General features: G+C 32.6%; 17 protein-coding genes across 24 annotated transcripts; 15 read left to right on the top strand and 2 right to left on the bottom strand.

Annotated features, from left to right (window-relative positions):
* Nucleotides 1-15,131: 15,131 nt before the first annotated feature.
* LOC148604425 (carbonic anhydrase-related protein 10-like) lies at nucleotides 15,132-22,824 on the top strand. Its single transcript, XM_088549056.1, has 11 exons — nucleotides 15,132-15,301; nucleotides 16,357-16,404; nucleotides 16,758-16,894; nucleotides 18,084-18,269; nucleotides 18,760-18,855; nucleotides 19,460-19,526; nucleotides 19,908-20,062; nucleotides 20,641-20,766; nucleotides 21,063-21,102; nucleotides 21,809-21,964; nucleotides 22,419-22,824. The coding sequence occupies exons 1-10, from the start codon at nucleotides 15,244-15,246 to the stop codon at nucleotides 21,838-21,840; spliced, it is 945 nt and encodes a 314-aa protein (XP_088405182.1). The 5' UTR covers nucleotides 15,132-15,243; the 3' UTR covers nucleotides 21,841-21,964; nucleotides 22,419-22,824.
* A 26,196-nt stretch (nucleotides 22,825-49,020) lies between these two features.
* On the top strand, nucleotides 49,021-56,781 carry LOC148604424 (uncharacterized). Its single transcript, XM_088550156.1, has 12 exons — nucleotides 49,021-49,378; nucleotides 49,920-50,101; nucleotides 51,014-51,121; nucleotides 51,476-51,569; nucleotides 51,788-51,837; nucleotides 52,067-52,148; nucleotides 52,730-52,815; nucleotides 54,030-54,224; nucleotides 54,558-54,653; nucleotides 55,570-55,830; nucleotides 55,943-56,028; nucleotides 56,500-56,781. The coding sequence occupies exons 1-12, from the start codon at nucleotides 49,021-49,023 to the stop codon at nucleotides 56,765-56,767; spliced, it is 1,866 nt and encodes a 621-aa protein (XP_088406282.1). The 3' UTR covers nucleotides 56,768-56,781.
* Nucleotides 56,782-60,514: 3,733 nt separating this feature from the next.
* On the top strand, nucleotides 60,515-91,518 carry LOC148604423 (uncharacterized). 2 transcript variants are annotated; one of them, XM_088549844.1, is made up of 21 exons: nucleotides 60,515-60,723; nucleotides 66,634-67,665; nucleotides 68,725-68,966; nucleotides 69,373-69,509; nucleotides 70,462-70,533; nucleotides 72,416-72,511; nucleotides 73,833-73,923; nucleotides 74,270-74,350; nucleotides 77,330-77,542; nucleotides 77,871-78,059; nucleotides 78,779-78,937; nucleotides 79,258-79,391; nucleotides 81,083-83,192; nucleotides 83,500-83,661; nucleotides 84,048-84,170; nucleotides 84,766-84,853; nucleotides 86,747-86,885; nucleotides 87,617-87,668; nucleotides 88,732-88,815; nucleotides 90,323-90,412; nucleotides 91,113-91,518. In XM_088549844.1, the coding sequence occupies exons 2-21, from the start codon at nucleotides 67,071-67,073 to the stop codon at nucleotides 91,356-91,358; spliced, it is 5,103 nt and encodes a 1,700-aa protein (XP_088405970.1). In that variant the 5' UTR covers nucleotides 60,515-60,723; nucleotides 66,634-67,070; the 3' UTR covers nucleotides 91,359-91,518. The 2 variants fall into 2 exon arrangements, with proteins under 2 accessions (XP_088405970.1, XP_088405971.1); XM_088549845.1 differs by lacking the exons at nucleotides 60,515-60,723; nucleotides 66,634-67,665; nucleotides 69,373-69,509 and having other exon boundaries at nucleotides 68,756-68,966.
* Nucleotides 91,519-95,337: 3,819 nt separating this feature from the next.
* Nucleotides 95,338-107,621, top strand: LOC148604422 (endonuclease 8-like 3). Its single transcript, XM_088549849.1, has 10 exons — nucleotides 95,338-95,553; nucleotides 97,673-97,794; nucleotides 99,555-99,698; nucleotides 100,476-100,653; nucleotides 101,160-101,195; nucleotides 101,955-102,029; nucleotides 102,673-102,836; nucleotides 104,908-105,104; nucleotides 106,001-106,305; nucleotides 107,355-107,621. The coding sequence occupies exons 1-10, from the start codon at nucleotides 95,455-95,457 to the stop codon at nucleotides 107,514-107,516; spliced, it is 1,482 nt and encodes a 493-aa protein (XP_088405975.1). The 5' UTR covers nucleotides 95,338-95,454; the 3' UTR covers nucleotides 107,517-107,621.
* A 6,265-nt stretch (nucleotides 107,622-113,886) lies between these two features.
* On the top strand, nucleotides 113,887-131,866 carry LOC148604421 (phosphatidylinositol 3,4,5-trisphosphate 3-phosphatase TPTE2-like). 2 transcript variants are annotated; one of them, XM_088549269.1, is made up of 15 exons: nucleotides 113,887-114,099; nucleotides 114,801-115,081; nucleotides 116,932-117,132; nucleotides 121,440-121,553; nucleotides 122,129-122,295; nucleotides 122,730-122,794; nucleotides 123,165-123,225; nucleotides 124,854-124,935; nucleotides 125,219-125,369; nucleotides 125,605-125,685; nucleotides 127,293-127,398; nucleotides 127,752-127,849; nucleotides 128,496-128,591; nucleotides 130,298-130,371; nucleotides 131,215-131,866. In XM_088549269.1, exons 2-15 carry the CDS (start codon nucleotides 114,816-114,818, stop codon nucleotides 131,318-131,320), a joined length of 1,668 nt encoding a protein of 555 aa, XP_088405395.1. In that variant the 5' UTR covers nucleotides 113,887-114,099; nucleotides 114,801-114,815; the 3' UTR covers nucleotides 131,321-131,866. The 2 variants fall into 2 exon arrangements, with proteins under 2 accessions (XP_088405395.1, XP_088405396.1); XM_088549270.1 differs by lacking the exon at nucleotides 113,887-114,099 and adding an exon at nucleotides 114,443-114,537 and having other exon boundaries at nucleotides 131,215-131,469.
* Nucleotides 131,867-132,203: 337 nt separating this feature from the next.
* On the top strand, nucleotides 132,204-136,193 carry LOC148604420 (uncharacterized). 2 transcript variants are annotated; one of them, XM_088548204.1, is made up of 2 exons: nucleotides 132,204-132,361; nucleotides 134,173-136,193. In XM_088548204.1, the coding sequence occupies exons 1-2, from the start codon at nucleotides 132,343-132,345 to the stop codon at nucleotides 136,020-136,022; spliced, it is 1,869 nt and encodes a 622-aa protein (XP_088404330.1). In that variant the 5' UTR covers nucleotides 132,204-132,342; the 3' UTR covers nucleotides 136,023-136,193. The 2 variants fall into 2 exon arrangements, with proteins under 2 accessions (XP_088404330.1, XP_088404329.1); XM_088548203.1 differs by lacking the exon at nucleotides 132,204-132,361 and adding an exon at nucleotides 133,034-133,853.
* LOC148604419 (uncharacterized) lies at nucleotides 136,185-138,490 on the bottom strand. The gene is made up of 5 exons (XM_088548208.1): nucleotides 138,330-138,490; nucleotides 137,697-137,883; nucleotides 137,158-137,246; nucleotides 136,805-136,967; nucleotides 136,185-136,335 (listed from the first exon to the last, which is right to left on the bottom strand). Exons 1-5 carry the CDS (start codon nucleotides 138,382-138,384, stop codon nucleotides 136,290-136,292), a joined length of 540 nt encoding a protein of 179 aa, XP_088404334.1. The 5' UTR covers nucleotides 138,385-138,490; the 3' UTR covers nucleotides 136,185-136,289.
* Nucleotides 138,491-139,444: 954 nt separating this feature from the next.
* On the top strand, nucleotides 139,445-145,328 carry LOC148604418 (uncharacterized). 2 transcript variants are annotated; one of them, XM_088548206.1, is made up of 9 exons: nucleotides 139,445-139,622; nucleotides 141,294-141,468; nucleotides 142,157-142,260; nucleotides 142,514-142,558; nucleotides 142,914-143,108; nucleotides 143,338-143,453; nucleotides 143,825-143,945; nucleotides 144,223-144,246; nucleotides 144,598-145,328. In XM_088548206.1, the coding sequence occupies exons 1-9, from the start codon at nucleotides 139,517-139,519 to the stop codon at nucleotides 145,092-145,094; spliced, it is 1,383 nt and encodes a 460-aa protein (XP_088404332.1). In that variant the 5' UTR covers nucleotides 139,445-139,516; the 3' UTR covers nucleotides 145,095-145,328. The 2 variants fall into 2 exon arrangements, with proteins under 2 accessions (XP_088404332.1, XP_088404331.1); XM_088548205.1 differs by having other exon boundaries at nucleotides 139,446-139,622; nucleotides 142,514-142,639.
* A 7,685-nt stretch (nucleotides 145,329-153,013) lies between these two features.
* On the top strand, nucleotides 153,014-158,914 carry LOC148604417 (uncharacterized). Its single transcript, XM_088550623.1, has 10 exons — nucleotides 153,014-153,044; nucleotides 153,200-153,276; nucleotides 153,830-154,004; nucleotides 154,627-154,730; nucleotides 155,361-155,477; nucleotides 156,000-156,203; nucleotides 156,511-156,614; nucleotides 156,842-156,962; nucleotides 157,685-157,708; nucleotides 158,286-158,914. Exons 2-10 carry the CDS (start codon nucleotides 153,228-153,230, stop codon nucleotides 158,747-158,749), a joined length of 1,362 nt encoding a protein of 453 aa, XP_088406749.1. The 5' UTR covers nucleotides 153,014-153,044; nucleotides 153,200-153,227; the 3' UTR covers nucleotides 158,750-158,914.
* Nucleotides 158,915-159,134: 220 nt separating this feature from the next.
* On the top strand, nucleotides 159,135-165,967 carry LOC148604416 (uncharacterized). Its single transcript, XM_088550624.1, has 9 exons — nucleotides 159,135-160,216; nucleotides 160,529-160,709; nucleotides 161,093-161,196; nucleotides 161,983-162,099; nucleotides 162,690-162,887; nucleotides 163,474-163,577; nucleotides 164,020-164,140; nucleotides 165,014-165,055; nucleotides 165,594-165,967. Exons 1-9 carry the CDS (start codon nucleotides 160,147-160,149, stop codon nucleotides 165,944-165,946), a joined length of 1,290 nt encoding a protein of 429 aa, XP_088406750.1. The 5' UTR covers nucleotides 159,135-160,146; the 3' UTR covers nucleotides 165,947-165,967.
* A 388-nt stretch (nucleotides 165,968-166,355) lies between these two features.
* Nucleotides 166,356-170,724, top strand: LOC148604415 (uncharacterized). The gene is made up of 8 exons (XM_088550627.1): nucleotides 166,356-166,568; nucleotides 166,724-166,892; nucleotides 167,541-167,644; nucleotides 167,951-168,055; nucleotides 168,387-168,563; nucleotides 169,050-169,162; nucleotides 169,679-169,781; nucleotides 170,419-170,724. Exons 1-8 carry the CDS (start codon nucleotides 166,502-166,504, stop codon nucleotides 170,616-170,618), a joined length of 1,038 nt encoding a protein of 345 aa, XP_088406753.1. The 5' UTR covers nucleotides 166,356-166,501; the 3' UTR covers nucleotides 170,619-170,724.
* Nucleotides 170,622-225,136, bottom strand: LOC148604410 (uncharacterized). Its single transcript, XM_088550621.1, has 10 exons — nucleotides 224,918-225,136; nucleotides 224,077-224,257; nucleotides 222,002-222,102; nucleotides 175,031-175,162; nucleotides 174,242-174,403; nucleotides 173,875-173,990; nucleotides 173,127-173,244; nucleotides 172,021-172,337; nucleotides 171,691-171,768; nucleotides 170,622-171,270 (listed from the first exon to the last, which is right to left on the bottom strand). Exons 1-10 carry the CDS (start codon nucleotides 224,967-224,969, stop codon nucleotides 170,944-170,946), a joined length of 1,584 nt encoding a protein of 527 aa, XP_088406747.1. The 5' UTR covers nucleotides 224,970-225,136; the 3' UTR covers nucleotides 170,622-170,943.
* On the top strand, nucleotides 175,694-177,403 carry LOC148604414 (uncharacterized). The gene has a single exon (XM_088550622.1). It carries the CDS (start codon nucleotides 175,918-175,920, stop codon nucleotides 177,304-177,306), a length of 1,389 nt encoding a protein of 462 aa, XP_088406748.1. The 5' UTR covers nucleotides 175,694-175,917; the 3' UTR covers nucleotides 177,307-177,403.
* Nucleotides 178,724-180,393, top strand: LOC148604413 (cholecystokinin receptor-like). The gene has a single exon (XM_088550625.1). The coding sequence runs from the start codon at nucleotides 178,735-178,737 to the stop codon at nucleotides 179,914-179,916; it is 1,182 nt and encodes a 393-aa protein (XP_088406751.1). The 5' UTR covers nucleotides 178,724-178,734; the 3' UTR covers nucleotides 179,917-180,393.
* On the top strand, nucleotides 190,512-191,913 carry LOC148604412 (orexin receptor type 2-like). Its single transcript, XM_088550023.1, has one exon. It carries the CDS (start codon nucleotides 190,512-190,514, stop codon nucleotides 191,781-191,783), a length of 1,272 nt encoding a protein of 423 aa, XP_088406149.1. The 3' UTR covers nucleotides 191,784-191,913.
* Nucleotides 199,102-207,899, top strand: LOC148604411 (uncharacterized). 2 transcript variants are annotated; one of them, XM_088548620.1, is made up of 2 exons: nucleotides 199,102-199,274; nucleotides 199,644-207,899. In XM_088548620.1, exon 2 carries the CDS (start codon nucleotides 206,138-206,140, stop codon nucleotides 207,530-207,532), a length of 1,395 nt encoding a protein of 464 aa, XP_088404746.1. In that variant the 5' UTR covers nucleotides 199,102-199,274; nucleotides 199,644-206,137; the 3' UTR covers nucleotides 207,533-207,899. The 2 variants fall into 2 exon arrangements, with proteins under 2 accessions (XP_088404746.1, XP_088404747.1); XM_088548621.1 differs by lacking the exon at nucleotides 199,102-199,274 and adding an exon at nucleotides 199,282-199,401.
* A 449-nt stretch (nucleotides 225,137-225,585) lies between the features above and the next one.
* LOC148604409 (nucleoside diphosphate-linked moiety X motif 6-like) lies at nucleotides 225,586-244,561 on the top strand. Of its 3 annotated transcripts, none has more exons than XR_015916171.1 (8): nucleotides 225,586-225,690; nucleotides 226,874-227,259; nucleotides 228,766-228,972; nucleotides 229,172-229,230; nucleotides 236,503-236,554; nucleotides 237,814-237,861; nucleotides 238,487-240,281; nucleotides 244,181-244,284. XR_015916171.1 is itself a non-coding variant. In XM_088550629.1 (8 exons), the coding sequence occupies exons 2-7, from the start codon at nucleotides 226,926-226,928 to the stop codon at nucleotides 240,278-240,280; spliced, it is 744 nt and encodes a 247-aa protein (XP_088406755.1). In that variant the 5' UTR covers nucleotides 225,586-225,690; nucleotides 226,874-226,925; the 3' UTR covers nucleotide 240,281; nucleotides 244,181-244,320. The 3 variants fall into 3 exon arrangements, 2 of the variants coding, with proteins under 2 accessions (XP_088406755.1, XP_088406754.1); XM_088550629.1 differs by having other exon boundaries at nucleotides 240,237-240,281; nucleotides 244,181-244,320; XM_088550628.1 differs by lacking the exon at nucleotides 238,487-240,281 and having other exon boundaries at nucleotides 244,181-244,561.
* Nucleotides 244,562-267,878: the final 23,317 nt, after the last annotated feature.

Genomic DNA, 267,878 nt, shown 5'->3' with positions numbered 1-267,878 from the left:
ATTTCTTCTTGTTCTCGTTTTATCCATTTTCTAGCATTGTCCTCGACGGCATCCATAAGAACTTTAAAGTTATAATTCCAATTTATTGAGCGTGGTTCACGGTTCTTTGGAGCTTTAGAAAGATTCGTAATTATACAATAGTTTCCTTTCTCATTTTTGTTGATGAAGAACAAGAACTTCAAGCGTTTCACCTACTCCATAGTTCTACTCCAAATAAAAAAATTGATAGCAGAATGATACGGAGAGGTATGATAGAAAGCACTGTAGCTCTTAAGTAATAATTTCCTCTAACAGTTTAAATCTACGACAAACTGTGAGCACATACAGCAAGTATTTTGGTAGTGCCTGCTGCTTTCTTTTATTTTTTTCCTTTGGCTAGGTATAAGGTTGTCATATATCTTATCAAAATAAAAGTGTTATTAAAAATATATTATCACCACTTTAGTTTCACTCGTACGTAAAGAGCATCAAGACACTAAATGAGCACTCCAACGTGTTATTATTGATAATTGTAATTTGTCAATGTCCATAAAAAAAGATGTTATTAACTGTTTATATGACCTATTGATACTACTATTACATAATTTTTGGTTTTATACTGAATATCAATTACCTGTTAATAAAATGATACGCTTCATCATCTTCAAAAGAAAATTTGTTTCAGATTCATATAAATCACATCGACATGCATGTATCGGAGACTATGGAGAGACATTTGTTGTTGTGAAGCTAAGATATGTGTTGTAACTCCCTTTTTAATGTGTCATGGTTACATAAAAAATCAATGTTTATCAAAATCTTAATCACAATATGTTTGATAAATGGACATAATGTAACCATTTAATGTTCTACATGGAATATAAAACGCCTCATAATCACTTGGGTACAATTACAATAAATGATTTAGCTTGGATGGAAATTGATGTTGTTTTTGAAGAAGGGCAAGTCTAATATTGTATGGAAATCAGCGACATTATAGGAACTGGGGTTTATCAGAGCATGCAAAGATATGAATAGCATGGGACAAAGACGACAAGAACATTGTCTCTGTGATTTGAGCTAACCTTTTCACAAGTATTAACATTGTTTGGTAATTCATATAGGCATTTAAATTCTGCAATGCCATGTAATAAAGTCAGCTTCAATGGCTTAAAACGTGATTCATCTTATAACCAATGAACTCAATAATAATTCGTTCCAATGGTCTGTTCATTTTCATTTTTTGAGTCAAAAACGTTTTTTGGAAAGATTTTATGGCCTAAGTTAAGCGCATCAGTTCGAATTATTGGATATGACGGTCTAAAACTTAAATAATATATACTGTACTCATTTCCTTTGAGTTTAAGCAAAACTAACACGCAATATAGTTATAAATTTAACAACAGCTTGAACGGTCATCCCATTGAAACCACTGTGGAATGACAAGTTCTCCACCAAGTCAACTTTAGTATGACAAAATTAAGAGTGTTTGGAACTTTGATATAGCCTTAGAAAACCGTTATCCATTGAAACGGTAGTAATATGGTTTGGATAAAATATCCATAAAGACGACCCTTGCTCATATTGAAAGTCATAGCTGTCCTTGCTTTTAGAAAATTCCATTTTTAGCTGGATTTAAGAATTGAATTAAGCAAATAGAAGAATAACAGTTAAACGTTTTTATGTCTTTAACACCAAATGAATGGCACATTATCTCTCAACGTCTTCCTCGGTTACAGATTAAGACTATTTGTTGCAGGATTCGTACACAACCAAAAGTGCAACACATGAAAATTATTTCTTGAAACCTGCAACGTATTATAATCATTTAAAACTAGTTCCGTTTGAGTTATTTTTTATCAAAAAGACATTATACAATGCTAGATTCATAAGATATTCATATGCAAGAGTAATCAAGGGAACCAAGGTTATAGCAGTAATCAAAAGAATGTAATCCAGGGACAAAGACCAGACATAGAAAACAGACATACACAACAAAAAACACAAAGTAACTAAAATCATACATACAAAGTAACAAAAGCAAATGAGCAATTTGGACTCTACTAAAAACTGGGAGCATGAACCAGGTGCAACGTTAGGGTAAGCGTCCTCTGCTTTTCTAGAAACACCCACAGAGTTGCTCATAAAGTCCGGGGTAGACAAACGAGGAAAGCAAAACTATGACCCGTTGAATAAATCAAATTTCATGGCGCGGATGGATACACCATAACGATCCACGAGTTCATGATGACGACCATAAAACTTCTGTAGTGATGACTTCAATCTTGTAGCAACATAACCCTGTTCCAGAAGGAAGCCTATTTGTTAGAGTTCTAGCGTAATACAAAAAGTCTGCGTAGTTCCGGCAAGCTCTGGCATAACGTATGCGTTGTGATATGAACACTCCATACCCATTTGCTGAAGGGATGTTGCCACAGATGAAAGAAAAGTTGACAATTCTGAATGAAAATTCATCACGTTTGTCGTAAAATGTGGTTAATAGTTTTCCTTTACCATCGATTTCTAAGTGTAGAGCAAGATATGAGTCTGACTTCACGGTCTCTGTAGTATCCTTTATCTCTAGTTCTTTGGTGTAGATGTGATATATCAAATCCCCGAAATTAGGATTGTTTAAAGATAAAACGTCATCTATATAGCGGAAACTGAGATTAAAGGATCTAGCTAAACGATATTCTTTCTTTCGGATCAGATCAGCTATAAAGTCATCTCATAAGAGTGAAGGAATAGGTCAGCAAGTAAAGGAGCACAATTTGTTTCCATTGGAATGACGACTGTTTGTTGAAAAACACGTTCACCACACTGGACAAATATGATTAAATATTCCAGCATTTTGTAAACATCTTCCTTCCTCTGTATATCTGGAAGATGATTTGGAATTATTTCTTACAAAGTGTGAGGAATCTCTACCAAGAATTATATATTTGTATTTAGGTGTATCATTTTTTTTTTTTTTGGAAAAAACAACGATGTATAATGTTTATCAGTCAGGATTTTAACTGAGTATGGGGAATAGAAGTAGACAGTGTTGAAAAATCATAGGTTTTAATGCTATTATATTCAGATAATAGTCTAGAACAGTTTGTCTCCATAGGATCTTCAGGTTCCACATTGAATTAATACCACTACGGGGGTAACAAGTATTGTGGTAGGACTGCAGACTTTCTTTGACAGTTATAAGTATAGAAGTTAAAAGTTTTGAAAGAGGTTTGGTGGTACATTTTGCAGATCCAGTTATGAAACGTTGTTTGTATGGATTCTTGTGGAGTTTAGGAATCCAGTACATAGACAGTAAATCAGAATCATCGTTCTTAGTAGAAAAACCAAAAGAGGATAGCACAGATTTATGGTTTTCCACAATCTCGTCTGTGGAGAGTGTGGTAGCAGTGTAGTATAGGTCTTATTGCTGCTATCATTTTCTGATTCTACCTCTCTGATAATAAACATTGAATGTAAAACGTTTTGCAGACAAAAACAATGTTGTTTTTGGGCTTTGTCTGCTGGTACGACAACATGCTTGTCATGTATAGTAGACAATGTTTTTGCTACATCGGGGTCTTTGAAACTGATGTAGCCTTGGCACTCATTGACCAACTTAAAACTTTCATTCGTTTCAAATTAAAAGACCTCACGGCCTTTAACCACACTGACAGATAATCAATTTCTTCTTGTTCTCATTTTATCCATTTTCTAGCATTGTCCTCGACGGCATCCATAAGAACTTTAAAGTATTAATTCCAATTTTTGGAGCGTGGTTCACGGTACTTTGGAGCTTTAGAAAGGATATTACGCAGAGATTCGTTTTCGATGATGGTTAAATCTCCCGTAGTTTTAAGCATTTTTCATAGTTGCATATTAAAATTATATCATGCATATTTTTGTGTTAACCATATGTCACAATATACATATAATTAATATTGGTGGGACTTTTGACGTTGTAGATGTGGGAAATGATATAACGTAAAAATAATATATCATATTTTCAAAATCCTGTGCGTATTTTTTGTTCATGATAAGTCGTGATTTTATATGTACAAAAAACTTATTGCAAGCAACCCCATTTACGCGTTCTTCTGTCTACTGTTTCAATATTTTTCAAAGCGGTCTATTCTATCCAATTTCATACATACCTTTCCAAATCATACATACACAAACTTTGGTCTGTCAAATAACAAGAGATTAGAACTTAAGACGACGTGTAATTTATCATGATAGAAAAGTATTCCATGTAATTTCATTTATTTAAATCGGAAGAAAGTTCATTTTCTGAGAAAATAAAATCGCTTAGACACTCTAGGGGACAATCATGGTAAACACATACTGACTAGAGACCGTCATTATATTATTCCATTCGGAATAATTTGATTTCATCATATAATTAACATAATGTAATGAGAGTATGCTAGTCCTAGTTTCCCTATAGGTTCATTTATTGTGTTAACGAAAGGAGTCTACAATGCCAAAGGAGAAAAGCAATTACTAAATTAAAGGAATTCCTACTCATTTTAAATGATTTAATTGAAAAACTGTTTTAGAAATTAAGATGGTAAGAAATAGCCCAATAAATTTTAAATATTGTTATAAAGGGATGGGAAATGTAATTGCTGAGGATCTAACAAGCTATAGATAAAGATAAACTATGTGATTCAATAGTTTACCTTTATTTATAGCTTGCAATGCTTGCAAGATATTCAAATTGTCATAAAAAGAAAAGATTTGTTCTAATTCATTTTGTGTGTCGTTACAACCTCAAAAGCAATAATTGTCAACTGTAATTAGATTCGATACCGTAGCGGTTCCTTAGAATGGCGAGAATGCATATAAAACCATCTTTCATTAAAACTTCCTTGATTAATGGACATTATGAAATAACTTTATGTCCCATATCTGTATAAAATGCACCATAAACACTTAGCTTTAATATTATACTTAATATCAAGTCTTGATTCTGAAACGTGGAGACCATGACAAATCTTTGTAAAATGTCACTTTCAAAACAAAGATAAAAAAAATTATTGAAAAAACGAAGAATTGATTTTGCCTTCGAAATATAATAACAAAATGTATGAATTATATGCCAAGATTACCTATATTTTATTCGAACTGTAACCGGTCTGGTATCAATTTCACAAAAAGACGCAAGTTTAAAATTGATCGTAAATAATGACGAAACAATGCTATTTTCTGTTATGACGTCATTACTTACGATCAACTTTACACTTACATCTTTTTGTGAAATTAATGCCTGTTTTTTCACATCTTATATATTCGACATACTATAAAATAAGTGTCGTTGAAACTTATAATATATGCTTGATATGTCCGATGAAGTAATAAGAGAATCAGGAGCAGAAAAGATCAGGACATATCTCAATAAGGACGTGAATTAGTCAATATGCCGAGGAAAAACTGAAATATATCAGCATAGAAAGCCCGGTGGTCAGAAATGGAAAATATCCAGAAGCAGCAAAGGCACCAAATTCAAATTAAACTTGGAACTTGTAATGCTGGGAGAAAATACAAGTATATAAGTAGATGAACATGTAGGTTGACTATTAATTTACGTCTTTTAAATATTTAACTGCAAATACTTTGCTCAAACAAATGCTTCAATTTTCAATTTGATAACTTTGAAGTGTCATGCAAAAGTAGTCTTTCAAACGAGAAAGTACATATAGATTACATGATATACTATATTATGGCTAGTATTTTGAAATATAAAAACACAGAGATTTACAACTGATATGGTTCGAAAAATCAACCCTTTCATACCAAAAAGAGCAACAACAAAATTACCGAACACTAATCCAAACCAAATCCGAAAAAATAGATATTACATCATCAAGTGATAAACTGTAAATTGTTACTGAAATAATTTGAACGATATTTTTACTGTAACAGCAGGAACTTACTAAGATGAAGTGTTAAAAACTTGTCGATTTTGTTTAAACTTATTTTTGTTAACCAGTTATGTTAATTGTAAGGCTCAATGTCGATTATCTCGATTCTTTTCTTTTTCTTAATAAGAGAATTGCGATATCAGATATTAGTTCTAACCAAAAGACAAACTTATTTTTTCTTACCAGCTGTTTCCTTCTGCACAACTATCCAAGACATTCATACTTACAAATGTACTTGGTGTTTCTTCAATAGTAATGATTTTTTTTATAAACAGCGTAGATGTAAAGTTAGCACTCTTTGTTGAATCACAAGATTAAACTATCGGTCCATATAAAATTCAGACACTGCTAATCGTAAAGTGATTCATGACGTAGAAAAAACTCACCAAACAAAGGATGTTTTTTTTTCAGTCCAAAGATCCAATACTTTCACATAAAGATAATCAATTCTGCATTCAAATCTGCACTTAGAAAATCATGTATTAATCTACCATCAAAATCATCCAAATCAAACCAAATCAAGAACAATAACTCTTGCAAAGTGCAAATTTCATGCACAATCTATTTTGACATTTTTTTTTTTGACATAATGGATTACCTCCTGACTGATTTTATAAAGAGTAATCAAGGGAACCAATGTTATAGCGGTAATCAAAAGAATGTAATCCAGGGACAAAGACAAGACATGGAAAACAGACATACACAACAAAGAACACTCCATACGCAGGTGCCGGAGGGATATTGCCACAGATGAAAGGAAAGTTTACAATTTTGAATAACAATTCTCACGTTTGTCGTAAAGTTTGGTCAATAGTTTTCCTTTACCATCGATTTCTAAGTGCAGGTCAAGATATGAGGCTGACTTCACAGTTTCTGTTATTTAAGGTTTGGATATTTTCATTAGAGTATTCTCCATTTGTAATTTTCTGAAATTTCACTTTTAAGATTTGTGAAGTATTTGTCACATGTTTTGCATTGCTGAACATGTTATGATTCTGATTTTGCATAATTGAATATATTTTGATATTCATTCTGTTTAATTGTACAACCTTTTCGCTATAGTACATAAACTTTTATCGAGGATATCAGACACCTCTTTGTAATTCTCTAACGCGATAATATCATGAAAATGCAATTTTTCATTTGCCTTTCCATGAATTAGATTCTTCATTACAATAGAAATAAGTCATTGTGACAGATCAAAATTGTTTAATTCTGAGAAGACAATTTGATTTATTGCAAGTTACACGAAGGGATTCTGCAAATAACTCAATGATCTTAGAGATAAAGGAAGTCGTCGAAAGGATAAAAATAATAACAAAGAATTTCTCTATGTCCAGAAAACAAACCTCTATCATAACGCTTTCCTTTCAAATGACTTTAACTTAAATGTATGCAAGACTTTTTTATGTTGATTAACGACAGAAGATTATAAGTACACAAAATATTCAATATTTCAGAAAAAATAAAAGTCTCTATCTTTCATCTCTTATACATGTATATGATTTGCAGTATTACAAATATTAAATGTATACAAAAAGTACTTAATACCAAAACCATCGAAATAGTATGCCAAATTCAGCACCGATAGGTTCTATAATTTGCAATATAAGGGATGAAGCCTAAATGTTTAAGGTATTTTGAAATGTTTAATACTTTCATTTTTGAAACATTTGATGAATAATCTGATATATAACGGGGTCAGACAAATCTAACTACTCTGTTGGTGAATACTTCCCATGACCCATTGTCCACAAACAGTGACATCGACCCAGTGGTTATTAAATACAAAAATACCAATCGTGTATTTTGCCAATTTCGATATATGCTGTACACGTGTTTCAAGTATATTAATTTTTAATTTATTCAATATAATACCTGAACAGATCTGTCAAAGAATAAAGCTAACTCCGTTCAATCGTCTTTTTGTTGCTTTGAGTCCAAACAAATGTATTTTACTAAAATAATAAAAGGATAAAATAAAATTATTTTGTCTCATACACCAATACTTACCAACACTTAACTGTTTTACCAGTCAATTTTGGCATCACATTGAAACAAGCACTACTGATATATGAATACATTTTCCATACGTAAAATGCATTGCAAACAGGTTTTTAGATATTAAATATATATATCAGTGGGTAAAATAATAGTACACTCGTGTTTGTTCTTCCTTATTTCTTTTCCCACACATGCCCCTTTTAAGGGCAGTACTTTCCTCTGTAACTATTAAAATCTTGTTTGATGAATGTAATTTGGTAAACGAATAACGCAATTTGAGAAGTGAAATTAATTTCTATGTTGTAACTATTATGAATTCTAATCATTTGTTTTATGCTTACAACCTTGAATAATTGTAGTTTGTTGACATGAAATGCAATCCTCCTTTAAATTAATCCAATGACTTATTGTAATATTTAAAGGATATGCGACGCCTTATTGATTGCATGTTCATTAAATAAGTACTTAAAAAAGACTTGTTTATCACTTATCCTATTCAAATAATTATAGTTCCTAATCACAAACTCAAATCAAATTAAAGTCAATTACAATTACATAACTGTTAACTACAGTATTGGTATTTTAATCAAACTGACAGCGATTCGCAGTCAATAATTCCGTCTTATCACAACGTTTCCGAATAGCAAATCATGCTTCAGCATTACTTTGATAAGAACTGTATATCCTTGCTAAAGTTGTTGAACTTAATGTATATTAAGATAGAATGATGGCGAAATCATATCATTATCTTTTAATCCTAAATTCGGTTTGGGAATTATAATAACAGATCTGAAATTTTACTGTCGTTATAATTAAGAACAGCAGTTTTGTCTCTAAATCCAAGTGTTATAAACACCAGAGCATTCTTTTGTTCATGAAAATAAAAACACAGATGTAAGAAATTTAGCTACGTCGCTTCATTCATTATGTTTATGTTGAATATTTTCAAAATGGACTCTTCAACATATTTTAAGGAGGAAAAAATGCTTACGTTCATACATGAAGTGTGCTCATACTGCAATAAAGGTTGTATACAGGAAAAAAAAACTCTTTAGAATTTCTTTACAGAAAACAAAGCGTGAAAATGTTACAAATATATTTGTTATTATCGGCATGAACAAAACAATAGACAAAACAATATAACGTCGTTGCTGCAAGAATTTCTACATAAAATTAAGAGTGACATCAGGTTTTTTCCAAAGGATAAGCTTTTCTAGCTCAGCAAGCGGTTCCCGCCACTTTGTCAGCGGTCAGCGTCAAGTTCGATCGGTCTTCAGTTCGGTAGGATGGGAAATTTAATGTAGGGTATCGTCTCATCTGTGAGACAAATCTTTTATATCGGTCAATTGAATTGGAATGACGACCATCATTTTTGTAGTGTAACAAAGCTGAACATAGTCCTACGTGTCTATGGTCTTATTTTACAACATCTCAGTTTACTTAGAATATCACTGTACAAAAAAGGTAGAAAAAACAAAAGTACCGCAGTATGAATAAAAAGGGGTATGTAAAAAATGTGGCATCAACTTGCAAAAAAGAGAAATGTGTATTCCTATGGTCAAAATAATGCTCTTTGACCTTATAAGAACGGGAAGTTTACAATTGGAAAGTCAAAATAATCATGTTTATTATAAAGTTTCATATCCCATGTGTCGTTTGAAGGAACGAAGAAAAAGAAGATGTATCATTTGTTTCAATATTTTCATTTGTGTAGATAAAGTATTACATTTGAAGTTCATATTATGTATCATCTGTATAGCGGAAACAGAAATTAAATGACCGGACCTGATGCTTTGCTTCTTACCTATAGTAGCTTTAAAAATCTAGCTTTAAACGATTAAACCAAACTGACCAAGAATATCACAGTTTATTCCTATGTATACTAATTGATTGTTTGAAATAGTAATCAAGGAAACGAAGAGTCTGTTTGAAAACCTGCCACCAAACTGACCACAATATTGTCAAAATCCAACATAATTATCACAATACTTCTTTTTAAGATTAGCATGGTTTTTCACATATAAAATAAATTCCCTACCTTAATCTAGAAAAGCATATATTCTAGTCTCCTGGTTTGTACAGACAAAGTGAACAACATTATGCATAACTAAACTGTCCAGATCAGACCCATTTGGTCATTTTAGAACTCAATTGAACATGAAACTAACTTGGTTTTTATGGTCAAATGATTTTAAATAATTCCTCGTTTCATTCCAAATTAAGAAAATCTTTGAGTTGATAAATGATATAATTAAATTTTCTTAATATTCATGTAATAGTAAATTAAAGCCAAATATTTAAAATAGGTACATTATTAGATATGTGAACATAAAACATAACATGTACTATCTTAAACAAATTTTACTTCGAAGTTTCTGCATTTCTAAATGACAATGAAAATAACACCTAGCGCGCAATTTCAAATTTTCGATTACGTTTAAAACGCCACTAAGTTATCAGTATTTGGCCAATCGGAAACAGAATTGCGATCAGGTGACTTGCGTTTCATAAAAGAGCGTCCCTAAGGTCAAAGGGTACAAAGCGAAACTATATCGACTTCATAGGAAAAACATTGTCTTCTCTAAAGTAAATGAAAATGAGTGAAAATTCCAAATTGATTGTTGGTTTAATATGCATACTATCATATTATCTCCATTGCGTAACAATAGTAAAGTGTATTTCTACTTAAATAAATAACCATGTAGCGTGCATACAGTTAAAATAATTAGAATGGAGACGTTATAATTTGAAAATTGACAATTGCCAATTTGTAGAACGGAAATTTAATAAAATAGTGATATAAGAGTTCACATGAAGGGCGATCCTATTGTATCAACATCACTTGATTTACAATGATAGATGTTTGGTAAACATACAGTTCTGCTGATTAAAAAGCAATAGATAATGATTATTTATCAAAAACAAACAGATCGAATTTTACAGAATTACATTTCAGTTTTTTGGACTTTAATTTTTTAGGTTAGAATTATCAAAGCTCTGAGAGATGTAACCTGACTTTTGTTAAAGACTGTTATAGGGTTGTTGTGGTATACATATGTCAAGCAGCAACAAACCTGAACCTGCTTTTGAAACTTAAGGATCCGATTATATTTAAAATCACAAAATTATAAGAATTAATCATCTGAAATAAATGGCGATAGCTTGCAGCTTGCAGGGTTTCATGTAATTTACCCCAGAGGCCTCTGACAATTTGATTTTACATACCATTTGGGCCTAGCTACGTCATTTGATGTATGCCGAAATTAAAAGTAATATCCTCATCATTTGAACGTTAGTTGACATCATGTCAACAGCATATGTAATGTTTTACCTATTGAACGATTGAAATTCACTGCATCAATGTATATTGTCTTTACAGCACATATTTGACATATTCCTCATACGGAAATGGTGGACATTTAATAACATTTATTCTATCCTTGGTCGTTTTGTATTTGTGCGTAGAATGTACGAGTGTTTATAGCTAACATGGTTTGGTATTTATAAGTATTAAACATTTACAGGCTAAAGATGCAAATCAAGAAAACGCAATTAATAAAGTACCAAACGATACATACATTTGGCGGAAGTCATGTAATATCGGAATGAAAAAAAATCAAACCAGTTAGTTCCGATAGGAAAACCGTCGTCACAAAATGAGGGGCCAATTTCCTTGCTTGTATAGTGCTAGATCATGTAGATTTAGGTTTCATTGATCATTTGGTATCTGTATATTGAGCAGTCTTCATTCTATATATATATATATATATATGTAAATGTATTGTTGCCTGTTTATATAATATCCAAATGCATCATATATTTCTTTATTTGTATGCTGTTTTAAGAAAAAAAATACGTAGGCTTACACACTGACCCATGCATATCTATTCACGATTTTGATTCATATCATTACCGTATATTTGTTTAATATTCAGACCATAAAGGATGATGATAAACTACACAAAGCTTGATGACTTTAAAATTTAATTTAATATTAAAAAATAAGTCTGATTAAAGAAGAGCTCGGATTGTTTAAATACACCCAAAGTGTCTGAAACTTCTTTCTTTATTTCAAATATGTTTCCCCAAAGCATACTGATTTAACAATTAACTCAATCTGCTTATTTGTATGCTATTTTCCACCAGTTTAGACAATAATCAGATTAGCACGATCTTTTTTTAAATACCGGTCCATACCAAATTCAGACATTGCCTATGGTACAGGTGTTTCATGATGTAAAGAAACCACACCGAACAAACAATATTTTTTTCAATATTCAGAAACTATATTTCTGTATTTAGATCTGCACTTTTGAGAAAATCATTCATTCTTCTCACACTAAATTCAACCAAATCAAAGAAAATCAAGAACAATAACTCTTGCCGAGTGCAAATTGCATGTACAATCTATATAAATTTTATCTCAAAAGGGCAAAACCAGATGAAAAACTAAGACGAGTTATGTGATCAGTTCCTGTTTCTGAACAAGAATTAAAACTGAAATCGTTGGGTTTTTGACATTTATGAATCACCCTCTGTCTGATCTTTGGAAAGACACTGGCTAACAAAATTCAAGATAGTCAATTTTATGAAATTTACCTTCTTAATTTAAAAAACCTGACATGTTTCGGTTTTTACCGACAACGACTTGTACTTTCAATCATTTAATCGCAATCAATAATTAATTCTTTACTGTCTGATACGAGACCGTTCTGGATATCTCTGCATTTAACATGACATTTACATTTAAACCAAAAGCCAAAGAACAATATTGAAGAACCAACCATTGTGACCGATAACGAGTTTTCTTAAAGGTACGGCTTTAACCATTAATGAAAATCACCTAATCGAAGATGTTATTGTAAGTTATCAAAGAATAGACTAAGTCAACTTACTTCTTTGGGAATATCCGAAAGATGAATTTCTCAATAGTGAATACATTTAAGAGGGTGATAACATGTAATAATAATTTTAAGAGTTCATGTATTCTTATCAATTATAGCACATAAAAATGTACCTTAATAGGTTAACATTCTTCTCTGGGAATGTTCAGTATTTAAGAATGTTCTGTATATAAAAGTTTGAGGAAGACTTAATGTTTAGCGTCTTGAATTTCAGCGCATTTATTGAAAGAGTAATTAAAGGGACCCAAAATCATGTAATACGGGGACATAGACCAGACATGGAAGACGGACACAATACACAAAAAGGACAAAAAAAATAATCAAAATATTACGTACAAAGGACAAAAGTAACTGAGCAACTCGGACTACTCCACCAAAAATTGAAAGGAAAACTGTGACATGTTAAACAAATTGGTTCTCATGATATAGATGGATACACCATAACCATCTACGAGTTCATGATGACCATAAAACTTCTGAAGTGATGACTTCAATATTCTAGTAGTAAGAAAGCCTTGTTCCAGAAGCCTTAATGTAAGAAATCAAGTGCTATACAAAATGTCCGCGTAGCTACAAGCTCTGGCATAACGTATGAGTTGTCATGAAAATTCCATATGCAGGTGTTGAAGGAATGTTGTCATAGATGAAAGGAAAATTGACAATACGGAATGAAATGTCATCGCGTATGTCGTATAATTTGGTCAATAGTTCTACCATTGTTCTCTATGTATAGATTAAGATATGAGGTTAACTTAACTGAGTATCCTTTATCACAAGTTCTTTGGAGTAATTGTAATGTATAAAATCACCGAAACTAGGGTTGTTTAACGATAATAGGTCAGCGGTTAAAGGAGCACAATTTGTTCTAATTTGAATGCCCACCGCTTGTTGAAAAATGTGCCTATCAAACTGGGAATATTTGATGTCGATGAAAACTTCCAACATTTTTTAAATCTTTTCGTCGTTATATTTGGAAGATGATTAGGAATCTTTTGTATTTTGATAATAATCTTGAATTGAGGGTTTATAGAAGATCTTCTGATTTTTTGAGAATCCATATTGAATTAATATCAGTACGGGAGTAACAAGTGTCGCGGTAGGACTAGAGAGCTTTGACAACTGTGAGTGTTGTAAATTGAAAGTACATTTTGCAGATCCAGCTATATAGCGTTTTTAGTGTGATCACGTCCTACAATACAAATCAACATTGTGCATATTTCTAATAAATATGTTTTAGTTTCTCAGTATGACTTGAGAAGTTTTTCAACACTGATATAGTTTTGGTGGTCGCCTGTATAACTTCTGGTATGGATATATTTACGGATTGATCAAGTATAACGACTACATTCTTGACAAAAGCCATGCAATTTGTCATTGCTGATTTATTGAATATATTACGGTTAATACAGTCATGTTATATTTCAAGGAACATTTGTAATTTTTCTTTTCTTATTTCAGACAAAGGTACGTTAGTTGTTTAAAATTGATTGCATGACATTTCCCTTGATAACTTTTTGTATTAAAAACATATCAACTTGTGGATCTCTTTGTCATTAGTTACGATATTAATAAATGGTTAAATATGTAAATGCACAAGTTATTTCTAGGAATCAGTAAAAATCGATCAAATCGATTAAGTCGATTTTTGATCACCACTAATGAACTTAAGTTAGGTTTCGTTTTGTTTCAATTTTTTTTTTTGTTTTTTTTTTTTTTTGTTAATTTGTTTTGGTTGTTCAAAATTTGTCAAAGGTGTAAGTTATAGTCTAACTCTTATATTACGTACAGTTAGACTAGCTTCAGATTCTTTTTAGGGAAATAAAGTTAACAATTTCGTTATGTGTACTACAAACCAGGAGCAATTTATGTTTTCTTTTGACACAGTAGCGGTAATGCTGCTATTCCTAAAAAATCATAGACTTGATTCCTTGTATTACACATGGTAGAATCTGTTGGTGATAGATTTTGCTTCTATTAAATTACTTTTGATTTTCAGTTCTTCTTATGTGAATAAAAGTATTTGGATTTAGATTGTCCTATGTATTTGATTCTAATGCTGCTGATAAGAGGTTATTCATTGAAGCACGTTTTTAACATATCAAAATTTGCAATATTCATATATTTGGTATTTTTGTTGAGCAAATGTAAGTTAATTAATATATAATTCATATATAATATTTGATAATCTGTCCCATCAACCATCCTAATATGTAAACATAACACTGATATATCTTCATGTTAGTTGTAGTACGTCGCTTTAAGACCTCCCTCACACCATTGATTAAACCAACAAGCTATACATGGATTTATTGATTGATATAAATCGTATAAAAGTTCTCAACACTATTAACTTTATTCACATCAAACTCAGCATAGCTTTGACTGTAATTTTACATTTGTTGGATTACCAACTAAAATTGAATGTGACACTTTCTGCTATGAATGAGTTCTGGATTATACATTTACTTGCTTTTTCAACTATAAATTACGTTGCAGGTATGACTTCCTATTAATGTGACTGATTCCATTTCTGCTTACATTTTTCTTACTAAAATGAATGATTGGTCAAGACTTATGCAGGTTATAAAGAGTGTTTCTTTCATGCAATAGTTTTCCTCATCGATGCTGTTTTATAATTCAAAGACAATTTTGGTTTAAACAAAGTTTTAAAACCTGGAATTACATTTTTATCAAAGTAAATATAGTTTACTATGGTCCCTGTTGGGTATTAAACATCAAACTGGAATTCTGCTAAGAAAAGTGAACCTAACTTAATGTTATGTTCTACATAAGAAATAAAATAAATCAGAAAATTGTTGATACTTTTATGGTGTATACCGGACTCGAATTGTTTTCTTTCTCCAAAATGAAGCAGAATTCTAATTATGTTATACTCTATATGGCAAAATTTTCCTGAACTTACTTAATGTAGCTGTTCAGCAGTTATTTATATTATTATTATTATTATTATTATTATTATTATTATTATTATATATAACCATTATTAATTGTTTGTTATCTTATGATGAATATTTTGAACAGGTGAATTTTGATTGTATTTCGTTTTTGATATTAACAGCCAACGAAGATATATAAAAAAACTTTAAACATCCAATAATATACAATTATTGACTTAAGTAAACTGGTGCCTCATAATCACAATTTGTTTAAAACTTAACTCTTAAAAGCGTGTCAATTGATTTCCTATCAACGAAGAGCTGTGCATTAGAAAGTTGATTCCTTAAAGTGTTCATGAATTTGAATCCTTTTATAAAGTCCATTTGGAATTATAATTCCTAAAATAAAAAAAGAATGTATTGTATTGCCTACATTATTTTTGTTTTATATCTATTACATGAGATTTTTCTGTAACACTGCATATAGTCATCACTCCGGTGTATTTTGAAATTGCCATATATATACGATACAGACAGAAATGTGCGAATGTTGTCCTGTCTCCAAGATTGATAAAATATACCCTCACACAATGCTTGACAATTATCGAAATAACATCGAAATAACTGTTTATTTTAGATATTTATTTTTATCAGGGTTTAGTACAATATGGACAGAATGGTGGACGTACAGTGGAATATCAGGTCTGTAATCTACACATGCTAAGTAACCTCTAATAATGGTGTCAAGTAAACAAATGTCTTTACATCCTTTGTGTACCTCTAGTTATATCAGCAGGTAATTAACTGTAAAACAGTATACCACTAGAAATAATGTACTATAAAGATCCGAGTAAAATGTGATTTCAATTCTTTGGAATTCCGGTTTCTTAACACTCAAGCTTGAAATATTGACAACTGAAGTAATTGAGAGAAAATTTGTTTCAGCTGGAATAGAGACCCATTGCTGAACAATGCATTATAATTATTAAACTTTGAGAGAAAAAGAACAAAAAGAAAAACAGTTGAAAAACAAAATGCTCAAATATTTGTTTTAGGTCCCAAGTTCTGGGGTGTACATAATCCTGACTGGAGTATATGTAACAAGGGAAAATATCAGTCACCAATAGACGTCAACCCCAAACACTTGGTGTATGATCCTTATATGTCACATCTTAACATAAGTAACCATAAGGTAAGGACACAATGAATTAACAACCTTTTTCTCTTTCTTTCCTATGTGCTTTTCAGTAGCGGTCATTATAAATATCAGACAGGGGTGATAAAAGCATGTCAAAAATCCTTCAATGTGCTTGTTTTATTTTTCAACGTTGAACAGTTAAGGCCCATAACCAGTCTTATTTTGTCGTTCGGCTGTTGCACTTTCATATGATTTGTTCATGTAATTTTCAAGAGTTATCGGCCTTGATTAGGATTACTTAAGAGGAATATTAGTGTATGGGTTTCTCCGAAATACATTTCAGTATACAGAATGGACTATGGTTACGTAACAATATGTCCCATGTAGACCAAAATGGGTCATTTTTCTGTGTGTGTGGTTTTTTTTTTTTTTTTTTTTTTTTTTCTTCTTTTTTTCTGAATGTGGTATCACCTCTACTATAGGGCAGGGTCTGCATTTGATATGGATAAATATTTAAGTTTTCAACACCAAAACAAATCACTCAATGTCTCTTCCCCCACTATAGTCAATGATTTCTGTACCTGTTGGATTAGTTTCCTTTAATAGTAGTCTTGGTGGTAAAGTGAAAAAACTGCCGTCTTTATACGGGCTAGAGTAGTTTTATATTCCTTCTATAAATCATATTGAGTTCGTTAAGATAAAACCATGCTGTACATAAAACAATATACAAGATTCTTTAAATTTTGGATTTTGGAACAAAACAGAATTCAAAAATGATTACGTGTGTTTAACGAATATTGTGAATACATACTATGGATATAATTCTTGCATTAGTGCGAAATTGGTCTGATGTAAAATAAAATAATCTTGTCATATCTTCATCTTGTGTCGTCTTTTTTTAATTCTCAAGTGGCGCTATAATATGTAGATAAATTTAGAGTCCCAGACGGTTATTATTGCCAGTTCAATTCTAAGTAGGAATGTGGATAATATTCAATTGCCATTTACAGGGAAGGAAAACTCGTTTGAAATACATTCCTTTTTCTCTATTCCCAAGTAATATGAAGACTTAAGGGAAATGTCAATGTGTTATAAATGGCCACTTGTTATTTGCCCAATGATAAGACCGAATCAACTTCGTACAAAACCAAAAATATTAAACATGTTTCTCACATTAAAAAACAAACACTGTTGTATAAATAAATGAAAAATGAAAATGCTATCTTTATCTAATTTGTAATAGGTCAAGGGATTGTTTAGAAACAATGGTCATGATCTATCATTCCTGTTGAACACTACAGAGCATTTCATCATATCTGGTGGTCCTTTATCTTATACGTATACCCTCTACGAGATAGTCATACATTTTGGGGATAACGAACTCAAAGGGTCTGAACACACTATAGGAGGCAAAGCATTTCCACTTGAGGTAATGTAAAAATTAATAAAATTCAACGTTAGGCAAACACACAGTGAAAAAAAGTGGTGACGGAACAATTATAGTTCCTGTAGTTAAATCATATTGTTTTACCTTACCATATATGCTGTTAAAAATGTTTTCTTGACTTCACAAATATAGATCTATAAACATCAGTGAAAGCAGTTTTTGTTTTCCAAAATATTGAATGATTGATGAAATATCATTAACCGAGACATGCATGGAGGAATTGTGTGGATGGAAACAAAATTTATATATAAAATGTACAGATTCTGCTTTAGTTCATACGGAACTTCATGTTACTTTTTATCATGTTCAAGTACTTTTATCATTATAATAGATAACTGAGCTGCATTTGCAAATGTGGGCATAACAATTATGTTTTGTCATAGTTTGTGTTTTTTTTTTTAACTTATAAAATTGTATAAGACTTGATAAAAGTTCTCTTTTGATTATAAATACAGTATGTTATCATATTCAGATCCAGTTATATGCATACAACAGTGAAACAAATGATAATGTATCTCAGGCTTTACAGACACCCCATGGAATAACAGCAATATCAGTTCTAGCTCAGGTAGTTATATGCAGTACTATATTATTGTACGGTACTATATTTTATTAATATTATTTAAGTGCATCCATTGTCAGAGCAAATTTCAAATTTAATGTGCAAAGGATAAGAAATTAAAACAGAGAGGAAATTAGCAGTTGGAAGACAGGAACCGAAAGAAAAATAAATAAAATTAAAAGTGAAAAACTTGTACTTCAGAAGAATCTGGGAGCATGGTTTATGGTCACCTGTATGAAAATCATCGTCGGCTCTGGTTAGGTAAAATATAAAAAAAGGAAGAAGATAGGGTCGATATTCTGAAATCGAATGTCGTGATAAGAAAACGATACGATGATTGGAGATCACAGAAAAAACAAACTGCATTAGCAACTGAAAAATAACAGAATAAAAGGGTATCTAATGCAAATATATAATTAGATTATTAGAGTTGAAACGATATGTGAAAAAGTCAAAAATATATGTTATATATGTTCCAGCAAGCACAATTTTCTCTTAACCTAAAACAAAGGTCTCATTGCATGATCGGGTAGGTTCCTGTGCATGTAATTTTTTACTTATATCGACTATTATATACACAAAATATTTCTTGACTAAACAACTTTTTCAGATTTCACATGAAGACAACGATTTTTTGAAAAGATTCATTAGGGCTGCATTGAAAGTAAAACGGAAAGGTATAGTCTTTATTTTTCTGTATTATTGAATAGGATACACAGATTTTAAATAAAATAAATAAAAGATAAAATAGATAGATAAAAAGGTCAAACAGAATTATCTCCGCATGGATAAGTTATGCTAGCCTATATTAAATTTAATCCTTTATTGTATATTTTTATATTTGAAAGTTTTAGTGAGCATTTTATAGTAACGTATAAAATATTTGGTCTCTACGGTACTTATACTGTTTTATTATGTTTCATACCGTCTCTAACAGTGTGTCTTGTTGTTGTTTTTTTTTTACTTTCAAACACCATTTGGGGTCAGTGGCGTTGTATTGAATAATAAGGCACAGAACATATAAATCATAACTCAAACTTATCTTCCTTGTATGTCAGGAATGACAACGCCTATTAATGATTTTACACCAAGCCAAATGTTGCCTTCAACACAATTTTTCTTAACTTACGATGGTTCATTAACAAAACCCGGATGTATGGAGACAGTCACGTGGATTCTGCTAAATAAACCGATCCAGATTTCAAATAATCAGGTAAGACAAGTATTTCATGAATACATCATTTTAAAAAAAAGTCGAAGCTTCTACTAAAACTATTTTATTGAACTTTGCACATGTGAGGAATGGCATTGCATCATAACCATGTTCTTTCTTGTGAAGGTATTACTTTCTTATAATGGTATTACTTTAATCTAAAAAGACTTAATTTCAAGACGAGCAAATGTTTGAAATTTGTCATACTTAACAAATATTGCCAGCAAAATTTATCTACCAAATGTACGTATGGTGTCTTTTCACAACTATCAATGCCATATTGATGGCTCAGCTTCAAATTGTGATTACAGAAATGCACACAGTACATGAAACATTGATACAAGTGATTGAAAACGAGACGTTGATAGCTTTATATCTAACAAAGTCCGTTCCTATTCAATTAAGTTAATGAATGTGAATCCCCTCGTCACTATTTTGTCCTTGGGTGAACTGTCATTATGCTGTTCTGATTAAACGAGTCCCATTTTAATGTACCATTCACAGATATATTTAATGAGTAATCATATTTACGCTATGATATTTTATTTACATGTTTCTTTTTCTGTTATTAATTGAAGTTGAAGTCATTAAGGTCACTTACAAACCATGATGGCAGTGGAAATTATTTAATGGAAAATAATTTTAGAATGACGATGCCGAGCGATGGTCGACTTATACGTACCAATATTAAGTCAAAAATTAAGGTAAAACCTACAAGTCAATTATAAAACAGATATAACAATTAATCTTAATTAGTGGCATTTACTAATATAACGACGGTTATATATTCATGCAAAGGATAAATGTTGCAGGATTTCTCAAGGTTAAGCGCTTGCGCTTGCAAGCATTTGGTTGTTGATTGTTTTATAATGAAATCAAAACCAGCATTTTATCACCAAAAGTATATCCTGTCTTGTGTACCCTAATATCATATGTCAGTTATTATAATTCTCGCCTCTATGTAAAATAAAATGTACAATCCCAGTTTTTCATTTTATAGGTTGAAGATTGTTACGGACTAAAACTGACATCATATGAAGGTAATGAAATAAATAAAGAGTCACTTTCAAATACGGACGAGAAATGGTGTCTTTTGACTTTAAAATAACTATATACAGTATCGTATTAGTCGTTATTAAAAAGATTTCCAATTTCAGTTTTATTCGTTTTGTTTCACAAAAACTTTTGGAATGTCAAGTCTGCTAAAATACACAAACAACTTATCAACGGCGGTATTAGAACCAAATGGTTAGACAGTTCAAGATTCGAAAATAAATCACACATAGGAAGTATTCAAAACCAAAAATATCGAAATAGGAAGTCTAAATCTAAAATGTTGAGCATAACATCATTTGAAAAGTTGCAATTTCCCTCGTTTTGTTCTTTCCAACTAACAAAAAAAAACGTATTAATAGATGATATTTGTCTTTTTTTCTGTTAATACTTTCTCTTATCTAAATAAAAGAATTATTTCGAAATATATTCGTTTAACAGTGGTGGAGTTTGATAAAACGCATTTTCAAAGCGCTTTCAGATCGTTAGTAACACATGAACTTAATTGTTTTCATGCTTGTTGTTTGTTAGGTATAAATTTTATTAGATTATGCTTCAAATGTTACATATTCTTTATTGACATATCCAAGCTATTAAATAAACTTATACTAATATTAGATAGGAAACAATATTTTGGTTCGTCAATATTAAATTTATTTTAAAAACCAATGTCATTTTCTGTTTATGTTTCAGTAAACACTAAGTTTCAAGAAGAAGAATCATAGTTGGCATATAATATCAAATAAAAATTCAAAGCAACCGCGAATTTCATGCCTAAAAGGATATGCTTTTGTCGAGAATATGCACACAAAACCCATATAGTTGACAGTAATTTTTGGTATTACTGTTGTAAGTATTCATATAGAGTAGTTTTATTCTTAACTTTGTACATTTAATACCTTTTGTAATAAGTCATGAACCATTTTGATAGATTGCATTGCATCACATGAGATTCACTACAAGTAGTATAATCAAATGCACACACACAAACAAACGCTCATTTAAACGTCTTGCCTACAGTAATTTTTAGCTTATATTAAAAGAACACTACATTTTACCACTGCCAAATACTGGATTTCTACTATGAAATAAAGCCTGTCAACTTATGAACAGTGCAAGACTCCTTTACATCGAGATTAGATGTAAATAGATTATCTCAAATACCTTTAACACAGTAAACTGTTTCATGTTCTGTAACGGATACATTTCCAACCAACTGTAACTTATACTGAATTGTATATGCCCCATTGCTATAATGGTATACTGTTAACATCTTAATCGTTTATTTTATTGTACATTGTAGGTTATAGTCCTGGGCATGCAATCCAATAACAACCTGCTGCGATATGCAATCATGTTTCTCATACATTTTGAAAGATACAAAATAGTGACAAAATGACTGTTTTGTGTTTTTATTAATAAACATGATATTGCTTAATCTTCTTTGATCGCCATGGTGGTTTCATGTTATATAAAACCGTGGTTTCTTTTTCGTTTCTTTTTGTTTCGTTTATTTCTTTTTTTTTCTTTAATTTTACCTCTAATTGGACTTACATCTCGATTTTGACAACGGTGTTTTTCTCCGCACTATGATTTAAGAGACGAATTTAATTCCAATATCATAAATTTTCCTTACCTGTGCAGTAATATCCCTTCATCCCCTGTATATGGTATTTATATTTCATAATCGATTCGCTACAATAGAGTAAGTACTAACTACTCTGATTTCCTTGAATAGATTCCTGAATTTCATGATGAAATGCGTCTAAAAAGGTCTATACCAAATTCTTTTTTAGTCAAAACAAAAGTTGCAAAATAGTTAGTTTCTGCTAAAATAATGAGTAATGATTGTTTTTGTATTTTTTTTTTTTTTTTTGCGCTGATGTGACCGTTGATTTACCGATTATGACGCAATAGCATGCACATGTTATTTAATCAACACTGGCATATTAACGCCGCAATGGAAGAGGGGCTTTAGGGCGCTGTGCTGTAAAACCTAGATTGAATCCACCATTTCGTTTGAATTGTCTGTACCAATTCAGGACCATTGCGGCACCAGCTGCTCCAGTGGTGTTATATTTTGCCAGATTTATTTTGGACTTGATTATGAGTCGGATTAGTGTTCGGTAATTTTGTTGTTACCCTTATATAGAATGCCTGGACGATGCTATTATAACACCAAGAACATATTATCTTGCTACCATGCAAGAATGATATAAATTCATAAATATTAATATAAATAATAAAACCTTAATAAGTTCAGAGATAAGTAAGAAGGCGTCAGATTAGTGTATCATCCATATATTTAAGCACAAAGTAAAATATCTTGAATGTAACATCATTGCGTGTCCTGAGACAGCAAAATTTAAGAACGTAAAAGTAACATTAGCATTTTATGATTTTTGGTACCATGTTAAAGTTGAATCAAGGACCTGGGTAAATAAACTTACCAATAACATTTTATGTCGCCTATAAAGTGGTATATGTTTTACTGTATTACCTGGCATTGTCAGGAAACACAAACGTTAATACAACATGTACCGAAAAACATGTCAATGATTAAACTAAATGGTAAAACGGAAGTACAGAGCAATGAAGCTGTCACTGTTATGATGACAATAATTGTTATGTCAGAGATGAAGCTGTGTTAGCAATACTGTAGGCAGATTATTGAATCTGTATTATGTTACGTCAAAGGAGTATGTTACTCGAAACAGCCAGTATGTTCTCGAGGAAACAATGTATTTCATATGGGATATTAAGGGAAACAGTACTGAAACTAGATTTATTATCATGGTTCCGATAAAAAGGAATAATTTTATTAATTCCTGTACAAACCACAAAGTGATATTAGAAATTAAACATAAACAAACAAATAAAACGAGGGAGACAAACACTACTAAGAATATTACGTGTAAAATTGCAAGTTCCAAAACACACAAAAACAACAATGAATTTATTTTAACAATTGAAGTATTGTAGGGGTCAATCTCCCCTATTTAATTTTCAGATTTGCACTTTATTTCGAATTAATATTTTTTTGAATTTTTAATGTTTGAATTTCGTTTTTAAGTAATTGTTATACTTTTATGTAAATAATCTTTAGGACAAAACTTTGTATTATTGGTGTGTACATTCGAAATACGTTCAGTACCTTCCTATTTTTACAGTATTGTGATTATTTAGGCTCTTATTATTTTTGTTAAAAAATCTATTTACACACTATTTTTAGAATGTACCTTTGAGTACATTAAAACTTTGTTTCAATTAAAAAAAAATGTTGCTTTTACATCGTTTTTGACAACTGATTTTGGCAGTGCACCATGTTTTTGATTTGGAACTGCACGGGAATGAAACTGTGCACAATTCACGAAGTTATTTTAGGACTGTTATATTTTTTCGGTATATAAGGAAATAACCTCAGTCACGTGGTGCAAACTAAATAACCTGCGTAACATGTTATTTTCTAGTTTGCACCATGGCATTGAGGTTATTTCAAATAGACCGAAAAATGTATAACAGTTTTTTCCTTATAATTAAATTTTAGTATCAAAATTTAACGAGTAAGTCAGCCAAAAAGGTTGACGATGTCACAATCAAATTACAAAATTGGGTCTATGAGATGATGGACAAAATGTTTTTATCCAATCAGAAAGCGTGTTACATATGAAATTAATTCATTCGCTGATATTGTAGGTAGAAGGGAAAGTCCCTTTTCTAAAAGTACTATTATTTTATTGGTTTATAGAATTTTACACGAGTTACTCCTATTGAATGGTACAGTGCACTGCTCATTCAAAAAACTGAACGGAACGTTGTTTTGAGGTCATAAAATCTTGGCCTTTACGAAACATACACACTCCGTTCATACAGTTGCTCTTCACGTTAGTGTGTTACCCCTTTGAGGGCCAGACGTTTATTTTGCTCCGACGTCGCGTTGCCATACATATGACGTTCAACGACATAACGTCACAATATTTGTGATTAATTTAATCGAGCCCCTTGGAACGCCTTTCATTCGAGATTCATGTAACATACCTTTACGAGCTACGTTTCTACCTAGATAAAGAAAACGTTTTACACTTTAGAAACACTTTAGAAACGTTATGTAAAGAATAATGAAAATTAACCAATTTAGGTTATATTTCAGTATACGTTAAGAGGGTAAATTTTCTCAGTGAAATTCCAAAGTAGCCAAAGTCTTATGTTTTATACAAACTATTTAGATTCTTGTTTTGACAATTTTACGTTTTAGATTGCAGAATAAATTGGAATTATAACTTAAAATTTCTTATGAATGCTGTGGAGGACCACGCAAGAAATAAATAAAACGAAAACAAGAAGACATTGATTCTCTGTCAAAGTGGGCAAAGGCCGTGAGGTCTTTTATTTTAAAACGTATGAAAGATTTAAGAAGGTCAATGAGTGTTAATGCTACATCAGTTTTCAAAGACCCCGGTGTATCAAAAACATTGTCTACTATACATGTCAAATATGTTATTGTACCAGCAGACAAAGCCAAAAACAACATTGTTGTTGTCTGCAGAATGTATAACATCCAATGTTTTTGAGGTAGGTGTGGAAAAAAATAGCAGTGATAAGACCTATACAGTTACTTAACTCTTCAACGAAGAGATACTGGAAAACCATAAATCTGTGATATCCTCTTTTGGTCTCTCTACCAAAGACGATGATTGAAATTTACTGTCTATGCACTTGATTCCTAACTCAACAAGAATCAATACAAACAACGCTACATAGCTTGATTTGCAAAATGTATCATAAAAACTCTTTCAAAACTTCTATATTCACGGGTGTCAAAGAGGGTCATCAATGTTTCGTTAAAAAAGATGCAAATATAAAGTTCTTGGTAGAGATTCCCCATACTTTGTAAAACATAATTCCAAATAATCTTCCAAGTATACAGAAGATGTTTTCAAAATGTTGGAATTTTGTATCGACGACATTTTTGTCCAGTGTGGTGGACGCATGTTTCATAGCTGGATCTACAAACTGCACCACAAAACGTCAGACAGATTTTAACTTCTATACTCACAACAGTCAGGGAGGGTCTGCAGTCCTGTCGCAATGCTTGTTACTCCAGTAGTGGTGTTAATTCAATGTGGATCCAGAGATTCCTCACATCGCGCTAGAACTCTAACAAATAGGCTTCTGGAACAGGGTTATGTTGCTACAAGTTTGAAGTCATCACTACAGAAGTTTTATGGTCGTCATAATGAACTCTTGTAACGTTATGATGTATCCATCAGCACCATGAAATCTGAATGTATTCAACGGGTCATGGTTTTCCTTCCTCGTTTGTCTACCCCGGACTTGACTTTGTATGAGCAACTCGGCGGGTGTTTCTAGAAAAGCAGAGGACGCTTACCCTACCGGTGCACCTGGTCCATGCTCCCAGTTTTTAGTGGAGTCCGAGTTGCTCATTTACTTTAGTTACTTTGTATGTATGATTTTAGTTACTTTATGTTCTTTGTTGTGAATGTCTGTTTTCCATGTCTGATCTTTGTCCCTGGATTACATTCTTTTGATTACCGCTATAACCTTGGTTCCCTTGATTACTCTCTCAGACTTTGTAAGAAATAATTCCAAATCATCTTCCAAATATACAGAGAAAGATGTTTACAACATGTTGGATTTTAATCGACAACATATTTGTCCAGTGTGGTAGACGTGTTTTTCAACAAACAGTCGGCATTCCAATGGGAACATATTGTGCTCCTTTACTTGCTGACCTTTTCACTCTTATGAGGCTGACTTTATAGCTGATCTGATCCGAAAGAAAAAACATCGTTTAGCTAGATCCTTTAATCTCAGTTTCCGCTATATAGATGACGTATCATCTTTATACAATCCTAATTTCGGGGATTTGATACATTGTATCTACCCCAAAGAACTTGAGATAAAGGATACTACAGACACTGTGAAGTCAGCCTCATATCTTGACCTACACAAATCGATAGTAAAGGAAAACTATTGACCAAACTTTACGACAAACGTGATGACTTTTCATTCAAAATTGTCAACTTTCCTTTTATCTGTGGCAACATCCCTTGGGCACCTGCTTATGGAGTGTTTATATCACAACTGATACGTTATGCCAGAGCTTGCCGAAACTACGCAGACATTTTGTATCGCACTAGAACTCTAACAAATAGGCTTCTGGGACAGGGTTATGTTGCTACAAGATTGAGGTCATCACTACAGAAGTTTAATGGTCGTCATCATGAACGTGTGGATCGTTATGGTGTATCCATCTGCACCATGAAAACTGATTTATTCAACGGATCATAGTTTTCCTTCCTCGTTTGTCTACCCCGGACTTGACTTTTTATGAGCAACTCGGCAGGTGTTTCTAGAAAAGCAGAGGACGCTTACCCTACCGTTGCACCTGGTCCATGCTCCCAGGTTTTAGTGGAGTCCGAGTTGCTCATTTGCTTTTGTTTCTTTGTATGTATGATTTTAGTTACTTTATGTTCTTTGTTGTGAATGTCTGTTTTCCATGTCTGATCTTTGTCCCTGGATAACAATCTTTTGATTACCGCTATAGCCTTGGTTCCCTTGATTACTCTTTCATCAAACGGTCGGCATTCCATCGGAAAAAACGTGCTCCTCTACTTGCTGACATATTCCATCACTCTAATAAGGCTGACAATAGCTGATCTGATCCGAAAGAAAGAACATCATTTAGTTAGATCCTTTAATCTCAGTTTCCGCTATATTGATGGGTATTATCGTTAAACAATCCTAGTTTTTAGGATTTGATACATCGCATCTACCCCAAAGACCTTAAGATGAAGGATATTACAGACACTGTTAAGTCAGCATTATATCTTGACCTTCACCTAGAGGTCGATGGTAAAGAAAACTATTAACTAAGTTTTACGACAAACGTAATGACTTTTCATTCAGAATTGTCAACTTCCCTTTTATTTGCGGCAACATCCCTTCAGTACCTGCGTATGGAGTTTTCATATCAACATAACTCATACGTTATGCCATAGCTTGCTGTTATTACGCAGACAATTTGCATCGCGCTAGAACTGTAACATATAGGCTTCTGGAACAGGGTTATGTTGCTACAAGATTGAAGTCATCACTACAGAAGTTTCATGATCGTTATGGTGTATCTTTTATGTTCTTTGTGTAAGTCTGTTTTCCATGTCTGGCTTTTGTCCCTGGATTACATTCTTTTGATTTACTCTAGAATCTTGGTTCCCTTGATTACTCGTTGAAATAAAACAGAAATAAATAAAATAGAACAGTTTCCTGTCACGATTTTGAAAATTATGTATATACAGAATCTACAACAATAACGAGTTGATTATGGAATTTCTCGCATCGAGTGAAATAAATTTTATAGTTTTGATCGGGAGGCTTGCCGAGCTATTCGTATTATAAAATTTATTTCTCGAGATGTGAAATTCATAATCAACAAGCTTTGAGTGTAGATTCTAATTCTCTAATGCCCTGAAAACGTCAAAAATACCCAAAAATGAAAAGCTCGCGAAACGTTTTGATTCCAATTCGTAGGAAACACGTTGACGTCACACAAACGCAAACATTCCAAACAAAAGAAGCCAGACGATTTCAAAGGTTTTTTTCACTTCAAATCTTCCCGAGTCCCTTCATAATTTTGTTTAAGGTAAGAAAACACCAAAATAATCTCATTTAACTGAAATATAACTTCAATGGCAATCGAGGCGATTCAAGATGGAGTCCAAGACAACCAATTTCTAAGCCAATCGAACTCTAAGAACAGAAAAGTCACTAGTGATGAGAACAGTTTTTCCACACCGTTCAAGCATTATGAAAATTGAAGCAAAATTAGGAAAATAAAGTTTAAGTATTGCGATTTGTTATAAAGAGGAATATCTGAGAAATTATAAGTTTTGGCGAGTTATAGGTCTACCCTTGTAATGCAGTCGTAACTTTGGCCAATTTTAGTATTTCATTTCCTGTCGTCGTCTGTTAGTAAAGTCTCTAACGCCACACGTTTTTTCTGTTTAATAAAGTTAAGGGGAATTAGTCGTCTTAGCACACGTTAGCGGAACTCTATGACATTACTAAGTATTAAAGTTTCAGCTTTTATTCGTAGAAATTGTCAGTTGTTTCTTATTTTTCTAAGAAGCTGTACCGCAGCTATGAATTTGGTCTTGTATACGCATTGAATCTTATTGTGTATCTTAAGATGATATTTATAAGTTATTTGGCGTAATAAATTATTATTGCTCGCACCTAGTCTCTGAATATATATATGTCTCTCATGGAAGAAACAACTGGAGTGTTAGACACGCTTACTTGGTGTCGATTTAGTCAACAAATAGAGCATTACTCTCTGCAATATCACAATGTTTCAGTGTGACTTTGTTTACTTTGTACCATAACCTCTCCAACGACGCTACAGTATAATTCCTTTTCGGACACAATTTATTCTTTTGGATGTACCAGTCAAAGCACAAAGTTTCGTCGTAAAAAACGCACTGATTTGATAATTCCGTGTTCGATGAAAGAGAAATCTAGGGAACCAAGGTTATAGCAGTAATCAAAAGAATATAATCCAGGGACAAAGACCAGACATGAAAAACAGACATACACAACAAAGAACATAAAGTAACTAAAGTAACAAATAAAAATAATTATTGCAAGTACAAAAGGAAGTTGTACCGACAATTCAATTTCAGACAATGAAAGGAAATTATAAAAAATAAGTTGGAAGACAGAAAAAAGCATGGTAAACGTGAAATCAAAAGCTTACACAAGAAACAGTACATGAAGCAAAGAAACACGAAGTCAGACTAAACCACGAAAATGTGCAAAAAATTAATGTAAAACAAAATGTAATAGACAGAGCATTAAATTACATTGGAGTTTTATCAAATTAAATTAAACCTTGTACCAGATTTGTTAAATAAATTTCATAGCTGTATGAGAAAGTGCATATTCAGTAAAACGCACTATATGCACTTTAGATATCACCCTTATATTATCAATCAAATGGAATTGTTAAAGTATTTCCTTATAGTTTGCATATTGAATTGCCATTTACTGTGACGTTAATTTGGATGTTGAAGAATCATTGTCGTTGAAATGTCCTCAAAATGACACCATTTCGCTCAAATTATAGATAATTGATTAAAGGGGAGATAATTCTATACTATTTTTGACAGCTGTGTCTGGTTTATCCGTAGAATTAATAGGTCATTAGAAAATAAGCCTATTAAGGCGGGTGTTTTATCTGAGTCTCTTGGTTGCTTATTAATTTGTTTGTTTGTATGGGAATCTGCTCCTAAAAAACATCTAATAAAAACTCGTTACGTCACAGAAGTGTTGAATGAATTTTGTGGCATTTGAACCTTAACACCATGATAATGAATCAATCCGAAAAATAATTCTTTAAGATATTCTTTTTTAAAGGTAAAACCTCGAAAATTTGCAATTTTTGAAAACATACAAAGAAAAAGAAAATAATAAGTTACTTATAAATTACCGACAAACAGAATATTGGGCAATTGGCTAAAGTTTCGGCGAGATACCACTTGATAAAGGCCAGTATCAAAACCCAATAAACCATATGCACATTTCTAGGCATTTCGTTGGAAATTCGAATTTTGACGTAACAAAAGAGGGGTGGAATAGCACCGTCCCTGAAATGTTATATATTGTCATAGTAACGTTTGTAACGACCATCATTACGTCAGAAAATACCCCCGCCTCCATTATTTCTACACCATTTGTCGGCTTGTGTGTATGAGAAACAACGCATAAATAGATTTGGAACTCTTTTTTTTATACACCGACTCTGAATATAATTATTAAGTTCCTTATAGCGGAAATTCAAGAAGAATGAATGCGAGCTGTCCTACATGAGAGATAAACAACCCTATTTAGAAATCGACCTTCAATAACCATGCTGAGTAATGACATTCGATCGTTTCTATGAATTCTGTAATAAATATGTCTATATATTCAATATTTGACGTGTAAGTAAAAAAAACCTCTCTTTTTGGAGACCAAGTTGAAGTGAGGCCCGGGAGGGAGATTGTTGATGTGTTGAAATATGTTTGATTTCACGTCATTTCTTTGATTATATTGGCTATTGTACTGCTTTGACTATAGTACAGTACATAATATACACCAAGAAAGTAGCAATAATGCATTACTTTAGGAGGCATGCAATTGTGTTTGGTCTATTTTTAAAATATAGGCGTAGGGAGTAGACGTACTGTACTTTGACAGACACAAATCACCATATTGGCATATAACTATAATACTTATATGTGTACCATAATTACAAATAATTGTTAACTTTATTGCCTATTTAACACTTGATAAAAAATCAACACAAACATAAATGTTGATATAAAGAAAAACAAATTACTTTTATAAATAAATAATTACAAGCACTGCATGACTCCCAATATCAAATAAACACCACGAAAAAGAATATCCTGTATTTCTTTCCTCACGAAGATGTGTATGATATCAATAATCTGCGAATTGGTATTGAGACATGCAATAAAACTACAATTGTTTTTTTTTCTATAGAGAAATTATCATTATTTCCAAGTTTTTTGGCATTATTATTATTCAGACAGTGCCATTGCCAAAAATAAACATTACTATTGTCTTTTTTAAATGATTTAATTACAGATGTAGCATGAACATATTTAAATTCCTTATAAATTGAAACAAGATTGTGATTATTGGTGAATTAAGGATTCTTTTTCAGTCTTGAGGGGATTACAAGATTTTCCACTCGAAACAGTTCAATTCTATATTTCAACCCATGAGCTTCAGCGAGTGTGTTAAATCTTAAATCTAACTCTCTAGGATGGAGAAATCTGTATCGGAGGAGAGTCCATTTCTCCCATGAAATCTGTAGAAATATAAAATGGCGAGAAAACTCTGACAGAAATTTTGCCACCACCCGGTTGTTAAAAAATTACGTTAAAAAATTTAATCACCGGCTTAGAATGGAAGAAAGTACTTTACATTTTTTAATAGTTTGTAATGGCACGTGATAGTTGTATCATTTAAATGGTTTCAAAACTGTGGAGTTTCTTGCAATACTGAGTTTACTTGAATCGATCTTTCAAGATATGATCAATAATGTGAAAGCAATATTTTGTACTGTAGAAATTGAAGTAAAATAGTATCCGATTAAGAAAGACATTAGTGTTGATGTGTGTCCGGTTGTTTTTAATGATGTAAAAAAAGATATACTTGACTGAAAATCAAAACGATTCGTTACATCGAAATCAGAGTTGTTTCTTCAAAAAGAAAATATACAGTCGTACATTGCATTTTTGTCTTATTTTTATATAACAAAGTACGTCATGTATCTGTGTGCTTTCAACATGTTTTGTTTGTCTTACGCAAACTCATGCGCAATTTTACCATGTTTTACAAGTGAATATGGCAATTAAAACACAAATATCGCCAAGACTAGTCAAACTATTTCCTTATTAAAGTGTTTTAATTAACAATAGTACAAATATAAGCTTATAACACTGTTGGGTCAAACTGTTAGGCAAATTGATTTAAAAGTGTCTAAGGATGACACTTATCATATTTATTTTTACTTTTGTACTTTCTTTATTCTTACATGACACCCATTTTATTATAAAGATGGCCATGTCTCCTGTTTTGTTCTAAAGGGGATATTGTTTTGCTTTGTTTGTTCTGCTATTTGAATGATGTTTTATTGTTATGCAATGAAATATTCATCTTTAACGTACATTTCGAAAAACAACTACATACTACTGATGTAAATAATCGTGAAAATAACAATTTATTTGCGCCCCATATAGGGTGTTTTAAACCACATTATGCATAGTGGAAGGAACAATAATCACTAAACAAAATTATCATGTTTCCTAGCATCTTTGAACAACTTTAAATACTGCGTGAAGCAGGTCATCTTTATCTTATCTAGTTTCTTCTGGCATTGTATACTTTAACTTTCTAGCCCTAAGAAATATGTTCATCAAACATTAATTAAACATAGTCCTTTAACATTGCAGTGTGTCACAACGGACCTATTCTTCATTAGTAGAGGATCTATCAAACGAGTCTCAGTACAACATGAGGACTTAAGTTACATAGACTACTTACTGTATACAGAATCGAAATGATGAGAAAAAACTACCATTAAATTCTCCTGATTCATAATATATATAGTAATTTTATTTCAAAACTTGAGAAAGAGTTATACATTCATACCATGTACATTAAATGTGATTTTCCCCTAAAAATCGCTATGATCCTTTTCCTTTTTAAATGAAAAGCTTAGATTTAAACTGAAGACAAAAACAACCACATGTATCTAAGCATGATATTTATTTCTTTTACTTTTTGTATTACCAAGGATTTGGCCTCGTTTTGGCACGCGATTTTATGAAATGTATTAACTTCAACATTGAAAGCGTTTGAGGATTTTCTAAACTTTCATAGCGCTCTTTTTATAATTATTATTCTTTGGTGTTACCAAACTTTGATTCTATATTAAGATTTAAACTATCTTGTAATTTGGCCCTGAAGTGTTGAATCCTATACATAGTTTATACACTTCTAAAAAGCCTTTTTCGCGATGTCTTTCTAAAGGAGATTAGATTAGTTATATCTGTTCTCCCAAATTCCAACTTAATATTTTCATTGAAGTGTTATATCTGTTTTATATTCAATGACAATTTTAACAAACGTCCGTTTGTTTTAATTACATTTATAGCATCTTGATAAACATCGATTGGATCGTCATAAAAATACCCTTGCCTATTTTACAGCAACAAATAGCTGTTCAATCCTTTGAAGCGTGAATGTCGAGGCGAAACTAGTGTGATTTATTTGTTCAAACCAATTTTGTATCTGATAAGTGAATAGGATGCAGAGTTAATGATTATTATTTCACCGGTAATTGAAAAACAGTGTTAACTGATTAAAATAATTAAAATTATTGAGAATTGACAGTGCATAACAATTGTTTTGTTTCAACATTTTATATGACTTGTGTATTAAGGCAATATGTTAAAAATTATTTACAGTGAGTTGACCGTGACCTCTGACCTTGTTGAACAGTTCCAAGATTATTTAATTATGGTAGTATTTAATGTTCTATTGAAGTCAAAATCTCAGACATTTTTTGGCGAAATGTTTTCATTAGGAATTTTGAATAACGCAGTCAATGTAGCTTCGAAACCTTTCTGAAAGCATCTTAATATATCATTCAACACAAAAGCACATGTCAGATCTGTAAAAGAATTGACACCATAACAGAAAATAGCATTGTGACGTCATAATTTACGATCAATTTCACACTTACGACTTTTTGTGAATTCGACGCCAGGCTATATGATGTGTGCATTTTAAGTGTGGTTATCTTTGTAAAAACAAAATTCAATACCATGAACATATTGTCTTCTTGTATTGTAATACTTCTTCATTAATTTAACTGCTGTGAAAATTAACACTCTCATTCTCCTACTGGAATGCTGTCTTACTATTGTCCTCGGTGGTGTGAATAGGTGTTTGTTTTTAGTTTTTATAGGTCTTTGTGTTGGCAGCTACTGGCGTTGTTTGCCGCTCTTTCATGCTCCCAGTTTTTAGGGGAGTCCGAGTTGCTCATTTACTTTTGTTACTTTGTATGTATGATTTTAGTTACTTTATGTTCTTTGTTGTGTATGTCTGTTTTCCATGTCTGGTCTTTGTCCCTGGGTTGCATTCTTTTGATTACCACTATAACCTTGGTTCCCTTGATTACGCTTTCAATTTAATATTTATTGCTTTGCCTTTTTTACTTGGATTCTGTTTTGTTTTGTTTTGTGTTTAGGAGATGGATCTGATTTATTCAAAAGCAAAAATATTCAAATATGGATTTTACAATTGAAAAATCATAGTTAAATAAGTTATTTGATCATAAAATTGGAGTCTGGTGTACTTTTCAATAAATTAAGTAAAGTTTCATGTTATAAATTATCATCTGTCAAATTTTATCTTTAGATGAAATAATTTCATTTGTTTGTAGTTACAACACTGCTTAACACGGCATCAATCATACTGACTCAAAATAAACGTGAAAATACAAATTTCTGTTGATGTCAATATCACAGATAAGACAAGTCTATCAATCAAATAAAAAGAAACGCCGTCATATACAAAATTAAAAACATGTCTAAAGCTAAATTGTAAAATAAGTCAAACGAAAAATTCACACTTAGAAGAAAATTTACATTTTAACTTTATGTTTATAATGTACAATATGACAAATGAACGAATATCGAGTAGGTAATTCTACAAACATAAAGTGCTGGAAACATCTCAAAATAGTTAGCATTCGAATACAGATCTGCTGAAGAATATCACGTTTTTTTTTAAATATATCTATTTTGATTCTCATTATTCAGAATTATGTATATTAGATTTAGAAACATATCAATAACTTGTTATATTCTCTACCATTTCAGCAATATAATTCCAAATTGTGAAATCAAAGCATTACTCAGACAAGAGTGCTGTTCCTTGGTTTACTTTTTCTGGTAAGCAGTACTCTCGTTTTGATTTTCAACACAATAATATATTTTGATATAAAATACAAATCCATGTCCATAACCATTGTACACATTTAGTATGTTCTGATTTCATGATTTAACGAAGGTAACGGCTTGGATCAACGGTTTAAACCCTTGCACAATTTCAATAAGACTTTTAAAAATAATCATCTAATTGCATGATAAAAAGGTAAAACAATCACAGTAGTATAACGTAAAAGAAGTCTAAATATATCAATTTGAGACACAAAAATATGACAGCGCATAATACATTATGTAAACAAATAAGAATACAATGCAATACCATCCATAATAGAGGTTCTATAAACAAATCTTATGTTAGAAAAGGGAATTTTTGATGTTTTTGCAGACCTCTTAAACTTCTTTTGACTTAGTAGTATTTCCTACAATGCATCCTTCAATATGATATGAAATTATATATATATAGATATTAGTGTAATAGCAACCATTTTAATACTTAATTTCTGTTATTAAGTAGTCTTCCCACGATAATTGGTCGAACCGTATACATTTCCTTCAATTTCCATCTCGTTTTCAAATACCAAAATAAACATATATCGTGATACCGAAATATTTTACTATGCTATTAATTTGCCATAATTGTGTCTGATTGTGGATTATATTTCTCAACCAATACTTTACCTGTCCGATTTTGTATAATTACTGGCAAATCAGATAGAGTAGAGAAAATATAATACAAAAATATGGTTCCGTATAACATATTACGATCTAAGTAATATTCAATAATATAAACTAATATTAAAACATGGGCTGTTTTAATACCACCAAAATATTCATGTTGTATTGTTCCATCCCAATTTTATTAAAAACAGTAGATTTGCATAACCCTTCAAAGTGTAACAGAAGCGGTAGGGCGTGCGTCCTATAAGTCTTGATTTTACTCCCAATAAAGAATGGTTCTATAAAAACAAGACTACTACAGTTATATCCAGGTTGCCGGCGACTTCCTTTATCTCTCTTGTTGTTAAATGACCTAGACATTTTTTTTTGTTCTTTAATCAACTTCCACAGAGGATCTTTTCTTTTCTCAACAGATTACTTATTTGGTGATAGAACCTTCGATTCTGTTGTGTCATATAATTTGTATACATCTTCTTTCCAGAAGTGGGTAAATAGCAAAATATTTTGTTTAATACATAGCAATTTAAAAGAAAAATGTGGAAATGCGATTGTTCATTCATATGAAATATAGTAAATCACTATGATAAGACATATTAAAGCATTGTAAGGGATCCAGAATTGAAAGTACGTATATCGACTTTAAAATTTCAAATTCATTTGTAGCAAAATTTATAAGCATGGACTCTTCTCAGTATATACTATAATGACACTTTCCGGTTATAACCAACCGATTTAAGCTTTCACTTTAAGAAACTTTGAGATGCTCAGACTTTAATTTCTTGTATGTTCCGTGCCATTTGATGTATGTTATTTTTTTTATGTCGGCTTCATTTGTCATGTCCCTTGATATATGAAATTTAGATCGTCCTTCGTTTTATGATTTCCCTTGAAATTTTTCCCATGACAAAATTACATCGTATCGTCTCAAACCTCGCGTCAAAGACTGATTGATAAGATGATAAAATCCAAATAAATATAAGACACTCAATATAAACAAGTCATGCAGATCGCTGGCTTGTCTTGTAAAACAAACAAGTTTTCATGAATTACTATGTATTGTAATTAGCCTTTACCATTTTAGTGTTATATATGCCGTCGGATTACCATGATTCACTGGCTTGTAATGGAATTATACAACAGATATTTCATAGTAGAAAATCTAATATCTTTAAGAGTTCGTACATGCAAAGTGAAAAGATTGACGATGAGAAATAACAAACGTTCTAGTTCAACTGTCATTCTTCAATTTATCTGGACCAAAAATAGAAAAATATGACAGTCTTTAAAGGTTTATTTGAATAAATTGTTGCAAATATACATTTTATTTTAATTTGGGGAAACATTCGAATTTTCTACAATTATAATTCATAAGGACAACAAATACAATGAATTAGTTATGTTCTGAATTTGTTGACGTTAAAAAAATGGTTTGAAAGAAATACATACATGATGTTGATTCATTTATGGCACCTGGTCGGTGATTTCGTTAAGTTTTTCTTTACACAGTTTGCTTGCCTAATGACTTGCAGTTGCTCTTGAAAATAAATTAAAAATAATCGTATAATTATATATGTTAACTAATTATCATACCGTAGTGTCTTCGTTTTCTTTTAATTGGAATGTAGTCTTAAACTATTCTAGCAACACAAGTTGCAGTGTATTTAAGGAATGGTAATCACTTTCCTTTAGTATGTATAGATATTTTCTCCCACATGAATTCGAGCTATGTGTATATTATTTTACGTTGTAAAAAAATGGCTTTTTATGCAGTGTTAGACTTCTGCACTGATTTGTGAGCAACATACATAACTTTGTTTTAAGTAGAAATCTCCACTCTGAGAAGTGTCAGACTATGGTTGTCAATTATACTTAACCTAAAAGGAAAATAACGACCGATGCGAGTAAAATGAATATTTTTGATCTGCTAGTCATGCGATGAGAAAATACAATGATCGCATTAAAATGTCGCTTTTACATTTGTGTAGAAATAAAACATTTTAAGTACAGTTTTAACCTTAGAATTGTTCATTGAGTGTTCTGTAAACCTTCCATGTTTGCGATCTGACAATTTATAAAGACAAATGTATGTATCGGAAGACTTGCATGGAAATGTTACTAAAGTTAAGTCATATATCTCTTTCTATCAACGCACCTGGTCCCAATTTTTTTTTTTTTTTTTTTTTTTTTTTTTTTTTTTTTTTTTTTTTTTTTTTTTGGCTTTCGGTAGTATCAATTTAGTCAAGCAGAAATTATTTTATTAAAATTATTTTATTGAAATACATTGAACTCGAACTTTGAGTAGGTTATTCAAATTTCCTGTTTGCTTTATTCTACTTTGTACTTCAAAATAGTACGTTAGAGACATTAGTTAAAATTTTCTACATGTTTAACCTAGCTACACCAGGCTTCTTCAATTGCAATTTTAAACTGTGAAAGATGTCTATGTAAGCAATATGATTTCATTTACAGATTACAAAGAGACAGAACAAAAACACAAAGTATTTTTATTTAGAACAATCAGTTCCTTTTCTGTAAGTTCTTAAGTGCAATCATTTAAAGCTAACTTTTGTTGTAAAAAAGAGATCTTTCCATTACAACATAAGAAATAAGAAAGATATGTAAGGAAACATCTATCAAAACACTGGCAAATACAAACCACAAGGGAAATTTCGAGCTATAATCAAAAGCGCCATATTCAATGAAAAGCGATGCTTCGACACTTTGCTAAAGAGAAACCAATGTCAGTTGTTCTCGAGTTTGAGTGATGGTATAAAAATTGTGCCTTTTTGCACATTTTGAAAATGTCGTTAAAAGAAAACCTTTTTCTACGCAATAGGTTGGTTGAAATTTTCTGTTTTTCATTTGTCAGACTCTCCGACCTTGATGATTTGTTTTGTTTGATAAATTGATACTTCAGATCAAGATACTGCTTACACGTAACAAAAAGTAAAACAAAAATAACCAACTGATATTCATCACGGGAAAGCTTTGTAGCCACAACCGAAGACATGATATTTAATGACAAACGTAAATGCACTGTCAAGAAGAACCAATAAACGTCAAACAAATGGGGGTATCGCTTTATCTAGAACGACGAAACGTCGAAACGTCGAAACATATGGAGGTATTGCTTTATCCACCACGATTTTTGGAATGAACGAACAAAGATGACGTATAAAATGAAAATGATTCACATATTACTTAAGGAGATAGACCTAGGGTAAGAGATACAACTCTTAAAGATCATTGGAACGTTTGTATGCAGCATTTTACATCAATCTTATGTAAGCATCTAATTAACTTGGATTCATTTTATTCTCCTCCAAGCGAATACTTAATAGTCTTTGGTGAAATTGAATATAATACAAACATATCACTGATTCCATAAGTTATATGTCCCTTACTCTAGGTCTACCTCCTTGAAGTTAATGTAATTTGCAACTGGCCTCCGGACAGTTTGATCCGTTTGATCCGATAGGGTACATCAATGTATAAAGACTCAAATGAGTTTATGTGACATAATGTATAGAAATAAACAAATAAAATCCAGAAACTTTGACCCATCTGATCCGATATGATATGTAACATCTGGAATAAGCCTGAACGAGCTGCTTATGTCATTTCTTATATAACAAATCGTCAAACTCTTATGACAAGAAATATATATTTATGGCATGCGAAATTTAACCAAAACCTCATTATCTATGGGTTCACTGATCGATATCTATGGGTTAAGTGTATATTTCAGACCTTCATATATATATATATATATATATATATATATATATATATATATATATATATATATAGGAAGGTCTGAAAAATTCCCAACGATTTTAGAACTGTCAAATTTGCGATGCAAATTTTTGGTCGTTCCCTCCGCGGGACTCGAACTCGTACCGCTGTGATATCTATGGCAACACCGCCTGCACAGCGCCCTAGACCACTCGGCCAGCTTAGTACACGATGTATGGTAGTACGGGACAGTTCATCTAGGTGTTATTATGTAGGATAGAGGATCAAAATGATAAATATCACATCAAATCAATATTATACAAACGTCTCAGAATGTGACGACTCTATTCGCTACACTGCTCCCTCGGATCAAATTGCTACAGGGAAGATAATGTAAACGTATAGAAGGATCTCCGCGGGACTCGAACTCGCTGTGACATCTATGGACATCTATGGGCACTGGACTTTGTGCAGGCGGTGTTGCCACAAATGTCACAACGGTACGAGTTCGATTCCCGCGGAGGGAATGACCAAAATTTTGCTTTCTGAGACGTTTGTATAATATTGATATCGTTAATTTGATCCTCTATCCTACATAACAACACCTAGATAAGGTGTCCCGTACTACCATATATTGTGAATTAAGTTACAACCCTAGATAAATCCTACGAGGAGGGATGACCCGGCCAGCAATAGCTATATTTCAATATAGCCTAGCTGGCCGATGTCTTTAGGGACAATAAAGTAACTCCTCTGACACAAGTCATAGTATTTATTACTGTTCTATGTTTCAATTTTTAATCACGTCGTTATCCTGAGAGTGCGGTTGAATTACTGAAAAAATGAAATAAAATTTAGATGCCCATTTCTTGGGTGGTAAGATTTATTTTATCCTGCATCGGAAGTGGATGACTTTGTTCTTGTATCTATGAGGTGGTGAAAAACAATAAAAAAAAAAGACATAGACATCGATTGCAAGTACTTGAGTTAGGTTTGTATAACCAAACATGCGTTTCAATAAATTTGTAATATATAAAAACGTATTTTTTTTTAAATATATGTTAACGTATGTATGATCCAAAATACGGGAAATATATTTTAGATGGGAAGGAAACACTCTGGAATCGTAGTGTTCTTAGTAATTTGTGATTTAAATGACACGTTGTACATTTGTATGCTCTATTTTTTTTACATTGTTATTATTTGTTTGCTGTTGTATATTAACTGAGTATTAACTGGGTGCTTTATAGCTTAAACACCCATGGTGTAAGCTGAAGATAGACTAATATAATAAAAACTATACCAGACTGTACATGTCAAATATGTTTAACATCAAGTTCCAATACCCAGCCATATAAAAAGGAATGTTTAATTTAACATGTTCCACTTTGATAAAAACGCAATATATTTTCGACATACTTCTCGTTTGCATTCAATCGAAATGAAACTTTTGACATTAACTCCAGACTTTATCATGACACATTTCAATTGATCATATCATGCCTAATATTAACAGTTACTTTTTATTGCATACGTTTAGACGTTATATAATGTTTAGGCCTCCAATCTCAATGCAAATGAGCTTGGTCTTTAGAAAATCAGCATTAATAACATCTTTTTAACGTGTATCTGTGTGTAGATATTCAAGCTGTGACAAACCTTCAACAGATCATTGTCTTACAGCTAGTGAATGTTTTGTTGAATTTTGAAAAAGGACAAAGTAGGCTGGAAACTCAAAATGAGAAAAGAAACATTAAAAGACAAGTCACACAACACAAAGGAACTAAAATGTATTCACAAAAAAATAAGGACGAACTACGATACAAAAAAAACCGGTGGACGCAGATGTTTTGTCAGAGTAATCAGTTTACTCTACTTTCAAGACACCAGCCGAAAGATGCAGAAAATCTCTGGAGGATAGAGGTCGAACATCATAAACAGATAACTATACTCACTGAGAAGAAATTATTTGTTTCCCTTTTGTTTTATTGTTGTTTCTTTGATTTTGATATATTTTTTTTCATCATAATTGCGTAATATCAACAATCTTATTACAATACTATGACAAATAATAGTTACATGTCGTGTTAACACCGAAATATGAGCAGTTAGATCAATACAAAGTCGTACTTGAATGATATTATTGTTTAAAGATTTAGAATTGCCAATTTGTGGAACGGAAGTTCAATTAGTTAGCTGGTAGAAACGTTCCATTAAAGTGACGACCACTCAATGATTGACAAATACTGTGTTTGGACAATCCTATGGAAAAAGAATGGTATCAGGATGAAACTATAGTATAAATGTTGATATGACACGAAGTAACAAAGAAAGTTAATTCGAAAGAAACAAGATACCGTGTCTATGTTTTACCAATTACAGATTTGTGCAAAAGAGACATTATCGTTTAAACAATTTGGTTTTCTTTTTGAAGAACGGAAGTTCAATCAGGAAGAGATGTTACTGGTTGTGTTAAAAACAATCAAATTAATAACAAATCTTAATTAAAGACAGTTCGTTCAACAACAAACTCATAGGACTATTCATGTTCAACAAAACGAGGAATCAACACGAACCTGTATAACATTCAACAAATTCTATGTATATGCATTAAACACAATATCGCATATCATTTTCTGTGCTGTCATAGATTTGCAAACCGTCAATAATATTCGTTTAAACCTACCTTTATTTCAAGATTGCTATGTAATATCATTCAGTGTGGATTTAATTAAGTAGCTGTCTTTATAACATTCATACAGTGTGTAATTTATACTGGCCAAAATCTACTACTACCTTTTTTCCGACGCAGTCGGTAGAGTTTTGTTTTTTACACTTTGACCTTAGAGACACTCTTCTATGGAAACACAAGTCACCTGATCGAAATTCTGTTTCTCGATTGGCCAAATACTTATAACTTAGTGGCGTTCGAAAAAAACTGTATCGAAAATTGAAATTGTTTTATTTCCGGAATGAAATGTATAAAATTATAATTAAAAAATACAAATTTACTGCGTGAGCTATCTTTTTTTCAATATAGTACTTGTTTCCCGTATCACCTTAATCACTGGCAGTACCTAAATTTTATTTGAATTGGTACTTAAAAGCTTTTACGAGAAATAACTGTCTTCCAATATATAGAAAATCTTGACAATGAAAAATTACAAACATTTAAGGTTATCATACAAGTGGTGTATTCTGTATTTCACAAGTTGTGTATTTTCTATATTGTACTCTATTAAAATTTTACTTACTTTTTTGGATTTCGGTTATACGCTAGAGCATTTGTTGCGTTTCGGCATATCCTTTTTCTTAGTTTTTGTTTTGTTTTGGTTCTATTTTGTTTTTTGTTGGTTTTTGGTTTTTGTTTTTGTTTTTGTTTTTTTTTTTGCTTGTTTGTTTGTTTTTTGTTTTTTTGTTTTTTTGTTTTTTTTTTTTTTTTTTTCAATATCTTTCTTTGACATTAAATCATTGGTTAACAAGCCTTCTAATATTTGTTACCAAAACAAAATAAAATTCTACATTCATTAAACTACAAAGCAGTCAATTTATTGTCAACCCAGTACTTTATTGTGTTCCTACATCTGTTTCTATATATATTTTTTAATGGTTAATAGTAGCAAGGTCCCCATAAATTGTTTGAATTTAGCAAAATTCATTGTATGATAAAACTATTATTGACTAATATGCAATTACCCATGTTGCTAAGATTGAAGTCATCACTACAAAAGTCTTGTGGCCGTCATCATGGGCTCGTGGATCGTTACGGTGCATCCATTTGCGCCATGAAAACTGATTTGTTCAATGTGTCATGGTTTTTATTTCCTCTTTCGTCTACCTCAGACTTGACTTTTTATGAGCAACTCGGCGGGTGTTTCTAGAAAAGCAGACGACGCTTACTCTACCGGTGCACCTGGTCCATGCTCCCAGTTTTTAGTGGAGTCCGAGTTGCTTATTTGCTTTTATTTCTTTGTATGTATAATTTAGTTACTCTATGTTCTTTGTTTTATATGTCTGTTTTCCATGTCTGGTTTTTGTCCCTGGATTACATTCTTTTGATACTAAAGTATATCAGCTACGAAACTCGGAGCAGAAGCATCGGTAGGGTAAGTTCATGTTTGATGTTCATGCGTAACTTCAAACTTTAAGGATTTTTTTCTTCTATGAATATACTCAATATGAAACTGTTTAATTAAAAGCGTCAATCTACTTCGACAAAGTCCAAATCCAGGATATTGTGCAGAATATTTATTTTATCGTTTTAGTCTTTTTGGTTCTATACTTTAGAGTTTAAGATAACACTGTTATAGTGATTTCTCTTCGTTTTTATTCCCTCTAACCAATAAAATTTTCAGTTTAGGTAGTTTCCGTCTCCTGGTTTTGTTGGTTAAAACGAAAGGCAATTTTGTGTGTTTACTTTTTTCCAATTATATAGAGAATCATTAGATATGTGGTTAAGATTGTAAAAGCTTTAAAATTATTACTTTGGACAAGTTCCATTACAAAACAATTAGGAAATGCTATCTTTAGTTTATTCACAATAAAATTAATTACCTGATGTCGTGTTTATTGTTTTACCAATAACAGATTTGTGCATAGGTTGCATTATCTTTCGAGGATTTTGAATTACCAATATTTGCCGACCGGAAGTTTAATTTAAGAGATAACTAAAACTCTCAATAACTATGGCGACCAGTCGACATTTTTAAAACAAATATAATTCCAGGAGTCTTAAAATTGACAGGGAAATTGGAATGTATCACGAACTAAAATAGAATGGAGAAATAAGATATCGCTTCTTTTAATCAACGGGTTACAGAACTGTACGTCTTGAAGAATTACATTAATCTTTTAAAATAATTCAGATTACTTCTCAGCAGAGCGGTAGTTCAATTAAACAAGTCAGGTCAATATCGACCTACTCTGGTAAAACTTTTTACAAACAGTTGGAAAGATGATCTTTGATATATGATAAACAGAAGAGTAGAAACAATTCTAGCACCTTATATCACCCTATATAATATTGATGCATTGCAATACTGTAAATCCAGAATAATTATATGCAATAATTATTACAATTTTGGTATTTCAGTCGAAAATGCATTTTCGATTTTTGCATCTATTAAGAAAAATCTGCATTATCTATAATGTGAGTTTTAATTATTGTCATTTTAAGTCAATAGCATTATCCGCAAAAATAAAAACATAATTCGTCAAAAGTAATTATGCACATGAAATATGCTCACTACGAAACAAGACTATTTCACTCCGAGTGAATCAAGTTTTTTTTTCAGTGGTTTAAACAATCCTATATTCTATCCAGTAAAGCATATGTACGTAGGATGTATTCTGTATAATTGGCCTGTTTCTAACGCTGGAGTTTGATTAATGTTTAAATGAACAGTTCTTGGATCTGAAACAAGTATACAGGCGCTACACCATATGTAAAACATGTCATCGTATCAGTGTAAATAAGACCTACGCTTGATTTATTGGAATTTCATCTAACTTTGACATGCTAAATTTAATACAAACATCTTGTAAAGCTAAGATTACTTCAATTATTTCTTTCCAAATTGAAGTAGTTAGACATTCGTTGTCTGGTATCAATAAAATATGATATTGTGTAGTATACTAATATTGAATCATTAAAAAAAATATAGACGAAGTCGTTTTTTAAATTTTTGTATTATTTCATTTTTCACTACTTTATCCTCTCTCCTTGAAGGTTTACCTTCTACATGTATAAACTACTATCTTTATAAATTGCTATGTTTATAATGATATGAGACGCTGACGAGTAGTATTTAAACAGACTTGTTTCTAGAAGAACAGTTAGAAGCTGCTGGTACCCGATTTTGTCTCAGTTTGCAGTCGGTTACAAAAATTTAATCGTTGTGAAGCATTTTCCCCTCCTATTGTGTTATCTTTCAAGTTTAGTTATATTATCAAAAGATAATTTTTATTTCATAGAAATATATATATTCGACGTTACTACAAAGGGTTTTTAACGTCCTTGACTACTTTTACAAGTTTTGCATGGATGGCTCAATATGATCTCCTCTGTTGACTTCTGCACCTGTATGTGCCTGTTGACTTCTGCACCTGTATGTGCCTGTTGACTTCTTCACCTATATGTGCCTGTTGACTTCTGCACCTATATGTATCTACAACTCTTTGCCAAATGCAATGAAACCTAATACCGATCAACACAAAATGTTGTGTTCGTTTATAAGCAACATTCCACTGCAGATATGGATTAAGAAAGGCATAAAAACAATTACTCAGATGTTGTTTTGTGAGATGTCTAAAATATTAACCTGCTGGTAGGAGGTAAAGATTACATATAGACCCTCAATGAAAGTCGGAGTCATTCTTAGCAGGTAACCCTCTTTAAATAAATACTTTACTTACTTACTTAGTACGAAATAAACGGTTTAAGATTTGGTGCCGCTATGCAATTTGAGTTTGGAAGCGTTTATCTTTTTTTCTTTGCAAAATAAAACTAAAGGAGCTTAAGGCATTTTTGTATCTAAGTCTCTTCTTATGAAGGCATAAAACTCGACACTTCCATCGGAGGTTAGGAATGTATATTATTTAGGCCTATGATTTCCATCTTCTGTTGTGCCTTAGTAGTTATAATCATCCCTAGGCCCTAAAAGAAGATCAACATTTTGTCGATCTGGTACATGTAATAACATGTCTGTGTCTTAGTTTATTATTTACTTCATTGAAATGAAGGCACCGGGATTGAAGAATAAATTTACAGGCGGGTTTATGTGGTAGAATGTTTGCACAACGATTTCACATGTAAGTTTTTTTTTACTTGACTGAGACATAAGTCAGACATCACGACTTGTTCGTCTCATTTGTGTTATTTTGACTTTGTACATGGTTACAGGATGGTTATTTTGACTTTGTACGTGGTTACAGGATGGTTATTTTGACTTTGTACGTGGTTACAGGATGGTTATTTTGATTTTGTACGTGGTTACAGGATGGTTATTTTTTTTGTGGAGCGTTGTTGATATCTTGCAACATTTGTCTTTTTAGTTGTCTGTCTAAATGGATATGATTTTCTTCTTTCATATTATTAATGCACAGATTTTCTTAGATTCAGAAATTTTCTTATTCTTAATTTACCATTTAAAACAAAACTTCCAATCTGTACAAAGTGTCTAATGTAGTGTTTTGCATGTGTTAAGTGGTGCACTTGATTCGAGTTATCTGATTCTTACGCAAAGAAAACCTATCAGCTTTAATTTCGGCTGGGAAATTCTAATAGCATGCACTAGAAACATAGATATATCAAAATATAAAGAATTCCTGAAAGAAATGTTGTGATATTCGAGCATATTTTATTCAATATGTGACATTAATTTACTAGAGAAAATGGGTAGTTGGGCCTCAAATTGGTACCATAAAAACGATTTGTAGTATAAACCGACAAAGTGTTCAGTTTTATTTCATTTTTATTGCTCACATCTTTTTATTTGGCGTTATTTGGCAAAATATGTTTAAAAGATTTCATTAGCACAGACAATTTTCAGTGAATGGAAAACATTGATGTCTTTCAAATTACGGAAACAACTAATAGAAAACGCGGAGAATTAAATCACAAAATTAAGAGCTTTTGAAACCTGAAAAAATGACCTATGCGTATAATACTTCTTATTCTGTGATTTACTCATCAAATATTTCTCATTATAACAGATAAGTCTTTCTTTTTTTTAATTTTCCACTAAAAAGTAATTAACGTAACCAAGAGATTATGTTATAATGACGCCATTTTATTTTAATTTCATTACGCAGTGGTCAGTGATATAATTGACAGATTACTATAAGCTTTTAACAAATGAAGTAAATTAGCTATAGTGAAATAATATTATGAGACCTCAGAGTCAACAATTCAAGTCCGATCACAAAATAAAACAATATTCTACAAAGGGATAGATTTTTTTTCAAATTACGGAAGGTAAACATATATCTTTTATCTTTATTTTTTTTAAATTTTTTTCATTTTTTTTTTTTTTTTTTTTTTTTTTGTTTTATACTTTTCTACCGATTTTCTGTTCTTATGGTGTCACTATAAAATTCAGGTTCAAGCTAAGAAATGATAAATGTGTTTATGTACGTGTAGTTGCTCTCTATCTACATTCGTCCGCGGTAGGTTGAGTAAGAGTTACGAGAAAGCATGTTTGAAAATTAATTTATCTTAATAATTGCAATAATAATAAAAGTTTTAATAAAATGACATTTCCGTGCCATGCCGGTGCGTTTCGTTTCGGCGTATTGACATTTTATTTTGCCACATAAAAAAGCACCCATCTGTAAACGCGGCAATTGCAACCATATTTTTTTTTTAAATGTGCCACAATTAACTGGGCTCTTGTTATGAAAATCAAAGTGTTATTTTAAAAACGCATTCTTCTGTAATAACTTGCACAAAATATAAAAAGAAATGTGTTTCGTTAATTTTGCAATGTAGTTAATTCTGGAGATATCTAATTTGATGTTCAAAACAGCATATTAAATATATTTGAACTGTAAATACGGGGATCTACATTCATGAGCAGCTTAGAATTTAGAACGTATTTTTAACATTCTACCAAAAGCTACTTAACCAATCAATTTTAAATGTAAATGTTTTGATCGCTTATATTTCTCATGTTTATATACTTTAGATTAAAAATAAATATAATTTGATTTTATTCATTTTAAACACAATACAAAACTATCCTTTCAAAACAGCTAATAAGGATTACTTTAATGTCCAGTTCTGGAACAGTTACGATGAAATGTATTAATGAAAAATTTAATTATTATTTGTTTTCAGCCTCTCTATATTGTAATTGTTTGTGCCAAGAGTTATAACTGCAAAAATAGGGGTAGGTCGCAGGTGTATATTATAAACTGATTTGAAGATAGAGGTCCGAGTTAATGATGGCGACATTAGCTGTACAACCGGAGAGTGTTCTAAGAATACGCCATAGTTCTCATGGACATAGGAAAGGACTGGATCATAAACAGGTACGGATAGAAAGATCAAGATCAGCTGTACCCGTGGCAAATTTTACAGAGAGCGATTTTACGACGGAAACCGCAGTGGCCACTTACAGTAACAATGAAGAAAACAACAACACCAAGCCGTCTTTTAAACACCGAGAACCGACAATGTTCCTTACATCTGCTCGTCGGCAATCTACAACTAGAATACAGAATCCGGATGTTCTGAGAATCGCAACCCCATTGGAAGTAGAGGATCTGACGGAGGACGAGCTAGATGCCTACTTCTTTGACGGTAAGTCGCCTGTTTTTATCATTCATAAAAAAAGAGGAATTCATTCGAGTCGCTTCTTAAAACAAGCAGAAAACTGGCGAAAATACTATTGAAATAATAAAATCAGACAATGTGTTGTAGAGGTAGAAAGCTAATTTGCTCTCCTTGAATTACAAATAGTAAGGTTTATTCTAAGTAAACTATATATGTGAATAACTATACACAAATGTATAATTCCATTTATTTTTTAAATAAGTGATACGTGCAGCATTATAAAGGTCCACCAAAAAAAATTCCTTCTTCGTTAGAACTTGACATTTAGTATTTATTTTATAGATTTACATAAATCTGTTTTATTGTATGAAGAATACTTGCTATATGATATCCAAAACGGATTTGAAATCTCTGGTTTCCTGAGCGAGCCAAAACACTCCACCACTAAATATTTATAAAAAAAAATGTGCCGCTATTGTACGTTACATTAAAGATCGTCATCCAGCAGAAACTTACAGATTGTTGTAACCAAATTATAGAAAAGAAAATTCTATCTTTTTTTCGATAGATCCCGACCCGGAACCCGACAAATCCAAGTTTGATGTAAGTCTGTATTATAAATCGACATGTGAGAAGGAGGACATACTGCCTTCATCGACCTTCCTACGACAGCTAGACCAACCTAGATGTAACCTAGCCAACTTGATGATGAAAGCGAAAGACATTAAACCAGTAGCTGTTGCACTCGTGGTAAGTTGTGGGGGTGTTTCAAATGACATTAAACCAGTAGCTGTTTCACTCGTGGTAAGTTGTGGGGTGTTTCAAATATCTTTTATAAATTGTTTTCATATGATTTTTATCTGTAAGTTACATCTCTTACAGCTTCCGATTTATTGCCCAATTCGTACTTACTTTCAATACTGTGCATAGTATTACTTACAGATAACTCTAGTTATTTTTTTAATTCTTGGCTTTTTGGATTATAGTCATCACATCAAAAATTACGGAACAGTTATCAAAACCTTGTCAATCGACGCGGGTTCATCTGATTTGTCCCCTTTTTCCCCCAAGTACCATGAATAAGAAATTCATGGTGTGTGCATCTAGTGAAGCAGGGAACGCGTATCGTATTGCAAAAGTTCCGAACAGCGTTGGACGTTCGAAATTCACTCTAGAATTAGTAAGAGAGGAATTGACCGTCTACCGCTGGCTGCATGTCTCAACAGCATTCTGGCCGCCGTCTTGAGAAAAGATGTTAGTCTCATTCGGAGAGAAAATAAAAAGGGCTATGATAACTACGAAAGCCTATTGAGTTCATTAGGAGAGCAGATAAAAAGGGCTAGGATATCTACTTTTTTTTTGGGGGGGGGGTATTTTTTGTATTTTATTTTTTTTACTGCAAATGTTAGCAAAAACAAAATGCACAAAATGTTTTGAAAAAAAAAACATACATGTGTATAGGTAATTGATGTCTTAAAAAGTGATACAAACTTGTGGATTTCAATATAAGATTATCGCAAAGTTTTGGCTTGTTGTTCCCTAGCAAAACCGATATTTTTATATATCTTAACAAATATATAGCTATACTCAAATAAATCGGGATTACACGTTTTCTACAAGTCTTTTGGACAATACACTAGCATTTTTCTTCATGTTTTACAGAATAACTCCAAAATATTAGATTTAGACTTGTCGGAGAATGATCTCGGTAAAAACGGAATATTTCACATAGCAGAAGCCCTCAAAGAGAATGTATTTATTTCAAAGGTGGTAAGTAAATTAAATTCTTATTAAAAGTTGGGTCTTTTTGAAGCAAGTAAATACAGAAATTATATGTACTTATTTTTGTCAATGACTTATACAAATGTATCTCTGTATACATACAGCGTTTATGTTTCAAATGGTTTCAACATTTTGCTTTAATTTTTGCTCAAAATTAAAGCAACCAACATGGAAGAACTTTGCTCCAGAAATCGACAAATTTACGTTCAAATGCGAAAGAAATTCAAAACAGATATTTTTATCTGTTTGTGATCACATCCGATCTGCATGATATACATCTGATCTGAGTGAATGAATTGTTCGGCATCACATTTGCATTTGTTTTGTTTTTTTTTATTACAGAAACTGTCACGTGTTGGTTTTGACATGTGTGGAATGAAATATCTCAAAGAAGGTCTAAAAACAAATAAAACCTTAACACACCTGGATTTAAGTGGTGAGATTATTGTTAATGTAGGAAACAAATATGAAAGAAACTTGACAACAAAATTTCATATATTAGTGCTCAATTAAGTCGTCATAAACATAATGGCATCAGTACAACAACTGCAATAATAAATCTCATTTTTTGATTTCTTCTTTATCCAACAATTGCGTATTTATGTCTAGTTATAATTTTCTGGAAGTTTCAAAAATATATCCTCCTCTTTACAGCTAACCATCTAGACGCAAAGGCAGCCGTCCCCCTCGCACAAATGATACAAGTAAGTTTGTATATATGCATTAAAACCCTCATTAAACACCCGTTTAATATTGAACATTGTCATTAATTCTTCGTTACAAAAAGTAACCAAAAAAAACTTTAACATTCGTTTTAGATACCATGTACAATTTTTTTTCATAATCTCTATTTAAACCGATTCAGTTCCTAATTACTATATATAACTCATTTACATGTATAACGTTCTATTACTTGTACTTTGGAAATCTTAGGAGAATGACTTTATCACGGAATTGATTTTGAAAGAAAACGATCTGGATGATTCAGCCGGAAGTATTCTCTCAACCGCAGTTGGTAGGTACAGTATTGTTTTTAACTATTCATACACGTGTATACTTTTGTTAAAAAGTGAGAAAAAAAAACATTAAGGATTCTTACGACTGATACGACTCCTTCAAATATATTTTTTTAAATATTTTTAAAAATAATTAGATTTTTTTTTAATATAAGAAATGAAATATGTCATTGCTATAAATTCTTACTATCTGTGCATTATATGTAAATGTGTGACATTCTTAAAGTTTATCAGACACGGATCCTTGAAATGCCTGCGCTCATTCCGGCTTCAGTGCTACTCAAAGTTCGAAGTAGTTTTTAGATACATGTACATGCAAAGAAAATAACTAGATTAGTGGAAATATTTCTTTACCTCATCTTGTGTTATAATCTTAGTTATTTTAGTTTTTTTTATCATTCTCAATACTAAATATTTTCAATATGAATATGTTGTCCAATCTTCGTGAATCTTGATACAAGTATTCACGTTTACACCATATTAAAAAGAAGCAAGCTGACTTAAGTTTTTACGATTCTTGCTTTAATGTCATACTATCTTGTCAATTAAATATACATAGTTTATTTTCAAAATTTTCTAGCCTCCAATCTGACACTACGGTCGTTGGATTTGAGTTGGAATCACTTGCGATGTAAAGGTGCTGCCGATATTGCAAAAGCTGTCTGTGTAAGTGGAAACAAAGTCTTGCAAGGACAAGTTCTTAAATAAAAGAAAATGTTCATTTCGACCATTTATATTTCTAGTGGTATTATTTATGTAGAATGATCATTTTTATCCTTTCTAACTGCGTGGTAAACTCTGCAGAAATAAAGTAATTTCCAATATGATGTTAGAAATGATAATAACCTTATTTATGAAGTCGACCTTATGTGGTGCATTACGGTAAAAAAAAAAACATTTTTAAGCTTAAGGAGGTACACTTAGGGTAAGGGGCACAACTCTTTAAAATCATTGGAACGTTTGTATTCAGCATTTTACATCAATATCATGTAAACATCAAAGTAACTTGGATTGATTTCATTCTGTTTCAAATGAAAGCTTGATTGGTTTTGGTGAAATTGAATATGATACAAGCATATCACTGATTTCAAGAGTTGTTTCCCTTACACTAGGTCCACCTCCTAATTCTGGTCTCCTTCTTACACTTAGGACGGTCGGACGATACACGTAGTCATATCGTAGATATATTTCTGTTTCCATTATAACACGGTTCGTTCCTATAACTACCAGTTACAGAGTAAAAAAATATTAAAATATAAATATATATTGGTGTAATCATGGCATTAAAAGAGTAATCAAGGGAACCAAGATTATAGCGGTAATGAAAAGAATGTAATCCAGGGACAAAAATCATAAATCCATTAAAATGACCTATCTTCTGTGCAGAAGCTAGCGGGGTGGTGCGCAGTAAGTTAGGAAGTAGTTACATACATGTAGGTATGTGAGGAAATTAATAAGTAGTCTTTGAAAGAATCATGCAAATCTGTCAAATGTGATACACCCCAAAAAGGCTACATATTTTTATTTTTGCAATTAAGTTGTTTTATGGGGCTTTATTGAAATGTGTAATTATTCATTCCAATCAGACTGCTCTTAGAAGATAATCAACATTGAAAATTCTATAGATTTATGTAATTGAGTGCCATTTACTGAGTTATTTCCCTTAATTTTGAAATATACGGTGCATTCTATATAATTTTTATCTCCAAATAACACGGATTATATGAAAACCGAATATTAATTCCTGATTACTATGGCAATTTAAATAAAATATCAAAAATAAAAATATGTAGGCTTTTCAACCATGACTCACATTTTGCATGATTCTTAGTTGGAGTGCTACTTAAATAGTTAATCTATGTTTATTTTTATAACTACAGGAAAACGTTGAACTGATAGACGTCAACTTGTCTTGGAATGGTCTGGGTGAAGATGGTGCACGAGCACTCGGGAAATATTTTCCAAAAAATCACACACTACGCAGATTGGATATAACTAATACCAGGATCAATTTTATTATCCTTGGACCTCTTTTAACTGGTTTGGCATCTAATGACACATTAGAAACGATTAAGGTAAGTTAATCCTTTATTAATACGATATTATAATATTGTTCTACTTTAAGTTTATTACATTGTTTGAAAGTTTAAAGTGCAATTATGTAATTTCGACCCAAATAGAAAAAGATTAGTAACTATTCATTCGTTTTTTTCTGTCTTCCAAACTTTCTTTCCTGTCTTTTTTTTGTTAATTGCATCGACTGTATTCAATATCCAGACCAGCAAGACGCTGTAAATTATCATAAAAAAGGTGAAAAAATGAATTAAATAAAAACAAATTCATCAATACGGGTCGTGCTTTGAATGGTTTGTAATCCGTCCCTACTTTTTTCTTGGTTTACATTGCAGATGACAGGTAACCCCTTCTCAACAGATGGTGCTATCGCAATATTGAGATGTATAGAAATGTCTCCGTCTTCAGCAATAAAACACCTTCATCTAGAGGTTAGTACAAGTAATTGTAAATTTCAGTCACCTTAGTCGGTCGGTAACGTTTTCGGTATTGATCATGGTGGCTTTCCGTCCGTCATTACACTCGTCCACAACGTGTTCATAACAGTTTTCTCTGCAACTTCTTACCATAGCTACTTGTTATAATTGTTCTGACTGATGCCTCGTATCAGGGACGTAGACCCTGAGGTGTAATATTCGTTGGTACGGCATTTCGTACCTAAAATTCTTGTCAAAACTTTTTAAAAGAGTGTATTTTAATCGGTAGCGAATTATAACTAGTTCAAATATAGCAAGTGGTCCTTTCCGTCGTTGATGATTTTGGTGCTACGCCTGGTTTAAAGTCGTCCTTTCCGTCGTTGATGATTTTGGTGCTACGCCTGGTTTAAAGTCGTCCTTTCCGTCGTTGATGATTTTGATGCTACGCCTGGTTTAGGCATGCCATATCTCAGACTATTCACCCTCATGTATGAAGATTTGTTTATATTTTGACCACATGGTTACTAGGGTGGGGAGCTTTGATCTCAGTTTTTTTTTTTTTTTTTTTTGGTTCCTTTTGGTATATCCTGTGATTTGAGAGCGTTGATGATTCTATTGATAAGTTATTCTGCAGGTATATATGTATGTGTATACAGTTTTAAACATTAAACCATTCTAGTTACAGGATACGAGTTCGTTTTTATGAAGGTTTTTACTTTTTCAAATCAAAATATTGCATTATACCATTGACCAAAAAAGAAGAACGTTGTATTCAAAATGATATGTGTTCAATCATATGATAAACCGTGCAGTTATTTTCCTCTTTCACGAGCTGTGCGAGTTTCATCCAAAACCTGCGCATGCCAAATGAAAGATTAACTTACTACATTTCAATGACCGCTTGTTTACCTGATTTTTCGTTCATTCACAGGACACTCCGATTAATGACGAATTTATGGATGCCTATGATGATTTAAAGAATAAAAAGGATGTCTGTGTTTACCATAAGGAGCCAAATAAAAAGAAAACTTCATATGTCTATAAAGAAAAAACGATGGAGGATTATGACCCACTTTTGCTTCTGTTTGAATTCATGAAACAGGAAGGCTTCCGGTTGATCGATCTATTTAGACAATTTGACCAGAATCACGATAATATTCTCACTAAAGAAGAACTCAAGGATGGATTTTTAGTAAGTTTTTGTCCTTATTCTTTAAGCTCTACGAATAAATTGTCATTATATTTTTAATTTCATTAGGAGGTGTTAATTCCTGTGTTATTGTTCTATTTTTGTATTATTTCAGAAATTTTCACTACAACTGCCAGAAGAAAAACTAGATTCTTTAATGAATAAACTAGACCTTGACAAGAATCAGATTGTTGACTTTAAGTAAGTGTAATTTATCTATGACAATATCGCTAAATTCAAGTCAGTACTACTTGATTTCATAAGGTATCGTGTAGCCTTTGCCTTATAAAATGATTTTTGATTTTCGCATACATATAGAAGTTTCGTCGCAATTATAGATGGACATACGTTGACATTGTAACGATTCTGGTTGCTGGCTGATATCAACTTCTTCTACAAGTTCCTTTACGAGCGTATCCAAATGTAACTTCATGTATTTTTTTTCTGAAATGCAGATAATTTTCACGTATATTTAGGATATACAGTTTACGAATGCTGAAACTTTCGTCTGTTTTCTGAAGTTGTAACGTAACTTGGTTTCAATAAACTATAGTGTTGCACATTTTATTTTAGCAACCGTGTGTCTGATAAGAATAATATAAAAATATCGCGGTATCTGTGATATTATACTAATATCTATGTATATTAATTTTCTTCGATGTTTTTTTTCAGTGAAATGATATTCGGGAAGCAAAAAGCGTTTCACGTACGTCAAATAGCAGAAAAAGATAAAAATGGGAGACTGCAGCACAACATGAACCATTTAAAATCATTGGTAGAAAAAGCTAGAAAAGAAAAACATCAAAAACTTATCAAAGCTTGTGAAAGTAAGAACAATAAACGTGAAAGAATGGGGAGGAAACATTCAAGTGTATTGTCTATCGTGTTTCCTGTCGAACTGAAAGAAGCACTTGAAAAATCTGAACAATTTCAAGAATAAATCTTTCCACTCCGTGTCTACTGTATTACTTAAATCTACGCCTGATTCAGTCACACAAATAATTTCCATGATAAATTAAGAATAAGTACGTGGAATAACCCTTTTACACCCCACTAATCAACAACAATACGATTTTATGTACTCTTATACCTACCATATACGAATCTATTTGTTGCCATAAGTGAAGCATTTTTGTATTTTTGGCCATTTTTTAAAAATTCACAATTTTTTTGTTATTTTTTCCTAATTCTTTAAACATCTACTTTCTACAAAAACGGAGTAAATTGACATATGTAGATTTCATAGGACAGCCAAATATCTCACTTTTCTAACGATGCCAAAAAAGTAGCTTTAACCCGTACGCTCTTTGAGTTATACAAATTCCACGGAAAAATCTCGTGCGTTGCAATTTTTTCTTTCTCAAAATCCTAGAGTATTTATGCTCCAGTAAAAACTGCCTATTTTCAGTTGCCTACTAACATACTTGACACTTGTTGGGTCCTTTCGGTGACTTATGGTGATTTTCGAAGTCAGAATTTATCAAAAATTGCTATTTTTTTTCTATAGATAAATTAATTTTCTACATGATGAAATATAAAAAAATTAATATTAATGTAAAAAAAAACACTTCAATACGTCTGTTATTGTCGTTTTTTTTTTAATTCAGCAGTTAAAACAAGCTTTCATATTTATATAGTATCTTAGCGTTCTATGCGAGCTAAAGACATAAATATCTGAACAATTTCAAGTTAATTTAAATAAAATATTGCCATCTCTTACCCTTAAACTATTACCGCCACAAAAGTCTCCATTTTGGTCAAAGTTTTTTTAGCTTACATCTTGAATTCCATTATAGATAAAAAAAAAAGTTTCAACTGATGAAATGAGTCTTATCATGCGGCCCGCCTAGCGGCGAGGCCTGCATAATTCCACATTGGGTCAAAGACTTCATGAAGTTATTCGCGAGGGAACGTTTTTGCAATAGTAGGTTTTAACCAATGATTTGAAAACTATAATAAATAGAAAGGAAAAATAATTGAGACAAACAGCTTTATGATATTGTTCACGTGCCTATAAAGTGATTTTTCAGTATTTATCCAATATCTTGAAAATCATAAAATAGCTTTCAATTGATTTAGATACATATTTTTATGTTCAGTTCCACAAAGTAAAACATCTCATTACTTGAGTTAAGGTACTTGAAAGGTGAAAAATAGCGATTTTTGCTGTTTTTATCCATTTTTAAACATAATTAAGATAGAAAATGGTCCTTATAATATTACTTACAAAAGTTTTCATAGGGTAGAAATTTTAATTAGGAAACTCCTTAATTGAGTTAATTATTTTCTCTTGGGGGCGAAAAATAATTGGGTTTTTATCAATTTAGATCGAAGATCAGAGCTGGCATAAAAGTCGCCAGAGCCTATGGATTTGTAAAGCCTGTTGCATGAGTAGCACCTGATACTACCTCATACACCGCCGCAGGAAAACAGTTCCATTAACATATCCTGTTCAGGTTCAAATGCAAACGCTTCATTGGATACCCTTTACAGTTATTTAAAAATATATAAAGTTAATGACATGTTATTTATGCCAATAAACAAAACCAATAAACAACTTTTACTCCGAACTGAATTTGATGATTAATTTGGTTTGAATTACCATGAATCCAATTAAATTCAGTTGACCTCTAACATCTTATCAGTACCAGCAACGTTTTTCATTTCTATATATTTACATGACTAAACCAATCGTTTATTTTTTTTTTATAATAAATGGTCTCCAAATATTTGACACATAACAAGCCATCATTATGTTTTTTTTTTATGTTTAGATAGGAAGGAAAGTTATATGAAATTATACAATCTCACTGGTCCTTGATTAAAGGGGTGCTGAGTATCAATCGAAAGAGCTGTCTTCACTTTTCATGCGGGGGATCCAAATATTTACAAAACAGAGGGCAGTGATTCCGATAAAGAAAGTGGTTAAAGGCTATTACTAGTTTGCTCATTTTTTTTAACAATTCTACAACTTATACATAAAAGGGTGATCCAACACCCGAAACAGTCCTAATGTATCCATCACAGTTTCGTGCATTTTGTATTTAACTTATACGCCGAAAGTGTTCGTTCTCTATAGGTTAGCCACATAAAATATTCTTTTAAACTCATAGCCCTCTGAACGAGATCAAAAACAAACAAACAAGCAAACAAACAAACAAACAAACAAAAATTAAAAAAAAAAAACGCCAATTCAAACGAACTAAAGCCTGACAGCTACGCTGAAAACAAATTGTTTACTGATCTTATAAATAATCTTAAGAGATTTTTTAGTACAGTTGTCGTCTCATGACATCGGAAGATGACAAATAACAATAGAACTTTGCTTAGACGTTGCATGACATAGTATTTTTTCAAGGAATGGTGTTAGTATACCGTCTGGTGTCATCATTATTAGTAATAACCATTTTATCGGGCTATAAATGTTTTAATTGAAGCATTCAAACTTTAATATAACATTATTTCAAAACTAGATAATTATCTCTATGATTATATGTGATAATAGAGTTGTATATGTCCAAGAACTTAAAAGTGCATGGCTAGCGTTTCCTTTATATCTGACCTTATTGATGAAATCATAATCTATCTATCTATGATACAAGTTGTAGCACTTGAGCTATAATAGGTTATCAACTGAGAAGTAGTTGTAGCTAGATGAGAGGTAAATGTATGATTTTAACGATCGCTTTTAAAATTTGAATTATTTGACAGACACTTTCTGACGACCTGCAGTTCGCTTAGTGAACAAAATGTTGGAGACTATTGTATCCATTCATCTATGTGTTCCGTGTAAACCGACAATGTACCTGAATATAAAGCAAACTGGTGCACTGCTTCGATGCCACGTGAACTTTTGTATAATATTGGTGTCCCTCCTAATCAGAATTATGGTGAATTAAAATCAATGAGTTATTAATAATATACAACAAGAAGCTTGTATTTGTTCATGTTCGGAGTCAATGCCGATTTCTTCTTTTTGTCTTATCCTTTTTGCAATCTGATGATTATTCTAGACGTAAATATTCAAACAATCGATATAAATTGATTCAGTACATACGTACTTTGATTGTTTTGCAGTTTTATCCATTATCTTGAATGTCGTAACACTTCCAATTTATGATATTTTCCTTATGATCAGCCCTAAACAACTCCTTATCCGAACGAGTGCTCTTAAAAGACGAAAGGTGGAGAAAAATTAAAACCAAATCAGAACATGGAGGATGTACACAACCTTTAGAAACAGTGGTCACTGAATTCATTAAACATGTTTATATAGTGCGGCACATGTTAATCCATATGCTTATACATATATGCAACACAAAAGCGCCAATGAAATTAAAATGAACTACAGTGTTATTAATAGAGAGATCTGTATATTTTTCTGAAAAGGTGTGTAATAAAACGCACAACAAATATGTTGTTCACGCCTTCATAATAGGTTTATAAATTTAACTGTAGAAGTTATTTGCAACCGTAATATAAAAAAGGGGTACAAATTTTGTATATTATCAATATTTGTTGTGTTAAGTGGCCAAATTCATTCTTGATTTGGGTTAAACCAAGGAGTGTCTTTATTTTACCCCTTTTGTTAACTGTGCTGAAAGTGACAATTTTAAGAATAATTTCTTGTGACGGATTTGTATTTGGTCCGAACTGTCCAAGAAAAACAATGACCAATGAAAATTATCGTCACAAATTTAACCTTGGACGAAGAAATAAAAGATGGCAGCTCCCAGCTGATTTCTGGTCCTATCTTAAGCAACCGCTTTGTAGTGATATGGAGGGAAGGGAAATTAAAAGACGCGAATGGATGCGAGGGACTGCTGCATATAAACTACGTAATAGGTGGATTTACGGGTTGATGGGCTTTGCGATTGGAACAGGTGCACTTCTGTTGTACGTGTAACTAATGAACTTCGATATAATTTTTATAAATATGATATTATGGCCAGTACAGGCGATCATTTCCAGACTACAAACAAACCTCTGTATCTAGTAATAAAAAATATGGTGCATCTTTCACTAGAACGAGAATGATAATTTATTTGTCTGTAAAATTGAATTTAAAAAAATACCACTTTTGTTGTGCCTGTTTGTTTTATCAATTCAGCACTGGGACTAAGACTAAGACTACGATACTTTATTTAAAGTCGGTACACATAACATACAGAACATAAGCTCTGTAGAGCTTTTATCCGACATTACAACAGTAAAATCAACAACATACATGTAACAACTCACACATACACATATTAAATACATAAATATGGCAAAGCAAAGACAAAGCGGAACTAGCATGCTGCATTAAAAGCATTAGCAACCAATTATAATTCATTCACTATTAAAACAAACTAAAATAAAGCACTATAAAGGCACTATACTCGACATCACATACAACACATTTTTGAATTGAAGCTCTACTTTTTAAACCATTGGGACTTAAGCTAAAGTTGTCTCTCTTTTATTTAATATGAAGATAGTTCACATATGCATGACGTGTTAGTACCAAAGAGTCGCTTATTAGCTTAAATCATGCGTAACAAATCCTTACGGGAAAATCCCATACTAATATCTGCCATGTTGGTTTCTACGGGACGATTTGTTTACAAACGAAGTTCGTAAGTTCCCGTTGAACTCCGGTGACATTCGTCTGCTTAATCAACTTCTCGGTATTGTACGTTGTTCGCGTAAAATAAATCCGAGATATCCGAAATAACGCCGAAATGCATTCTGGGTTCTTCGGTTTTTGGACAAACCATTTAAACGTAAACAACATCTCCTAGCAACCCAATCACTGTAAACATGGCTGACTTTTTACAATGTAAATATTGGCATCGAGAATTAAAATCTGACAGGAATTTAACAATTCAATGTTTAGGGAGAAGCCGTTCGGCTAAACGAATGAGCAAGTCATTTAAGACAATTTAAACGACGGTAGGTGTCAATAAAGTCGTAGAAAATATTTTTATTCAAATTTTAACAGTATGTTATTTATGTGACGCAGAGTATAGTAACTAATTATAGTTCATGCATTATCAAAGCAAACTAAAATAAAACACTATGAAAAGAAATATGCAAGACATACATACATGTATATGATAGCATATTGCACTCACTGAGACCTGCAGGAGCCACATCTGCAAGAACTGCCATTCCAGTTGTTAATGAGGCTTTTAAACTGATGAAGGTTGGATTGTTGTCTGATATTATCAGGCAGCTCATTCCAAAGTGCAGTTCCAGCATATCTCAGTGAATGGTAGTTCTTACCTGTAATATTTCTACAGTATATTGTTTTCTAAAAGAATAAGATACATTTTTAAAATTCACAATATTATTAAGATATACAGGAGATTTTTTATGAAGAATTTTGAAGGTTTCCATTGCCATAGTTCTTAATCTTCTAATTTTAAGTGATGGTAAACCAGATTTCAATAATAGATCATTATAATTACTGTCATAGTCTTCATAAATCCACCTCACGGCACGTTCTTGAATTTTTTCCATTTTTTTAATATTACCCTCTCCACAAAAGTGCCAGATTACCTTCTAAATTACTATTTTCTTGGATGGCCTTGATGCTTGGATGGTTATCATCAATGGCACAACCATTACTGCCTATGTCTTTAGTACATGAACAAAATAATTACTAAAAATTTCTGCTACATCAGATTGATTATTTACAATATCATTATTTTGACATAAAATTATACTATTTTCAAAATTACTTCCCTTGTTGGTTAAAACGGGTTTAATTGTTGGCCAAAAGTCCTTTTGTTTTGGTCCTTTAGTGCAACATTCTACAAAATAATTTCTTATTGAATATCGTCACAATTTGTTTACATAATTTCTTTGTTGTCCATACATTTCCCAATTTTTCTTTGACCTGTTATTCAAAAATTTATTGTGCAGCATTTGTTTTTTGTAAATAGCACAGAATAGTTGTTTGTTCATGAATGGTGCTGGTTTGTGAACAGATTTGCATTTTTTTGTTGGTATGTGTTTGTCAACGATTGAATTGTAATATGAGGAAGGTGAAACCTTAAACACTTTGGAAGAAATGTAAATTTAAAACATATTTCAAAATTTTTGTCAGCCCTGATATAATAAGAATAAAGTACATTACAAAGGGGGGATGAGAATTTTTGTTTCACAAGTGCAATATATTTCAGCAACAAGCGAAAAAAATATTTTTATTTGTAAATCTGCATTGTTTAAGAATGGGGGAATTTTTTATTTCAAGGAATGAGTAACTTGAAAAAAATGTTTTTCCAAAATCCCTAATCCTAACCCCATCCCCTTTTCCCCCCGTTTTCTGTATGGTTGATTTCCTTGTAGCACTTGTTCATACTTTACAATTTTTAACCCTTAAGGGCATCTCTAGCAACATCCTTTTCAGTTTTAGCCAGTCAGATCAATTTGTACAGATACCAGAAATATTACAGATCTCCAGTTATGGTGGAAATATTTTACACATACATGTATCATGTGATGAAACAAAATTCAGACGCAACTGACAGCCAAGTTCCAAACAAGAAAATGATTGCCTTTCATATCTTAGAAAAATCTTTGGTTCAATTTGGATAATACAATGGCAGTAATATTTTTTCCAAGGCGGATTAGGTTTTTGAAAGCAGCAACAGTGGAACAGTGGAGATATACATAGGTTCATCCACGTTTTTCCAAAACTTGTTAAAAACATCATATTCTCTTCATTTAATAAGTAAAAAAATTAGAAGAAGACTTGAAAACTATCAGAAAAGATGAATTAATTTTTACTGAAACTTAATTTTAACCCATATATTTTTATTTGTTTGATTTAAGGAAGAGATGAATTTTTTTCCGTAAGGACAGTTACTTTTTGTTACTTCCGGGACCTGATTTTTTTGGTTTTTATATTGGGGAACCTTAAGCGAAATTAAGATACATTGTATTTCATGTAATAGCCATAGAGCTCACACCGCTTCTCGGTGTGCGCTATGTACTTCCAAAATTGTAAAATTTATTATGAATGATGTAGGGAATTACTTTCTTAATGCATTCTCCAAAATGTTATAGTCTGAAATGTCATTGGCGGAAATGACAGGTATTTACAAGGAACTACATGTAGGTGTTGTCATGGTCAGAATTGTCTTTGGGTTGAATTGATAATCTGATTACATCATTTTCATAAACATTCAGGTGTCATGTTTTGACCATCCTCATCTTGGAAAAAGCTTAGATTCAGATTGTATTTCATTGTCATAGCTAGCAAATGTTTTCCAAGACTGGTGTGGTTCACAGTTGCATTTACAAAGTATACAAGAATGAAGCTGCATGATGCTGTTTCTAAGCTGCTGATTTTACATGTTCAAACTATACTGTATACCGATTGTTTTTCTGGCCATAAGTATACAGGACCCAGTTGATAATACTATCATTTATGCTCCCAAATGGTATGAGGAAAGTGAAGCCTTTGAACACTCCCAAAGAAACATAAATTCAAATGCCTTTCATAATCTTTTGTCTGTCCTGATCGAAATAACATATTAACTTCCAAAAATTTGTTATGATATATGGTTTTGATTGTCTTCTTCTTATTGTCATTGCCTGAAATGTCTGTCATTCATAAAGAACTACATGTATTGGTTGTCATATGGGTCTAATTGTCTGGTAAGCTGATTATGTATTCAGGTATCATGTGTGGAACATCCCTTTCATGGAAAAAGCTAAGATTTGATTTATATTTTATCAAGTAAGCTAATGTTCGTAAAGCTTACAGTATCTCCATCCAACACTGTTGAATCACTATTCTTAAGTTTGAAAATATACAAAGCAGGGATGATCACAATTACAGGCAACAGTAATCATTTATTAATTGATTACACTAGTTTTTGATTTGTAATCCATTCCAATCCATTCAAAGAAGTAATTGAGAATTATTTTCCAATTACATTCACTCACAGCTGAAATTACACAAAATTACAATCAGTTTCTTTTTTCTACATAAACAAGGATTTTAATGGTGAACTAAACAATTCTTAACATAAATAAAGTTATAAAGAAAAAGAAATGTACATTAACTAAGATATATTTGATAATTCTGTGAGGTAAACAGGATTTTAATTAGATGCAGATGAAAAAAAAAATTTTTAAAAATAAATGAAAATAATTTTACTCCAGTTTTATTCTGACCTCAGTGGATCCACTATTTTTAGCTCACCTGGCCAAATGCCATGAGAGCTATTGCCATCACTTGGCGTCCGTCGTCATTGTTAATAATTATACAAAACTCTTTTCCTCTGAAACTACTTGACTAATTAGAACCAAACTTGGTATAATTGTTCCTTTGGGTATCCTGCATAGAACTGATATGGGGATTTTTGATTCATCGAAAAATATGACCACAGTTACTAAAAATAGAACATAGGGGTCAGGCAGTAGTTTTTCACATATATCTCCTAAACCGTTAGGTTTAGCTAAATTCTGACATGGGATAAAGAGATTTATCTCTGGTCAAATTTTGGTTTTAATTTGTTAAGCCATGTTGGATTTATTGCCTTATTTCAACGATTTTTGCTATTTTTAATGTTATATCTTTCAAAAATTTTCTCCTCTGACACTACTTGACCAATTGAAACCAAACTTGGGATGAATTTTCCTTGGGGTATCCTGCATAGAAATCATGTGGGGATTTTTGAATCGTTGAAAAACATGGCCACCATTACTAAAAATAGAACTTAAGGGTCAGACAGTAGTTTTTCACATATATCTCTTAAACCAAATTCTGACAGGGCTTAAGTGTTCAGCATGATGAGATCTATCTCTGTGGTCAAATTTTGGTTTTGAACTGTTGAGTCATGTTGGACATATTTCTCTTTTACAACGATTTTTGCTATTTATAATGTTATTTTTTTTCAAAAATCTTCCCCTCTGACATTATTAGATCAATTTGAACCAAACTTGGTACAAATGTTTGTCGGTGTACCTTGTATAGAACTGATGTGGGGATTTTTGTTCCGTCAAAATACAAGACAGCCGTTACTGAAAATAAAACATAAGGGTAGTTTTTCGCATATATCTCCGAAACTGTTAGGTTCAGCCAAATTCTTTCAATAGCTGAAATGATCCATATTATTAGGACTACAGAAGTCTCAGGGATAAAAGTTGTCAGATGACTCTTTGTAAGAGTTATTGCCCTTGAAAGAGGAAAAATGACTTTTTTTTAACAATTTGCAGTCAATATTTTAAAAACTATGATAGATTAAAAGAAACTTTGAATTGTTGAAAATATTTTATGATAAGTCCTACCAAAGACTTCTTGATTCAAAATTATTGGACAACTTCTTGTTAAATTTATTGGCTTTGAAATGCAAAATTTAACCAGCTGAGCGATTCAGGATCCTGGGAGCCTCCTGTTGCCCACTGTGTAGAGTGGACAGATTAATTTCATGCTGATGGCATTGTAACTGTAAACATAATATTGTATTCAAATTAGGCTTAAATGTCAATTTTACAGATTCTAAACTAAATTCATTGTTATGTTTTACCAAGAATCAAAGTAACTCTGATCCTCTGAGGGAACAGGAGGTAGGACTGTTAAAATCATTTGAAGTAATAGGAACTAGAAACAACCCAAATTCTTTGTACTTGATAAAAGTTTGTGTGACGTACATCTATTATGAGTTCTGCACTAGAAATTGAATAAGACACATTGCTTGCAGCAGAACTAATGGAAGCAAAAATTCAGTGACTTATATATGTATATTTCTTGTGTATGAATGAGAAATTTCCCAACTTTCAACGTCCTTTCTATTTTTTTATTTTTAGTTGTTTAATACCTGAAGATAACAAGATAACCAGAATGGTCCGAAGGGAGCAAGAAGAAAGGGACTTTAAATCAAAAAGAGAAATGGAGATTAATGCCATGAGAGCAGAAGCTGCCAGAATGGATGCTGTTGAGTCAACTTCAGCATAACATTGTTTTGTGCTACTTTGACACTATTGTCTGAAGATTGCTGTGTTTTTTTTTTCATATTGTTGTATATAATTGTTTTCTGTCATTTTCTTAAACGAATTCAGGTTTGCTTTTCATTGATGAAATTTATCTGTGATGAAACGTTTCCATGGTAACTGTTATACCCATGATCATATTAATTTTTGTACTAATGATGTTTTGTAAAGTCTGACATGTTGATAGTGTATTTTGCCCATGATTTGTAGAGGTAGCCATCAATTAAATCCATAAATTGGACATTTGTTAATACATGTATACTGTTGTGAAGGAAGTTGTTCCGAAGACTGATTTCACCATAATGAGTTCTCTAGACAACAAACTTAAATCCCTAAAGGGAAAGCTAACACTACAAAAGAAAAACAAAAAACCGACAACTGACCTAGTAAACATTATAAATAATCCTGCCCTTAATGAAACATGTGAGTTTAGATCGGTTGAAAAAATGAACAAATTCTTCAGTGCCACAGATAGAACTGGTGTCCCAAAGAAAGGAAGACTAGTGAAGAAAAATCTTCAAACTGATGGTGAAAGTGATGCTAAAGCAAAAAGTAAAATTGTTGTGGAAAATTTAAGCAGTATAGCAGAAACAGATACACAGAGTGACATTAAAGATAATAAAAATAATGATAAACCTCAAAGTGAAAATGAAAGTAAAATTGAAGCTGATGTGCTAATTATAGAAGATGAGAAAGAACAGAACAAAGGTTATTCCAAGGTAAACGAAAGTGAAGGCAGTGACTCTCAAGGGAAGTGTACTGCATGTGGAAAGAGTTTCAGTTCCAAGGATATGGCTGCACATTTACAGAGCTGTCTGAAGGCCAGGTTCCAGAGGGGTAGTAGATCAGGTATACTGTTGAATTGTGTATTTTCCAACTACATAAGAAGAAAATTTAAGTGAAAAGGGTATGTTTGGTTTATCCCAAAAATAAACTTAGTCAAATCAACATGGATATTGGATAATATATCTATCTAAGTAAATGATAGGAAATCTTTAAAACCATTTGCACAAAGGTAACATGGTGACGTAAGGGAAAAATAAAATTCTGTCGATTTGTTGAAAACACTTGATTTCATTAAATTTTCTTTGCAGGAGATATGGCCACATGCTTCAACAATTTTTTAAAATATTCCAACCAAGAAAACCTATCATATCAAGACAATTATGGAATATTTTAGTTTGTCCAATCATATGGCCAATATATCCAGACAAATAAATACCTTACTACCTCCAGATTTTGAAATAATTTAACGAAAATTGGATAAGTGGATGCTATTTGATGTCATTTAGACACTTAATTGTAATCGATCATAAATCTATTTTGTTCCAGTTATGTCATCTCATATGCAATAAATCTTCAGTAGGTAAATTAAAATTTTCACAAAATAACAGGTCAGAAGTTAATAGTAGTATACCCTTTTTGAGTTTCCAGTCATTGAAAAGGTAATACTAGTAAATAAGAAATTAACAAGAATGTTATTCTCTCAGCTATAAGGCTGATTAAAAAAAACATAATATACAACATGTATCAGCATTAACAATATATAAATATATTTTTAAAAAATGATTGGCGAACTTTCATCAGTCCACCTAACAATTTTATCCAACTGTTTGTTAACTTATTGCAATCTTTAGTATTGGAAAACATATACAATTACAAAAATGTATTTCTGTTTGTCCTTTTACATACATGTACTTATGCTTAAAATTGAATAGTAATAGAGTAAATGATATCTCCTGTATTAATATTACATAGTTCATCTTTATTAGAATACAACAATCATGTTTCGCATACAATTTTAAATTTATTCTCGTGTTCCTGTAAATACAATTTACAACACATGAGATTAAAGTACCATTTGTCACTTCTTTAGGATTATTGTCATATTAAAATTATTTCTTACAGTAGTATCAACAGTTATAGACCAGGAAGTAAAATTAGGGGAGTTAGAAAATTTCTTCTGTCAGATATGCCAAAAAGATTTAACAAAGATGAACTCACAGAGACGAAGTCAGCATCTCAACAAGTGTATTGACAAAGATGAGGAAGAGCAGAGATTGAAGGATTTGGAAAAGAAAGCATTTGAAGATGCGAAGTCAATGGTACTGGACTGTCCTATGTGTGGGAAAGTGTGTAAAACTGAAAATGTAAGTTTTCACTTCATTAGAAGGCTGTATTCAACAGGGACAGAATATGTGGGGGGGGGGGGTGTGTACAACATTAAATGTGCATGACATGAGCAGTGTTGTTACAAAGTACAAAATGTAACTTATGCGATGATACAAGTGTACATGTATATCACGTTTCTTTTAAAAACAATTTAATTGAAAAAATGAAGAAGATAGGTTATGAAAACTAAAAAATATTTTTTTTAATTCCCATGTCCGCTGACATCTTCTTTAGAGGTGCCATATGGACAATACTTGCTTAAATAACTGTTTATGGTGTTTGAATTATTTGTGAAATCTTGTTGCAGTAATATAAAATAGATCAATTATTTAACATTTGTAAGTAAGTGTTCAATTGTTAGTTTTGAAATGTCTGTCTTACAAGGCCAGAAAAGTTCATGTAAAGAAATGTTGCCAGAATTTAAAAATTCCAACAGAGCAGATGTTAAAACTGGTAAAACAGCAGGAAGAGGACCATCAAATCATGTTAGCTGCTGGAATACTCCCTAAATCTATCCTTAGGTATAATTGATGTATTAGGATATCTAGTCAAGGGCCAAACTTTTGACTCTATTGCCTATGTTTTGCAGTCCAAACAGTGCATTGTAATTTTCCCATTTTCTTCAATTTTATGTTCACAAAACTTGTAAATTTAAAAAACCTGTTTGCATGAATATCTTTTGAAGGTGTAACTATGGCATGTAAGGTATAGCACTTTCTGTTATCCTATATATGAGATTAATCAAACTTGCTTTGAACAATAAAAATAGTTTTAAAGTATCATGAAAAATAGTTTGAAGTACAATGATTGTCTCTGGGAAAGAAGTTTTTATCTGTTTGTTTATTGTTTTTTGTTTTCATTTTTTTACACCCAGTCACATGAAGTGGCAAGGTATTATATGTATGTAATACCCTCCTAAAAGTTGCATGTCTTTCTGTCTGTCTGTCCATCTGGCCACCTGGCCACCCCAATTGTTTCAGATGATAACTTGAGAAAAGATCATTGATTCTTTTAAAACTTTGCAGTTATTTAGTACCATAAAATAATGTTCAATTTTCAGCAAATTCCACAATGTAGTTTTCAAGTTAGGCCATTTTGAACATTTTGCCATCCCTCTTTTTTTCTACATTGCATGGCAGGGTATCACTAAATGTTCCATACATGCCCTATTTTTTCCAGGGTAATAGGGCTTTAAACTTTTACAGATGGGATCAGCATGTTATGTGCTTTCAACTGTGTACCTAGTTTCTCATCATCCAGTACACATATTGCTGAATGATTACAAATGAGATCTGATTCTAAAATTGTTATGAGCTATAAAAAACGATCAAAATTAAGAAATAAATTATTTTTAGACTAATTTTATATACATAGGATTGAGTTTGAAAGGTTGGGTTTACAATCTTCCTCTATCTACACTAAGCATAGGATGACTAATGCAGATTAAATTTTTGTTTCATATTTTTGTTACAGTAAACTGAAGACAAAGGGAAAGTCAACTGGAGCTCTTATGAAAACTAAAAAGAAAGCTAAAGAACCTAAAAGGTATACATTTCAGAAAATTTTAATTACTACTGGTATGTAGATGGAAATTGTACTCAGAGCCCTGAGTTGTCTTATGTCAAAACTTGACCTTTTGAAGTTTTATTTTTAGAAACATTTTTAGAAAAGGAAGGTTATTTTGAAAGGATTTATTTTCTATTGAATTTTCCGTATAAAAAGGAATTTACATGTCAGTATTTGATAAGTAAAAGTCACTTATAGATATTTCATTACCCTGATATTCCATATTTTTCGGACAAAAGCCAATATTTTTTTCCAGCAAAATGTCAGCCACGACTTCTCATTTATGTTCACATGATTTTATTGGAATTGATTACGTTATATTAATTGTTTTCATTCATAAATGGGGCAAACTACACTCACATGTCTTTGGAAAACAACAGCCATCAATGCAAACCACAGTTAAAATTTTGGGGAGCGTAACGAGGTGAATTATTTTTTTAGGTTAAATATTTGAAATATTCTCCTAGATTGGTTGCAATGTAGATATCTTTTGTGGTAAAATTAGCGAGAAATCAGTTTTAAACTAAAACCACCTAAATCTATCCCTGACAACCCATGCTTTGCAATTTGGGGGGGGGGGGGGCGCACACCTCCGCTTGAATCTGCCCTTTGTGTTATGAATTTTTATGCTTAAAAAAGGGGGATTTTCAAGTTTTGGGATGATTACTCAAAAACACTTTCACCAACCTTTATGAAACTTTGGTGTATTGTCTATATCTAATGACGTAAGCTCCCTTTCAGTTTTAATAAATTTAAGATTTTTTGTTTCCGTGTAATGAATTTTTATACATAAAAAGGTGGATTTTCAAGTTTTAGGACAACAACTCAAAAACACTTTCACCAACTTTTATGAAACTTTGGTCAATTGTTCATTTCTATTGATGTAAGTTCCCTTTTGATTTAAAAAAAATTCAGATTTTTCATTTCTGTGTTATGAATTTTTATACCTAAAAAATGGGGATTTTCAGGTTTTCGCACAACAACTCAAAAACGCTTTCACTAACTTTTATGAAACATTGGTGAATTGTTCATATCTATTGAAGTAAGCTCCCTTCCAATTTTTATAAATGTCAAATTGTATGTTTCTGTGTTATGAAGTTTTACTCTTTAGAAAGTGGCAGAGGCAGCCCAGGAAATTTATTTGTTGAATATCGTAGAAAACGGAGCATTTGTTATGTAAGGCCTAATTTTTTGTGCCTTTTTTACTTAATTTTTTTTTTGGTATATGGGTGGGTGGGTATTTGACATGGCTCACTATATTTCTAGTTGATCGTATAACTTCATTAAAAGCATAAGGACAAGTTAAAAGGGCAACAGGCTTATCATGCACTTAAAGCTTAGCTCTTTATTTATTGTAATTTAGAATACCAGATTATTTTGTTATTTAATTATCAGTTATGACCAGTTGTCCAGAGCAATTGACACAGAATTAAATAGAACTAATAAAACTCGTTTATAAAATACTAACAATTTAAAGATACTCTGCTTGTATAATATGATTTGAAAAACTTCCGCTGACACCTACAGTTTACATTGATGACCTAAGATGCACGTTTGACCCTCGACTTATCTGGCAAGTTTGACTTATGTATGTATTTTTTTTGTCGATTTTAATCAATATTTGGCAATTCAAGTTACACTCCACACCGACTTATAGGTCGTAAAATGTAATAGTAGAACTCTTGACAAGCTAAAGAAACAGACCAAATACCAGTATAAAAGCAGGTTGCATAGTAAATCTCACTAATAAAACACTCATTAATGTATTGTTCAGAGTTTCTGTATTTTGAAAGCAATAAGATATCCTTCGCCTATGGTGCAAGAGTTGATAAACTAGCTTATCACTGTCATGTTTTAACAGCCAGTATGATGCAGACTTACAGATGGCCATGGCTATGTCTATGTCTGAAACTAAACCTACTGTCAAGGCTGAGACAAAAAGAGGGAAAAAGAAAGGGTTTGTAGTCAATAGTTTTTCACTTAGTCTGGTTATTGCTTTTATGCCCCCTCTTTTATGGGAGGCATTATTTATTTGTATATACATAAACTGATCATGGTGACCATCCATCCTTTTTATGTTAGTCTGTCCATTATTGTCATTTATAACATTTTGTAACATTTTTCTCTGTAACCACTTAATATCACAGCCACTTTATATTTTGACAGGAGTTTTGCATAGGTATGTCTTATCATTGGAATTCCATTTCAGACTTGAACAACAATGAACATCAACTTCCAGTTTGAAGACTTAGTTTATAATTTTAACATAATTATTGTTATTGTAGTGGGGAGCTGTATCACATTTTTTCAAGTTTATTTCAGCTGACTGTTTGGTTGTATTGTTAATATTTTATACATTTTCTTGTTTTCGTTTAGACAGTACTTGTTATATCTGTTGGACTGTGAAAGTTGTTATATCTGTTGGACTGTGAAAGTTGTTATATCTGTTGGACTGTGAAAGTTGTTATATCTGTTGGACTATGAAAGTATCATTATTCATGGGGTCCAATTTTCATAGTTATGTGGGTTTGATAAACCACAGATTTTGAATCCCAAATAAAAAGAAAATTTACATGCATATGTATGATGGAGTTGTTAAATCCATTAATTCAAGAATCTACAAATTGTTTTTTTTCCCTAAGCCACAAAAATTGATACTAAGGAATAAAAGTACTTTGATGAACTACATGTAGTGATCTTCATGTACATGTGTCTGTTCATCACACTTCCTGTTTCTAAACCAAATCTTTTCATGCTATTAGTCATAAAATATTTCATATGTTGGGGATGCAATGACAGATTATTACTTTCTAGTTTAATACTACTGACTGGTAATAATGTAAATAAAGGCTGGTTTGATATAGTTCTAAAGATCTAAAGCACAATTTCAGGAAGGAAGTGGGTTTATTTTCTGTGACGAGTTTTTTGTTTGGTTCAAGGTGTCATAACTTGGGAAAATATTCATGTATTGTTTAAACAGTATTTAATTTGATATGACTTCAGACAGTAATTAGAAAAAAAGAATGAATACTATGAAATGTAACAGATGCACTATCGTGTAACCTAAATACAGAATAGTAAATACTTTCAGAGATCATCAAAAGGCCTTCAACAAGGATAAACACACCTTTAAGTAAGCTTTGAAGAGACAACAAAAATAATAAAGTTCATGGTAACATAATGAAACAATTCTTTAAAATCAGACTAAATATAAATATAATGACACTAAGACACATTAATGACCAACATCTCCTGACTGATGTTTACTTTCATTCCAGTGGTTCTGAGCCTGCTATGCTTGTGGCTCTGACTAAAGAAGAGAAGAAGAGGAGGTTATCACAGAGAATTACTACAGTACTGATACCAGAGGTTGTTTCTAAAAATTGGAATTATCTCCCCATAATAATACAAAAATGAGATTTTTGATGAAGTTATATAGCTATTTTATTTTACTTTATAAAAGATTTGTTTCTATTATTTTTTTTTTTTTAGAAAAAAAACTACTCTGTATGTTAGTGAATGGTTTAATTTTCATTTTGATCAGTTCTTTTTTTTAAATGGAGAATGACAATATTCATGAATATATACTTGAAATATATCATTTATCATTTGTTCATGAAGAAGATTATCCAAATTAAAAAAAAAAAAATTCATTATTATTAATGGTAGAAGTAAGTCTGTCAGATTTATTCCAATAATAATGTTTTCTTTCTAGGAAGAAGATAGTGATGTAGAACTAACTCCAGAATTCATCTCAAGTACTTTACCGAATAAATATACTGATGAAATTACCCAGGTACATGTATACTTCACTGATACTTGGTTACAGAATATCAGCATTAATATACCTTTTTTCATTTATTCCCTATTTACTTACAAAAATCTTGTCTAAACCCAAGACACTTTATAAGTCCTTTAGATCAGTAAAATGAAACTTTAACCTTGATAAACTGAACACCTGTCTAGATCAAACCAATCTACAGTCTAAAGAGTGTTTCGACTGTTTTCACAGTATTATACTAATTAAACAATATGTACTATAAACATCTACAAGGTGGGATCATATTTTGGCTATAGTATAAGTGTTTTCTTTTTTATACCCTGCTCCGTAGGATAGGGGGTAAACTGTATTACCCTTGTCCATGTTTCCGTGTGTCTGTGTTTCCTTGTTTACATGTGTCTGTGTTTCCGTGTGTCTGTGTTGCCTTGTTTCCGTGTGTCTGTGTTTCCATGTTTCCGTGTGTCTGTGTTTCTTTTGTTTCAGTTACACATTTTTTCCGACAGTTTCCAACTGTTCTCTTTGTATTGGATAATGATAATTTCTTGACTTTTTAGCTCACCTGGCCATAGGCCATATGAGTTATTGCCGTTACTTGGCGTATGTTCTCGTCTTCGTTAACAATTTCTTCAAACATCTCCTCTGAAACTATTGAATGGATTTGGATGAAATTTAATATGATTGTCCCTGGGAGCATCTTGCACAAAATGACCGTTTTGCTTTTTGATCTGTTAAAAAACATGGCCGCCGTTACTAAAAATCGAACTTTGTATTTGCATATATCTCCAAAACCGTTAGGTTTAACCAAAGTCTGACACAGAGAAAAGTGTTCAGCATGATGAGAACAATCTGTGGTCAAATTTTGATGAAAATCTGTTGACCCATGTTGGAGTTATTGCCCTTTTTTGATGTTCTTTGCTGTTTGTGATGTTATTACTTTCAAAAATCTTCTCCTCATAATCTACTGTACACAATTTAATAAAAGTTGGTATTACTGTTTTTTAGGGTACCTGCATTAAATGACCGTTTGAGTTATAAATGCTGAAAAAAACATGGCTGCTATTACTTAAAAATAGAACAAAGGGATCGAAATACACTTATTTTTTTGCGAGTAACTCAAAAACCATTGAATTTAGCAATATTCTGATGGAGAGTTATATTGTTCAATGTCAGAAGATGGACCTTTGCCAAAATTTTCAAAATGAATTTTTGCCTGCTGTAAGATTTATGGCCCCTGCAACAGATTTTTTTGTCATTCTAATGTGTACAACTCTCCGAAACCTATTGCAACAAAATTTGATAAAAGTTGAAATTATTTTTTTAAAGTTTCCCACACAAACCAGTCATTTAAAATTTTTCATCAGTCAAAAAACATGGCCTTTATTACTAAAAATAGAGCATAGGGGTCAAAATGCTTTTTTGCTATTTTTTCCTCAACTGTAGAAGAATAATGAAAATGGAAGCTACCCATAAGATAAACATGATATTCTGAGTTGACTGGCAGTATTATTTTCAATACAGCCAGTTTAAAATAGCTGCCATTTTACTATTGTCATCATTTGCTTCTTTATGAAACTAGGTGTTTTAAGTTGAATGGTGATGCTTTGATTTCAACGATAATTGGTTTTTATGAATGGTGATGATAAAAATTTGGGATAGCTATGGTTTAACTTCATTTTATGTTCTTTTCAGCAAATTTGCACTGGGCTAATGTCCCTCTCAGACCTGGTGGAATAACAGGGCATTGGGGACCCCTGCCCAAATTTTTTTCCAGAGGTTCCAAAATCACTTTGAAGGCATTTCCAACATTTTACAGTACCTTAGGTACTCTTTTGAATTACAGCATTCATCAATATATGTTCTTTTTCCGCATTTTTTTATCAAACAGGGTAACAAAGCATGATACATTTACTTACTTAGTTAAAAGAGTTAGGTTTGTCAGGTAAGCAATTCAGGATCTTTGAGAGCCTCTTGTTTAGATTCAAATGATAAATATGGATTAAAACCAAGAGAAGAAACTATTTAAACTGTTTGTACTTGTTTAACTATAGCTGGCTAAATAATACAATTAAGGTCCTAATAGTACATTGTCCCATTTCAGCTCACCTGTCCGTGGACCATGTGAGCTATTGCCATAACTTGGCATCCGTTGTCTTTAACAATTTCTTCAAACATCTTTTCCTCTGAAACTATAGAATGGATTTTGATGAAACTTAATATGATTGCTCCTTAGAGTATCCTGCACAAAATGACTGTTTGGATTTTTGATCTGTTAAAAAACATGGCCTCTGTTACTGAGAGTATAACATAAGGTTTCAGAAAAGTATTCAGCACAATGAGATCTAACTGTGGTGAAAATCTGTTGACCCATGTTGGAGTTATTGCCCTTTTTTTATGTTTTTTGCTTTTTTGATGTTATTACTTTCAGAAACTTCTTCACAGAAACAACTGAACAGAATTCAGTGAAAGTTGGCATTTTTGTTTTTATGGGTATCCTGAAAAAAATGACTGTTTGGAATTTTGATTGGTTAAAAAAAAACATAGCCGTGTTACTAAAAATAGGACATAGTGGTCAGACAGCAGATTTTTGCTTATATCTCCAAAACTGTTAGGTTTAATCAAATTCTGACACGGGTAAAAGTATTCAGCATGATGAGATCTGTTTTTGTTTTTCAGCCAATATCTTGAAAACTATAATAGATAGAATGGAACTTGCAATTGATGAAATGATCCTTATGACAAGTCCTATCAAAGTCTTTTTGCAGTCAAAATTGTCGATCAACTCTGCGTAAGAGTTATTGCCCTTGAAAGGCAAAACTTTAACCAGGTCAGGGATTCAGATTCCTGGGAGTTACTATATCACTATTTGCCTGTCACATATTGGTACATTGACTTGTACTGAACCATTATATTTCTTTTATTGTTGTAATGTCATATGTCTTGTTTACTTAATAGAATTTCTAAAATGTAATAGGATTTTCTTGTCTTAATCTATAGATTCCCTTGTTATGGAGAAAATGTAGTCTACAGGAAGATTCTAGCAACAAAGAAAACTGGAATAAAGACTTGTTCTACGTCAAGTGTTTGGTACCTCCTATTGAGGTCAATAGAGTAAAACCTGGGTCAAAAGTCAGGAGAATGTCAGAAATACCAGGAAGGGATTCATCATTCATGAAACCGAAAACACCTGTAAAGGCACCTTTACCACAGGTAAATTGAAACTAACATAATTACTTGTATTCAGGTCAAATTTAAGTGAAACCTTCATTACTACATGTATCAATTGAGGTCCAATGTAAACTGAAAATGCTTTCATTGAAACAGTGTAAGGGATATGCTTAAAACTTTTAAATCTAGAATACATTGTTTTTTTTTAAAATTCCCTTAACATCTCAGGTCTGTTTATGGAAAAAACTTTTTCAACTCTCAAGGGCTTAAATCCATTGTAATTTTGCAGTCATTATGAGATCATACTGTCAGAGATAATTTCTTTATCCATGGCTAATTTCATATGTTTATAAGTTAAAATTTATTTCAGACTGAAGTAACAAGGAATGAGATTGGCAGTCAGTCACTTCCTGATGATTCTATGGTAGCTTCAACACAGACTGCTATGGTTCTGGCAGAGCTGGCTGCTGATGCTTCTCAGATGACACCTGACACTCTGCTCTCTCAGACTGAGCTCAATTGTTCTGGATTTTGCCCTGAAGTACCTATTGTAGTACAGGTATACTGAAGATCTGTTCTAATAATAACTTCTTGTTACACTCTTAGAAGTGTGTTACAGTTGTATTGAAAACAAATAAAATGAAAACAAGTATCCCATACACAAAATTGTTGGGAATACACGGTATGATTTTATCTTACCTTTCATATCTTATACAATTAAGAAAATTGTTTGCATGCTTTATTTAAATGTGCTATCATTAATGTCTAAAATGCAATTTTAATGCTTGCAATTTTGAGAAAAATCCAGCATCTTTAGTATCAGAAATATCATGATGCAAGTTTTATTTATTCAGATTTTAAGTCAGCTTCATTTTCACCATAGTAAAAACATAGCAATAATTTCTATATTGGCAATAATTGAATCTTCTTTAATACATATTTTTAATGAAATATATATACATAGTTGGCAATAATACTTTACTAGTTATAAGTTGATTTATATAACATTACCCTCTATACAAAGATCAGATTTACATGAGTAGTTCCCTGTTATTTCACATTTTTTGAGTTTTTTCCAAGAAAAAAAAATTCTGCTTGAGCTTAGTCTTGATGCCTCCACTGGAAGATGGAAGAAGTAAAGTGTATGATACACCTTACTTGTAAATTGAAACAAATTATTTTCACAACTACAGAAAATTTCCAAAAATTAGATCAAATGCAAGCTGTCTTTGGATTCAGTTTAAGAAAATTTAGGTGTGATTTTATTTTTTTTTTCAGTCAAAACAGACTTCCAGCCTTCTACAGCAGCTACAGAGATCCATGTTATTAATGGTAAACAATCCTACCCATAGTGATGTTGAGATCTATACAGCAGGGAATGATATAGTATACTGTCACAGAGCTATACTAACATGCAGGTGTCCTGAAATACTCAAGGTATGCAACCAGGTTTTGTCTACACCTTTAAAGGAAGACAATTAATGACTTAGGGGTCAGCAGGTGAAAGTGTAAGGTCACATGCACTTGAAGAAATCAAATTCTTAATAGGTTAAGATAAAGCACTACGAGTCTTGGAATGCTCAAGGTATTCATACTTCACTGTTTGTCTACACTTTTAAGAAAGACACTCAATGACTTTTGAGTCAGTAGGTGAAAGTTCAAGGTCACATGCACATAAAAAAATCCAATTCTTACTAGGTTAAGATAGAGCATTACAAAACATTCATGGACAAAACTAATCAACAATCTCTTTTCAGCTTGAAGAAAGTGGTAAAATATATCTTCAAAGTTTCAGTTTGGATGCTATAAATAGTCTGATGAAATACATCTATGGTGGGCTGGTATCTGTCACAGAAAGTTGTCTTACTGATATTCTTATACTGACAGAAAGGTTTGTAAGGCAACAGTAATAATGTTTTGAGTCTTTTTTTTTTAATTTTTCAGGTTTTTAATATGTGTAAAAAACATTTTGACTAGAGCATCTTTATAAGTGTGTCGGAATAATGTGTCTAAGTAAGGCAAGTTGCTGCATCCATTAGAGCACAATAAAAACTACATTATACAGAAAAAATTGCAACAGATACTTACATTTTTTTATGTTCAAGGCCAATATGGAAATACATGTTTTTTTTATATAAAAATTCATGAAATATATGTTTTCTAAAGTTGTTTGAAAGTTTTACACTTTGCATCTTTTAAGTCCTAAGTAAAATGTATACAGTTGAACTTCACTTCCTTGAACTCAGTTGGCTTGAACACCCGAGATTTCTCAAACACAATTCTAAGTACCAAAATTCTCTTCTGCATAATCAGTGTTAATTATCTTGGATTTCTCGAACTACGATTTCTTGAACACTTGAACTGACTTGTCAGTCTGTGCATTAATAAATCTTATAGAATAACCCTCACCAACTCAATCTTGTCAATCATTTTGTCAGCTTGGGTAATAAAAGGTGAGAAAACTGAACCCTTATCATTTATCAAAGTTTGTGATTTTAGGTAATCACTAATTAGTTTTAATTCAACAAATAATACTGATTGAAGTTTGAGAATGATCTGAAGTCATCATGATGAAAGCATCAAAGAGAATTGGATGAAAACAAATTACGGACCCACAAATTTCAAACCGAAAGTTTTTAAAAAGCAAACACTGTATTTTTAATGTCTACAAATCAACATAACCTTTTGAAAGCAAATGAAAAATATCTTAAACTAACAAAATTTACTAGGAAATTTACCTAAATAATCCAGTCGTTATATTCTGCTCACTTCGATCAGTGTCCAGTAGAGAGCATAGAATTACTAGTATTCTAGTTAGTATCAAGTAAGCAATTTCCAATGATCAAATCAAACTCATATGCAACGAAATAAATCCAGAAATCTTTTAACTTCAATTACAGTCCTTCCCTTCAAAATTCTCAACAACTAGCCTTAATAATAGAGGACTGTAAGGGCTTCAACTAATCTGAAACAAGAAATGTACATATCATTTCACTAGCCAGAATTAATTTTTACTAGCCCGGGCTTCGGGCTAATGGCTAAAAGCTAACACTGCAATAACTCAATCTCTCAATAGTTCAAACACATTTCAATGATTTCATCTATCAAGGGCTGACTGTAATTTCCATATAAATTTTATTAATTTGTTTTTTATGAATTAACTTGTAGATTTCAAACATATGATTTTCACAGTTGTCCAAAAAGAAGAATGAAAACTTTCTGCCTAGCAAATGTTTTGCAGGTGTTTTCAAAACATATGTTGTACTTTTTCCTGTGAAACAGGTCTGTCTGGGGGTGTTGAATGGATCTGCAGTCCTCAAACTTAAATGCATGGAATGTCTGCAAAGGGACAGTTATAAAACCACAATCCATTAAGGCTGCCTTTTCAAAACATTAAAATATGGAACTTTTGAGCAGGTGACACAAACACTTTGTCACATACAAACACATCTCATGTGAGAACGTGGACAAGAAGTCTATATAAAAATATGTAAACCATCTGTTTCAAATATTTTATCTTTGTTCGTGTGTTGTGTTTTGGCTGCTTTGTTGAATTAATGCTATTGTCAACTTTTTTTCCAGATTTAAGTTAACAGAACTTCATAACATTTTACAAGAACTTCAGGCTAAGTCAGAATCAGTACAGGATTTTAACTCTTTAGACCTACATTCAAAGGATAAAACCTCAGTAGAATGTTTACTGAAACAACTGTGGAGTGACTCTGATGATGAAAGTGAAAGTCAAGGTCTAAATGAAGAAGATGATGGTATAGGCTCAGATAGGGTTGATGTAGACGATGAAGGTCAGGTTCAAGGTCAATCCCCAGAAAAGAATTTTTCTGAAGTAGATGTTCAGTCATCAAGATTTAGTGAAGAAAGTGACCTTAAAAGTATTTCTGAGACAGAGACAAAATCTATAAGAAGGAAGATTTTCAAAAATTCACCATTAAAAGTAATGCAAATAGATCAGGTCAAGGAAGACCTTTTTGAAACCTTTAGTGACAAGATTAATCAACAGTGTGCAAAAAAAATGATTCTAAGTAATAAATCCACTAAACACGAGTCTCCTGATAAAAAATTAAAAAACAGTTCCATCATTTATGAAAATGAGGACTTAGAAGTTTACAGCAATGTCAGCTCATCTGAAAAATCCTCAATATCAGATATGAATCTAAGTCAAAATCTGGAAACTGATCAACCATCATTCTGTCCAAGTGTTAAAGATGACAATGAAGTTCTAACAGAAAATCTACGAATATCTAACAAGCTAGAGGTTAGGCCTGAACCTATTAATCCTGAAAAAAACAATAAATATGCCAATTTTCACCACAGTTTAAGTCCTGGTAGTGATATTAAGATACTGGACAGAGAGTACTCACCTGAAATTCCTCTTCTTCCTGCTTCTCAGTCAATGAAAGTCTTTGATCAGCCACCAATTGATACTGAGGATGTGGTTCATACAAAACTAATGACTAGCTTCAGCCATGATGATCTTCCAACTATAAATAGTCCTCAAAAGTTTAAACAGTTAAGAGGGTCTAGTAATAAGAAAGATAAATCAATGGATGTTGATAAGAAACTTGACTTTAATAACTGCAGTAGACGACAGAATGATAAAAGTAATGAAACAAAAGATAAAGGTGAAGAATTCTGTAACAGTTCCACAAAAATGAATCAGAAAAAGAAAGATTTCAATATCACTAGCCAGAATAACATGATGCTGCATGAGAGCTTTGATGATAGTAATGATAGTTTGATTATTTTAGATGATAATAGTAACCATGGCAACACAGAAGTTGCAGAATCTTATAACAAAGTTGATAACCATATTTCAAATCTTTGTGACAATTCAAATGAATACTCAGGAGCCTTAAATGCCAGTTTAAATACATCAGGTGGGGATTTGTTTGCTAGCCCATCTCCTGTTATCCAAAGGTCAAGGTCACAGGGTTATACATCATCTCATGAGATAAGTTGTTCTCAAACTGGAGCAAAAACTGAAAATTTAAATCTGTCACATTCTGGTGTGACTATTTCCAGGAAAGCCAAGAGAAAAACATTTGAATTGGAGTCCCCAACAGATGTCCCAGAAACTTCCAAAAGGTTCAAAACTAAAGACAGCAATGACTGTGATGTTTCTTTTGTAAGTGATAATTTTTTTGAACTGACTTCCAAACAATCTCCTAAATTTAAAACAAAGGAGAGGAAATGGAAATTTAGTTCCAAATCTGATTTTGTAAAGAGTTCAGACATTACGTTCTCTGGCACTATTAGTGCTGGTACTAATCTTGGTCATAGTGCAGATACCATCAATATTAAAAAATCACTTCTTGGTGGAGAAATAAGTTCAGAAGAAAATCATGACAAGTTAACTAAAAGTCTTTCTTTGGATCACTCCACAAGTAATGAGGTATTTGCAACTACAAATAATGGTGATAAGTGTTTTGAGGAAGAGGACCAACCAGGAGTGAGTATCACAGAGTCTGAGAGTGATGAAGGCATCAATTTAATTGATCCAGAGGAATGTGTGACTGGTGGTGATAGCACTATGGAGTGTGTTATGGATGTTTCCACGGTGACTGGTGGAGTGTCACTTGATGATGTTTGGGAGGGTTTTGATGACATTGGAGCTGGTGAATTTGGTGGAATTGTCAACTGTGATTCACCTGGTATCAACAGAACAAGGATAACAGTATGTTCATACCGTTTATTATGTTTTTCTTCAGATTTGATCACAATATGAACACAACTTAAATACATGTACATGTATACATTTTAATGTTCACTTAGTTTGAGCATTATTGAAAATCTTGCTATTTACAATTATTCACCACTACATTAATTATAGGAATTCTTCAACTTTAACATGAACATTGGTAAAAATTACATTTTAAATGTGAAAAATACACATTTTAACTTTGCTATTATCAATTTAGTACCCTTGACAACTGTCAAAATATTTCTTGAGTCATGTGATATAACATCCCTTTGTTTATCAGAGTGAAATTGACTTAGACAGCCCTAAAGCTACAGAGAAGAGGGTAAAAGAGACTTCAACTGAAACAGAGTGTCTTGAAGACCAAGAAAATGTGGAATTTGAGAATTTGACATTTTGTGATGAAAGTTTAATGCAACAAGAACACGGTTCTAATTCCATAAAGGTAAACTTCTGTATGTATGGTTATGTATCCTTACAACTTATTGACATAAGATTGTCAGGATTCTCAACAAGCAGGATTTTTTAAAGATTGTCATTTTAAGGACATTAAGTTGAAAACTAAGAGTATGATTTTTTTGTATATAGCATTTTTCATTTTGTAAATGATTTTTGAGCCTTTAATGTTATAGAAGGAAGAACAAAATTAAAGGAGCGGAGAAAGAAATGAAGAAATAGCAACACAAAGAAAGTTCCCAGTACAAATCAGTGATTTGGATTATATTAAACCCAAGGACTTGAACTATGTAACAAAATTATTGTTTACTTTTATAATGTTGTTACATATGGAAACAATAGTACGTAATCATGAACTGTTATTTTGATTTTCAGAATATCCATGATTTTAAGACACCTGTAATGCCAAAGAAACAGAAGAAAACAAAAGAATGGAAGGAACCTTCACCATTCACACCTATGCCTAAATATGATGATATGGCCACTCCTGTAATTAAGGTAAAAGTAATACCTTGTAAAGATATTGTTATATTTGAGGTACCTACTCTTTCCATTTTTATTGCCTCACTTACTTATAGACAACAAGTAGTTGTATACAATACATATAATTATTTGTATATGTATTGTGTTTGATCTCATATAAAAGAATGATGCTGCAGAGAGGAGGCTATGTAGCATTGTGAAACTTGTCTAAACTAAACAACTTTTGTACTTTAAATTTGGTTTGGTTCAGACAGGTGTTCATTTAGTAGGTATTCAGTTTAGACAGGTATTCATTTTAGTTAAGTGTTCAGTTTAGACAGGTATTCATTTTAGACAGGTGTTCAGTTTAGACAGGTATTCAGTTTAGAGAGTATTCAGTTTAGACAGGTGTTCTGTTTCCCAAATTTCAAAATACATTTAAATTGCTATGAAGGGACTCTTAAAACTGTCTGGTATAGGTAGGTTTTTTTATTATTCTGTCTTTCTCAATTTGTGACTTGACTATCAGTGTTAGTATAAAAAGATATAGCAATCTTTAGAGAAAACTTTATGAGAAGGTTTGTGTTTGTCAATATTTATTCTTGTTACCATAGAAACTATCTCTCTACAGAAACATGTGCAGAACTATGGTGTTAAACCTGTTGGAAAGAAGAGGATGATCAAGTTACTGAAGGATATCTACCACAAAACTCATCAGTGTAAGTAATGTTAGGCAGTTCATTTTTGCACTGTCTTTTCCCCTGGTTTTTCTGATAACTCTATTTTTGTTTCGCCTCAAATTCATTGTGATAGGCTTAGCATATTATAGTCTTCTTGGATGAAAATGTATGTGACAGATTATATCAGTCCAGGGCTGGTAACATTTTTTTAGTTCAAGTAATTGAAGAAGCATGCACATCATTTTATTGTTTTAAACTGAGTTTGCCATTGATTGGGCAGGTGATAATACAATAACAGATATTGAACTTGTAGAGCTTCAAGGGGTCTTGAATTTTTTTTGAAATTCTTCAAGATGCCTCTATTGAAATTAAGACAATTAGTATTTATAGTTCTGATAAGTGACCCTAAATTATGATCAAATATAGATTTCTGTTATATTTACTTGAGCAAAGCTTATATCTTTATTGTTTGGTTGATATTTGCATTTTTGGTTTATTAGTACAGTTTTCCTTTAAAAAATCAAACAAATATATAAGGGAGGGTGACTTCCATATTATAATTTAATTTGCTTGTTTAAATGTTCATGTATGAATGAATGAATGAATGAATGAATGAATGAATGAATGTAAAAGCATTACAAACAATGATCTGATATTCCACTAGTTATAACTTTTATAACCTATCTAACTTTCAGTGCTTTCTTTGTAAATGTCTTTGAATTATCTCCCTTCACAACTTAGTGCACTGGTGATTTCTTTGTAAAAAATATCTTTAAAGAACAGAAGAGGTTCTAGTCTAAAGAGGATAGCAATTAGTTTAACAAGTCAAACATCAAAAATCCAGCACCATTTATGTGAGTTTTCAAAGGCATTTCCTCTACAACAAAAACTAAAACATTTTACAACAAATATTAACAAATTATTTATCTCATAGAGCATTCTAAGTAAAAAAACATCAGGATAAGTGTTAATGTCAGAAAACTTCACAAAGGATAAGTGTTAGTATCAGAAAACTTATGAAGGATAAGTGTAAATGTCAGAAAACTTCTGAACATCTCTGAACAGAACTGTTAAAAACAAATACAAAAACAGACAATAATAGGGAATCAATTCCTATCATGAGCCATACAATTTTTAATTTTATATTGAATGGTACTGAAACTGTTGATTATTGTGCAGTTCTATTCAGAGCCATATGTTATAAATAGGTAAGTACAGTGCAACCTTTATTAAAAGTCACCATTGGGGAATGGTAAAAGTAACCTCTCAAGAGATGTGACCTTTCAAAGGAGGTTTCGTCAAATGTGTCAATTTTCAAAGTCTAAAATGAAAAGTTGATTAGATGAGCATGCATGTGAATACTTTGTATTAATTTATTTTTAATGAGCAAGATCAATCAGGCATATTGATAGATAAATTATTGACCCTTAGGCAATCTCATTTTAATACCTGTTATACTACTTGTACCATAATTCTCTGGTGTTTAAGGTGAACAAATTGTTGATTTGAATCAAGTTCCGAATGTGAACTTAAAATTGCTGTTTTAAACAAAGTGTGTGTGTGGTTTTTTTTTTTTTAAATTTAATAAACAGGTGACCGCTGACTGCATTAGAGAGGTTGGCATTTGATGGAGTTAAAATATGTAAGGGAAAGAATCGGGTGGGACTGAAAGTGAACGAAGGTGACCGCTGGTTTGAGGTGACCATTAGGGCAGGTTGGACTGTACATTGTAATGTCCATATCTTTCTAGTATCAGCCCTTGATCTATACCAGCCCTCCACTATGTCTCAGGCTGATACCAAGGGTGATATGAAAAATGGCATTTAATAATCTATATGTATCACATAGAATATGTTACTTGCTGTTTACAGACACACACGAGGAAAAAATTAAAGTAAACACAAGTTTCATTTACACATGTTCTTTGTATAGATGAAACAGATAGTGAATTTGAAGATGATGGGGCAACTGAAACAGATGTGAAGACATCAGACATGGGAGAGACTGAAAATCAAAGTGATAGTGATGAAGATGACAAGAGTTTTAATGACAGTCAAGAATCAATAAAAAGGTATTGTATAGAACTGATTGACAACATATGGTGTATATAGACAATAACAAATCTCATTTTTTTTGTATTCATACATGTACGATGAACACTACACTACAATTACCTAGTCCATTTGTTCTTCCATCCTTTATGTGAAGTTATTCTAGTGGTATCTTTCTCAGCTTCTACTGGTCTACTGGCAGACTAATTCATAACTTAGTACTAAGCTTTGGCATGATGAGTTATGTTGTAAGTCTTCATATTTTGACGTAGTCTTTCCCCATATTCCTGTTTGAAATGGCATCTTTAAAATCAATTTTTTGTCACAGTTTTCTCAACTTTTACTTGGCAGAATGCTTTTCAGTTGGAGACAAAGGTTTGATGGGTTAAATTTTTAAATTCTTATTGGTAGTTTTCACCTTTTGTTTAATGAACTGAGTGTATTTAGAATGACTGGGGTTATCCCTAGCATAACATTGCCTGCACTCAATAGTTTTTTCTTAGTAAGTTTTCATTCATGGAGTAAGTATACTATTTCTTCATTACATGAAATTGTCCTCAGATCATTTAGAAGCATTGTGATTTCATGTTTGTACACAGCGATCTTTCATGATATATTTACATATAGAGTATTCTTTTGTTGGATTTTTGTTGAAAAACTAAATAAACTGTCATTGTTATCGCAACTCTTGTGTTTTCATCTCATTTATCCTCATATATATATATATGTGAATTTATTTGTTTTATTGCAGTGACATGATGGAAGAGACATACCTAGAAGAAGAGGATACTCAGCCTCTGAAGGTATAATGTTAATAAATAGAAAAGTAATAAAAAAAAAAAAGATTAATTGTGTTATTTATATCTTTTCAGTAAAGAATATTCAATTTTTTTATTAAATTTGGATAGGAGTATATGTTACAATTATTATAATGCCATCATCAACAAAAAACAAGTAAAAAAGAAAATATGAAAACATATATTTACAATCAGATTAAGAAAGAAAGAAAATTGCATAAGAAATACTTTCCATTGACATATTCAGAATGTATCATTTCAACAATAGAGAGATGTACTTTATGTTGAAAATTAATAAAATTTGTTTCTTTTAACAACACACGCAATTTTAAATTGATTAATTAAAAAAATCAAACCATAAAGAGTGTCAACAAATAAATTTTAATAGCCACGCTAATTATTGTTAAAACACACTTCGATCATGGTTTATAATAAAACAATCAGTTTTCCGACTAATTAGTTGACTTTGAGACATCAGGGTTAATTAACCTCGAAGTCCTATCGATGGGACTGATTTATTAGCTCCAGTTATCGGAGGTTTCGAATCATCCGAGATAAAATTGTATTGGAGTAAGGGGAGTTTTGCTGGGACTTAGTTCAAGTTATCCAAGATTTCGACTAATCTGAGTTCAACACATCGAGGTTCGACTGTAAATACAAAATACAAATCATGTGAAAATATTTAAAATTTCTGTATGATTTACTCATGTTTCAGAGTCATCCCTCATCAGCAACATTAAACAGAAAATTGGGATCCAAAAATAAATTGCAATACAAAAAATGCTTAAATCCAAATAAATTGAAATGGGAACCTAAATCCAGCACTGAAAGAGTGCTGTCATGTGCTATAGGAGGGCTGAAGCCTTGGTGGTTTAAGGGTTTCGAATTCTGTGATAGAGCAATTTTTTGTAAATTAACTATTTTAAATTCAGGTCAAACAAGTCAAATGAAATCTGCTTCAACTAAACACCTGTTTAAACCTAGCAAAGATTTAGTAGAATATGGGTTCATCTGAGACAGGTTTCATGGTTAAATGGACAACACAATTTCTTTGTACAAATATTTTCAGCCAGGAGAGAAGAGTTTGTCAGACAGATTGATGGATTTTATCAACCAGCAATCTGAGATACAGATCAAGGTCCTTATGTATGAGGTAATGATTGTTTTTGTTTGTTTGTTGGGGTTTAACGTCCGAGCAGCAATATTTCAGCTATATTCAGACAATGAACATGAAATGGATGATGAAATGAACATGAAATGAAAAAAAAGGATGGGTCACAAGGATAATAGGGTCGACAAATTTTGATTGCCACTGGAAAAAGGGGGATGGGTAAGGTCGGGCAATTTAGCCTCCTGTGGCGGAGCGCAAAGGTTCCTACTCCTATCGAATACCACAGCAGGGTTCTTTAACGTGCGAGGAACGTGGCATCTTTCCCAACACGGTGCACCACTATGGTTTGCGGTCAGGTTTTCCGTATTATAGCCTGACAACCCCAGCATGTATCACGCCAGGGGTACCCCATTCCACCACCTGGGGCACACATCCCAGTTGCTCTGTGGGCAGAGCGTCTAGCCCCCGGCTAGGTTTCTGAGCACTATTTAGTCGCCTTTTACGACAAGCTTAGCGCTGCTGCAGGCCTACTCTTTTAACACCCGGACCTGCACGGGGCATGAGCTAATGAAGGCTCATTATGATTATGAAATTGCCTTGAATTACATGTAGATGTTGCATCCTTAGTTTTTTGTTTGGGCCTCATTTTTATGAGTGACAATAGTTAGATACCAGGATGATATCATATGTATATGATTTAATTTGATTTGTAACAAGCTTTTTGGTTGGTTCTCTTCAAGCAAACCAGATTATTTTGTATAATTTGGCTTGGGTCTATGTTGTCATTAACATTGTTTGATCAACACTTTGTGATTCAAATAATCTCAAACGAAATAATGTTTTGAATACTAATCAATTATCAATATTTGGACTATCACCTGATAGAAATTAAATTATACGGAATGTTTCTGAACTGCCGCAAACCAGATTATTTCATATAACCTGTTAAAAATTAGAAACTTTCCTTAAATATTCCATGTCATCCTGGTTCTAAATGATTTGGCAAACCTGATCTTTGTAAGCATGTAATTTTTATCTCCAAATTAAATGTATGTATATTGTGAATTTTCTGTCAATGTATACAATCCATACTATTATGCTGGAACAAATCATTTTATAAGTCCACTCAAACTTACTATCTTGGTTAATGTGTAACCAATGAGGGAGCAAAGCATTATGATGAGGATGCTTTTTACATATCTGGAAAAAAATGAGGGGTGTGATTTGTTGCTTTTATCTTATTTATATGGCTATAAAAATTGGGCACCCTAGAAAGAGATAGAGGAAAATATAACTTTTAGTTGGTCTTATTATTACCCTTGAAATGGATTTGTACTTCCTGGGACCAGTTTTATAAAGAATCTCAAATTGAGTTTTTGTTCAAATCCTTCCTCAACTTAAAATTAGACCAATCAAATCACTTAAAACTAAAGATTGGAATAAAAACTCAAGGATTTTAGGAATATCTTTATTTGAGATTGTTCATGAAACCCAGGCAAATACATATAGATTATGGTATATGGTACATATACTGACATTTATTTTTCAGCCCCTTGAATTGGATGTCTTGAAACAGAAAATAACTGATGCTGGTATAAAATGTGGCATGGAGAAATTAAAGGAATTCTTAGATGATAAGGTATATGTATGAATCAATATTTTCATTGTTTATGCTAATTGTTTTATTGTGTGGCATAACTTTATTTGTAAATGTATCAGCACATTGCTCTTTTCTTTCTTTCTGTAAAATGAAAGCCAAGAGTTTCCCAGACATTTTCATTAACACTTGCAGAAATTACGTTGATTTCAGTATATGATTGCATTTCATTGGGTAACAGATTTAAGCTCTATGCATGTAGAAAAATAGATCATTACACTGATTAGTGAATCTCTAAATCATAGGAGTGCATTAAATTGGCATTCGAAAGTCTCTCATTGGACTTTAGCCTTTGACATCCATACTATAAAAACTAAAGATAAACGGTCCCTTGAATTAAATACTGTGATAGTACTTCATTCGTTGATACCAATTTTTGTGGATTAGGGATGAAACACAAGTTTGTGGCTTCTTGAATTCGTGGTTTTGAGATTTTCAGTATACACATACATCAATGGAAATTTCTTTTTGAGTGAGCCAAATTTTGTGGTTTGGCTCACCCACGAAAACCACAAAAATTGATACCCCACGAACAATAATGCTTTCACAGTATGTATTAAAATCTTAATCATTGTGTATAATATAAGGTCAAAATATGCATGCAATATCTGAGTTAAAGATAGTAGACAAAGTCATGGTGACCATGATTAGTGGGTGATAAAGAAAATATCTTCTCTTTCAGTGCATCACCTTTACCATGAAAAACATGAGGAGAAGTCCCAAAAAAAAGAGAAGAAGTCCAAAGAAAGCAAAGTCAAAAGACAGTTCTCCTAAGAAAATAAAGTCAAAAGATAGTTCTCCTAAGAAAACCAGGTCAAAGGACAGTTCTCCTAAGAAAGCTAAATCTAAAGTCAATAGTCCGGTAAAGGATTCACAGAAAAGTCCTTCGAGAGGAAGAGGAAGGGGAAAGAAAAAAATAAACCCATAGTTAATGTACTGATTCAGATGAACAGAATTATGTCTATGCTATGGATATGACAGTAGAACTGATTTGGAAATATAGAAACACTTGTATTACACGTCCTTTGATATAAATGAAATTTTAATGTGCAATTTTTACATAACTTAATAAAATCATGTCCAGATTGTGTTTGATGTTTGTTCATTCTGCTCAGCTGGTCATGGATTCTCTGTATGGAAGTTTCAGAAATTCATGACTTTTAGAAAGTATCAGGCTAACTATTGTTTTGCAGTAGAATCTTTACAAAATTCCAACTACAACAATATTACTATATAGGCTAAAAACCACTAATTCCACTTCCCATAGGCTTCTATGCTAATTTCACAATATTCAATGGCTTCTCTGGACTTTACCTTAACTTTAACCTGCAGAGGACTATATATCAGCATGATTCTACATATGTCAGCTCACAATCCTCAGAATGGCATGTGGGGTTAGCAGACTTGCAGTGCAGTACTGGTCACCGGAAGTGAAGGGTCTATAAATAGCATGGGAAATCCCAGTGTTTTCACAAGATAGGGGTATATTTTCAAAAATCATTATGGAGATTAGGCTTCACATCACAAGAAGCAAAATGCACCTATAAAATGTACAGAAATGTTTTTCCTTTCAGAAACTGTTTAAATTTTTTAAATAAGATGAGAACTTTTTTCACAGCACTATGAGGAACAGGGGTAATTTTTGCGTAGGACTATTTTTGCGTACGTTCCAAATGCTCATTGGTTGAATTGGTGGTCTGTAACCTAAAGAGTCACTTTTTGTCTTAGAAAAAATAAATAACTATACAGGTATCTTCCTACACACATACTGAATGCATTTGCAAAGTTTCAGTGAAATGGGACAAGCACTTTTTTAAACATTTGATTTTTAAATATAGGGTAACCAAGTTGCACGAGCAAAAAAGTGACAATATTCTACCATACTTAAATGCATTAAATATTTGCAAAGAACTTTTTCTGATATTTCAAATAAAAAAAATCAATCACAACTTGTTTTTTAACAATATTAATAAAGAGATAGATTTAAAAGTAATCATTTTCTGAGAAATTGGTCTATTTTTAAAAAATTATTTCTGACATGCCTCCCCCTTTTTCTTGATCACGTCAAAAATCCTAAATCTTTAAATTTTCACAAAAGGTGATATATTTGGCTTTAAATTTGTAAATACAGTGTTTTCACATTAAAACATGACCAGTAAAGGGCACCTAAAGCAAAAAAAGTACTCAATAATGGATTTTCCATTTTGCCATAGGGGAATGCTTATATGGCCTTAACCGCAGTAATGAAAGTGAGTTTTTCCTCATTTCTAACCTAACTTTTGCTCAAATCTACACAAAACTTGATTTCAAGTGCTTATTACCACCATATTTAGGTAAATATAGCCCTCAAAGTTTAATATTTGATATTTTTACTAAATTTTCTACACTTTTTACAAGATAGGATATAAAAATCAGCCAAAAAGACCAATTTTCCATAATTTGGACCTATAACTTAAAAAAATGCATATTTTGAAGGATTTTTGTAGTGTATTCCTCTCATGGCAAAGTTAACAAGATCTTCAAGTAGTTTAAAGCTATTTCAAGAAACTTTTCATTTTGCCATGGCTTCAGCTTAAGGCTAAAAACCACTAATTCCACTTCCCATAGGCTTCTATGCTAATTTCACAATATTCAATGGCTTCTCTGGACTTTACCTTAACTTTAACCTGCAGAGGACTATATATCAGCATGATTCTACATGTCAGCTCACAATCCTCAGAATGGCATGTGGGGTTAGCAGACTTGCAGTGCAGGACTGGTCACCGGAAGTGAAGGGTCTATAAATAGCATGGGAAATCCCAGTGTTTTCACAAGATAGGGGTATATCTTTAAAAATCATTATGGAGATTAGGCTTCACATCACAAGAAGCAAAATGCACCTATAAAATGTACAGAAATGTTTTTCCTTTCAGAAACTGTTTAAATTTTTTAAATAAGATGAGAACTTTTTTCACAGCACTATGTGGAACAGGGGTAATTTTTGCGTAGGACTATTTTTGCGTACGTTCCAAATGCTCATTGGTTGAATTAGTGGTCTGTAATCTATAGTTATTGAGACTAGTAAATACTCCAAACCAAAAACTCCACCAAATGAAGGATTTTTTTTGTGTTGACCAAGTGAAGGAAGGACAAAGTCCATTTCTTGTTTTAATTAGGGCCCCGCCACTTATTAATCAGTCTTTCCCTTCATTGTGTCTGTGCGTCCGTACGAAACAAAATCAATTTTCCGCACTTTTTTTCAATATGCTTGCAGATATTGGGCTGATATTTTGTATGTGAGTCATAAGTATGAATACTTACAAATCAAGTTTAAGTTTCGTTCCGCTCCACCAATATTTTATCAAGTAATGGCCCTTGGACTTTGAAATTTCACTAAAATTGCCATTTTCTGCACTTTTTTCCCATACGCTTGCAGATATTGGGCTGATATTTTGTACGCGAGTCAACTATGATTAGTTACAAATCAAGTTTGAGTTTCATTCTGCTCCACCGGTTTTTGACCAAGTTACAGCCCTTGGAATTCCAAAATTTCACTAAAATTGCCATTTTCCGCATATTGTTCCCATACGCTTGCAGATAATGGACCAATGTTGTGTATATGTGTCAAGTATGATTAGTTACAACTCAAGTGTATGTTTCGTTCCACTCCACTGATTTTTTACCAAGTTACGGCCCTTGGAATTCCAAAATTTCACTAAAATTGCAGTGGTTTCGGAACTCAGTTATTCCAGTGGAATCGTGGAGCGTCTTTCAGCTGTCCGTACGTACGAATAACGACGTGGAAGGTATCTATATTTTTATTGAGTTTATATTTAAAATCAAACACCTATATAATCAAACTAAAATGAAAAGAAATATCAATTTAATAAAAGAAATTAATTTTGAATCCACGATAGGATACATAACTAAATATACTAGAAATGTATAACAACCTCTTTCATTTCAGGTTTTGAAATACATTTTCCTTGCAATTTTAACATGTTTTTTTTTTTAATTTTAGAATGGCACACCAGACTCAACCAGAAATCCAGTTCCGGCCGTGGAATATATAGACTGATCCCGCTGTTGAGAAGGGAGGCTGAACTCATCGCCATCAGTGTTGCTTCCGATGACCTTGCGAGGGAGACCAATCGCCGTTACAACCGACTGGACGACAACAACAACAACGTTCCTCAAGAAGATTGGACATATATACCGATTTTGCGACTGATGATATTGTGATCCAGTGTTTTTGAACGATGTAGTGACTATTATAATTAGTGCTTTTATAATTCCCATGATCATGTTGTATTTTTAACCCTGTCATTTACTGTGTGTTATTATATGTAACTTATATAAATAGTGCTTTTATTCTCAATCAAATTTTAATCATGCTTCATTTTCTATGTATTCTTTAAACAGTTTGTTGTAACAATGTGCTAGTAATTGTGCTCTTATACTCATGAATTATTTAAATAAATGTTCAGAACTTATATTAATCTCTTCTGTCATCACCATATATCACATTTATTCTCGAGGCCGAAAAAGATATATAATGACATAATTGGTTATCTTCCAATTTTCTCATTTCTCAATAAATATCTCTTGTGACATTGCCTCAGAATCAGCAACTGATGGGCTTTATCTGAAAGAAAAAGGAATACCAGTACAAGTATCTATCAATTTAACAATTAGATCAACCCCTACTATACAAACATTCAAGTTTTTATTCACAGAATAAACATGTATTCTTACCTGTCACAACACAAGCCAATTAACAGGAAAATAAATCTCAGGAGGGCGAAATGACCCATCAATTACTCGGTATATATAAACACATGTATATCCAATGAGGGCGAAACGACCCTACAATAAGGGCGAAACAACCCGGACGAACGGGAAAAAGGGCGAAACAACGAGAGGGCGAATGGGAAAAAGGGCGAAACTACCCGACGCCCCTTCACTACACATACTGGCGGTAAATTACGAAGCGTTAGCACTAAAATCAATGTAAGAAAATAAGAGAACTATACTGCTGACTGAAGATGGTTGAAGGGCCTGGTTGTAAAGTAAAGGGGGAGAAGATTAAAGGCAGATTTAAAGGAAAAATTGTCAAAAAAGTCCAGGGAAATGCAGTAGATAGGGTAAATAGCAATGTACAGTATGCATGCTTACAACTATACAAGCCGTAACAAGGGGAATGGAGAGAACCAGAACTAAAATTTTAATAAGAAAGAACATGATCCAGGAGTAATGACTAGACAAATAAAATAGACATGGATTTTATTGCTTTTGTTATTGGGGTCTTTCCGACTTACCTAAACTTGTCAGTTGTTGAAGGCCTTTCCAGATCTCTAAAAGTACATTTACATGTATTTACTATTTTAGATTTAGGTTATCTACTGGTGCATTTGTTGCAGTTCACCATATCTATTATTTTTTTCCCAAATACATCGAAGAATGAGGAATATTCTAAATATCATGTACATACTGTAGAAACCAAAATATATAAGCAACACAGACTTCGCTAAAAAAAATAGTGTGGCAGGGTGGCCTACCTGCATTGTAGTGGGTAGTGAGATTTAAATAAAATTAATTCTTTAGCCAAGTCAATTAACTGGCTTTTTAAATCTCACTACCTACTGCAACGCAGGTAGGCTGTCCTGCCACAATAGTAATTACCAGTACAAGTTGTTTAGCCTAAATTCCCATTCGCATTGGGTCGTTTCGCCTACTATAGTGAGTTGTTTCGTCTCGATGTGTTCAACAATGAAGATTTCTGTATATGGGGGTAAACATAAAATATATAATAAAGGAAAAACACAAATGGGTTGTTTATGGTTTACCTTAAAATATATGAATTTCAACACCAATTTTTTTTCTTATGCCTGCATATGCATAGAGCAAATGGTTATTTAACAAGAATTAAAAATATGAGAAAGAAAGTATTTCAGAAAAACAAAATGCCAAAAACCAAGTTCCTGCATGCAATTAATCAGTTTCACAGTAAAATTAACTGAATAAACAGGTATGGCTTTATTGTTTAATATATATTATGTTTTTATAAGATCAAGAAAGTTATAGTTGTTAATTTGTCCTGATTAAAAATCATAATCGAAATAAACTTTATAAAACTAATTAAAATCTGAGAGAAACTTGTAGAACGAAAACATCACCCACACTTCCTGGTAACCAGTTGTTTTGATAGAAAAACATTCAGGTCATCACGGTTACGAAAGAGTTATCATATCAAGGGAGTCAAGATTCTTGCAGAAATCACCCAGTTTTAGAGCATATGGTATTCTTGCCATTTCAGATGTTGAAAGTAAGCCAAAGTCAATGGCATAGAATATTTAACGATTAGCAGCTTTGAAGACTTCAGTCTTTGATTTCACTTTCTGTATGAGTATATCTGTTAACTAAAACATCATTCCAATTGTACATGTAAATGATGAGTTGCAACAAGGCGAAGTAGTATATAGGCGAAACAACCCAAGGCGAACAGGAAAGTAGGTAAAAGGTTTTGTGGCAAAACATCTTGAATTCATAATTAACAGTATGACATACATTGTACATTTGTATAGGGCTGTATTATAATTCTTGGCACCAAAGGCTTTCAGGTGTCATTGCTTGAAGAAATATTTGCAGAAATTATTTATTTTCAAAAAGAAAACTCTTTTCATTTTCAGAATATACATGTACATGTATAGAATGAAAAATCAGTAAAAACAACAAAAATATTAACTCGCCTTTAAATCTCAGGAATGTAACCTATAAATTATTAAAATGGACTAAGGGCAATAATGGGTTTTACTGGTTGATATTCTTTGACTGTTTTTTTTTGTTGAGATTTTTACTTAAAAATGACATTAAAGATGAAACAATCTATTTTGAATTAATTCCAGCAATAACAATCTGGAAAGTGGAATTTATTACATATCAGTTATATTTTTGGTTATTTTTTTTTGTGGTTAAAAAACTGAAAAGGCAATTAAAAGCTTTTTCTCACCCTCGATACCAAATTTGCAAAATATTTTACTCAATAATGCATTGTATGTACAATGAAACCTGTGTAACCCAGAATATTCTGAAACCCTGTCTAAACCAAACACCTAATATTACATTAATAGTCTCTCTATGTCATGTGCAACATAGTTTCAACCTTGGTTAACCAAACATGCTTAAACTGGACCAAGTCAAAATGGTTTTGTTTCAGATAGCTTTCATTGTTTCAACATGAATGTTTTTTTTTTCTGAATTCAGGAAATAAAACCAACAAAAGGCATCACAACCTCTCAGTTCCATCAGCTGATCGGGAGACGATTGGATGAAGTGCAGACTCTTGGGAAGGAACTTTTTATGTACTTTGGTGACGTCTGCCTGAGGTCAGTTTATGCATGCACATGTAACTACCAGTAATTGTAAATATTTTCAATTATCACCATGCATTTCATAAAAAAACACTTTTAACTACAATGATTATTCTGGAGCAATGTCCAACAGATGAATTAGTTTCAACATCACAATTATCTGCTCTTTTTGGACTAGAGGATCATCAGAGCTTTAACTATCATTTGGTGTCAATTGTTGTCTGTAAAGATTTTATTAGTCTTACTCTTAAAGTAAAGATTCAATTGAGCTCATTTTTAACAATCAAGTATCCACTATACCATTATATGACTACAAAAAATTGTTTCGGTCGTATAATGGTATCACCCTGTTGTCGTTGTCATTGGCATCCATAACTTAAGTTTAATTACAAAAACTTAAGTAAAACTTATCCAGTCTTTTTGATGTTTTAACACATTGTTCCTAGGAACTTGACAGAGTGTCTTAAATTTTTTGGAAGTTTTGCCCTATCCCTTTTGGAAATGAAGGGCTAAAAGGTGGAAAATAGGTGTTATCATTAGTATTAATAGGAAAAGCTTATTGTTGATCATGATTTTTGTGATTCAGATGTCAGTCTGGTCCTTTTGAAATTCTGTACAAACTTTCTTACGAGTAGGCTTATCTTTAATGGTTTTGGAGTAAAAGGGGTACTAAATTTAGCCTCACCCTAAACAATTGATTTTTTATTTTTGGTCCAATTTCTAAAACATTTTTTTATAGGTACGTCTAAGACGGGACGTATTATGGTATACCAACTATACCATTGTCGTCTGTCCTTCCATCGTCAACACATCGGACAATAACTCAAAAACACTTTCACCTACTTTTATGAAAGTTTGGTGAATTGTCTATATCTATTGACATAAACTCCCTTTCGATTTTTATGAATTTCATATTTTTTGTTTTTTTTGCAATGAATATTTTTATACTTAAAAAGGGGGTATTTTCAAGTTTTCGGACAATAACTCATAAACACTTTCACCAACTTTTATGAAACTTTGATGAATTGTACATATCTATTGACGTAAGTTCCCTTACAATTTTTACAAATGTCAGATTTTTCGTTTTCGTGTTATGAATTTTTATATTTAAAAAAAAGGGGGATTTTCAAGTTTTCGCACAATCACTTAAAAACACTTTCACTTATATTTATGAAACTTTGGTGAATTGTTCATATCTATTGAAATGTGAAGTGGTTTTCAAGAACAAAATTGAACTACACATTGATAAAAAAAAACATACAGTAAGCTGCTTAGATTTAAATGTTGATACTTAACCAACACTCAGAAACTTTAAATGACTTGAGGAAGTATTATTTTTTATAGATATAAATGTGAGAGTTCCCCAAGTGTAGATTTAACAGATTTGGAAATGTTTGAACATACTGCTTAAAAAAGTAACAAACAAATGTGGGCTGTTCAATTTTAAGGGACAGAAAAATACAAATTATGTGGGCATGAATTGGCATATTAAGTCAATGGTAAATATACAGCAACTTTTGTAATGCTTTTATTTGGGACTTTATTATTTTACATGAACTGTTCAACAAATGTATATACATAGGCAAACATGCTTCACATTTGTGACACATGCATGTAAGCATGTTTCGCATGTGTGCCAAGAAAGATGTGTTTTAAAGTACAGTACATTGGTGGTATTTTTTGCCCTAGTAGTGGTATTGAATGTAAAGTCATCTTTATGTATAAAATCATGAAAATTTTAGCTATTACAACATGCTCAATCATTTAATTAACAGGGTACATTTCCTCATGGCTGGATCATTCAGAGTTAATGACCAGAAACTTGATCATGATGGTGGTGGTAATGCTGAGACGGCTTCATTAGAGATAGACTTGTGTGGTGATCTCCTTAGTTTCTATAAATCTGCCGTCATCATCAGGTACATCTGTATATCTTATGGAGAAAAGTAGATTTTGTCTTTTCCAACTTTTCCAAAGCTTTCATAACGTTTTGAGTAGCAGTTCATATAGGCTTAGGAATGAAGATATTTATTATATGAATTCCTGAAATATAGTTCATATTGAATATTCTTCAGGAACTTATACAAAGCTAGGTCATTTAAAGTCATCCTCTTTATTCGCCGAACACTTTTCATCAACTGAATAAGGGAGGGAGGCATTTCTTTTCTTTTTATAAGCCCATCAAAGACAGGACATATTGTGATAGTGTATACAAATGTCTGTTCTTTCTCTTGTTTTTCCATCTGCATTGATATAAAGCACTGTAAATTGAGAACGCCTTGTTACAAATGTAAATAAACTATAAATTTTGTGAGGCTTTTTAGGATTTTTTTACATGTCTTACTGTAAACTGTTTACCGCTCATTCAATTAACTTCAAAATTTTGATAATTGCTTTTTATTAAGGACTAATATTCCTGGTCTGTATTTTATTCGGAGAAACAAATTCTATTTTTAGAGTTATGGGACTTATTCAGTGGCACAGTTTTTTATTATGTCTTAAGTTCCTTAAAAGGAGGAGGGTGTTTTTACATTGTTTATTACCAGAAAAATATTAACAAGCTGCTTTTATATTTTTTTTTTGTTTTTTTTTGTTTGACATGGCAATGAAATAGATGGAGAGACACCCTCAAAAGTTTGATCTATCTTCATATAACAATGATTATAACTACATGTAAACCATGAACTTATTCTTAGAGCATCTACAGATTGTCAAACAAGATATGAAAGTCTTCATGACCTTGACATATGCTCACCTGTATTTAACCAGAGAAGGGCCATAACCCTTGTTATGGAACAAAAAGAGAGAATGGCTTGTGATGTGTTATTGGACCAAGATATTCTTCCTGGTGTAGGAAACATCATTAAAAATGAGGTAAACTAGTGTTTAATATTCTTTATATTGAATCCTATGTCCTAACACCATTCACCGCACATGTGGAGAAAAGATCAGAGTCTGAGAAAGTTCTGAATTCTTTATGACATTATGAAATCACAAGAGTTTGGTTGGAGTGTCCGCTGAATTAAAGCATGTTTAAATTTTTGTGGGTTTGTTTATTGTTTTGTGAAACTTTGGCTTGGTATTGTACTTTTGTTTGAATTTAAAGACAATTTGAATTTAAATGCCATTATCAAATACTGCATGTACAGTCTAGATTAAAATCTATTTCTATTCTCCTGGTCTTCAGTTTGAAGTAACTTCATGCACCATGTTACCAATTAAACATTAATCTGTTCTGGTTGAAGTACATGTGTAAGTGATATAAAATTCAACTTCAAGGATTAAGAACTGAATAAATGAAATGTTGGCCCAGCTTAAGATCATGTACAAATATATAAAAGCAGGACAAAATATTTGATATATTTCTCTCATATTTGTAGGCATTGTTTGACAGTGGAATCAAACCAGATGCAAAGGTATAGTAATTTATACAGCTTTTATATATGTTAATTCAAAGTAACACTATATATTTCCTCATTACCTCAATAAAGTTAACGAGTAAAACTTGATATGACTTTGTAAACAATATTTTTTTAAAAAAGACATTCCTAGTACTTTTAAATTATTCCATTTATGATATTTTAACTTTTTAAATAGTTTTGCATCAGTGGTAAAATAAATAAAGGGATGTTAAGAGTGCCCATCTGTTTACCTGTTCATCCATAACACCCCTTTGGAACTGTAAAATCAACATACATATATATTATACACCAACTTGTCAAGCAAGTTTCATTATCATTCCATACATCCATATGACTTGGGTAAGATAGTTGTCTGCTCTGCTTCAGAGATAGATTTCAAGTTTGATACATATGTGGCTTTTTTGGGCATATTAAATGTTGCTGTCCAATATTAATTTTCTGGCTTGTGGAACCATACCATTTTCACTAAATGGTAGAGAATTTTTTTATCATAAAAATCTTACCTACCACAGGTAGGATTTATTTCAAAGGTGGTATGGGTATGTATTTGTAAGCTATTTTGGTTGCTGAGCGATTCATGGGACTTGCACAAGTGGGATTTGCCTAGCACAATAACGTATGCTACTTCATTTTTCAGTTGATGTCGGCCAAAATTGGCATGACGATAAGATGACATAGGAATACACTAGAAAATTATAAACCACACAGTAGTATGCTTAGCATTGCTCTGTGAACTGTGATTTTCTGTTTTAGATGAAGGATCTCAAAGAAGACCATGTTTCACACTTGGTAAAAATGACAAGAGACTTCTCTATGATATTTTACAAGGTACATCTTTTATCTTTAACTAACAGTAGCATTCACAAACTTCCAGTCGATTTCACTCGCTGTTGATAATATGCTTAAATTGAGAAATATTAATGTAAAACAGTTTAAGTGATATATATAGTCCTCCTGTGCTGTATGTGTACAGCAGGTTTAATTTAGGCATTGACCTGCATGTATGACTGGGTGAATTCTGACAGGTACATGTAGAATTGAATGTTTCATTTTTTATGTTCCAGCTTCATGTAAAAGTGTTGACCATAGCACATTTCCAATGAAGGGCACTAGAAATACACTACACAGAGATCAATAAAAGTAGTCATCTAGGCCTATATATAACTGGAAATGTGTTTCATTGACTCATGAAGCATCAGTAATATAGCTGATTAACCATTGAGGTTAGCATATTTTCATGATATGCACAGTAAATGTAATTTTTGTTTTGCTTTCCAATGATTGAAATCTGCATCACAGCCTGTATTTTTCATTACAGTTCTTTTCTCCACTGTTTATTTTCTTCCAACTTAACCTATTTTTGCAAGTTTGTCGCCTACTTACATCATCACAGAAAATATAATAAGTTTGACAAACATGCACTTGGGTATACATTGCTCTATATTTATCTCTTTTTTTTTAATCATTTTAGTGCAGGAGTACTGGGACCAACCTTAACAAGTTTATGAAAATCTATAGTAAAAAGAAGTGTGGCCAGTGTGAAGGGAAGGTTGTGATTTGCCGAATGGGAGACGATAATGATAGGGTGACTTACTTCTGTCGTCATTGTCAAGACAACAGTCTTAAACAGAAAAGGTATGTCATGGTTGACTGGGTTCTAAAACAATTCCTTCTTCATCATTAATGGATTTTTGTTATACTTCAATAAAAGTTTTGTATCATATATGTATGTACATATACATAGAGCATGATGGTAGTTGTAAACTGCTTGCAAGGGGAGATAATTTAAATAATTGGTGTAATTGTTAAGGGCCAAGTAGATGTTGGGGGTAGCTTACAGTATTTGTAGGTAGTACAGTAACTTATTGTGATAGGTCATTGACCATGAGTCCATTATAGATCAACCATTTATTTGTTAAACCAATCCATATTTTTTTTCTTGATATTTCTGTTTAATGCAACTGACTCTGCCTCTGTGGTATTATTTAAGGGTGCTCACCTCGAATGCAGGATTTTGTTGGTGTCATCCCTGGTAAAGTCACACCAAATACTAAAATTGGTGGTCATTGCTTCTCTGCCAAGCACATGGTTCTTTAGGGAATATAGGGGCAACTGTTGGGGTTGAATGTCTACTTGAAGGCTGTTGCTTCTGTGACACAAGATCTGGCTCAACACGTTTGACTAGTACAAAACAGGGTCTGTTCATCATTCTTGTCCTGAAATCCAATAAAATAGTAATTAACCCTTGTCATGCTAATTTGTTATGAACAAATGTCTAGATTTCAATATCCTGCAAACTTATGCAAATTATATGCAAATAAGTTGCACAGTGGTACTGATGCTGATTGTTATGTATAATTTAAAGGTAGGTGATCATGGGGATGGGTGGATTGGTTGAGGGAGTGGTACCAACACACTGAAATGGGTCTTTCACTCGAAAATGGTCATTTTTGTCCATTTTCTGCTAGATATGGGGCTCAACAGGAGCAAGACAGGAACCAAAGCACATTAATCCCACAGCTTGTACCCTGTTAAGGCCACTGAAGCCAAATAAAGTGCTATAGATTAATTATACTGTGGCGATGGGCTAAGAAATGAACCCTACTCCCAAAAAAACTCACTTTTTGGGCAATGGAAACTAATGACCTCTTTTTTTCAGCTCTCAAGTCATTATATTTTAACGAACTCTTTATAAGATAGCCTCATTTTGAAGCACAGACACAATGTTTGCAGATGGAAACAAATTGTGCTTTCCTAAACCAAGATTATTTCTGCCAGAACCAATTAAGCAGAAACAGGGCTAAGCCCAGATAAATTCAAGTACAAAACGACAAGAGTTGGTAGGATCATCATTCTACTGGACAAAACTGTTCCCAGCTCAGTCTGATAACAGTTATCAGTTATCAATCTGTCAGCAATAAATCCATAATGAATCATCGATCTATCTTAAATTTTTATGGGAGTTATGAATCTTTGAACTTTGAACTTTACCGAAAATCATCATGTATCAGCTTGTTATTGCCACTTCTTATAAACTACTGAACCGAATTTCACGAAACTTGGTATTTTGCAGAAACACCATATTTACTTGTGCTTTGTGTTGCCCCTTTGAACTTAGAAATATACCAAAAATCATCAAGTACCAGATTGTCATCGCCACCTCTTGTAAACTACTTAACTGAATTTCATGAACTTGGTATGTAGTATGAACACCATATGTAGTTGTGCATATTATCAGGAAATTTTGATTCTCTCATTTTTATGCGAATTACATTTCACAGTTCTATATATATATATATATACATCCATAACACCTTTTTGTTGTGTTTTCCTCAGCATCTTTAAATCAAAGCTGCAGTGCAAGGCAGATCCAGACATCGATTGGTCTAGCCTGTTCTAGCCTTGAAGAGATTCTGTGTTTAAAATGTAAATTAAGATATTATTCTTTGCATTAATAACTGCAATTTTGTCATTTGAATAAAAAATTCATTAATTTCTCAATTTTGAGGAAACCTAATACATTAAGTATGTTATTCTATTATTCAAGTTTTAATTACCCATTATTGCAATTTTAAGTCAACCACATTTTTCACAATGATAAAAACATCACAACAATTTCTTAATTTTACAATTATTGAACTGAGAATGTGGTAGGCAACCATGATATAATGATATAATGTAGATTTTGTTCTATTATGTTATCTAGAAAGTTGCCAACAAAAAACAGTTTATTAGGATGGGTACAGACAGGGAAACAGGACACAAAGGAACCAGAAGACTGGGCATGCTCAGTGTGTACTCTGATAAACAAGGGAACACAAGTAGTTTGTAATGCTTGTCAGTCTAACCGAAATACTCCTGTAGACATTGATAGAATGGGAAAACCCAATGCAGACACAGCAGGTATTTGTTGTAGACATTGATAGACAGGGAAAACACACTGCAGACACAGCAGGTATTTGTGATTTTTTTCACCTGTACATCAAACTTGTGGTTATAAACATGATCAAAACAAAATTTCTTAGGTAAATTGGCACTGTTTTAATCATCATTCAAAAATATCAGAAGCCAGCTACAATATGCTGTTTCAATTGATTTGGAAATTCACTTCATTAAACCTCCAACAAATAATAGACAGCTGTGAATTTTCAATACATAAATTGAACAGATAAAATATTTCATAAAAATTCATCAAGGAGTGCGTATGTTTTTGTATTGCTATGTTTAGGAATCCAGTTTTAAAGGCATTGTTGTTATTAATATAAACTACCACTTTAGATAAGAATTAGGTAGTGTTGTGGCAATAAAATCTCTTAAACTTGAAGCGGTGTTTAACTGTTTTGAACATCAGAAAGAGTGATTTGCCAATTTTTTTCAGTCAACCAATTGAAAAATTTCAAAACTTTTGTTGAAGTTAAAAAGCGTTAAAGTGATGGGGTTTTTTTTGTTTATTTATTTGTTTTTTGTTGTTTTTTTTAAAGAAAACCAACAAGTGAAAGAATGTTGTCCAATTTTGGTGTTTTTTGGCATACATGATTCTAACTTAGATGTAATCCTTGCAATATTAATTTGAAAACTCACTTTGCTTTGAAGCATTTTTAATTTTTTTTTTCTTTCTCTCTCTTTTTTTAAGATTTGATCACATCATTATGAAACTTGGTACACATGATCTCTGATAATGATCAGAATTTTTGTTGTGAAAATCAATGCTGGTTTATGTTATTAAATGGTAAGTGGATTAGTGTTTAGTTGTCATATTACCTTGATTAGATATTATTGTTTGGTTTTTATTGATTTAGGTAGTAAATCTGGAACTGGCATCTGTGACTTAACAAAAGACACATCACAAAATGTAATTTCTCAGAAACGGAAGTCATTTGATCAACCTTCAAATAATGCAAAAAGACCAAAAACAGATGCAACACAACTAAAATCAAATCCTGCTAATAGACCTACATTAGACACTGTGCCTAGTAAAATCCCAAAGTGTCCAGGACATAAGCAGAAATGTCGAATGACAGAAGTAAGAAAAAAGGGAGACAACTATCTTCGATGGTTCTTTAGTTGTGGTTTACCAAGAGCAAAACAGTGTAAATTCTTCCAGGTAATATATTGATAGAATAAAATGTCATTTTAAAAATACCTGGCATGAAATACCATCTTTAATTCTAGGTCAAAAGAAAAAAAAATTAAAATGTGTAGATTAATAATAGGATAGTTAATTGGAAAGAGTGAATATCCAAAATATGATCTTGAGTGCCGAAGAACATCTAGATTTAATAAGTGTGTATTCTTGACACAAGTGACTATTTTTTTGGTTATTCACGACAGCTGTTGATTATCCTATTATCAAGTGGATTTTTTTCCATTATTCATTGCTTTTTTCAACACAAATTTTAAATTTAGTGAATGGCTGATTGATATTTATGCAGTGACATTTTGGCAGGAGAAAGTCTGAGAGTGAAATTTATTACACTGGGAACATTCAGTAAAACACTGCTATCAATATAATAGTCCCATGAAACTTTGCCCACAAGAAGTTAAAAATGTTTACAACTGTCACAGAAGGGGATCATTTGTCTGCGATATGTGTGTTAAGTCTCATTAAATTGCAAGCTTCCATTTGTTTAAAATATGAAAAAAGGTTTATAATTGTGTGAATATCTAATTGATGATGCCTTTGTGTGTGTGTGTGTGTGTGTGAGTTTGTTTTTTTTGTCTACTTAAAAAGATAAAAAATAGAACATATTGAACAAATACATTAATGGTACCCATTAGCAATAACATGTACCTTGAAATGAGACATCGTGCATCTCCAGAAACCTCAGATTTAAGGAGGTAGACCTAGGGTAAGGGACACAACTCTTAGAAACCATTTGAACGTTTGTATTCTTCATTTTACATCAATCTCATGTAAGCATCAAAGTTAGTTGAACTGATTTCATTCTGTTTCAGAGAAAAGCTTGAAAGGCTTTGGAGAAATTGAATATGATACAAATATATCACTGATTTCAAGAGTTATGTCCCTTACCCCAGGTCTCTCTCCTGAAGTTTTATCTTAGAAATATTTTCAACAGGCCTGGTGTTGTTACCCCATACTTCATAATTGACCATTAGTGATGGCTGGCATTCATATTTAGATTTTATTTGTAGTGGGCCGATGAAAAATTTCCTTTATGTGAAGGTCATGTGAAGGCCTGTACCATCAGGACAGTGATGAAACAAGGACCAAACAATGGGAGGAAATTCTTTGCTTGTAGTTTTCCTAAAAATAAACAATGTGGGTACTTTGAGTGGGCATTAGGGTATGATTGACACAGACTTTGTCAACTATTGTGAAGACTTACCGTTACTACCTCAAACACCAGATATATGTATGTATTTATCTCCCTTGGTTTTTTATTAAACAGTTTTATTTGCTTTAATTGTATGAACCACTCAGACAATGAACATTGTTTTTGTAATCCTTAATTATATTTCATTCTTCAAGAAATTTAATGGGACCAACATTGGTTGTCACTGCCTCAATCACAAGCATGTGCAATATAGGAGATACTGGAGTGAGTACATTAGGCTATGAGTCGGAATAATGTGCTGGTGTGTGGCAACATGCTCACTGTTGCCTCGGTGAACTAGCTCATTGAAAATATGGTTGAACATGCAATTTACAATGTGCTTGATCTGTTCAATGATTTAAACTTGTGATCAAAATATTGTCATGTATATGCTTGATCTGTTCATATACAATACATATGTCCTAGCATATCCGAAATATGGGTATGAGGCTTGGAAACGGGGGTTTCGCGAGGCTTTGCCTAGCGATTTACCCACGTTTCGTGCCGAGTAACCCATATATTCGATATGCGAGGACACTGGTTTTGTATTGTGTTTATCCTGCAAATAAAAAAAAAATATTGGTTGAAGTCAATTTTATGTAAAATCGCTTTTTTTACGTAGTTTACAAAAAGTACCCCTATTGCGCCTCTAACGACACAGTGCGAAGTAATATCTTAGCAACAGTATGGGTATGCAAATCTACGAGTCTGCAAATTCATTTTAAAATAATATATTTGGGAGAAAATGCTTTCTGTATTTGTAACCTTAATATTTTTATAAATGTAAATGACTTATTTTGAAAAATATTTTCTTTGTATCTTATACAACACTACGGTTGCGGGGCTGAGTTATTTCTTTTTTGCGTAACCGGCAACGCACTTTTCTGAAGCACTTGTTGACAATGGGCGCTAAAATGAGTTCATAAATTAATGGTTTATTTTGAACTTTATATCGTGAAAACCACACATCACAATAATATAAATGAAAAAGGTAACTGTTTTACACCTGGATAAAAATGTCAACAAGTCTTGTCAAACGCTTTTACTGTATCATGATGTCACAAAACAAGTCATTCATGCATGGAATTCGGCGGTGGATGCATGTAAACATTAAGATTATGGAAATTCAATGTCGGCGACTAGTCCATGTTAAATTGCCATGCAGGCTCCGTTTCACTGTCGGAAGAAATTTGTGGACGACTATCAGTCGTCTGCAGTGGAGTGCGGAACAAGAAGGATAGACCAGCATAGGGTTATACAAAATAACACAAAAAATACTCAGACATTATTTATTCATACAAAACATAAAAACAAGTCACGATTTCAATATTCAAACTTTTTTTTCCATTGAGGAGAAATATTACATACAGAAAACGTACAAAATGTATGACTGATTTTCTAAGTGACATCGACACAGAGGCCACCATATTGTTTACAGTTTCCAAGGCAAAAAGTAGTTCCTTCGTTATTCTAAAAATAACTGCCCAATATCGATTTACAATATTGGACAGGCAATATTGGCAGAAAATGCATCCTTTGCAGGATAAAATAATTTAAAATCATGATCAAAATATTGTCATGTATATCATAGACTTCCTGTTCATTACAATGACTTGTACTTAATGTGAGATAATGACACTCTACAGGGCATTAAGGCTAACTAATTACCACATTAGGTCTTAATGTCTATACTCCTGTACTATAAGTACATCTGTGTCTGTCAAGTTAAGACTGTGGGTTATTGGTAATTAATCATCATGGAAACAATATTAGATAAATGTGAAACTTGAGCAGTTGCAGTTTGTCAGTCATTCCGACTAGATATAGGTTTTGATATAAATAATGTTAAAATGTGTACAAATAAAAATAAAATTCCTGGTCTTAGCTTTTGAGGAAAGGAGTGAAACTTCAGCATATTATGCATTGTAGGTAATTCACTGATGATGTGATATTTAAATTTCTCTAATCACTATAAAATATAAAAAAAAAACAAAAAAACCCAAAAAATGAATCTAAAATGAATTCATTAACTGGACTCCTAAGCAGCTCCAGATTAGTAATCAATATTCTGGAATGGCAAAAGTAGTGCTTTCATGGAGAAGACCAATACTCAGAAGATTGGTATTACAGCAAACCTGAAGAAACAGCGCTGAAAACAAAAGAATAAAATGATCTCTTTAGATATTTGACCATTGTCAGTTTTAAGATGTTGTTTCCTTTTTAGCTCACCTGGTTCGAAAGGCCATGTGAGCTATTGTCATCACTTTGCGTTCGTGAGGGTTGTTGTTTGTTATCTTTTCTTCAAAGTTGGCATGAATGTTCCTAAGGGTAAATCGTTCTTGCCTTGAAATGCATGAATCATCTACCATAGAACATTTAACCATAATCAATCAATCTTGAGGGTATTCTGCAGAAAAAAATTGCATTTGGATAAAACATGGCCACTGTGTCTATTTGTATGATGTAGGGATTAAGCCACTTATTTCAAGGTGTATCTAAAACACTATGAGGGATAACGAAAGAGAAAGAAACGTTCTTCAGCTTGATGAGCTCTACAAACGTTTCAGTTAGGTTGAAGTTGTAGGAAGTCCTCTTGTTAGAGTTATTGCCCTTGAAATGCCAAAAATGGTATTTTTCGCAGTTTTGAGCCAATAACTTGAAAAGACCATAATAGATAAAAACTTTCAATTGTTGAAATGATTCTTATGATATGACCTACAAAAGTCTCCATTGGTCGAAGTTGTAAGAAGACTTTTTGTTAAGAGTTATTGCCCTAGAAAGGCGAAAAAATTATTGTTTTTGCAGTTTTCAGCCAAAATCTCGGAAGCCATAATATATAGAAACAAGTTTCAATTAATGAAAGGACCTTTATTATATGTCATGCATAAGTCTTAATTGGGTCGAAGTTGTAGGAAGACTCCTTGTAAGAGTTGGTGACATTGAAAGGCGAAAAATGACGCTTTTTTGGCATTTTTTTCGCCAGTATCTTGAAAATCATAATGTATATAGAATAAAAAATGGACCAGGTGAGCAATTCAACCTGCTGGGATCCTTAAGTTCTTGTCATTAATAAGTGTATTTTTGTATTTAGTGTGAATAGAAAGTTTCAAGAGGAAAATAGACAATAATTAACTGGACAATTGTGTGAACAGATAATGTGTGTGTCGTCACTGTTCCCATTTAAATTGTTCTTTTTAAAGACTAATCAAGGGAACCAAGTTTATTGCGGTAATCAAAAGAATGTAAGCCAGGGACAAAAGCACTGTATTTTGTGAAACAATTTATTTTAGAGTCTTGCTCTGGTAAGTATATGCTATATGAACTTGCAGAAGTCAGTGCAGTTGTTTAGAGGTTACAGACCACCAATTCAACCAATGAGCATTTGGAACGTACGCATAAATAGTCCTACGCAGAAATTATCCCTGTTCCTCATAGTGCTGTGAAAAAGTTCTCATCTCATTTAAAAAATTTAAACAGTTTCTGAAAGGAAGAACATTTCTGTACATTTTATAGGTGCATTTTGCTTCTTGTGATGTGAAGCCTAATCTCCATAGTGATTTCTAAATATACCTCTAACTTGTGAAAACACTGGGATTTCCCATGCTATTTATAGACACTTCACTTCCGGTGACCAGTACTGCACTGCAAGTCTGCTAACCCCACATGCCATTTTGAGGATTGTGAGCTGACATATGTAGAATCATGCTGATATATAGTCCTCTGCAGGTTAAAGTTAAGGAAAAGTCCAGAGAAGCCATTGAATATTGTGAAATTAGCATAGAAGCCTATGGGAAGTGGAATTAGTGGTTTTTAGCCTTAAACACCAATTAGAATTGCATTTCAAACATTAGCGAGGAGAGTTCGTTTTTGTCTGTTCTATATTCCAGTCTTTGCCTATAGCACAAACCTTTAATTACAGATCTATGCCTATAGTAATAAAGCTCCTGTGACATATATTCTGTATATATTTGTAAAGCTACAAAAAAAAATCAATTTTTCTTACAATATGCAGTTATATTCACAAGCAGGCGGTTTCCGATACAATAACAACTCCATCTTTTAATAACTTAGAAGAGGTGGGTATCATTTTCATACATTATGTCAGTTTATTTTTTTATTTTGAACTTGATATAACGATTAAATTACACAAAAAAAACATCATACTCTTATTTTTTAAGAATTATAGACTGGACGAAATATATCTTTGTCTGGTTTCAAACCCCGCCTGATTAATTAGTTTATACAAACCTACAAGAGATGCTTGATTACTGACGTTTTAGCCTCTTGTTAGTTGCTCGCCAACATGGCATCTGGTTAAAAAAAGAAAAAGAAATGAAAAATCTAGTTATTTTTGCCGGAATATATATCCCTGCCAGGATACTGATGAGAAAATTTCTTGCGGGTTTCATTATGGTTCATTAACAGTTCCTCAAGTTTAGAAATCAGTGAACGTATTTACAGTCGATCGTATAGGTTTTTTTTACCACAAGACGACCCCGAATATTTATTTATGTCAGGTTACTGATAAGAAATTTTCTTGCGCGTTACATTATGTTGCATCACAAGCGAACATATTTTGTTTTACTACAAGACGAACCCGAGTTTTCATTCTTGCCAGGTTACTGATGAGAAAAGGACATGCTCGTTTAATTATAGTGTATAAACAGTTCCTTGAATAAAGAAAATAGTGAACGTCTTTACCAAGTCTATAACATCTTGATAAATATTAGCTGTAATATGACGTCCATGATAACTCTTCCGTAACGAGGACGGTATAATTAAGCTCATCTTCAAACATATAAATGTAATTCACGTGTCATTGTTATGGTGTGTTGTTTTGAATTTACTGATGGCTTTACAGCCATTTCCAAGGTCAGTTGCAATAATATTAGTATAAATTTCTTGTGCATACGTATGGTTATATTTGGGAAGCTTTTCGTATGCGCCGGTTCTTCGTCCTATTATTTCTTTGTTACGCTTTTACTTCTTGTCATAGATACAAAAACAAAAACCGTGTACACTAATAAATTAAATAATTCAGATGATTGTATCAATTTAAACGAAGAGAAATAGCTAAAATGCTTTTTTTTGGTTTGATGTACGATAAAGTTAAACAATTTAGTCGAAAAAGACTAGCAAAGCTGGTTATCATAAGAAAAAAACTGGTTACAGCAGTGTCATTTACTGCCAAATGTGAACCTCTTTTTTTACTTTGTTCCTATGCTCGAGTCGGAAAGCGTCCCCCATATGACAAATCTTCACAATTATCAATAATTTGGAAAGGGGGGGACTTTGTTAATAAAAAATACTTTTATTGCGGGCGTATTTAGTCGGTAAAAGTGGAATTGATGGGAAATATATATTTGGATGTAAAAATAATGAAACAAAAAAATCGAAGGTAGTCTAACGCCACTAAAAATACAGGCACTTGGAGTATGGATCCGTCGTCGTGTTTAGGCGTAAAACATGACGTCATATCATACAATGACGTCACGGCTAGCGTTTGTTTGTTTGTTGGGGTTTAACGTCCGAGCAGCAATATTTCAGCTATATTCAGACGATGAACATGAAATGGATGATAAAATGGAAATGAAATGAAAAAAAAAATGGAACACAAGGATAATAGGGTCGACAAATTTTGATTGCCACTTGAAAAAGGGGGGATGGGTAAGGTCGGGCAATTTAGCCTCCTGTGGCGGAGCGCAAAGGTTCCTACTCCTATCGAATACCACAGCAGGGTTCTTTAACGTGCGAGGAATGTGGCATCTTTCTCAACACGGTGCACCACTATGGTTTGCGGTCAGGTTTCCCGTATTATAGCCTGACAACCCCAGCATGTAACACGCCAGGGGTACCCCATTCCACCACCTGGGGCACACATCCCAGTTGCTCTGTGGGCAGAGCGCCTAGCCCCCGGAACTAAAGCCGAATGTCTGACTGGTGCATCGGGTGAAGCCACGAATATTGACATAATTAATATTAAGTGTTTACGTAAAGATTCAGAAGTATGCCAGTACATTGTATTTGCTTTACATTGCATTGATATGTCCTCTGTTTCAACTTCCTATTGTACTGACATCATACAAACAGTATATAGATCAATATCTTTATTAAAGCCATCTATAAGTCATAGAAGAGAGCTAACTAAAGTTAAATATCTGATCGTAAAAATCTGCATCAATTATTCAAGTGCTTTTAACGTAAATTCCCGCTTCTTGGTGAACAATCAACATTGATCGATATCCAATGTATAGAACAAAGTTACTTTCATATTTTCACGTGTCTATAATTGTTCTCTTATGAGGAGTTTGATAACTGCAGAATGAAATGTATCGAGGACGTGTATAATTACCACTATTTACGTTGATCGATCTATGAATCTTAATTAAATTACATCCAGTTATTCCCATTGCAGGAATAATTTGATGCTTACAGTGTTGATGTCGTTGGCCAGCATGCTGAGAAATGGATGAATGAGTATGATCCGTGTTGTACTATTTACTGAAACTTGCGAGATGTGTTATTGTGGAGAGTTAGGGAATTAGTATTATTGATGACACATAGTAAGTATTTGTAATGTTTTAGATATTTGTTGAGATGTATTGTTTTCAACAGTTTGTTGTTTATTTAAAGTGCTTAAAATAGCATTTATAAATTGCAACCGCTTTACTATTGTACACTTAAACTTGCGTGTGCGATTACGCCACTATATTAAGTGCATGTTCACATTTTTACACCATGATGTTATAATTTATCGATCATACCTATTGCTAATGTATCAGTATATGTATCGATTAGATATGTTATATTCAATGTAAACAGCTTCCCCTATAGTTTCTTTTGTGTTCTATAAATGTTGTAACATTATATCATTGAATATAGGACAGTTGATATCTATAGCACGGTAACCATATACCGCATATTTAACTAAATATCTTCTGTTACATATGTTTGGCCTAGTATAGGAAGAAACACTTCAAGTCATCGAAAGATTGATTTCGGTAAAAAATCTGCACTTCTCATACGAACTTCCCTTTGAAATTCTATATTTACAGTCACGCAAGTATTTGCTATTTTCCTTTTTTTATCAGGAAATTGTTTTAAATTTAAGGTTCAACTCGTATCATGGTAAATTTTAGTTAAATCTATTGTCAATTCCGACTAGGCAGGAACAATACAAAACACGCCAGGTGAAATAACTGAAGATCGAGCATTTTTACTTGAGAAAAAAAGAAGAACCATACTACATATCAATTCAATTTAGGTTTCAGGGAGAATTATGGATGAAACAAACGGAAAATCTGAAAATGACCAAGCTCAAAAAGACACAGAATCGCACCCGACAGATGCTGAGAACGCGGGAAAACTCGAACAGAATGGAACAACACTTGCAGATGGCCCTGAGTTAGTAGAGGTCATGGTGAAAGACCCTACAGATACTCTCGATAACTACGATGGAGACAGTGATGAGACAAAAATAGTCCAGGATTTGATTATAGAGGATGAGTTCCATGGGAAAGATAAACGGCCAGAGACTAGACTCGGGTAGGTTTGAAATTTAAAAGATTACTTTAAGAAATCAAGAAAGCCATTGTCCATTAAAGCAATACCAAAAACTCGGAAAGTCACGTGACGGAGACAAATAAAAAAAACATGGGTAGAGAAACATAAATCACACTAATATGAATAAAAATAAAACCCTAGTCAAAATGTATTTGACTCGGACAGAAATTTCAGAGTGGGTGCTGTGAGGGGATATGCATCATTTTACTAAACTGACTTGCTCAAACCATGTACTATAGTCAACGGAGGAATAACTAGTGTAAAAGAAAGCTGGATTTAATTACATGTATCGAAATGAAGGATGAATTGCGTTTACAACCACATAGAATATTAAGGAAATTAGCACAAAAACATTTTTTAGCCTTAAGGCGTCGAAAACATGTAAGTTTTACTTAGCGCAATCCACACGTAGGTAATCACGCACGTCTCTTCTTGGTTCAAGTGTTCAAATTCGGTATGCAGATAAAGCATGATGACCTTACCGTGTCTTTTCAACTCGATTGTACAAATACTCCCTGAACTTGTGTGGCATCCTTGCCATTTGGTCACATTTATCTATTTTAGGAATCTTTACGAAAAAAACTGACACGATAAAAATGCAACTCAACTGTGTATTAGTCGGCTAGTCTGGATATAAAAATTCATAGGAGCCCACCAGTTCTCTTGTCGATACACTCTAGAACGGCCGAATTGGCTTACTTCATACTAGGAATAAAAAATATAAAAATACTTTAAGTAAAGCTCACTTGATGGTCACCACGGATGGTACACTCGCTACCCTCCGTTTAAAACATATAGGAGACCCCAAAAATCATTTAGATGGTGATAACAAATGAAAGGTGCACAATGGCATCACGGAGAAAAAACAATGTGTGAAAGTTTCCTTGAATTCCATGCAGCGGTTTTAGAAGAGTTGTAGATTGATATTGTGGACGAACGAATGGATGAACGGACGGACAGCGGGCAAGATTAATATATGCTCGCTTTTTAAGCTGGGGTATAAAAACTAAACTATTTCTATAGTAGAATGATGTAAAACAGTAATTATTTTATTAAAATCGGTTACACTAGACACTATTCCAGACCTAGCTTTGTGACAGGAACACTTTGACAACATTCTGTGTGTGCACGTTACTAACTGGAGAGGCATAGTAGTAGTAAGTGCTTACAGCTGGTATTGTGATTTGCACCTAAATGTCAAATTATGCATTCTAGAACAACTGTAAAATTGCTGATGAAGGAAAAGTTGTTAATTACGGCTACGCAACGTTAGCTAATAGCGGGATTAATTACCAACAATTTTTTGTATTACACATTACTTGCACTTAGATCGTTCTTAATCAAATAGGTATAAATACATCTTATACATTATCAAAGTTATATATATATGTCACTCACAGTGAAACATGTGAAATTAAAGTGAAAATTAAAGATACTTGTGTATAACATATAGAAGAACTAAGATCTCTTACAATGCATGCAATATATTTTCTTTCCACGTGACAGTATTCTTCAATGAAGTTTCCTTCAATATCATTGTAAAATATAGAATTATTAAGCTTTATATTTGTTGTTATCATATTTATAAGCATTTATTTGACTTTGTTTACTTTTGTTTATGTTATGATTTTGCAATTTTTTTTCCATTTTTCTTTGATACAACATAATTGCAAGAAATACCAATGAAAAAAAATCTACCTAAACAAATTTTTGTGCTAATGCCATCTGCTAGAAAACCATTCTAGTGCTATCATATCAATAATTTATTTTTGTTGCTTAACATGGCAATGTTTGTTTCTATTCGCCCAAAAGTATCTTTATTTCTATTTCAGAGAATGTCGTCTGTTTGCAAAAGGCCTGATAGAGCATATTGTGTTTAGGATATTCACCGTGGTGCTGATTTTGACAGACATTATTCTGGTTATTGTTGAGCTGACTGTGTTCGATGGCGATTCTTACGAAATAGAGCAAGTCTCTAGAGCTATCATTGCTTACTTTATACTGGAGATATTTGTTCGGATATTCGTTAAAGGGTAAGGTAATATTCAATCTACAATTTGAGCTCCTTGTCTGTATCGTGAGTACGGGGGGTCGTGGGTTTTCAGTCCCCGGTCTAGTAAGTAGTCACCACCTTTCAGTCAAGCACGAGGCAAATAAAAGATATAGTGGATAAAGTGACTTTTGAATAGCTCTAGAGAATAATGTGGTGTGATATGCCGATTTGTGGAGTATTCTTCTGAAAATAGAAAAAGTAGAACGCTTTCCTCGCCCTGCAATTCTTGATATGTCTGACGCATATAACTACAATTTTCTAATCAATCAAAAATCATGAAAATTTGAACTAGAAAGCCCACAAAAGTTACCCTTATGAAATGATTACCCCTTCTTTGTTCTGGAAAAAAACAATAATCAATTTCTATCACAGATTCAATGTGCCATGCTTGTTTTAGGTGTCCTAAATATAGTTTATCCAAATATGTATTATGCAGGGTGTTTTCTGTAGGGCTATTTATGACATATTCATGAAACCATTACCTGATCGCAAGCCTTTCAAAGGAACATTAATACGAATGACCAATGAGTATTCCGAAGGCATGGTTCAGCTTGAAAGAGTAATCAAGGGAACCAAGGTTATTGGGGTAATCAAAAGAATGTAATCCAGGGACAAAGACCAGACATGGAAAACAGACATGCACAACAAAGAACATAAAGTAACTAAAATCATACATACAAAGTAACAAAAGCAAATGAACAACTCGGACTCCACGAAAACTGGAAGCATGGACCAGGTGCACCGGTAGGGTAAGCGTCCTCTGCTTTTCTGGAAACACCCGCCGAGTTGCTCATAAAATGTCAAGTCCGGGGTAGACAAACGAGAAAAGGAAAACTGACCAGTTGAAAGCATGTAATATCTGAATCTCTATAAAATGAAGCGAGAGTGTATGATTCACAGGATGTCTATTATATATTGTTTGGTTGGCTAAAATGAAACTTTAGTAAGCTGTCATTTCTATTCCCTACAACAACTTAATGGTACATAGCATGTCACCAGTGAAAAATGGCTGTTATTGATAATGCCTTCAATTACCGCTTTGTTAGTGTTTATCGCTATTTTGATAGAGTAATCAAGGGAGCCAAGGTTATAGCGGTAATCAAAAGAATGTAATCCAGGGACAAAGACCCGACATGGAAAACAGACATACACAACAAAGAACATACAGTAACTAAAATCATACATACAAAGTAACAAACGCAAATGAGCAACTCGGACTCCACTAAAAACTGGGAGCATGGACCAGGTGCACCGGTAGGGTAAGCGTTCTCTGCTTTTCTAGAAATACCCGCCGAGTTGCTCATAAAAAGTCAAGTCCGGGGTAGATGACATCCCAATATTAATATTTCTATATGAAACCTTGATTGGAACGATTTCAGGGGATTAAAATGATGTCCATGAATTTATATCATAATGTGAATGAAATATTGCTATTAGTAAGCGGAAGCAACTTGGCAATAAAGTGAAAATTTGTTCATAGCTTTACATGGTTCTGCTTTCATTTCCCACTGGAATACATCTTCATAGTTTTTGATAAAACATTAATTCAAACAACCACCAAATCCTCGGAGCTTTCGATCTTAATTTCCATCTAGTTAGGTTCTGACAATTCTGTCGTTGGTTGCTTATTGATTTCCCACATTGAGACTGGTTTTGATTTGTTTTTAATCTGACAAAGTGTTACGGAGTTATCTGTTGAGGACATACGTCTGAAAAAAATATACTTAAGCTACGCCAACTTCGACTTCCATTTAAATAAAGGAAGAGAAACAATTTGTTAGTTGGAACAACATAAAGATTCTATCGATTATTGTACGGAGCTTTTATTATTCTGTTTTAGTTTTGCGAACCGACCCTTTGATTTGTTGCAGGTATTAAAGTATGAATTATGTTAGTTGTTAAGATAAATGATATTTGAAGAGTAATCAAGGAAACCAAGATTCTAGCGGAAATCAAAGGAATGTAATCCAGGGACAAAGACCAGACATGGAAAACACACAATTAAGAACATAAAATAAGTAAAATAACACATACAAAGTAACAAAAGTAAATGAGCAACTCGGACTCCACTAAAAAAAAAAACTGGAAGCATGGACTAGGTATATCGACAGGGTAAGCGTCCTCTATTTTTCTAGGAACACCCGCCGAGTTGCTCATAAAAAGTCAAGTCTAAGGTCAACGAAAGAGGAAATGAATACTATGACACGTTGAACAAATCAGTTTTCATGGTGCAGATGGATAGACCGTAACGATCCACGAGTTCATGATGACGACCATATAATTTCTGTAGTGATGACTTCAATCGTTTGGCAACATAATCTTGTTCCAGAAGCCTAATTGTTAGAAGTCTAGATACAAAACTTCTGCGTAGTAACGGCAAGCGTTGGCATAACGTATGAGTTGTGATATGGACTCCATGCGCAAGTGCTGAAGGAATATTACCACAGATGAAAGGAAAGTTGACAATACGGAACGAAAAGTCATCGCGTTTGTCGTGTAGTTTAGTTTGGTCAATAGTTTCCTTTACCGTCGATTTTTAAGTGTAGGTCAGTTATGAGACTGACTTCACAGTGTCTGTGGTATCCTTTATCTCAAGTTTCTTGGGGTAGATGCAATGTATCAAACCCCCGAAACTAGGATTGTTTAACGATAATACGTTAATTATCTGTATGGCGGAAACTGAGATTAAAGGATCTAGCCAAACAATGTTCCTTCTTTTAGATCAGATCAGCTAGTCAGCCTCATGGGAGTGAAGGAATAGGTCAGCAATTTGAGGAGCACAATTTGTTCCCATTTGAAAAACGCGTCCACCACACTGGACAAAGATGTTGTCGATCAAAAATTCTAGCATTTTGATAACATCTCCGGTATATTTGGAAGATAATTGGAATAAAGTATGAAGAATCTCTACCAAGGTCTACATATTTGTATCTAGGTGTGCTATCTTTTATGGAATAACAAAAATGAATAAGGTTTTTGAGTCGGGATTTTAACTGAGTATGGGGAATAGAAGTATTGAAATTTGGAGATTACAAAGTTTGGTGTTTTTTTTTATCACAATAATGTCCGCGACCTTGTTTGTCGGTTCATCTGACCATGTACATTTAGTCTCAAATTTTTGTTTCTTGATTTTTATGAAACTTTATATGAAATTGATTATTGAAAAAGATAGGGAATTACAAATAACCTAAGGTAGAGTTTACGAGACTAAGTGGAAGCAGGAATATTCTATATAAGAGCGCCCAAACCTGTAGATCTTGTCGTTAGGAAATTGTTATGATTTAATTTGAGCTGAGTGTAACATTGCTTCCTGTACTGTGAGGGTATAGATAATTTAAAACAGTGTTGGTATTGTCCTTATTTTAAAACTAGTGTGTATTTAGATCACGCAGTGGTTGCTGTAGTTTCCAATTTTCCGGGTTTTAGCTTGATCCTGCCATTTGTTATACGTATTTATTGATTTTTTAATATTTATTTTTTATTATTGTCTAGATTTTATTTTTTATCGGTTCGATAGTTTTGTTATTACCCTTCAGCATAGCTTTTTGTGTATCAGGTAAACGAGAACCGACATACTTTTTAATAGTTTAAAAATTGCCATATACTTTTTAATAGTTTAAAAATTGCCATCTACTTTTTAATAGTTTAAAAATTGCCATATACTTACTACTATCGTTCTTTCATGAATCAAATAAGATCATTCTTTAAAGCTAATTTTATCAATGACTTAAATATGTATTATATATTTGTATGATAATATATCAGTTATAATTATTGATGATACGGAATATAATTACCAGTCCGCATAAAATTCAGACACTACCAATGGTAAAGTGATTCCTGGTCAAGAAAAACCCACCAAACAAACGATGCTTTTTTAGTCTACATATGCTATACTTTCACACAGCAACAACCTTTTCTGCATTTAGATTTGCACTTCATACCTTTATCTCCCACTAAAAGCAACCAAATCAAGCCAAATCAAGAACGATAACTCTTGCAAAGTGCAAATTTCATGTACAATCTATATAATTGTTATCTCAAAAGCGCAACAACCAAATGAAAAACTAAGACTGGTTACATGATCAGTTACTGTGTCTGAACAAGAAATAAAACTGAATTTGGTGGGTTTTTGACATGCATGAATCACCTTCTGTCTGATTTTTAGAAAGTCTGCTACTTAATTATCAGAATATATTTTATTCATTTACTAAACTATTAGTAAGTTCGACTTTTCCATTAAGTATATCAAACTTGATTAATAACCTTTTTTTTTCTTCGTTGTAGAAAGCGTTTTTTTAAGTGCTGGATGGACGTAGCTGATATGGTAGTTGTATTTGTAACTTTTGCCGTGGATGTTGCTACGTATATTGTTGGTTTGTCAAATAATCAATTCTCTAGGTAAACAGATTAGCTATATTTGTAAAGTCAATTATAACATTCCCTCTGGACCTGCCGCTAGCTATTCATAAATCCACATTAGATTAAATTTATATGTTTTATGATTTTGATGAAAGATTTTAAATATTTTATCACATTTACATGTTGATATACATTTAACGCTATATACGGGCTTTCCATATTTCCATAACATTTTCAATTCCAAAGTTTCAACTTTGTTTTTCTTTAGATAAAGTCATTATTGTATTGCTATATACCAGATAATACATGCTTATTAAACGTTCTGTACCAACTCAATCTCCTGCACAAATAGTATATTTCAAGGCTTTAACACATCTGCCATACTCAATACTAATACTAAATCGCACCTCTTATGTAAATAAGTATCGTAAAGCTTTGCGATATGAAATGAGGAGTGCTTATGCTCTGTGATTTTTTTCACATCCTGATTAAAAAAGTAGGGGAGGGATGTGTAGTAAATAGGAATACGGTTATAGGTCTTTGGTGGAGATTGGTATAAATGTAATCCATGGTTATTGGGATATTTGACATTAATTTTTTTAATTTTTTTTCAGACTTGGTGTACTCGGTAGAATGTTACGAATACTTCGAATCTTCCGAAGTATATACATAATGGTTCAACAGTATCGTCACTTCACCAAGGCGGCAAGACAAACAGTATCTCAAAACAAACGGCGGTACCAGAAGGATGGCTTCGATCTGGATCTATGCTATGTTACAGGTATGTTTTACCACTTTATAATTAATTGCAATATTTTGTACGGAAGAATGAGCCGGATATGTCTCCATATTGTACTCTAAATTGAACATTAGACCATGACGTAAAATAGATCAAAGATTAATGATTAATAATGGTAGATTTTCTTAGCGGTTATTATTTTTTTTTTGCTACTCATATTGTTTTCCGTTTATTATTTACTCCATGGGAATAATATACAAGATGTTAATGTCATGGAAAAGAGTTTATCTGTATTCACAAAGCTGTAGGTTGTTATTGCAGAACTCTGCTGTTTCGTGGTTTAAAGTCCTGTCCCAGACACGATTTACCTTTGTATTTGTACAATATAACTCCGTCATTCAATTAGCATTCATTTATTTGTTTACACCCGATTTCCCGACAATTTTATGAACGTTACCATTGTATTTTTCTGACAGAAAGAGTAATAGCGATGTCATTCCCGTCATCCGGTGTTCGGAAACTTTACAGAAATCCGATAGAGGTAATTGTCACAAGTTATAGGTGTTCATTCCTAGCTTCAGTCAAACGTTATTCCAATTAAGATTTGTTAATTAGCAAAAGCGTATTTATGTTGTGAATGGCAATTATATCCTCTAGAGCAATTTGTTTTCTCGTTTAATTTTTAGCATCACAGATAAGATAAGACTGGTTCCGTCGAGAATATGTAAACGTCATACATTGTATGCTAAAGGGCATTAACAACACAAGTTTCTCTCTTCAATATAGGACTAGAACATGGAATGAAATGCTCGCCTTTTCTTCCTCGACAAAGCTTGCGTTATAATTTGCTCATCATATCTCTTCTTGTGATATACTGCGTTTTATTAATAGCTCTCGTCCTGACTTTTCAGGATGTAGCCCGATTCCTAGATACAAAACACCAGGATCATTACAGAGTTTATGACCTGTGTAGTAAGTAATAGTAAAATATAACGGTTTGTAACCCCACTGGCGTCATTCCATTAGTGTGAATTACCGTTTATATTTTTACTTCTTATTTTTTCCTAGCAGATTTCTTTATGGTATTGCAAAATCCGTTCTTTCATTCTGTGATCTTTATTACTCCGTTCATTGTCCCGATGAAATGTATTACTATTAGTATTTAGAGAGGCAGGGCGGTACTGAAATTTTAATTTGCAACTGTACAGTATTATAACAGTTACATGGTATCACTGATATTGATGATTACTGATAAACTTTCAACGGGAAAGACAAGATATAATAATAAGATGAGTTTTCTACGATATATATACAGAAATAGATAAATTATGATGTGTTTTATTCAACCATATCATTCATTACACTGTTGGCTGCACTCAGTCTTATACATTTACGCCAATGAAAGATAGATATTCTTAAACTAACATTTTATATATTTTGAAGGAAAAGATAATGTAAGGTACTTCATGAAATGGAAACAAGAAATTCTGGTTAAGGGGTTTGCAATTCCAAGAAAACCAAAACTCCTATACTTTTTCCTATTTGTCCTCTATTATATTCTAAGACCGTCATTTTGGGTTTAGGCAGTCGAGAGAAAAAATGAAACAAATAAAACGACTATTTTGAGACCCAATATGGCATGTCCGAGAACATGGCACAATATCAATATGAAGAAAATACATTCGTGATAGCTTGGCTATATAAAGTAACTAATAAAATACCGGTCCTAAAACGAATTTGGTATGGAATGAATGATCGGGATCTGTTCTGCCAATTCGTCTGCATTAACCATGTACGGTGTATGCATGCTATATTTAAATGTTTTGCTGTGGCTGCAGACATGTAAATAAGTAAATTGTCATGATTCTTGATATTAAGCCGAATACCGTTACTTGCATTTCCTTAATTGTCCGGTTTTCCGTATTGTCCTGTTTTTAACGTGTATTAACCATAAGGAATGGAAAATTTCATACGTGGTTTACATAGTCTTGGACAGAACTACATTACTCTAAACTTACTGAACACCCATTTGGAAAGAAACATATTCATATTTTACAAACAACAACTCAATCCATAAAGTTATACAGTAGTCGTTTCATGTCTTAAATGCAGCAGTGTGAAGCTGGAGGAATTTTTTTTTTCCAACTTTAAAATGTAGAAACTGATGAAACGAACAAATAAAATCAACCTGTTTAGAGAATACAACATGTTGTTGCAAATGCAAGCTTTTATTGCATTTTTAACTTTTATTGTGACGGCAGATTCTTGGCAAATTAGGCTTCACTTTATCTGTGTGATTTTTTGGCCTTTGACTTCGGAAGAGTATTTTCAAAGTTAACTACTTAAGTCCTACTCTTTATCGCCTGTCGTCTGAATATAGCTGAAATATTGCTGCTCGGACGTTAAACCCCAACAAACAATTTATCGCCCTTGACTTTGGAAGAGTATTTTCAAAGTTAATCACTTAATTCCTACTCTTTATCGCCCTGTCGTCTGAATATAGCTGAAATATTGCTGCTCGGATGTTAAACCCCAACAAACAATTTATCGCCCTGTCATGTCAAGCTTGATTTTAGTTGCAGTATTTTTTTTGTTTGCAGGCGAACGTAATTACGACCCAGACAAATTCCACGGAAGAGTAGAACGGCTGTTTATAGATGATCACAACGTTCCTTCTCTAGAGTTAGTAATTCATTCCATTTGATTTATACGTAATCTTGTTCTCGTTCGTTTATTTCAGTAGCGCTTAAGAGTTTCAAGAAAATAGTAAATACCTTATAATAGAAGTACAAATTTTGAAAACATGCATTTTTTAGCGCATCTTCTTCCACTATTGACTATAAAACCACTGTAAATGCAGCTTTTGATAGGTGGTTTTTTTTTTTTTTTTTTCGTACTTTTCATATTTTCTACTGCAACTTCAATATTTTACAACTAGATCTTTTTTCCTTCAACTGCATTTTAGGGACCTTATTAAGTTTTGTACAAATGTACGTAAATGGTTATCAGAGGATGAGAGGAATGTCATAGCCGTACATTGTAAGGGTGGCAAAGGTCGGACTGGAACCATGATATGTACCTGGTTAGTGGACTGCGATATGTTTAAAGAAGCTGAGGTATGGTGCGTTGTAAAAATGCTATCAGATTTCCACTGTTAGTTTGATAGTTGATAATTGGTACATTTTCAATTTAATAGTGATTTTCTAGTTTTCAGAATGACATTAGTCCTACAATTTTAGGTTTTCAATAAAATACGACGGTCAAATCGGACTTCACTGGGGGGAAATCGGTGTCTAAGCGTTAATATCTAGTTACTCGAAGAAGTTTTAGATTTACTTCCTTGTATTTTAGAGCAGCTTAGATTACTTTGGCGGCAGAAGGACCGACCTCAGTGTAGGAACAACATTTCAGGGTGTCGAGACACCAAGCCAGGTATGCCTTGATTAATGCATCGTTATCAGTAGACATGATTGTGTAATTTTCACTCGTTATATATTGCAGTAGAAAGGAAATTGTAATAGTGCAACATAATTAGCACAATGCATCCGATGTTGTTAATATTCTTATCAAAGTGAATGTACATGTACTGATATTTAATGAAATACTTCAGAACCACATAACTCTCATTTTAGTAGTCTCTTTGACTCTAGCCCTTACTTTTTTCTTCGAAAGCAAGAATAATTTTCTGAAATGCATTATAAATTCATCGTGTATCGAAAATCGTTTCTGTCTTGTCATGTTGTTAACAATTTTAAGAGCATGTTTTATGTGTAGTTCTGTCTGATATTCATACAAAAGTTGATTCATCACATATTTGCTATGTAATCTATAGCCTATTTATAATTAACACATTCCACATTCCCTGCAATATTTGTTTCCCTGCATGTATTGCTGTATACTATGAAACATTTCTGACAGAATGAGGGGAAGTATTTACCGTTCTGTTTCATAATAGAGTACAACTTAAATCATTATTTGTTTTGTCATTCTTTCTTAATTCAAAAACTATAAACTTTAATGAAGAAAATAAATTTACTATCACCAACTGCTTGTAATTTAAAGGAACCATCTAACAATTTTTAGATTTGCTGCGTTTTATAGACTTGACCATACATGTAAGAACTCTCAGTTGACGAAAATACACCCACAGCAAGCTCATTTAATTATTGTGCTTAGATTTACGTCGTTGTCTTAAAGTCTCTTTCCCAGAAATCTGTTTTTGTGAAGTTAATATAAAAATAGACTTTCAATTTACGAAGTCATTAAAATATACTACATATCAAATGATTTACACGTTATAACAAGGAGAAGATGTATACGGAATAAAATCGATTCTTCTCTCAAATTGTTTTATGCTATTGGATCAATGTAATATACTTGTATGGACAACAGTATTATACCGTCAGAGAAAATGATATATATATTTTCCATTATACCATAAATCAGCTGAAATGTTTTAATACTTTGTCGCTAGAGTGGTTATAGCAATTCTCTTAAGGGATTTAGGGGGTTTAGACAGCGACTTTATAGTTATGTGTATATGCTGAGGTAAGAAACTGGCGCCATAAATATTTATTCAGTTTAGTTTGACTTTTCTTGGGACTTTACTTTAGATTCATTCTTTTAAATCATCTTTTGCAAGAGTAATCAATGGAACCAAGATTCTAGTGGAAATCAAGAGAATGTAATCCAGGGACAAAGACCAGAAATGGAAAACTGACAAACACAAGAAAGAAAATTAAATAACTAAAATAATACATACAAAGTAACCAAAGTAAATAAGCAACTCGGACTCCACTAAAACTGGAAGCGTGGACCAGATGCACCGGTAGGATAAGCGTCCTATGCTTTTCTAGAAACATCCGCCAAGATGCTCATAAAAAGTCAAGTGCGGGGTAGAAGAAGAGGAAAGGAAAACTATAAGACGTTGAACAAAACTGTGGAAAATCAGGTCGCTTTCTTTCCTCAATATTTAACGATTATAAAAGTATGGTCATATACTTTCAATTTTTTCTGTGTTCAAATTTCTTGTTTCATAGAGCCGATATGTTGGTTATTATGAAAGTGTCAAGAAAGACTACGATGGAGAAACCCCGCCAGTCGTTACAATAAAAATAACGAACATTAAAATTACAGGAATTAAAGGTAGGTATTTTGTTATTTGACGGTTAGATTATCACGATTTTCTTCATAGAAAGACAGACACACCATGTCATTGTAACATATAGCTAAGTAGGTAAACAATTTTCCATACTTTACCTGAATGATGATACATTTTGGTCAGTATTATTACTAGATGTAGCATACGGTATATAATTGTGATACTCATCTAATGTAAAGGTAGTTCTCGACCAACGTATTTCAGATGTTTGCGATTTTTTCTTCTTAAGTTTAGAATTTTTGTGGCAACAAATATAAAAGAAACAACAAGCACTATCAACATAGTTCTATATTTCTTATTGCAAATGACAATTTATTATCATTCTACATACCTGCAGGTGTTGGTAGGGGAGATGGAAGAGACTTGTCTATGGAGATATATAAACACAACAACAAAATATATCTGGTTAATTTTGGGAAGCAGACAAACTGTCAGGTAATAGTTTTCAAATTACGTTTCTAATCAAAAGTACATTTCCATATTTTATACGATAAAGCTTGAATTTCACAATCTCAGATTAGTACACTTGATCAGTGTAATTTGTGTGTAAAAATTGGCCTTGATGATGACACTTACATTATGTGATGGTTCTTCGACAAAATGAGATGACATTTCTCTCTCGCCAGATTTGCAACGATTTAAACAGTAGCAAAATCAAGACTGACTTTTTAACTAACCCACTATCTGTTTTTGCTTGGTTCAGCAGACCAAACGTCATAACTTGAGAGAAGAGCATATTTTTGAAATTCAACATCGTCAGAACTGGGATAATATTATCTAATGGGCATACGATAGAACGTCTTTGATTACATTGTCTGAGTAGAGCTTTATTGTTATATGACTGCTCAAAAACTTTCCTGCACTATATCCTCGGGTATTTCGGTAACACTCGCGAAACTACAATGGAAGAGCCAACATGACGTAATACATTACGTTTCTTTTCATATGATGAAGTTTTTAGTCTAGATCAGATTGAGTTTCCGTAAAACAAAACAAATAAGATACGTACTGTTATATACCACTGCTGCCGCTACTCGTGTGACATTTCTGTTTACATTTTGAATATAAAAATATATTTCAGATAAGACACGACAATTTAAAAAATCTAATAGATGTGAAGATTCTTAACTGTCCTGATCTCGTTGGTGATATCAAAGTGCGGTTTACATCAAAATCTGTAAGTATCTAGTGCTCTTGTTATAATGCAAGAATTAAAAAAAAAAACACTTTAAAAACCACCAACCACCTGATAATAACCTCAATAAAAGATGAAAATACAGACAAATGTGACATTTCCCCAAGTAAACAAGTTTCTGTCTAAGAACAGGAACAGGACTAGTAGTGGGATTTTACCGCTTGATGATTCTATTATTATACAATTTTCGTCAAGGCAGACACAAAGCATATTCAAATGTAATACTATGCTAATGAATATATGCTATCACCAGAATGCAGATTAGTAGAATTATGCTTATTGATATTTATAACATAATAGAAATAGATCGACAGATACTAACTTTGACATACAATAAAGTAAAACTGGTTTGTATGTCTTTTTTAGTGTAGTTGAGTTACAATGACATAAAGCTTTTAATCAATCTGGACACAATATAATCAGCTATTTTGCCCTAAGATATGTCTAAATGAAAAAACGTATTATTTTGATGACATAGTCCCAGGTCCTGAGGATCTTCAAAAGTATATTAACGTATGTTGAAAATAATGCAATATTTTGTTGCAAGACAATTATCTCAAAAGATATCAGCCGCCTAAATTAACAGTCGAGATGTAACACGCTTGTGTGAGTATGTGAAGTTTGGTTGACATTCCCAATGAAATCTAACTTAAGGTTCATCATTACCTTTCGTCAAATAGGTCTCAATTTTACTACTAATTTCCCTCTGACTACAGAAAAAAAAATGCATCTAGATGAATTTTAAGGCATAGCGTCCACTAGAAATTAGAAAGTTGCATAAATTTTATGTAAATTATATCAAAAACTGGCCTGACTTTTGCAATTTTAATTTTATCAATTCTACAGAGAGGTCGAAAATGAACCTAGTCTGGATAATGTTTTGAGATGTTCCCTAGGTATTAAAGGTAAACGCTATTCACGTTGACATGCTGGTCAAAAGAACGACAATACCCACTTACACACAGTAGGTGATTTCAACTGTATAAATGAGTGGACCATATCAATTGAATCTCAGGTGTTTGTTTATTTTTGCAATCTGCAAAAAAAATAATAACCCTGCAAGTCAGATCAGTTTTTGATTTAATTTTACATAAACTTGATGTAACTTTTTCGTATCTCGGAGATGCTATGCCTTCAAATTTTCTAGATACACAGGTTTGTCTGTAGTTAGAGGGAAATAGGTAGTGAAAATATTGCCACATTTGTCGAACACGCTGTCAATATTCAAAGTGCATGACTTGGTGGAATTCAGTTAGGACTGGTAAATTCACATAAAAAGTTACGTGTTTTTAGATGACATGCAAAGAGTAATTTTCACATAAAGTTCACGTGAATCTCCTTTCAAGAATGAGGATTACAAATAAATCAAAATTCACTGACATGATTTTCATATGAAATTCTGAAGATTCGATTAACACGAGTTTCACGTGTATGTATATATTAGTTGTTGCAATCATTTGGAAGCAAGTTGATAATATGACAGTGAGTGTCACATATGTGCAAGCAGACTATGCGTTTGAAATGCATGAAATATCGGTCAGTAATCAATCAATGGATATTCTCGATCCACCGTCATTTTCTACTTTCTTAACAAGATCTGTTACATTTTAATCGAAGAGTGTTTCCTAATAAAGTCCACATTGATGGGTTTTCAATCAATCTAGTATAAATGATCCCTGTTTTTCCAGATGAAAGTCCCTAAAGTTTACGATGACTGTGCATTTTTCTTCTGGTTTCATACATCGTTTATTGAGAACAACAGGTATGTATGTAATATCAGTTTATAATTTAATTGTTGACTTGATTAAATATTAACATGCCATGTCTGTTTTAAACAAAAAGCGTTATTATTTATGCATACGTGATTTTTCTTAAGTTGACCTATTTTACGATTTGGAACTCATGAAAACCATAATTGTTCGCTCAGTACTTTTTCCTAGATATAGAATTTCGACAGGAAACGCCCCTCAACTCGAGTCACTTGAATAAGTAATATTGCACCTAATATCCTTCTCCTTGTATGATTGTCATGTATAACACTTAAGAATAGCTTTTATATGCATTTGCAGTGCGTAACAAATAGTATCTTATTTCTTAATGTCCGATACTGTCTTACTAGATATTTTTAGAAATTTGCTATAAGAAGTTACTGTAATGACCCTTGAATAATTGTTATTGTGCAGCAGAAATTGAACTGATTTATTTAGCTTTTTACTGTGTTCTTTCAGTGTGTTAACTGATACATTTTCTGTATACCTTTATTGAATGAAATAACAAAGAAGTATAAGATTTTTTATATCTCTATGTACACAGTTAAGACAGGAACACCACATATAACAAATTTGTAAACTCAGGTGCCAAGAAAGGATTAGCCTCCCATGCTCGAAGGTTAAGTCCATAAAAAATAATTATAAAAGTATTCTTTCATATACCTAAAATAGACTAAATTATACACTGAGTGAAGTCTTGATTCATACAAATATTACCCCTGTGACATCAGTTTTATGATAGACGTTGAACACAAGTACTATGAGTACTCGATTCCGTAACTACATTTGTCTGCCCCATAGATGAAATATATATACACCACAATTTTTTTCTACAGGTTACTGCTTCCGAGGGACGAATTGGATAACCCACATAAAAAGAAAGTACATAAAATATACAAGGATGACTTTTCAGTCGATGTCTCATTTGAGCGAATCAGCTAAGCCTACTGAATTGTTCATAATTTGGATATCTAGGGACTGAGCATGATTGGCATTGGTTAGCAACAATGTACTTTGTATAGTTGAGGAGTGTAGCTCATTGGTTGGATAAACCATGTTTTGCTGGGTGTTTTGTGCATTGCGAGACCCCTCAGTGGGTACACTAGAAGAAATAAAATAATGAGGTCGAAAAGGTCGACAGCAATGTATAGCGTACTGTTCACAGTATTGTTTTGTCTTATTTGTGTTGTTATTGTTCTCGCTCATTTGGAACAAATAATTTGACGCAGGTTAATATTACATTGTATCATTATGTAATAGTTTGTTGGACCAACAGGACGACCTTTTACTTGAACATCTGATTTATTATATGTTATTCAAATATTTTATCTATTTCCCATTTTATCATACGTTTTGTTGTGAATTTTTTACATTTCAAATTTTACTTTATTGAATGTTTTCTGTTATGTTTTCTTGAATCTAGAATTGTCATATATTTTTACCTTGATACTAGATGTCTTCTTCTTAATAAAGATTTAACGAATTTAACACGAGTGGTTTTTTTTTTAATAAATCAATTTATTTTTAAAAAAATCGTACTTGTATCACATTTTTCATTCTGATTTTTTTCATTGTATAGAGTTGTGATCGTTTTGGTTTATGATTTCGACGTGCAACGTGTCTTAGTGATTATTTACTATTAAAGAATGATATTTTTCGTTAAAAATCTGTACATGTTTATGATTACGTTCTGTTTAAGTGAAGAGATTGTGCGAATAAGAACACAAACGATAACCGAATTCGTCATTCATTAAAGGTTACAATGAAGTTGTAAATAAATTCAGTTGTAAACCAACACTGAATGTACTATCGAAGTGTTTTACTGATAACCTCATTTCTATTGTATACTGTGAATTACGACAACGACCAACTTTGATTACTACGGTCAGCTGTTGAAAGTTTATTTACGTTTCTTAACGTGTTGTAAACATTGGTATCCTAATATCATTTCACAACATGATATTATGACTAGAGGAATCAGAGGTAAGTTTTGAGAAAGGTTTAGGACGATATAGGTTAAAGCAATATCTAAAATTCGGTGTAAAGTAGCAAAGTAAGAACTAAAAAATACAACGAACATTGAACACTGTCAAAGTATAGTAAATATTACACAAGGGGAAAACGCAGGAGAAGTATTTAGTCAATCGTCGGCTTTTAGAAACCTAATATTCTATGTGAAACAAAATTTAAACTATTTCTTAAAGCATATCGGGATTCTTAAAAAAAAAACAATTCATTTACTCTAAACCGGAGAAAATGTGTTGTTTTTCGGGACAGGATGGTGTGACCTGTTATGCGATAAATAAACTGCTGCGGATATATTAAGAAGTAGTCGTTTTAAGAATCATGTAAATTCTGAAACGTGATACACCCCCAAAAAGGCTACATTTTTTAGTTTTGTTATCAAGTTGATTTATGGGTCTAAATGATGAAATGTGTAATTGTTCATCCCAATCTTTTTTGTTCTTATGAGATCACATCGAAAATCTAATATTTTCTGTTGCATTTAAGTGTTATTTGCATAGTTATCTCTCTTAATTTTGAATTATATAGTTCATTACTTATAATTCATATTTCCTATAAACAGAGGTTATATGGAAAGCCACATGTCAATTAATATCAATAATAAAAATATGTAGGCTTTCCCACCACGAATCGCAATTTGCACTTGCATGATTCTTAGCTGGAGTACTACTTAGAATAAGAATATGATATGACGAACTATCGCCATTCAAATACTGCGAAAGTAGTTTACTTTAGAATCGATCTAAATGCGCTAAACCTCTGTGTTATTCACGGATATATGCTTTCTCTGAAGACAAATTAAATCGGTACATGTAAACAATATAACTTTTTCCGTTAAATCGTTGTGTTTTCTCCCAAAATTTATGCGATAAATAAATGAAATATTTTTTCGAGGTTATACAGGGCTTTAATCATATCACATTTCCTTTTTAACTGATTGTACGATTATGTCTGTTCTTTAAGACAGATTTCACACATTATTATTGTCTTCCTTATTTTAGGTTAATCAAATATCTGTATTTTGTAAATCTCAATAAATCTTTTGCACTCTTTCACAAACAAATAGTTAACATTTATCAATGGACCGTACGGGTGTGGATTACAAGAAATTTTAGGGACAATTTGTTCTAGATCCTATCACGTTTTTCAGATTATAAAGTATCACAATGAAAACATACTAAGCCATTAAGGGACAAAACAAAACAACAGTAAATAGTCTATCTGCCCATGCATTGATCACTTATCGAGTGTCCATGTTAAAATGTGGAACAATAAAGAATTTGATATACAAACCAATAATACATATCTTAATTGAAAACAATGGCTGCTACGGAACAGTGATTTGTTTGTTTCGTACCAAGTTGACACCGTCTACATATTTTTAAACATTGTTCAGTTTTGTAACTTTGTGTGTAAAATTGTAACAAGATGGCTGGTAAAACGATGTCGGGTAAGTTGTCAATATTCACTTATCTATCAGTCAATCTTTTTTTAGGTGGGTAGGGGGTCGGGATGGGGTTAATGTTAAAACAAAAGGATATAGGGCGTTTCGAATATCTCAAGGGGGTGTGGTTATTCAGGGCAAATAAGCCTTTTGGCATTCATCACAGACATTCAACTTAATTGGGGCTCATGCCTTGAAGCAAATTTTTTTTTCTTAAGTAACCACATATTACGCATTAAATTAAACATATCAATGAATAACAATTAAAGTCAAATATAGCAGGGGTTCACTATAAATTTGATGTTGAACACATTTATTCTTTCAGCAACAAGAATGGCTACGACTTTTCCATGCAACAACTGTGCTGGACAAGGAAAGAACAAAATTGCTGTTGGTTGGTGTGATAAATGTGACAAGTTTCTTTGTTCTCCGTGCAAGAAACGTCACCAAAAACTGAAATTCTCGTCCAATCATAGCTTCGTGTCCGTTGAGGATTACCACATCTTTGCCCTGAGAAAGGAGAGACCGATTATATTCTGTCGGACACATCCGTCAAAAGTAATATCAATGTACTGCCGGTTTCACAATCACACAATTTGTGATCTTTGTAGAAAAGACGTTTCGCATTTCAATTGCAAGACTTTGGACATCAACGCCGATGGTGTTGGTGCACGTAATTCCTTTGCGATCAATGATTTGAAGCAGAGGCTAAAAGAATCCAGTGTTGCATTTGGTAAGATTCTGAAGGATAGAAATAAAAATATTAAGGCCTTAGACCTTCAAAAGGACAAAATGAAAGATCAGGTTCACGACTTCAAAGAAAATATGCGAAAAGCAATAGACAGTCTCGTAAGAAAACTTCTAGAAGACATAGACAGCGATGTAAGTGACTATAAGTCAAGACTTCAAGTTCAGATGGATGATTTAAAAGAAAAACGAAAGGCTATTACTGCACATCTTGAAATGATTGAAGAGCTTCAATTAGTGGGATCGAATGCCGAAACCGTTAATTTTATCCAGGACTGTGCTCACGTGCAGACGCGACATGAGCGGTATTTGCTTAGTTTACCTGAAAGCGTAAAGCAAATGAAAGTTGATCTGTCGATTCAAAGTAGCTTTCAGAAACTTTTGAATGCAGAAAAGATAGGCGGAGTCCGCCTTATGGAAACTGAAGTAGAAATTGATGTTCCTAAAAACACTGATCGGACACAAATTCCATATTCAGCACACCAGCTCGGTTTTGATCCGCATTTGTGCAGCCCGGTCCATGTCGATATGGATATTCTCACTGTTAGAGACACTGAGTCGCCCAACAACAGCAAACGAAACCGGACACTTACTCCTATTCTGCCCAAGTATGTTGATAAGAACCGTCTGGAAAACACTTTCAGCTTTGAGCGTAAAGCAATAGTTCCAAGTTTCTACTTGTCGTCCGATTTTGCTATACCAGCAGACGAGAAAGATAAAGTAATGATTACTGGTGTCACAATCCTTGATGACGGGAACCTTTTGTTGGCAGATAGCAAAAACAAACGTTTACTTAACTGTGCCGAAGACGGCAGTGTTTTAGATACATACCATCTGAAAGATGAGCCGTTTGATTTTGCAATGGTTGACCCAAATAGGGCTTTTGTGACACTTCCGTTTAAAAAATACTTTCAAGTAGTCTACTTGAAAGACAAAGAGAAGCGCAAAATTGTTGAACTTACCTACGGGTGCTTTGGTATTACCAAAATGAACAAGTATTTTGTGGTTGCGTGTAAGACGGAGGGATTACTTGTTATTGATCATAGAGGTCAAATTATCAACACTGTCATAACTCCTGTCAGCTACAGAAATTACGTGCATGTATGCGGAAACAAAATCTTCTTCACCAATGATGATGACAGTTCAATTGTTTGTTTTGATCATATGGGGGAAACTGTTTATAAATTCAAGTTCCCGGGTTCAATTTTCAAAGGTATAACTTCGTTATCGGAGAGTAGAATCCTTATTATCAACTACGGATCAGCGCCGCATGTTTTAGAGGTCTCCCCTGATGGAAGCAAGTATCTCATTGATGAACCTGCCTTCGAATCTCTCCATCTCCCGTATGCAATTCATTACAGTAGAAAGTTAAGAAAGCTAGTTATATCTAGTGATTGTGGGAAACGAATCCTTGTCTTTCGACAATAGAATGTAATGAAAATGGCTTGCTCGTTTCCTTATACATAGGTCTTTATCAAAAGAATAATCGAAAGAATCATATTTTACTACTATTAAGGGTTTAGTGTTACGAACAATATCAATGTATTTGAAAACAATTTCTGTAGTTGCTAAATATAAAAATAAAAGAAATAAAAAAGTTGAATTTATTTATCAGGTGTCTAGTTGTACAAAAAACTTTAATATACAAATGAAATCTCCACTAAAACATCTATTGCAAAGATAAGAATCATCGGTTTAGTTCTTGTTCCTTTCGGCTAGTGTCTTTATTTCCTCTACTATTCTGGAGAAAAAAATGAGAAAAGGTTTGTTTAATTATTTAAAAAAATATATTATTATTACATTTTACAAAGTTTCATGAAATATCATTAAACGCGCTTCTGGAGAGCTGCCTTTCGATTTTTATTTTCTCAATGTACGCATATTAATACCGTCAAATCTTTCTTTGCTTAACAGAAATCCCTCAAAGCTCTAGGAGGGAGATATGCTAACAGGATATGGTTAGTGGAAAGTTGTGTTCAAAAGCTCAAAATTCAAAATTATTATTAAGTAGAATTGTCTTCCTTTGCAAGCATTCACTGACCAATTCTTTCTTTTATGTACATCTACATACGCTTTACAACATTCTTATCAAATCCATAACACATTATTGAACAGTTACATAATATCATCCCCTTTATATGTCGATAGAAGAACAAACAGATAGGGTAGTTTCTAATTTTCCAAACATTGCTTTAGGTGTAAAAAAGTACCGTTCAATATTAGTGTCTCTTGACTGAGCCCTCCCTGCAAATCCTCTTGGTGAAACTTTCTGCATGCCACTTATGTCCCCTTCCCGGTTACATATGTCATTTAAGTTGGGTTCTGTTCCCAGTGGAACTGCAGTTATTTTATCATTCAGGTAAGTGTTGAATCCTACAATATCAAACCAATATACAACTTATGCTTTACATTTATTCATTAATATATTGCAAGCAAACCTATATAACGAAATACTTGTATAAATTATTCTTTATTCCATAAATGATGCACCAAATGTGATCAAAAATGATCAACGTACCCACAGCCCACCTTTAAACAATGTGTGTATGAATAGGTACGTTACCTGTGTCAATAGCGTAGGTTTCGTCTTGCACTGTCAGACAGAAGTACAGATTAAACACAGAATTGAACATCTCTATTGTATCTTTTGCCCTGCAATGTTTCAAATACAAATTCTGTAAAATGTATTTTTTAAGGATATATGTAAAAAGAGAACGTAATCTCTTTACTGAGTAACTAGTTAATTTGGTTTGTTTTTTTTAATTATGCGCTCGTGTTATGTTCCTAATGTGTGTGTTTGTGTTCTGTTGTTTTTAGTTTATTTTACTTTTAAAAATATTATTATTATCATATTTTTGCCTCATTTATTTCTGATAAGTTTCTTTTGTAAATCTTGATTTGGAAGAATTTCGTATACTATTACCTACCTCTTCTTGGGGATGTTTTGTTAAAAAAAACTTTCAATACATTTGTTTATATATTTTTTGTTAGCAGGTTTCTATTCTATTACATCTCATACAGGGGCTTCAATAATTACAATAATTAGAAACAATACCAGGCGATAATCGGTGGACTACCCTACTTCTATATATAGGTACTTACTTCAGTATGTAGGTTTGTTTATCTCCGTCGTTCTGGTTCTGGTAGCATATAAAATCACTAGATTTCATAGTCGGTACATTTAATCTAAAGTTTCTCAAAGTATCACCATTAAACTGGAAGGATGTTTGTCCGTCTGTACCGCCACTCCAAACTCCTTGAAGGGACTCTGGGAATATACAGGTTGCATCTAGAAGTCAATGGATACGAATAAAATCATTTATAAAAATATGAATTTTTGTAATTAAATACTTTGCCGTTTCTTTCAAGGAGCAAAACAGAGAAGGAAATTTCGTAATATGTTTATTTTTGTGCATAATTAATTACTCGCGCAATGGTTGATTTCTGTATTGCCTTTCTGTTTTATCGTAAAAAGTAAATCTTTGTTGTACACCACAAGGAATATTATGACAGCATAATCAAAGTTGTTCCAAAATGCGAATTCAGTTATAAGATGAGCAAATATACTGTTGAAAGGATACAAAAAAAAAAGGAAAAACACTTTCGAAAACGCATAAACTGACAATGTCAGAAAACAAGAAAGACAAAATAAAGAAATAAGTTCGTAAAATGATAAAAGCCATGCTTATAAGATAACAAAAATTAAGAAATCAAAATTAATAGAATCATACTTACAGACACAGCCAACATACAACATTGACATAAACACTATTGTAACTGTTACAGCCATCGTCTTAGTATATGCTGTACTGAATCGATTAAGAGAAGGGAACGTTTAACCGTTTGCTGATTTGATAAGTTAAAATAGAAGTGATTAAACCTCTTTAAAACGTGCTTTTTATTCAAACACCAACTTAACCATCTGAGCATAAATGGGCGTTGTTAAACTCTATTGCGTCCCACTCGGTGAAATATTAAAATAGTATACTGTAACATAGATTTTTAACATCAATTTGAATACGAGATTAAAACCTAGTCACGAAAAACAAAATAAACGCGAAAGCAATACTGAAGTAACACAGACGATGAAAAAAATCCTAACTTAAAACCTTAAAAACGTATAAAACTAAAAGTAACTGATTGGCGACACAGGGACATTGCATGAGTATAGAGTCGCCAGCTTTAAAAACACTGAATAATATTGTGTTCAATAAGCACACACTATAAACACGTTGATAAATGGACTCAATTTTTATCTACAGTAGAGATAAGTAGTAACACCTTATCGGTCGATATGTACATGATGGTGGCTTAAAGTTATGTAACATTTTAGAAAGAAAGTAAGCATGGACAATTGGTAAAGGGAGTCATTATACCTATAAAATAACGTTTGTAATGAGAGGTTACAACTGTATAAAATGTAGTAATACCTATTTTATTTCTTTAGATAGATTACTATAAGTAATTGTGGAAAAAAATATTTCAATATGCCTAGATTAGAATTATGAATTTATATTGTTGATGCCACCTTCGTATAAGCTGTTTTTAGTAAGTTTTTATTTTACGGGCATTGTATACCAACACGAACAAATACCTTAACATGAATCTATAAACGGTTGAAAGGTGGTCTTTGCCGAACATACAAAATTAGCTGAATTTATAAGTATTTAAAAAAAAGTACCTGCTACCTGATTTACATTATTAAAAACTTTTAATAAGAAAAAAACCATAAATCGCCAAAAATCGTCACGTTGTAATTAAACATCCATATAAGAACAATAGTATTCTTGTTTAAGGAGGTATTTTTCAATTATATACACAGTAACGCTCCCTTTCAATTTAATGACATTAATAACATGTTATAAAAGTAATTTAGGTGCAGCATCCAGTATAGTACGTTGAAAAGTGATCTTGTTCTTACTATGTGTTATGTTTCCATTTCAATTTTGTCCGTGCATGTTAATGCTACCCCTCTTTTAAGGATGACGTTTTTATTTTATTTTATTTCGATTTGGATACCATCTGCAGGTAATTATATTCAGAAATAATTTTGGTCTTTAATTTGCTATTTTTCAAACGCAATGTCAAAGATTTCGTTAAATGTAAAAAAGTTTTCTTTTTAATTCTGATCCATGTTTTCGCTGTCCGGTATTTTCATAGTAGAAACACTTTTATTGTATTTTTTACGATATATCAATTAATATTAACTGTCAACATGTAACAAATAGGAAATAATCAAAATATTTACTTTTGATGTTATTGTAAGACTGTGAAAAGTGTTTATAACGTCAATAATATGAATTAATTTCTTTCAACTGTGACAAAATCACTTTAGCGCCTGCCTTTGGAGTTTTCATATCACAACTCATACGTTATGCCAGAGCTATACCTCTTACAATTAGGCTTCTGGAACAGGTTTATGTTGCTAAAAGATGAAGTCATCACGAGTTTTATGGTCGTCATCATGAACTCGTGGATCGTTACGGTGTATCCATCTGTACCATGAAAACTGATTTGTTCAACGTGTCATAGTTTTCCTTCCTTTTTCTCTCCCGGACTTGACATTTTATGAGCAACTCGGTGGGTGTTTTTAGAATTGCACCCTACCGGTGCACTTGTTCCATGCTCCCAGTTTTTAGTGGAGTCCGAGTTGCTCATTTACTTTTGTTATTTTGTATGTATTATTTTAGTTACTTATTGCTCTTTGTTGTTATTGTCTATTTTCCATGTCTGGTCCCTGGATTTCATTCTTTTGATTTCCGCTAGAAACTTGGTTCTGTTGATTACTCTTTAACCAGTTGTGTAAAATGTGATTACAGTTGTCCATTCAATACTTTTTATATGTCCAGAATTATTTTTAAAAAAAATCGATAATTGAACCGATACGAAAATACAGGCCTAATACATAGAAAATAGACACCATATGAAAAAAGGCTGAATATGGATTAACTGGCCTCATACGAACAGGCTCAATATGGATATTATACTTCCGGTAGTCAACAAAATAATACAGAATATTTTTGTTATAATTTAGGAATAGAAATATACCAATAAAATATGCGCAATTTTATTTTCAATTATGCTACAATTTATATCTAACTGTAACTGTAGCTGGCTCCACAGCTAAATGTGACAAGAGCGCCGTCTTACTTGCGCATTTTATACACGAATCCTTACAGTATGTGTCAACACAGTAATATTTTTTTTATATTTTACACAACTGCATGGTAAATAAATGTGTCAAAGAAGATTTTTGTCTTCTTATTGGTCGTGTATCATGTCCTCCGACAAGTCCTATTGGACTGAGGCAAGGCTAAGGCCCAATACATCTACCCTTGGTCCGAAAGGACTGTCTTTGGGCTTTGGACTTACTACAGGATCAATATGAAAAAACACATTATAAAACATACTCAACAACTTTATATAGACATTTGTGTGGATTCAACATATACCCATTGTTGTGTATAATGTTTGTCACTGATTACTTATACTACTTATACTTACGTCACCGGTTTTTTTGTAATATTTCTTTTAAGGTGCTTTCATTTATTTTTAAACTGAAGTAAGAGTAATGCAAGGGAAAATAGATATTGATAATGCTTACTCCTAAAAATAAAATATTTCAAAAGACTTCCGTGTAAGTACATCAAATTCCTTAAATTAGTATATAGTATATCACTTGGAGTTTCTGTTTTTCAGCTGCGCTTTGTGCCATGCCATTTGTAGATTCCGACACCTACATCAGTGCCTCTATAGGAACTTTTGGTGCCAACACGACACACTTTATCAACTACCCACTGACAATACCGCTCACAGATTTTGACCATTCTGATTTTGAATGTGTTGAAAAAAGAAATGATCGATATTTCCTAAAGTAAGAAATATTTCTTTGTAAATGAAATTAATCAGTGTGAACGAAACTAAGTATTTTCATACATTTAGATTAAAATATACATGTGTGTTGTTGAAACCCAATATCGTTTACCCTATATCGCATAGCCTATATCACTCCCCTAGACCTATATCACATACCCTAAATCACACCTCTAGACCAATATCGCATACCCTATATCACACCCCTAGATCTATATCGCATACCTATATCGCACCCCTTCACCGACCATACTTGAAGTATAGTTAAAAAAATATGGTATAATGAACATGACAGATCAAAATCTGTATCACGAGTGGTATCAACCTTCGACCTATGGTCCTTGGGGTGATATAGTTGTCTCGGGTTGATACCGCATGTGATACAAATTTTGACATGTATTATTCAGTATTTATCAAACAGTTATACATAAATATTACAACAAATGTCCTATCGTTTTCCATTAATACTTTTTTGTCAATAGAGATATAAGTATTAAAGCACGGAATATGTCTGCATTAGGTTTAGGCTTCAAATGATATGGATTATATGAAATTCATGAGTAAAAATGAAATTAAAATGTTTGTAAACTAAGGCTGAAAATTGGTTTCGAGGTATTCTAATATAGTACTATTAAGGATGTAAAAACTAAATATGGTTACTAGCATTAACATTTTATCATATATTTCAGAATGGTGAAAGAGCCGAACATCTTTAATGTGATTACAAAGTTTTATATGTGCATCGAGCTATTCAAAGTGAATAACTACACGTATTATTATTATCTTGGAACAGGTTTGTATACGACGACAAAACCAGTAAAACATCTTTTGTCTAAAAAAGAAGATATAAAGAGCATTTTTGCGTTGCACTTTACGAAGTATCTACATTGAAATCTTAAGCTCATTATTTTTAATCCAGAAAATAATTTTGGAATAGGAATTTTATATTTTATAGTATTTGTATTTGCTTTTCATAGTCCCATGATCAGTGTCGTTTCTTGACATATCAATCTTCTACTAAATGATGATATGGTTACTTCTTGCAGAATACCATGCTATAGCACAGGACCACCTTTACGGAGATTCCACTGGTAATAGTGGTACTTTTGAAGACGCATGTAACCGTCCATATCCTTATGAAAAACAGACTTTTGTCATGCTAGTAAAGGGAGGTGATGCTATATAAATATTCGAAGAGAATAAATTATAGTTTCTATTGGCCTGATAATTGTTTTAAAATAGTCAACTGATCAAGTTTATCCCATGATATTAACAAGGAATTTAACCAAATTTAGCTTTCAACAATGAATGAACTACCAACAGTTTGATAAAATTTAGAATTACTAATTTTGAAAGATATTTTGTATTAAGCTTAAGAATATGAGTTTTAAGAATAATATCTGTATACTAGTACAATTAATTCATTTTTATTACTTTTCCATAAAGATGCATTCAATGATGGTTTACTGAATGAACGATGTCCCGATGACTTACTGGCAGTATTTCTTAGTTTCAATGTAACATCTGGTGCTGGTTCTACACAAAACTGTGATGGTGGGCGAGTGGATGTTTGTGCCGACAGGTCCATGGTCAGTTTCAATTATAATGATTCGTGTCCGGCTCCAGCAAAGCAACTCTCAAGTAAGGCTGTTATAAAACGTATAATCGACCATGTTTCTATACTAAATATAGCAAGAACCTAATATTCGAAGTTAGCATGTTTAAAGTAATTGATTTTGATTCATCTTAATACACCCATATTGACACTTTTGTTTTGTTTTTTTTTTTCTGTTCGTTTTTATTTGTTTTTTTTTTCATATGTTGTATCGAGTTGTTTTATTATATGTTATTAGAACAACATATGTTTCAGGTACTGGTAACTACAGTTGTTTATTTTCTACAACTGTGGGATCATCGTCCTATTTAGGTCTATGGAATCAAGACCTGAATGTGGATGAAACAAACACGTTTCGGTATTCTTGTTTGGTACGTCTTTTTGTGCGAACTTATTACTATGAATTATGATTATTTAAGTACAATAATATCACTATATAGTATTTTATTTTCCTTTCTTTTAAATAAAAAAAATTACCGAAAAAAATACTCAGGATGACGTAACATTGACCTGATTCCATCAGAAACAAATTTCATCACGTCCATGTGAAATTCATCACCCAAAAGTCAGTGGATGGGAAATACAATATTTTTTTCAGATTTATCATTTCAACAAAAAAAGCAAAAACAAAAAAAAAACAAGGCTTCCACGATGATTATTTTTAATTTGAATGGTTTGTAATTTTATTAATTTATCTGTGTATTGATATAAACATAACCAACTATCTCATTCATTTTGGCAGGCTTTTAGAAAGGAAGGTTCTGTAGTTTATGCAACGGAAACACCTAACATATGTGAAGTTGCAACTACCGCTACAAACCCCGGAGCAAATGGTGTCTCTTATGTTATCTGGAATATATATGGTATGACCGGAAAAGTATATTAGGGTCAAAATGCCGTTATACAAACTTGATATCTCTTCCACGCACACTTTGTCATATATATATGAATTTCTAACAATAAAAGTAAAAGTGACATTATGATAGAAAGTTCTAAAATAATACAATTACGCATTCTTTTACTTCAATTTTAATGTCTTAGCTAGTTTAGACAAGAAAGTAATTTATTTGATTGAACAGTAACTTATTGATAGTATCAATGATAGCCTTTGATTTTTGTGAACAATCACTTCTTTTTCAGAGACATGTTTAGACACTGTACCAGGTACGTTGTATGTTTGTTATAAATATCAAATTATACCTTTTTTAATTTGTTGTGTTTAACGCAACACAAATGTTGTTTTGTCGATGTTTAAAGTTTATAATTTTACTGTTGTCGATTTCAGAGTCTATCGTGTGTTTAAAATATCACCTTACACAATTAACAATTATATAGAAGGATTTCCTTTCATCGATGTGTAATCATGAGAAGTCAAATAAACATTCATATGAATTAAAACGAGCACTTAAGTACACTCTTCATTTGCCAATTTTTGCATTGCTGATGAAAAAAATCTAAGCATTTTCCAGCGTGAATCTCACTTTTTACTTTTATTTCTTAACATTGAATTCTTAGCCACACCAGAAGAACCTGTTAGCTTGTCCTGGCTATACTACACAATTGGTGCTCTGTTTTTCATTCCTCTCCTAATCTGGATAATTTGCATGTTCATGTGGTGCTACAAAAAATATGGTTGTATATGTAAACATATTAAACGGCCAAAAATTAAGTTACCAAAATTTAAGAAGAAACGTCTTTCCCCAAGACTTCCCACAGAAATTGATGTTAGCAAAGGTGAAAAGGTTGGACGTGCAAGATTTAACGGACCAATAGTGCAACCACCCGATTTTAATATGAGTTCATTATTCAGACCAAAGAAACCCGTGGATGAATTTACAATGTTGAGTGCTATATTCCTGGAACAAAAACCAGCTGGTGTAATGACAATTCCAAACATCAAACCGTTATACAGGGACACCCTTGATGACTATATGAGCGGAGGAATACACCGAAGCTATACCCAGATCAGTGTCAGCGATTCGGGACTATTTGAAAACAACGATGAAAGGTGACCTCGTCATTTTTTTTTCGGAAGTGTGTGAACATAAAAAAATAGGAGATAGTTTGTATAGGAAGTCTATGTATGTGAATGCCGGAAAAGTGATGTTATATTAATATATTTGTGTTGTTTGATTATAGTAAATAAGTGTTTAATATGAGGTAGATGTAACCAGTAAGAGGAAAAAGTTGGATACAAACATGAATTTTGATATCTTTATAAAATGTTTTTAACAATTTTACATCAACTACGATTTATATTTTCTGCATAAGTTAAAGCTATATGCACCTAATGTTGTTAAAGATACGAAACTAAAAACATGAATCCTTGCTTTGTATTACCCTTGGTATTACAAGTTCCTGTCAGACTGAAATCAGGCTCATAGTACTTCTAAGGTTAAAAGGGTTTTTTGTATTGGTTACCATTGTGAGGACTTTGTCCTCTACAAAGAAGTGATATTGCGAACTCAAGTTGTGAAGTTAAGCTTCTACTATGACCAAACGACTTTTCACACGATTCATTTGTTGTTACAACACATTTTATTAGTTTTAGGTGTATCATCAATTTTTTGACGGTATATTAAATTCTTTCTCTCATTCTCCGCCGATGATTAAAAATGCACGTAACTGTTTAACCACCAAAAGGTGATTAAATTTCTCCGAGAGTATTCCTGCCATCTTACATTTACTAGTTTTTAAAGGTTTTATGGGAGAAACAAATTCTCCTCCAATTCCTTCGGGGATTACAGGATTTCTCCACTCTCGATAGATACATTTTAGATTTAACCCACTCGTTAAAGTTCGTGAGTTGAAATTTAAAATTAATTTTAATTATCTCGAGTAGAAAAATCTTGTAATCCTCTCGAGATTAAAGGGGAACGCTATAGACCACTCAGCCAACTAGGCTATATAAAATATAGCTTTCATTAACAGAGTAATACTTTCTCGTACGTAAATCTAGAGTGCGGACATAAGCTTATGATGTAACTGGAAAGGACGTCTGATGGTATCTGATGAGGCAGTAGAGCAGTAGCATATAACACATGTAAGATGTCTAATGGGATGTGGGAATTCAACCCCCCCCCCACCTTACTTCTATTCCCATTACTATGTAAATACATAGAATGTTAATACAAGGGTGCATATATATATGATGCGAGGTTGAAATATTGCATGCCAAGATATCAGTGTTATCTGAAACTGGACATAGTGAAAATTAAAAACTTGACATGGACAATATCGAAACAAACTTATACAGCATTGAGTTCATCTTTTCATTTGCCATATTTTTTTTCGTGTGCTTCACAAACTACAAAAATGCTTGTGAAATACAATATAAAAAAAGTTTTTATCGTATGGATCTTAATATTTGCTTTTATATCTACATCTTTTTATTTCATTTTTGCCCACAGAAGCAGTCAGCTTGTACTTTTAAATTTAAATCCTAGTTTCCTTGATTTCCTTTTCATAAGGATTGATAATATACAATAAAACAATCGTTTCTGACCCTTTAATCGACCATTCTGGGCTTTTGTGTCAACCAAAACATCTCTTTTACATCATTTACTAAACTTCACATTAGGATCAGAAATATACACAAAACGATCAAAGTTAAAATAATGTGCGCGTATTGATATTCTGGAAAAAAAACCTCGATTAAAAGAGAATATTTAAAAAAAAAGACGCAAAACGATTACTATTCGTCTAACTTATTCCTACGTTAAAAGCATAATGCATAACGATAATGGAAATATAGTGAATATTTTAAAGAGACAACCATTTTGTTGGGCTGACAAATATCTCAAGGCAACCATGGGTCTTCAATGAACGACGGGGAAAACCTCAAACTACAGGGCAGGCTGCAGTTGACCCCCAAAACAAAATTATACACAGGTACAGCAAAATCGTTTCTCCTATATACACCAGGAAGCTAAAAGTAAACTGAAAGTGAAAACCAGACAATACATAGAAAGGCTAAAAATTCCTGACTTGGGACAGGTGCAAAAAATGCGACGGGGTTAAAATACTGTTTTGCGTGATCACAAGCCTCCATTTTAAATTTGTAATTTACAGTCTTGAAACAATGATAGTCTAGCTTAGCAGGTCAAGCTAGTAAAATGTAGGGTTATGCAATTGATCAAGCGTTTTCATTCTTAAATATATGAAACATCTGTCATAGAACGTTAAATCTATCTTTCAAATAGTAAACCAATCAACATGCATTTCAGGGCGATATAATAGGCCCCTCTCACTACATGTAACTGTTTTAGAGACTGAACGAATAAAAAAATCACAGAAGAGAAAAGAACTATAAAATGAAGGACACTAAACGGATGGTGATCAAACAAATATATATAATTAGTAATGCTTGTAGACTAAAGGTCCTCGAAGATATTCATCAACCCAGTGGTCAGACATCGGTAAAAAAAATACCGAAGCGTCAATAGTGGGGTGTTTCAATTACATATATATATAGAGTAATCAGTAATGCTTGTGAACTAAGGGTCCTCAAAGATATTCACCAACCCAGCAGTCGGACTTGACTGACCCCGAAAGATTTTATTTGACATAATTATCCAAATTTGCAGTATTACAAATTTCAAAATATGTAAAATACGTGAAACACTTAGGTACATATCGGTTAAAAATACCAAAACGTCATATTAGGGTGTTTCAAATGCGTCGAAATCCTAAATCACGGCCTTAACGTGAATAAGGGTAACAACAAAATTACCAAACATTAATCCGATCCATACTCAAGACAAGACCAAAAAAAATCTGGGAAAATCGATATTGCACCATCAGAGCAGCCGGTACTGCAATAGTCCTGATTTCCTGAACACATGAAACATAGATTATTTTCAATCCTTGTATTCTGGTCACGTCGTTACGGGAGATTTAACCATTATCGAAAACGAATCTCTGCGTAATATCCTTTCTAAAAGTCCCAAGTATCGTGAACCACGCTCCATAAATTGGAATTATAACTTCAAAGTTCTTATGGATGCCGTCGAGGACTATGCAAGGAAATGGATAAAACGAGAACAAGAAGACATTGATTCTCTGCCAGAGTGGTTAAAGGCCGTAAGGTCTTTAATTTTGAAACGAATGAAAGTTTTAGATAGGTCAATGAGTGCCAAGGAAGGCTACATCAGTTTTCAAAGACCCCGATGTAGCAAAAACATTGTCTACTATACATGACAAATATGTTGTCGTACCAGCAGACAAAGCCCAAAACAACATTGTTTTTGTCTGCAAAACGTTTTATGTCCAATGTTTATTATCAGAGGATAATTATTATTGGGGGATTTGATACATTGCATCTACCCAAAAGAACTTGAGATAAAGGATACTACAGACACTGTGAAGTCAGCCTCATATATTGACCTACACTTAGAAATCGATGGAAAAGGAAAACTATTAACCAAACTTTACGACAAACGTGATGACTTTTCTGTCAGAATTGTCGACTTTCCTTTCATCTGTGGCAACATCCCTTCGGCTCCTGCGTATGGAGTGTTCATATCACAACTCATACGTTATGCCAGAGCTTGCCGAAACTACGCAGACGTTTTGTATCGCACTAGAACTCTAACAAATAGGATTGTGGAACAGGGTTATTTTGCTACAAGGTTGAAGTCATCATTACAGGAGTTTTATGGTCGTCATCATGAACTCGTGGATCGTTATGGTGTATCCATCAGCACCATGAAAACTGATTTATTCAACGGATCATAGTTTACCATTCCTCGTTTGTCTACCCCGGACTTGATTTTTTATGAGCAACTCGGCGGGTGTTTCTAGAAAAGCAGAGGACGCTTACCCTACCAGTGCACCTGCTCCCAGTTTTTAGTGGAGTCCGAGTTGCTCATTTACTTTTGTTACTTTGTATGTATGATTTTAGTTACTTTATGTTCTTTGTTGTGTATGTCTGTTTCTCATGTCTGGTCTTTGTCCCTGAATTACGTTCTTTTGGTTACCGCTATAACCTTGGTTCCCTTGATTACTCTTGCACATGTTGCATTTGGCTTCCTATTTCGATAGTTTTGGTTTTATGTACTTCTTGTATACAGTTTATGTTTTGATTTACATCTTCCTATAAAGTTGATTCTAATGCTGCTGATGAGAGGTTGCGTCTTGAAACAGGTGTACAGCATATCTAAATTAGCTCTATACAATGCATACGAATGGTATGTTTGTATTTCAAATGCGTAGTTTGTTTTGTCAATAGATGTATAACAAAAAAAAAAGTTCAAAGACCACAGTTGGCATAACGATAGCACAATTAGAATACTTCCGATTATAACAAAAACAAGTGTTTTGGTTTCGTGTAAAATAAGTTTTGCAGATATATTTGTTCTATTCCAAGAATAATTCTGACAGTTAATTTATAATAAACAAACTAAGACAGGTCCAAATTAAGGACATGCTACCCGTCTTAATCCATGTTTACCGCTGGCATCAATATTCACCAATTTTATCCCTCAATCATTGTTTTCATATACAAATTTAATGTGTCGAATACAGTTTTTATGTATTTGTTTTCATGAACGTTCTGTTGGCATTTTAGGCCTCGCCCACACTAATCTAAGAGAACCATGACGAGGCGAACTTCCCTGCAATCGGTGTGACAATCAGAATTCAATTAAGCCTTGTACATTAGGGAAGAATGATAACCAAAACAAATTATGTCTATAGGTCTCACTAACCACTTCTAACGTTTCCATTACTTTACATGTTAAAAAAGTAATTTTCAAAGTCTCACTGTGAATTCCCAGGACAAATGACATCTTCAAGCTGCATACCGTTGCGAAGCTTGGAAAATAAGGCTTCCAAAATCATTATGCTAATGGTACGATCATAGTAGAAATTCTTCACAAAATTTACTTGAATAAATAATACTGAAAATCCACATTTTTACCTGTTCTGCTAACTGACAGCATGGAGGCAAATTACTCACACATGTAAACAATATTCATACACTTTTGTAGTTAATTACATATATGATCTTAAAGTACACATTCTCAGCTTTATTTTGACTACTTTTAATCATAATACACACAAATAATGCACTTACAATGCATATGTCTAGGTTCAGTGTGTTTTTGGTACTACATAGGGGGGTGGCCATTTGACCCGGAAGTGGTTAGTGAGACCTTAAAAACATTTTATGAGTTTTTATGTTTTTTCTTTTTTTACATTTTATGAAAGCTTGTGGTATTGTGAGTCTAATAAGACCAAAACTATCAAAATCAGACATAGGACTACAAAGAAATGGTCATTTTTATATCATGCCCCTCAGTGATATTTTCCCTAAATTACTAAAAAATTACAATTTTAACTAACTTGTCACACCAAATTGATACCTATGATAATTCAAGAAGTTGTAATAGTAAATATCATTTATCATTATGAAAAAAGAACAGATTTCAACAATTTATATCATACCTATTTCATTACTGTGTGATTCTTAGTCTGTGCTGTGTGACTATTTGAGTACTTTGAATATCCCAAGCAGTGACGTTGTGTATTTCATGGATGACGTCAAGTTATGAGTAACTGTTACTGATAAAAATCTTGTTGCTATGTTGTTTTTTAAAATACCTTGCACAATGCACCTCTTAAAATATAGCCAGATTACCAATATCACTATACTGATTTTATGGGAAAATGGAAATAATGACCAGGAAAGGCAATTTTCCTCAAATTATGCATTTCTCTGAAATATGCCATAATTTAATTTATGGTCTCACTAACCACTTCTAACGTTTCCATTACTTTACATGTTAAAAAAGTAATTTTCAAAGTCTCACTGTGAATTCCCAGGACAAATGACATCTTCAAGCTGCATACCGTTGCGAAGCTTGGAAAATAAGGCTTCCAAAATCATTATGCTAATGGTACGATCATAGTAGAAATTCTTCACAAAATTTACTTGAATAAATAATACTGAAAATCCACATTTTTACCTGTTCTGCTAACTGACAGCATGGAGGCAAATTACTCACACATGTAAACAATATTCATACACTTTTGTAGTTAATTACATATATGATCTTAAAGTACACATTCTCAGCTTTATTTTGACTACTTTTAATCATAATACACACAAATAATGCACTTACAATGCATATGTCTAGGTTCAGTGTGTTTTTGGTACTACATAGGGGGGTGGCCATTTGACCCGGAAGTGGTTAGTGAGACCATATTCAATGCATGTGCAAGTGTAATCAAGGGAACCAAGGTTATAGCGGTAATTGTGCTAAAGGCCGTGAGGTCTTTAATTTTGAAACAAACGAAAGTTTTAAGTAGGTCAATGAGTGCCAAGGCTACATCAGTTTTCAAAAAACCCCGATGTAGCAAAAACATTGTCTACTATACATGACATATATGTTGTCGTACCAGCAGACAAAGCCCAAATATTGTATAAACACTCGGTGTTAGCACTTTCTGGTGTTTACATATACGTAATGGTGCTTTCTCAATAGTTGCTTTCAATGTTTTCTCTTTAATATATAATTTTTAAATTATTGACAATTTAACGCTTAAGCAATTAAAACAGCCATTTAATAAAATACTTTGAAATAATGCTTTTTTTTTCAAACAGCGTCTGTAAGATAACATTGTAAAAGTATTAACGTTTAAATGCCCAATGACAATGAATTCTGGATTAGTGCAAAAAGTTCACTGCTGTCCCAATGACTAATTTTGGTTTACATTACAATGAGCATATTCACTTTCGGGTCAACAGTTAACTAGAATAGCTAACATGTCACAAGGAACCCACTTAAAAGTTATAAAGATAAATCTCTCACTTGACCCCAGCAACCCCAAAATGTCAATGCAAGTAACAGACATAATGTTCAATAGATTGTATCCATTTCCTTTTCAATTTTACCATCATTTTTAATGCATCCAATATGCTAAGTAGAAATGAAGCTTTGAATTAATTATAAGAAAGTGAATGATTAAGATCGTATTACTGTGCCTAAAAGCTTCTTTCAAGTGACAACAGACAATACTAATGCTACATCTAACAATACCCAACTGTACGTCCAACAATTATACAAGAACAACAAAAATACACAAACCAATAGCGTACGATGAGCAAGCTAAGTTTATTTTTCGAGAGCTAAATTTTGCATTATATAATTCCACATGCAGCCCACGTTTACATTGAAAAAACCCTTTGGTAACAGTATTATATCTATTACAGTATTTTGACAATAATTTTCTTTCTTGTTAGATTTTATTAACTTATGTACTTGTCTTCAGCTTAAAAAATAAATAGTACGCTGTAAAGTAAAAGATATTTAAAATCAGTCGTATTTATGTTTTCACAAACTACTTACGTTTCTGCTAAATCCTTTTTTAGTTAAAACTTCACCTTGTTTACATGTATGTCAAATATGCGGATTCATAAAAACAACTTTTTTTTTCAAAACAGACTGGAAGCAGTTTTAAAATGGTAATGTTGTTTTTTTCCTTTTCTCAATGATTTGCATATATCGTGATAATCCATTACCATTTTAATGTCTCTATTGACAATGAGGGAATCTGGACATGAAAGCGTCAATATTCTTCAACTAACGAAATAAAAAAAAATACGTTTATGTTTCATAATAAATTGTCATGTTTATTATTTAATTTACTTTCTGAGTATAAATCAAATAACTGATTGTTCATCATTTACCAAAAATAGAAGTATTGGTATAAATTACAATATTTCAACTGGTTGACCAATTCATATAGAATTAACGACCATCTCTCGTGAATACTAACGTCCAACGATAACTGGTTTAACAAAGACAACGTGTATTTAAAGGGGTGGTTATAAATTTCATTTTTGAAATGGATGATTACATCTGTTAAAATGTTTGATGTTATCTTTCCTTCTCATGCAGTCAGAATGTGAGAGCTTTAATACTGGTCAGAAGAAATAAACATTCGTTTGTTTTAATCAAGTAAGGGAATCGTATTAAAACATTTCTGTGTTTATTTCAACAAATGGGTTTTTGTTTAATAACCCTGCAGTTCCCTATGTTAAGACCATGGTAACTTTGACATAATATTAACAAACCACAATGATTCAATGAACTTTAGTTCATATTTTTTTTAGATCTTTTAACTTTCGATGTTTCGAGAAGATGGCCTTGGTATCAATTGTATTGTGTATCTTATTCTTTACAATTAGAGGTAAGTCTAGTATAATTGTTTCCATGGTAGGACTGTTATGAAGTCCTAATTTATTTAATTTTCACACCTTCAGGAAATGTAAAGACGACGGGTAAATTTAAGATAAAATAGCATGAAATTTGTTTGTCATTATCGACTACCTCAAAGACAAACACTGTAAATAAAAATATATAAAGTGTTCTCTACAAAAGTTGTCGCATTATCAAATCAATAAGTAAAGTAAGATATTAATATTAAAAAAAAAGAGTAGAAATAATCTTTCTAAGGATGTCTTAAGGATTTTCTAAATGTCTAAGGATGCAAACATTATGAATCGTGTTACGTTACATCCAAGCGTTTAGGTTTAGCATACTAATGAACATGTTGAATCTCAACCATCTGATGCCACTGATGAAATGAATGAAACGAAGAAAACATATCGCACGCTAAAGCTATGTAAACACCTGACTTTAAAGATATAATAAATGATATATCATATGTCTCATTTCTTCCTCATGAAAAAATCTTTTTGTTCAACCCGGTATTTTACGATTTTACCATTTATATATTTCAGATTCACAACCATGTGATTTTCCATCGACTTTGTCAGGTGTGTGGAAGGGAGCTGATAGAGGGGATATGAATTTCTATAATTCTACCGTTATACAGCAATATAGCGTTAACATACCAAATGTAATTCACTTTGATTTCTACTGTTTAGAACAAAGGGGAAGTCAATATTATCTGAAGTGAGTATTTATCCTCCTCCAGTTGCTGATAGGGATTTATTTTTGTTTTGTTTATTTCTGTACATTTCATCCTGTATATTCTAGTTCATTTTCGTGCCATCATATATTGCTTTGCTTTCTTGAATGAATTGTAATTAGATCATTCGTTAAGTCTGATCAGCATTGCTCAATGTAAAATGCCGGTTTTGAGAAGTCATGCAAAAAGATACCACCAGCATTATATATAATTCATCAGGCTCCATAATGTTATGGTATCAGTTTATGTTTTAAAATAATCCATATTTTATGTACATCTTATCATTCTCTCCTTTTTCCAAAAAAAAAAAAAAACACGAACTCAGTCTATATTCTACATTTGCCTTCAAAATACGCTAATTATGTTATCAGTTACAGTGTTTTCTTTAAAGCGGTAACACAATGCTGCCTATAGTGCAGTTGCACCTTGCCAACTAATGCTTGCTTTGTATTTTTCAAGGAATGTCACTTGATCAGTTCATATCAGATAGTGTTTTCGCAATAGCATTTGTTCTCTTTGTCTATATGTTTATTTGACGTTGTCTTTCGCCAAGGCGTTTTATGTTGATTTCATTTTTATTTGCATTTTTTTTTTAATATTTTTCAGAGCATTCCAAGAAAACAATATATTCGGTTTGATTATTAAGTTTTACATGTGTCTACAGATACTTACAGTAGATGAAGACATCGCTTATTACTACCAGTTAACAGGTGGAATTATGATTTAAGTTTTACTTTAAAAGCGAATTCAAATGATTTTCATAATGTCTTACAATTAAAGAATATCTTATTATGTTCACCGCCACCCAAACTTAAGTAGTTCTCACTTTACTGAAATCATAGTTCTTTTTTGTACCAAAAATTTATTTTCAATAAAATAATAAATGTAATTTAAATCACAAAATTATTGAAAACATATTTTGATGATAGACGGTTTTCCTTTATTTAGTTTAATGTGATTTGCAACAAGCTTTCTGTTTCTCATTTAGCAAATCAGATTTAGCTGTTGAGCCAGATTTGGTACTGTGTAATCCTTTTGAAGTCAATTTGTCGGCAGTGGGTAATTGAAATGAATACAAACCACCGAATGTTTCAAATACTCTTTTCTTTTATTTGGTTTGCTACATTGTGTATGTAGATCGTTCCTGTTTCATGTGTTTATATGTAGACCATGCTTTGGGATTTTGATGTATTTGAATCACACTTCTTACGCTTCGGTATACTTTTGTCGATAATATTAGAAAATTAAAAAATCAGGAAAGTTCGGTTTTTAACAGCGAACATATTAAACAAAATGCGGCTTGTTTCCTGAAATAACTTCTCTTATATGTGATTTTCCAGCATATGATCCTTATCTACAGGATAATATTGTTGGTGATGGCCAAAATACTGCTACGTTTGATACAGTTTGTTCAAAACCAGCTGTTCCACGAAATTATATCACATTGGTTAGAGATGGTGAGTAATACTATCAAAGTCAAATAAGTAATAGTAGTATAGAGACAATTTAAAAAAATAGTAATAAGCCTGTGCTATATTTAATGAATTTGGATCAATTGATTAAACACCATGTCATTGATAGAATATGTAGTCTTGCAGATTAAATAAGGCCTTAGAGTAAATGGTTTTAAAGATTAATTAGTTTTATAAAAAAAAAACTAAACTAAGTTTAGTAAAAAGATGCTTTGTATTATCTGTTTAAGCCTTTGAGGGTTGGATTAACTTAGTGTAAATTGAAATGACATTTTGTAATAAAGTATTTTCATGAATTTCCCTACCGGTGCACCTGGTCCATGCTCCCAGCTTTTAGTAGAGTCCGAGTTGCTCATTTGCTTTTGTTACTTTGTATGTATGGTTTTAGTTGCTTTATGTTCTTTGTTGTTTATGTCTGTTTTCCATGTCTAGTCTTTGTCCCTGGATTGCATTCTTTTGATTACCGCTATAACCCTTGATTACTCTTTCCATGAATTGATTTTGAAGGTGCTGTTTCTGACGGAAGTGTCAATGTTACATGTCCTGAAGCAATACAGGCTCAGTTTGGCAATGTATCCATCCAGCACGAGTCTCAGGCAGAGCCTACTATGTGTCCTGGTACTGTTTTTGATGTATGCACTGATAAAACAATGATCAATATTACATATAATGACACATGTGCCACGACAACTACGGCAAAAACACTTTCTGGTTAGTATTTCACAATACTTTTTATAATTTTCATTGATTATCATTGATTGTTTTTGAAAGCATTTTGTTACCAGATGGAACATATGTTTTTTCATCAAAAATAAATATGACAAAGATATGTTTATGGTGTTTTGCGACACATATGAAAAGCATGTTTCTATTTTCCTGTATATAGGGTTTCTTTTTTTAAGTTATAATGTTTTTTAATTACTGCCCTGCAATTAATATGTTAGTTGTCAATCCTCTTAGTTTTAGTTTGTCAGATCTTCAATGTGATGTTGTAAATGGATTGTGAATTTTCTTACAGATCAGGGAATCTACAGATGTATACACTCCATAACAGAAGGATCCGATACTTTTCTATCTGTATGGAATGATGATCCTTTGGGGCCTAATCCATTTTACTGTTTTGTGAGTTTTTATGTACACAAATGAACATTTAACGTTATTTTCCAGGACAAAATAAAAAAAAAGATGCCCGTTAAAAATAACTTATTTCAAAGCATTAAATAGCAAGTTACTTAATGTTTGCATTGGTTATCAATGATTTGCGCCTTGAACTTTACCTTTACACTCATACAATTGTATAACATTATATATTCCTTGCGCATTTAAGTACAATTTAGACATTTTTGTAGGCCTACCGACGTATCGGTGACGTCATTTATGCGACAGAGACATCGAAATTCTGTTCAAATACATCATCATCGACAGTTGCAGAAACTGGTGGAGTAAAACTTGTGATCTGGGATATACTTGGTAAGTAAAAGCCCAGTTGAGTCCCAATTTTCATGAAAGAAATATTTTTACTGTGACTCCTTTTTTAATCAGGTGTGAACCTTTTAAGCCCTCATTATCTCATATCAATACAGATAAAGCCTGTTCCTGAGATCATAAAGTCCCAGCTATGATTATTTTTGGTAGCTTTTATTCCTGTAAAGGACCTTGATATTATACAACCTAATTAAATGAAAAAATCTAATTTTTTTTGCCATGAATGTAATATGCTATAAATCAATATGCTTCCTGATATGTATCAAAATCCCAAAGTTCCATTTGAATCAGATGTGAACTTTTAAGTTATCGTCATGAAACCTCAATTATACCGAAAAAGTTAAAGGGTTTTTTTTGGGGGGAGGGGGGGGGCGCTGTGTCTTTGAACTTATTAAAATCAATCGGAATCTTACATATCTGGTATATAACTGTATCTCAATTGTTCGAATTGGATTTAAATCTTTCGAATTATAGTCCGGAAACCATTGTTGACGAACACCGGCCTCCAGCCCGCCAACCCGACATCACCAAAGCAAAAGACGAGTTCAATTTCGTGGCAACTCTGTTAAAAATTGAATAACTAGTACTAGGAACTGAGTTATTTTTATCATATTGTTAAGATCGCATTTATCTTCATTTTAAAAGGGATGGAGGCTTGTTACTATCTCTCAAGAAAAGGAATATATGTTTGATTTCTTCCATTTCAGGAACATGTGAAATAATTATCCCAAGTAAGTAAATAAGATTTGTAGAGGCTCATACACCACTCAGAATTTCATTTTAATACAAACATTGTATGTTAATACAAACATTGTATGGGAATATAAACATTGTATGTTAATACAAACATTGTATGGGAATATAAACATTTTATGTTAATACAAACATTGTATGTTAATACAAACATTGTATGTTAATACAAACATTGTATGTTAATACAAACATTGTATGGGAATATAAACATTGTATGGGAATATAAACATTGTATGTATGGGAATATAAACATTGTATGTATGGGAATACAAACATTGTATGTTAATAGTGTTGCGTGTCATATAAAACCGATTGTTAGGTCAATCATATGAGAATGCCGGGTGGGTAGAATTTGATAAGTAATAAAAAACATTTAAGAAGGTCGGCGTTAAACAAATTCCAGTAACACAAAAAAAATCAACATTAAAAGAGATGGCTGTAAGAAACTTAAGTAATATAGAAAAATAAACGTTAAGTAAGCGAAGATAAATATGCATTGCATGATGTCTTAATTAATAATAAACATAGTAGTTATGCCAATTTAACATTTTTCAGCTACAACCGAAGCACCACCAAACCTTGCAGGACTCTGGGCTCTGTTAATACTGCCGATACTCTTTCTTTTCATTCTAATCTTGTTGCTAGCCAGGTACTGTTATAAGAAATATGGTTGCGTTTGTGCAAGAATTAAATTGCCTAAGCGTAAGAAAAAGCCTCCACCAATCACCGATGATGGAACTGGAACGGCAGATATTGTCAGCAAAACCGTGTTTGTACCCAACGTTATCCGACAACCAAAGCTGTACAACTTCCGACCTAAAAAGCCATTGAATTTTTATCCCCTATTTGATCCTGATTGGGAACCAACCGATCATCCTAATTTACAACCGATTGCCAAGGTAGAACCTTTGTATCATGATTCTCTAGACGATTACTTGAGAGGAAGATTGCCAAGGCGAGCATCTGGCATCAGTCTCTACAGCTTTAGCTCTGAAAGAATACCCAATGGAAAAGTGTGATGCCTTAAAAAAAAATACAATTTTAATGCGATATTATCGTCAAGTGGTAGTTTTGATTTTATTTTTATTTAAGCTTTAAGTGTTAGTTTTTGTAAGAATCAGGCAATATAAGAAAAATCAGACACACACAAAAATCCATCGATCTGACAATAAAATTTCATTCCAGGATGCTTTAGTTTCTCTATTTAGAAAGACTATTATTCAAGCTCTGCATCACTGAATTTTTTTTAATAAAATGTTTGACAAATAAGGTTTTTGACAGTTATCTATCCTTGAAATGTTAGTTCTGATTTTAACCGATATTGACACTTAAAGAAACTTCCGGATCTCTTTTGCGATATTTGTAATACCTAACAACAGCATTTTTAGTATAGGGTATGTAAGTCTCGTCACGTGACTCCGTGAACGAGACTTACAACCCCTATAATGGGTGAAATAAAACGAAACATCATACGTTGAAATGTGTTTTAAGTTATTCTTAAAGATTATAAGCTGCATCCGATGCAAATGCAAATTTGGAAGTGCACATTATGTGGACTACCGATATGCAATATTTTTGTTTTCCTTAAACTAATTAGTCTATGTTACTAATGCATATTTGAACGTAAAGATCGATTTGTGTATATTGTAATAGCATTTCTAAAATTCTCAAATAAAATCAGAATTTTCTTAGCTACGAGCCTGCTTTGATTATCTATTTTCAAAATAAATTGTCATATAGAAAATTCGGTTATGATATTTTAATCGTATGTATAATGAAAAGGCAAGTATGCCAGATATAAACACTGCAATCTAAATGTTACAAATATCACCATCACTGTTGTAGGGTAAAATCTGATAAATTTATTATTAAAATTACAATGCCTATAATTAATAGATAATGTTACAGTAAAGACAAAAAAATAAGCCTGTTATATAAAGGAATGACAAAAAATAAGAAGCCACAGAGGTTAGAAAGCTTATCCAACATATAGATATGATTTGTAGATAAAAACAATACCCGGGTTTCCTACATTTTTCCACGACTTTAGTTCTTTTTCATACACGACCAGCAAAACATCCTTATTTGTATAGCATTGTTATTGCTGACCTATAAAAACTAGGTATGATCCGATCAAGCTAGGGGATGGAAATATATACCTTAACAAATAATTAACAATAGTAGATAAGGTAATAATGAGTAAACATTTTGTGTAAACTGATTGAATGAGGCTGTACTTGTGAAAGGGTATACCCCAGTATAGACCCAGTATTCTACAATAACGTCATTGTAGCGGAAAGTAATTAATAAAGGAGTTTCCAATTAGGTGATTTTAACCCTTAAAATGATTTGTCATTGTTTTTTCACGTAAAAATTATTTTTTTACTTTCAAAAACAGAAATCACTTGATGCTTTTATGAAAAGGAAAATGGGAATTTTATTTGTAGTTGTAGTCTGTACATTCATTTCTGTTCTACTGGAAATACGTAAGTTTTGTTCTAATTTGATAATAAATGCATGTCATTGATGAAACCATAGCGTTCTAAATTATAGAGCATAAAGTTTTGATACATTTTTGAATGCATTTATTTTTTATGAATGTTTTGATTCATTTTATCCCGGAGATTGATTCAATTTGTTCCATTCCAATTTGGAAGTAGACTGAATGTAAGTTACTTGCTAGCTGTAAACTAGATATTTAGAAATTCAATGGATGTTTTGAGTAGTTACTGGAATTCAAGTTTTAACCAAAATCAATGTTCGTTTTTTATGTGACGTATCACTGGCTGCTTCTTCAGATGGACAATGTGTCTTTCCACAACATCTTTCTGGTGATTGGATCGGAGCTGACCGGGGTCTTGTTACTTTTACAAACTCGTCTTTCGTGACGTCATACAGAACTTCAGAGGAAACCGTCACTTTGCCAGACACACTTAACTTCACCTGTTATGAAAATCAGGAAAATATTTACGTGCTCAAGTATTTATTGTTTTTACCTGTATTTGAGTGTTTTTAACATATAGTTCATATTATAATAAGGCTAATTAATACAGAATAAAGTTGTTTTTGCATGCCATACAGATGGCAAGAGTGAAAATTAAAAATGGGAAAAAAGTAGAGTCGATTGTCAAAATACGAAATGAAAAGCAATCACAAAAAACAATCGTACCAGAATATAAAATGATTGAAGGTAGTTTAAAGAGGCGCCTTTTAAGATATCTTATTTTTTCTTTGAAAACAATATAAGGCCTGACTTTACCAACACCTGTGTAACTTTAAGAGAAAAACATTTGATAGTTTTAATGAACAGTCAGCTTGTACTCGAACAAACAAAGGTGGCAGCAAATACATTTTTCTTGCAGATCGACATTCACCTTTCTATTTGCTAGTTACAATATAGAGATATTTCTCTGCCTTGAGATATTCGTACATAACATCAACGTAGCCTACTATTATCAACTAACAGGTAAAATAACACGTGAGGTCTAAGATACCATGATTGTATACTATGAAACAAATGAAACAATATAAAGTTAAATTTGTCATAAAAATATTTCAATTTACAGCTTCTTAAAGAATTTATCTCTGTAATGAAGATCAAACTGTACCTGTTAATCATTTTTTTATAAATTTTCCGAGACTGATAAGAAAATAATGAATGTTACTTTTTCTTACCATCTTCTCTTTCGCTGTGAATAAATAGAGGACTTAAATTATTAAAATATTTAGCCTAGTTCAACAAGAAAATAATGTGCCGGTTACTCCAAAGTAAGCGTGAACAGACAGTAAGAATTGATTGCTATGGGATAAAGAATGCTTACGTCGCAAATAATTTTTTATGTGGTAAGAATAACTATTCCAAAACTGGTGACTCGCCTGACGCAAACTCAGCAATCGATGGCCCAAAGTCGCAAATAAAATTTGTGACAGAGTTCACGTGAAATTTGGGTGAAGCTCGATTAACATGCATTTCGCATGAAAAATATTTGTCTGTGTATACCATCACATAATTTTACAAAATCATTTCAAAATCTTCACAAATATGTATATGATATTACCTACTATTATGAATCGTTTTAATTAAATGCTAATTCGATTTTTTATCCTTAATACAAAATTAAATCTATTCAATGTTAATCGCTAAAAGAAATAAAATAACTTACTCACTTTACTCCATAAGTTAGTATCAATAAAAGTAACAAGTAATTTAATATTATCGCAAAACTTTAAACTTAAATGGTTTCCTTTCTAGATTATAATCCTTTTATTCGGGACAGTTTGTATGGAGATGGGTCTGGGAATGCTACATTAAATGAAATTTGCTCTCTATCACCTTCCCCAAAGAGTTTTGTTTCTGTGGTTAGAAATGGTAAGTATGCTAGTTTTACTTCATATCTAATAAAAGTACTACACAATTATAAACCGTAAATAAGGAACTTAATTCTATAGACAACATGAATTATCAGCACAATATTTAAAGTTACATGTTGAATTATGACCTCCAATGATCGTTGGGGTATGTTCATGTTCTTTGTTTATGATTTTTGATGGTATATATATATACGTTGATTCAGTGCATTTGTTGTTCTCTAGATTTTCGTTCGCTAATGTCATAAGATTTCTAGAAAAAATTCGAACCTCTGCATGAGGATACGCACTTTTCGGCACAATTTAATTTTAAAGATTTCCACAATCTATTATATAGACATCAAGAAAATGCATGTTTCCGGTCCCTAATTCTAAAATGGTTCGGGCCATAACCAAAAATCCTTTGTAGTTCGAAAGATTGTTGTGAAATTGTAGAAGTAGCAACACACTGCTACTTAAGATACGACGACGACGACACAGACGACGACAAGGACGACAACAGCGCTAAACAATTATACGACGACCTCGTCGTAAAAAAACACTATAGATAACGTTAAAGGTGGCATAAAAGCAATTATATTAATTTTTCAGGTCAAATCAGCCAAGTCAACATGACATGCCCATCGGAAGTAGTAGCTGTATATAACAATGTTACTGTCCAACATCATGGTAACCCAATCAGTTACAGCTGTGTTGGGACACACCTCGATGGATGCACTGATAGAACAAGTATACAAATTAACTACAGTGGAACCTGTGCGAATACACCAACTGCTAAAACTCTATCAGGTGAGTGGTGGTCGAAAATCATCCTGACGAGTACTTATTTGTAACTTACAACTGGCCTGGATTTGCTCAAGTTCTTCTTCAACTGATATTTCAACCAATCAGAACACTTGAAATTGACGATTTGAGGAAGGATTTGGGGAAATTTTAATTTGAGATGTTTTATGAAACTGGACCCTGATGTCATGCAATTCTTCCATCATTGTATCGAGAACTAATTGCTTATATTGCTCGAGATAAGAAGTAATAAGCATTAACAGGAAAATGATGCATCGAAGGTGGTTTCTATTTACAATTTCTAATCATTTACTACTCCTTAATGTCCACTAACCGTGCCTCATTCAATTGGATGATCCTCCGCCCTATTAAAATTGAACACTCGAAATATTTTACAAACGCACTTTTAAGTTTTTATGTTTTTGTTGTAGTATTTGTCACATATTAGGGAAGGAAATAAGTAGGGTTGCAATTAGATTTTAAATAAATGAGGTGCCTAACATTACCACTGATTATTCTGTTGGTATTAAGCGCCATAAACTTGTAAGTAGTTTCATTTTTATACAAATCAAATTCTTCTGTGTTCAAACAGATAGTGGAGCATATATTTGCCTACAATCATTAACAGACGGTGAAGAGACGTTTTTGTCGGTTTGGAACACAGACAGAGAAGTAAATAACCCTTTCAGTTGTTGGGTAGGTATTTCAAAAACAGTGTGAGGGTATGACCAATGCACATAAAATGTTGTATTCATAATTATGGAAAGTGTAAACGATTAAATTGAAAAAAAGTTATCATTCATCTATACTTGACGTATATATTCAAGAGTAATAGAAACGGAAAACAGACACACACAACAAAGAACATGAAATAACCAAAGGAAAACGCGTACAAAGTAACAAAACTACATGATCAACTCGGACTTCATTAAAAAAATGGAGCATGGACCGGGGAGTTTCTATGCTTTCAAACGATCAATCAAGTAACTTGATTTTTGAACCCTATAAGTGTACATGAAGCAACCGGTACATGTGGTTAAATACTTCTGGTGATTCAATATTAGTTTTTGTTGTGTCTATCCCCATGTTAACTCTTAAATTCATAAAATGATTTCCATAAGTTAATTTTTGCCTGTAGGCAATGAAAAGGCAAGAAAACAATACATATATCACAGAAACTCCTGTACATTGTAACGATAACTCGTCCACTATGGAGACATTGGTAGGGGGCGTTAGTATAATCATCACAGATATAGAAGGTATTTTAACTTTACTCGATTATCTCAAATGTAGGTCAAAAGAGGGGCTCTGGGTTAAACTGACCCTTTTATTAATCCTGACATTCAAAAAATGATTTCTATAAGTTAGTTTTGCCTATAGGCCATGAAAAAAAGAAAACAATACATTTATCACAGAAATTTCTGTACACTGTAACGATGACTGGACCACTATGGAGACATTTTTTTTTTGGGGGGGGGCGTTAGTATAATCATCACAGATATATCAGGTACTTTGACTTTACTCTATAGTCTCAGAAGTTGGTCAAAGGGAGGGCTCTGGGTTACCCGGATCCTTTATCAATATGAACAAAATAATCGTGTATTTTTTTTTAAGCTAAATAATGAAAAATACTCAGAAAGAAATATAGTTCAATTAACAATTAGGAAAATTATGAAGAATATGAAACAAAAAAGTTATTATAATGCATATTTTTACATTTTTCTTTAATAAATAAAATATCAGAGCCACTGGTTAGGATATCATTTTGTAAAAATGTTGACCTACTAGTGAGAGAATTTTTAGTACTGTACTCTCCATCTATCAACATAATTAATGACGTCACAATAATTAATGAAGCCAAAACAGTCCTGGGGTCATTTGGAGCAATGTTTTAAAGTGTGAATTAGGGTATTTACTTGATTGCTTATTGTTGTTCTTAGTGAAATTAATGTTATATAGACATAATTGAATGAATGAATTGTTGTTATTTATTTAACGTTTGATTCTTATGTATTTATTATAAAGTTGAAAGAATCAAGCTTTTACATTACCCGGCTATTAGTATACTTATACATAATGAAATACAACGATTGACACAGAATGACATGATATAAACTTCTTGTTTGTTCCAGATGCGTGTGATGTAAATTCTCGAACAACAACAGTTGCATCAGGTAATTTTTTTCATATGCTCATTGAACAAATTAGAAAACAAACTTTTATTATATCAAAGTGTTTTTCTAATCGATATAAAGATATTATCTTTTTAATCAAAACTATGATTAAATTAAGATTAATCCTTTATATGACGAGAATTGAAATGGTGTATAAGTCAAAGAGACAACAACCCCACCAGGATGAAAAATGTCAGCTCAAGGTCACCCATGGGACTTTAATGACGACAAGGACTGGAAACAGCAAAAACCGAAGTCAAAATCGAGGAAACATACTATGAGTAAGACAACGTCGGGTGTACCAAATGAATTGGACACTACATTTGAAATCGTTTATCACGAAAAAACAAAACAAATCCACATAAACTGTATTTCACAAACTAAATAGAAACCAGGGTTAATTCATGGAGGGTAGGTAGTTTCTATTTTTCATACAACAAAAAGATTAATAACAAAATCAACAAATGAAAATTATTTTTGAGAATAATTTACATTTATAAGCGAATCCGATAACTTATCTGCAATATATTTCTTTTAGCTCAGCAATACTCAACAGCCTCTGGACTACTTGGATTATGGGTTTTGGTTTCGTTACCCGTTCTGTTCATTATATTAGTTATTGCATACTTAATTATAAGATACAGAGCCGCTAAAAGACGGCCTCGACAAGGACATTTAGATTTATTTGGAAGTACATCGACTATACATGTAGATGTTGTCAGTAAAACAAAATTTGATCCTTGTAAAATTCGTGCAAACAGGGGTGTACGTGTGCAGAAGAAAATGGCAATACCGAATTGGACTTTGTTTGATCCAAAATCTTCCCCGAGATCAGTTCTTTACCTACAACCGAAAGTAAGCCCATTGTACAGAGATGTTTTTGATGATTAAATGTGTGATGCACTGTTGTTATTTTGATATTGTTATAATTATTTATATTATAGTTTTGAAGGAACAATATACATGATAAACAGAAATATTACTTGCACGTTTATCATACTGTTGTATTATTATCAAATTTATTCAAGTTCACAAATTAAACCTATTTCAACGAAGTACCTTGTTTCCTACATATTTGACATACGTCAATATACATAAACGAATGATGAATATTCTTGGGTATTAGAAAATCTAACGAATTACAACATCTCATATCTTAATTTATACTTTAACACTTGCAGCAGTGCATTTGGTGGTATTAAAATTTCATTAAATAATATGACCTTTCATTTAACACTATAAGACTGCGTTCTTTGTAAATTGAATTTCTTTTAAATCACAACCGATTAAACGTGGCTTATACGCCCAATTAAGGTTACATTGGGTTCATTGTTTTCCATCTACCGTTATATTTTTATAAAACAGTGTATCAACAACATGTTATTTAACGCATAAAAAAAATAATCTGGTTGAAAAATCATCCATACATCTGTACTGTGATTTGTGATGGAATCCAAAACATGGACAGTACTAGCAGTAGTGTTATTGGCAGTAATTCCTCAACATAAAATAGGTAAGTTTTGTTTATATTTTGTTTATGAATAAATCAGAGATTAGTTCACAAAAATTTGTTACCAGTATTTTTGTAAAGATTTTGTTCATAACTTCCGTCAAATATGAAATAATAAACAACAAAACAACTGCAGTATTTTGATTTTTCTTGTTTAGGTGCCGCTTGCTCCTTCCCATCAAGCTTAAGAGGTCTGTGGATCAGCACCTATAATGGAGCAATGATGTTTGAAGTATCTGCCATTCATGGCTATAGAACATCAATCCCTAGTGGAGAAAGATTAAGTTTTCTGTGCAGTAGTAGTAATGGAACCCTTTACACATTGAAGTAAGGAAATATGAAACATACAAAGGATTCTTTATTGTCAATGTCATTAATTGTAGAAAAAACTATGACAATAAAATATCAATTTGAAAATAATTAACAGCTATTCCAACCACAAAAATGTCACTTTTCAATTACAATTCAAATCGAATAAGGAGTGTTCTAACTTTGACTTGTTTCTCGCACGGAAGACCAAATTTAAACTTAGTTGTCATAATTCATATTGCTGTTTGGAGAAATTAAAGTATTTTTATATGTTTCTATAAGTCAAGCAAGCAGTTAGTTATTTTTATATTTATTACTTTTTTCTTTTGGTTATGTTTTTGTTTTTTGTTTTTTTGTTTTTTCGTTTATCTATTTAACCGTTACATGTGTTTCACAGTGTAAATACTGTCAATGTGTACCGATTAAAACTTAATTATATGTCTAGAATTGTTAACAAAACCACTGAATTCATTATCATAAATCGGTAAGGGCGATAAATAGTAAATGAACTAGCAAGATCAGTGATGAACCGGAAAAAGACTTTTTTAGAATAATCACGCCTTTGACAGGGGGAAAGACATATATGGACTCAAAATGTTTATCCTATTTTGATAAATGATTAATTAAGCCAAATTTTACAACGTCATATATGCCTTGTTTTCTTAGATCTTCTGGAACTGTTCCTGTATTTGGTAATCCTGTATACCTGTTCTTATGTTTAGAGATTATACAGTTAACTAAAGATATATTCAGATATAAAATCAGAAGTGGTAAGAATTTACCATTTTGTATTATTAAATATTGAAAGTAAATATCTGAAATCTTCATTTGCAATTGCATAACTGGGAACCACCTTCTTATCATCTGGAATAATGATTTGTGACCTAATCTTCTAAAATTTAAAACAAAAACAAGTTCCATCACCTTTAATCCACTAGCAAGTATGAAAAAAAACAGATATAGAAAGGTGTCATATATAACATAATATGACTTGAAATGAAATAATCTGAATTTGACTGTTCACTCGAATCATAATCGCCAGGTCGCCACTATGATTAGCTATCATATTATTTTAGATTACGAAAACTTGCTTAAGGAGTTTGTAGCTGGTCACAACGATCCTGATTTCACTTATTCTTGTGCAAATGGGACTGATAAGGAGCTGACTCTAGTTCGAAATGGTCTGTATAAGTCTTGTCCATCATATAATATTAATTTTCCATTATCTTATTAGATGCTTGATACTGAAAAAATGCATATTTGAAAACACCGCTTGTAAAAATAAGTTATCAGTTTAGTTGGTCAGTTGAGGCTAATAACAAGTTTCTACCCGGGACTGATAACCGTTTTTTTTTTTTCAGTTACGGTTATAGAGTAAGCATGTGCATTATTGTACCGTTGTGGATATTATAGGTGATAAAACGCTACCATGTATCGTACGTGCAACAATTATCAATATAAGTAATAACATTTATAAACAAATAAAAACAAATAACTTTTTTACAATTTCAGTATCAAAAACTTCCGATGTAATAGGAGAAGATTGTCCCAGTATAATAAACGGTATTTATGGGAATAATACATCAGATGGATCAAATAGCAATATATGCTACAGTGGCTTCATAAATAGCTCACATACATCTCCGCAGCTTAGTATTTATGTTGATAGCAGTTGTATGAATGACTTTGGTAAGATTTAAGTAGTGATTTTGAAGTAGGCAAATATTTTTCCCAAATTAATGCGACTAATGTACATTTTTGAAAGTTTACTGATGTCTGTTCGAGTACATGATACCTTAATAGATATTATTTATCAATTAATGGTGCTTCTGTTTCATTTAATCTACCACCCTTGAAAAGTGCAAGGTCCATAGTCGTCCCGTTCGTCCGTTCCCATGTTTAATTTGAATGAAATTTCTACACATTATTTATTATATGTCATAAATTAAAATGACTTTTTGGGTTCCTGATGCAAAATGTTGACTTTGTCATTGGCCGACCAGTGAGGGTTAAACATTTGTACTGCATAACCATGTGTATAAGTATCTGGGTTCCCTTGATTTACTCTTTCACATTGTGCCACACATTTCATTATCACTATAACAGATTTGGGACTTTTATCTATAAATCACTATAACAAAGTTTGTCCTTGACTTTGTATTGTTTTGATTTTAGGTGTTTCCACATTTACCTGTCTACACTATTCTCATCAGTTTGGAAACTACTTGTACACTTGGACAAACAATACTGCCTTATTGAAGAAGTCTCCATACGGTTACTTCTGTCTGGTAATTGCCTGTTTGTTATTGCAAATAAAGAGTAACAAAATTAGCTATTATTGGTTTGTTGCAAAAAAAAGCAATTGACCTCAACTACGCTAATGTTCATATATACTTTTGCGGGCAACCAACCGGTACTTATTATTCCATTTGTCCCTCAGCATCATGAGATATTTTCGAAATATTCTCAATGGTCGGTAAGTTTATCTTTCAGAAAGCTATGTCTAGCTATTTGACTTCCATGATATATGTTGTCTCTAATTGCTAGTTTTTGCTGTTATATCTTGCCTCAATACTGTTTGTATGCTAACACTTGCAGCTAATTTGACATTTGTATTGGACGGAATATTAGTTACAATTATTCAAATACATAGGAGCTTTCGTACACATCCCTCGTGATTATGAAGATTGTACATTTGTAACAAATAGCAAAATTTGTTGTTGTTGTTGCTGACTTAGATTAAAGATTTGATGATATAACATTTTTTTTTATTTCTGTTTTCATTATTTTTATCTGTTTTCTAGAATATTACAACATTTGAAGATAAATATCGAATATCAATAATGTCAGAAGTATGCAGTGAATCTAATGAAGTGATATTGATCTTAGAACTGCTAAAACAAAAAGGTAAAATAAAAGCATATAGTAAGTATGGTCTGTAGTAATTATGATAAGCATTCATGATTTTAATATAGATAGAATATATATTGTTGACAGGCAAATAGTTCAGTACCAAAAAAGTTCTTGAAACTGTCTTGAAGTAAAATTCATTTACAAAGAATTTATTTGTGAAATACAAAAAAAATAAAATACATCCAAGCGCAATGGTCAAACAAAGTATTTGTCTTTAACTTGTTTTTCAAATAACGCAAATAGAGGTCAGTGGCCTCAAATACTTTGGAAGCATGTCAGATAACTCTTTTTACAATTTTATTAACAATGATATATACCAGTTTTGTTCCGTACGATAAAGATTGATTTCCGTGTACATACTCAATATAAAATCATTAAGTAAATCATCTTTAATCTAATTTAATTTGTGGCCTATGTTCTGGAAATTGAATCAGAAATTAGAAAATTATATTTACCTAGAATTTTTTTAATTACAAATGAAGTTTAATATTAACTAGCAACCTAAATATGAAGACGAATCCCGATTTAATATCCTATGGGTGAACACATTAGCGTTCCTTAAGCATGAGTGACTAATTGTCCGTTGTGTAGAATATGCATATCTTTTGGATTATCGTTTTCTATTTTATAGAGAAAAACGACTGGAACATGTCCCAAACTGACGGGAAAAAAACTATAAATGGAAGTTTATTAGTGATTTTAGTATGTGCTGTTTTGTTTAGTCTTGCATGTACAGTTATATTTTTGTTACACTGCAACCGGAAGAAACTTTCGTGTTTCCGGAAGGAGGCGCCAGTATACAGATTCGATGACGTGGCAACTAGAACTTAAATCAAGACAAGAACAATACTCTTAATTTGAATCAAAAGAAACGAATGAAACATAACAAACGCAAAAACTAACAAACGATAAATATTCAATAAACATTATAATGAAATTTCTACGTTATTTTTGTCAACTACAGATATTAGTGGAACGGGAAACCTCATATGTACAGTAAGGCACGTTCGACAATGCAAAAGGTAAACATACATTTGTTGTCACTGAAATATAATAACTTTATATTTGTAGTTTACCTTGTGATAATTATTTCCCATTTACTATATGTGACTGGGTGCATTGCATTGATATATATAACACTACTAATGTTATCGAATCATTTGCTCTCAATAGCAGTATCATCTTTACTCTTATTTACCGTGCCTTTAAACCGGACATGTTTTGGTTTGGCAAGTTTTGCTAACTTTTGCATTTCTAGAAATTTATTTTCTGGTATAGTTTTCCTTGGTTCAAACCACAGTCGATATACTTTGTCCCAAAGACTCTTAGTTCTTTCTTCTTCCTCTTTTTCTGGTAAAATCCAGACAACTTTACTTGTGCTAGCCACGGAATCAGTACTCCGCGCTGTCTCCGAACCCCCATCGAATACTATTGTTTTCCCCCGTAGGGGATCCTTATAATCTTCCCATTTTTGTTGCCATTCCTAAAAGAAAAAATCAAATAAAATAATTTTATTACCACTAAATATAGATATACGTTTTCCTGACAGAATTAGAAATAAAATGCAAACTTTTAGATAACCGTGTATATGTTAGTACCAATTACAATATGCTGTCTTAAAAGAACATTCAAAAGATATCGCTAAAAGTACTGTTTTAGAAATCCAACTGTTTCACGTGTAACGGGAGTAAGTGTCTTAATTTACAGTAAAAACTAAGTAAAGTTGAAAAACACACTTTTTGGAAAGATTCGAATAAACGGGGTAACAATTTCAAATTGAATTCTCGTTTTATCATAATTCTATCAAATTTCTGTACCTAGTTTAGGTCAAACAAAGTATTAAGATGAGCATACATATAGCATATACTATACAGAGGAATTAAATTGTAATACATTGACATACAGGTTTTTTATATTCCCTAGCACTTGAGTTAATTCCAACAAAATCCGCCCACTTCATATGTCCTTCACCTTCTTTTTCCTTGTGAAAAGAAAACGAAATGAAAGATAAAAAATCTATGAACAAGTAATATCCACTACTTTCTTATTTCAATTATGTTCGAATTTTAATTTCAATTGTTGTGATATGTCCGAATTTGCCAAATGCCGATCTGTTTCTTTAATAAAACATAAAATTCTTCATAAGAAAGATTTACGAAGTAAAAAGAATTGAATTCAAAATAAAAACCACTTACTACAATTTTTGAAGATGTCATCAAAAATGATCACTGACCTTTTCCCATAAAGAGTCTTTCCGTCTCACTTTTGTGGATGCATCAATATTCTGGTTTTCGTCCACTTTTTCTTTCTTTTTCTTTTTCTTCTTATCTCTTTTCTCCTTTTTCTTGTCTGTTTTCTTCCTATTTGTACTATCCCCTTTTGTCTTTTTTGAACTTTCTTTTAGTTTTTTCTTTGAACAAGCCTTAATTAGTTTTTGACGACAATCAAGGAACAGGGCGAGAAAAATTACCGTTACAATGATTAAAGCTAACAAAATCAAGCCAAACATTACCCCAACGGCTATTTGGCTGGCTACATCGTCAGAGAAACCTAAAACAAATAGATTGATAACCAGGAAGGAATACAGACCTATATGACGGATTTCAATGGCCTATTAAAATATCACACATTAATTGTTTAACTATCGAATTATTGTATAATAAGGGAATCGTTTATATCTTTATGTTAATTTCTAAAGACCGAAACATCTTAATTTTTATAACGGTATATATTTTACTGTCAATTGGTCGAAACCACTGTAGATTTGCACTGAAAGTAGATTATCCTTCTTTTCAATCTGTAATACTTTATATCATGTTTTATATATCATGTTTGCTACACATTCAAATTTTAGTTGAATTTGACCTCAGCTCTAGGTTAGGAATATTCTTATTTAAGAGGTATCCATGCAAAAACCAGGCAGTGGGTGGCTCAAGACAAATTCTGTTTCAAAAACATGTTCATTCATTTCATATCAAAAATGCATTCTTTCTCAAAGTTGAATGTTGGTTTTGGATTAACTGCAGTGACTGAAGAAAAATAAATTACGTAGAAAGCATTAAATTCATTGGTACAAGGGAGACAACTCTTTGATTTGAGCAAAATTTGGTTGCTTTGTTACGGAACTTTAAAACAATTTTCTGAGCCATTCGTTGTCGATTCAAAACGAACTTTATACTTTTTTACTTACATATGGCATAAACATTACATTGGAACAGTTGGATAAAATTTACCCTGTGTCACTAATATCAAAGGATCTGTCTGATTTTTACATGAACAGCCTTTAAATGACACTTCCCCTCAAAACGATGTTGATCGAGAATTTGTCTTATAACTTACTATAATAGGCGACGACAGCAACGCCGTCGTCGGACCCAGTAACCGTCGGTGTTTGTGTCGGTTGGCAAATCTTTGGGTGGTATGTATAATACACAATGTTACCACTACTCCACGTTACCTGAACATAGAAATAATAATTATATTTATATATATTTATACAAAGATGACGCAATTCAAAACAGATCTCAAAGATGTATGTGACGAGTAGGTTACCGAATGAAATTCTCTGTAACAGAGCTTACCTAACTAAATAGATGTTGATTAAATAATGGACAAAGTGTTTATCAGACAAAACTAATATAGCTTTTTTGATTAGGTATTTAGTGCACAAACATTTTTGTTGAGTCACAATATAATTAAAATTAGACCTATCAATTGTTCAATTCAGTCACAGCAAATAGGATCTAACAAAACTCCATTCTACTTTCTGTTCAGGTGACCTTTTCAGAATCCTCTGTTTTGTTTCCTTTGAATAATGCTTTCAAAATCATGGAAGGTCAAATCTGATTGGTTGATCAGAAAGGTCATCAGAACAGAAAGTAGAATGGAGTATTGTAATACCCTATACATACAATAAATGAATGGAAAAATTGATAGGTCTAATTTTTAGGTTAGTTGGGTCAAAGCTGTCTTTATCAGATAAAAGTCTATAAGAAATTATTACAAACTAACCGATACGAAATATTACTTGAATACAAAATTGAAGTAGCCATTAATATTCGTAATGCATTACCAATTTGAAACTTACATAACAGAGATACCTGTATGTTGTTGTTTCATCGACGCTTGTATCATTGTTAAATACATTTACATAGGTATAGGCTCCTTCAGTGACAGAATACACACAGTCAAATATACCTCTACCTAAAACAAATTAAAGTACGCAGTCAGCGGTGATGCTTTCTACGGTTTGGCTACGACTAAGTACGACTTAAGTATAACAAGCGTATTCTAAGTTTGCATTTCAGCGTCTTATATGTGTTGGAGTTTGCTATTTAGTGCATCTATAGAAAATATTATAATATCAATATCAAATATTTAATGGTCATGATTTTACCATTGTAAGTCACTTTGCACCCTTCGTATTTAAATTAAAGCACGACAGCTACACTTACTTGAGTACTTAGATGTGACACATGAAGAGTACGAGTAAGTATGTTGAGTAACTGATGAAGCACCGAGGATAGAACTCCCACTACAACCTGAGGATTGAATGATGGCAGCTAAATTGAAGTTAAGAGACCCAGGACAGCTAACCGTAGAAGACGAAACAGAATCTGAAAATTAAATGAAAAATATAATTTTTACGACCAACGTGACGACTTTTTAATCAGAATTGTCAACTTTCCTTTCATCTGTGACAACATCCTTTCAGCACCTGTGTATGGAATGTTCATATCACAACTCATACTTTATGCTAGTGTATCCACCTGCACCATGAAAACTGATTTATTCAACGGGTCATGGTTTTCCTTAAAGTTCCTCGTTTGTCTACCCCGGACTTGACTTTTATGAGCAACTCGGTGGGTGTTTCTAAAAAAGTAGAAGACGCTTACCCTACCGGTGCACCTGGTCCATGTTTTAGTGGAGTCCGAGTTGCTCATTTGCTTTTGTCATTCTGTATGTATGATTTTAGTTATTTTATGTTCTTTGTTGTGTATGTCTGTTTTCTATGTCTGGTCTTTGCCCCTGGATTACATTCTTTTGATTACCGCTATAACCTTGGTTCCCTTGATTATTCATACACTTATACATGTGACATTATGCAATAGGTAAGCGTGATAAACAATGTTTAATACTGACTAAGGGATAGAAATTAGAATAAAATCTTCCCTTTATTCCTGGCATTTATTATTAGTAATACTAAATATACTCGTATAGATATGCAATTCATTTTACTATACCTGTCCTTATCAAAACTTCCTGAGTACCAGTAGGTTGAGTAGACGTTAATGCGCATGCTTGGCTGGGTGTAAGCGTTCCTGTACTGTTTGAAATTACGACCACTCTTATAAAAGTAGTAACTGTGTCAATGTCTGAAGAAAAAAAAGCAAAACTCATAAAGTTAACGAAGTCATGCAGCTGCTTGTAAAACAATTGTATCATTTGTATTTCCATTGAGAGAATGTAGTTTTCTTCCAGATAAATATAATTATTTTTGTTATTACAATGACAATAAATTCAATCTAATTCGTTTATGTTTTCTTTTGTATTTTGTTAGTTATTTGACTCTATAATACACCCTTCTCAATTACAAGGTTTACAAACTTTATCCTAAATCTATTGATCTGTTAGATGGTGCGACATAAACAATTGATGACAACGGTTGCAAAGCGATAGTAAAACATCTGATAGACCATCTGTCGTGTTTCGTCAACAAAATAACGTTATTTACATAGAATTACAGATACACTCAATATAGATATATTTTTAAAAATAATAATAAATCACTTCAATAAAAAAGTTACAAGGATCTTGTGTACGATTTCCTTTTAGTCATACTACATGACAAGGACGAAAGGGACGTGTGACGTTCGGAAGTACGGTATAAAAATACTAAGTAGAAAAAATAAACACAATCACAACAAATCGGAAACGCGATGTAATTCTCATAATTTCCGAAGTTGTTCATATACAACGTGCAAATGTTTCGATTAGAAAAAGCAAGGATGTTAATAAAATTGGTAACATCATAATCAACAATATACACAAATGCTTCATCTTAAGGATTAATAAACTGAAAACTGTTAAAGTTGTCTCGCATTCCAGTTTCTTATAGACGCAGAAATATATGCAAATGGGTATTGCCTCAAACACAACTTACAGTACGTTGCCTAAGAGAGGTGCTATGGACGTATTCAACTGGGACCGAGATACGATTCCTGACTATGTGACATTGTCAATTTACATGCTGATAGGCATTGTTGGAAATACGATCGTCATTCTGGTTTACAAAAATCACATGAACAGATCGTCAGAAGAACGATATTTTATTCCAGTTTTAGCCGTCTCAGACATGGTCGCATGTGTAACGTGTTCATCACTTGGTATCGTCTGGAATTATTACCAGAAAAACTTCACGAACGAGGCCCTGTGTAAAGTTGTCTATTATTTCATGGGAAATTCCGAATACATGTCAATATTCCTCTTACTGTGTATAGCTATTCAACGTTACTTGAAAATTTGCAAGAAGAAAACTTTAAGCTTAAAAACTCGGCGGGTTATGGTTTTATTGTGTCTGCTTTGTGCCATTTCATTCACTATACCTTTATGTCTGACGTACGGAATAGTGCATTTAAAAAGTAATGGAACAATAATTTCATCAAATTGCAACAAACTGAAATATGAAAATCACCTTGTTGGAGCAACTTATGGAATAGTTGTTTCTGCCTTTATTTTCAGTACATATGTTTCGTTCATAATTTTGTACGGGAAAATTGGTTTTGCAATTTATAAACATTTCAAAAAGCTCCAAAATAGAAATGCGAACAATCAATCAGAAAATGAACACTCAACTTTATCATCTAAAGCAGGCAAAAACGAAGGGATTTCAGAGACATCACAAACCGAAGAGAGTGAAAGTGATATTACACAACGGCGTCGGGCTTTTTCGAATATAGAAACTGGTAGATACTCGGTAACACAACCGATCTCGAATTTAAATGGGAAGAAAAAAAAATTACAAAGCACATCAAGTTCGGGTATCAATTTACTCAAAATACAAATAATCAAAAATAGAGTGCTAACAGCTGGGTTTGGTTCGTCGTCTGATAATAGAATGTCTTATGAGAATGACACAGGCTCAAATGTGCTGAAATCAACAACGTCATTTTCCGCAGGCTCTTTGGCGTCATTCGACACAACGTCGGATAATCTTACACCAAAGAAAAAGAAAAGAAACAGTAAAAAGAAGCGGAACCGTCGCTTGATGAACAAGTTTTCCTTTATGTTTATGGTAGTTACAACAGTCTTCCTTGTGTGTTTTATTCCAGTATCATCCATCTTGACACTGGAAGGGTTTTATCCAGATTTTTGGCAAAGACTTTCTCGCTCACAGGCGAGCTTGGTAGTTTGGTTATATCGGACATTCATTATAAACAATATCGCAAATCCATTTATTTATGCTTTTATGGACCTCGAATTCAGAAATGCAGCAAAAAGACTGTTACGGTGCTTGTGAATCTAACTAGAAATAAGTGTTTCATATTTTTTTCATATCTGTTTTACCGAAATTATTCATTCAGAAATCATACATCAAATAGAAAATATAAGAGCAATTGTTAGTCATAGATACCACGGTCACACATATAGCCAAGGGAAATCAGGAGAACAAGGATTCAAATGGTAATAAAAAAAAACATAATACAGTGATAACATCTGAATAAAAAAATAGACGCACACAACAAGGAACATTAAATAATCGAAATATAATACGCAAATAGACACAAAAGTAAATTAGCAACAAAAAATTAGGAGTATGGACCAGGTGCACCGGTAGGGTCAGCGTCTGCTTCATTTCTTGAAGCAGCCGCCAAGTTGATCATAAAGTGTCATGTCCAGGGTACATGAAGGAGGAAAGAAAAACTATGACATAGTGAACAAATAGGTTCTTCTAGTGCATATGGATACATCATAACGGAGAAAGATATTGTATCCAGACACACAAAAAAAAACCAAAATAAAACATTAGGATGGTTTATTTGTAGACTGAGCGTCATCCGCTCTTCACGTAAAACTGATATGACCGACTGAGACATTTCATGACTTGTATATTTCTATGCCTATCATATTTAAATAATTATATCGAAGTTGGCTGGAGGGAAATCTCAGCTTTGACAGTTATATTGTCAACATTTGTGAGATTTTAAGCTACATCATAACTTCTATGAGTCTTGATAAGACTTTGTATTTTTTTTTAAATTTTGCAGAAAAAATGTAGGTAAACGAGGTTATTTACATTGAACTGTTGTACATCTATAGTACCAAATGACTCTATTCATTACTTTTCGGATGGTGCATTCGGAGTATCTGTATAGGTATTTCTTATTTCTTGTAACGATCAAGCCAAAGCAGTATACTGTGTTGGATTGATAAATCTGTAAGATGTTGGTATTTCAGGAAATGAAATCCGTGCAATTTGGGATAACTGTGTTCGTCTTCTTTTTCATTATTTTATGTCCGTTTTTATACGTATATGACCAAGATAGGGTTCAAATGTCTCAAATTGTTTGTTTCTTTTGACGGGTACGAAGAACATATGCAGAGGAATTTGATATTAAAGGAAGTCTTTTTATAATTGAGCTATACCATATACTCAGCCTAATTTGAATTTTATATAAGATAATATAAACTTATAAACCATTTGGTGAATTGTAAAAGGGATGACGTGTAAAGTTAATCGCAAACAATCAAGTAATATGAAATCTTCCTTCTCTTCGTATAGTTGTACATCTAGGTAGCGACGTTTTATATGTAATAATGAATACTTGAATAAACTGAAAAATAAATTACAGCTAATTGTCATTAGTACAAGCGGAAGTTTTTGAATACAATATACTTATTTCCGTATTTGTATCCCAGAGTTTCCAAAGCTTAACTTGTGTCTAAAATGAATTTTGACGAAAATTCAATCACAAACCTGTCAAGTAATACCTCTATATCATGGCAAGACACACATCATCTAGATGTCACTTTAGATGTTGTAGCTCTTTCTATATACTTAGTTATAGGTGTTATAGGTAATTCTATTGTGTTGGTGGTTTATAAATTCAGAATGGGAGAAACGTCGGAGGAGCGATACTTTATACCAGTTCTGGCATGGGCAGATTTAATAGCTTGTATGATTTGTACATCAATGAGCATAGCATGGGACCTTATACAGTTGGACTTTGATGATGAAATATTGTGCAAGTTTATGTATTATACCATTGGAAATTCAACGTTTAATTCCGTTTTTGTTTTATTGTGTATCGCTGTTCAAAGGTATATGAAAATATGTAGGAATCAAAGTTTAAAACTAAAATGGAGACGTATCATGTTAGTTACTGCAATAATTAGTGCTGTCAGTCTTTCATCACCCCTTGCCGTAATGTATGGGATTGTTGATTATTATAGAGACGGAAAATATATCGGAAAACGATGTGGCAAAAAGTTAGAAGGGGTTACATACGGTATAGTGGTGTCTGCCTTAACTTTAACTATGTTCTCTTCTTTTCTCATTCTGTACGGTCGCATTGGGTATACCATCAGATTACATTCAAAACGGCTTAAGCAGAGCAGAGAAAGAAAAGAAGGAAAAGATCTGGATTTAAAACACATAGAAAACAGAAGCAGCGTTTACGATAATAACATTGCAGCTGGGACAGAAAAAGAGCAAGTGCGACCAAAAAGTGACGCAATGCTAAAAAACCTCCAGTCGAGTGAAGAAGGATGTGATAATATGGAATCTGGTGTCGAAAGAGTTGTTCCTGACAAAGAAAATAAAAATGTCTCAGAAAAATTAAAAAGACATGCCAAGCGTATGAAGTATAGAATCTCCATAATGTTTATGGTAATAACAAGCGTTTTTCTAATTTGTTTTTCACCAATTGCGACATTGCTAATACTGGAGGGTCTTGAGCTTAACTTTTGGGAAACGTTGACATCATCACAAATGTCAGTATTGTTGTTTCTCTATCATTCATACATCATTAACAATATTATTAATCCGTTTATTTACACTTCAATGGATGGAGACTTTAAACGTGCATTGTATGGGATGTTTCGGCGCCAACAAAATCCTAACAAATAAGCTGGGCGAAAACAGAAATGTTTGTGAGATTATGCAGTTTAGATCAGAAAAATACTCCTAATATAAGATTATTTGATCAACTCATATAATGCATTGATGATCATTGCCAAAACGAGCGACAAAATTCAGTACTTTAATTTGACTTATGCCTGTGTATGAAATGCATATACAGATGCATTTAGCAATGTTTAAGCGCTTAATTGAATGTATTATTAAAACTTTGAATGAAAACATTACATTAAGGGAATGTCCTAAATATTGACTTAAGCTGAACTTAATGATACTATTTAGATTTAATTTCGCATCATGTATTGAATATTCAGACTTAGAAATCCTTTATTTGTGAATTACTAATACTTAGTCTAGTACTTTAAGATTTTAAAAAATCAGAGAAATTCTCTGCCATTTTTGTCAATTTCAATACTATATATACTTAGTTTATGAATGACGTTACCTTAACAGTCGTGTAGTCTCCGTATCCTGATATTTTCTTTTCTTGGCAATAAAACTTTAATAATAAATACAATTTTGTCTCATATAAATGTCATTTCTAACAAGAACACTGTTTAAGGAAGCACAAAACCATAATCAATTTTCAAGTTGAGCAGATTTAAAAATTCCACCGACGCAAACTGAATAAAACTTCTCTGGCCTAAAGATATGTACAAACAGGATTTTATATGTAAATTGTAGAAAGTTTTACCATCATTTTCTGAAATTAATACATATGACCCGGAGATGGGGTAAACATGATAAATGAACTGAGTTAAAAGTCCTAGATTTTAACCTTCTTCCACTGAACCAAATCACAACTTTAGTCAGAATTGATAAATGAAAAAAGCCCATGTAAACCTATTTTCTACCAATTAAAGGCAAAACTTCAGCATATAATTTTCCAGTAAAAATATGAAAAAATGTGGAAGGTACCTACTACCAAAGTTGGAACTATTTTAGTATACAACGAAAATCAAGGGGGATTAATTGTGTTAAGGTAGACCTAGGGTAAGGGGCAAAACTCTTGAAATCAGTGGTATGCTTGTTTCATATTCAATTTCACCAAAGCCTATCAAGCTTTCATTTGAAACAGAATGAAATCTGACCAAGTTACTTTGATGCTTACATGAAATTGATGTAAACTGCTGAATACAAACGATCCAATGATCTGTAAGAGTTGTGTCCTTTAGCCTAGGTCTACCTCCTTAATGTGTTAGTTCACTATCTTTAGGAACCCAGTGAAGAAATCTTTTGTGCGTGCAAATAGTTTTTTTTTTTAATTAAAAGATTATTTTTGTCACATCCAATAAATTTGATTTCTTGTTTTTCAAAATTAGTTGATTTTGTTTAAGTAACCTTTAGTGTTAATATCATATTTTAGCTCCCAGAATTTTTATCGGATTTATATTACTTCGAAAGTCAACACTTTAATCGTTCTTAAATCGCCATCCGCTTATGTGAGATGGTCATAAGTGAAAATTACCTAATGAGGTTAAATTATACATTTCCAACGTAATGAATGAAGAAATTAACATTGGCACAAAGTATCAGAATGATGCTTTCTCATATCTTAATTGATAATTAGCACAAGATAACCCCACGTAGAACATAGCTAAAACGTTTTAGAAAAGACACAAACTTCATTGTTAACCATACACAGAGCGTTTCACTATTTCGCCATCCAAGTGTACTACCAAATTTCTTTTTAGATGTTTACTTTAATCTTTATATTTAGGTCTCTTTCATTATTAAGTAAAATATAACTTTCGATTTGTCATCCTTATAATTCTATCTAATATCTAATGGCAATGCCCGCAATTACAAGTACAGTTAATTTTATGTTCATACTTAACTCTTAAGGAAACAGTAAACGCAGATTGATCTAATTTTGTTTAAAAAATGACAAATACTCATATGATGGAATCATTACAGTGTTAACCCTTTTTACAGAAAACATTTATGTACAGATGAGTACAAATGATTAAACAAGCATCACGGTGTGCAATTATTGTAAACAATTTTGCTTGCCTACTTTTTTCTGCACTCTTATGCTTATCTAAATTCTAATGAACGCGAATTGGAATGGTAAGTTCAGCTTTTCTTGTGTAGATGATTTTTTTTCTATGAACATTCTATTTGGTTTCTGACTGTCTTCATCTCATCTAATCCCATAAGATGAAATTAAGGACATTAGAAACACATTGGTACCTGTCTTTTATGGTGACCATTATTTAGGATTTGACGGAAGATGAAACCTTTCAACTTAACTCCGTGAGAAATGCAACGAGTATAATATTCTTGACCCTATGTAAAAACATTCCAACTGCTCCATTATGTCAATCAAATTCCCTTTTTTGTACAAGTTGTTTATGTCTATTGTCTTTTTAGTATCCTTGTTATTGCTTGGTCTGCTTCAAGAAGCGGACCATTTATTTTCAGTTAAAATTTCAGACATTTTATTTTTACAGCGTTGTTTACGTGTTGTTAAACCCATTCTAAATGGTAGCAGATAAGACAGATTTTTAAACAATGCCAGTCATTGGTTGAAAATTCATATTTAATCCTTGTTAAAGTCGATGTTGCAATGATCCCATTTTGTCCCGTAAAGATACAAAAGTGGTCAGGAAACAGGATGATCAACAATGTGTCGTTTTTTCTCTATTTTCACCGTCGTAATTAGTTTTCATTTCCGAATACATAAGTTCAAATTTTCTGTTACAGTTACTAATTTTGAAGACGTAAACAAACGTTTTATTGAAGTTTTATATGTATATATGGTCTACACGTAAATTTATGATAAAATCAAATCGATGGGCATCTATGTAAAACAGTGCGTTATATGTATACGTTAAGGAACATTATCGGAAAAATTGCTTTATAATTCATTGTATTAATTGCGAAACATCTTCCCGAAAATGGTAAAGTAATCAAGAGAACCAAGATTCCCGAGAGAGCGGTAATTAAAGAATATATTCCATGGGGAAAATAGACATGTACAAGAAAGAACATGAAATTACTAATATAAAATAACACACACCAAGAAACAAAAGTAACTATCAACTCGTGGACTTAAATAAAAACTGGAGCTTATTGTTTTTTTAATCATGGAGAGTAACATAATAATTATAAATTGTAACTGTATACATGCACAACACACATTCTAAATCCTAAACCATTAAAAATAGATATGGACAAACGTATGAAAATGAACACAACTAGAAATTGGAACAACCTTTAGATGTAATTATACCTGTTGCAGCAGTTTTTATATACTTGATTGATCAAAGGTGTTACAGAAAACTGTAAAGTGTTGCTGTGTATATATTTAGATTGAGAAGAATGTTGGATAATTAATACATTATCTCCCTTCTGCTATAGACAGACTTGATGACCTGTATAATCTGCACTTCAATGAGTGTTGAAATGAGGCTGAAAACAAATGTACTACGATGAAAAATATATGTAAGTTTATGTACATCACGAATGGCGACTCCTATGTAATACTATTCAAAGGCATTCAAAATATGAAGAAACCAAATGATTACCATAGATTTTCTTTTTATTTGGGGGTTGGGGGTGTAATATTTGTGGAAAATCCAGATTTCGTACTAAAATATACATTTTTTCTAAAAAAAAAAAAAAAAAAAAAAAAAAAAAAAAAAAAAAAAAAACGGGGCCGCGAACATTACCTCCGGTCCTAGGCTAAAAACCACTAATTCCACTTCCCATAGGCTTCTATGCTAATTTCACAATATTCAATGGCTTCTCTGGACTTTATCTTAACTTTAACCTGCAGAGGACTATATATCAGCATGATTCTACATATGTCAGCTCACAATCCTCAGAATGGCATGTGGGGTTAGCAGACTTGCAGTGCAGTACTGGTCACCGGAAGTGAAGGGTCTATAAATAGCATGGGAAATCCCAGTGTTTTCACAAGATAGGGGTATATTTAAAAATCATTATGGAGATTAGGCTTCACATCACAAGAGGCAAAATGCACCTATAAAATGTACAGAAATGTTTTTCCTTTCAGAAACTGTTTAATTTTTTTAAATAAGATGAGAACTTTTTTCACAGCACTATGAGGAACAGGGGTAATTTCTGCGTAGGACTATTTTTGCGTACGTTCCAAATGCTCATTGGTTGAATTGGTGGTCTGTAACCTCTACCACTACGTAATTCAAAACACAGTATAGTGGGTTGAATGAATGTCATGAATTAAAAGTCTTGGGATTCGTAAGTTAATTTAAAAAATTAAAAGGCTTGATGCAAAATAGGCATTAAGTTTCGGTTCACAGTTCCGTTAGTTTGCAGCCATTCAATGTATACTTGTATTCCAATCCTTTACCTAAACATTGGGCATTTATCTGTTTTATAGGGTACATGTGCTTGTATCGAAACACACGCATCAGCAGTCGTACACGTTCTAATGGGTGGGTGTGAAATTTGACGCGGAATAAATCTACTTCTAGTGGAAAGGACATGTAAAACTGCATGTAATGCTCTAAGTTAATTATAAAATTTAAAGTAATTACATCGTCAGATTTTTAGTCTTAGGTGCAAAGTTTTCCAGGCACGTGTCAGCCATTACGTGGACAAACCCTGACCTGGACTCTATGATGTCTACAATTAGGTGTGGATTTTTTTATTTATGCCCTGCAAAGCATTTTTCATGGGTCATAAAAAATTCTGCTGTGTAATTTGGACTACTTATTTATTCATTTGACCAAAAATGTATTACTTCTTCTTTGCGTCTTTCTTGAAATTATTGTAAGGCTTTTTTTTACATTAAGAGACAAATATTTCACTCTATTTGATATAAAATGAATGAATTCATGTACTTGTAGGGAGTAACTTTAAACAGGGAAATACACAGAATCAGAATGGCTTAACTTTACTCAACTGTGCCATGCTAAGCTGTTCACAGTTGAAAACTGGAAGCGACTTGATTTGACAGATCGATGATCAATGACAGATCACACTTTTAGTTCTGTGAATTGGTTAAGGTGTTGTATGTTAATTTTTTGTACGTGTTATTTTAATGTTATGAATTGTTCATACTAAGCAATTTCTGAAGATTTAATAGGAAACATAAACATTTTGTATTTATAGGTTGTTTTATCCCCTCAAAGGTTGGAAGAATATAGGAAATCACCCTCAGTCCATGTTTCTTGTAATCCTTACTCTTTCACAACTGCTCAGGGGATTTTGATAAACTTTTTATTGGGAAATTGGGTATCATATGCAGATGTGCATGAAGGAATACAATGATGTTTGGATGACACCAAAGGGAGATTATTTAACTAGCAAGTTATACATGTTCAAGTTGAACTACACCTAATCCAAAATGTGCATGACAGAAGATTATTATTATTGTTGAAGGACTCCAGAGAAATAATAATCCACTTTAGAATTTTCAGTCAATTTTGATATACCTTTTTCTATTGTTTTCCTTTTTTAATTCTGTTAAACAAATGGGTCATCAAATTTGGGCCGTTTTTGTGAGTTATAAGGAGTCAAGTCCCTCCCCCCCCAAAAAAAAAAAATCGACTTTTTTATTTTGGTCCGATTTCAATTTAATAATTGGATTCCTAATGAAAATCCCTGCCTGCATTTCTCAATCAGAGTTTAGATATCACTTACAGCTTTCGAGTTATAATGCGTCAAGGGGCCCACACCCAAAAAAAATACTTCTTTATTTTTGGTCCAAATTCAATTTTATTTTATTGGATTCCTTATGAAAATTTATTAAATTCAGTTATGTCACAAAATTAGTTAGAATTCATTAAACATTTTAATTATACACACCTGCAAAAATAGTTTGCTGCCATTGAAAGTATATATTTATTTACAAATAAATTAAACACAATATTACTATATGCCGTGGTGGTCTCAGGTAAGTGTGTTTATCATGAGGAATGGAGGTCATGAGTTTGATCCCTGTTCCAATCACACCAGACTTTAAAATTGTCAGTCACTGCCTTTTGTTAAGCATGCAGTATTTCAGGGGACAGAGTGACAGCTGGTTGGCTTAGAGTCAGAATGATGTGTCAAAGTAGGTGACATGCCTACCTACAGCTGTTGCTTCTATGAGCTACCAAATGAAGATCCAGCTCAGCACACACATCAAGAAAGAGACTTTTAAAAGACATAATCAGAATTTGCATTGTCTTAAATGACAAATCTTGCGATCTGTTATACATTAATAATTCAAACAGTTATTAAAGAAGCCACGAATACTAATGTATGTCACTGTAACTGCCTTGAGATTCTTCCTGGTACGCTGGCATGTGTACATAATGTTCTATAGAATATACCTTTTGCAGGTTTTTTTCTTAATTGACTCTGAATCTCTCTACTTAGATTTCTCTTTTGTAGGAGCCTACTTATTTCTGTAGTAAAAGTTTATTCTTCAATCTGGACAGAAAGGACCTGTTTCACAGTGAATGAAGTTATTGGAAAAGTCTGGTTTACAGTTTAGGACAACATACTACACTAGTTTCATAAGACTTTAAAATCATTCCATGAACAACAGTTTATTTTAATTTCTTTACTATTCATAGCAAGTATATATATTTTGCCAATACTACAGCAAACATTGTGGACACTGGTTGTTGACAGAAGTATAGAGGACAATTGCAAAATAAAAAGATAATAAATCAATATGCTTTTTGTTTCCATAAGTTTATATTAGATTCCAGCAAAATAAACACATACTGTAGAATATATCTCACATCATTTGAACAATCCTTTTTATCATCCCCCCCCCCACTATTCAGAAAAAAAAACAACCATAGCCCTTGTTTTGAGATGCATAGAGCTGCATATTTATATGTATAAGATTGTTGACCTGTCGGAAATGGTCTAGAAATTTTGGAGATCCATTGATGCACATTGATAGGTTTCATCTATAAAAATTAATAATAAGTAGAGTTTAACTTAGAAAAAAAATAATAGAAGGTAATTACGACCAAGGAATTATGGTATACAGTTTTTGTCCCTTTGTAATTGACATGTCGGTAAAAGGCTGGGTTTTCCGTTGTATTGGTGAAGTTTCGTAAAACGTTTAAAGCTCCCTTTCTACTTTTATATTTAATCTCTTGAAATTCGGGACTTCAGAAACTATATACAGGGGTTTAGTTTATATAGGGCAATGACTCAAAAAATGCTTTAAGCCACTATTGTGAGTTATAAGTATCACATTTGATCTCTAATTTCGAAAATTCAAGTTTTTGATATGTAAAAAAAGGTTACAATTGTTCTGTATAGCACTTAGCAAATCCCTACATTTTATATTTGATTTTAAATGTGGTCAGTTTTAGAATGTGTATTTATTATATGTTAGTACTAAATATCTGCATTGTACAATTTTACCTTTTTAACTTCCAATTGGAAAAGAAAATTTTTATTAGAGAAATTTCTTCATTTAGAAAAAAAATGGCAGAAACAGTGCAGGAAACATTTTACATAGAGGTCAATCATGCAATTATACTAAAATACTTCCTGTATAATATTACTAAATTGCAATTGATAATAACATATAAATCTGGCCTCATACTTCGTTTAAGATAATGAATTAAAGTAATGACATTGTAAAATAGTTTGTGTTTCGTCCAGACAAACGGAAATCGAGTACAAAGCGAAATAGATCTGTAAGGTTTTTCTTTTCCACAACTGATTATTCGTACTTCTTAGCTCACCTGGCCGTAGACCAGATGAGCTGTTGCCATCACTTGGCATCCGTCGACGTCGTCGTCGTCGTTAACAATTTCTTCAAACATCTTCTCCCCTGAAACTGCTGAATGGATTTGGTTGAAACTTAACATGATTGCACAAAATGACCTTTTAAATATTTGACCTGTTAAAAACATGGTCGCCGTTACTAAAATAGAACATAGCGGTCAGACAGCAGATTTTTGCATATATCTCCAACATCGTTAGGTTTAACCCAATTATGACTAGGTAAAAGTATTTAGCATGATGAAATCTATCTGTGGTCAAATTTTGGTGAAAATCTGTTCACCCATGTTGGAGTTATTGCCCTTTTTGGACTTTTGTTTTGCTGTTTTTGATGTTATTACTTTAAAAAATTTTCTCCTCAGAACTACAATACAGATTTCAATGAAAGTTGGTATTTTCCTTTTTTAGAGTATCCTTAACTAAACGATCGTTTGGATATTTGATCGGCCAAAAACATGGCCGCTGTTACTAAAAATAGAACCTAGGAGTCAGGGAGCAGATTTTTGAATATATCTCCAAAACCGTTAGGTTTAGCAAATATCTTCAAATAGCTAAAGTGGTCCTTATTAGAAGGCCTACAAAAAATTCATAGGGATCAAAGTTGTCAGACGACTCCATGTAAGAGTTATTGCCCTTAAAAGGTGAAAAATGGCTTTTTTTCTTACAGTTTTCAGCCAATATCTTGAAAACTATGATAGATGGAATGACACTTTCAATTGCTGAAATGATTCTTATAAGGCCTTCAAATGTCTTCAGGGATAAAAGTTGTCAGACGACTCCATGTAAGAGGTATTGCCCTTGAAAGGCAAAAAAATACGTTTTTAGCAGTTTTCAGCTAATATCTTTAAAACTATAATAGATAGAATGAAACTTTCAATTGATGAAATGATCTTTTGATAAGTCCTACCAAAGTTTTCATAGAGTCAAAATTGTCGGACAATTCCTTGTTAGAGTTAGTGCCCTTGAAAGGCAAAAATTTAACCAGGTGAGCGATTCAGGCTCCCTGGAGCCGCTTACTTATATATTCGTGGACACTAATTTTTGCAGTTAAGGAGAAAAACGTCAGTTCGTAGATTTTTCAACCCATAGATTTGACACCATTTAACTTCATCACACAAATGAATGGAAAATTTTCTTTTCGTTTGTTTCCGAATTTGGAATTCGTGGTTTGACATTCTAACAATAACCACGAAAAATGGTTCTCTACGAATTTTTTTTCTTCATTGCCAGGCGTCCGGTTATACATATTATTTCTCTTTCTCAATTCAAAAATGTCAATAACACTTTTTGAGATAAATGATTTTATGATTCAACTATTAATAACGTGTCATCTTAATTTAGAATCTTGGGGCATTTTACGTTTTATACTGCCTTCCGTTTTCAGATCGAGTGTCTGAAATTAGACAAACACATCTCTAACTAAATCAGTTACCCGCATATATAAGTGTATTTTCCCGTCGAGAAGGAGACGTAGGTTAAGGCGCTTCAATTGATTGAAGCGCCATAATCTCAGCATTATTGAGCTGCCTTAAAGATTAAATATGTAAGTAATTCTATATTTACTCTGTGTAATCGAGGCAAACATACCGAGGTTTACAATAACAAAGGGAGATAATTGATAGGGTGGTCTAAGGGCGAAAAGAATATTCAAACAATCAAAACACACATGGAACTAGCAGCAATAAAGATCCGCGTTTTCATGAAGGGTAAGCAGATTTTGCTTCATGAAAAACACTCCACGTGCTGCCCCGGCAAAGGTCTCGAATGGTAAAGGTGGAGAAAATTCAGGACGGTTGAAGTTAATAAGACATTCTGAAAGAGTTATCGCATCATTCACCTTTCACTCTTTAAAATTTCCGTGTACTACCAGCAATGAGACATAAAAAGTGAATTCATGAACAATACCTACAGCATTTGTTAAACCATTACTTTCAGTAGATTTATTAACTCAAGAAGACGCATTTCTGAAGGTTGCAGTTGACAGTTGCAAAAGCTGCCGTAAGAAGGATTACCAATACTCAAAAAGGAATAAGAATATAACAGGATATATTCTAATAATTAACGATGTTTCCTTATATTTGTGTTGTTGATTTCACGTCATAAATCATAAGGGAAATTCCACTTAGAAATTACATATAACTTAGATTAAAACGTGAGTTCATCAAATAGCTTTCTATTAATTACGTTGACAAAATCCAACGTCTAATTATCAACTATCAAAAGCCAACTTCTATCATTCTTAGTTTTGTTATAGTTTACACAAGTGTATTGGTACTGCTAGTATCATAGTCACCTTAAAAGTGGTCTGGAAAATTGATATAATATATAAATCGTGTCTGTATTGACAAAGTTTCTGATTGATAAATCATCCATTAGCAGCATTTCCTCAAGAGGACTGTATAATGTATATCATAGACAGGTACGGATTATTTGAAATGAAGAACTCAGATATAAGCCTTGTTCGGATTATATTCAAAATTAATATTTGATAGATTTGGAGTAATTAATAGTATATACTGATATTCTAGAAAGTAAAGAAGGAAGCATTTTCAACGAAAGTAAGTAAATATTAAATATAAATTTATTTTTCATTAATCTACATAAAACTCTGGATCAGTGTAGTTTCTCATAACATCAAAACAAAATGATCAAAGCACTGCTCCCAATAACTTAAACTCACAATTTGTACTAATAACATAATTATGAACGTAGAATGAAATATAATTGATATGACATTCTATTATTGTCCTTTTTTATAAATACATGTACATCTTTGGTTTAACTACAATAAAAGCATTGCTAAAAAACATCATTGTTTTTCTTACAGCATTGATAGGTTCAAGAAAAAGAGGATAATAATGGAAAAGATTTCATCGAATGAATCGGAAAAATTTCTACAACACTGGAAAAATGAAGTAACCGGGAATCTTACAGCGAATTTAACAATTCTTACAATCTACTTCGTCGTTGGTGTTGTTGGGAATATCCTCGTGTTGTATGTCTATAAGTTTCACATTAACCACACCACCGCTGAGAGATATTTCATACCATTTCTTGCTATGTCAGACTTGTGTGCTACCATTAGCGGTTCTGTATCTTGTGGTATTTGGGATTTTATGAATGAGAATTTTACAAATGTTGCACTTTGCAAAAGTCTTTTGTTTATTCTTTCCGTAACAGCTTACACGTCCATTCTGTTGCTAGAGTGCATTGCTATTCAACGATATCTGTTAATATGCAGGACATACAACCTCAGAAAGAAATATCGTAGAGTCATGGTTCTTTGTTCGTGTATAGGTGCCGCTTGTCTTGCCACACCTTTCAGTGTAATATACGATATAAATGAACTTTACAGCGACGAAATTCTTGTTGGGAATCGATGTGGCAGATCGAAGGAGAGATTCAAGACGTTTGGTACCGTTTACGCAATACTGTTCGGCTCATTGATGATCATGACCGTTTCATTATTGGTTGTTTTGTACGGGAAAGTTGGTTGTGTCATTTATAGACAATTCAGTTCGAAGAGGTTTAAACAACACATTGAAGCACCCTCTACAAGTGACACAGCAGACAATGCAATCGTAGATGATCCACAGACCGAACCAATAAAAGAAAAAGACAACACAAAAAGGACAAATGAAAAGATAGATCGTTCTGACAACGTTTTCGGTATTAGTTATATCAAAATCAATTTAGCACATCATTGCCAAGAAACTGAAAGTGCAAGTAATAGAGGAACACTGTCGAACAAAAATTTATCTCCTAGTGATCAGCACACGAACCTTAGTCATGGACAAAGCCCTAAACTTGGTGCACCCTCAAAGGTCCAATCAGCAATAGTCACATCAAATCATCTTAAGTGCCGTAATCGAAAACTACGCAATAAATTCTCAATAATGTTTATAATCATTACGACTGTTTCACTGATATGTTATATGCCTGTTGGAGTAATTGTAGTTATGGAAGGAGTTCACCCTACATTTTGGGACGAACTGTCAAAGGACGAGTTCATCATAGTGACATGGTTGTACCATACGTACATCATTAATTCAATTGCAAATCCAATAATCTATGCTTTCCTTGATCGAGAATTCAAAACTGCTCTCAAGTCAATATTTAAATCTATATAGAACACGCGCTTAAAAATTTTACCGGGTCAATTTATGTAAAAAAAAGTTTCCTCTCGGCTTAATTGCGAACTTGTTTTTTCTTTGTATAAAAAGACTGTGTGGTCTTTATTTTATTAAGACGTCTTTGCGTCTTGTTTTTTTTTCAACTTCAAATATACACACTCAACATGGCTATTGTAATAAATTATTAAAATAACTTAACTTCTAAAGAACTGAAATAGGAATAGTTATTAAGTCGCCAAAACGAAGTTTTACGACTTGTTGTTTTTGCTCCGCTAATTATTATTATTACTTTTATTATTATAATTATTATACTTCTTCTGCGCGTAAAGATGTCCTAGCTATTTTCGGAGACGTTTTATTCGATTCATACCATACTTGGCTCGAAAATCATGCATGTTCAGGGTGTGTGCAAGCTAATTCCGGAATTTCAAGACGACCACCAATACAAAACCCGAAAAAATAAAAAAAAATCTATAAAATTAGTGGAACTCATTAATTGTATAAAAAAAACTGAGAACACTGATTTTGACTTGCTGACATCATAAGCGTAAAAAAAAATTTAGAAAATCGTCAAATTTTCAAAATTGTTCGATTTCATTGAAAATTGTTTTCTAGGGTAAACATGACATTCTAAATGCTATGGCGGCTTCAAATTTTGTCAAAAAGCCGCCATTTTTTTTTCAAAATAACCGCCAAAATTGGCAAAATGTCAACATAGTTGGATTTCAATGAAAATTTATTTCTTGGATAATCACAACCTTCTTCATTCAATGGCAGCTCCAAAATTCGACTAAATCCGACCATTTGCCGGTTTTGACGACTTTTGTGTTTTGCTTGCAGTATCACTTGTTCGTTATGTTGTTGGTGGTGGTGTTGTTTTTGGTCCGTTATAAATATGGAACCAAACAAATTAAACAAAATAAGTAATTCAACTAACTTAAAGGTATAAATAGCTAAGTATACGTGAATTATTTTTAGTAATTTTGCTGATAAATAGTAAAGCAAAGGTGTGAAACGAAAGATGAGATAACAAACTTCTTAGTTAAAAATGATTATAAACTCATCAAAAGAACAGCTGGTTTGTAAATGTAATAAAATAGTTCATAAATGGATGCATGATGATGATTGAGTGCTTTTACGACCTTGACTATCCTTACGGACCTCGCACGACCGCCACATACGGGGATTCTGTTAGTAGATATATGTTAGTACTTGGAGTAAGCGGAGCCCAGCCTTCGTGATATCTGACCGAAGAACTCAGTCAGAGTATGTTATACTAGCGACTGGGCTGCTCTGTTGACGCTCTGGTCTATTCACAGACCCCACGTGGGTCCGAAAGCGTTTCCCTACTCTATTTTGGACTACGTCAACGTGTAATTCTAGTGATGAATGTATGAATTGTATAATAGAATTAAATAGCAAAAATCTTGCGCTTGTATATTGAAAAAAATAACGTCTAATTGGGCATTAAATGATATCCCGCTATAATATGTGGCAACAAACACATGGAAACATTAAATTCGTGTTAATGGACAGGAACATATTACACACACCGTATAAGTCTTTGGTGGAAAAGTGATATTTAAGATATTACTGAATTTATTAAGAAAGTAATTTTTGGTCTCAAGTTTACATTCTCTAATTTGATGCAGATTTGTGCAAAGTTTAAAAGGATTTTTTTATACGTGTCTAGCTATTAAAGAGGGTGGCGATTACCTCCCTTCTGTCAAGCAAAATATAGGCCTATGTAGTGTTCGCCCAAACAACAATCGACAGTTTCAAACATTATTCATAACTTTTCAATACATCTTTAATATGGTCGTGCGTTTATAAGGTATATTAAAATGGAATTGTGTCGAGAATGTCACATTTATACCAGTAATTTCTATTCGTTGTTAATGTATTGTCTGTCACACATTCTTACGCTAATCAGTGTAGCTGATGGTCAAATCTGTAATATACCTGTCAATCTTTATTTCTCCAATCTACGTAGATCTATATATTCAATCAACAACATGGAGATACTTCAGTGGGATCAATATTAGATCGGCCAATAAGAACTGGTAAGATTAGTTTATACATATTTTATTTGCGTAATTATGCAAAAGGGATTAGACACAAGTTAGACAAACTTATTAAGTCTTCTCCCATATACAGTGTGTAACAATACATATTGAAATCAAGCAAAAACAATACAATAAATATATAAACATAATATTGACATGATATAACTAGCAAATATTGTGATGATGTGATGATGTATGTGGTTGTTTTAAATATACTTACAGTATCAATGATACTGATTATACAATATGGAACCTCTTGGATCCTTTTATATAATTATATACATGACTAAAAATTATTGTATTTTGCTCATCGGTAAGAGCCGGGTGACCACACGTTAAGGTACTTAAATTTACTCGACAATTTTCCGGTAACCAATTTAGATTAATAAGGAGTCTGTTTCTAATACATGTATCAGAATAGTGAGGACATTCAAAGGAAAAATGATTTGAATCTTCAATGCTAGCACCACATCGGCAGGATGGATCAGTTATAATATATAACTGGTAAGACGAATATATAAACAAGACGATTTATATTAACTTGACCTGAAAACATTAAGAATATTTTCAAATTATGACCAAGCAAGAAAATGAAGACTTAACCAGACACTTTAGATATTTTTATTCAATGGATATCAGATTTTGTATTTCTTCAAAATTTTGTTAGTTCGTGGAGATTTAAACGTAATTGAAAAAAAAATTCATATTAGAAACTTTTCCTTTCGGTTGGAATTTGGATTTGCGGTTTTGACCAAACCATGACAATGAGTGGTCATGCTGGTATACTGAATAAGTTTTATTGACATTTTTGTGGATCTTCAAGGCAAAGCTGTAAAAAAAAAATAGTGGGTGTTTTCGATTTTGATGTAAAATCTAATTAATAAATCTCAAAACTGATACATGTACACACAGCTTTAATAATGAACCATATCAAATTACATAAATATTCAGCTTGGATCTTGGACATATATATTCACTGTCAAATGCAATATCACCAACAAAGAAATGCCTGTAAGTGAAGAACTTTCTCATTGATGGTGTTTTCTGATTATTTTCACCGTTTCACCAATATATATCCTTATTGATGAAGTTGTTGGTTATTTTTCACCGTTTCACCAATATATATCCTTATTGATGAAGTTGTTGGTTATTTTTCACCGTTTCGCCAATATATATATATCCTTATTGATATTGTTTTCTGATTATTTTTCACCGTTTCACCAATATATATCCTTATTGATGAAGTTGTTGGTTATTTTTCACCGTTTCACCAATATATATCCTTAATGATGTTGTTTTCTGATTATTTTTCACCGTTTCACCAATATATATCCTTACTGATGAAGTTGTTGGTTATTTTTCACCGTTTCACCAATATATATCCTTATAAAACTGTTCAATTTACATTTAACATAAAATCAAATATAATCACAGTGACTTATTTTGACCAAAAAAAAATGAATGCTCTACTACATTTATGTTATTGACAATGTCATGGTAAAACTTTGGTTTTTGGGTTTTCACAAAGTCAATTTATAAAAGTGATTAATATGAAGAGTACCATTCAACTACTGCTTAAGGGATAGCTGACATGACGCTTTTTTTGATAAAATCGGCGAGCAAAACAGAGGCCGTTTACCCTACCAGTGCGCCTGGTCATTACTCCCAGTTTTTAGTAGTCAGAGTTGCTCATTTGCCCATGTTTCTATGCGCCTGTTACTTTTTTGGTTATTTCATGTTCTTTTCTGTGTGTGTCTATTTTCTCTGTTTAATCGTTATCAAGAATTATCTTTTTATTACCGTTCGAATCCTTGTTTCCTTGATTTTCCTAACCAAGACATCACCATTCAATTCTCATCTCCACACTCTTGCGCATACAAATCAGCTTAAACGTCGTGTTATTCTTACCAGGAGTTCTATAATTTTGATTCAGAATAATAATAGTTGTAAAATCACAAGAAAATCGTCAATTTTGTAAGACACCGTTGTATCAGATATGATGTCATCCCTAGATTCGTTTTCCTAAACAACAAGGACCGCAAAAAAACTACATCGTCAAACTTTGGACTTTGTCAAAAATCTGAAATGCAATTGATTTGATGCCTTCTTTTAAAGTAATAAATGTAAAAAAAACGAAATTAAAAATGTTCTTAGAACAAATGTACTTTCATTACAACAATTTGCCCAGTAGGTACATTGGCATTTGTTAGTTATTAAGAGCTTGAAAACGACTTTCATGTCAACGCACGCAAAATATGTTCGTAATTTTATTACTTCCACATGATTTCTACTGTTGATAGCATGTACAACAGAAGATCGACCAATATTTAGGTAGCAACTTCCGGGTACAATAATGTGATGCATACTTTTCAAAATTTCCAAATATCGTTACTACAAAACTTATTATAGTGTCCAACTAGTAAATCGTGCCATTATTTTTGTTATCATATTTATGAAAAAGAGGTTTGTAGTCATTTCAATATAAACAACCACGTCTACTGATCATCTTTAATGGAAGTTAAGGCCCGTTCTCGTGAAATCTTAGACTTACGTGACGAGACTTTAAAATTGCCAACATCATCATATTTTAATCCCTGTTTTACAGAAATTTGGAGAGTGTGTACATAGGAACTAGACAGTTCTTCAAATGAAACATTAACAACTAGTAAAAATAACTTTTTTCTTAATTATTCCAAATGATTTTTAGGTGTTCCTCGTTCATTTTGTTATTTATCAAAAAATAATTAACCGTAATGGAAGCGGGAGGTATAGCGCCCTATAAAACGTGGTTTTACTCACCATTTCAATCGGGAAAGCCTGTAATTAGTCAGGACATTTGCAGTGTTTTTAACCTTTCAGTTTTTACCTTGATATTGTTATTTGGATTTTTTTTAAAATGTATCTTGCACCTTCGACTCACGAAGATTTTGATTGGTTGTCAAAATGTTGAACAAACAAATGTTTTTTCACTGTGTTTGGGATACTTTTAATGATTTTTTCTTTAATTCCGGATGTTATGATGCAGCTGATATTGTGAGGAGGCACCGACGCACGATGTTTTTAAGATCCACTCTGTAGATATGCCACTGCAGTTAATTTTAAGACATTTTTTAAAATAAATCTTTATTGATGCACTCAAACAAGAAAATACAACAAACTTTTTCATGAAAATGATTGATACTCTCTTATATTTAGTCATACAAATCTAGCTATGGTAACATAATGGGAAAAAATGTCAGTGTTAATGACAAATTTGGTTGCCTTCTCAAACTTGACTGTTAAAAAAAAACAGATTTTCTAAAATATCAGGCACTTCAAAACTGCAATGAAAAGTAACCAGGCATGTTATTGTTGTAAAAAAAAGAAAAATATATCTACCTTTTTCTGCTGATTTCTTTATGATTTAATTCTTAAAGTTCATGCGAAATTTTGCATTTTTGAAAAACAGCCAGCTGATACAGAGGAGAGAACCCACTGCAGCAAAGACCTGAATAGCTTTTAGGTCACATAGCACTAATTCAACCAATGAGCTTTTAAAACGTACACAGAAATAGTCCTACACTACTTTTAGTGCTATAGTGTTATGTTGCTGTGGAAAAAGTGCACATCAGATCTACACAGGTAAGCTTGTGTTTTGCAGGAAATTATATTATTTTCATTTTTTACATAAAATGGTCACTGCTACTTAGTGAATTAAATGTTTTAACGAGTTCTGTAAGAAGACCCCTTTTTGTGAAATTTCCATTCTAAGCTTGTTGTCTTCTATGAGCCAGTGTCGCAGTGCAAGGCAGTAAACCCCACCTAATATGTATAGTCTTCTTCAGGTTTAACTTAAGGTAGAAGCTTCATAACACATTGAATTTAATAAAATTAGCATTGGAGCCTATAGGAAGTGACATTAGTGGTTTGTAGCCTTTTTGAACATGCATTTAACACCTTTTTATCTTCACAAGTATTGCATCTATTAATGTACGAATACTCTACTACCCACAATACTCTACTACCCACAATCCAAATTTCCAACAAGTTTAACTATTCATTTTTAAGTTTTACTACATAAGACCGGTCAGATTTGTGTACGAAGCAATGCAACTCATTCGCATCTGTATAGTGCAACCTCAATATGACGCGTCCAATACGCGTGTACGCACCTTATCGAGAACCCTGGTCAAATTGACTGTTCCTTTCGACTATTGCTTAGAGTTTATCAGTTCGATAATTTTGTTATTACCTTCATTTAAAGCTTTAAACCTAAGTTCACCAATAAGATGAATGGACGTTCTTAGCCAAAAATGGCTTTTACGTCTGTTTTTCAAGCCTTTATATAAACTTCGTGTTAATATTTTCCAATAAAAATCGTGTGAAGTAAATTTTAATGATGTAACAAAAATTGCTAGTAAAAGGAACGTAAATTGTATATGAAAGTTGCGTGAATGGAACATGAATTTTACATGAAACAAACGTGAACATCACACGAAAGAAGCATGAATATTGTATGTTAAAGCCATGTTATGTTTCGCTCAATTCACATAAAGTTCAATGATTTAGAAGTTTGAAACAGTAAACTTAAACATTGTTCTTAACAACGATACCGAAGTACATAAGAATACTTGTATATATGTATATACATACATGTATGTGAAGTTCATCAACGGGTGAAGATGGTATTATGAAGATTAAAAACACCAATTTGCATCTTTTAGTAGGTTGTCTATTTACATGTGGTCAATCCATGTATAATTGGCCGTGTTTTACCTGAAGTGTATTTTATTTATTAACTTAGAGATATTTAAGGTATTCATTATATATCTACCTAAATCTTTGCTTTAAACTTTACAATTTTCCCATAAATATTTAAATCTCTGATTCGAACTTCAATTGTTATTCATTGGTCAGCTAAGAAGATATATATCATTTGAAACCGTTATGACCTTCCGACATCTGAACAATGGTTCACATAAAGGTAGGGTAAATTTCTGATAGATTTCTTTTAATTTTTTTCCTCATAGATGATAAATTTATTCGCACAACTATAAATTACTGAATTTAAGGACAAAAACAATACAAACAAGTCTGAATTGTTGTACGCATAATTAATTCATTCAGTTAGCATTCATTTAACTAGGTAGTCTTTTGTTCAATATATTACAATAGTCTTAATTTCGCCATATGGGTGTTATGAATTTGAATGGTTTTGAAGTAGTCAAACTCAATTAGTTTTTTCTTGGCCTGATTGTTATACGGGTCAGTATCGGGAGTGTGGGAGAACACTAACCCTTACATACATACATTCATGTTTAAGAATGTGAACATTTCAAATTTTCCCGGATGTCACCATTTGAATGGATGCACTCAACATCATCTGACATTTATGTTAATACGTAGAAGTTTAACAGTGATTACTTCCTTCATACAAGAAAAGGTAAGTGGTTTTGTAACGAAATTCATTTAAAAGATGATTTTCACTTAATTCGTAGAGTTATCTAGAATGTAACAAACATAGTATTTCACCACATAAATCGGTCAGATTAAGACGTCAGAAATGAATGGTTTGTATGCTGTGTTTTATTTGGTTCTATATTTAAACAAGTGTTACTATGTACTTTTATATATTTTATAAAGCAGCTACATGTAGCATTGCGGACAAGGAAATTTATCCATATTCGTCATATCGGTTTTCCGTTATGAGACAGGTGTGAAGATCTTTATATGATCGAGTTTTAACAAAAGAATATTAAATCGGATAGTACGAATAATGTTATATTACACTGGAATATTTTCTTCGTTTTAGAATCTCTGTAAACGACCGTCCAGGAAGAAAACATGAAATCACTGAATTTGTCAAATTTCCTTGAAGACTGGAATGAAGAAGTTGGACAGAATGTTGTTGTCAATGCTGTGATTTTGTCTGTCTATTTAATGATAGGAGTTACTGGGAATATACTAGTGTTACTTGTATACAGGACAAAACTGAAGAATGCTCCTTCTGAGCGATATTTCATACCGGTCCTAGCATTATCTGATATATTTGCCACTATCTTTGGTTCGATAAATTGCTTTTTGCTTGATATCATGCAGGCTAATTTTACAAACAGTATTCTGTGCAAGTATTTGTTTTTCACTATAACGATATCAGCGGCTATGTCAATATTCATATTGCTGAGCATTGCGCTTCAAAGATATTTACTAATCTGCCGTAAAATTTCCATCCGCCTGTCTGTACGCAGAGCTATGGTTGGTGGGTCATTTTTCCTATCAGTTGTGAGTGCTGTTCCATTCCTATTTAACTATGGGATAAATGATTTCTACAGTGAAGAAGTTTTGATTGGAACCCGATGTGGTAGGCTTAAAGAATCAAATTACGACGAAGGCGTTGGCTACGCCATATTCTTTGTCGGGTTTCTCGTGTTTACATTGAGTGCTTTAGTATTTTTCTATGGAAGTATAGGGTGTGTTATTTATGGTCAGTTCAAATCAAAGAAAATAAAGTCAAACAATCACGGAAACGACAAACAATCTGACGAGTTAGAATTAGACAGCTCTGGTGTCGAGTTCAGTTCGTCGCCGACACCAATCAGCAATGAAACTACTTCTACATCTTATGGTGTTCAAGGAAAATATCAAATAACAGATTCGGGCCACCAAGAAGAGGGTAACTATCAATTAGATAATGCAATAGCGGAAAAAAATAAAAATAAACAGAATGCTCACAATGAAAACCCCATAATAAGACGAAATACACATGTGAGACGCCGGAATAAAAAGCTGAAGAGGAAATTCTCTATAATGTTCATGGTTGTAACAACTGTATCATTAGTTTGTTACTGTCCCGTCGGTTTGATTGTGGTGTTGGAGGGATTTGATCCGGATTTCTGGGACAATTTGTCCAGGAAATGGTTCCTAGTCATATTGTGGCTTTATCATACTTATATTATCAACAGTTGTGTCAATCCTATTTTGTACGCATTTTTAGATTCAGAATTTTATGCTGCATTGAAATCAGTTTTAAGATGTTGTCAGCGGTAATCAGATAAATAAAAAATGCATTGATGAGAGGTACTTTATAAATCTTAAGTTACTTTTAATACTCAATATCCGTTTCTTACACCGGTGTTAGTATCATCTTATGTAACAGAGTTTTATGAAAGGATTAGTCACCTATTAGCTAAATGGACTGTATCAATGTTGTACTTCACACATCATATGATCTTCAGGATTCATTAAGGATATTGCTATTGATCTATAATAGGTTTTAATAAAGGTTCGAGATGGATAACATAGAATATATAGTTATTTTTATGACATAAAGAATTTTTTAGCAAATAAACACATTGTAACATTTATAGAATGCTATATAAAGAATAGGATGTATCTATACAATACGAGTTTCTGCTCCTGACAATACAATACACTATCAAGTATTGTACTTGGTCTTTAAGCTCGGCTTAACTTGCGACATGTAACAATATCGGCCGTCATTAAAGGTCTATACGACAGTTACTTTTGGCAAGGTTAAAATGTGGTATATGTGGTCGGATTATACTGATATAAAAAGTCTTGACATACAGGTTTAACGTCTAAGGGTTGTGACGCAGTATATATCTGCGGGGAACTACCGGTAAAATGTTTTAGTAAAACATAAAAATGAAACTCCACGCATTCTTTCTGTTATATTAAAAAAATCTATATAACAGCGTTTAGAGATAAAACTCAATTTTCGTATTGAATGTCATATAAATAGAATAAAAGAAAGTCGTTTGTATGAACAACAGGAATGACAAAAACTGTTAATTAAAAATTATTTTTCGGACAGATTTCTGACAATCAATGTGATTTGAGATACAGGAGAAGATAATGAGATTGAGAATATTTCAAAAGACGATGACATTGAGGATTCAATGGAAAAAAAAAACAATGTGTTTGGTGAATATACAAGCAGTGTGAACGGGGATACTTTGACAATGTGAACGGTCATACTTGACAATGTGAACGGGGATACTTTGACAATGTGAACGGTCATACTTGACAATGTGAACGGGGATACTTTGACAATGTGAACGGTGATACTTGAGAGACGGTACGGTAGGGGTTATTTGACAAGAAAAGTGATGTATACGAGACATTTCAAAAAGAAAGTTTGTTTAGATAGAATGATCGGGAATACCTAGAAAGATAGTGTGATAGGTGATAAGCGTGATTGGGGATGCTTGAAAAAAAATACAACGTGGTGGGCTTTTTTTTTTAAATAAGACAATATAAAGATGATTTTGAGGAAATCATTTTTGATTGGATACATTTTGGGGAAGAGTTTGATTAGAGAAAATCAGGAAGACTGTGTGGTACAATGTAGGGATTACAAAGGAAAGCAGTATTTTGAAGGTGATACTTTAGAGAAGAGTGATTGGAAATACCTGCGAAGACAGTATGATTAATGGTACTTAAAAAAGTTTGATTGCAGATATTTAAAACTAAGGGTGATTTGGAATACTTGAAAATGAGGGTGATTGGGATATTTGAAAATAAGGTTTGGTTATTTGGGATGCTTGATAATAAGGGTGATTGGGATACTGAATATCAGGGTTATTGAAGATATTTGACAATAAGGTAGATTGGGATACTTGAATGTAAGAGTAATTGGGGATATTTGAAAATAAGGGTGATTGGGGATACTTAAAAATAGGGTGGTTTGGGTGCTTGACGGGACAATGTGATCAGTGATACTTGAGAAGACTGTATGATAAGGGATATGTGGGGAAAAAATTGATACTGGGGAAGACAGGGTGATTAGGGATAATAGGGTTGACAATAGGATTGTAGAAACTTTAGAAGAAAATATGATTAACTCGTACATTGGTCTATGGAAAAATGGCGGGGTAGACAAGACGTACTCACGATAGCTCTACGAAAAAGTGTAATTATACCTGGTGGCACAAGGTTTAAGTGACTCTGTGTTGTTGAAGATGTTTCATGGACAATTCGCTAAAACATTAAATGGGTAAAAAGAAAAGAAATAGGAGTAACTCGTCTAAATCAGGACTTACCCCACCCGAGAAAATTGTAAACAAAAACGAAAACATGGCGGCGACCACAACGATACCAAGTTTACCCAATATGACTTATCCCAAGTCATAACACAAGCAAATCAGAGTATATATGGTACGAATAGCCCTCAACGTTCATACATAGAGCCATCTATAATGCAAATGCCACAAAATACTTCACAAATTGGATTCAGGTCTCTACTCCCACCACCACCCATGTACCCTACCCAGCCACAGTCTAGTACACCAATACAACAACCCATAGTATCCAACATCCAAGGCAATCCCTGTATGTCAAACACAGAACCTATAGTTACATCAAACACAGATATGGCACTACATGTCATCATACAAAACATGAATATTATGAATAATAGACTTGAAAATGTAAACACAACCAACAATATGATTCAAAATAAACTTCAAAACTTGATATGCTGGAAGAAATAAATACTAAACTACAAACTGTTGAAGCTAATATAAACTCAATGAAAAAAGAAATCAATGATATAAAAACACTTCAAGACCAGCATTCAAGAACCTTGGCAAATGAGGAAAGGCATCATTATGTTATAGAGGATAGAATGAAATATCTTGAGGAACAAAATAGGATACCTGAAAATCAAAATAGAGAATTACATGAACAATATCTGAAACTTCAAACCCATTCTATGAAGTACAATCTAATTTTACTGGCTTACCTGAAAATACAGGTGAAACTAGAGAAGAAACAGAAAATTTAGTAAAAGAATTTATTAATCAAGAACTGAAAATTGAAGGTGCAAACACAATTGAATTCCAAAACGTTCATAGATTAAAGCCACTGCGTGACGGAAAGCATCGTAGTATAATCGCAAGATTTACAAAATATGATGATCACCAGAAAGTTCTTGGAGAAGCAAATGAAAAACTTAAAAATAGCCCAAGATATTCTGTTTTCCAACAGTATCCAGTTGAGATTAGCGAGCGCCGGAAAGCACTGATACCTAAACTAAAAGAATTTCAAAGGCTCAAGCGAAATGCAAAAATAGTGTATGATACCCTTATTGTAGACGGTCAGCCGTACGTTCCGAAACCCCGTGAAACACCTCACATTCCAGGTATGAACTAGGACATCACATCAGACACACATGAACGATCACGACCCAATACACAACGACAGGTAAACAAATTGAGAGTGACATTCGTTAATGTTTGCGGATTAAAATCAAAGCTTCTAAATGTTGACTTTATTGAACTAATTCAAGAGTATGATATTATATGTTTTTTAGAAACAAAACTAGATAAATTTGATGTTCTTGATGTACCACAAGGTTACGAATACGTTACTAAAAATAGGAAAAATGTCAAACGAAAGTCCGGTGGTATTATTGTTATGTATAAAAAAGAATTTTCGAAATATATTAATTTTATAAAAGCAGAATCTGAACTAGTACAGTGGTTTGAAATTTTGCCAGATTATACAGGTCTTCCACAAAGATTGTTATACGGTTGTGTGTATATACCGCCAGAAAACTCAAAATATGCATGCCATTCTGCATTTGAGGAATAAGAATCAGAATTAATTTCATTTTCACATAATTTGAACTATATTTCCCTTTTTGGTGATTTTAATGCAAGATCAGGAAAAGCAGATGATTTTGTAATCCCTGATGATGCGCTTTTTCAAAACCTTAACTTACTTAATGAATTTGATGATGATATCATTGATAATATGTATTCATATAAAGTACTACAAGAGAATAATATATCTCTTAATAGATCAACTCAAGATGTTGGTCGGTGTAACAATTATGGTCATAGATTGATTGAAATGTGTAAACGATTATCTTTGTATATAGCAAATGGTAGAGTTTCCGAAGATAGAGATATTGGAAAAACTACATGTAAAAATATCAGTTTGATTGATTATGTACTTGTAAGCCCGAATTTGTTCTCATTGTTTGAAGAATTCTGTGTATTAGATTTTGACCCTATGATATCAGATGTACATAATAGAATAAAATTTACCTTGTCATTCGCCAAAGAAAAATTAAATCCCAACATAAATGATACACTTCATTCATCTACACGTGTGAGATGGGCCCCTGAAAAGTCGGAACAATTCCGGCATGCTATAACGGATCCACTTTGTGATATTGATGTTAAGTTAGATAAACTTTTACAATCTAACGAAATAACTGATGAAAAGGTAAATGAACTAGTAAATGAATTGGTAAATATTCTTACTTATTATAGTAAGAATGTTATGGGTGGTGTTAAATCTGCAAATCATAAGTATAAAGCTAAACAAGGAGATAAACCTTGGTTCGACAAGAAATGTAAAGAAAAACGCAATGTTTTTCATAGTGCGAAGAAAGAATACAATACAAATAAGAGTAAAAATGTTCAAACTCGCTTGCAAACAGCAGCGCGAAACTATAAACTTCAGTTAAATGTGAGTTTTGCTCAATACCAGGATAAATGTGCAAATGAATTGCGAAAATTTAATTCTACAGATCCGAAAAATGTTTGGAAATTGTTGAATCGATTTAATAATTATAGAAAAAAATTCACCAGCTATTCCTCTTGACGTTCTTTATGATTATTTCAAGAATTTAAATGCCGATGAATCAAATGATGCATCGTTCGATTTAGATGATGAGGATATTAATCTTTCGGCCTCTGATCAAGAGATAGCTAATAATATTCTCAATGCTCCGATCTATGAAAACGAAGTCTTGAGAGCAATCTCAAATCTTAAAAATAACAAAGCACCCGGTACAGATGAAATTAGTAATGAATACTTGAAAAATATACCCGTAGATCATATTGGTACATTTTGTAAATGATTCAATGTTATATTAGACAGCGGAATTGTACCGGAGAACTGGCTTGTTGGAATTATTAAACCAATGTATAAGAATAAGGGGGATGTAAACGACCCTGATAATTACAGAGCTATCACACTTATTAGTTGTCTGGGTAAGTTATTTACTTCCATTATAAATGAAAGACTAACAGATCTTTCAAATGAGATAAGTCTGATTTCAAAGAATCAAGCTGGATTCAGGAAAGGCCATTCAACTGCTGATAACATATTTGTCATATATGCTTTGATTGCATTATATCTATCAAGCGAAAAAAGCTCTTCTGTACCTTTATAGATTTTAGAAAGGCTTTTGATACGGTTTGGCGCACCGGACTATGGACTAAACTTAGGCGTAGTAATATTAGTGGTAAATGTTTTGATGTCATTTTTAATATGTATAACAATATTAGATCATGCGTTCAATACCGAAACGATCGTTCAGAATTCTTTCCTTGTTTGATAGGAGTCCGTCAAGGAGAAAACTTGTCGCCTTTCCTTTTCTCTATTTTCCTGAACGACTTGGAAGAATTCTTTAGGAATGCTGTTGGTCGACCATTAGACTTTATTCTAGATAAATCTCATGATGCTCTGCAGATATATTTAGAGATTTTTGCACTGTTGTATGCGGATGATACTGTTGTTTTTGCAGAAACGAGCGACAACATGCAGAAATCGTTAGACATATTTTCGGCATATTGTGATACATGGAAATTATCGGTTAATACTAACAAGACTAAAGTTATGATATTTTGCAAACGCAAACCACGGCGACTGCCAGAGTTTAAACTTAATGATGCATCACTTGAAATTGTCGACAGTTATAATTATTTAGGATTATTGCTTAAGTATAACGGCTCATTCACTGATGCCAAAAGTAAATTGGTTGAACAAGCTGAAAAGGCATTATTTGCCGTTTACACTAAAATTCGAAACTTGAATTTACCTATCGACATTCAATTAAAGCTTTTTGATTTTATGATTGCTCCTATTTTATTATATGGATCTGAAATTTGGGGATTCGAAAACACAAATTCCAAAGAAAAGGTTCACTTGAAATTTTGCAAGCGCATTCTTAATGTTAGAAAAAGTACGCCGAACTTCATAGTGTATGGAGAACTTGGGCGATTCCCTTTAGACATAGATATAAAGCTGAGGATGGTGTCATTTTACTCTCTCCTCCTCAAAAACGAAAATAAACTAAGTTGTATTGTATTTAAACTTATGTTTAATTTACATTTTGATAATGTTTGTAATTTTAAGTGGATCTCGTTCCTGAAGTCATGTGGATTAAGCTATATATTCACCGATCAACAATTTATAGATTTTTCTTTATACAAACAACTAATTAAGCAGATATTGCAAGATCAATTCGTTCAAAAATGGCATAGTGACATTGATAACTCCACTAGAGGATCTTTCTATGAGTTATTTAAGCATAACTTTGGTCTTGAAACTTACTTACTTCGTTTACCCGAGAAATCCCGAATCTGGATAACCAAATTTAGATCATCCAATATAAAATTTCCTATAGAAACAGGACGATGGCACAATATACCTAGACATGAACGAATATGTAGCTTATGCAACGAAGGTTTATTAGGAGATGAGTTTCATTATTTATTTGTATGTAAAAATTCTATTGTTGTAAATCTTAGGAAGCTATATGTACCAAAGTATTTTTCATCCCACCCATCAATACACAAGTTCAAGGGTATGTTTTCAAATTGTCATACAACTTTGTTATCTAAAATTTCCATGTTTATCAAAAAACTGTCAGCTATATTGTAATTTAATGCATATATTTTATGTAATTTTTGTATATCTGTCTACCTTGCCATTTTCATTAATTGTATTTGTATTTGCCTCATGTTACACATAACTTGTGTCTGAGTGAAATAAAGAATCTTGAATCTTGAATCTACATCGGCAAAATTGCATCATATGTTTTTCATACGTTGTTAAGTAGCAGTCCGCATAAGAATCGTGCAGTGGGTGATTTATCGAAGTCAGATATTTTATCCAATAATAATATAATACAATAAATAAAATGAAAAAAATGAAAAATATTTTCACCGTTACCATAGCAACGACCACTCCTTAGAAACCACCAATTTTTGGCCTAATTATCACAAAAACATCACAATTTGAATGTAATTTTATATATCTAATGGTAGACCTAACCACTGAAACATCAAAAATAAAAAAATGTAACCTATCTTTGTTTTTTGCTCATCTTAACCCGAAATCACCACTCAAAAAACCTTTTCTTCTTCTTAACGCTTTTCATACTAACATTGTCCTGACCATAACTTTTTTGTCTTTTGACCTAGACTTCTACTATTTGGTATGTTTGTACATCATCTTAGAGTAGAGTGTAGCGTACCAGAATTTGTGACATTTGACCTTGACCTTTAACATTAAGGTCAAATAACATAAAGAGTTTGGCAAAATACCATACAAAACTTTGTCTTGGCCATAACGTTTTTTGTCTTTTTACCCAGATATCTGATATTTAGTCTGGACCACGATTTTTTTTTTTTTTTTTTTTTTTTTTTTTTTTTTTTTGTCTTTTTACTGAGACATCTGATATTTTGGTATGGGCCTATATTTCATCAAATCGAGGCGTCACGTACTAGATTGGTTGACATTTGAACTTGACTTCATTGACAAATAACATACCAAATTTTGACTTAGTGTTAATGAGGACGGATGTCGTATGACTGATATTATTTTTTTATTTATTAATTTCTGTATATTGAGAGAATTCAATTAGACCCCAGAATAATATTTCTTGTTTTTATTGATCTTAACTTGACATGATATCCCATTTCCATTTTTTGAGCTCTTGTATTACTGAAATGCACATCTTCTTATCAAAATGTCTCAGGATTACATTCTTTTGATTTCCGTTGAATCTTGGTTCCCCTTGATCAACATTAACATGTAGATTCTTTTTATAGAACATTTCAAAATGTTTTGTAATTTTGTTGTTTAAACATAATGTCACAATACCGTGACTTACTCAACATGGAATTTGGTGGCAGAAATTTAGATAAGAACAATTGGAAAATCAGCATTTATAAATATATCATAGAAATATTATAAATGGATAACTAGAGGCCCAAGAGAGCCTGAATCGCTCACCTGGTTTACAATTTGCTTATTAGAAAATCTTGACAATGAGACAGGCTAGGTTAAAATCAACTGAATAGTCAAATGCAGCAAATGCTTTTGATAACATTTATGATCTGAACCAGAATTTTGCTGAAGGCAACAGTTTTTGAATTATTTTTAAAAAAACTGCCTTCCGACCCCTATGTTCCGTTTTTAGTATAGGCAGCCATATATATTCATGGATTATAAATCACAAGTCATTTCGATCACAAATACACTAAATAACTAATATGCTTTATTTCCATTAAATGATCTCATATGGTTTTAAATTTAAGGAGAAGATTTTCCAAGTTGTACATGTACATGTGAAAAAAAGTGTTTCAGTAATCATGATTCCTACATTAGTATATGAATCGTTTCGAAAATTTCGGAATTGGTGTGTCTTATGATGCTGAACAATATAACCCCTACATATTTTAAGCTATATACAAAAACTGCCTTCTGACTTTTATGTTCTATTTTTAGTAACGGCGGCCATGTTTTTTTCACGGATTAAAAGTACCAACAGTCATATTGTGTGGAATACTCTAAAGAACAAATACGCCAACTTTCATTGAATTATGTACAATGGTTTTAGATAAGATTAACTAAGTTGCTCATGCAAAAACTGTTTCAGGGGCTGTAACTCCTGAATCAAAAGATAAATTCTTTTGAAAATTCTGGCATAGGTCTGTCTATATTACTCTCAAGAATTTTGCTAAGGCCAATAACCTTTGAGTTGTTTGCAAAATATTTCTTCTGACCCCTATGTTCTATTTTTTAGTGGCAGAGGTAATGTGTTTCATTTCGGTCATTTTGTGTGAAATACCCTACGAAACAATTATGCAAACTCTAATTGAATTCACCACAATGATTTTTGAGAAGAATATTTTCAAAGTTGTACATAGGAAGAATGCCAAAAAGGCTGTTTTAGGTGTCATAACTCATACATTGGTTGTCAATACCGTTTTCAGAATTTCGGCATAGATCTGTCTCTTGATGCTGAGAAATATTATCCCCAACCATGATTTCGCTTAAGGCAACGGTTTTTGAGTTATTTGCAAAAAATGCTTTAGACCTTTATGTTCTATTTTCAGTAACGGTGGCTATGTTTTTTCACGGATCCCAACGGTCATTTTGTGGACAATTCTCTAGAGGTGAAGATTTTCGAAAATTTGTCGACGATGACGGACGCCAAGTGATGGCATAAGCTTACTTGGCTTTTAGCCAGCTGATCTAAAAAAAAAAACGTTTGTTTACTTGCCTGTTACCTTATTACTTGTAGCGGTCTAGAAGTTATGAGTGAACCAAATATGGGTAACCTATAATTATGCATTTCATCTTGTCTTGACATTTAAGAATCAATTGTATAATTAGAAAATGCGAACTACTTTTATACAATATAGTCAACAAGTTTCTACTTATTATTGCCCATACATGAGATCAGAAGTAAACTTTAACACGGTCAAAGAAATGTAGATACTGCCCTTCACTTGGATGCTGATTCGCTATCCTCAATGCATCAGTATATAACTTCAGTTATATGATCCTGCCTTTTATATTGATTGAGGTACATTTATGATACCAGAAGTACTAAATCATGATGAAATCTTATAAAGGTGAAAACACTTCGTAAACGTTCATAGAAGTTTTTGAAATCGATACCCCTTGGTGCTAAAGCTTTTCTGAGAGGAATCTGTTGTGTTAAATAAAATCTGACACTTTATTACAAATACGAGCTAAACAGAACAGTTGTAAATGTTAATACCGTAGGAGGGTGTTTTGGGAATATCACAACCTAGCAATGGGAAATAAACAATTGGAAAATCGATATTGTATTTTCTTTTTGTATATATAAGGCCTTAGGGTAGTACTTGTACCCTAATCACATTAAAATAAATTTGAATATCATTCAAAAACCATTTTATGCGTGATCATTTATTTCCCATTTAAGGAAACTAGCACAAGAACTGGCTTAAATTGTGCATACATTTACATGCCATTTATATGATAAACACACTAAAGAATTTTGTGGTCTACGTTTTCCGTTTTAGCAACTCTCTTTAGATATTTTGGTTTAGTCTTAATTCGTAGGTACCAGAAATGAATTACAATTGATACCTGGTCAGTCAATATATCTTAGGAATCACAACCAGGTTCATTATGAATTTGACTATCTTCGGATTAGGAAGTTGATGAAGTCTTGGAAAATCTACGTGTATGTTTATGTCTGTGTTCAAACCCAGTTGAATAGGTTAACGCATATAGAGGAATATGTCAAAGAAAATAAAAATCTAATTTTTTGGTTACAATATCATGATTTAGTACTTTTCACACCTCATTAAATATAAAAGGTAGGATCATATAACTGATGTTATATACTGATGAATCAAGGATCGTGAATTAGCTTCCGGGCTAAAGTGAACTATCAGAAACCTATATTTTACATTTCATTGACTATGTTAAAGTTTACTTCTGACCTCATGTATGGGCAATTAATAAGTAGAAGGATCATGTAACTTTGTATACTATCATGAATAGTTCATATTTTCTATATTCAATTGATTCTAATGTGCCACTACGAGATGGAGTATATAATTGTAGATTTCCTAGAATCTTGGTTCCCTTGATAACTTTTTCCTATGTTTGGTTTATTCATAGTTTCTGAAATGCTACACACCAATATACTATACCCGACGCATCCCAATGTTGGATACTCGAGTGAATTTGTTCGTAAGAGGAATACATGTATAAGGACCTAAATAAAAAGGAGTTAGATTGTTAAATCAGGCATTAGAAAATGTTGCAACAAAATAAAATTTAAAAAAAAAGATTTTTGAAAATGATTTTAAGGCATTAGAAAAGATAGTGACGAAATAAAATTAAAAAAAAACTTTTTGAAAATGATTTTTCAGGCATTAGAGAAGATTGCAACAAAATAAAATTAAAAAAAATATTTTTGAAAATTATTTATTTCAGGCATTACAAAAGATTGTGACAAAATAAAATTTATAAAATATTTTTGAAAATTATTTATTTCAGGCATTACAAAAGATTGTGACAAAATAAAATTTATAAAATATTTTTGAAAAAAGTAACAATAACAACAGATGCCTACAACAGACACAAAGTGATGGCAATAGCTCACACTGACCTTCGTCCCAGGCGAGCTTGAAATATACGACAAGAAAACAAACCTTTATCTTCAACCTAAATTCTAGTACCCAGAATGGTAGTTTCAAACTCCAGACTTCAATTTCTTTAAGTTTTAATTAATCTAAAGGTAAAAAATCATCCTATCTAGAACATTACACTCTACCTTAATATGATTTACTTTCATACCAAAAATATCAGATATCTGGGTAAAAAGACGAAAAACATTATGATCGAAACAAAGTTTTGTATATTTTGCAAAATTTTTTGTGTTATTTGACTTGGGGTCAGAGGTCAAGGTCAAAGGGCATCTACATAAAACATTATTCTCAGCTTTGGTGTGATATACTTAAATGCCGAAGATCAAATATCAAAGTAAAAAGACCTAAAAGTGATGGCAGAGACAAAATTATGTATCGTATTATGCAAAAATTTTTATGTGATTTGACCTTAAAGGTTAAAGGTCAAGTTCAAAGGTCACCAACTCTGGTACGCAACACTCTGCCCTGAGATGATGTACCAACATACCAAATATTAGAAGTCTAGGTCAAAAGACAAAAAAGTTATGGTATGGACAATGTTAGTATGAAAAGCGTTAAGAAGAAGAAAAGTCTTTATAGGTGGTGATTCGGGTCCAGATGAGCGAAAAACAAAGATAGGTTACATATTTTTATATTTGATATGTTTCAGTGGGGAGGTCTAGCCACACATCAATGTTTACATTTGGATAATATCTTCGTTCTAGTGCTGGCAAAACAGGTCTGAACATAGCCTACTTCCGTATATTTCAAAATGTCAAAAATTAAGAATTTTGGTTGCTATGGTAACCAGATTTAAACCAATCAGATTGCTTTGTACTTTATTTTAAATTGTTTTCCCTAAGTCACACTTCATTAATATAATTATGTGGTTTGACAAATGTCCACCATTAGATACATAAAATTACATTCAATTTGTGATGTTTTTGTGATAATTTGGTCCTTAATTGGTGGTTACTAAGGAGTGATCATAGCTATTGTAACGGTGAAATTATTTTTCATTTTTTTCAGTTTATTTATTGTTTTTCCAATATATCCAACTGATTTAAAGTCAATTCGGATAAAACATCTGACATCAATAAATTACTTACAGTGAAAATTGCATGATTCTTAGGCGGACTGCTACTTAAAACACAAAAAAAAAACATATTGAAAACATTTGTTTTTGACTTATGAATTAATTCTTCAAAAAACAATTAAATAAAAATCATATTGTAATTATTACTCGAAAGATCTTCAGATATGAAAAGATTGTGATTTCGTATGATTTTTGAATGATTTCATATATTTTTAAATGCACGAAAACTGGTCCTAAACATGTCTCCATATGTTTCAAAACATATGAAAACATATGTTGCAATTTGCCTGTGTAAGACAGTCTAACTGATGATACTTTATATACGTGTGAAATACAATGTGATTGGTGATACTTGGGTAACGATCTTGATTTGTGAGGTCAATGTGGTTTGAGCTCTGTGAGACGACAGTGTGATTAATGATATTCAAAAAGACAATGTGATTAATTATGATTCAGAGGACTAATGTGATTGGTGAAGCTTGAAAAGGCATGAAGAAGACATTTTTATTGGGGTATGCTTCAGACGATGATTTCGTTGACCGAATTAAAATTTGACAGGTACCATAAGCATTCAATCGTGGAAATATCTTGTTTTGGTTTGTAAAAAGTAAATCATTACTTAAAAGACATCATTTTAATGAGGATACGTCTATTAGTACGTTACTGTAACATACTTCTATAAACCTATAAACACTCCTTTGAAGCGCTTATTCCTCCCCGTCAAATTATGTAGAAGAAAATGTTACGGAAATAGACTAAATATTTTTGTATTTATTGTAAGAAACTAGACTTGCGTTGTCAAATTTGCCATAGATGTGTATGTACCTACTTATAAAAAGGGTGTGTAACTTATATCTTTTAACTTTCAAGAAATAACATAATTATATAACACGTTGCAAGATTGTTTTCCTTATGCAATCCAGTGTTAGATTGATAGGGAGAATGGCTGCAATTATTATGCAGGAGAAACAATATTCCATTATATTTTTTCTCGGAATTTAAAAAAATCGGTCATTTGTCATTTAGGAAAAAGATGTGTATATAAGAAAAAGAACGGATACGAATAAGCGAAACAAATGCATAAGAACGATGATAAAAATACGCTAAGACACGTGACCAATATCTCGTGACTGTGGGTGGTCGTATGAAATCTTTTGTGGTGTTAAACTTTATTAATAAAGCCTTAAATGTAATTTCAAAAATAAAATAGTTTATTTGATTCCTAGGAGGAAACCAATGACAAAAGTATTGAAACTGCAAAGTCGAAGGACAAGGATAAAAATTGTTTTGTTAATTTTTGTGATTCTTTTCCAGTAATTGATGTTCTGATTTATTTTTTTTTATATTTTTTTCTTTTTCTTTCTATTTTGTTTTGCTTTGTTTTATTTCTTATTTTAATCTTTTTGGGTTTTTGTTTTTGTTTTGTAATTATATTTGTTATCTTGCTTGTTTGGCTGGAGGGGGTAATTGTTAAAGTTTGTTTTAACGCTAATGCAGTTGCTGTTGATTTTTACTAATACGAAGATGGGTTTTTCAAATCATAATCTTTGATTTAGCAGAATCTTATTGATGAAACTGTATATTATACATACTTGACTGAGCAAGAGCAAGCGGACGTACTTTGAAATACATTGCCTTTTATGTTAAAACGCGGCACTTGAAAACATCCTAAAGCATAGGGTGAATAACTTCCGTTTATCAAATCTAAAGACGAAATTAATTTCATCAACAAAATATATGTTCACTACTAACATTAATTCTAATGAATAAGGCTCGTAGCATTCTATGTAATTTCCTTAATTCTTGATGGGTTGTGAGATTGGCCAAACTATAGAAGGTGTTTATGGGATGTGAGATTGGCCATACTATAGAAGGTGTTTATGGGGTGTGAGATTGGCCATACTATAGAAGGTGTTTATGGGATGTGAGATTGGCCATACTATAGAAGGTGTTTATGGGATGTGAGATTGGCCATACTATAGAAGGTGTTAATGTATTGTGTAATTGGTCTCACTATTGAAGCTGATAATGGGTTGTGGCATTGACCTCACTATAGAAATTGTTTATGGGTATTGAGTTTTATCTAACTATAGAAGCTGTTAATGGGTTGTGAGATTTGCTTCAAAAGTTGTTTGTTTATGTGTTGTGAGATTGGGCTCTCAATTAGAGATGTTTATGGATTGTTAGATTGGCTTCAATATTGAAGTTGTTTATGGGTTGTGAGATTGGCCTCACTACATAGAAATTGTTTAAGGGTTGTGAGATTGGCCTCACTACATAGAAGTTGTTTAAGGGTTGTGAGATTGGTCTTGCTATGGAAGCTGATAATGGGCTGAGGGATTGACCTCACTATTGAAGTTGTTTATGGGTTGTGAGAATTGCCTAAAAAATTGTTTGTTTATGGGTTGTGAGATTCGGCTCACTATATAAGCTGTTTATAGGTTTTGAGTTTTGCCTAACTATAGAAGTTGTTTAGTGGTTGTGAGATTGGTATCACTACGGAAGCTATTTATATTAAGCTGACGAGTAGATGAAGTAGGGTATACTTCATTCCAACATTGGGAAACACACCTGTTCAATTGTTCAGTTAAAGTACTATTTCCGCGGAATTGAACCCAGGTTTTAGTGTTAGAGACTTTACATAATTATCGTAATAATTTAATAAAACTGAATTAGATTTTTTAGTAAATTGATACAGGCTGATTCAAATTTTATGGCGATGTTGTAGTTATACGTCTAAAACATTTGGTTTCAATGTTAATCACATTTGTTATTTAGTGAATAGCCCAAAACTGATTTTTCGTAATGATGTCTTCCATACGATTTTATCCTGTAAAACGTAATATTAAGATAACAGAGAAACAGAATCTAACCCAAACTTACTCGGGGAAAATTCGTACTTTCAACAAATACGCTAAATTTTCAAACCGCGAAAAAATACCATTCATACCGTACGATATGAAAAAAAAACTACTAGATTTGAACGTGTTTTTTTATAAACAAGTCCTTAAAAGCGTCGAACTTGACGACTTGTAGTACATATATGACTTTCAGATGTTGTTCTACCATATCTTTGAAGTGAAAAATGGAACAAATGCAAAATTAAAAAGTTTCTAGTCATCTCGGTGCAAAAATATATGACAAACGTGACAATTATGAATTTTCTTGTGCAGTAATATATCAGCCCCCTGTTGTATATGGTGTATATATTTCCCGCCTGTTAAGATAAACCAGGACCAGTAGCGACTATTATCACTTATTAATGTGCCATTATTGCATGAGAGATCGAGGTTATAAAAAATACGACTCCTTTTTTCCGATATCCAGATCTTATTGAGAAATATTCTGTTTCTGACACACATATATGATGGATTTTCATAATATCAAAATACTTTTCTGTAGATTTTACTATATATTATCATTTTCATGTTGAACCTGACGCGTCTACCCCACAAAGTTCAAAACTTATTTTGATGTTTTCTAGGATTTAGTAAATTTTTAGTCGCAGTTAGTTACTTTATTTTCTTCTGTTTTTAGTATCTTATTTACCGATTTTAACTGGTGGCAGTTTATGCTGCCTGTTTCTGCGTGATGTCTACGTAATTTACAGAGTAATAATGAGAATGGGTATGGTCCAAGAGACAATAACTTAATCGGGATGAAAATTTCAGCCCAAGGCCACTCATTGGTCTTCAATGAACGACGAGGAAATCCTCATACCACAGGGCAGACTGCAACCGGCCCTAATTAATCATTATACACAGGTACAGCGAAAGAGTTATTTTACTCTATATAAATACGTTCGTGTACTACAAAGTACTTTTGTAAGTTTTATAAAGCAACCACATGTAGTACTGTCATTTCGGTTTTCCCTTATTAAACAGGAATTAACATTTATGTGTGATTGAATTTTTAATCAAACACTGAAAGTTGTCGATGACGCTAATGTCAATGAATATTAATATTGATAGACTAAATTATGGTTGCTTTCAATGACACATTTCTAAACATGCATTCTGTTTGATTAAAAATACGTCGAATCGTAAACAATGTAAAGTCGTTCAAAAACTGTTTTTACATTGTTAAATTTACAAGTGAAACTGTTAATTTTGTTTTATATAATTTAAGATCTGACAAAGTTCTGATGAAAAAAGTAAAGTGATTGAAATAGTTGGTCAGGAGACTGAACGTTAGATTGAGTATACTTCGTGGTATTGTTGGTATTGTCGGACACTATCCATACCAGATATGAATTTTTTTTTCAGCAAACAATTCCTAAAATTTGGATTCCTAAAACTCAGTTTCCGCTATATAGATGATGTATCATCGTAAAACAATCCTAGTTTCGGGGATTTTATACATCGCATCTACCCCAAAGAACTTTAGATGAGGAATACTACAGACAGCCTAATAACTTGACCTACACTTAGAGATCGATGGTAAAGGAAAATTATAATTGACCAAACTATACAACAAATGCAATGACTTTTCATTCCGTATTGTCTTGTCGACTTTTCTTTCGTCAGCGGCAACATCCCTTCAGCACCTGCGTATGGAGTTTTCATATCACAACTCATAGTTATGCCGTAATTATGCTCCTTTTGTATCGCGCTAGACTTCTTAAAATTAGTTTTCTTGAAAGGGTTATGTTGATAGAAGATTGAAGTCATTACTGCAGAAGTTTTAAGTTCGTCACCATAAACTCGTGGATCGTTATGGTGTATCCATCTGCACCATGAAAACTGATATGCTCAACGTGTCCTAGTTTTTCTTTCCTCTTTCGTCTACTATTTTGAGTTTTTATGTGCAACTCGGCGGGGTTTCTTGAAAAGCAGAGGACGCTTCCCCTACAGGTGCACCTGACCAATGCTCCCTGTTTTAGTGGAGTCCGAGTTGTGTATTTACTATTGTTCCTTTGTATGTATTATTTTGGTTATTTTAAGTTCTGTGTGGTGTGTTTCTATTTTCCATATCAGGTCTTTGTCCCCGGATAATAATCTTTTTATTTCCGCTAGAATCTTGGTTCCCTTGATTACTCTTGCATCATTTTCAGCGAACATTAACAAATTTCGTCGATTTATATTTTATAGCATTGCAGAATGGCATGTGTTTTGCAATATACTCTTATCTCCATAACAAGGTTCTGCGCGTGTCCATAAAAATTAACTTGTTACAATCAGATTCAGTATACTGTATGGGAAATACACAATCAGATTATAGTTTAGATGAAGATTATTTTCATCCCATAAGGAAGACAATCATGTATACACCCTATAGCATAATTTATACGTTACTGCGAATTATATCTTCTCGTAGGCGTAATTCGGGTTAATGGCCGCCATATGCTGAATAGTGTGTCGGAAAAACATCACACATCTACGCCTGTTCAAAATTAAGTATACGAGTCCAAGAGGTCGCTTAACAACTCTTCGCTACTGTATAAAGAAAAGTTCCTTTTCACTTTGTTTTAGAATACCGCTATATGTGAGCGACCGTCAAGAAAGAGACCATTATGGATTCAATGAATTCGTTGTGCTATTTTGAAGTCTGGAATGAAGAAGTTGGAGAGAATGTTGTTGTCAATGCTGTGATTTTGTCTGTCTATTTACTGATAGGAGTAACTGAAAATATATTAGTGTTAGTTGTATACAGGACAAAACTGAAGAATGCTCCTTCTGAGCGATATTTCATACCGGTCCTAGCAGCATCTGACATATTTGCCACTATAGTTTGTTCAGTAAATTGCTTGTTGCTTGATACTATGCAGGCCAACTTCAAAAACAGTATACTTTGCAAATACCTGTTTTTTACGATCACAATCTCGGCGGCTTTGTCAATATTCATATTGCTGAGCATTGCTCTTCAACGATATTTACTAATCTGTCGTAAAATTTCCATCCGCTTGTCTGTCCGCAGAGCTATGGTTGGATGGTCATTTTCCTGTCAGTTGTAAGTGCTGCTCCATTCCTATTTAACTATGGGATAAACAGTTTCTACAGTGAAGGAGTTTTGATTGGAAGCCGATGTGGTAGGCTTAAAAAACCAAATTACGACGAAGGTGTTGGCTACGCCATATTCTTTGAAACAAGTCATGGGAAAGACACGCCACAAAAGGGTAACTTACAAATAGATAAAGCATTAGCGGAAAAATCAGACACTCTATTTGAACAGGACAGTCAAAATAAACAGACTGCTTACAATGATACACCTAAAATAAGGCGAAACTAACATGCAAGACGTCGTAACAAGAAACTGAAGAGGAAATTCTCTGTTCTGTTCATGATAGTAACTATTGTATCATTAGTTTGCTACTGTCCCATCGGTTTGATTGTGGTGTTGGAGGGATTTGTTCCGGATTTTGGGATAACTTATCAAGAAAATGGTTCCTGATCATATTGTGGCTTTATCATACTGATATCATTAACAGTTGTGTCAATCCCTTTTTGTACGCATTTTTAGATTCAGAATTTTATGTTGCGTTAAAATCAGTTTTAAGAAGAACTCTAACTTATTTCATAGAATATTAAACACAATGCATCTTAGTATATTGTTATTTGTTCTAACACGTATCTTAATGGCAAAATTCTCCGTCACAACATGACTATAGAACGCTTACATTTACAAATTAAAAAATCGTTTTACCTGATTAAATATGTGCAGTATTAAGACGAGACTAAGGGAGTACCTTGGAAAACAAAATGATAGGAGATACTTAAGAAGTTTACATAGAAACACAGGGTGATTTATGATACATAGGAAGACTGTTTGACTGAAGAAACAAAAAATAAGTTGTGATAAAGCATATATGAGAAGACTGTGTGGTTCAGGATATACGAAAAGACAGTGTGATAGAGGATACATGGAAGGACAGTGTGATAGGGGATACACGAAAAGACGGTGTGATAGAAAATACAAAGACTGTGTGTTTGAAGATACATGAGAAAGGGGCTTGATTAAAATAAAGTTTTCGTTAACAGTAGACAGGTACTTTAGAAAAATAAATGTTGGTACTTCTAGGGTTGCAAGTAGCCAAACATAGTCTGAAAATGAGCCTTTTGTTCATGAAGATATCTCAAGTCAGGTTTATAAAATATTATGAAAAGAAGAAAAAGGAGAGTATGCCTAAGCAGCGCATATTCTTCCCTGTCAAATTATGCAGAAGTTAAGACATTAAGGAACTAAACTGAAGATTTTTATAATTATTGTGAACAACACAAGTGTTGCCGGATTTGTCTACTATTGCATGGCCTTTGATCTGATAATTTGTTTCCAAAAATACAAGTTCGTGTGCATGTTTACAAGAAGGGAATATTAACACAATGTTTTACTTACACAACGATTCATCTTACAAAGAATAAAACTCTTTGTTTGTATGTTATATAATACAACAATTCATTACTATGCTACAGAGTTGGACTGCGGATAACAACAACATAGTGCAAGAATCTCTAGCTGTGCGAAGGTTATGAGAACACACTAAAGAAGCCTTTTTATTACCATTTTTCATTATTAGAGTTAAAAAGTCAAACATATTTTCCCTTTTAATGACATTTACATCAGTTTATGGAATGTAAAAATGGCTGTATTAGAGTATATATATAACTATGTCGGTACTTTTGGTCATTCGCCTTTGTGTGAAAAGATTGATTGATTGATTGATTGATTGATTGATTGATTGTTGGGGTTTAACGCCCGAGCTGCAATATTTCAGCTATCTTCAGGCGATGAACATGAAATGATGATGAAATGAAAAAAGGGATGGGACACAAGGATAATAGGGTAGATAATTTTTGATTGCCACAAGATGAAAGGGAGGGAGGAGTAGGGTCGGGCAATTTAGCCTCCTGTGGCGGAGCGCAAAGGTTCCTACTCCTATCGAATACCACAGCAGGATTCTTAAACAACGTGCGAGGAACGTGGCATCTTTCCCAACACGATGCACCCTATGGTTTGAGGTCAGGTTTTTGGTATTATAGCCTGACAACTCCAGCATATATCGTGCCAGGGGTACCCAATTCCACCACCTGGGCCACACATCCCAATTGCTCTGTGGGCAAAGCGCCTAGCCCGGCTAGATTTCCGAGCATTATTTAGTCGCCTTTTACGACAAGCTTAGCGCTGCTGCAGGCCTATTCTTTTGACACCCGGACCTGCACGGGGTTGTGTGTTGTCACACCTGTGGATATATGTTCTCATCCATAACAAGAACTTTATCTGTATCATATGATAATATAGGTTTATCGCAAGTTGTATATAAATAAAACAGTATTGTCTTATACACTGACAAATGAAGGGATAAAGAAACTTAAACGCATTTTTAGATAGCAATAAAATTGCATTGGAGATGAATTACACATTCCAGCTACAAAAAGACAATAACTTGTATAAGGACCAACCCCTGAAAATTCTAGAAATTTCTATATAAACCGGCAGCATACATCTTACCGAGTTTCAGGTTTGTTGTGTGACAATTAAGTCAATAGGGAAATTATCAAGTGAAGGAAACTTTATATAAATTAGGTGATATGAACATAAACATATTATGCCCTGTAGACATAAATAACATATAAAGACATACAACACATTCACAAGACCTACAAATTACACATACATGTATAGAGCATACATATATAAGCGCATGCAAGCTATATAAATATATTAAAAATGTTATTAAAATAATAGCAATACAGCTTAAGATTAAGCAGACACCACATAGAATTATAAAAGACCCATGCTATTAGGAGTATAAAAACACGGATGATGTTGCATTTATTTGTCGAGCCAACGATTACATGAGCATTCACTCTCTCGTGTTAAACAATATAAATGCCCTACCTGTATCGTATGTCATTAGATACTTCACTGCTGACAACTTGGTAAACTTCATACAGAAAAATGCTTTCAATGTAGTGGAACCAAATACTGTGAAAACTACCCTGAAAATAAAAAGACCCCATACATTACTTTAATCTCTGGTGGCCAAGCAACTGAGAATGGTGCAACGTGATCCTCGAGAGAAACAATTAGAAGCAACTGATCCAAATTTTATGTAATGATGAAGTAAAACAAATAATTTCCATTGGACATAGTTTCTTTTTCTGTATGTATTGGAAGAAAATCAAGGAAACCCGGATTCTAACAGTAATTTTTAGAAAGGAAAATAATCCAAAGATAACGACAAGACAAGGAAAATAAACACACACAACAAAGAACATGGCATGAAATCACACAACACGCACATTGAAAAAAAGGTAATTAAATAGAAATAGGCCTTACAATAAGTAATACAATGAAACAACAGCACATTATAAATAATTGTAGCTTTGAAACGATGTTACGCAGCATTTGTACTGAGGGAAACTGTAGAAACTTTTTTAGATAACGAATTTAAACAAAAACTATAAGAAATGTTATGGTCATACAGTGTATGTACCCCCGCCAACCAAAAGCCTCAAGTAATTAATAAACCGGAAGAAATATCATGGTAAAATTGTCATGTTGAAGCTGCAAGTGCGGCAACAAACTCCGAAACAGCGTCTGACGTTCGAAATTCACTCTATAGACGCTGCAGCCATTCTTCTCAGAAAATGAAAGAATCTTGCAAAATCGGGAAAAAGTGAATGGTTTTACGCGATGTTATCTGATCTTGAATAATGCCCGAGAATTTCGAAATTTTCAAGTTTTGACCGTCGTAAAAAACACAACATAAGTAAATTAAAATTCAGATAGATATCCAAAACCGGAAGTAAATGTGTGACCGAGTTCGTTATAGTGTATCCTGGTGTCGTGCTGAATGATTATCGAGATCAAGAACGATTTCAATCTTATAGCTGAAGAAAATGTTTGTAAGAGGTTTACATATTCATAATAAAATAAACAAATGATCTTTTATACTTTGATATTGGATTAGAAAAAATGAAGATTTCCTGGGAGAATAAATGTTATTAATATAAGATGATATCGTTATATTTTTTTTATGATTAATTCACGATGTTTTGCTGCGCTAATGTAAGATATTTTGTTAAACTTTTAGATTAAATCAAGCCATAAACATTTAAGTCAATTAAATAGTCACTTTCATTGTATATGTTTGTCCTCAAAAGTGTTCCGGGTGTTTACATTTCATTTGATATCATTTCATCGGGGAAAAGTGAAAACGAAAAAAATGCTATTGAATCCTGGCATTGAAGGCGAAGGTCAAGGGTTAAGTCAGTGAGAACATTTAAATGTATCACCAACATATTCACAGTTGCATGTGGAAAAATAAAAATCGGTCCATAAAAATAAAGGGGTCAGATCCATAGTTAAAAAACATACAGACACTCGAGTGTCATAAATGACAGGGGCGAGGACAAAACTATTTTAAATAGTATTTAAATAAGTGGCTACACAGAAAGAATTGTCGCATAAGTTTAGATATATTTTAAAACATATAGCAAGATGTATTCGGACAGATATGGATGTTTTTTTTAGGATATAAAAAACATATTAAAAATATGCATATTAAATTGTATATTATACAACATTAATTGACGAAAATTATGCTTTATTCGTAAATTAAGTCTCTTGGAAAACATATACAAAGAAAAGGATTTTAATTTATGTATGTTTCATATTTATAATCAATGTGTTAATGCTTAACGAATGTTTTCATATGTATTCCTTGATGGTGCTAAACATATGTTTATAATTTGTATTCCATGATGGTCCTAAATATATGAAAAGCATGCGACAAATATATGTTTTGCATGTGTTTTTCAAAAATATGACCAAAATGTGTGGCAATTTTCTGTGTACAGGAACAATCCAGCTCGTCGGTGGCGAGACATAGATTCATTCCTGGCATTAAAAAAAATAATGGTCTTTGAATTAGGTTGTTCTTGTTTTTCTTCTTTCGAGTCAAGACTTACGAGCTGATATATCTGTCAGTAGAACTCTCGTACTCGTCACACGTGATAGTCAATGTTCCTGATTTAACGGCGGAAGCGTAGTTGGTCATTGTGCTGCCATCTGTTGCTACCTCGATTTCTCCATTGCTGGTAGTGAACCATTTATTACCTCTCAGGTTGGATGGGAACTGGCAGCTAGTGTCTAAATATAAGGTTATAAATTCTTTGAAATTATTACGTTTGCTTAATTGTCCGTATTCTAAAGCGGGATTTTCTGGCCAGAAAAGAAAGATTTTTCGGAGGTGATCTTACTTGCATTTAAAAGGTGTAGCCTAGATTTTGTCTGTTCGGGGTGTTTGTTAATGCTATTAAGATGTTTGAAAAGTTCCTTGGATTGTGGCCCTTATTTGATATTTTTCTTACTGACATTAAGGCATATCAAATGCTTTTCTAAAGCAAAAAATATGAGTAAACTTAATAATTCAAATAAAGTATTATAGAATTTTATTATATAACTAAACGATCGATGGATGTTATATATAAGAAAGCAGAGAAGCTTCTCTTTTGATGCAGTTTTTGGGAGTTAGTGTATATTTGTCTTTTACTTTGTCATCGATCCATCGTTTTCTTTGGTTTTACGTTATAGGATGTTTTGTCCAAGCAGTCCTATATTCAATAAGCCTAAAAAAAGAGCATATAAACTTAGTACAATATGGTCTAACGTCCAACAGCTGATTTGCCAGACAAGCTGATCGAGGCCGTGGTCTAAACTGTACAAGTGAATTATCGAATGCCTTCAGTTCAAATATTTAGAATACCTTAAGTGACATTTTTAAATTTAAAAAGCAAGACGTCAACTTACCCGTTCTATGCGCAGCGCAAAATAAAATCAGGAAGCATAATTGAATAAGCATTTCTACATAAGAACAAGGAACAGACAAGTTTTAAACTTCATTCCGTCCTAAAATGATCTAAAATGCACTCCATTCCTAAACACACACAAGTTAGATTTGATGACATTAAAATCAGGCCTTTAATTCTTTTCTTATCGACCCAATGTAACATGACACGAAAATCAAGTAAAATAAATGGTAAATTCCACCTTAGTTGTATATGTTTAAAGATTGTAAATTTTCTATACAACTTTTTTTACGGAAGAGTAAACTATTGTCTTAGAGTATCTATAATTGATATTTAATTGTCATTACCGACGACAAGACCAAATCAAATGTGTCGTACAAACTTACTTTGTGTTGTAGATTAAAATTGTATAGATTTAAGACAGCTTGAGCTATAAAGTTTAAGTATAATGCTCAATTACCCGGCGTTTCTCATTACATGTAACTTGCTCAAATATCTTAGCTCGAGAAGATGATCAGACATAATTATCAGGATACGGATTGATTGTGCAAATTAAAATCATGTAATGTAGAAAGAAAATGTAATCTATGGCCTGTTTACATTACATAATTCTTCTTTTTGATGCATTGAGATACGAGAGGGGCGACAGATTTCAGGGTCGACTTAGTCACTAAGGTCACTATTTAGGTCTTTGTTGTTTATGTTTTCATTTTCATTCAGAAATTCACTTTACGTAGCATTTAATGTTTAACTTTTCTTCCAAGTTATTGCAAGGTAAGAACGATATCGTGAAGCATGTGTAGCGTTACTACATTATGATTTAAAATATGAGATCTTGAAAGGGATAGTTCCTTTCTTGAAAATGTGTTATTTTTTGCTGACATAGCCGTTTAGTATAAGAACAAAAAGGCCTACATGGGTAGGATTGTAGAGAGAAAACAGTGTACCCATTTATATATGTACCTGTTTTCTGTATCTATTAAAGTCCTTACTGTATAGTTTGCAAAGCGGTGGTTTCATAAACTCAGTGCCACTGCAACTTTATCGATAGGCCTACGTTAGTGCGAATTCGCGCATTTTAATGTTTATCTTTCATGTCTTTATCGGATATTTTATTTTTTTTATGCATTTGTAAATGATAGAAGAAGGCCTATTAACGATTTGAAAAGGTTTTGGAATGAAAACGTTAATAATAACAACAATTTTGTTTTGGTACAAACTTATTAATCGTAAGAACAACGTAGTTTTTCTCCTTTCATTAGTGTTTTTAATTCCATGCAAATCTTTAGAAAATGAAAACTGCATTTTTAGTATTGACGCGAATTATTTTTTTTTAATTTGTTGATTTTTCATTAAGATTTGACATTTTATGAATACGAAATAGCTTATTTTGATGTGTTACAGCTATCCATTATATCGTTGTCTGCTTATTTTTATGTTGCGTTATTATTTTGAGTGAATATCTCATAAGCTGATAGAACTAACATATTCACACTGACTTCTCAGCATCGGTATCAGGGTAAAAAATAAGCATTTAGGCATATGCTTAATTCGATTTATGCATATGATTGAATTTAATTTTGCATATGCTTTATTGTTTATGCATATCCTTAATTCGAATTTTGCATATGCTTTATTGTTTATGCATATCCTTAATTCGAATTTTGCCTATGCTTAATTAATTATGCATACAGCATAAATATTTAAGCATAGGCATAATTAGAATTTTGCCTTTGCTAAAATATTTAAGCATGTACAGTTTTCGATTTTAATAAGTGTATGAATCGAATTTAGTATAATAATGCATAAGTAAGTACATGTACAAATGTATGTTTGACCCTGATATCGCGCCATACATGTAGACTTAAATGAGAACGAAAGCTTTTGCCTGAAAATGAGAGGTTTATTATACTAGCAAAATTCTATGGTTACCTGATATTATTAATTTATATCACAGGTTTGACTTGAGAGAAGTAAACAGAAGGATTTTTATATTGACCTTATATAATATGACTGGTCGAACCTGCTCTTACTGTTTGCTGAAACACCTGTCATGTATTAAAGTATTCCAGAGGTTCAAACTACCAATGCTCCAAAGCCAGATACAAAGATCTGTGTCAAATACACATCTACCTCGATCGACTAGATACCTCAACTGTGGACCTCTTCCGCCAAACTGTGACCTGTTGATTGCATCGTTTAAGAAATCACGCTGCTCTCAACGAAATCTTGGTTCATTTTACAAACCAAACCTCATCGGTGCTGTGGACAAATATAACGGCGTAACTGTAGACCTGTCCCAGCTAGAATGTACAGATAATGAATTTAGAACTTCTTTAAATGGTATGGAAGCCATGTTTTCAATCACTATTTCTCCCAAAGGTGGTCCTGCTAAGTTAATATGAAGGAGGTGTAACCTGTAAGAGGATGGAGTTTAATATATAGATAATTTTTTAAATCTTCTTGTCATTATTTTCCCCTTTTGTCGTTTTTTTTCTAGACATCTTGATGGTTTTTTGTCACTTCTTGACGCTTCTTCACACCTCCTGTCGCTAATTAGTGAGACCGGTGTTTTACTTGGTGTCCGTACTTCAGACTCTCTGGGCATGTTGGAAACGGAAAAAAAGTTTCTGAATTTAAATAATTTAATTATTGATGACTATATCGTAAAAGTCTTTTTGTGAGGAAGACCCGAAAGACGTGGCTTCCTGGCAGACTGAAACCTTGTTAACTTCGTCCTCTATCTACTTAAGCTGTGTTTCTCGCAACTTTATTGAATAGTAAGTATGCAAACTATTTGGAATTTTAAGTCTTGTTTAGTTAGCTAGCTTTTACAACATGTATATAGTAGTGTTGTTGAATGGCTGCATTATACTGGATAGATTATATGGTGCTAGTCTAATCTATCAATTCCGAATGCCGGAAGTGGATGTCACGATTTTGTGGGATAGATTCGTATGATTATTTGGATGGTCATTTAAAGTTTTCTGTGTATTTGAACTTTTATACGACCACAAGACATTTTCGGTCGTACAATGGTATGGCTCTGTCATCTATGTCGTCTGTAGACACTTGGTTTTCTTGCGATAGCATGAATATTGGTTATTTGATATGATAATTTATATATATAATTATAATTTTATGACAAGGTTCCAAAACCTTGGTAATGATTTTGGGAGTTATGGCCCTAACAGTTTTGGAATTAGGACCAAAAACAAGCTTTTCATAGAAATTAACTATGTAACTCCAGTCGAATATATGGATGTCTATAATTTTGCTCTACAATATTCTATACCACATAGGTATAGAACTCGGTATAGAATCGATTTTGGGGGTTAAAACTTTAACCGTATAGGAATTAAGGGCCAAAAACGGACCCAAAACAAGCATTTTCCCAATGTCTAGACAATAACGTGACTATAAGTAATTGGACCTTTATTGACAGTACCACAAGGTGTGATCAATGGAAGGTTTGGATTAATTGTTGGGGCTATAACTTTAAACTGTCGGAATTAGGGATCAACTGGGCCAGAAACAAGCGTTTTCAGGATTTCCAGACAATTACTTAAGTTAAAGTGGATGAATCTCTTTTTTGTACTACTAGGTGTCATAACTTTAAAAGGAGACTGTGATTTTCAGGTTTGTGACTTGAGCCAATTGGGGTCACAAAGGGGGCAGAAATAACATTTATTTCCGATTTATGGATAATAAATTGGGGTAAAAGGGAATTGATCTCTTTGAAATTCTACCACAAAATACTATATATCCAAAAAGAAAGTTGGGATTGATTTTCAAGGTTGCGACTGGAACCATTTAGGAATTAAGGGCTTTCTTCTATTATTCTAACAGATAATCTTCAAACATGGCGTTCTGAAGACAGATCATGTATATGGATGAAAGTACCAATACACAAAAGTCAGTTTATATCTACAGCCGCCGACTTCGGGTTTGAATTTCACCATGCTGAACACCAGATGTCACTTCTCAAGTTATGGCTTAAACCCAACACTGAAGACAAAACACCGATGTTTGCGACTCACCAAATCGGAGTGTCAGGTAATCTATCGTTTTCATTCAATGATGTGGAATTTTCAGCGCTAGTTTTACGTCTACTCCTGTTTCTTTCACATATTGTAAAGCAGCTGCAGATTCTTCATAACCAAGATATATCATCTCTTAAAGTAATTAAACAAATGTAAGAAAAAATAGTTTACCTTGGAAATATTCGATTCATGATATGAATTATGTTTTCTAGGAATGGTTTATCGAGACGATACAAAAGAAATATTAGTCGTTAAGGACAAAGCTAGCCAGGTATGTATTCATGGAGATAAAAACTCTCTGACTTCAAAGAACAGCTTTATAGTGCTTAGTTGGAATCAGGATCGTCTTATTTTCTTTTTGTGATTTATTTTTTTTCTTATTTCAACAACAAGAATCAAGTAAGAAATCATCGGAATCATCTTACTAAGCATAATTGTAGTGACACGTGGAATAACTGATGCTAAACCACGTGGCTTTAGAAGTACGATCATTTGCGTGGATAGGGATATCCAGTATTCTCCCGATTACCAGTGATAGTGGGTAGTTATATTTTCAGTGTACTTGTATGTTAGTAGCGTATGATTGCTTTAAAATTTTATGCACATTCTAGCTATGTAACTTCAGATTAAATTTTACGTTCTTGGCGTTTGACAATGTGTCAAGCTTAATTTTCAAACTAATTTAACTAGGTGTCTCTTAATATTATTTATGGCAGTTTCTATGTTGGAGCTAACGATTTGTACTTAAATGTTTTATGTCATGTCTCAACCAACGCGATTGTGCGAGGGTGTATTCCTCGAATGCCAACATTTTATATGTTACCTATTCCTCGAACGCCAACAAGAAGATTTCAAAAGATGTTTAGATAATGACAATGGGTGTTTTTTTTTCATAACTATTCAAATTAGTCCATGGGCTGGGAGGGTCCACCATGCACCCCTCCCCCACTCATCAACTTTGTGATGATTTTTGGGTACCTTTATATCCCCCATTACCGAATCAATTTGTCGCCAAAGAATATTCTCGGATTCTTTTTCAGTATAAGCCACTTGTTAAAAAAGCCAAGATTTTTGTGACTCAATTGTTTGACCGTCTAAACAATCCTGAGATAGCATGTGTAAACAAACTAAATAAATTTAGATATTATCGTGTTGCGCAATGTCACAGCTTTGCAATGGTAACAAGAAAGTTGCGACAACTCTTAGGGTTTTGCGATAAAATAAAAAAATGTACCCTACACTGCCTAAAAATCGCTTAAATTGTCAAAACCTCCAGACTTTTTATTCCTCAGTAAAAAAAATGGCTTATTTGGTATTTTCTGTTTAGTATTATCACAATTCAATTTATACTTCTGGGGTTCTTTTGATAAATTTAGGAGATTTTCGTAGTCAGAATTTATCAAAAATGCGAAAAATGGGATTTTCGATTTTTCGGTCAAAAGTCACATAAATTCGACTCTACAAGTTATTGCTCAACTAAAACGTTTCAAATTTGGTATCTATCGATAGATAATTTAATTTTCGACATAAATAAACCACGAAAATCTAATTTTTAAGAAAAGATTTTCAAAAAATGTTTAAAATATTACCCCTACCCCTGGAAAACTGGTCTCAGTATCAAACAGAATTCTCATCATAGCATACTAACATCGTAGAACTCATATTTTAGGCATTTATAATTAAGATAATGATGTTCCAAATATATCTTTTCAATTCAGGCGCGTAGATTTTCCTTTTGGGGTGACACTTATTATAAAATCGGAAATGGGAATTTTCACCCGATACTGTCTTTTTTCAGAAAACCGTACTTTAAACAAGTTTTTGTGTGAAACGGTGCATTGTAATAGTGTCTTAGCTTCAAAATGAGCCCAAGTAATAAGTATTCGAACTTTTCCAAGTCAAGTTAGGTGAAAAATTGCCACCCTTACCCATGAAAAAAATGCCTCAACATTAACTAAAATGTTCATTTTGGCATATAAACGGTGTACAATAGACAATGTTGGGTACTATTGTTTTAATTATCTATATATTGAATATAATAATCTTTTCATTTCAGGCGCGTATTTTTCAGTTTCAATGTGACAATAATGAGTTTTTCCATAAAAAGGGGAATTTTCGGAATTTCACATTTTCTTCAATTTTACCTTTAATTGGATATTTCTTTCAAATACCGTACTTCAAACAAGCTTTTGTATATTCAAATACATTTATATAGTGTCTTAGCCTTTTAATGAGCCCAAGTAATAAATATTTGAACTTTTCCAAGTCCAAATAGGTGAACTATATATATTCTTTTCATGGGTAAGGGTGGCAATTTTTCACCTATTTGGAGTTAAGACATTTATTACTCGGGCTCATTACAAAGCTAAGACACTATATAATTGTATTTGAATATACAAAACCTTATTTGAAGTACGGTATTTGAAAAAAAAATTGCTAATTTTAGGTGAAATGGAAGGAAATATGAAATTCCGAAAATTCCCCTTTTTATGAAAAACACATTATTGTCACATTGAAACTGAAAAATGTGCGCCTGAAATTAGAAGATATGTTGTATATATCGATAATCAAAACAATAGTATCCAACATGTCTATTGTACACCCGTTTATTTGCCAAAAATTAAAATTTTAGTTCATGTTGAGGTATTGTTTTCACTGATAGAGGTGGCAATTTTTCACCTAACTTGACTTAGAAAAGTTCGAATATTTATTACTTGGGCTCATTTTGAAGCTTCAATACTATATTAATGTACCGTATCGCACAAAAGCTTGATTAAACTACTGAAAAAGGAAATAACGGGTGATATAGAAGAAATTGTGAAATTCTGAAAATTCCTTTTTTTACCATTTTATAGTAATTGTTACCCTAAAAAGAAAATCAAAGCGCCTTATTTGATCTGATATATTGAGAACATCATAATCTTAATTATGAATTACTGAAATATGAGTTTTACGGTGTTGGTATGCTGTGAATGAGAATTCTGTTTGATACTGAGTCCAGTTTTCTAGGGGTAGGGATAATATTTTTAATATTTTTTGAAAATTCTTTCTTGAAAATTAGGTTTTCGTGGTTTATGTATGTAGTAAATTAAATTATCTATCGAGTGATACCAAATTCGAGACGTTTTAGTTCAGCAATAATTTGTAGAGTCGAATTTATGTGAGTTTTGACCGAAAAATCGAAAAATCCCATTTTTTTGCATTTTTTTTGGTATAATATCTCACTACGAAAATCGACAAAATTCATCGAAAGAACCCCAGAAGTATAAATTGTGACAATACTAAACAGAAGATTCCAAATAAGCCATTCCTTACTGAAACATTAATACTCTAGGGGTTTTGACATTGAAAAATATGTAAATTTAAGCGATTTTTCGGCCGGGTAGGGGTACATTTCTTTTTCATTTTACCGCAAAACCCTAATTGTTACCACATCTTTCATGGTATTATTATAAAGCCGAGACATTGGGCTACATGATGAAGCATACATATGTGCGTTTACTTCGTTCTCTAGAAAGAAAAAGTTCGTAGAATAAAAAAACTTTAAAAACTGATTTTTGCCTCAATGGGGTATAAAAAGTAGCCAAAATTACAAAAATGCTTCAGTTTATTTTTTTGCGACAAAAATATTCGTAAATGGGAGGTAGTAGGATACCTGGAAATCATATTTTGGTTAATGAATGGGGGTGCACAGAAGGTTATCTCAGCCCACGTACTACTGCGAAAAATGCGAAATACGTACGTGTTTTTCATTTCCGACAGCCATTCATGCATGAAATAATTTTTTAATTTAAATTTATTAAAAAAAAAAGATTTTTAACAAACTTTCTGAATTATTGGCTCTCTACCTGGACTGGTACTATGACGTCATTAACTCAGCAATTCAAATAATCCAAAACGATATAACGTCTTGATTACGAATCCATTCTTAATATATTGTTTGTCATACACCAGAAGTTGAATTATAGGGAATTTTTCTTATTTCGAAAGAACTTGGTTTGCGGCAGTTTACAATTCTAAATCGCAAAGCAGCTTGTTTAACGAGCAAGGCCTTTGTGACGACAAAACGTGACATTGAGAGGTAAAAAGGGGAAGTTCAATGCAGGAAAGTTTTGGTAGTTCACCAATCAATTTATCAATCAATCTCTCTCTGATGCAGTTATCATTTACTTGGTTGGATGATGGCGGGCCTAACGTCAACAAATATCTTTCTGATGCTTTTACGTGTGTTAGTTATTGTAAAAATTAAAACATTTCACGGTAAACACAATCTTAATTAAATGCTATGAAAATTTAAGGAATCATTTGTATCTCATTTTCTTCTGCTGTTAATGTTCCAATAAGGGTTTATTTTCAAATTAAATTGAATTGATAATCGCTTTCCAAATAGTCATTTTATATAGTTTTAGTATAAAGAAATCGAAAAAAAAATGTCGAAATTCTCAACTTGCAGCGAAATTTTTAGTGTGAATTCCAGTTTTGTGCAAATTTCTAGGTGTGCCTGAGGATGCTTTTGGATAAAACATACCAAATGGAAAACATGATTATACTTTATTGTGTTGTAAATTGGCCCAAATGATATTTATTATCGTTCATTCAGTTTTATTTGTAGTGTTTCGGTTAACTAAACTTCGTTTACTTACTGATCCCCGTTAGTCCGGCAACACAGAAAAAATCCCGAAAAATCCGTTACCATTCCGCACCGTCGAGAGTGCAAGACACAGAAATCTCACACACCCAAGGGTAAAATTTCATATTCTCTAACGAGGCTTAGCGAATATTGAAATCTTACACGAGGGTATCTGAGATTTCTCTGTCTTGCAATTTCTGGCGGTGTTGGAATTTCTTTTTTTTACTCACTGTAAGAAATTGATTGCCTGATTTCCTGGAAACGTTTTATTGTTACGTCACAAACGATGTGGATGAAGGAAATCTCACATGGCTATAGACAAAACACGTGCGTTTTCCCATAAAAATAGTACGTCAAATAACGAGATTGTGAACGATCATATCCCAATATGTTCTGAAAACTCTTTTAAAATAATGATTTTATTGAGAATAATCTGTGATTGGTTATGTATATTCAGTGACTGATATTTTATACCTGGTTATGACGTATCATTGGCCACCTTGATGTGGCATGATTAGCTGTTAAATGTAGGTAATTTTAATTCAAACGTTTGATCGGAAAATAAAACGAATCAAACGCAAGCTTTTCTCTTGGGCGAGAAATATCAGACACCCTTGTGTAAGATAACATGTAGCCGATGTAACCTGTTAGAGGACGATGTTGATATATCGATATATTCATATACTTTCCCCGCTTGTCGCTTTTTCTCGGTAATTGGTGGTTCTTGTCGCTTATTAGTGAGAAGGGTATTACTTAGTGTTCATACTTCGGATTTTTTTTCTGTTTTTATTTTTATTTTATTTTATTTTTGCTAAAGCCAGAAATGCCTATTCTTATGGCATGTCGGAAACGAAAAAAAAGTTTCTCTCAAATATAACCCCGGATCACCAGTGATGTCTTCTGCCTCTTGATTGTCTGAACGATTATGACGTTATTTTATTTATTTTTATACGTTCTAATATTCAAATCTAAAGAAAAACACCTTTAAATATTTTTTTCAAACTTTTTATAACATCTTTTGGTATAAATGCACAGTTATAAACGCTTTTTAGTGAAAAGATACGAAAATACATAACCTGGAAGCCCGGGTAATATTTTCGTTCCACAAGTTTCTCTCGAATATAACCCCGGGTCTACTTATATCATCTTTCGATATAAATGCACAATTATAAAATTAATTCAGGTAATCTCATCTTTGTCTTTATTTTTAAATAACATACGCGGCAATTTACTCATATATTGTGCATATCCGTCGCTGGTGACCTGAGTCTATATTTTTAGCGATCCTACACTACCAATAAATTACAAACTATAGTGTTGCTTATGATATTGACCAGGGAACCGGATTACGAAAATACAGAACTTTGTTTGGGAAACTCCGAAAGACGTGACTTCCTGTCAGACTGAAATCAGACTCTCAGTGCTTCCAAGCTATGACTTCGTCCTCTATAATGGTTTTCTAACTCGGTAGAACCTTGTTCGAAAATGATTAAATCTTACCCTCGGATTGTCTGAGATCATATTACCCTCGGATTGTCCGTGATTACCCTTGGATTGTCTGAGATTACCCTTGGATTGTCCGAGATTACCCTCGGATTGTCTGTGATTACCCTCGGATTGTCCGAGATTACCCTCGGATTGTCTGTGATTACCCTCGGATTGTCTGAGATTACCCTTGGATGGTCCGAGATTACCCTTGGATTGTCTGAGATTACCCTCGGATTGTCTGTGATTACCCTTGGATTGTCTGAGATTACCCTCGGATTGTCTGTGATTACCCTATCTTACTCTCGTACAAGTGTTAAATTCTTTATATCTCTACCATTTGACTTTACGCTTAAATTTGCAAGTTTGAAATCCTCATAACGATAAAAAAGCAAGTCATACTAGTGTTGACAGGGTATTGGGTCTTTCACCATCTGGTATTTTTTATGTTCTACTTTGTCGAGTCGGGGATTTATACGGTCCTCACGTCAATCCATTCCCTCGTCCAGCGCACTGTTTGTTTCCAGATGATGTTGGCTTAATTATTTTTTTTAACTTTGAACAAAAAAAAATGAACAAAGAATGAAAAATAAAAAATTACAATTATGGTACATATTGCTTTATATCATTTGGTGACATGACTATTTTCTTCTCAGTAAAATATCGCTGATCAATTTTCTTATTTTTTATAAGTACTGATAACAATTTAGTTGTGCGAGTTAAAACGAACGCAACACTTTGACTGGTGGCATAAATTGATACTGAAATAGGAAGAACCATATATAGCATTTATTAAAATCATTGGCAATAGTATTAAGAGAGATAACTGTAGCTCATTTAAAAGTGAAAAATGTAACGTAATTCAATCTGGTTTAGTTCCAGATCTCAACTGATCTCACACGAGTATTATTACATGTCTTTATACAAGCTATCAAGTCTATATCCCAATAGAACTTTCACAATCAGAAATGAACAAAAATAATGCATTTTCTTAAATAGCAGAAAGAAACAAACAAAACTAATAAGTTTAAAAAATAAAAAAAATATATAACACTGAAAATGCTACCTTACAGGTTGGTACAAAGTTTCATTAAACTCCTTTTGTTTTCTAGCTATATAGTGAGGGTCTAAACCATAAACCTATACAATAAAACATTTACATTACTCATGAGTCTTCAAGTACATAAAAAAATGAGTATCAAAACTCCAAGAAATGATTATGATTTGCTGAAAGTTTAATATTAATTTAAACTGTTTGATATCAATTACGATTGGTTATGCAGCTGTATACATATGACGATAAATGAGGTTAAATGTAAAAAAAAAAAAAAAAAATATCCCTACGCCTTCGGGGGTAAAAAAAAATTAAAAAAAACATTTAGGCTTCATGCCTTTAAAATAGTTACATTCTTTTATCTTAATTTTCAGTTTTCCTATTGGAAGTTTCCAGGAGGTCTTTCAGATCTAAAAGAGGACATAGGTGTGTATTATTTCTTTTTTTAGCTCACCTGGCCATAGGCCATGTGAGCTATTGCCATCACTTGGCGTCCGTCGTCGTCGTTGTCGTCGTTAACAATTTCTTCAAATATCTTCTCCTTTGAAACTACTGAATAGATTTGCATGAAACTTATGATGACTGTTCCTTAGAGTATCTTGCACAAAATGACCGTTTGGATTTTTGATTGGTTAAAAAACATGGCCACCGTTACTAAAATAGAACATAACGGTCAGACAGCAGATTTTTGCATATATCTCCAAAACCATTAGGTTGATTCAAATTCTGACAGAGGGTAAACGTATTCAGCATGATGAGATCTATCTGTGGTCAAGTTTTGGTGAAAATCTGTTGACCCATGTTGGAGTTTTTTCCCTTTTTGGAAGTGTTTTGATGTTTTTGATGTTATTACTTTCAAAAATCTTCTTCTCAGAACTGCTCTATAGAATTCAATGAAAGTTAGTGTTTTTGTTTCTTAAGGTATCCTTAACAAAATGACCGTTTGGATTTTTGATGGGTTAAAAACATGACCGCCGTTACTTAAAATAGAACATAGGGGTCGTACATTAGTTTTTGTCATATATCTCCAAAACCGTTAAGTTTAGCCAACATCTTTCAATTGTTGAAATATCCTTGTTATAAGGCCTACAAAAGTCTCCAGGGATCAAAGTTGTCAGACGACTCCATATAAGAGTCAAGATCTTGAAAATTATAGTAGAAAGAATGAAACTTTCGAGTGATGAATTGATCCTCATGATAAGTCCTACCAAAGTCTTCATGGAGTCAAATTTGTCGGACAACTTCTTGTTAGAGTTATTGCCCTTGAAAGGCAAAAAAATAACCAGGTGAGCGATTCCGGCTCCTAGGAGCCTCTTGTTTTACATACGAAAGGAGAATCATTTAGCACCCTGGCTATCACAAACAACTGTGAGCACAGATCTGTTTCTGGGGAAGGGTTTTTAAAGCGTCCTGTCTACTAGTACTGATATACAAAATCGCCAAAATGAATGAGCTGGAGACCCTCAAATGTAACTTTGTGATAATCTAAAGAGAAAGAACTATCTTACGCCTCTACACACGTGTAAGGAAAAGCTTTGTTTTTCATTCATCTTGAAAAGTACAACAAAACAACTTCTGAGACAATTATCGCATCAGTTGCAGGGTCATGTTTAATTGTGGCACTGTATTGGGTGATTATTTTAAATTTAATATCGAATGTAATATTGAAGAAATTTTATTTTTAGGCCATACTGCAGAGAGAGAAGTTGTAGAAGAAACTGGTATAAAATCAGGTTTGTTAATGCTGTTGAAAAGATTGAATTTATAGCATACCCGCCTTACTTTACCTTACTACAGTTTCTTAATTTTGTGCTAAAAAGTTTCCAAGATTCTAGGTATTTTGGGAAGGTGGGGTCAGGCAAAAGGGGGTTAGGGGCTATTATTGGTCATTTATATTATACATTGTTGTTATTTATATTTGAAAATACTGAGAAAATACATTTTTACATATAGTTTTCGTAACATGAAGTGTCCACACAGGCATTTAATGTATCTTTGACCGAATACATTAGATATTAGAGTTATCATTCTTACAGTTAGTGACAATACAGTATTTTCGCATATAAATACATTTCAAACGTGGGTCATTTGCATGTGTGCCTCATCCCTGTATCAATTATAAATTTAAAAGACTAGTTACTACGAATGCGTCATTTTAAGATTAAAAAAAATGATGTTTCATCGACTTGTAAATGCGTTGACCGTAGCACTTTTAATTTTCAATTAAGTGCATGTCCAAAATGTGCGACTTGTCAAGGCTTTACACCCCCGATGAAACATCAAAAAATGAAACATCCAATTCATACAATATGATACTTTTCATATGTTTCTTTTATTTTATTTATAGTTTTATTTTAGATACACATAGAATATAGACAATACACAGTGATCACTTACTGTTGGCATGGCCTACATGTATGGAGATAGCTTAATTGATGATGCGTTTCATCGACTCATGAAACATCACAATGTAAAGCTGGTTATCTAATTAGCATATTTTAATGATATGCACTGTAAATATGAATTATTCAAGTACACACAATAAGTCTGGTAGATAAGTTGTGCTTTCATCACTCTATTTCTTTACTCAACAATATTTTTGTGGTACGTATATTTTCATTTATGGCAGTATGTGTAACTGACTTGCAATATTTTCTTGAGAATATCCAAACAGCTAATTATACAGACACGTGGCTTTTTAGTACATGACCAATAACAAGAAAATCAGTTACTCTGAACTCGTCATTAGTGCCGATGAGACGCTGAATATAACATTTCACTCAAAGTCTGAAAATCTGATGGTCGATTTAAACCTAATTCATAGGTAGGAACTATGTATATTAATCATACTACCTATAAAACTACTCAACTGAATAGATGCCCCCTCCACCCAGAGGCATTATTAAATTTTCAATGGCCATTTTTACAGACATTGATCTCCACTATTAATCATATGTGATTTCTTAACTGTGTGGATCCTCTCTTCTATGTACCGGCACTCTAATATTTTTAAACTGACTGTTTGGGTTCTCTCAAAATAGCATATATGCTACGCCCTTCCAATATTTAATTGACTGTGGATTCCCTCAAAGGAGCATATATGCTACGCCCCTCTAATATTTAATTGTGTCAATTCTCTCAAAGGAGCATCTGTGCTACGCTCCTCTTATGTACGGTTTCTGGGTCCTCTCAATGGAGCATTTGTTCTAGGCAACGCCCCTGTAATATTTAGTTTTCATGATCCTCTTAAAGTAGCATCTTAGCTACGTCTGTCTAAAATTTTGTTATGTGGAACCTCACAAATGAGCATTTTTGCCAACCCTTGCTAATAATTAGTTGCGTGGGTTATTTCAAACTAGCACCATAGCTGCGCGTCTCTCAAATTTAGTTGTGTGGAACTTCTCAAAAGAGCATCATCCCTTAATTTTGTGTTTCTTATAGTCCTGAGCATCTGTGCTATGCCCCTTCAATGTTTAGTTGTGTGGAACCTCAAAGTGCATCTATGCTTTACATCTCTAATATTTATTTGACTGGAACCTCTAAAAGGAACATCTATGTTATACCCCTCTAGTGTTTCATTGTCTTGATAATTTTAAAGAGCGTATATTCTACATCCCTCTAACATCAACTATTTGTCTGAATCCTCTCCAAGGAGCGTTGTTGCTACGCCCCATTGATATTCGGTTGTATTGATCCCCTCAAAGAGCATCTATATTACACTCTCTTATATTTTAAGAATATAAAAGGTGTATGTATTTCTAGTTGTGGTTTATGACATCACTGAAATTTAGTGAAACCTCCAACCTACGGTAGTTCCATTGTTACTTGTTGTTTACACCCACGGTAATGGCAGACATCTTGACAATCCGGGACACCCACTCCACATATTATAAAACAATGATATATGATAGTTGTATTTTCAATGCAATCCGGACTTTAACACGGAGTTGTATTGGACAAAAAGTCTTAAGATCTGGATGGTTACCTTGGTGATAAGTCATTACCATAATGTATATTACCTCCTGCCTTGTGTATTGAATGTGACATGTTCAAAATTTTCTACCTTTCTAATATGATATATAATTCAATTGAATTAAACCTATTTTAGGATTGTCGTCTCTCCTTTCATGTTGGAGATGGTACCATTTATAAGGTAATAACGTTATGTAATACACCCACGTGCTTAAATTGCAAAATATACATACCACAGTATCAAATAGTGGATATACTCTAAAGTTGCATGACCGTTTTTTTTCTTTGTTTTTTTTTCAACTAGTGTGGTGCTAGTATCTTGCTATGTCATGATTAAATTCCATGGAATAAACAAAAATACTGTCTTCTAAGCTGCAGGGGCGGATCCAGACACTTCGAAAAGAAGGGTTGCCAGCCGGGGCTCCCCAGAAAAAAAGGGGTGCTAGGTTATTATTTACTATTTTTTCTCAATTTTACACATGAAAATGACAAATTTTCCAATAAAAAGAAGAGGTCCAACCCCCTTCAACCCAACCCTCCTGGATCCGCCACTTAGTTGAATAACGTTTACGACGCTTCTTTGCATAGTGTGCAGTACCATTTCGTGATGCAGTGCAGTTACACTTAGTCAAGCAAGGATATGTAACCCAAACTAGTAAATATATCTGCCAAATTTAAAATATCCTAGTTTTTTTACTTTTTTAGTCCTTTTTTTCTTATTTCTATTAGTTATATAATAGTTTTGAAATATATTTTTTTTTCAAATTAAATTTAATGATTTGTCATTGCACCATGTTTTATTTGACTTTTATTATTTTTGAGGTCAGTATCATACGTCTTACACCTGTGTTGTTGTAAATAGTATACATAACATCGCCTCCCATATAGTCTTAAAAAGTGTAATTAAATAACTACATGCTATAACTCAAAGACAAATTTAATTTTTGTTTTTGACTGTCCGCATTTCAACAAGAGTTATGGTTCTTTTTCTGTCTTGTGTTAATAAGGAGTGAAAATTACCAGGGCATATTAAAGCTGCTAGTGACTGAGACTTCTTTGAGTTGTCCCTTCCTTAACATTACCTACCTCAAACAGGTGATATTTACAGTACTGATGCATGCAAGCTATCCAATTAAATAAACCATTTAGCAGATTTCCCTTTCTTTGTCGTATTAACCTGTAGCTGCATGACAAATCATGGTTTTACTTCTATAGGAACCAGTATGTACCGTATTGCCTTTGTCGGATTATGTAAACGACGTCAGTGATCAATTAAAGGGTAGACAAAAACACTTGATACCAACTTTTTATTCCACTTTTATTATGCTTTTCAAGAGTTTACTAAGTCGTTACTACATAGGTAACAATATTATATAAGTATTTAGATTAAACAACGTTCTATTTACTACCTGATGTCAATTCGACATTACACTCCCTTTCATTCTGTGAAACCTTACACGGAAAACCACATTGATCTGATAGCCGGTTAGAATTGATGTCTGTTCACAAATACCATAAAGTATATGTTGAAATAAGTAAATAGCTCTTGTTTGAATAAGACGTGTAAAGTGTCGACTTGATTTACTTACCAATGTTTGTATAATTCTGCATAAAAGACGGAATGGATGAATGGAAGTCACTCTGACGAAATATTAAATGCCAATCGAAAATTTCTTTTTCATTGCGTAAAAGTAACACGTACCATATACATGTAACTTCTTTTGAGTTGAAACACAAAATATCAATTTCATTAACAAAGAATAAGTTTCTACAGTTTTACAAATGTAGCAACATATGTACAAAACAACACTTAGTAGCACTTGTTCCAGGAAACAAGTGAATGGTAACACCAATTAACATATGTTCCAAAAAACACTGGTAACACCAAGTAACACATGTTCCTAGAAACAATGATAACACCAAGTAACGCATGTTCCTAGAAACAATGATAACACCAAGGAACACTGGTAACACCAAGTAACATATGTTCCAAGTAACACTGGGAACACCAAATTACGCATGTGCCGAGAAACAATGATAACACCAAGGAACACTGGTAACACCAATTAACATATGTTCCAAAAAAAAACACTGGTAACACCAAGTAACACATGTTCCTAGTAACAATGATAACACCAAGTAACACATGTTCCTAGAAACAATGATAACACCAAGGAACACTGGAAACACCAAGTAACATATGTTCCAAACAACATTGGTAACACCAGTAACACTGGTAACACCAATTAACATATGATCCAAAAAACACTGGTAACACTAAGTAACACATGTTCCTAGAAACAATGATAACACCAAATAACGCATGTTCCTAGAAACAATGGTAACACCAAGGAACACTGGTAACACCAAGTAACATATGTTCCAAAAAAACACTGGTAACACCAGTAACACATGTTCCAAAAAAACACTGGTAACACCAGTAACAAATGTTCAAAGAAACAATGATAACACCACGTAATATATGTTCCAAGAAACAATGGTAACACTAAGTAACACATGTTCCAAGAAACACTGATAACACCAAGTAACATATGTTCCAGAAACCCTGGTAACACCAGTAACACATGTTCCAAAAACACTGATAACACCAGTAACACGTGTTCAAAAAAAAAACACTGGTAACACCAGTAACACATGTTCAAAGGAACACTGGTAATACCAAGTAACACATGTTCCTAGAAACAATGGTAACACCAAGTAACACATGTTCCTAGAAACAATGGTAACACCAAGTAATATATATTCTAAGAAACAATGGTAAAACCAAGCAACACATGCTCCAAGAAACAATGATAACACCAAGGCTCACACAGGTTCCAAGGTATAATGCTAACACCAAGTAACACACAGGTTCCAAAAACTCTTGTAACTACAAGTAACGCATGCTCAAAGAAACAAAGCACCAAAAAAACACACACATCGAGTGACAAAAGTAGCGCATAGAAACGCATGTACCCAAAAAACGAGCACAATATAAAGAAAGACGTGTGCTTCGAGACAAAGCAATAAGAAACGCATGGACATAAGGACAAACCAGCAAGCAACTCGTGTACATATGTGCCTAGAGATAGAACAGTAAAGAACGTGTATATTAGGACAAAGCACAAAAAAGCACGTGAACGTATGGAAAAAGTAATAAGAACGTTTGTACATAAGAAAAAGCAACAAAAAACATAAAAGAACAAAAATACATGCACATAGGGACCAAAGCAACAAGAGATTCATGATCAAAGGGATAATGAAACATGAAGCAAATGTGCAATTGGAAAAGCAACAAAACACGTACACTTGGGGATCGATGAAACACGAAACGCATGTATTTAGGGACCAAAGAAACAAGGAGGACTTGTACCAAGGGACAAAGACATCACAAACCCATAAACTCAAAACGTCTTGGTTCTTCCGGGTCCTTCCAGAAAAGAAATGCACACTTTACACATCGTGTACATTGAGGATGGTATCAATGAAAGGTAATTTGCTGATCCAACTGATTTCCATTCATGGGATTTCACTTTATGTGGGTGTTTTAAATCATGAATTAAATTCCAAATTTTATTGCATACAATATTGTGATCAAGCAGATCAATAGAGATAATTTTACTTACCTATCAAAAATTACAGGTAAAAATATTTCCTAATATGTTTTCCTTCTATTCGGCCTTCTTAAGCATTTAATTTTTCACTTCATAAAAGCCATTTTAAATCTTTATTGGTTAGCAAGATATAAATTTGCCCGACAAGAAGTTAAAGCTGAATAAATTATCACCATTTCCTTTAAGTATCATTCTTCCATTCTTATTCAATGTGATTTTGGTGCAAAATCGTTTTCTGAATTAGACGTTATATCATACATTTAAACACAATTTGCATGTTGCACTCTAAAAACGAAAGGAGTCTTCATAATAAGTTTTATATTTTTTTTCTTTAAGCTATTTATATCATTGACTTTATATCAAATTATTATTATTATCAGTTTATTCTTTTGCTTTCAGTATAATCCTGTGTTTAAACATACGAGAGTTCTGATTTGTAGAAAGTTTAGTTTTCGTTTAATTTCAGAATTTCTGTCAGTCTTAGCATTTCGACAGCAGCATCACCAACCTGGAGCATTTGGTCGTTCAGATCTGTTTATAGTATGCCGCCTTCGACCTATGACCTTTGACATCCAGCACTGTGAGCGCGAGATCAGCCATTGTCAGTGGATGGACTTACAGGAGCTGTATACAAATACGGCCGACATATCTCCAATTACTCACAGAATGTGTCAAATTTTGTTGTTCGGACTAAAGAACGGTTTAGATAGAGTTGATATACGAGCTGAAGAGATGAAGTCGGTGTATAAAGGATTGAAATATAAGTTGTACCATAGACCGATAGAAGATTGAAGGGAATTAGGTTGATTATGGTTATGTGTATAATAAAGGGCATTATAAACTTGTATGTTGAGGTCTCATTATTGTGACAGGAGGATAGAGGTAGGCTGAATCATTGCATGTAGTCAAATCCTGAATGAAGTATATGCATTGGATTTACATACAGTATACCGGGAAGAGCCTTCACAATTTACATCTTATGACATGGCAATTTATGAATTAAAATCAATGAGTTCATCGTGTTGTCAGCCAATTGACACTTTGCACTTTTTAAATTGCTTTGTTTTGCCTGGTTTTCACTTTTTGCTTTTTTTAAGTCAAAATGAAAATATTCCTTTACTAACCGAAATCCAGTGTATATTAGCTACCGGTACATTGTTATTTTAGTTTGTTTTAGCTGTAAGTGTACATAGATAGCTTATATTAATAGTTCAATATCAAGGATGCCTTTATGGGTATTTCAGTCTGTATTTCAAGTAGTTTAAATAAAAAAAATCACATCGATACGAGAAAAAGAATATGAATACGAATAACTTACATTAATAGACTCTTACAAGGACATTTTATTGTGCTTTGTTTTCTGAATTAAATTTTACGAATATTGGTTATCAAGTACTGAAAAGTACCTTAAGCTTTTTGTATGTTCCAACAGTCTTTCCCATGGATTTTTTAATAAATTAAAAGACATTTTGACCCTAGGTTAACTGTATCATTGTATTATTATCTATGTAATAGATCCACCTTCATTCACCTAGGTGTAATTTTCTTTTGAAATCGATTGATCAGCAAAATCTTCAGTTGATTTTGGAATTTCTTATCAAGGTTCCCTGCGTTAAATTTTACTACAGATTAAGTAAGCTTATTCTTTTTTGCTCACTGAACATTTTTATCAATGGACTAAGTTAATACAATAGGTACATTGAGATTTCTACCGAGTGAAACGTGCGTTAATGGTCATCTCATAATTTGATTTTAATTGAATTAAACAGAGGTAACCCCAATCACTCACTGTCTATATAATTATAGGTTCCCATGTTTCATGTCTTGTGAATCACTGATAGTTAAATCTTAAGCAATACCATCTCTAAAAAGTGTAAATGTGGTTATGGGTACAATCTTAAGACCGCTGTTACATGTATAAGGTTGAAGTAAGGACATTGTAATAATAATAAAATAAATAAAATAAATAAATAAATAAATAAATAAAAACCGACAGTAAGTAAAGCTGTCCTACTATGAACACTACAGCTCTGAAATTCCAGGGGTCGTGTTTGTTGAAGAGAAATGCTCATTCCCTTTTGCCAGCAACCTGTAATGTAAACGACTAAAAAAATAAATTTTATCTTTGTCTAGAGATAAAAAGATCCTATGACCGAAATACTAGCAAGGGTGTTCCGTACAATGGTATTATAATAATAGTATATTCTTCACATATTTCTTGTTGCAAAGTGCTTTCAACATTGTCATTCTAATAAACTATGCAGTAATTGACGCGCTCAAGAGTATTTCCAACAAGCTGTTATCATCTTTACGCCAAAGTGTCTCGGCAACTCAACTATATATCAAGTTTAGCCTGGTAATAATTCGTGGACCAGTAATGCATTTTATTGAAATGTATCACTTGTACTTATGAGCTATGTTGAGAATATGTATTGTATTATTTCATTCAACGAAGTGTTTTTTTTCTAAATATTTCAACCTTATGCCCTGTGAACAAAAGCTATTTAGACCTTGACGGGATTTAGTAAATAATACATTTGATCAATGGGCTTCCTATCACTTTGGCCATTACCCCTTGCGTCATTGCAACGGAGTTAACTTAATAAAAGACAAGGAGGAGTTAGACTGCCGTAAATAGAACCGATAGAATTGACTTTTAAGGTGGCGATCAAACGCCTTCGTATCAGAATTGATAAAACGCCGTCTACTTCTATTATGTTGGAAGGGTATAGAAGTGAATATTTGTATGTCTTAGGTCTTGTATGTGACGAAAGGTGAAAATTGATTTATTAATGTGATTTTTATCCCTGTCAAAGTACTTTCTCCATTATAAATTACCTGCAATTATCATCATACGTTTGTTAAAGGTAGACATCAAAGGAATACGCAGACGGACCTCTAGATTTAGCTTTCGTTTTGATCAATCTTTAAGTTAATAAATGTACATGATATTATTCAATTTATATAACCCCGATGTTAGTTTATGTCTTTGATGTCCGAAACAATTGAGGTATTCAGTGACAGTGGTGTCACTCTATTTCTCGCATCTGTTGGGAGTCAATAAAATGCATTTGTCTGGTGTTAGGACATAGATGGCGAAAATGGCTGGCTTTGGGTTGTCTCCCATTCTACAGTTGTCAGCATAGGAGAAAATTTAGGCGTGAATTAGATTCCTGGGTTAGTATACTATTAATATGACTTCCTATATCGTGTCTCTTTACTTTACTATGTTTTGTCTATATTTTCTGATAAGTTGTCTCCATAGTTAATGTTGGAGGTTCATAAGTTTGTTTGTGTTCGCTACATATGTTACTGTATCAACATAGGTAAATTAATACTATGGCCACTGGCTACGAAATAGAACGGATGCAAGCTATCTTTTTTTTTCGGGGTAATGAAGGAACTATGAGGTTTCTACTGGAGTGTTTAACTAGTAACCTATGACCTTAGGGGTTTCTGCTGGAGAGTTTAATCAGTAACCTATGACCTTAGGGGTTTCTGCTGGAGAGTTTAACCAGTAACCTATGACATTAGATGTTTCTACTGGAGTGTTTAACCAGTAACCTATGACCATAGGGGTTTCTATTGGAGAGTTGAACCAGTAACCTATGACAATAGATGTTTCTACTGGAGTGTTTAAACAGTAGCCTATGACCATAGGGGTTTCTATTGGAGAGTTGAACCAGTAACCTATGACATTAGATGTTTCTACTGGAGTGTTTAACCAGTAACCTATGACATTAGATGTTTCTACTAGAGTGTTTAACCAGTAACCTATGACCTTAGGGGTTTCTACTGGAGGGTTTTACCAGTAACCTTTGACAGTAGTGGTATCTACTGGAGTGTTTAACTAGTAACCTATGACCTAAGGGGTTTCTACTGGAGGGTTTTACCAGTAACTTATGACCTTAGGGGTTTCTACTGGAGAGTTGAACCAATAACCTATGGCATTAGGGATTTCTTCTGTAGGGTTTAAACAGTAACCTATGACATTAGAGGTTTCTACTGGAGTGTTTAACCAGCAACCTATTACCTAAGGGGTTTTACTGGAGTGTTTAACCAGCAACCTATTACCTGAGGGGTTTTACTGGAGGGTTTAACCAGCAGCCTATTACCTTAGGGATTTCTACTGGAGGGTTGATCAGTACCAACTGATACACTAAAATAGGGCACCATGAAACATATAGGAACGTTATTTATACATTTAATTATATCACAGCAAATTAAGGTTAGGTGTAGTTGACTTTTACTCAAACGCCTATTTTCTAAAAATACTGTCCGATCTAACGGGTGATTGACAATATTTCTTGTAACATAGACAATTGAACATGATATCTTGTTTTGTGTCTGGACTTCTATCAAAACAGGTGTAATAGAGGTTTACCTGACCCAGTAGGTGTTCTAAGGTGACCTGGTCAGAATTTCCTTGGGTAATGATGTAATATTGACAGGGCATTTGGACCAAATTTTGACAGTAACTTACTGAACTATTTCACTCTTGTGTGACATCGAAAAAGGAAAGAAACATTGTCACAATATTTAGTATAGCCGAGAACTTTGATTTCGGGGTTGTGAGAAAAATCTCCGTACTGTATAAATAAATCTAGCTGAATTATAGTGTATGCATTTATTATACTTCCTGTATACACAGTCGACTAAGACCACAGGTGTACATTTTTATTTCTAGCAGACAATGCCTTTTGCAAAAACTAATATTTCTGTAAAAAAAGTATTCATGTATATTTTTTTTATTTCTTTAATTATATGCTTCCTTCAAAACTTAACAGAATGAAACACTGTTATGCCAAATCAGGAATGATTTTTTTCTTATGCTTATAATTCGTCGGAAATAAAAGTCTGATACTGCACTTCATAATTAAGTGTAAGTGTTTGTAAGAATCAGACAAAATGGGAAAAATCAGAAACATGAATGTCAAAACACCACTGATCTGACAATAAAATATCACTCAATGGTACATTCTCTATTTAAAAAGACCATTATTTGATCTCTGCACCATTGGATTTGATCAGACATTTTTCAATAGAATCTTAGAAAAATGGGGTATTTGACAGAGTTATCTGTCCTTGAAATGTTCATTTTCAGTACATTTCAATGAAATTGTAACTGAATGGTCCAGCATGATATGGCAAATCTGGTCTGTTTTCCTCGATTCGGATGGTGCAAATAGTCAAATTACACTATCAAAATGATGTTTTTTTTTTATACCATGTTTCATCTTCTCCTTACAGGTACTGACACTTAAGTGACTCTACATGTTGTTATCATTGTTTACAACTTTATCAAAACGATTTTTTGCTGATTTACCTTTTTGTTTAGCTCATCTATAGTAATCGTCATTTGTAATGATATTGTTACTCAATTCTATACAAATGTAGTAAGATTTTTTTTTAAATGAACCGTCTGCAAAATGTAACACTGAACTACTGTCCATGGTAGAAATATTTACGTACTACATATTTTTATTTCAATGGTATAGTTAGTGTTGTATGTATATACGGCACTCGTTACTATCCTAGTCATATTTAAACTCGTCATAAAATGAATTTTTCATATTATACATTTCACCGTGTTGGCATCCATGTTCTATGCCGAATAATTGTACTATTGCACTGACCAACGTACAATGAACTAGTGACCTCACGGTGTACTAACGTGGGGGAAAATGAATATAATCATTACAGATAGACATTTATCTCGGTTGTAGCATTTTAACAAAACAGCTGGATCCCGGGTTGGTCTAACCTTTCCCACTAATTGTCTTTTTTTGACCTGCTATGAACCTTACTCAGGTAAAATTACTACACCACATAGTAGATGTATCTTTGGTGTTGAGTTTCTAACATCAAAAGGTCTCGTAGAGGAACGATATACATTTTCTTTATAATACGTATATACCCTATCATTATAGTATGTAGTAATTACAAAGACCACTGTGTCTCCGGTCCGTTTCTTTCTATTGTAAAAATAGGGGTTAGACGGGTTAAAGAATGGTAATGTATTCTGAATCTAACGTTCAATTTAAATGTTAAATTTAAACGATGTTCTTCAGATGCTTTAATATAAGTCATACTATAGAAAGGAATAGACCGTGACCTTCTCTTGACCTTTACTCCAGATATAAGACTCGCCAAGTTGTGAAGATGTTCAACGATATATAACAAAACTTTCATCTAAGTACATTATACAATTCTGAAGAGGTAATTGACAGAGTATACAATTAAGATAGTTCTCAATTTGAGTAGTCACCGGTGCTCCAAGACGGCTTCTTTATATCAATTCAATAGGTAAACAATTTTATGTACATCTCTTCAAAGTATGGTGAATTAATAGGTCTAACGTATGTCATCGCGGTCACGTTAACTTATCTTCTAGCGCAAAAACAACTTTCTCGAAAAACATTTTTAAGCCGCTTTTGATAAACAGTGAGTACTTTGATAAACAGTGAGTACTTTGTTCACAATTAAGTCTTTATATTTTAATGTTTCTTGAACCATTCTGCTCCGTTTAAATATCTTATAGTCAATAGAGTTAAAGTTTGCATGTGATACCGAGATTAGAACCGGATGTCCGAAATCTAATGACAAGTACCATCAGATGTTCTGAAACCTTTATCTGTTAAAAAAAATATGAACCGAATTCAATTTTGTCGTTGTTATGTTCAAGACTTCCGGTTTCTGAATTATATTACTATATTTTTTTTTCTCCGCGTTGTTCTTACCAAAGACATTTCATCATATTGTCATCTAGCGAATGATTCATATATCTGAATGTTTAGTTTCACAATTTAAAGGAGTAAGCCGTGAAGGATCCCTGGTATGTCATATAGAGTCAGACTTATTTTAGTTTCTACATCGCATGAGTGACAGATATTCGGACTATTTCTAAAATGCTTTAATTACTGACTTTTAACATTAAATGTAATCATATATAGACATTGTCATGTTGCGCATATTTTGATCATATCACGCTAGCGAAGGTCCTTGTAATTTTCAAGAGAAAGTTGATAAGACGGCACGATCTCTCCATTTGAAGTTCATTTTCAGTCAATTGAATAAATACAATCAAAAGAAATGTGAAGGTGATCTTGATTTTATCATCATTATATTTTTCATGGTGAACTATTTCATTCATGAAATTAAGATACATACACCTACCTGGTAGAGATATGTTTAATCACTGTTACATGTCATTTATAATTGAAATAATAAGAGTTATCACGAATGCTTTATATCACTTTGTCATTTTTTTTAGATTTGATAACTAAATATGAGCCATAACATATAGATTACAGATAAGATTGTACATGCATTTTACTCAAGATTTTCTAATATCAGATAAGTAAATATAATAACCATTATAACAGTCAGCATATACTTACATGTACACTGGTGCACTAATATAATTACCATGATAACAGTCAGAAAATAATAACACTGGTGCACAATATATAATTACCATGATAACAGTCAGAAAATAATAACACTGGTGCACAATATATAATAATTATAATAACAATCAGCAAACACTTACACCAGTGGACAAAAAATGATTACCATAATTACAGTCAGAAAATCCTCACACTGGTACAAAAATATATAATTACCATGATAACAGTCAGAAAATCCTCGCACTGATACACAAAATATATCATTACAATGATAACAGTCAGAGAATCCTCACACTGGTACACAAAATGTATAATTAACATGATAACATACAGAGAATCCTCACACTGGTATACAAAATACATAATTACCATGATAACAGTCAGAGAAGTATTGCACTCGCGCACAAAAAATAATGACTTACACTGGTGCAAAACATTCTTATATTGATGCAAAAAATACGATCACCATGATTACAGTCGGCTAATCCTTACACAGGTGCACTAAGATAACTACCAATATTACAGTAAAAATCCTTATACTGGTGCACAAAATAAAAATTTCTATAATTGCAGTCAGAAATTACTTGCACAGGTACACAAAAATAGTTGCAATCATAACATTTGACAAATCCTTACACTGGTGCACAAAATATAATTACCATGATACAAATATAAAAAAAATCCTTACACTGACCCACAACAAATTACGACCATGGTCACAGTCAGAAAATCCTTACACTGGCACGCGAAATAAAATATTTTATCAGCAAATACTTACACTAGTGAACAAAAGTAGTTATTTTGATAACAGTCGGAAAATACTTATTTTGGTGCACAAAAGTAATTACTATGTTTACTGTCAGATAATAATTATACTGGTGCAAAAAATATTATTACTATAATAACAGTCAGAAAATCCTTACAATAGTGGACAAAATATAATTACCATGATAACAATCATACAATGCTTACACTATTGCACAAAATATAATTACCATGATTACAGTCAGAAAGTCCTTACACTGGTGCACAAAAAAAAAAACATTTTTTCTTTTAACAATCGGTAATGCGTTACACTTTTGCACAGAATATCATTACTGTAATAAGAGTAGAATCAAATCCTTCCACTGGTGCACAAAAATAGTTATCATGATAACAGTCAGAAAATCCTTACACTAATGCACAAAAATAATGATTATGGTTACAGTCAGAAAATCGTTGCAATTGGGCTTGACATTAAATCACCATGATAAAAGTCAGCAATATACTTACACTGGTGCACATAAATAGTTATCATGATAACAATTGGAAATTCTTATGCTGGTCAACAAAAATAACTACCATTTTTACAGTCAGAAAATCCTTCCACTGGTGCACAAAATATAGTTAGCATGATTATAATCAGAAAATCATTACACTGGTGCACAAATAGCCAATAACAGTGCAATAACTTGACATTAAACTGATATACGGAAGAGGCTTAGAAACGCGGGGCCCTGTGCAGGTCCGAGTGTTAAAAGAATAGGATTTCAGCAGCGCTAAGCTTGTCGTAAAAGGCGACGAAATAGTGCTTAGAAACCTAGCCCGGGGCTAGGCGCTCTGCCCACAGAGCAACTGGGATGTGTGCCCTAGGTGGTGGAATGGGGTACCCATGGCATGTTACATGCTGGGGTTGTCAGGCTATAATACGGAAAACCTGACCGCAAACCATAGTTGTGCACCGTTTTGGGAAAGACGTCACGTTCCTCGCACGTTAAAGAACCCTGTTGTGGTATTCGATAGGAGTAGGAATCTTTGCGCTACGCCACAGGAAGCTAAATTGCCCGACCTTACCCATCCCTCCCTTTTCCTAGTGGCAATCAAAATTTGTCGACTCTATTATCCTTTTTTTCATTTCATCATCATTTCATGTTCATTCTATCATCCATTTCATGTTCATCGTCTGAATATAGCTGAAATATTGCTGCAAAGACGTTAAACCCCAACAATCAATCAATCAATCTTAGAAACGCGGGAAAATGCAAGGCTGTGCCGAGCATTTTCACCGGGTATATCAAAGTTTTTTTTCAAGTCAGTGCACATTTATTGTTTCAACACTGCAATACAAAATACAAGTTTGAAGGAAAAGTGTGTTTCAAGCAAGAAAAACAACGTTTATTATTCGAAGAGGACGACATTCTGGTAACACGTTGACCTCACAATAGAAAGTTACATCCGATCAGTGACCTTAGATCACTTGTAAATATACGGTCAATGCATTTTGACAGTTGCAGTATAAATTAGGGTATTTCCTATTTATTTTTGTATTTTCGACTACAATTTTATATATACGTATAAACGCATGTTTAAAAGACCCGGAATTTATAATATATAAATAAATCGTGTAAATTTTCAAAGAAAACACAGAACTGCAGGTATGAAATACAAAAAGATTTTTTTCCAAGGTCTTTTTCCTGAATGGTGTTAACAGAAACACTAGATGAAGCAATGCTGAATGACTCAGACCGTAACAATTCCTAATTAGTAATTTATAGAAGGGAATGTTAAAATAATGTTCTTTACCATATTGTAAAGACAGGTTTTATATTATCACGATATGAATTCTATCTTTTCTGTTCAATTCATAAACTAACTACTTATTAATAACTACATGTAGCTTCAAAATTTATTTTACATGTAATAATTGTTTTCACCGACTTTTATTGATTTAGTTGTAATATCAAACTAGAATTTCGATACAAACGGTTAAGATGGATTTAGCTTGATGTATTTATTACAGAGGACTGAATAGAAATTTCACCAAATTCTTTTAAATGAATTTAGGAGACACTACATCAATGCTGACTAAAAAAAGTTCTCACTCAATAATCTGTGTTGGACACGAACAAAACCGTATATAATAGCAGACCAATTATCCTCTGAGAGTGCATGCTGATTGTAATATCAGGTAGTTTCTTTGATACCCGATACCCCATTATCGTATGTAGTGTTTATTTCACTATTTTACCCAATTGAAATACACAATTCATTATGGAAAATCGACAGAATCCATTTACGAAATTGTTAAATGCCCATACCATCGACATGGGTGTCCGCACTCGTCACACCCACAGGCTACGGTGAACAAAAATTGTTCTGTAAAACATAGTCCACCCATTTATTTCCAAGTTATAAAGTCATGAGAAAGTGTCTTTTTACTCGTCAAAAGCCCCTTTATACTTATTCAAATAATGCAATATACAGAACATATTTAATTTGACCTAAAATTCTACCTCCTCAACTTAGAACAATGTTAATACTGACAAGATTTTAACACGAGAGTTTCGGGTTCAAAGGTCAAGATCCCTATCATCGTTTTTCTCGTCTGTAGATATGCATAAAATTATCAATCAGCAATCGTGTATGATACATTGTACTCATACTAAGATTACAACTTGTCTTAATTTCAAAATATATGATAGTCCTATGGTATATATATATATATATATATAGAAAGGTCTGAAAAATTCCCAACAATGTTAGAACTGTCAAATTTTTGGTCGTTCCCTCCGCGGGACTCGAACTCGTACTGCTGTGACAGTCAAACATCGTTGGGAATTTTTCAGACCTTTCTATACATTTATATATATTCCCTGTATCAATTTGATCCGATGGAGCAGTGTAGCAAATAGAGTCGTCACATTCTGAGACGTTGTATATATATAGCAAAAAACACGCAATACCAGAAATAATTAAGGAGAGACATTGTTGAGAAGAATATCTAAAGTCAAGAGGCAAAGAAAAATTGCAAGGAAAATACAAAAGAAAACATCAACTTATGTAAACCAAAACTTAGACAATACTGCCATGTTGGACAGTTATTAAATAATTGATATCACGTGCGTTTATATGACGTATTTCCTATGGCGATGTGGCGGAAAAAACGCTATCCTGGATACACTTTCAGTTTAGTTTCGGTACTAATTTTTCATTTTCTAGGTAGTAATAAAAATTCCTTATCTAATAATAGTTTTATGTGTTTTATTGAAAAAAAACCTTTGAATATTTTAATTAGATTTCCTTTGATTTAGGTGTTGAGATGTGATTTTTATGATGTACTTCATCCGCTCGAAGACTTTTTCAAGGACTATATTCATTATTCAGTCTGGCTCGTTTTGTTTTGTAAATATTTACGCTTATTCCAAGTACTTCTTATTTTACTTTACTTGGTAAATAGCTTACCACATACATGCAGCTTGTAAAATAAGTATATTTAAGATCAATTTCCGAGGTACATAACAAATTAACCAAAATACCCATAGTCATCACTTAAGTTGATGTCTTTGTAAGAATCATGCAAAAACTGAAAAATGTGATACACCCCCAAAAAGGCTACATATTTTTTATTTTTGTAATTAAGTTGTTTTATGGGTCTGTATTGTGAAATATGTAATTATTCATTTATTTCTGTCTGCTCTTAGGCGATTATCAATATTGAAAATCCAATAGATTACTTTTGTAATTGAGTGTCATTTACAGAGTTATCTCCCTTATTTTGAAATGTACAGTGCATCATATATAATTTTTATCTCCTACGAACATGGGTTTATAAAAAAAACACATGTTACTTTCTGTTTACTATGATATCAAAAATAAAAATGTGTCGGCTTTCCAAACATGAATTACATTTTGCATGATTCTTATGTGGAGTGCTTCTTAACCGCACTCACTCGTGTTTAACAGTAGAAACAGACAATTACTTTAATTAAGGGGGGTAGTTGTTAGTTTGCTTTGCGTGTTTATATTAATACTGAATTTGTACGAGTTTTTGTATTCTTTGTATGAATCAGTGGTGTGATTTTTTTATAAATACTAGTAAAATACTCTATGACAATACTTATAATATAAAGGTACGTATTTTGCTATGTTTCTAAAACTTTTTGTGCGAAACTTACGTCAGGCAGTTTAAGTGTACTTATATAAATAGCTGTAACTAGGTTGGTGTTTTCCATGGGATTCCTATTCCGCCAGGTACTTGATTTTAGAGGGCTTCTTGTCTCCAAAATTTTTAGATTCCATGTTTTTATCCTAGTATTTGTGTATGTCAGTGTCTACTCTATCTCTCGTTTTGCTTTTAACTTTTTTTCACTGAAATATTTATAGAAACATAGCAAATTAATTTTAACGTAACTAATTGGTATAGAATAAGCACCATGAGTACACCGTGTACAATATAACATACAAACGAGATATCTAAAATTTTAAACTGACAAAAACATATAAATTACTACCATGTACATTCGGAACACTACATGACTGTTTTTTTTTTCATGGTAGTCCCAGGATCATTGTTGCTTTTAGTTTTATTTTGACAAACTTTATAACAGGTGACAAATATGATCTCACAATCAAGGACGCACAATAATGAACCAAAGAGAACCTCAGATTAATTTTGATTCTCAATTTTTCATTGTATGGCCTTTATTTTCAACTTTTTGAGTGTAGATAAAATGTATAATAAAGTGAATTTACAAGAAGTTTATCTCCGAGGAGTCCCAACCACAAGTATTTGTACCGATTGTGAAGGGTAAAATAATCATAGCTTCTGAGGATTCTGTCAATAGAGAAAACCTGATAGGTGGAACGGGCCACTAACATTTTTTGATCAACAGTTAAATAATTTAAAGTATCAGCCCTTACAAGAAACTGGTTATAAGGACAGTTGTTAAACATTTCAATCTTTAAGTCGAAATTGTTAGTTCAATTAATGGGAGATTGTATAAACTTCATTTTAAGTACACGTGTTGTGCCTGCACATTGATGTTTGATTCTGTATTTCCCAGTTTTACCTAGCACTATATTGTCTAATCAAAATATTGTACACTTCACACCCCAATGCGTTAGTCCCTCTTCGTATGTGTATTATGTGTTTCGCAATATGTTTGGAAGCACTACTGCTAATCTCTCACATCAAAAAATGTTTTAACTTTTGATCATTGACTCTTGTTTTGCCAAATACTCATATAAACATCTTCTGCGTTTCATTTTCAAAAGCAAACAAACTAAAATTATATTTGCTCTTATAATAAGCGTAGGTTCTGCGGTTAACCTCAAATGCAAACGGATTAGCATAACAAGCCAAAACAGGAATTTGCACATTTCAGCACTTTTGTTCATGCACCCACGGAAAGCTAACCGGATTTTTCTTAACACTATCTCAGTTTTTCATTTAGAAACACCCTCGCTAGCCAACTTTTTGCCTGCCTACACATTGTGATTGTTCAAGAGGAACGAAAATAATATGAAAATACGAAGACTTTGATCAATATATACTCTCGTTTCAATCGCGAGAAAACCTACTTAAACCATGTGGAAAGTGGTTATAATATTAAAACATATTTCTTCACCTATTTTATGATTCAAATACTCTTGGACTTGCCGATCGATCGATATGGTGTTTCCATTCCTCAGTGAATGCTTTTGCTTCTCTCTTCATTCTTTCGTAGGTCATTGGATATGACCAAAAAAAGCAATTCAACGGGTGTTTGAAGAATTTTCCTCAATTTCGCTACAGATTTGATTGTTTTTCCCACATCTAGTCCAAAGCATAGCCTACTTTAAAGTGCAATACCCTTAACTCGAAACTGCTGACCAAAGCGCGCGTGATTATAACCACATAACAGCATATTTGACTATTAACTGACGTTGATGTCAAAATGTGTCAAGTCGATGATTGAGGCGTACGCCCTCTATGAATGGAATATTCAGACATATGAATCGGATGTTTATGGAACTTAGACCTTTTCTAAAAACTATTGAATGAAGTATGAAACAAACAGTCAGGTGTTGTGGAAAAAGTTAGAACTTTTCAGTACAAAGGATAGTCTGTAGAACACCTGCTGATTTCAAGGCCTTTATCTTATATTCTTGTTATAGGATTAAAATGTCGCAATATCATCGATTTGATCCAATATTGTGGTATTGAATGATTCTACCCCCTGCAATCGTTCAAGTTTATTACATTACATAACAAATAAGTTCAAGGCATTGTACGAATATTTTATGCAAGATTCGATCGTTTGATGATCGCTATTTCTATTTTTTAAAAAAAAAGAATCATTTTTGTCTATGTGCCGTGTTTTTTTTAAGGTTTGTCTTTAGCACGTATCAAATATTTCAATCATGGCAAAACTTTTGCCCTTGTTTGTTTAAGGTAATAAATATTGTCATATGTAAAACGATAATAAAAATGAATTGCCCTGACTACATTGGAGAACCCGGGGGGCGTAAAAAGGCAGTCTAGATGAAAGGAAAGACGATCTAAATTATAAACCATCAATAAAGACAGAATTCCTGAAACAAATTATATGAACAATATTACGAACTGTTTGACAAAACATCAATTATACAACAAGACATGACATGAAAGAAAGCACATTTCCAAGTTCAGCTCCGAAATGACAACAAATCAAATGAAAGATAGACATTGATGGCAATAGCAGCAATAAAACAGTCTTATACATGTCTTAAAGGCTTGATTACATAACATAATATTACTCAACATCTTGCTGGAAATTCCTGATTCTTTAAATGTCGAACAATAATTCCATCTGCAGCATCGTCGATCTTTATATAGAATAATTACAATGTAAAAGTTTGTCTTTTGGTCTCTTGCGTACGATTCATTACCAAGAGCGTTTTTTGTCAATGTTTGTATCATGAACAAAAAGCTAAAACTGACGCCATGGCATACGATCAACGAGTCCATATAGTTAGTCTATAGTCATGCTTTTATGACACACTGGTATATAGTCTCATATGAAGGGAAACTAAAGTTAGAATATTTTTAACTATTGAATACAAAATCGAAGATAAATTCGATAAAACAGAGAAAAGATTAAAATTTCTGATAATTATATTTAGCCACTTGAAGTGAAAACAGAGAACAATAAATAGAAACAGAAGAAATGTCCGATAGGACAAGTGTCTGTTCAATCTTAATTCATGTTAAGTGGTAAAAAAAGGAAAAACTATAAAATGAGAGATATTCCTATCCTTAATTTTGAGTCCGTGGGTAGACAAGTTCATTATTATTGAAGTCACAAAGTTCTGCTCCAGAAAGAGAAATAAACAGGTTTTTGTTGCACCATCGCGCATCATAATTGTATGAAAACAGATATTCACAAATAAAGGTTCATGTAATGTCGTTTGTTCGTTGGAACAATAGTCAAAATAATTGATAGTAAAGACTTCACAGTTTTAACCATCTCATAGACTTTGATACAATATACCATCAATTTAAATATGTTAACTATGTTTTTAGTTCACTCGTTGGGTTTGTCAGAGGTCATCAATGGATAATAGCCATAAAAGATACGTGGGATCCGTATATACTTTCTGGTCGCTGTTAATACCAATTTATATTTTAATGGTAGCAGTAAAGAAGAAACCCTAATGAGATAATAAGTAGCACTCCAGCTAAGAATCATGCAAAATGTGATTCATGGGTAAAAAGCCTACATATTTTTGTTTTTGATATTTTGTTTGAATTGCCATAGTAAACAGAAATTAACATTCAGTTTTTCATATAACCCGTGTTCATAAGAGATAAAAATTATATAGAAAGCACTGTAAATTTCAAAATAAAGGGCGATAACTCTGTAAATGACACTCAAATACAATAGAATCTATTGGATTTTCAATGTTGATTATCTCCACAGAGCAAGCAAATTTGAATGAATAATTACATATTTCATGGTATAGACCCATAAAACAACTTAATTACAAAAATAAAAATATGTAGCCTTTTTTTGGGTGTATCACATTTTTCAGATTTTGCATGATTCTTACAAAGACAGCTACTTAATTTCTGAATTTATTTTACATGATTTATTTGATTCTCAGTATAAGAAAACTGTAATGAGCGCTCAAAACACGTTTAGCCTCACCACATACTGTCCCAAGAACCTGTAGTCCAGTCATTGTTGTTTTTTTTCATGTTTTTTGCTTTTCGTTTTATTTTTATATTTTTTTTGTATAGAGTAGGTCACTTTTCGTCTTTTATGAATAGTTTCTCATCATCTGTTTTGGGGCCTTTAGAACTTGAATAGTTCGTTGCTTGGTATTTGGTGGATGACTATCTCATTGGCATCTATACCACATCTACTATTTTTATATAGTAATTTATATTTTCCCCACCTTTCCATATATTTTCAAAAAGAGTTTAAAGATTTTAATATGCTCCTTATAAATAAGACAAAGTAATTTTCCGTTAAAATGTGAAGTAGCCTGCACTTTTATGCTGCAGTTGACCGGAATGACCACTCTTTCCATGATATAGTATACTCAGACTCCCACGCTCTTCAGACATGGCCGTGTGTCATTCTAGTAAAGAAGTCATCTGCAATGCAAACACTATTCCCATATGTAAAAGCGTCTAAACCACCATGTTTATGTGTTCAATCAACTAAGAGAAGGGTGTCTGCGACAAAATTGCTTAATCGTATGAAAATGGATTCCTCAAATATCGAATGCTCATTCATTAGAAAGTATAAGTCATACGAATGTGATATACAGACGTTACCAGTCGGATTAAATACTTAGAACTATTCAAGAAATTTGTATAAGTCTACAAATTTAACCTTTAATAACTTACATAATTCATATAAATTTAAAAAAATGGTTTTGTAGAGCTTAAAAGCCACATAAATAGAAAAAAAAATAACTAAAACGGGGGTTAGACTACTTTTATATAGAGATTCTTGAACACAGCTTGGTTAATACAGATTTTATTATAAGAAGCTATACATGGGAAGCAGACAGCGTCTATATTGAAAAATATTCGACCGTTTTAACTGATTATTACTCAAAACTAGTCTTTTGTATATTTTGTAGAACAAATTGACTGTATATAGCCCTCTCTATTAAGATATGTCAGAAATTGCATAAAATTGGTTTGGGTAATTACGTAACCAAAACATTAAAATGCAACTGAATAAATAAATCACATAATCAGTTTGCTTGATGGAGTTTCCATTCCGTGCCGTAATCCTCTTATGCAAGCTAAGTAGCAGGGTTATTTCACTTCAAGACGAAAGTCGTCATTTCAAAAATGTTTCGGTTTCAATCTTATTCATTGATATTGTATGCCTGGACATAATTATCATAATCGAAACATTTTTCTTCAGCATACTTTTGGACATGAGGAATTCGACGAGTGTAAAGGAAACTATTACCTGCGATACCGTTTAGCGTGCTCCCAGTTTTTGAGAAATCATTTTGTTTTAGTTTCCTGTGTTTTTTTTTTTTTTCATATGTTGTTGTTTGTATATTTCAATTAAGTTCCAGGATCTTTTATTTTCTTTTTTTACACAAGTCTGAGATGTATTTATTTGAAGTTTTGTTTGTCTTCATTTCGTTATTAAGGACTGTTTGAGCTATCACATTAGTGATGTCAGCCACAAACAGTACATGGTGTTAACAAAATTGGCTTCATATTTTATATAACACTAGTATAAAATACATGGTATTTTTACATATTCTTTGTCATAAAGGATCCTTTATCTGTGAATGATCGAGTTTCAAAACATTCATAGCCGATTTCTTATACATCTCTCTCGCTCTCTCTTACATACATAACAGCTATTTCATCTAGTTTTCGATCTTGTGACTTGAGTCGGTTTTTAGTATACTTATTATTTGTATTCTTCATCAACCATGTATTGCAATTAAGGTAAACACGTATACCAATACACATAAAACCACAAAAGACATCAGGAAAATGCGCACCTGTCTTTGTAATTAAAGTAACTTGTAGGCATAACTCAGATTTACTATATTAAGCTTGAGACAAGTAATATTTGAATTTAAAATGGTATTTTGATTTGATATGTCTGCTGTTCAGACTAAAAACCAATTTTACTTATCAAATCACCAGGTAACGATTATAAAGAACCAGCCACCATGTAAGTCTAAGCAGTCCTTATTAAAAAGTGATATATACATTTTCTAATGACTTACCCACACGTCGTGAACCCTTGAATGTGGAGATGAATATGAACTTAAAGATAAATATTAAATTCAAAGGAATTTTCAATTTACTTACAGGAGGCACGTGGCTTAAAGAAATAAAATTATATGTAAATGGATAATGTTTTTTTATCGTGGTACTCTCTCCATATCTTCTTTCAACCAAATTGAATATACTTTAGTTCCAATAGCCCATTAAAAAATGAAATTGCTAAAATAGCTTGTTTGTGAAATCCAATTTCCTTAATGTTATCAATTTCGGTAGGTTTAATCATTTATTACCTTTAGTTGTTAGTTGTAAAATGATGTAAATTTGTATTATTCACGCGAATGGCACGCGTCTGAAATTACATATGCATTTTAAGTATTGTAATTATTCAAAATATTTTTTTTCCATTATTTCCTTACAATAATTACTTACCTTACTCAAATTCGTACAAGTTCTGGCAGCTTTTTAACGCCATTATGTGAAAAAGAACAAAATGACGGTTTTGTTAAATTTGAAATGTTCATATAGATAACTTAGTGTTCTCTGCCTGCCTCCCTGCCTCCCTGCCATCTCGTTTTCACATTTCTCTATACTTGTCGTGATGAACCTTCTAATTATTGGGCTTAATGGAAATATTACCATTCATATCAGAGAACAATGAGCTATTTTTTTTATTTCATTTTATTATTATTTTATTTTATTATTATTATTTATTTTTTTTTGTTGTTGTTAAAACATGGCCATGGTCATGTGGTTTTTACTAATGTGCCGTAAGATGTCTAGAAGGCCACACGCTAATACCCAGAGCATCACCACACGCTAATACCTAGGGCATTACCACACAATAATACCCAGGGCATCACCACACAATAATGCACTTTTTAATGTCCTTTGAGGAAATGAACACAATAGTTGTTTATGTAGCGGGCACTTTTGATAAATTGACTGCCCATGGGAAGTGATATTGCCTTTAACATTGATAATACCCTCGTCTAAGATATAAGACTATCAATGAATATATCTAGCCTTTCAGAATTTACTTTAAGGTGTGTTTACACTAAGTGGTCTCTGAAAGTCTTCACTATTTTGTATTAACGCTATATGCTGGTGCATTTGTTACGTTTCACCATATCCGTTCCTTTTTTCAATTGATAAATGTCGTTCTTTTAAGATGCGACAATATCCAAACATATCTTGACTAAGTACAAAATAATTCGACTAAAGATGTATGGAAGAATTAACAGAAAAACCTTGTAAGATTTTTACGGTGTGTGGAATATTTAAGTATGGTTGATGAACTTTTCTGAACAATCGAGGATTCGTGACTAGACAAGTCAAAATGCCAACCTGTCAGATTCATTCAGACTTGGAACCAAGGAGCATTAGCATCAGTTCTAAATAAGGATTACAGTCTCGACCATTTCTACAACACGCTGATAACTTCTCAGACACGTTAATAACGCAGATAAACTTCCAAACTGTATGTTAGACATTTTATTTACACGATCTCTACCAAGATTACTTAATTAATTCATTCTACAAAGCCAAAATGTTACTCATACCATTGATAGAGTTATTTTTCATCACGAATGGCCTTGGGCGTAAAGGAAACTGATATCTATATCTAGTATTCCATATACTTCTTAAATCCCTGTGGACATTGTCCGATGCATAATTTTGCAGTTTTGAAAAGGGTCCTTTTACACTTGAGTATTATGGGCACAGTGAAGTAATGAGTAATAATTTAGAGTCTTCAAACGACGTCAATTGTGTTGTATATATATCAGATACGTAATTAATTTCTAACAGTGATTCATCTATTTGTCTGGCTGTTGTCAAGTTTTCTCCTTGACTGGACCCATTACCATGGTACTTCACCTTATAGAACTGTTTAGTGCTAAAAAGCATTTCTGTGTTACTATGTAGGGACGTTACTCGATAGAGTAACTAATTAAGCTAATAATCATCCTTCATCCATTTGTTTCCGATAATTGTAATATGACTAAGGTTGCCTTTTTGTATCTTTCATATGGTATAATAAAAGAGATCTTGGGAAAGTCGTACAACATATACCAAGACATAGACAAAAAAGTCGAGTTAGTTGCTTTTAACTATTTTTTAATGTTTAATATTGATATCAATATAGTGTAAGTCTAGCAATGCCTCCATGTACACTATGTTGTCCCACCAGGGAGCATTAGTGAAGATACAAACCAATTAAGGGTATTCCATGGTCAATACCAGAAACAACAAAAGGACAACATAAAAACACAAAGTCATACAACACGAAATAAATAAATGTACAAACAGAAAAACGAAAAACACGGGCCCAACTTAAAACTTGTAACTATTGCTTTTAGGTCGAAATTTTGAATTCTAAATCACTATTAGTACTACATCTGTTTCATCAAACTTTGATAGATGCACTATATATGTTATTCTAACAAATGCTTGATTACAACAGTCTCGTCTGCACCGAAATAATGTTGATCGATTCCATAGTATCCGATGATGGGTATTGTTCCCGGGCTTCCTATATACATGTATTGGACTTAAGCTAACGATGAATTCCGACGAGTTTTGAAATTGCTAGGCTCCGATGGTGTTTTGTACATTAAACCACGATTAATACATGACGTTGTTCGCGTGTTCGTGTGTGTAGATTAGCTTTAAATCATAACAATATCCCAATTCGCCTTAGACGTTGATAACAGACGGGGAAGAGGTCAGACGTTATCGGTCAGTGATGACACGTTTTGAGTGATGCTTTGAGATTAGAGCTCATTTAAATTCATCAAACTAGATCTTAGATAGACATGTTGTAAAACATGGCATGGCTAACAGAGGGTCAACAAAATCTGAGATTATTTACACATTTGAGTCTTATAAAAGTATCTAGTTTATTTTCTCATTTTATTTTGTAATTTATTTATTTATTTATTTATTTATTTATTTATTTATTCATTTATTCATTTTATTTTATTTTTTATTGCATCTATGTTAATGTTAAATTTTAATTCACCAAGTTATATGTGTACGTTCTCTTATTTTAAATCGGAAACAGCATCACTTATATTGTCTCACCGTAACGTAATATTGTGAAACGTATAACTATACAAACGTAAACATGAATTCAACAATTTACAATATGCCTCCCAGATGTGGCAATCAGTAATCATCGTTGTGTGCTGGAATAATTATTAAAACTATGGTACAGTATTTTTGAAAGGTGTTAAATGCATGATTGTGTGTGATCTACTGATCAAAAATGTATACAGAATAATGCTTTGATACTCAGTTTTAAAGTACATGATACTATATCGCAGATTCATACTTTGGTAATATAAATGTTCGTGAATGGGGTTAACAACTCAGCACTGTAATATAATATTCCACATGCTCATGACAAGATAATGACTTCATGAATTTTAAAAAAAAATAGAATACCGTATTTATGTGTTAGTTTTTCCTTCATTTGCAAATGAAAAATATATGCACATCAAACAAATATTCTAACTTAGAAAAGTGATTAAATTTGCAATCGAAAACGAAGATAAAAGAATTCATTATACATAATACCGTTTCTAGACATCATACTGTATGGATATGTGATTAAGATACTTTATTGGACTTTTTCAATCATGTATCACTTACTTTCGTCCTACTCTCATTAGCATGTGGATTTCTATTTGTTACATGAAATACATGAGTGGAAATGGTACTTGTTAAAAGAAGACGCTCGGCAATGCCAAAAGAAAACAAACCCGAAAGAAACTCGGTGGGCGAAAAGATGATATGGAAGAGAAAAAAACAGACAGCAAATTAATTTTTAGGTGTATTGTTGCCTCTTGGAAGACACCCATTGTGTTGCTCATTGATAGTTTGGTCCTGTGAAATAACATTTATAATAATGGCAGTTGTAGGGAGTATGTGATATTAGAAATGGACATTCTTAGTCCATATTAAAGGTATCTTTAGCGTACATATGTACTGATTTACAGGTTACCAGACAGGAGTGTGACCTGGTTTATTTACATGACACTAGGATGGAACATGCTCACTGTGGAGGGAGAATGCTACAGTAATGTTTATACAATCAGATATGTAATATCAAAAATGAATATTAATAACGGTAATGTTGCTACTTTTTAATCACAGAAAAATTTTATTCCCGAGTCTTCGCTGTTTAAACTACATTTTCTTGCGTTAAAAGGGAATAATAATGGATATAGGATGATCAAACATAAATAAACACCTTGTATGGGGTCTCTAAATGTCTTAATCTAGCTCATTTACATATAAAGCATGAATGGTGAATGTGCTCAATAAAATGGCCAATACATTGTTATAATGTAGCATAGTACATTTGTACATAACTTCAGACAATCAAACATAAAATTCAACGGTATATATAGATATTTTTTCACAGCCTTTTGTCATTATGCAGTCATTAAAAATGCTGAGGCCGTGCACCTGTCGTCCCGTGATGCCATTAAGTGAGGTTGTACTCTTGCTTCGCACGAACAATCCATGACAGAACATAGCACGCAAAACACTAAAATGATTTTCATAACAATGTAAAGCATGGCCCTTTAATTAATTGAATGAAGAGTGTCTACAATCTTTTAAAATGCCAAAGATATGCAACATATCTAGATCTAAACTTAAATTATAATAGCATATGAGTTATAAAATGAGCGTTTTTGAGAAAAGGTCATCGGAAAATGACTCAGGAAGATGCGGTAGTCAACAGATGCGTATAGAAAAACAAACACTGCAATGCCTAACTTCAAAGTTTTAAGATAACATTTTCAATTTTAACGAGAAGACCATTATTTAAAATAAAGTGAAAAGCAAGACCACAGTGCAGGAGAATTAAATTGATACTTCAATAATTGCTCACGAGAATTTACGTAAAGAAAAATGTCTATTGTAGTAATTGTCAAGTTTGATAATCCTGTGTTTTCTCAAGCTTATTGAATTACTTTAACTGAGGAACATGCTTAGTGTTAAAACATATTGGTAAATACAATTCTAGTTGGTGGTACCTCACTTGAACAGTATAAAATTTACAATGTTATACAGCTTATTGTCAAGTTTATGTCCATTAATTAATGAACTCTCTTTCAAACTGACAGAGATAACATTTTTATTGTTTTTAACGGTTCGAAATCAATTAATAAAATGAGGTAATTAAAATAGCAGCTCTATATTTAAAATTCCTCCAGCCCATTAATAGTAATTCAATATAGATCACGGTTAGTTCTATGATCTCCCGTTTAATCTACTTAGAAGTACACACAGCCAAGCCTTTATTAGGTCATTTCACAGCGGTACATGTATAGTTCAATACGTAGTCATTAGTGTTAAGTTACTCTTTTTTACTAAGACATACGATCTATTGTTATCATCCTTGAGTTTAACTGAGTGGATTATCTGTGTTTTTATCATTTAAAAGTTAAACTATCCGGAATATTTCTATTTTGCCTGTCATTGACGATTTTTCCCACGTACCGTCTCTTTGCTAAGTTTTCAATGTGCCGACAAGCAAAATCCGTTAGCTTTTGTCTCTAGTGAAAGAACTTGCTCAACCAAATACCTATCTTTTATTAAACATTTAAAACAACAGTTTGTCAATAACAATATCAAATTTCTCAGCAGTCTAATAGAATTTCATTCACATAAAATGCTTCCTCCTTGTTTCCTGAACGATTTCTTGTAATTTGAAGGATGAAATCGAACTTGAACTGGAAACAGCA

Source organism: Perna viridis, chromosome 10, assembly GCF_037379345.1.
Source record: "Perna viridis isolate PV_CMFRI_1.1 ecotype Kerala chromosome 10, ASM3737934v1, whole genome shotgun sequence".
Lineage (NCBI taxonomy): Eukaryota > Metazoa > Mollusca > Bivalvia > Mytilida > Mytilidae > Perna > Perna viridis.
This window is presented reverse-complemented; position numbering and strand designations above follow the sequence as displayed.

Coding starts and splice junctions, on each gene's coding strand:
- LOC148604418 (XM_088548205.1), top strand. CDS start 139,517: ATGTGTTATGTTTCCATTTCAATTTTGTCCGTGCATGTTAATGCTACC. Junction 141,469..142,156: donor AATGATCGATATTTCCTAAA/GTAAGAAATATT, acceptor CATATATTTCAG/AATGGTGAAAGAGCCGAACA. Junction 142,640..142,913: donor TGTCATGCTAGTAAAGGGAG/GTGATGCTATAT, acceptor TTTTCCATAAAG/ATGCATTCAATGATGGTTTA.
- LOC148604424 (XM_088550156.1), top strand. CDS start 49,021: ATGGCGACATTAGCTGTACAACCGGAGAGTGTTCTAAGAATACGCCAT. Junction 52,149..52,729: donor TATTCTCTCAACCGCAGTTG/GTAGGTACAGTA, acceptor AAAATTTTCTAG/CCTCCAATCTGACACTACGG. Junction 55,831..55,942: donor AACTCAAGGATGGATTTTTA/GTAAGTTTTTGT, acceptor GTATTATTTCAG/AAATTTTCACTACAACTGCC.
- LOC148604415 (XM_088550627.1), top strand. CDS start 166,502: ATGGAATCCAAAACATGGACAGTACTAGCAGTAGTGTTATTGGCAGTA. Junction 166,893..167,540: donor GGAACCCTTTACACATTGAA/GTAAGGAAATAT, acceptor TTGTTTTCTTAG/ATCTTCTGGAACTGTTCCTG. Junction 168,056..168,386: donor GCTGACTCTAGTTCGAAATG/GTCTGTATAAGT, acceptor TTACAATTTCAG/TATCAAAAACTTCCGATGTA.
- LOC148604423 (XM_088549844.1), top strand. CDS start 67,071: ATGTATACTGTTGTGAAGGAAGTTGTTCCGAAGACTGATTTCACCATA. Junction 78,938..79,257: donor GGTGTCCTGAAATACTCAAG/GTATGCAACCAG, acceptor ATCTCTTTTCAG/CTTGAAGAAAGTGGTAAAAT. Junction 90,413..91,112: donor AGGAATTCTTAGATGATAAG/GTATATGTATGA, acceptor CTTCTCTTTCAG/TGCATCACCTTTACCATGAA.
- LOC148604417 (XM_088550623.1), top strand. CDS start 153,228: ATGGCCTTGGTATCAATTGTATTGTGTATCTTATTCTTTACAATTAGA. Junction 153,277..153,829: donor CTTATTCTTTACAATTAGAG/GTAAGTCTAGTA, acceptor TATATATTTCAG/ATTCACAACCATGTGATTTT. Junction 156,963..157,684: donor TGTGATCTGGGATATACTTG/GTAAGTAAAAGC, acceptor CTTCCATTTCAG/GAACATGTGAAATAATTATC.
- LOC148604413 (XM_088550625.1), top strand. CDS start 178,735: ATGAATTTTGACGAAAATTCAATCACAAACCTGTCAAGTAATACCTCT.
- LOC148604416 (XM_088550624.1), top strand. CDS start 160,147: ATGAAAAGGAAAATGGGAATTTTATTTGTAGTTGTAGTCTGTACATTC. Junction 162,888..163,473: donor AACTGCTAAAACTCTATCAG/GTGAGTGGTGGT, acceptor GTGTTCAAACAG/ATAGTGGAGCATATATTTGC. Junction 164,141..165,013: donor AATCATCACAGATATAGAAG/GTATTTTAACTT, acceptor TGTTTGTTCCAG/ATGCGTGTGATGTAAATTCT.
- LOC148604422 (XM_088549849.1), top strand. CDS start 95,455: ATGGTTGAAGGGCCTGGTTGTAAAGTAAAGGGGGAGAAGATTAAAGGC. Junction 97,795..99,554: donor TTTGGTGACGTCTGCCTGAG/GTCAGTTTATGC, acceptor TTTAATTAACAG/GGTACATTTCCTCATGGCTG. Junction 101,196..101,954: donor GAATCAAACCAGATGCAAAG/GTATAGTAATTT, acceptor TTTCTGTTTTAG/ATGAAGGATCTCAAAGAAGA.
- LOC148604411 (XM_088548620.1), top strand. CDS start 206,138: ATGTATAACAATATTAGATCATGCGTTCAATACCGAAACGATCGTTCA.
- LOC148604419 (XM_088548208.1), bottom strand. CDS start 138,384: ATGGCTGTAACAGTTACAATAGTGTTTATGTCAATGTTGTATGTTGGC. Junction 137,247..137,696: donor AAACAAACCTACATACTGAA/GTAAGTACCTAT, acceptor GAAACATTGCAG/GGCAAAAGATACAATAGAGA. Junction 136,968..137,157: donor AACCTACGCTATTGACACAG/GTAACGTACCTA, acceptor TTGATATTGTAG/GATTCAACACTTACCTGAAT.
- LOC148604421 (XM_088549269.1), top strand. CDS start 114,816: ATGGATGAAACAAACGGAAAATCTGAAAATGACCAAGCTCAAAAAGAC. Junction 115,082..116,931: donor CGGCCAGAGACTAGACTCGG/GTAGGTTTGAAA, acceptor TTTCTATTTCAG/AGAATGTCGTCTGTTTGCAA. Junction 122,296..122,729: donor GGATCTATGCTATGTTACAG/GTATGTTTTACC, acceptor TTTTTCTGACAG/AAAGAGTAATAGCGATGTCA.
- LOC148604425 (XM_088549056.1), top strand. CDS start 15,244: ATGAATGAGTTCTGGATTATACATTTACTTGCTTTTTCAACTATAAAT. Junction 15,302..16,356: donor AACTATAAATTACGTTGCAG/GTATGACTTCCT, acceptor TATTTTTATCAG/GGTTTAGTACAATATGGACA. Junction 18,270..18,759: donor GCAAAGCATTTCCACTTGAG/GTAATGTAAAAA, acceptor TATCATATTCAG/ATCCAGTTATATGCATACAA.
- LOC148604414 (XM_088550622.1), top strand. CDS start 175,918: ATGCAAATGGGTATTGCCTCAAACACAACTTACAGTACGTTGCCTAAG.
- LOC148604410 (XM_088550621.1), bottom strand. CDS start 224,969: ATGCTTATTCAATTATGCTTCCTGATTTTATTTTGCGCTGCGCATAGA. Junction 222,103..224,076: donor ACTGACAGATATATCAGCTC/GTAAGTCTTGAC, acceptor TTTTATTTTCAG/GGTAGTTTTCACAGTATTTG. Junction 175,163..222,001: donor TCTAATGACATACGATACAG/GTAGGGCATTTA, acceptor TTTTTTCTTCAG/ACATTGACACAGTTACTACT.
- LOC148604420 (XM_088548203.1), top strand. CDS start 133,832: ATGGCTGGTAAAACGATGTCGG. Junction 133,854..134,172: donor GGCTGGTAAAACGATGTCGG/GTAAGTTGTCAA, acceptor TTATTCTTTCAG/CAACAAGAATGGCTACGACT.
- LOC148604412 (XM_088550023.1), top strand. CDS start 190,512: ATGGAAAAGATTTCATCGAATGAATCGGAAAAATTTCTACAACACTGG.
- LOC148604409 (XM_088550628.1), top strand. CDS start 226,926: ATGACTGGTCGAACCTGCTCTTACTGTTTGCTGAAACACCTGTCATGT. Junction 227,260..228,765: donor ATTTAGAACTTCTTTAAATG/GTATGGAAGCCA, acceptor TTATTCTAACAG/ATAATCTTCAAACATGGCGT. Junction 228,973..229,171: donor TCACCAAATCGGAGTGTCAG/GTAATCTATCGT, acceptor TATGTTTTCTAG/GAATGGTTTATCGAGACGAT.